This window comes from Bos grunniens, chromosome 2 (genome assembly GCF_055505025.1).
Source record: "Bos grunniens cultivar Pamir isolate PY7600 chromosome 2, Bosgru_T2T1.0, whole genome shotgun sequence".
NCBI lineage: Eukaryota > Metazoa > Chordata > Mammalia > Artiodactyla > Bovidae > Bos > Bos grunniens.
This window is the reverse complement of record NC_141166.1, coordinates 106,046,648-106,303,072: the sequence shown is the minus strand read 5'-3', so window position 1 is coordinate 106,303,072 and position 256,425 is coordinate 106,046,648. Positions and strand designations below refer to the sequence as shown.

The window sequence follows — 256,425 nt, the reverse complement described above, 5'->3', positions numbered from 1 at the left end:
TGTATAAGAGGCTTTGCTAAGCAAAATGCTCAGTGAATTGGATGTGGAACTTAGAATACTTCAGAAGGGCCTACCGGATATGAATGCTGTAGAGCCAAAGCATTGAACAAATGCAGCATAAAAGGATTTGCATTACGTTCCAACCACAGAGCAAGTGCATTTAATGGAGTTATAAGGGAACCATGGGAATTGTGTGTTTATATAAAGTAGAGTTCAAAGGGAGTTGCCAGGGTTTCAGTTGGGAAAGGGTTTGTGGAGGAGGCAGGATTGCTGGAGCCATTTAATAGAAGCAGGAGAGTTTGAACTGGAGGGAAGAAAATGTTTCAGGCTTTGAATTATTTGTGGTCCTGTTGCTGTTTTGACTATTAGGGGAGCAGGAACTGCCTGCATGGTGATCTCCCCAGGCCTGCAATGGATTGAACAGGAATGCTCCACTGTGGCTTCCACTCCTCTCTGGCAGTCCTTTCCCCAAACCACAAAACCCAAATGAATGTGCTTTTCTTCTAAATAGGCATGACTTTGAATATGAAACCAAAATTTTTGGTTTGAGAAGAGTCAACATTTTGATGGCATTTATATTTCTGGTGGTTATTTTTCAAGTGCAGCAGTAAAGATAAACTATCCTCCTCCATCTGCGCTTACATCTTTCTATAGTTAGCCGAAAAGTGGTGCTCATCTTGTTTATCACCCATTTTTGTCTGCTTGGTGTTTACTTTTAGATCTCTTTCTCAACAATGGGAGCATGTCCGCTCCTTGGCATTCAGATTCATGTTGTGATGGGAGAAGAGAAAATGTTACCAAAGACCTTATGAGTCAGTGTTCCGGAACATGATTTCAGCATCCTCTAATCTAACTCTGTTTTCTGCTTCTTTCTTTATGCTCTTGTCCCTTTTCATCATCCTTCCTCCTCCCCCATGTCCCAAGGTCTTCTCGTTCTTCTACCCTCACTCTAGCGAAAGGCTTCATATTTAGGAAGACTGATCAAAGTTCCTCGAAGAGAAGGCTTGAGATAATATATCACTCCCACCCTGTTGTACATCACAGGAAATTTTGCCTATATTGACTAGAGGGTGAAGGACATACTTATATGTCCTTTGGAAGGAATGATGCTAAAGCTGAAACTCCAGTACTTTGGCCACCTCATGCGAAGAGTTGACTCATTGGAAAAGACTCTGATGCTGGGAGGGATTGGGGGCAAGAGGAGAAGGGGACGACAGAGGATGAGATGGCTGGATGGCATCACTGACTCAATGGACGTGAGTCTGAGTGAACTCCAGGAGTTGGTGATGGACAGGGAATCCTGGCGTGCTGCAATTCATGGGGTCGCAAAGAGTCGGACACGACTGAGCGACTGATCTGATCTGATAAAGAGTAGTTTAAATTACTGCTTCCCAGATGCTGCTAGTGGTAAAGAATCTGCCTGCCAATGAAGGAGACTCAAGAGATTATGGTTTGATCCTTGGGTTGGGAAGATCACCTGGAGGAGGCGATGGCAACCCACTTCAGTATTCTTGCCTGGAAAATTTCATGGATAGTGGAGCCTGGGAGTTTACAATCCATAGAGCCACAGAGTCAGACACGACTGAGCAGAGCACTGCTTACAGTTGGCCCTGATAAAGGAGTCAGTTTACTTGTTTTTGATAGAAATTTTATCCACTCATGGTAGAGGTATGATGGAATAATTTTTATATGCTCTATGTAGAAAATAACATTAAAATATCATCATAGGGCTATAGCATGCAGCTAAAACATGCAGGAAAATATAGAGGCATATTCACTAAAACTTATTTATTGATTTTATGACATGATATTGTCAGCTTTTAAAAATTGGTCTTATTTGTTGAGATTTAAATTCTCTCTATAGATATTTATCTTTGCACTCTATGTTCATAATTTTAAGTTTTATTTTCATAACAAGAAACCCCCAAATTGTAAAAGCTTCCGCCTTCACAATACTTGCATCTGCCCCTGATGCTCAGGGAAATGAACAATTGCAAATGTGAAAGCTGAACAGGTTAAGCTTTAATAAGGAAATTTATTTCCATATCCACATAGGAAGATGAAACATTGCTTCTCTTATGCTGTATTTATGATGTTTCTGATTCTGCTTTCTAACCCATCAAAAACATAAAAAATTGTTTCCTGCTATTGTGTACAACCATCTTTCCAAATAGTCAAATTCATGTTACACTTACTCTTTAGAGCACCAGCCACCCTAATTCTGAACTGTGCTTTTTGATTTACTGGAAACCAGCCCAGTGGGCATTGCCCTTGTGTACCCATTTTGATATAGTGCTTCCATGAACTGATATTTAATGAATATTTAATAGAGTGTGTTCAGCTAAATTAGGTCAGCAGCTAAGGTGGTAGGGGAGCGGTATTTTTTTTTTTAAATGCTGGAGCAGCTTCAGATATCAAAGCACATTAGAAAATGGAGACCTTGACAGAGTAAACAATAGGGATTGCCCTCTTCCCTCCCCTCCCCTCCTCCCCACCTTTGCCAGAGGACTCAGGAGCTGCTTCAAATTCCTGAAACATCTAAGAGGTATTTCAGTCAGTAGAAGCTTGGGCCTAATGCTGATGTGAAAACACAGGGAGAGAGGAGTTATAACCCTTCAGCCTGAATGCTTTGGAGGGTGTGGGGACTCACCGAGTTAGCAGAGTGGATACAAATTGTTGTAGAACATCGGAGGATTTAGTGGTGACTTGGCATTGGTTCTGCAACTTGCATTCAAACGGTTCAGGAAGAAAAATGAGAGATAAAGCAAAGATGATGCAAGTTCACACTGGGAAGACTAGATGAACGGTACACGGAAATTTTCTGTACCACTCTTGAAATTTTTTGTACATCTGAAATTATGTAAAAATAAAAAGTTAAAAAATGACAGCTACAATAAACTAAAAACTGAAGAAGACAATAAAAAAGCAGTATGGGTCACCATTTTCAGCCTACCTTTTTCCTTAGTATAATGAAAACACTGACACAAACAATTTAAATAAAGGATTGGATCCATCTCTATGGCATACATTACAGAAAGCTGGGCACCACTGTTTTGGTAATAAATTATTTTAAATGCTACCAACCTGACAGAATTGGGACTCTGTGAATGAAAGGAATTTGAGTCTTTTAGGACTTGACAGAGGATTTCACATTTCAATCTACATAGATACTATAAGCCGTGTTACCCCTCAAGTTTTTTGAAAAGTGGGATAAAGTTAGAGGTCCTAAGCATTCCAGCCTGTTATCCTGATTTCATTGTTGTTATCATCATTTTTCACTGTTTTATATTCCCTAACTAGTTGTGTGTGTATATATATATATATATATAAAATATATATAATTTTATATAAAATTATATTATACATATATAATATAAAACTGTTATGTAAAACAGGTGAATATTTTAACACTAGCCCCACCAAGGCTTCCCTGGTGGGGCTAGTGGTAAAGAATTCATCTGCCAATGCAGGAGACATAAGAGATATGGATTCGATCTCTGGGTGGGGAAGATACCCAGGAGTAGGAAATGGCAAACTGCTCCAGTACTCTTGCCAGGAGAATCTCATGGATAGATGAGCCTAGCGGGCCGCAGTTCATGGGGTCACAGAGTCAGACACGACTGAGTTTCTGAGGAGCATATATATATGTGTAATTTGTCTTGGGTTATAGCCTTTATAAAACAAAGTAGGTGCCATTGATAAACTTAGCTGAAGGTTTTGCACTGTGCTAGAGGAACGAAAGTTCTGTTCACTAAGTGGAGGAGAGCTTTGACTGGGGTAAGGCCAGCCAGTCTGTTGTGTGGCTCTGAGGACAATACTGGCCAAAGAAGAGGGGTATAAAAAAGCAAAGAAAGATGCAAAACCACTTTCCTTATGGTGTCCCTGCATTCAGAAAAAGAAGAGGAAACACTTTTCCTTTGTTTCCTCTTTTTTCACCTCCTCTGCCTTCCTCCTTCCTTTTCTCCATGACCTTCTATTTCCAGAACTTCAGATAGGTCTCCTCTACTGTTCTTCTGCTGTGTTATTTTAAATAGACATTTAATATGCTACAAAATTTAAAAGTGTTAACAATTTTCACCATTTACTACATCTCCTAAAAGATATTTATGTGTTTCTAAGCAACTACTTTTGGAGAAGGAAATAGCAACCCACTCCAGTGTTCTTGCCTGGAGAATCCCAGGGATGGGGGAGCCTGGTGGGCTGCCGTCTATGGGGTCGCACGGAGTCGGACACGACTGAAGCAACTTAGCAGCAGCAGCAAGCAACTACTTTAGTGGTAACTTTAGGAACAAAGACTGTAAACTAAGAAATACATTGTGCAGTTTTACTTTTGAATTAAAACAACTTTCCAGTTTTGTACATACTCAGGTACAGCGATGAAGAGGAAACCTGACCTAGCTGGGATATTGGGACTCTTAAGTTTCATGTTCTAGTGAAACAGCTTTATCTATTCTTATTGAACTATAGTTGGTTTACAATATTATATTAGTTTCAAGTGTACAACATAGTGACTCAGTATTTTTATAGGTTACACTCCATTTATAAGTATTATAAAATATTGGCTGTATTCCCTGTGCTCTACAATACACCCTTGTATCTTGTTTATTTTGTACCTCTTAATCCTCTAAGCCTATCTTGCCCCTCCCTCATCTCTCTTCTCACTGATAACTGCTAGTTTGTTCTCTATATCTGTAAATCTATTTTGTAATATTTATCCATTTGTTTTATTTTTTAAATTCTTCATATAAATGATATCATACAATATTTGTCTTTGGTAGTGCCTCAAAAAGGTTTATGTAGGTTATTACATGATCCAACAAGTCTACTCCTGGTTATATACCAAATAGAATTTAAAACATATTTTAACACACACACACACAAATTGGCTCACAAATGTTCATAGTAATATTTTTCTTATTAACTAAAAAGTAGAAACAACCCAAATATCTATACACTGGTATGATATACCCATACAATGGAATGTTATTCAAACAAAAAGAAATGAGATCCTGATATATTCTACAACATGGATGAACCTTAAAACCATTAAACTTAGTGAGAGAAGCCAACCATAAAAGATCACTCATTGGATGCTCAATTTGCATGAAATAGACATATCCATAGAGAGAAAAAATTGATTAGTTGTTGCCAGGGGCTGGGGAAGTAGAGGGAGAATGGGGAGTGTCTATTAATGGTTAAAGGGTTTGTTTTATGAGTAATGAAAATGTTCTGGAATTAAATAGTGGTGATTGTGGTACAGCTTTGTGAATATATTAAAAAAATAACTTTTAAATGGTACATTTTATGATATGTGAATTGTATCTCAAAATGAAACATGTTTTTAAAAGCTGTTACTCTACTGAGATGTAAACATTGAGGTTGCTATCTATTAATCAAGGAACTGAGAAGATTTTAATTATTGAACAAGGAAAATCCAGGGGCCTGACTTGGATTAAACATCTTTAGTTATCTATTCCTGCCTCACTATTACTTTAGAGAGTATCCATCGCCCCAGAGCTAACTAGATCCTCATCTTGAGGAAGAAATAGACCAATGGCAGTCTTTATCATGATCCCTACAGAGCACCTGTATGGATTCCACAAGACTTAGAGGCCAACACTCATCTGATGCTGGACAGCTCAGGAAGGGGCAGGATTTGACCTTGATTGAGTCTTAACATTCAAGAATAAGGAAGAAGAAGTGAGAAATACAGGTGCCAAGACAGTGAAACAGCAAATACAGGGCTTCTTCTGGGGTGGGAAATGTGTCTTCTAGTTTGCTCATCCATAGGAGTAAGGATATAGGAATACTGGTAAAATGCAGAAAAGGTTGTGTTAGATTGAGGAGTTACACCTTGAATGCCAGGTTTCAGAGACAGAATCAAGCTAAGAGAATTCCACTTGTGCCCTGGACTTTCTATAGGTCAATGAGTGAAGTTAGATAATTTACTTCACTCTTTGTGCTGAAGGTTATTTTTCTATAATGGGAGATACTGAAATTGATTTCTACAGTGTTTTATTTGGGTTAATTCTGTATTTGTTTCCTATTACTGCTATAACAAATTAGCACAAACTTAGTTGCTTAAAACAACATAAACTTGTTATTTTATAGTTCTAGAAGTCAGAAGTCTAAAATCAAGACATTACAGAGCAGCATTCCTTCTGGAGGTTTTAGGAGACAATTTGAGAAACTGTTTCCTTGCTTCTTCCAGCTTCTAGAGGTCATCTGCATTTCTTACCTCATGGTCCTGCCTCTATTTTCAACGTGCCTCATTCCAACCTCTGGTCCCATTGCCACATCTCCTTTTTAAACTTTGACACTCTTGCCTCTGTCTTATAAAGGTCCTTGTAGTTACATTAAACCCCCAAACCTGAGGCTTCTCTGGTGGCTCAGATGGTAAAGAATCTGCCTGAAATGCAGGAGACCTGGGTTTGATCCCTGGGTTGGTAAGATCCCCTGGAGAGGGCATGGCAACCCACTCCAGTATTCTTGCCTGGAGAATCTCCATGGACAGAGGAACCTGGTGGGCTCTCCATGGAGTCACAAAGAGTTGGACATGACTGAGCAACTTTCGCTTAAGATATACAGATTTCAAATGGGTTCCATTCTAGATCTTAAGAAGTGGGGTCCAGGAATATGCATTTTAAACAAACTTTTCCAAGTTTGAGAATCCCTACTATGAGAAAAGACATGTCACTCAAAATTTTTGTGGATAAGTACAGGAGTGAGATTTTAACATAAACTTGAGCTTTTTAAAATCATGTGACAGTTAAGCTCTGTTAAGGGCTACTTAAGTATTGGTCTACATTTGCTCTTTTTTTTTTGTAACAGAAAATTCTGCAAATAATTTGGATCAAAAAATGGAAAACAAAAGCAAATAGTTCGGGTGTGAAAGTGAGGGAAACCTGTTTCTGTAATCTGTGAATCACCCTAATTACTAAACTCCTTTGCTTGTTGGGGGAATTCCGCTTTAACATACCTGCTTTTGATACTGAAAGCTCAGCTTCTCTGTGCACTGGTGCCGAGTCAGATCTTGGAATTTTGAGTGAAGCAGAAAAGGATAGTCATATTGCTTTGCCAGCAAAGGCAACCACAATGGGCTAATGCCCTCAAGACTCTGTCCCCAACTTGGGGAAGATAGTGAGAAGTTTTCTAGTAATTGTTCAAAGACAGCATGATCAGCTTGTTGACATTCTTCTGATGGGTTGGTAGTAAGTAGAAATCAACGTCATCAACCTTCACATCTAATTGGTCTGGGGTCTTCATACTTGTGGGCAGCATACCATCATTAATCATAAACTTCTCCCATCTGGCAGTGGTTTCAGTCTCTACAAAATAGCTCAAAGATATTGTTGTGTGTATCCAGTGATGGGGAAACAGGACCTTGGTTCAAGGCTGCTCCTGACTGTTTCTCTCTGGTCTCACATCCTCTCCCTTCACTAATTAACAACTGCTTGTATCTGCCCAGTGGAACTCAGAGAAGGCCATGGAGGCTGAATGAAGGTTGTTTCCTATAACCAAAGACAGGGTGGACAAGAAAGGCCTTGTTCCAGGAGCCCCACTATGCCCTGCATAGTACCACGTTCCCATGGCATAACCTGCCAGGAGAGAAGCCTTTTGAACCCTGATGCAAGGATTCAAAGTGACTGACTTAGGGCATCTTAGATGGGTCCAGCTTGGGAAGTAGCTAATAGTTGCAGTCATTATAGTGGTGTTTATATACATATATATATATGTAAAAAATATTATCTATATAACATTTTATTTATTTATTTTTGCGTGTGCTGGGTCTTCATTGCTGTGCAGGCTTTTATCTAGTTGCCGTGAGTGGGGGCTATTCTCTAGTTGCAATGTGTGGGTTTCTTCATCGCTGTGGCTTTGGTTGTCGTGGAGCATGGGCTGTAAGGTGCACGGTTTTCAGTAGTTGTGGTTCCTGGGCTCTAGAGCACAGGCTCAATAATTGTGGCACACAGGCTTAGTTGCTCCAGGACACATGGGATCTTCCTGGACCAGGAATCAAATCCATGTTTCCTGCATTGGCAAATAAATTCTTTATCACTGAGTCATCAGGGAAGCCCCCATTCTAGTGTTTTTAAAACTGGAGTACAGTTAAGAATTCTCTTTTTGCTTGTGTGCAAAGCTCATTCAATATGTTTAAACTCATGGCACCCACTTTAGTGATAATTAAGAGTTGGAAGAGAGTATAGAAACATTCTAATAATATTTAGTAGAAAGAGCTTGAGCTTTGGAGACAGACTTGGGTTGGAAGGACATTTGGTTTTTCCAATTACTTGCTGGGAAATCTTAACTACTTAATCCTTCTAAGCTTCAGTTTCCTCTTCTGTATATTATGCATAATAAATCTTGACTTGTGGACTTGTTAAAAGGAATAAATGAGACTTAAATAAAGTCTCTGTCATGTTAGTTCACACATAGTAAATATTATTATCTCCCTTTTTATACAGAGGAGAAATTCTTAGCAAAAACCCCTCTGTTGTGTGTCTTCCCTAAATAATACAGTTGACTAGCCTAAACTCTGAGGGTAGAACTGACGGCTTTTAGTTGGAACCTAGTTCTTTGCAGAATCACAGTAATGTGGCTAATATAGTAATTAGAAACAGTAACAATTTTCCTGTTATAAAGGGGTGCTTCTAGCTGACTATTACCTGTAATGGCCCAAATCATCGTATTTCCTTTTACTCCTCTTTCTTTGGCTACATAATTAAATTTACAAGCAACGAGGAGGTCAGTACAGGGCAGGGCACAGCTTATGTGGCAGTAGCAATAAAATGCTTTAGAGCAGATAATTCACTACTTCAAATGAGAAGGAGATGCTGAGGATGGTTACTCTCTGGCCAGCTGTAGGTGGTACAACTCCATGGACTTAAATATGATTCTAGAACCACGCTGTTCAGTGTAATCGTATCTAGCGATATGAAGCTATTTGAAATAAAATTAAAATGAACTAAAATTAAGTAATTTTTAAAAACTTGGTGATTCAGTTGTACTGGTCACATTTCAAGTGCTGAGAAGTCACATGTGATCAGTGACCGCTGTATTGAATGGCATAGAGCATTTTCATCACCAGCATTGTGTTAGAGCACCTATATGTTAAGGTTGCTCAATTAAGAATTGTTAATTATTCAACTATATATTGGGGAAAAGGGTGGGCTGTGCTATGAGAATAAGCTGAGAGGAAGAGTACAGGAAGAAAGAGAAAATAGAGTTTGTCTTTCTGGATTGACATCTGGTAATTGACAGTTGAAGCGAGAATAAACCATCCCTTAGGACAGGAAGCAGAAACACCCTGGCTAAAGAGTTCATTATACTTAAGTCTGAAAGGCTGGGGATGGTACGTCTGATACAAAGGTCTGGCAGTCAGTGCGCCTACTAGGCTCCCAGTGGGTTCCTGCTGGCAGCTGTCACCATGACAACGCTCAAGATGAAGGCTGAAGCCCTGAAAGTAGCTGCTCTCACTCGGTTGCCCCACACCTCACACTTACGCTGAGTGGCCTTAACCACAGTCTAATCAATCAATCACTGTGAAATCCCCAGAGAGCTCAATTTAAGTACAATTTATTGCAGTAAAAAGTAAGACTTGGAAAAAATTTCAGGCATTAAATCTAATCAGCAAATGTAATGTTCAGCCTCTTTCTGTTAAAAAATCAAAACATAAATTTCATGGTATGCTTGTTGCTGTATTTGATCCTTAGGTAAGAAGTGGTGTCCCTTTTCCTTGCATTAAGATGACATTTCTCATTCAGGCTAACTGTGGTAGTTATTGGTACTGTTCAGCGTTTGCTTTCTTTCCAAGCACTTAGTAGGATATCATTACCAAGCCCCTTTGTTTCTATGAAAGATTAAATTATCTTTGTTGGGAGTCAATTAAGATAATAGGAAGTAAAATGCAATTCTATTTCTGTCCATGTAATTTATTTTGGTCAATGCAATGGTCCTGGAACTAATATGTGACTTCCAGCCAGAAATCTTTAAGAATCAGTACATAATTAACCACCTTTTTCCTGCTGCCTGCAATGTTTCAGATGCTGGAAGGTTCCATGGCTCCATGGAACCTGCTGAGGGCAGCTTGGAGCAGAGTGCCCTCCCCCCCATTAAAGATGGACCTGAAGTGAGACCAGGTTTCAAACCAATGAGATTTAGAAGCTTGTTTGATGCTAAACATAAAATATTTTCAAATCTCTTGGCTAAAACAGTGGATATGCAAAAATTTAAAAAAGAAGAGTGAAAAATCTAATAAGAATGAACAATTTCAATGTAAACTGTCCATCTCAAGAGTACCCAATCTATTACTGGTCAGTGTAAATGAAAAAAATCACTTTAATAGTGTGATTACTTCCATGCCAATATCATTTATCTTACCAGCAAAATTTATTAGTCTTGGTTTAAAGTAAAAAATTAGCCTTGCACTAGCAACTGAATTTCTCTATTCATACTCCTTGATGAAAAAATCCACACAAAGACATCTGATGATACCTATATATAGATGCTGCATGCTTAGTCGGTTCAGTCCTGTCCCACTCTTTGCGACCCCGTGGAGTGTAGACCACCAGGCTTCTCTGTCCATAGGATTCTCCAGGCAAGAATACTGGGGTGGGTTGCTATTTCCTCCTCCAGGATATATAGATACTGAATTAAAAATTTTAATTTAATATATAGATATTTAATTTTTAAAATAAAATACTCCAGTCCTTATGTTTAAATAAAAAAAAAAAAACACATACGCAGCCTATGGGAAAGGTAGGTGATATATAGTTAGTACATTATTTAACCTTTTGAAGATTATTTGGGGGGAAATCCTGGGGAATAATGTGGAAAACATATATTTTATTTTTACTATTTTAGACACAGTTGTTTAAGTTTACCAGCTCATTCATGAAGTAATGTAGTTGATTTTGAATGATTTATGGATGTTTCAAAATGCCAAATAGATTTTTAATGTGTTAATACTTGCCACAAAGTTATAGTCCAAATAATAAAGCGAAAAAAAAAATTCAAGATTGTTTTGAACAATGACAGCCTCCTTATGGGGCTTCTCATGTGGTGCAGTGGTTAAGAATCCACCTGCAACGCCGGAGATGTGGGTTCCATTCTGGATTGGGAACATTCCCTGGAGGAAGAAATGGCAACTTACTTCCGCATGTTTGCCTGGAAAATCCCATGGACAGAGGAGCCTGGTGGGCTATAATCCATGGTATCGCAGAGGAGTCGGACATGACTTAGCGACTGAATAACAACAACAACCAAACCTCCTCATTTTAAGCATATAGTCTTCAAAAAATGCAACTCATTTATGTATATCAATTCTGTCGTGTGTGTGTACTTGTGTGTGCACCTCATCCATCACCTCAAATAGTTTTTAAAATTAGATTTAACTATCACTACAGATGGTGACTGCAGTCATGAAATTAAAAGACGCTTACTCCTTGGAAGGAAAGTTATGTCCAACCTAGATAGCATATTCAAAAGCAGACAAACATTACTTTGCCAACAAAGGTTCGTCTAGTGAAGGCTATGGTTTTTCCTGTGGTCAGGTATGGATGTGAGAGTTGGACTGTGAAGAACGCTGAGCGCCGAAGAATTGATGCTTTTGAACTGTGGTGTTGGAGAAGACTCTTGAGAGTCCCTTGAACTGCAAGGAGATCCAACCAGTCCATTCTGAAGGAGATCAGCCCTGGGATTTCTTTGGAAGGAATGATGCTAAAGCTGAAACTCCAGTACTTTGGCCACCTCATGGGAAGAGTTGACTCATTGGAAAAGACTCTGACGCTGGGAGGGATTGGGGGCAGGAGGAGAAGGGGACGACAGAGGCTGGATGGCATCACCAACTCGATGGACGTGAGTCTCAGTGAACTCCGAGAGTTGGTGATGGACAGGGAGGCCTGGCATACTGCGATTCATGGGGTCGCAAAGAGTCGGACACGACTGAGTGACTGATCTGATCTGATCTGATCTGATAAAAGTTTAAAAATGAAAATGTTAAAAGCAATTGTATTCCTTTATAATCACAAATCCTAACATTGGACTCTAGACGTCCACTGGGGATCATTAATATAAAAAACAAAGAATGATTCTGATGTATTTTATAAATACCATGGCTGAAATTTCTCCTTTTATCTTGATCCTCAGAAAATAAATCTCCTTTATCAGAACTTTTTTTTTTTTTTCCAATGCAATTAACTTAGAAGTTAATGAGGATGCTTTGGCAGTGTGTGTGCTCCCTCTTCTCTTTAGAACAGGATCTAGGACGTTCTGCCTGTTGGCCAGTAAGGGGAGCCATCACAAAGTAATTACGAACACATTACATTTCCTCCTAGAATGAACGTTTGTGAGGATTTTTCTAATGTCCGTCTTGCTCTTCAGGGAATTTTCTAGGTCATCACTGACCACGCTTTGTGAGCTCCCAGGCTGTCATAGTGGGGGGCCATCAGATAGTAAATGCTGTAGAAATGCTCAGCTGCTGTGCTGTTTCTTTGGAATCCTTCTTTCCCCATGTCCCACGCTGTTAGAAAAAGCTTCTATTACCTAGGAACCAGGCCAAAGGCTCTGATCTGAGTCCTGCTGTTTTAATGCCTGCCCCTACTCAGGTCTCTTTATCAACTCCTCTCACTCTCCAATAATAAATGTAAATTGCATGTTTCTTTCAAGTCCACCTACCCACGTCTTTCAGGAAAAGCCATTTGTCTCCATGCACCTGGAGCTAATTCTCACTTCTAGCATCTTATCCACTGAGCCAACCTCCTGCCCTGCTGCCTTCTCCCAGACTCCCCTCAATGTTATTTTACTTCTTCTGGAGGCCTGAGTGCATGTGTTTTCAGGTTGGCCCAGAATGAAAGAATTCAAGCACTGAATATTCCCGGTATGGTATTTCTCCACATTTGTTTCTGATAACTCAAGAGATGAGGTAGAGCGTTTGAGTATGTGGCACCTAGCCAAACATAGATGTTTCAAGAAAAGTCAATAATGCATATTACAAACATGTTTTGGTGACCAAACACAGCCTCCCAGCTATAGGTCTCCCCTAGAAAAGTGAAGCAATTATCTCAATCAGTCAAGTGAAAAGGTCCATTTATGCTTCAATTCTCTGGCTAATTCAGGCAAAAGTAAAATTTTCATCTGAATGATCCCAGTAATTGGCTTGCTGCTCTGCTTTACTAGTGAAAGCTTGACAAAGAGGCAGAGGCTGTTCCATACTGACAGGAAGGTGCTGATCATAGGGAACTTGTGCAGAGAAAACGCTTATAAGAAAGCACATTAGCAGTGGAGACTTTGTCGAGAAATTTCAACAAAGGTAGCTCCTAATCATAGATTATTAGATGAACCTTAGAATTCAGTCTTTCTTTTCTTCCCTTGTCACCGGTTACCCCCCTTCCAGTGTTTCCTGACTAGAGCAAGCATACGTCTAGACACAAATGAGGAAATCTATGTATTCTCCTTCCTCTCCCTTCTTCTTCACTCAGTCTTTGACATATATTTTGATGTAGTTGCCACCTGTCTGTTCTCATGGCCACTGTCTTAGTTCAGGTGAATGTTTGTACTTGGCTTGAGCATTTACTCATTTGATGGTGATTTTCTGAGGCTCTCCTCATATGCAACCACAATGCCAGTTACTGCAAATACCATGATGAGCAAGACCCGGGTCCATTGATCATGGCTACTCTTAATTGGTTTTCTGCTTCCTGTCTTGTACATCTCCCCTAATCCATTCTATTTTGCTGTCAGACTTACTTTTCTAAAACTCCAAGTGAAATAAAACTCACTACTGCTTTATAGCCAAAGTCCTAAGTATGACAAAGACCTTGATAAGCTGGTGTTGACTTTATGTTCATTCTCCCTTCTGCCACTCCCTTGTGGTCTTATGTTTGGTGAACTTGAACTTTGCACAGTTGCCTTGACTGGAAACACCCCTTCACTCCTTCATCTGGCTGACTTATACCTGCACTGCTTTATTACTTGGTTTTAATTATTACAATTACTTTCTGTATATTATGAAAACTTCTGCCTGGGTTTTAGGAAGCATAACTTCCCTGGTGGCTGAGATGGTAAAGCATCTGCCTACAACACGGGAGACCCGGGTTCGATCCCTGGGTTGGGAAGATCCCCTGGAGAAGGAAATGGCAACCCACTCCAGTGTTCTTGCCTGGAGAATCCCATGGATGGAGGAGCCTGATGGGCTACAGTCCATGGGGTCGCAATGAGTCGGACACGACTGAGTGACTTCACTTTCACTTTCACTATGAACAAAGCTAGTGGAGGTGATGGTCCCATCACTCCATGGCAAATAGATAGGGAAACAATGGAAATAGTGACAGACTTTATTTTCTTGGGCTCCAAAATCACTGCAGATGGTGACTGCAGCCATGAAATGAAAAGACACTTGCTCCGTGGAAGAAAAGCTATGACCAACCTAGACAGCATATTAAAAAGTAGAGACGTTACTTTGCTGACAAAGGTCTGTCTAGTCAAAGCTGTGGTTTTTCCAGTAGTCATGTATGGATGTGAGAGTTGGACTGTAAAGGAAGTTGAGAGCCGAAGAATGGATGCTTTTGAACTGTGGTATTGGAGAAGACTCTCAAGAGTCCCTTGGACTGCAAGGAGATACAACCAGTCCATCCCAAAGGAAATCAGTCCTGAATATTCGTTGGAAGGACTGACGCTGAAGCTGACGCTCCAATACTTTTGTCACCTGATGCGAAGAACTGACTCATTGGGAAAGACCTTGATGCTGGGAAAGATTGAAAACAGGAGGAGAAGGGGATGACAGAGGATGAGATGTTTGGATGGCATCACCAACTTGATGGACATGAATTTGAGCAAGCTCCAGGAGTTGGTGATGGACAGGGAAGCCTGGTGTGCTGCAGTCCATGGGGTCCCAAAGAGTCGGACACGACTGACAGCTGAACTGAGACTTGGCAGTTAATTCCACAGGGGATGATTTCAAGAGTCCTTAGGTATCCAAAGAAAATTTCTATGTAGTGTAAACATCAGTTCTTTAAGCAGACTTCTTTCGTTATAGTTTTTTGTCTCTTTACAATTCTGATCCTTCTTCTCTGAATACAGTTCAGGAAGTGGATGTTCTTAAACTGCAGTAACCAGAACTGAAGTCAGCACTTCACAGCGTGGGTGGGTATCAGGGTGGTGGTGTAGGGGGAGTGTTCATTTTTTAAATCTAAGTCCAACACTTTACGTTTAGCTCTTAATTGTTACATGTCTTCACTTCCTTCTTTTGAATCCTGAGTTTGTGATGGACACAGTAATGTCCCATTCCAATTCATGTCAGGCTGATGTTGTTTTTCTTTCAAGGAGGGCCTCAGTTACAGAGAGATGCCTTGCTTAAAAGCATGACCAATCCAGGGTACTCACATGCAATGATTGATCACGGTGGGCTTAAAGACCTGATGTCCTTGGTTCACTAGGGGACAATTCCCATGGGCCATATTGGCTCTGGGGCTCCCTGTGGGTTGTACTGAGTTCACATCACAGTTTCATTTATTCCTCTGTTTAATTCCTTCGGCCTCTTTGATTCTACAGGTATTAATACCTAATAAATATCTGCATGTCAACCCCCATTTTAGAGTCTGTTTCTCTAAAATCCAGTCTGATAAGAAATGGTTCAAAAAAAGTAGTCAATATGATGGGATTCTGGAGCTGCACTTGCCCTTCACTGATGGTATATGCACCACAGATGCCCAAGGTGGTAGTCCATTGGGGTTAGCGGAACTCAAACACAATGAAGGACAGGTAGTGGCACCTAACTGCTAAAAGCCAGAAGGTTGCACTTATCATAATGAATGTCAGAGTCAGAGTAGCAGGAAAGGGTCCTGACACAGAGAGCTATGGAAATGGCTCATAGATACTGGTGTATCTACTGACAAAATAGATGGGCAGCTTTTATACCATCACAAGAACTTAGGATAGATGACTAACAGCCTAAAGGCAATCACTCTGATAAAAAAATCGTAATAGCTCTTGCCCATTTTCCAGACCTGAGTTAGTTTTCAGATTCAGGATGCACTGACCCAAGAAGGGGCTAAGTCCCTAGGAGGAGGAAGGACCCAACTGTATCATACAAGTCTATATGGTAATGGTTCCCCCAGTCCTCCTAAAATGGGACCTACAACCATTTACTTAGATGACTGTGCACCACGGAAAGAGGAATATCCCAACATTTAAGGACTGTTTGATGCTGCATTAGACTTGACTATATCTGGAGAGTTGAAGCCTCACCATGAGCCTCCTGTTTAAGAGGGGACCTGTAAGAACCAGAAAATAAACAGAGTCCTAGTCCAGGGCTGGCTTAAGTCCACTAGGTTTGTAGATCCACCAGTGGTCAGTTCCCCTGTCTCAGATCACATAATTGGGATTGGCATATTTGGTATACATGAAGTCCCTACACAGGACATTTGGCTATGGGATAAAGGCTATAATAGTGAGGAAGGCCAAGAGGAAATCTCTGAAACTGTTCCTTCCCCCTCCCTCTAATCAAAGTAAAATAAAATAAACAAGATTGCATTCCAGGGAGGATAGTGAAAATTAGTCTTATCCTTAATGTGTCCAGGGGTGGAGGTCCCATCACATCTTCACTTAAGTCACTTAAGTCCCCATAGAATGCAGATAGATCTTGGAAAATGAGAATAGATCATTGCAGATTCAACCAAGCGGCTGCTGCAATTGCACTTGCTATGTAAGATAGAAAGAACGTTTGCTAGAGAAGGCTAATGAACCTCAGGTATGTGAGTGAGGTCATTGATTTGGAAAATGTATTCCTTTCTCTTCCAACCAGAAAAGAGAAGTGAAATTGTTTGCATTCATGTGGATTGGGTGACAATATACATTTAGTTTTGTACTTTGTCATAATATAGTGCAAAGAGATATTGATTCTCTGGACATCTTGCAGTTAATACCACCCCATCTCTGATATTCTGCAAATCAGGCCAGGTGAGTAATAAATGGTCAGCATGCTGGAGACATTAGGTGCTCTAAAGGGCAGAAGATAAACCCTTTGAAGACTCAGGAGCCTGCCACATCAGCATAATCTTTGGGGATCCTGTGGCCTGGGGCATTCCAAGACATTTCCTTCACAGTAGAAATAAGTCATTGCTTCTCCTACCATGAGAAGGGAAGCATAGTACCCAGTAGGACTCTGGGTTCTGGAGGCAGCGTGTTGCACACCTGGGAATGCTGCTCTGACCATAAACTGGACAACGGGACAAACTGCCATCTCTGAGTGAACGCAGAGCACACAAGGTCTGTGTAGCAAGTCCGGGCTGCGGTGTCAAAGTGTGGCAGAAGCTATGACATCAGAGGTGATGGCAAAAGATGTGGTATGGAGGTTAGGGCAAGCACCTGTGGTATAATCACAAGCCAGGCCTGTGCATCAAGGCGTGGCCATTTGTGGTGGTAATTTACATGCCTTTTGAAAAAAACTCAATATATTCCTGAGGCTTGGTAGAGACTAAATACCTGACTAGGGGATGCCAAGTGACCATGCCTTTGGAATCAGATCTCAGAAGTTGGGTTCCAACAAAGCCACTAAGTCTAAAGATAAGGCAGGGCTACCAGTGATCCATGGTAAAATCAAAGCAGAAAGACTGGGGCTAAGCACAAACCAGACTGGAAGGTATAGGAAGCTGCATGAACAGGGAGCCCCATCTTCCATCTCTGTGCCAGCACCTCTCACTCAGCTCACCCTTCTACCATGTGGAGGATTCCTTATGTCCATTCCTGATGGAGGAGGAAAAAAACTTGAATTTTGTTTGGAAAGTAGATGCAATATAAGTTCAAAACGCATGGCAGCTGTTCTTCAGCCTCACTCAAGGGTTCAGTTCATTTCAGTTCAATTGCTCAGTCGTGTCTGACTCTTTGTGACCCCGTGGACTGCAGCACACCAGGCATCCCTGTCCATCACCAACTCCCAGAGTTTACTCAAACTCATGCCCATTGAGTCGGTGATGCCATCCAACCATCTCATCCTCTGTCATCCCCTTTTCCTCCCGCCTTCAATCTTTCCCAGCATCAGGGTCTTTTCAAATGAGTCAACACTTCGCATCAGGTAGCCAAAGTATTGGAGCTTCAGCTTCAACATCAGTCCTTCCAATAAATATTCAGGATTGATTTCCTTTAGGATGGACTAGTTGTATCTCCTTGCAGTCCAAGGGACTCTCAAGAGTCTTCTTCAACACCACAGTTCAAAAGCATCAATTCTTTGGCGCTCAGCTTTCTTTATAGTCCAACTCTCACATCCATGCATGACTACTGGAAAAACAATACCCTTGATTAGACAGACCTTTGTTGGCAAAGTAACGTCTCTGCTTTTTAACGTGCTGTCTAGGTTGGTCATAACTTTCCTTCCAAGGAGTGAGCGTCTTTTAATTTCATGGCTGCAGTCACCATCTGCTGTGATTTTGGAGACCAAAAAAAATAAAGTCTGCCACTGTTTCCCCATCTATTTGCCATGAAGTGATGGGACTGGATGACATGATCTTTGTTTTCTGAATGTTGAGCTTTAAGCCAACTTTTTCACTTTCCACTTTCACTTTCATCAGGAGGTTCCTTAGTTCTTCTTCACTTTCTGCCATAAGGGTGGTGTCACTTAAGGTTAGTTTTGAAAGATAGTGGCTGGGGAAGACATTTCATATGGGCAGAGCATCAGTGGTGTGCCTGGCTGTTCTGCTGTAGAAGGGAAAATGGCTCTGTTAAGATATATGGATCATGAACTGAAGTGCATGGCCTGGCTGATAAGTCAGGGCCCTGAGATGAGAGAGATCAGAAGATTAGGAAAAAGGAGGTCTGGGGTAGGATCATGCGGGTGGGCATATGAGAGTGGGCATACAGTGTGAGGATTATGGTGTTTCATGTTAACACTGACCAGACAGCATCCACGGCAGAAGGGCCATGAGACGGCACTATGGACCCATGCTGCCTATTACTTTGTCCACTGTGCACATGTGGCTTGTCCAAACTGAAACATGCTGTTGGTGAAAATACTGGACTTCAAAGATTTAGGAGTACAAAAAAGGAACGTAAAATGTTTTTTGTTGTTGTTGATTACGTGTTGAAATGTTTTTTTAATATCAGGGTGAATAAAAGTATTTTGAAATATCTTTTTTTTTTTTACTATTTTCCATGCAGTTACTAGAAAACGTAAAGTTGTATGTGGAACTCACCCTTGTGGCTCACATTATGCTGATGTAGGCAGAAAAACTTGGCCAGCTCACGGCAGTGAGCCTCAGCCATTGTCTACTTCAGTGCTGCCATGATAGGCCTGTGAACTGGGCAGCAGTGGGAGACAGGAAAGTTATGCTGGCCCCTTGAGCACAGCCTCCCATTTACCAAGGTAGATAAAGCCACCACTGCTGCCCAAACAGCAAAATGCCAGCAACAGAGACTCAATATGGTAAGCCCTCGATATGATGCTATTTTTACAGAAGTCTAACCAGACACTTATTGGCAGATTAATTACATTGGACTTCCTACATCCTAGATGGATAAGAGGTTGTTTTTCATTGCTGCTATTGTTTGCTTCTAATTTAAATATATATATATATATATATATATATATATATATATATATATATATATATATATATATATATTCCAAGTCTGATTTTGGTTTTCTTAGCTGCAAGGCTTACAGTATATTTAATCTGTTCATATGAGACCCCCTATCACACCATATCAGAACAGTGAGCTAACTTATAGGTAAGGAAGTGTGTAGTGGGGTTGTGATTATGAGCTTTCCCTGGCCATATTATGGACGCAGAAGCTGCCGACTGGACAGAGCGCTGACCAGCCTGCTAAAGGTGCAGCTGGAGAGCAAGTTTGGAGGTGAAATTCTATAGGATGGGGTTATGTAGTCTATACACTGGATCTTTATATACTATTACATCTCCAGTAGAAAGAACACATGGGTCTAGGAACCTAGGCGTTTCTTCCATAGAGTGAAAGCAGAAGTGGCCCCACTTAATAGGACCCACTGGGGAAAACTCTGCATCTTGTTCCACAACTCTATAGGCTCTGCCAGGCTGGAGGTCCCAGTTCTCAAAGTGGGCACACTTTTATCAGGGGACTAAAGATTCCCATAGAATGTAAGCTGCTGCCTGGGCATTTGGGGCAGGGAGAAGAGTTGCCATCTTAGTAGAAGTAATTGATCTTGATCATTAGGAAGAGATGGGTTTACTGTTATACAGTGGGAACAGGAAGAACTATCCATTAGGATGCCTCCTGGGCCTGGGTCTTACCACCAAGGAAGCCACTGAGATTAGCAGAAGTGGTTGCTGAAGCTGAGGAGAAAGTAGAACGTATAGAGAACGAGGGAGATGATGCGTATCAGGGTGGTTCTAAGACCATCCACAGTGGCAAAAGCTGTAGTTCATTCTACTAACCAAGCTCTTCTAAGTTTTCTTGAGTCCCAGAGGGCCTGCTTCCTGAAACTTAAATGAAGAAGTGGGTCTGAGTTGTGGTCTGTGAAAGACACAGAGTTGTCACCTTTAAGAATTCCCCTCCAGGGTAGGGCTTCCCCAGCTTCTGAGAGTGCTCAGTGAACAGTTTCCAGCGTGCAGCTCTATTTTGGGGCATTTCTACTACAGAGGACCAACTTGCCCCAGAGCACTCCCTTCCCGGGGGACCACGTTCAGTGACTGATTGTGGGGTGGGTATAAAGTTCCAACCATTTTCAGCCCCCAGGCTTGGAGAAGCCCTTTCTTGTCCAGAGCACCCAACTGGGGATGGCTGGCTGGGGCTTTGTTGGATCTGCTCTGTAGCTTGATCTCCCCCTTACCTGTGTCCTCCTCAAGCTTCCATAAGCATTAGTTCCTAAGGAAAATCCTGGTTGCTAAACTGCATCTCAGCATTTCTGCTGGAGAGCACAGCCTGCAACCCCAGGCTCTGCGAGGTTCAGTCCTCTTCTTTGTACCATTCTCATTCTCTCTCTTCAGTTACCTCTTTAAACACCCTTTCACTCTCAATCTCGCATCTTTATCTAAGCTCTAGATTTATATTTCCTTCTGTCCATTTGGTATTTTCACTGAGTATTCCAGCAACACTCCTTGTCCAAAATGAACACACCTCCTTGTAACACTAATTTCTGTTCATGATGTATCTATTCACTTGAATTCTTCCTTGTTCACTTAAATTCTCCACCTGTAGTGTCTTGAGTTCATCATCTTTTTGCTGCTCTTAATCTCTCTCACCCAAGCAGGCTTTCAAATAACCAACCTTTTCTTTGCCATAATTGTCTGGATCCCTGTCCTTGCTTGTCTGGAGGGGACCTGTCTTGTTCATGCTGCCCCCTTGTAATCTAGCAAAATGTCCTAAACATAGTAGGCCCTTAACAATGATTTGATGAATGAGTAGTGACTTCAGTAGCTACAAGGAAGGTTTCTACTCTGGCATTCCCATCTTCCCAAACTGTCTGCATCCTGCAACCACTGTGCTCTCACACTGTTAAGCATCACTCTTACTTGGTTGAACCTCCTCTTCTAATACCTTCAAGATTTCCTTCCTTCCCTAAGGATAAAAGGAAGACTTTCCAGACTAGTCTTCAGAATTTTGCAATATCTGAATAGATTTTCCTCATCTGATTGCTCATTTGTCCCTCCAGGTATATCATCTACTCTTAGCAGCGTCTTTCTACCCTGCACAGAAGGGGGTGACCTGGTCCTGACTCAGTCCCTCCTCAAGCCATCCCACATCTTGGAATCTGGATGTCCCCTACCTGTAAAATTTCTTCCTCCTGTTGAATCTGACACCATCTCCACCCTTTCAGACAGCCATCCTTCCTTCATCTGAACTCCTGCAAATGCACCACTCAGATTTGTACTGAACATATGTCAGTAAACATATTTTAAGCATCTACTATATTCTGGGTGTTAAGTTGGATGCCAAGGACATGGTGAGTAAAAAGACACGTTTTTGGTTCTCAGGGAGTCCTGTAGAGGGAGTAAATAGGTAAATAAATTCAGTGAGACTTGAAGTGCTGTGCTGTTACTCAGTCATGTAGGCTGCCGACTCTTTGCAGCCCCAGGGACTGTAGCCCACCAGGCTCTTCTGTCCATGGAATTTTCCAGGCAAAATACAGGAGTGGGTTTCCACTTCCTACTCCAGGGGATCTTTCCGACCCAGGGATGGAACCTGCATCTCCTGCGTCTCCTGCACTGGCAGGCAGATTCTTTACCACTGGCGCCCCCGCCGTAGCATCTGCATTTACCATGAAAGAGCAGGCCATCAAGGAGATTCAGAAAGGCAGCATGAAGTTTGAAGGGGCATTTGAGTTTTTGTTCAAAAAATAAGTACTCACTAGAATTGTGCTGTCAGGATGTAGTTGTGGGGTGTATATTCTGGGCAAAGGAGGAGGCAGAGAAAAAATAGTGTAGTAGAGTCAGACACACGGAGAAGGCAATGGCACCCTACTCCAGTACTCTTGCCTGGAAAATCCCATGGACGGAGGAGCCTGGTAGGCTACAGTCCATGGGGTCGCAAAGAGTTGGACACGACTGAGAGACTTCACTTTCACTTTTCACTTTCATGCATTGGAGAAGGAAATGGCAACCCACTCCAGTGTTCTTGCTTGGAGAATCCCAGGGACGGGGGAGCCTGGTGGGCTGCCGTCTATGGGGTCACACAGAGTCGGACACAACTGAAGCGACTTATCAGAGTCAGACACAACTGGGCAACTGAACAAAAACAGCAAAGGCAAAGTCTAAGCAGTCTGTCTGTGGGCAACGGAACAAACAGTCTGACAAGTAAAACAGCTAGAGAGATTTGCTGTACCCAGATCTTACATCACCTCGTGGGGACATTCCAAAAGTGAAAGTCGCTCAGTCATGTCCAACTCTGCGACCCCATGGACTATACAGTCCATGGAATTCTCCAGGTCAGAATACTGGAGTAGGTAGCCTTTTCCTTTCCCAGGGGATCTTCCCAACCAAGCGATCAAATCCAGGTCTCCTGCATTGCAGACAGATTTACCAGATGAGCTATTAGGGAAACCCTGGGTACATTCCAAAGAGTTTGTGTTTTATCTTGTCAACAATGAGAAAGGAACTCCACAGATTTTTTAAGTAAGTGAGCAACACGATCAAATTTGTGTTCGGGGTGATCAATCACATATTATGATTTAACTTTCAAAAATATAGATCTAGTGTTCAAATGTAAGAAAAACAAGTTGTTTGAAGACAGTGACCTGTACATAATAGGAAATTAGGAAGGATCCATTTTCTTTTCTCTTCATTCTACTGCCAATAAAAAGAAGTTTGGTTACCTTGAGTCAGCATGATTAAACAGATAGGCATGTATGTGTACCTATGTGTACATATTCTAAATACCAAATCACACAGATTCTGCTTCCAGCAAAGCAAAACACAAATACTGCTAAACATGTGAATTGCAGGATACTACTTACAAAAGACTGGATTTGTCTTGGTAAAAGTATCCTCCCCAATTCCACTGGAATAGGAAGTTCCTTTCTGGCCCTCATATTTGTTTACATGTCATTACTTGATGAAAGGGTTGAATACAGCTGAGGAAGAAAAATGTTATTAAGCATCTCCACTTAGAGATCAATCACAGTAGAGTTAGCACATCTTTGAGTCATTTCACAGGAACTGGCTTCACACACAACTTTTCAGGAATATATCTGTTATACCGAAGGAGGGAGGTATTCTTGTATGTGTGTGACTGCTTTGAAGGTGAGAACAAAAGATTTACACAAAATGCAACAGTAGATACAATTTAGAAACTGGTTTTACTCTGCTGCAAACAAATGGACAAGATATTTGTACAATATATAATAAAAAGTACAGCATAATACAAGTGCCACTAATAAAAGAAACTTAAGGATAAGACTTAAAAATGCTTATTTGTAATATATATATATATATATACACACTGCAATAAAAAGCCACAATAAATACACGAATTTCCATGTCATTCATAATAAATACTGAAAATATAAATACAGAAGACTACAGCTAATATGAATAAATTATTACAACATAAGGTCCAGGTTAAGTTCTGTTGACTATTACTGTAGCTTATTTCATATACCCTTTGGCATCTTTGATGTTATAACTTATACACAAGAGAAATCAATCTAGAAACTACGTGACATACAACATGATGTCTTAGTGTAAAGTGAAGGTATGTATGACTTGTAGTTTGATTTTCTTCCCGTCAACCCTTCTAAGTGATTATATTGAGCATAACAGTAATAAAGTATCTATTGAAATATTGTTGAAATTGAGTAAAGGTCATAATAAGAGTCAACAAAAAGATAAAACCAATCACAATATAGAAAATGTTATATGGTGAATTGATCCCACTGTGTTTAGATTACTTTTTTTTTTTTGCCAGTGAAATCCAACAGATAAGAAACAAAAAAACCCCACAAATACTCTCAAAAGACTTCCCTTGTGTAAAGACCATTCCCAATGTCCGAATGGTTCAATGTAGACTGAAGGATAACACCCAAGTGCTTTGGATCATTTGATCTACCATTACATTCAGCTCACAAAGTTTCACCAGAATTTGCAAATATACCAAATTTCTATGGCAGCTGGAAAGTGGACACACAGTTGATGTCTAAGACTATGATCAAGGTAAAGATACTGCAAAAGGTGACATTTGTCTATGCAACCAATTATACATACACATTTTAAATGGGGAGAATGCATTTTTGACTAATGTCAGATGACCTTTTCCTATCAAACTGTTATACCCTGTGACACTGAGGGAAACACATTGAAAGAACAAAGTGCCATTTTCTGCATTAACAGGCATTAACCAGTACATATGTATTAATAGTTCTATCTTAAGAGGCTATTACACCAGAAATGCAATAAACTAAAATGAAAGCAGATCAGCTTTACTAAGACACAATAAAGGCTGAGGTTCTTAGGAACAGAGTTGTAATCTACATTTTTTTAAAAACTATTTCTGTACTGTAAATGTCTAGCATTTATTTTACATCAAACACTTTTGAAACATGTTTCACAAACTACGCCTCAGACTTATTTCCAAAGAGGTGTCTAGAGTCAATTAAAACATGGGCCAAATGATTCAACATTCTTTACATAAGCAATATATAGGGTTTTTGTTTTTTGTTTTTTTAAAGCAAAAAAAGGTTATTTCCCCTAATGTTATTTATAGGGAGAAACCACATGGATGTGGCTGTCATTTCACAAGATCATCTGAGTTGGGAGAGTTAAGCAGCTGTACCTAGACTGGAAAAAATCCTGTAGAGAGAGGAGAAATTGATTTCCAGGGTGCTCCTTATTTTCCTGCTAGTTCTAACTCCAAGCTGGAGGCAACTCTGAACAAACAGAAAAAGCTCTCTGCAGGCGGTGCTTGGATCAAGTGATGTAATCAGAAAAAAATCACCACCCTCCTGGACTCCTCCTTCTGTTTTCAGGCCTTGTCAGGACAACACATTTTTAAATTATTGTGTGGAACCCTGAGAAGGCAAGCAGCCACTGTTTCCAGAACATGGGGACAAAGGCTGGGATCAAATGGTGGCTGAGTAATTTCTCTGGAGTCATTCTATCCCACACCAGACTCTCCATTGCCAGTCCATTCCCCAGAAAACGTGGGAAAAGTAGAGATTCTCCTTTGTCATTTTAGGGTATAGAAAGATGAATGCGAAAGTACCTATTTGGAAGCAAGAAGGGAGAAAATGCTCCCTTTTTGTAACTGTAACTTCTCAGAAAATTGAGCAGTTTAAAAGCGGAGTCACTTGATCCTAGTTCTGATATCTGTCACTGGGGATCTGAAACAGTCACTTTTCCTGATATAGCAGTGGCAAAACAAAAAAGAAGATAAAAACAAACCAAAAACTATAGCAATATTTGTCATGAGCAGGTCAAGTTACTGAACATTGTCCCAATATCCACATCTTTCTTTTTAAAACTCTGATTTCTTAGGAGTCTTAGGGAATCATCAAATGTAACAAACACCAAAGGTAAAGGAAACCCAACTTTCTGAGGCTCCCAGGACAATGGCCCAAATCACCACATCTGTTGCCAGGTGCCTAGTTCACAAAGACAGGCCAAGACATTTTCCTACTGTGAGAAAAGCCTAAGAGAACTGCATTGTGTTGCTAAGGAAACCATCTTCCCCAGAGATGTTAAGAATAGATGGGTATCTATCCTTTAGAGCATGCCTGAGTGACAGTCTTCCCTAGAGGTAGATGGATGAGTTAGATGACCTCTGGAGCCACAGGGCTATAAAATTTGAAGAATACAGAAGAATCTCAAACTTTCCATTATTCACACACAGTTGGCCATCTTAAGTATCTTTGAAAAGATGAAACTATGCTGAGATACCCGTTTGGCATGACTAGGGCCTAATGAATCAAGACAGACAGTAACCTGTGGCAGTGAACCTTATTTGGTTATGGTAAAGACGAAATGACTTTGCCAACTACTAAAATTTAACATCAATTATATTCAGAAATCATTTGGGTATCATTAAAACATTCAAGGATCAACACTAAATTAAAAATAAAACAACAGCTAACCTTGGGCAATTTATATTCTAGTTTTAGATATTTGGGTTTTTCCTCTTTAGAAGAATTCAGATAAGGATTTCATTTCATTTCTTCTTTCTCTTTCATGTTAAAGTATCTTTTCAAAATGGTATATAGATCTTTGGATTTTTTTTAAAGATAAGCGCTTTATTTATGGCTAAGGAGAAAAGCTTGGTGGCCAACATAAAAAGAAGGAACAAAACAAAATTGGATAAATTTTGCTACAAAGTTAGAAATTTCAATTTTATTTTGTATAGGTTCCCTACTTCGAGACAACAACAAACCATATTAGGAAGTCACACCCCTGACAAGGTCATTTCTGGTCCTACGCAACATGGCAGGAGATAAAGAGCTTAGGTGATAGAAGCTCCTAGACAATTTTTAAAGAGATATTTTCTAAGTCAATTTCCCTTCTAAAAATATTCATTAATAAATAACTTGCAATATCCTGCTAAGCCAGATAAAAATATTGGGAGAAAGCCACAAGAGAAAGGAGAATATCTAACAAAGAAGTATTCCAAAATTACAACTGAAGTCATTCAAACAGGTCACATAAATTAATTTAGACAAAGGCTAGACTAATTTCTATCATAAATTTGTCTTCTCCTAAACCCTTCTAATCAATATATATTAGCTTAAAAATATTTAAGCGGCCTCACACGGCACTAGAATGAGTCATTGAACTGAGCTGACTATCACCATGGTAATGAGTAATGCAAAGAAAGGAATGCCACCATTATGCTGAATACAAGCATTATCCAACATATCACCAGTATGCTGAATACAAGCATTATCCAACATAAATTCTACATTCTTAAAACTTCAGTTCTGCCAGAAGCTTCTATGAGATGAAATAAAATGACACACTAGAGTTGGCTTTTCTTGAATTATAAGCAAGTATAGAGTATCAAGTGGAAACAATTACCCTGTATAGTGATATATTTATCACAAGTGAAAGAAAGTAGTCAACAACCTGACTTAAATCTTTGAAATTCATTTTCCATGAATGTACTAAGTATCTGAATTTACTAAAATCACAGGCTATATGTTAGATTACAAAAACTGTATATAAAAATGAACTGGCTTAGGTTTTGAATCTGGTTGTAAAGACCTTCCTGCTTCCCATCATTCTGTCTGAATCACCACTGCCAGGATACAGAAATCAAGGCATTATTACACTTACTATCCAGACAGCGCAAAGTTAGACTAACCCCAGGGCTGCTTATCAAGTAAAACCCAGGTCACGTCAAGCTTTTCGATTTGAATTTCTGATAAGAAAGAAAAAACCCAAAATACTTGCATTGTTATAAAGGGAGGAATCTCCTGCTCCCTTTTGTAGGAGAGGGGTTGAAATAAAACCAGAAACAACTGTTTTAAATAATCACATTCAATATAAGATTTGGCAGGTGAAATATTAAAGAGCTCTTTCATTTCCATATTCATAACTTTTGACAAGAATCTATCAGTCTTTTTAATATAAAATGTGTTTACATCTTTAAAATAGTTTTTTTTTTTTTATCATGCTGTAGCTCTGTATTTTTTTTTAAAAGCATCAAATTATTTTTAGATAGGAAGATGTAATTGATGGGAATAGTAGGTCACAGATGTGAACACCAACTGGGCTGTGAGGGCCCACATCGTAACTTCTAGGTTTGGGGTTGCCATTTATGAATCCAGTTTTTCTAGTAAAATAAAATTATAGTTTCTCAGCTCAGCTCCAACTTTGATTCTTAGGAGATACCATAACTTTTTAAGCTTATAGTCCATTCTCACCCCACCCAAAATTTCTATAATTCTAGTGAGTTTTCAAATTGCTGATATTCAGTTAAATTAAGTCAATTACATTCTTTAGTGCTACAGAAAACATCTGATGAGCTGTGCTACTTGCGCAGAGCTGTGGCAATCGGCTTAGGTATTTAAGTTACTCCAGCACAAGTTAGCAGATTTCAGAATGAATAATGTAATCAGTAGTTGCAAATTCAAGAGTGATTAAGGCTTTAGTTTTTGGTGTTGGTTATGGTAAGAATTCATAGCTTAGTTTTGAATTATAGTTGTCTTGCCTTTGAAAGCATGAAGCTAGTTCCCATTTAAGGCTGGTATTTTCTACATCGACTACAATAATAAACTCTGAACTATCTTGAGACAACAAGGAGCAGATGCCATTTGAAGAGAAAGATTAAGTCTGTATTTGGAGAAATGGAAGTCTCGTGGCACCTTTTACAAGGGTAGTCTCTTAACTTTGGAGGATGTCGATTTTCTACCTGCTAATTCAATGGTTTGTAATCCCTGGCTAGAAGTAAGGATGCCGAGTGACCTGTTTTCTACAAGCTGCAAGGCAATGCTGTTGGAACCAGGAACTCAAGCTTAGCTATTTTATAGGCTTTTTGTAAACAGAAATGAGTGATGGTGCTCTACACTGTGGCTTCAAAGGTTTCCTGAAAGGTTTCCTGGGTTATGTGTGAGTCAACCTGCCTTTGAAACTGTCTGGTAGGAGTGCTGGTATAAATTTAGTATAACTTACCTAGGTCTAACACCAAAGAAGCAATTATGTGAAAATCTCTTTTTCATTGGGTTAAGTTCTTCTAGGTGTGGCCAGATTTAATTCATAACTTTCAGATAGAGAGGGAAGTAGGAGGATCCAGTGAATTCTACTAATTTAGGCAAAAGAAGTATCTTTTTTAGTTGCAGTTTTCATGTAGTCAGACAAGAATTGATGTCATCTTTTCTAACATCACTTTATAAAGTCATAACTTAAAAGGACTGTAATGAGGTTTGATTATTTCATTCCACTTTTCATCATTATCATAATCCCTTAGAATTTGTAGTGTTTCCCCCTCTTTTTAACCACCTAGGACAGTTCCTCTAACATAGTAGATGTTCAATAAATATTTGTTAAAAGAAAGAATTGATAAACACATTGTAAATATGTTAAGACCAAAGGATTTTGACTTGTACAACAATCTCAGAAGTTTAACCAAAGAATCAGTGATATATCAGTTAATAAGAAATAAATCTTTCATTTCCTTGCTTAATGACAACCAAACCAGAATTCTGCCTAGAAATCATCTGTCAGAGGATACAATTTTAAAGAACATAATCATTTATAATCTCCTTTTTCCTTTGTTAATGTGTCACCAGTGTTTCTGTAATTTATTGTTTTTATTGGGGGAGGTATCGCTGGGCTATATATGATTATGAAGATTTTAATAATAAAATTAATTAGTAAATATTAGCTTCAAATTTTATATGTGATTGGCACTCTGGGAAAAATGCTGTTTCACCACAAAGAAAACACTGGCTTTCAGAAAGTAACCATATTCTTCAATTAACCAAAAGACAGAAGACAAATGGATTTTACTGATGTCTTAAATAATCAATGATCAAGAGAAGGGAAAAAAGTAAATCTCTTTGATTGATTTCTTTCTCCCAGAGGAAGCCTAGAATGACAAAGGAAATGCAAGCTGCTCCAGCCACTTGACTTGCAAATCAATTTGGCCTGGATTATAACTGGGAATTAAACCCTAATAAAAGGTAGAGGGCTGGTGCTAAAACAACAGTGACTAAAGCACGAAGCTTTGCCATTGACAGTGAATGACTAAAAAGCCGTGTGTCAAAACAAGACTATAATTTGGCTAGCTAGACTACGGGGGTAATACAACAGCTGCAGGTCAGGTTACTGTGTCTCCGTGTAAAGATCTGAAGAATCCACTGGCTGCGTCCAGCTCTTGGTCCCCATTTAAAAATGCTTAGAAAAACTGTAGCCCTTCCTGGCATGTGGGCATTTTTTTGTTGAATAGATGATCTATTAATGGAAAAAAAAAAAAAGTCAAATGGCACACTGTGCTCTCAGCTTTTCTGGGAAAAAGTAACAATGAAATGATTCTACCATTAGTATCATTTACAACTTGAACCAGTATATTTAAACTATAGCTTTAAAAATCATCTTCATTTCCAGACCACAGTTGTAGATCATAAAACCCAACCAAATGCCAGGGTAGGGAAAATTCAGTACTCCTTATTGGCCTAAAATCTGTCATTCTCTGATGTGTGGTATTACACCTACTGTGTGTGTTGAAGGAGGCATGTGCGCGAGTGTTTTCATAGGTAATCTGTGTATGTAGGCAATATTTAGGGGTTAGGTTATAAATATATATGAATGTTTGGCTGGAAGGTTAATCCTGTGTAGCAGTGACTTTTGACCCCAATTAGACAGATAGGGGAAAAGCTCTGTTTTTTGTTTGTTTTCCTGTTTCTAGATTAAGCATCTTTTTGGAAATGAAGCTACAAAACAGAGTCCCCGTCCAACATAAACAAGTAGGTGTCAACCTTCTTGTGAAAATAAAGCTGAACTGAATTAAATATCCATCCTTTCAGAATCTAGACTGGCATTCTACCCTTCAATTCTGCACAGAGACACCTCTGCCCCACTCTGCCGCACTGTGTTCCAAGCATACGCTGAGTGCTTCACATGTAAGTAACTATTTCAAAGGCTTGCAATGGTCTAATCAATATGGCACACAGGATTTTTCATGTGCTCAAATGAAGGAACAATAGTGTCTTGTCATTTTCTCTTTGGGCCTGTGCTCTTTAGATTGTATTGATAGGGGGAAAAATTTGGAGATCAAGCACTAAAAACTGTAATTTTACAGACAACATGAGATATGCTATCAAGATGTGAGCAAAACCCCAATCTGAATAGCCCAAAGGGCCTGTCATTCAAAAGGAGCATCCCTGCCCCCATTACTGCTACCTCCATAAAGACCAGCCCAAAGCTGCTTTAACATGAATACTAATGGTGCTAAGGTTGGGTTGGCTCATTGTGGGGGTAGAGTAGGGGCTGTAACCAACTGCACAGTGCAAGAGCTGCCAAGTAAACATGTTTCCCCAAGTCAAGTCTTAGTAGAAACTCTTCCATTGGAGGACTTTCTCTAGACCAAACATTTTCAAATTCAGTGAAATAAAACAGTATTTTCTAAGGACTTGAGATCTACAATGTATTTATATCCATATTTCTAAACACCCAAGTCTAAGAGACAAAAAATAAGTAGTGATGCAGTCACTGAATAGCAAGGCATGTCCACATTTCAAAGAGGCATAAAATGTGAAATGACATAACAATAGAAGGTCAAAAATATGAAACAGATTTAGCATAGTCATATTGCATTGGAACTAAAAAGTTAGAACACACTATTTAGTTACCTAAACTAATTTACAGGAAAACAGGATCTTAGAAGTCCTCCGACGAACCAAGTGCAGATAATCTAAAGGTGGGGAGTGCATGTTTTATTTCTATCTGTCCCCTTTTATAAGAGAACATGAGGTAATTAGAAAGTATTCAATGCATTCTGGACTGTTCTGCTAATTGTCCCAGGCAAGAGAAATCAAAATGCTTCAGAAAAGTAAGGCCTAGTTGAGTATTTGGGTAGAGGCCCCCACTTCAGTCAGCTAGTCACTAAGTGTAAATTTCATTAAACACTCATTTTTGTAGAGACGGATTGATCACGCTGTAGAAAAAGGCTGGTTGCTGAGGCTGTGTCTCTTCCGTGTTTTCTCAGCCTCCTCTGCTTTGACCGAGTTAGGTCTTGAGAGTGGTGAAGGAAAACAGGTCATTTTTCCTTCATAAAGTATCATTGGATTGATTCCTCTATTTAATTCTATGAACCTTATAATAGTTACAGATTTTAAAAATGTTTTTTGTTTTTAATTTTTCATCTCAAAGAGTTCTTAGTCCCCACCCCTCACAAGGTACCATGAAGGGGCACTAAAGTGCATTTTGATGCAGGGGAGTAGAGTTTGAAGGTGCTGTCCAAGCTAAGAACCAAGATGATGCTGTGTTTAAAAAAGAAAGGCAATAATACCTTCTACCTCCATCTCTGGAGTCAGCTGAGGGAGGGCAATGAACTAGGCCCTCACCAGAGGATTGTCCTAACTCTTGACTTTAGAGAAAACTGTGTAAGGACCTGCACATACAGACTCATTTGTTTGTCCAAAATAGCAAAAATAGGCCTATTTCACCCTTAAGAAAGTATTTGCAAATCTGATCAGACATGATCATAAAAACGTGAATGGATTCCAGAGGCAATCCATGTGGGCATGCTCGGTGGTACTAACTATGCATCTTCAGCTGAAAAGAACATGCTGCAGTTCGTTTTCATCAGAACATGACTTCTAGCTACCATAAATAAAATACACGTGGGGCAATTAAATCTTTTTCTTACAATAATAACTTTTACATTAAAAAGTCACCGTCATCTTCAGATATATTGAAAATTAGGACTCTAAATCTCATTTCCCAGTCTCAGTTAACAATCTTGCACAGGCCCGATAATCCAAAACTTGGAGCTCTGATCTACACAGCTTGGCAGGTTTCACACAGTTTGACAGGTAGGCAACTGTGAGATATGCTTTTTTTTAAAATTAGCATTTTCTATCAAAACAGTCTGAAATCATTTAAAATCCTCATAGAGATTGCGTTTGTGCAATGGCACAGTCGCATAGCTAGAAAGGAGAAAACAAAATACAGTCTGGAAGCTTCACCACGGGCCAAGTTTTCTTGGTCCTCAGTTGAAACCACAACGAGCCCAGGAAATCCAATTAAATACAGTGCTTTAAATAGGAGAAGAGTTGGTCCTAGAATAACTTAAACTACTAAACAGGGACAGTCTCGACCACAGGCGATTTGATGCACTCTTCGTGCAATCTACTCTTTTCTGCAAGGCTCAAAGGATCTTCAGCAGGATGCTCTGAAATGTGACTGTCACCATTCATCGCAGAGACAAACCCTTCCTGGGAGGGGCCTTTCAAGTATGAGTGAAATTCCACTTGAGGATGACTGGACCTGTGTTCGGGATATAAGCTATTGCAGGGCACGCCGCCGTCATTTTCCGAAGAGGAGCAGCAAACGATGACGGAGGGGTTGGCCGCTGGATAGTGGGAGGCGCCGTAGGCCTCCTCGGCTTGCCGGGCGTAGTCCACGAACTGCTCCGGGGTCATGGTGTAAGGCACCAGCGAGAGGGTACCGCTCTTGACAGTCTCTCTTTCCGGATAGTTCTCAGACATCTGGCTGGGAGTTCCTGGAATGTGGCTATCTATTTGGTAATAGAGGGTCGAAGAGTTGGCATAAAAAGGAGCGTTCTTCGCGTGGCTCTCGTGGACGGCGGTGCCATCGGAATAACAAAGGACGGAAGGAAGAGGAACCACCTCGGCGTGGGGACCCAGACCTTCCACGAAACTGTCTCCTTTCTCGTCGTCGTCCTCTTCCTCCTCCTCCTCCTCCTCTTCCTCCTCCTCTTCCTCGGACTCGCTGGGGGCCAGGCTCTGCGTGCTGGAGTCCGTGACTCCGCTGCAGAAACTGCTGCCATCCTCTTCCTCCTCCTCCTCTTCCTCCCCCTGGCAGTCTAACTCCTCGGCCGACTGCAGGTGCAGCACGGCAGCCTGCGGTTCCGTTTCAATCTCGAAATTGTCTGCGAGAGCATATTCGACGGAGTGAGCCACCGGGCCCATGGAACTACCGTGCGCACTTATCTCCCCGTGGCAGCCGTTCAGCGCGGGGATTTGCTGCTCTCGGTTTTTCTCCAGTTCGAGTTTCATTATTGTGTGCAAAAAGTGAGTCCGGACACGGATAGGATTAAATTCAATTCTACCTGCTGTGTTACTACATCCTTCTTTAGTGCAGCCACAGGGGAAAGACATTCGATCCACCTTGGGAGGAAGAACACAGATTAGGCCCCCTGGAACTCTTAACAAATCAAATCAAAATCCGGTACCTCACGGCAAACCCTTGGAATCTGGGATGACAAACCCACTTAGGCCAGAATAAATGACAATCAAACAGCAAACAGAAACAAAAGGGGAAGTGAAGGCTTAGGACAGAAGAGTTAAAACTGATTTTAAACCTATGCTCCATATAAAAATGAGTTGATGGTATGGTTTTAATCCGTTTATCCCTCCTGAGCTTTCTTTACTTCTGTTTCCATCCTCCCTTACCCCTTCTCTCCTGCCCATTAATTTCGGCCCCATTTTTTCCCCCCAGTGCTTCTGTCTTTTTCCTGAGCTCTTTTTTCAGCAGCAAGCCAGCTCACACGCCCAATTTTAAACAAATTTACTGCCCTCATACCCATCTGCTATTTTTAGTCTAAATAACATGACATTCCTCACACTAGCCATGAGTTTTTTCTTTTCTTATTATAAAATGAACTTCTCTGCCTGAGACACCATTTAGTCTCATGCAGCCTGATAATTCACTCGCATTGGTTCACTGTCTTTTTCTTTTGGGTCCTTGGTACTTGATGCACTGTGGGGGCTGCGAAAGGTACGCACATTCATGATTGTGACTGGTGGACTCTGGTTTAGTTGCTGGCTCCCCCTCCCCTGCTCTCCCTTAGACTACAGGCTTCTCTAGAGAAGCTGCTTATTTAATCAATACCCCCGAATTACTCCAATAATTGGAGTGATTGAGTGATTGGGTTCAGCAAAGGGTGTAAGCCCGAGGTCCTCACTCAGGTGATGAGTGGAATTCTGGGCATCCCAAGGAACGCCTAAGATACGCTTACTGTCTTAGACCCCATCTGTATGCAGACCAGAGTACAGGCAACCAGGAAGAACTTGCCTTTCTTGCTACCTTATGCAAGCTCAGGAATTTCCCATGTTACAGAGAAGAAAGCAGATTCGATCCCAGTCATCCTGGCCCCAACAAAAAGCAGTAGCAGATGTCAGAGCCAGAATCTAGAGCCACTTTGGAAGCAGTGATTTCCTTTTCTGTGAATCCACCTCAAGCAACTGCTCAACTGATGAGAACTGCCTTCTCCTTTTGTCTGCCTGAGGGCTTTAACTGAAAAAGTTGAATTTCTGCATAAAATACCACCCCCTATTTAATCACATAGCACCAATGCTGCAGATGGACAGGAACCTGAGAATCATCTAGTTCAGGGGTTGGTAAGCTTTTTTTTTGTACAAGGCCAGAGAATAATTTTAAGCTTTGTGAGTCATATAGTCTCTCCAGCAACTACTCAATTCTGCTGTAGAAATATGAAAGCAGTTATAGGAAATATGTAAACAAAAAAAGAAGAACATGGCTGTGTCTCCATAAGATTTTATTTACAAAAATCAGGTGGCAGGCCAGATTTGACCTGTGAATAATCATTCCCCAACCCCTGATCTAGTCTAGCCCATTCAGGTCAGAGGTGCAAAAATTGAACCCAGTAAGCTTACCTGACTTGCCAGTTTCACACAGTGGCAGAAAACAGAGCCAGAACTCAGTTTTCTGAAGTTCCAGTCTAATCATTATTCCACTAGTCTGCACCACTTTTAACCAATCATCATATTATAGCCCATGGATGGATTAGAGAATGCAAACTCAAATGGTGGGGATGACATGATCTCCTTGGCTGCTTGTTAGAAGCCAAAGTGAGCTCGTATAATAAATGAATCCAAGGGGAAACAATTTCAACTGATAATTGCAGTTTGGATTGCCTTTCACACATATATGTCATATATGTGTGTATATATATATATATTAATGTGTATACATACACATTAATATATATATACACATACACATTTATATATTATGTATACTATGTATGTAATACATATAAATATTATATATACAAATAATATTATATAATATATAAATAGATATATGTGTGTATAGGTAATACACATACATAATATATAAAATATTATGTACACATATATTTACATAGATATGTACATATGCATGTTTATATAATATATATTATGTATAAGTATATATATTACATATACTCATGTCATTGAATTAGTATTTCTCTCTTCTTGAATCATGTGTCTTGCCTTGCTTCAGAGTTTTTTCCCACGTGTGGGAAACTTCATTATATGTAACACAACTGCCTCTTTAGTGGGTAGTGTATAATGTCTTGCCTTTGGGTTCCCTGAAATCCCAATCCTTACCTGACACTTAATGCCTGCCAGGCTGCAGGTACATGTTTCTGGATCACAGAACACCCGGCAGTCACAACCACAGTCCTCTCGAGACAGGCGGATGGCCCTCAGCTCATGCTTTTCCTCCACATCAATCTTTTTAACTCCAGAGGCCCGCAGCAGTGCTCTTCGTTTTTTTGTTGGCAGGGGTTGAAGAAAGAAGTACTCATCCACCTCGGTATTGTCTAAATCAATATCATCATCAGAAATGTCATCCACTGTAAGAGTGCTCGCTTCTTCAGATTCCACGGTGCCATTCTTTGTCATCTAGAAATACAAAGCAGCAAATAAGAGACTTAGCAGGTTTGAAAATTCCCCACTTTTGCACTTGGTAAGAATGAAGTTATTATATAACACTATGTCCCTATAATCCATAAGTGTTTGTGGATAAGTGTGGGAGATTAAGAGGTCTACACTTCCACTTACAAATGATTCATATGGGATGAAAAAAAAACAAAACAAAACTGTGAGTCAAATCATTTCCTCTTACTTTTCTCTTTAGAGAAGTTACAGGAAGGTACATGAACATATCAAAATGATAGGCTTTTATATGGACACAAGACCTGTTAATTGGAACTCTTAACCTCCTAATCTAGGAGCTACAGTTGTTGGAGCTTTCAGCCAGCATGATGTGAAACAGGCCAAAGGTTACAGATGCCCATCAGTGAAAGCTATCTTTAGACTCAGTTCGTGATGGACACATTTGATGTTGGGATAAATGTGTCCTTGTTCAGAGGTGATAGCATCTTAGTGGAAGCTGCTGCCACCTAAATCAGCAAAACATGTCCTTGAAACAACAACTCTGTCTTTTGGGCTCCAGAGAAGCCATGTACTAGGAAATAAAGTTTTGCTGCCCTGTGCTGTTGGGATTACAAACATGGTTTCTGTACAGAATGTTCCATGAACAAGGCCTTGATACGAAGCAGTCAGTCAGGTCAGTGTGCTCTCAGTAAGACAAGAGCAGATGGCAGTGAGGCAGGCTCTTGCACACAGGTACCCAAACAAACTCCGCCCCCAAAGGAGTTCATAGGAGACGACCCACAGCAGTACCTTCCGCAATACAGCCCCTGGGCGGCTGGGTCTCATACTGTAACTGTTCTCTTCCGTGTATATTTCTTTCCTAAATTAATTTCATTCATCAGGAAACCCAGAGTCAGTATCTCACTTCTTACTGCTATATCACCACAGAACATGTTTTCTTCATAAAAAAGCATTTAGAAAGAGACACTTTCTCTGAATATGAGCAAAACATATATTCTGAGAAGCAGCACAGGAATAAATGCAGAAACTCAGTAAGGGACTATTCAAAGAAGTTCTAAATAGAACTTTTTTGATTCTTTAGCTTTTCAATGTATTACTTTATGGATTTCATTAACTGTAATCATTACTATGCCTTTTGATCTTAACAACAATTCAGTTATTACACAGTAAAAATACCCTGGTGACACCAGACATCATTTTGTCATCTTCATAGGAAAAAGTCTGACACTTAGAGAAGAATATTTATTACTGACCAAAAATCCCAAACTTGACAACTCTGAATGTATTGAAAAACAAATAAAAGGTTGATCTTTGCCCTCAGGTGGAGGAAACTACACAGTAGCAAGTATGTGTGTGTCTGTGTGTGTGTTGCAGAGTCCCTGAAATACATTCTCAAAAGCTGTTGATTTATTATATATATATTTATATATATTTATTTATTTTACTTCAGAGCTTAAATCTATGTTCTAACAAAGTTAGGCATTTCCTTTTATTAGGTTTTGTTTCTTGCTGTGATCTGTAATTTATTACCTTCCTTGAAATTTCTTTATAAATGCATTGGTTAAGCTGTTTTCACTTTTCTTTGATGTCCACTAATAGGATATTACTTTGTTTGGCTGCTATTAGCACTTTTGTTAATTCTTATTTGCCCACAGAAGCATCTTTCTATCTGTAAAGATTTGATTTTTGAAGGAATTCAAGTGTATAACTGCCTAACATATACTCAGTCCTCTGAGATAGGTAAATCTGCATTAACCAACAGGAGGGTTACCTTTCCTATTTTGTCATCTCTGTGGCATTTAAATTATGTTTTCATTAATTCTTGGCTTGTCTATGTGAACTTCATCGAAATTCTGACTCCATAGCACATGCAGGGCACCCAGGATTCATTTCAGTACCTCCTTCCTACTTAATCTCCATGTTCTGTAATATTTTTGCTCCCTTGTGAAGCTGGTAAGATAACAAAAACAACAAAGAACTTCATTTCATATTAATAGAGCTTGATTTTTTAAAAAATAATGGTGGCTGTCATATAACACATGGAATCTAAAAATCAATAAAAATAAGTAAACATTTTAAAGACATGAAAATTTTTAGGACAACATGAATAACCCAACTGGCATCTAAGAATGAAAAAGAAACAACTGTATCTCAAATAAACTACAGATGATTCTTAATCCAATAACGCATGATCCACTGATTCCATTCCTGAGCATTTCATTCCTGAGCATTTATCTGGAGAAAACTATAATTTGAAAACATACATGCATTCTTGTACACACTGCGTGTATGAATGAACAATGCTGGTGTTCATTCACAGCAGCACTGTTTACAGTAGCAAAGACATGGAAGCAGCCTGAACGTCCATTGACAGAAAACGGATAAAGAAGATATGGTGTGTGTATATATACGTATGTATATATGTCTGTGTGATGAAATATTAAAACAAATGAAATGATCCCATTTGCAGCAACGTGAGTGGACCTAGAGATTATCATAACAAGGGAAGTAAGTCAGGCAGACAAAGATAAATATCTTATGGTATTGCTTACATGTGGAATCTAAAAAAAATGATAAAATGAACTTATCTACAAAACAGAAATAGACTCACAGACAGAAAAGAAATTTATGATTACCAAAGGGAAAGGAGAAAAGAAGGATAAGTTAGGAGTTTGGGAATAAAATATACACACTACTATACATTGTATAAAATAGATAACCAACAAGGTCGGTTGTTGGTTCCCTGTATAGCACAGGGAACTCAATATCTTGTAATAACCTATAATGGAAAAGATTCTGAGAAAGATATATATATATATATACAAACACACACACACACACACAAAACTGAATCACTTTGCTGTGTACCTGTCACTTAAATTACAATAAGTAGTTTCATTTTAAAATAAAAATTCAATTAAGAATCTAAAAATCCTTGATACAGAGTGCAAATTATTTTTACTCTTGTTCAAGAACACACAAGGGCTCTAATCAAGATTTTCAAAATCTCATATTATCACTGAAGTGGTCTGGCAAGGTTTTCTCCTCACCTATCCAATATCATCTCTGCCATTTCTAGTGAAGACTGGAACTATTCCAGTTCATCCTAGTTAACTGGCTTGTCTCCCCTCCTCACAGTATCTGGTTTGGTGTGTAACCACTGACAGGTACTATTTTCTCCGCTGTCCCCTCGGAATTCCTTCTCCAACTCTCTCCTCCAGGATATGCCCAATTGCACCTTTAAAACTCAGGCCAAACCTACTGAGCTTAAATGCTCTTTTAAATTAGAGTATTGCATACATTATTTTCAAATGCATTTTCTATATTAGAGCAATGGAGAAATAAGTCAATGAGCATTTTATTTCTGTTCACTAACTCATGTTCATTTCACTTTCAAGATCTGGTACAACAAACTCTGGGGAGTCTTCCAAGATTTCCTCATCTGTTTCTGCTGACTCCTTTACCCCATGACCCATCTTCACAGGAATATTTATTCTGTACAATTTTTTTCTCTTTGACATGAATGATACCTTTAAATGTCTTTTTCCTATCTTAAAACAGAATCCTTGAGTTTTCAGACATTAGTTCATCAAATGCAGCCTCCTTATTCTATGCATTCCTGAAGCTCAGATTATTAACAATTACATCTTCTCTAAGACATGCTTATAGAATCTAATCCCCTAACTTCTATTTTAGTATGCTTTTCCCTGTATAAAACAGATGGATTCCAAGTTTCCAGTGGTACCTAATGCAGTATGGGGACTATTAATATAATGTGGAATTAAACCACAATGTGTCTAAAAAGTTCCTTTGTTTATAAAATAAATGCATACAGAGTAACGAGCACATTCAAAAAAATGCTCTCTTTTGAAGTTGATTCCTTAAAAGACAATCTGTATCTTGGACCATTTCTGGCTCAGTGCTGTTTTCCCAAAGAATGTTGCCTTTTCAAGAGCTCAAAGAAGGCTTGCCAAAAAAATGTGATTTAAGGAGACCATCAAATGATACTGACCTTCAAACCTGTTTGTGTGTGTGTGTGTGCGTGTGTGTATGACAGAGAATGAGAGAGAGAGAGATTGGAGGTGGGGGTGAAAGAGAGGTGAGAGAATCAGATATGAGGTAATAATAGCAATATGAATAACAATAGTTTTGAATCTGCATGTCACTGCTTCAAGCACTTTACCTGCATAAGCTCACTGAGCATCACAAAATATCTCATAAAGTAGATATTAGCATTAGATTGTTTAACTGATGGGGAAACTGAGGCACAGGAATGCTAAATAACCTGTCCAAAATCATAGGCAGTGAGGTATGTACTATGTCAGAATCCTAAATATTTAACTCTGCAGCTTGTGTTCTTAACTGCTTTGGTAATTACTTAGATACACTCTTTTTATATATATATATATATTTTTTTTTTTTTTTACAGAATAGTATAAATGTTTATTTTCTGTATGATTTACTTTGCTGTTCCTGTTTTTACAATATAGAAAAGTGTATTCTTTGAATAGCTCTAGTAAATATAAATTTTATCTTTCTACTTTGGGATGTAAATAGAGCTAAAAAACTATATACCCAACCCTCCCCAAATAGTCTTTTAAAATTGTTGAACTAATGTGGATATTAATCTTGTTCAGCAATTTGATGCAAATGCCTAAATACAAAAAGTTGTTTAGTAAGTACTACACAGGAAGGAAAAGGCTTAATACTTTAGATAGCTTCTTGAAAATCAGAAAAACTAGTAGCATTTGATTGCACCTTCAAATTTTTACAAGCAAAATATTCTCAAGCAATGCCATCATACATAATCTACAATTGTAATCCAAATTTCACAACCATATTATGCACACAGTATATAAATACACATCACAAAGGTGCAATTAGAATTAAACACAGAATATGTACAAAATGAACACAGTTTAGGTGTGGACCAAAAAGGTATTGTTATCTTTTGAAAAATAACTTGATTAGATATTACTTTATCCTCTTACACTAATTTACATTTATACAAATTTTAATTAAACATACTAGAGTGAGGTGCTAAGGATGTCGGCACTATCTACATTTAAAGTTACTGCACTATGACTTTATAAATCCAGATTTCAAAAGGAAGATACTTAATAACGGAATCTTCTTTTGGATTACTTAATTTCTGTTGCCTATATATTGCATGTTCATATGAACATATATACACACTTAATACATACAACTATAGATTCCTTGTAGGAAATGTAATAATCATATACTACTAATTACTGAGCATTAAGGTACCTAATAAAATGTCTGAATTCCAACATGGTTTTTTCTCATCATAAAATCCAAAGTCCTATTATAATGGGCTGTTAAATTCATAAAGCTTTTGAATTCTGAATTATTGAAAATGATTTATGTTATTTTAGTAATTATATGAAAACACTCATACTGTAGGCTTACCAAATCACTGGCTAAAAATAACGCCATATTAAGCTTCCCTTATAAAAAGAAACCCCACTATAATTCTTTTTATATATTTAATATATATCCAGTAATCTTTTGTGCTTATTTTGCATTAGGCTCTAGGTGTGTTGGTGCACAAGATATGGGTCTTGAAATCAATGGATTAAAGAGAAGAGGAATCTAGTAATTTTTGAAGGTGGGAGGAGAAGGGGACAACACAGGATGAGATGGTTGGATGGCATCACCGACTCAATGGACATGAGTTTGAGTAAACTCCAAGAGTTGGTGATGGACAGGGAGGCCTGGCGTGCTGCAGTCCATGGGGTCACAAAGAGTCAGACACAACTGAGAGACTGAACTGAACTGAACCGATAACGATTTCCTAACTGAACTTGGACACAGGGCGTTGAGACTATGTAGAAGGGGCAACTGGTGGCTCAGATAGTAAAGAATCCACCTGCAATACAGGAGACTGGGGTTTGATCCCTGGGTTGGGAAGATTCCCTGGAGAAGGAAATGGCAACCCTCTTCAGTATTCTTGCCTGGGAAATCCCATGGACAGAGGATCCTTGTGGGCTACAGTCCCTGGGGTCACAAGAGTGATACAACTTAGTGACGAAACCAGCAGAAGCTGCATCTGCTGGTGGGGCAAGCGGTGGAGTGAGGAGGGTAGACGTCACATCTAAGCTTGAATCTGAAGACGGAGTAGCAGTTAGCTGAACAGGTGGAGGCAGAAAGTCCCTGCTGAGCAACAATAGCTTTACAGGCCTGAGATGGGACAGAGCTTTCACTGGCCTACAAAATATCCAGACTGGATGAACTTGTGTGGCATCCCTTCCTGTCTTGGCCCATAAGCAAAAAACAAAAAGTAACTAAACAGAACGTTTTCAGAAAGTAGCATCCCCCTTCCTCTGCCTTCGCCATCTTCAGGTGATAAGTAATGTCTTAACTCATAATTTGATTTAATGATCCTTATATTTATCTCATTTATGTGAATGTGTGCTTATCCTGTATTGGAAATATCTTGAGGAATGCTGTGTGTTTGTGTGTGTGTGTATTTGCTTTGTTCTAATGATGCTACTTAAGATAGGGCTTAGTTCTTGAGCCACTGTGTAAACTTGTCCAGACTCACTCTACAATTTAAAGGATTATAGCTTTTCTTAAACAGAATTGAAACTCCTTACTTTTGCAAATCTATCTGATATGTACTGATAAGTATGAGTAAACTGTTTCCAAAGCCCAATAGAGTAAAAGTTTTGCCCATCTAAATATGTTTGAGGGATGGGACATGTTACACATTACTTCCAGAATCAGCAGAGTGATTCTTAGACTATCCTGAATCAAGGACCAGATGGGATGGGGGAGTGAGTGGGGTGGTGGATTGGTGAGTGGGAGATTGTCAACTCAGTAGTCAATCTTTTTTTTTTTTTTTTTCTGTACCATGTAGTGAATATATTCCACTGTAAATTCCAACAAGATGAACTTTTTGATGAATCGAAGGCTTGAAGAAACTAACTTAATGTAAAATAATTATAGCGAGGGAAACTACTGAAAACGTGGATCGACCATAATGCTAAAAACAAAGCAAAATCCCACAAAAATAAAAACACTTCCTTTCAGTGGTTTAATGTGTTCTTAATAATAAAAACTCCTGGTTATTACAAAGTCATTAACACATGTATCAATGATAGTGGCAATAGAAATGTGAAAAAATAATTCAGTTCCACATACACTGATTGCTGCCTACAATAATGAGGATGATGTGGAGAATGACCCAAGCCATCATAGCTTGAAAACCAGGTGCTGAATTCTCTACTTTATATAAATTATCTCACCTGATTCGGAAACAATCTTAGGAAGTATTTTAACAGTTGAGAAAATTTGAGCATGAAGATAATTTGCCAAAGTCTAGCTACTTAGATAATTGGTGATTGCACTGAGAATCAAACTCAGGTTTGGTTTGACTCCAAAGCTTGAGCCAGGCTCACAAGACCAGTCTGGAGTGAAAATTCTTAGAATAATATTAATAGAAAACCTGTATAGAAGAAAACAGAAGGATATGGTTACAGTTACACTCCAAGAGCTGATCTTAGTGCTGTGGGGCAGGAGGTAAGAGAACAGAAAAGCTTCCTTATAATTAGCTCATTCAGAAATTAAAAAAAAATATATGATTCATACACAGAGAACAAGAGCTCAAAAAAGAATACAGGAAGCCAGCTGAAGATATGACATTCTCACCAGTTAGCATTTCCTTTGAGTAATCTATTTTGTGAGCTTGTGGAGGTGTTCTTTCTAATAGACATGCCAGCAAAAGAAGCTAGTCCAAGTGATAGCTACCACTGTTGAACTCATGTGTTACTTTTGATTTTCTCAGCTGACTTGTAACTCATTTACCCTGTACTATATGCTTAGTCACTCAGTTATGTCTGACTCCTGGGACCCCCATGGACTGTTGCCCACCAGGCTCCTCTGTCCATGGGGATTCTCCAGGCAAGAATACTGGAGTTGCCATTCCCTTCTCTAGGGGATCTTCCCAACCCAGGGATCAAACCCAGGTCTCCCGCATTGCAGGCTGATTCTTTACCGTCTGAGCCATCATTGCTTACCCCGGGGGCATTTAATCAGCATAGTATGCTGCCTAATTTTGTAGTAATATATTAGTTTTGGTGATTGGTTTTATGTATATCTCCCTCATTATAATAGGAATATGTTGAGAATAAGGACCACCAGCTACTAGTCTGCTGGGGAGATGACCCTGTAATAAATATGATAGAGTGTGGTAAGTGCAACAAAATATATGAGCAAGTTATAGAAGCAGTGGAGAGGAGGAAATGACAGATAAAATGGGAGGCAGATACAAAGACACAAAGCAGAATCATTTACTTCCTATTCTGATTCCACAGTCTGTATCAAGAAGAAAAACCTTTAAACAAGAAATGGAAGAACAGATACATTAGGAAGAATTTCATGTAAAAAAAGAAGGTGGGAGATAGTGAAAGAGTGCTCAGCAGTTTTATGTAAGAATCCTTAGGCCTGGGCTACTCATGTTTTAAATCAATGAAAAATTTGAAAGTTACGACTGCTCTGCCTAGTATCTGCAAAGAGTCATGGGGAAAGGAATTAAAAGGTAATCAAAATGCAAGTGAATTATTATTTTTAAAAGTGCAAATTCTAGATAAAATTCCAAAAAAAGATGATTTAAAAAGATGGTCTCTATACAGGTGGGAACAGGGAACAGTAACTATAAGACTATTGCCTGGGCTCACTAGGGAAAGAATGTCCATGTGTCAAATTAAAGTCCATGCAGAATCTTAACCTATTAAACAAACAAAAGTGAGAAAGGTATCAACAGCCCTGACCCCATGGAACATAACTGGAAAACCAGTGATCTAGTCTTGAGATTCTCTGACAAAGTTTCTTACGTTCTGTACATGGAAGGATGGAATACCAGCTGATTAATAAGGATATGGTTGAATGCATGGATTTCAGTTAGTTGAAATGTTGAAAATATTTCAAAGAACAGAGATACTCAGCCTCTTTGCACCACCAATAAGGCGTGTGCTGCTTAGAGATCCTATTGGCAGTAGAGACTAGCCCAGGAAAGGAATCTCCATGAAGGTCACCTGGGGTGGTGACAAGGACCCTCTGACAGGGTATCATGAACTTGGCCCTGTCTTGTTAAATGTAGTTTTTAAATATATCTTGGATGGACTAAAAGGCAGGTTAGCATATTTGTCAGATGACAAGATCAAGTTCATTCAAATAAAAAAACCCCAAATTTTATTCACTGCTCTGTGTACACCATATATAGTACTAAAAAAGAGTCTTACCCAGGAGATGTTAAAAAGTTTTAATTTGCATGATGATGCAGACCTGATTTACCAGGCCTGATATGCATGTTTGCTTCCTTGTCTTTTTGTTGTTGTTGATTTACTTACCACCAGCATAATATGAACAAACAAACTGATTAAGATCCAAAAAGCTCCTGTACCTTTAGCATATACCTGTGGATAGAGTATCTACAGCTCAGTTAGCAGGTAATGTAACATATCCTTATGTACTGCAACAATCCCATCTTGAATGCAATGTCCAGATCAAGTTCCATAGTTTTTAAGGAGTATAATTGCTTTATAATGTGTTTGTTTCTGCTGTACAAAACATGAATCAGCTTTATGTGTACACGTATCGCCTCTCTCATGAGCCTCACTCCCACCCCACCGCCAGGTTCCATATTTTGAGGTGGACATTAATAAACAGCACTATATTCAGAAGAAGTAACCAAGGCTATAAGGTGTCTGGAAAACAGAAGCATTAGAGAAAAGAACTAAGGATGTTTAAATCTATAGAACAGAGACACATGGAGCCCATATAACCTATTGTCAAATATTTGCATGTCCATCAAGACTGCTTTCCGGCGAAGGCAATGGCACCCCACTCCAGTACTCTTGCCTGGAACATCCCATGGATGGAGGAGCCTGGTAGGCGGCAGTCCATGGGGTCGCTAAGAGTCGGACACGACTGAGAGACTTCACTTTCACTTTTCACTTTACTGCATTGGAGAAAGCAATGGCAACCCACTCCAGTGTTCTTGCCTGGAGAATCCCAGGGACGGGGGAGCCTGGTGGGCTGCCGTCTATGGGGTCGCACAGAGTCAGACACGACTGAAGTGACTTAGCAGCAGCAGCAGCAAGACTGCTTTCAAACACTTGGAGTTTGGAGAACAGGAACAAGATTTATTCTGTGTCTCTGGAGGCCAGAATTAGGGTCAGAAGGTAATATTAGATGATAGCAGGTTGATCAATATGAAGAGCTTTCTAACAATTATCACTACAAAATGGAATGGGCTTTCTTAAAAAGCAGTGTGTGTTTATATTATAGGACACGACTAAGCGACTGATCTGATCTGTATACATATATATATATATTAATCTATATATATATATGTTAATCCCAACCTCCTAATTTATCCCTCCCTTTCTTTCATCTTTTGTAATCAACTGTACTTCGGTAAAGCGTCTGCCCGCAATGCGGGAGACCCGGGTTTGATCCTGGGGTCGGGAAAATCCCCTGTAGAAGGAAATGGCAACCCACTCCAGTATTCTTGCCTGGGAAATCCCATGGACAGAGGAACCTGGTGGGCTACAGTCCATGGGATCACAAAGAGTCAGGCACGACTGAGCGACTTCACTTTCACTTTCACTATACTTCAATACATGTTTTTAAAAAAGCAATGTGTTGGGTTGCCAGAGATGTGTAATAAGAGGCTGGATATACATATCTGCATTTGTATACCCAAATACACATAGGATATATATTTGATGAAAGGAATTCCTGGTTACACGTTATGTGTTGAATAAATAGCCTGGGTGCTAATGTCTCTGGCAAACCAAACTAAAACATTCATATCACTTTGATGTTCAGTCAAATCTTACAGTGTAAGTCTTTGGTTCATTAGTTGTTAATTGTAGGTGGCAATTTGGAACCAGATTCATTATGTTCGGCTGTTTTGTCAGCTAATAAGAATTTCAACAACCTGAATTTACAATGAGTCCTTGGTTTACATATTACCCCAAAAGTCACCAGAAAAGATGATAATATCAACAAATAGACATAAATTTTCCATACATTCCTTTATTCTTCCTTCTGGTTTAGACAGGCATTGTCTCTTTTAGCAGAGGCTAATAAGTGAAATGAATCCAAGAGTGTCCTGGTAAATATTTAATAACTATGTCTCTGAAAAAAAAGGGAGGGGTGTTTCTAATTTGTTGTCAAGTTTGCTGTGTTTGTCTAATCTTGTGTTTGTTTTGTGCTTGTCAAATCCCACAATATGACTATTCCCATCATTGGTGATTTCAAGATACAATGGGGGAAGAGATGAGTCCAATCCACTTTAGTGATGAATTTTTATAAGCTGACTCCAGAACACCACTGTGTGAACCCCACATATTAATGAGAAGAATCAGCTGAATGGATGTCTCCTGAACTAGAAGATCACTGTTTATTGCATAGGAAAACTGTAGAGATTGATTACATATGTTTAATTTTTCCACTTAAATAAAAATGCCAGCAGTTTTGAAGGAACCTATTCTTAAATGTATTGCATTTGCTCAGGGCTGAAGCCCAGCTTCTCAGGATGCACCACTTTGGTTAGCTGTATTTTCTCTGATCCTCTCAAAATATGCTGCACATATGACATGACAAGTATTTGGGAAGTCCATGTTTTCCATTTGGTGTTGGAGCAATGCATTCTGAAGTACTGGTCCTATATAAGCTTTTGAGTAATCTCTACAGAGGCTGACAAAGAAATTCTGTACGGAGTTTAAAAATACTAAGTGGAGTTTAAAAATACCAAGACCGGCACACTCTTGTCAGTAATGCCTAACGCAGCCCCCTCTCCTCATTCCGCAGGCACGGATCCCGGGATGAAGGAGTCACTCTGATCCATCTAGTAAGAACTGTCGTATGAGGAAATAGTTAAAAACCTATCCCTAAATTTGGAAACTATAGGTTAGAGATACTTGGCGTCAGCCATCTCTCACAAACCTCTAATGGCTTCTATCTCCTAGAGCATTTAGGAATTTTACTTGAAGGTTAGTTAAATTATAAGACTGTTAAGAGGAAACAAGAGGGCAGGGCTGGAAGACTGGGCATGCAGGTGGAGAATTATAATACTATACAGGTAATTACTAACTGAATAAAGCACAGTCATAAATCTAAGACTGGGTGAAGGAAATTTAGACAGAGACATTTTAAAGTTTGCTCATTAAAGGAAGAGTTACCATCTGGCAACTCTTTTTTTATGACGAAAGAGAGCAAACAACCAAGCATTCCTCAAGGAACACATGGTAACCCCACAATGTAGAAACAGCTTTGACCTTAGAAAGGAGAGGAAGAACGATCAGGGTTGGGAAAACATTGAGAAAAAGAATCCAGTGAAAGTTGTGAAAACTAAGTTACATTTCCTATACCATGGTAACAGAATCCAGAAAAAGATAATCCAGGCGAATTCAATGCCAAGGTTCCTTTGAAACATAGAAGCAGCCGCCTAATGGATTTTACAGATACACGTGAAATGGGAATAAAGGCTAATGTAATTGTTCAACAGTGTGGTGCAGATGATGAAATCTAAGTACTTAATTTGGAAAAATGTGTAGTATTAAGATGACTGCAACGATTACTGTGAAGAGCATGACATGTCTGAATGGGCTTGACAGGGAAAAAGAGCTGTACTCTGTAATTTAGAAATCTAAAGCTAGTTATTTCTTCTAGAAACATGTACTTTATTCAATAAGCTTTCTCTATTAATTGTTTCTAGACAATGTTTGGAACAAACACCACCACCACCAATAAAGGCACAGTTGAACACCCCCCCCAAATAAAATTGGATTCGTTGTATAAATCTAACTATACATATTACTTCTCAATATATCAAACTCATAATTAGATTGAGAAGAATCACTAAGACATTTTATAATGAAAAACTAAATTTCTATCCTTATTTTGTTTCTGAAGTATTTTATTATAAAGAAACACAAAAACACATGTCTGTGTTCTTTTTACTAATCTTAAGACTATCATATGGGCTTCCCTGGTAGTTCAGCTGGTAAAGAATCCACCTGCAATGCAAGAGATCCTGGTTTGATTCCTGGGTCGGGAAGTTCCCCTGGAGAAGGGATAGGCTACCCACTCCAGTATTCTTAGGCTTCCCTGGTGGCTCAGATGGTAAAGAATCTGCTTGCAATGTGGGATACCTGGGTTCAATCAGTTGGGAAGATCCCCTGGAAGAGGGCATGGCCACCACTCCAGTATTCTTGCCTAGAGAATCCCCATGGACAGAGGAGCCTGGCAGGCTACAGTCCATGGGGTTGCAAATAGTCTGACATGACTGAGCGACTAAGCACACAACGCAAGACCATCATACAGAGTAAAGTAAGTCAGAAAGAGAAAAACAAATACTGTATATTATCGCATATATGTGGAATCTAGAAAAATGGTATAGATGATCTTATTTGCAAGTAGAAATAGAGACACAGACTTAGAGAACAAATGTATGGAAACCAAGAGAGGAAGTGGGGATGGGATGAACTGGGAGATTGGGATTGACATATATACACTATTGATACTAAGTACAAAATATATAACTAATGACAACCTGTAGTATAGCTCAGGGAACTCTACTCACAGTGCTCTGTGGTGACCTAAATGGGAATGAAATCCAAAAAAGAGGAGACATGTGTATACACATAGCTGGTTCACTTTGCTGCACAGTTGAAATTAACACAACATTGTAAAGCAACTATATGCCAATAAAAATGAATTTTTAAAAAAGGCCGCATTGGAGGAGATGTCATTGTATAAACTGATTCACTGTTTACAACCTGAGACACCTTGGAAAGACACACAGGTAGAGTGGAAAGAAAAACATCTCCTTTATGTCCTGGAGCTTTTGTTTCTGAGGTAAGTAGGAAGGAAATGACCCAGTACCAAGTCCACTGAGTTTCCTGGTATGTTTTATCTGGTTGCCATAGTGAAGGCTTTGGAAGAAGTTTGACACTGAAAGCTTTGCAAAGTGGTTTTTTTTTTTGTTTTTGGTCAGATGTTCCTTCTATCTCCTCCCTTAATGGGCAGTTCACTGTCACCCACAGAGGACCATCTCCAGGAAAAACCAAAGTGGCAAAGTTTGTCCTTAATAATCCTCCCTTTCTTCTTTCAGTCCCTCTCTCTGCTACTGACCCTCTCTAGCTGCTTTAGCCAAAAAATGGAATTAATTCAGTCACATTCTGTTGCTTATCCCAGGCGTATATTTCAAAGAAAATGTCATATTGAAAGTGAAATCTCAAGTACCTGATTGAAATTGTTGGATCCGTAATGTTTTTGGATGGCTAATTTTAGATTTTGGATAGCTAAACCTTAGACAAACATAGTCAATGATATTTAAAAACTCATTAAAGTTAATATACATTTTCTTCCATTAATACCCCTCAGATTTTTTAGTCAATGAGTCCACATTGCTTTGATCTTTTATTAGTTTTCTGTGAAATGTGTTTCCCAGTTTCTGAATACTTTGAATAGGCTTAGATCAGATCACCTTAGAATCCCATTCATTATCTTTTTCGCTTGGCATTCATTTGAAAGGAGTGATGATATCCAAATGCCTTTTGTTTGTATCTTCACCAAAATGGAAAGTTGCATGTTTTCAGACAAACCAAGGCATGACACCCACTCGGAAGACTGCCTCTTCAACTTGTAACAGTAAGCAGAATGACAAAAGTAAATCAATAACAGAAGCCTGTTTTTGCTTCTTCTTCAGCTTGCTAAAAATAAAAGGGTAGAAGTAACCGAATACGAATTATAGTATCAGAACACATCACTGCCTGGTAAGGAGGAATGTTCCTGAAGGCATGTAGCTCCCCCAATAGTCATTGTGTGTGTGTGCTACAAAGGTCACCACAATAAATCTTCTGGTTCTTAGATAGAATTACAGTTCCCCACCTGTTAAAAACCACTACACACAGTACCAAACCCCAGACAGGGATGACTCCCAATAGGTACAGAGATTGTCTTTCCCAACACCTATGGGGGGTAATCAATTAATTTTAGAATAGTAAGTAACAAGATAATAGTTTTCTATTGAGTGAGCCAGTTAACATCTTTGTGCTTCTTTATCTTCAGTTGTACACATGGTCTCATAATTTACCTATTCCAGTGGGTTTTTGTCAGGATTAAATTAAATAATGTTTATAAAATGCCTGGCAAGTAAAAAATCATTTAATGAATGGCAGCCATCACTATTGTTCCACCAATATTTTGAGCTTGGAGAATGACTTCATCTTTTGAGTAAGGGTTACCATTGGTTTGTAGTGAGTTAGAAAAGCAGAGAGTGTATTTCAGAAGCAAATCTGAGAATTATTATTAAATTAGGCTACATTCAAAGCTGTCATGAAGAACAGCAACAATAGTGACTTGTTACCAAAAAAAATCTTAAGGGCCTTTCAATGAACTGTGTCAAAAATACCTCCAAAGGAGTTATGAGACTTGCTCTAGGCTAGGTTGTAACTAGCTTCGTTTAAGCAACTGTCTTCTTGCGCAGTTGGGAACAAAGCACATACATGAGGTGCAAAATACCTAAAAACAGGGGTTTTGAAACACACATCACACCTCTGCTATCTGACTTCATACTGGCAACTAAAGGTACAGGTAACACAGGTGTGCTTATGGTGTTTCTGCTACTTAGCCAGTGATCCTTTATGTTAAGCATCCTGGATTATGTAAGAAAAATCTTTGTCTTTCTTCCTTTGTCCTTAGATAATAATGGGAGGCCCTTTACTACAAGCTGATAAGCTGATGGATCAATACAAATATAAAGAGTGTCTCTGATCGAGGAAAAGGTTTTCTGAGCTGTGTTTCTCTCCACTTAATCTCTAAGATGGCACAATGATAGTTATCTCTACCTGGATCCCTCCCTGACATCACTTTAATAACTCAAAAGCCTCTCAGAATCACCTGGATTCCTTGTCATATTCTTATCATTGAGAAAGGTACTATCACCCACAACCCATTCAGCTTTGCAAGCCAGAAATTTAGGAGTCATTCTTGACAGTTCCCCACTTTCCTTCCAAATCCAACCCATCATCAAGGACTGTTGATTTTATTTCCTAAATTACTCCCTCTGTCCATCTCTCTTCATCTCCCCTACCATCAGTGTAATCTAACCTACCATCATCTCTCTCCTGGACTATTGTAATGGTCTCTTAACTGGTCTGACTCCATAAGCTCCCCCGACACGGCTACCCCTACCTCTAAACCATTCTCAAATCAGAGCATGAACCAGATCACATTATTCTGCCAACCGACCCCATGCCTAAAACTCCTATATGACTTCCGATAGCATTAGGATGAGGAGAAAAACAATGTCTTAATCAGACTGACAAAGCCCAACCCTACCCCCTTCATGATGCTCTACTCCTTCCGTCTCTGCTCCAGGCTCACTAGCCTCTGTGTGCTCCCGGTGCTTCCTCCTGACACAAGGTAACTCAGTGTTCTCTGCTGCCTGAACCACTCTCACCAACCCTTTCTGGCTAGTTACCTGTTCAGATTTCAGTTCAATTGTCACTTTCTTAAGGAAACTCCTTGATATCTGGCCCCCATCAATTCTCGGGTACATACTTTCCTAGCACTTAGCAACTTCCCTTTATGGTACTTTATGAAGCTGTGATTTTGACTACATGATTAATATTTTTCTTTTCTGTTAATATGTAAGTTCCAGGAAGAGTGAATAAATAAACGATGTCAGGGAAGTTTTCTGCCCTGTTTTCAGTGATGAGACTATACTCTTTTTCCTTTAAAAAAGCCTCAGCAGAGAGTCTGCTCGGAAAAATACCCATTTTAATCTGCGGATCTAAATATGAAAATGGGTTAATGCAACCAGATTGAGGTAAGGATTGGGGGTTTGGTAAAAAAAATAAATAAATAAAAGTGCACTTCTAAGGTTTTTTTACCTTTAGCTTTAGAGAGTTCAGTTTTTCCTCCCTGAGGTGTTCTCTCAGCATCTCACGGTGGAGCCTCTCCTGCTCTCTGGCAAATTCGCCCAGGGTGTACTGGCGCACGCTGTTGTGGCGGCTGGACATGCCCAGGGTGCTGCCGCCCTGGCTGGGCACACTCGTGAAGCCCTGCCTCCTGGTGAAGTAGTACACAGTGACGCAACTGAAATGCACATTCTTGGTCCTCAGCCGCTTCTCTCTTTTGAGGATGGAGGAAGCTGAAAGGGAAAGAAACAACTCAGAGAACAGCCCCACAGCAGTTTTCGGATGAGGTGACGAATTAGAAAATGCCACTTGATGATCTTAAATTTATGGTCAACCCTTTCTGGCTGGGAGACACTAAAAATGTTGTCACTCAGAATTGGCACAGACTCCGCATTCCTTGCTTAGATTTTCTCCTAGCTGTGGTGGAGTAGACTTTTAAGACCTCTATAATGGTAGTCCAAGAAAACATTTGGGCAAGTTGCCAGTAGTCTGTGAATCAGTGGCAGAATTTAGTTTCTCATTTCCCTTCACCTTTTAAGTTTTGCTTTTATGATTTTCACATGAGTTGTATTTTACTATAATCAGAAAAGACACATACTACAAACTCTTTGGCTCTCATTTGATATGGAGGGCACTTGGTGTGAAATAAATGTCTATTTTTAAATTTTAGAAAATTCCAAAATGCAATAAACATTTATAGAAAAAGGCTCAATGGCACTATTTAGGCATTTTTACAATCTAAATGTAACCAAGTTTTCATCTGATGAAAACACCAATAAGTAATATTATGGACAGTGGGACTTTAATCCAAGTATACATTGAGAATATAGAAAATGTCATGAAATATATCAGAACCTTTACTATTAGTTACAGAGACATCAAGATGCGCAGAGCACCATGGAAGGTTGAAATGAACTCTGTAGTTGAGAGGAACAGAGTTACACATTGACCTTTTGAAGTTGGAAGATGTGCCGGTCTGTTTATTTTGTTGTGAGGTAACCCAGTCTTATAGAATTTGAGTGATTTCTTTCAATGAAACAAAAAGAAACAATGAACCCCTCAGATGTTTTCTATCAGCTAACATTTATGGACTGTTCAAAGAACTATGCAAAGGACTATGCATGAGTTATCTCATTTTATTCTTATGACTGCTTGAGTTGGAATAATCCAAGCCTCCATTTTGAGGAAACAATCCACAAAAGGTTAAATGACATGGCCAAGGTCATATAACTAGCAGTGAAAATGGGATTCATTATTCTAGAGCCCAGTCTTTTAGCCATCAGGCCACAGTAGAAAGCTGGGATCAAGCTAAGCAAGATGAACAAGGCTAAGATTTGGTGCCACACTGCTTCTGGGAGATGTCAACTGCTCCAGACTCCAAAGATGATTTTTATTTGTAAGACTGTATAAACAATGAAAGAAAAATAACTACAGGAGCACTGGATTTATATAAAAATATGCTTCTAAGGGAATAGAATAAACTTCCAAGTTCAGTTGTCTCATTTTCTCCTTATAAAACCTTCAAGCCAAATAGAGACGTTGCTGTGATACATATCATTTTGAGGATTTATATATTCAATAAATATAAACCAGTAGTTTTCCCAGGCACTTTCTAAATGATTGGATATATCGGTGGAAAAGACATCTGTGATCCCTGCCCACATGGAGCTTTCATTTCCAGTGATGAGAAACTCAAAATAAATAGACTCAAACAGAGTAAAAGAAATAAGACATCTGGGCAAGAATTTAGCTATCTCAACTTTTCCTCCTCATTAGTGCTTTACTTCTCCAGAAGAGATTGCCAGGGAACAAATGCTTCCAGCATGTATGTAGTTTTTCCATTTATTTTTTTCTAGTTATCTATGTACATGTTCACGGCAACATACTTGTACTCCTGGAAGTAGTGACAATTTTCAACTTAGATTTAAAAGCTCTGATCTGCTTCATAACTGTAGGTTTAAATCATCTCAAAACAAAGAAGAATTTGTCAAAATGTAAAAGATTTCGCCATAGAAAGCAAAATTCAACCATGTGCCCAGTAATTTGCTACCTGATCCGACAACCTCATCCATCACCACCTTACAGCAGGCTAGACCCTCTGCTTTTTGGGTAATAACCTTGAACTTATTTTGCTCTTCATATCATGAAGATGCAAATGATGCCCTGAAAATACTATCTTTCAAGGCCATAATTTACAAATAAAAATATTTTAATGTACTCATTTAAAATAATTATTATAAACACATCTGATAATTTTCTTACTTGTTTTTTAGATAATTCATAGTACTCTACATGAATTTCCTTTAGAAATTTTTATTGAAATTTTGTACCTACGTTTTTGGATTATAAAAGAATTCCACCTTTTGGATGAATCTACTGTACCATCCTTTCACAAAAAGCCATATTATGTTTTCCCCAGAAAACTGTTAAGAGATGATTTTCCAAGGCTTGGAAAAAGACAACAGTGGCAGAGAGTAGGAGCCCTTCATCTGGGCTCCTGGCATTTCTAACACTGTCACAGTGCACATGGACTTATGCTTTTTCCTATCCACTACAGCTTATAATTCAAACGTGCTTATACTTGTTTCAGCACTTGCATATTATAAGTAGCACTGTAGAAATATGATCAAAAAGCCTACAGAATACATTTTAAAGGAAGACTTTGAGATGTAAGATTAGCCTTATGAGGAATATTTTAAATGTGGCTTTCCTAAACTTAGGAGGCACTCATGTCTCTCTCTTCTGATGATTGATCTGGAGCCCTAGAACAGGCCCTTGTGGGCTGTCTCTTGCCTCCAGAACCAATTTGACTAACAATCACAGAATGAAGTTATCAAAAAAGAGTCTGTGTTTTTCAAACCTGAGAAAAACAGATGAAATCCACTCAGCACATTTGCCATAGGGAATCTGAAACCTCGATGCTACACCTACCTAGTAATCTGTGCCCTTTACAGGATAATTGAACTCAATGTTGTGTCTCTACAGAGTTCAGGGTTCATTTTACTACTGTGAAGTCAAGAGCAAGAAAAAAAAAATGAAGGAGACAGTGGCGTTCATTACTGCTTTGAAAAATAACTAGTCTGTTTTCATATGCAATGCTAATTTTTTGCTGCCTTCCAGCTCCTCTTCTTTTATCTCACTCAGTTACCATCCTGCAGCAGAGGTGTCTAAGTGCAGCAGTATTATTTGTTCCAACCAGGACACAGCTCTTGGGACCACCATTATGGCTAGCACATCAGGGTGTACTGGTATTGCTGTAAAATCATCACATATTATGGAGATAATATTGATCCTTGTAAATTAAAGGAATAAACAGCACAGAGTAACCAGCATTAGCTATCTGCAGAAGCTACCCATCTTTAAAATGCTTTTAAAAATGAATGAAGAAGAGAGTTGAGAAACTAATTCATGATGCCAGGGTGAGAAAGTAAGTAGATAAAATAAAATAAGTTATACCATACATTTATATAAAGAGTTCATGCTCAGAGTGGATTAAAAATGGAAGCCATTTGGGATTATCAGATGCAAACTATTATATGTAGAATGAATAAACAACAAAAATCCTACTATATAGCAGAGGGAGCTATATTCAATATCCTGTGATAAACCATAATGCAAAATAATATGAAAAAGAATATATATATATTTTTATGTATAACTGAATCACTTTGTTGTATAGCAGAAATAAACACAGCATTGTAAATCAGCGATACTTCAATAGAATACACGTTTAAAAAATGGAAGCCAAAGCTAAGAGTTGTACAGTGTGTTTTCAGGGCCATCCAGGGGAGCCAGTGCTCTGAGGAGACACACATTCTGAATATTCTGATCCTACAGAGAAGATGAGTATATCAAGATATCAAAGCGGCCTCACATCAGGCTCTAAGAAAATGCAACCAACCTTGCTCCATTTTGACATGCATAAACCAACCTGTTCATTCACATTGGAATATAACTTCAAAAGTCAACAAGACTATCTGATTGACTTGTCAATTCTATTTCTTGCTGAAAATAATCAAATTTGCTTTCAGGTTTATACTTCAGACATTTGTGAATGCGTGTGTCATTGCATCTGAGATTGCTCTCTCTGTATGCACAGAGACCATTGTGCATCTGAGTCTGTAAATCTGAAGACAAGATTCTCGATTATTGATTCCACTCTAGCGCAATCATTCTGGGGCCAGTGCTTGAGGAGTGATTCAGTTACTCTTAATGCACATTTGGCTCTTTTAGTGTCAACAACTATCAGCAAAGTCCAGATATAGGTGGAAAGGCAGAGAGCAGTAAACAGAACTATGTATTTTGGCTCTGAAGTTGCCACACGGAGGTTGAGAGTTTTTGGTCCAGTCTGATGTTAAACAAGGGGAAAACCGTGGAAAATATTAATTCTACCGTTTGGGTCTGATGAAGTTAATAGTATACTTCTTTCTCCTATGCAGTATGTTCAAAAGGAAAATACCAGATGATTTGTAAGTCAATATTGAGTTTACTTTTCTTCTTTGCGGGGTGGGGTGGGGTGGGAATTTAGTAGAAGCAAAGTGAGATTGTTGAAATTAGTTTATCTTGGTAAATCCTGGGTAATAAAAACTTGTTTTCTTAAATTATACAGGCCAAGTTAATCAGGGACTCTGAAAGTATGTTGTTTCTCGCCTTTTGAAGAACAAATCAAGATCATATCAGTTATGAAGTCATGAAACCTAAAACCCCACTGTCATAAGAAAATATTTTGCATAGGAATTAACAATAACAGCTTAGATATTAAATCAACTTCCAATGGTTAAAGTTATTAAGATTTAAAAAAATATATGTCCTCAATCTTTCCAAGGGACTTCTACAAATCTCCTGTGATCATATTTTCACATTTTCTCCAGCTTGACGCAATTGTCAAGATCGGCCCCTCTTGATCCTGGTATCACAAGCATGGTCTCAGATCTCAACCACAGGTAAGGAGTGAAATGGATCTAGCAACCAAACAATATAGGAATAGTTCCTTTGAAAATGAAGCCAGTTTGCTGTCAAAAGTAATTCTTCCTTGTTCTAATTGTTCCCTTTTATTCTTTTATGTCACATTCTCAAGTTTTTCAAATCTATTTACCACAGTTGTATTTTTGTGGTTTTTGTTTGTTTGTTTTGTTATTTTGCTCAAGTAAGGTATTTAGGGAAATAGTAAATCTTTCAAGTGGAAACAATTCCAAAAGACTAATAAAAGGAAATGTCTTGAGGCATTGGGTAAACGAGAGGCAAATGAAAGTAAAGACTATTTGGGAGTATTTTCCTTCCAACTGTGAACAGAATTCAAATTACCTAAAGTATATAACACAAAGTGGTGGCCAAATCAATAGTATGTTATACTCAGGATGTTATTTTATATTCAGTGATGAAAGATATAGGGCTTCCTTGGTGGCTCAAACAGTAAAGAATCTGCCTGTGATACAGGAGACCCGGGTTCAATCCCTGGATTGGGCAGATCCCCTGAAGGAGGCATGGCAACCCACTCCAGTATTCTTACCTGGAGAATTACAAGGACAGAGGAGCCTGGTGGGCTACAGTCCATGGGGTCACAAAAAATCAGACAGGACTGAGTGAGTAACACTTTCACTTCATTAAAGATATACCATGTGCAAAAATAATCATGAAAGAAAGACTTTTCCAAACACTGGATCTATTAGAGACAATACTGGGATATCCCCCATGTTTTGGAATTGAAGGGCTTTGCATTTCCCAAAAGGACATCAGAATGGAGACAAAGTCGGTAAATGTAAGAAAATGTCAGGACCCATCAAATTAGGGACTTTTTTACTATGCCCTTATTTCTATGAAAGCAGCATTCAAAAACAAAAATCAAGGAAGAGTAGCTCCCACTTGAAGTGATGCTTGAGATATCAAGTCCCAGTTTGTTTCTGGTTCCCTGTAGTATGAATGATAGCTCTAACCGCTTTTCAAACTGCAGCACATCTGTCTCTCCAGCCCCTAAATGCCATTCTTCCCCATCTCCAACCAACCAACCAATTTATGTACTAGCAACGTGGCAAACTGACTGGAGAATATAAAGTATGATAAACATACATAAGAACCAGTCAGCATTCTGATGTCAGTCCTTCTGTAGAGAAGAAATAGGTTTATAACTCACAGACAAGATTAGGTAGTTTAACCATTTACCCTAAGTATTTTCCATCCTAATAACAGGTTGAAAATATTCACAATGGATTACTCTGAAGACTAATAACGTCCTTGTGTATTGTGTATTGAAACTTCTGAGTGGAAATAACTCAAGATGAAACCCTTTTGTTTAAATCGTTAGTTTTACAAAAACAAAACAAAAGAAGAAACCCTCTCACATAAGACTATGTGATAATAAATTTTCTATCAAGACATGTACAAATACTGCATACGCATTTAAGCAAAAAATTTAACAAGAAAACAGAAATAATATAAAAAGTTGACCCTTCAGGCTGGACGACCAAGGCTTTGTTTTGGATAATGAGCATGCGCGTCACGTCGTCATCTATTCAGTCTGTCAGCTGCGTCCACACAAGCAAGCCAGAGATCCGCGTGCAGGGAGGCAGCTCTCTCCCCAGTCTCTTGACAGCTACAGCCCAGGCCGCTCAGCACACTGCAAGCTGAATTTGACATTACAGAGCGTGGTTTAATAGTGTAATCATCTACTTGTAATTCTCTGCTTGAAAAAAAATAAAGTTTACTGCCCAGGATTTTGATATATATTTAGAAAGCTGCAAATAAAAATTGAGAACTTCGACCTTCCAGCTTTGATGTCATAAATAATTATGATGATTAACTCACAAAGAGTGGTCATTTCTCAGAACTAGCTCTTTTTTATTCATACATTTGAATTTATTAAAAATGCCCTCTGCACTTTCCCCCTAATTCTTGTGAGTTACCTAAAAAAATAGGGAGGGGGTCATTTTATTCTCATTAGAACAAAAGGAATAAATGCTGTATTTTGAAGTTATAAATTTGAAATAAAAAAACTGAAAGAAATGAATAAGGACCTACTGTATAGCACAGGGAATGCTACTCAGTATTCTGTAATAACCTATACGGGGAAAAAATCTGAAAAAGACTTGATATATGTTTATAACTGATTCACTTTGCTGTACACCTGTAACTAATACAACACTGTATCAACTATACTCCAATGTAGTTTTTTTAATTTTTTTCAATTTTTTTTTTAAAATTGAAAGAACAAAAATTTTAAAAAGAAATCATGTCCTCTCTTATCTTTAACCTTTATAGCTGATTTAGCACTAACCCTTTCACTGCTTACATTAGATTGATGCCCACTGAAAATGCAGTGTGACTTAGAAAGCCCTATCCATCAACATCAAATGCAATTAATACTGGGAATAGTGAACTGTTAAACTCAAACAAATTTAGACTAAACCATTGATTAAAATAGTACCATTAACTGAACGATCAACCAAGTTTCACTCTAATTTTCCTTTCTCATCAATTCATCCATCAAATTTATAGTACTAGGCATCATGAATCTTGGGATTCTAATTCTATATTTGATATGAAGTCTTCCTTCTGGTCTTTATATGATAAATAGTGTGTTTATATAACTATCACTTAAAGTTTATATATTAAAATCCTTTGGCAAGATATTTGAAAGACAATATAATATTAAAGTGTTTTGCTAAATTTAGACCCTGCATTCTGTTCAGTTCTGTCTCAAACAACTGAAAGTTCAGAAATTTTTTTCCCTGTTCTATATATTCAACTGGCCATCTGACTTTATTTCTAGTGAGAACAATTTCACAGAAACTGATCAATGTTATCACTACTTTTCTCTGTTAACAGTATGTATTTTCCTTTAGATAACATAATAATTTTCCAGAGAATCTAAGATTTCTACAGAGATATTAACATTTATATATGGAACATTGATTATTACTGAGGTCTTTGTCATCTCATTTTTAAAGAATGCCTCTTTATTGTAAGCATACCATATCACTAATGAACTGGAGAAAGTGTTATCCTATCCTCATACTTGGAAAATAATAACTTGTTAGATAATGTTAGATAATTCAAAATCTGAATTCTAAATTTGCTAATTTCCATTATACCAATTAAATTAAGGGGCACCTGCATTTTTCAGTCCCTCTGTTAGTATTTTCAGAATTATGTTTACCTCAGGAGTATTATCAGAAATATTACCTTTGTAAAAAACCTTAAGAATCACAGATGGAAAGCATTACATATGCAGACTACTATCGTGGTGATGCTGTTAAGCCAAACAAAAAGTGTGTTCCTTTTTTATCAGTGAGAAAATAAATACCACCTACTTCCCAGGCTGTTTCCTTAATCTCTCATACGTGCAATTAAACCCTAAAACTACATGCTTAAGAAATACATTTCACTGCTATTAAAGTAACAGCTATTTCCAAAATATATAAACTCTCATTTTATTAAAATCTCAACATGGATACCATCTTAGGACCATATCGTTTTTTCCTGGGAAAAAAAAGGTAGTCGTCACTAAACATAAATATTCGCAGCTCTGGCTGCAGTCCAAGTTGTAAGCACTTTCCTCTGCTGTCTCAGCAATTCTCCTGATGTCAAAGACACATTAAAATAAATGGGAACCATATGGCTCCGCAGCAGAATACCCGCGCTCTTACAACTGAGAGGGCAATGCAATTCATTACCACCATCTGAGAAATATTTGGGGGACATGGAATATCTCAATGCAAAATAAAGCTGCATGAGGCAGGCCATTTGATTAAAATGCTCACACAATGACAGAAGGAGATATTTGCTATTCTTTGGCTCCACGAACCTGTTTTGCTGCTTTTTACATTTTCTCAGTACCACCATGAGCCTCCACTGTTAGAAGGATTAAACAGCACTTCCCACCTGCTCAACGACTTCCCCACACTCTATCTCATCTGGCCCAACAATGTAGCCCCATCAAGCCTAATATATCATGATAATCCAGGTCAGAGCATCACTGAACAACAGTAACAACAAAATGAAACAAAATCCTCAAAAATAACAAGAGCAACTAAGATCAAGTCATTCTGGAGAGGACTGGGTCAAAGGTAATGCACTTGAACTTTGCTATAAATGAGGAAATCTGGAAGCACATTTCTTTTTTATATCCTTAACCTAAAAAGCCTTTACTGTACTAACCCCAAACAAAAATCGAAATCATTAAAAAAAACACAAAAGGAAGAAATTCATCAATGCTGTATTACTGGCTCCATATGTCAGACATTCTAAATTTAAAAAAGAGATCTAGGGCTGCAGAGTTGGGATTAAAACGGAGTCTGGGAAGGCAGCTGGGAGTGGGGCAGCTGGGGTTACTGTGGTACCTTCTGTCTCCTGGCTGTCAACGAAAGATTTGGAGGGTTGTAAACATCAAAAAGAAAGAAAGAAAAACAAAAGAAAAACTTCATGATTTTTCTACAAAAATAGTTGTTGGTTGATTGAGCATAGGCTTCAACTTCTCATAATCCTCTCATTGTCTGTTTTAACACTTTTAAAAGCTACAAATAAGGAAACTGCTTAAAGTATCATGTTTGGCATAAAATTACCACCCCATATCTACTATTAATAGAAAAATTAGTTGAGATTCGGCTCAAATGTCAACTTTAAGAAGCCTTTCATAGGATCCCTAATATGTGGTATGTGCCCTTTCTACACATTTCCAGAACACCCCTGACTTGGTATATAATATGAGTGTGTGTTTCTCCTCCACTGCCTGGTAAACACCCAGTGGGCAAGGAGTTCATGTTGCTCCCTGCAGAACCCTCAGGGTGCAGCACACACCCAGGCACTGAAGACTCACTTGATAAATGTTTGTGTAACCAAATGAGATGAATGAATAACTGAGCTATGAGGTAAACATGTAAACATATACATTTCCTGAATACACTTTCCTTAATTTTAAATGATAAGATGGCATTTGACAGTTCTCCCCTAAAGCCTCATGGTCAGTGTCTTCCTTCCTTCTTAGTTTCTAGTCACTTTATTTTTTGAAGGTATCTTTCAATAAAAAACATAATATACTGAAGGGAGGACACATTGCCTTCATGGCTTCAGGGTACACATAACTTTTGTATTACAAACCATTTGAAATATGCAATATTTTCCATTTCAATAGATCTGACATAAAAAAAAAAAAACCCAACAAAAACCCTAGCACCATAATAAACTTCTAAATAATCCATTAATAATAAGCTGGTAAACCCATCTCTAAAAAGCAAGTAACTAGTAGGGGAGTTACCTGAACATCATAAAACAGTTTTGAAAGAGAAATCCTGCTGATAAAACATCACTAATTGGTACTGACCTCTAGCAAAAACAAGGCTGACATTTGTGCCTTTAGCAGTTCACTAGTGATAGATCTACAAAACAATTCTGTCTCTTGGTATTTAAATTATTATCTTTGCCTTAGAGTCATGACTATCCTGTAAAAATAAAATCATATCACACAAGATTTATTAATTTCCTATGGAATTTTATGATATATAGCCATGTTCTAAGACATCTAATTTACCTCTTTTTTGTGGTTGGTAGAAATGAAAGTAAAAGCCATGGTTGTTGAGTTCCTGAGACAAACTGCAGAAGCAAGCAAGGAGAATTTTGAATTTTTATTGAAATACAAGAGCCAGGCAGAACTGATACAATATAGGCAACTATGTAATTTGAGAGAAGGCAGCTATTTATCTTGTCTGGGACAATTTTACCCTGCAACTAAAGAGTTGTCCTCTTAATATTTCACAGATGGGGGCAAAAACATGAGTTTCTGGGTCAGAAACAAACTATTTCATTATTCACAGTACAAGAAGTAGAAAGAGCATCTTGTTTCTGTTGGTACTCCTTGTTCACCAGATTCTACAGGGGCAAGGTGGAGGAGCCAAATAGATGCTGCCCACACAGTACGTTTGCATTATACCAAAAGCACAATGAGTTTGGGAATCCACTGTTTTTCTTAGCAAGCAGTAAACAAGCCTGTTGTTCATTGGGAAGGAGACATTACCTCATCCTTCAGGATGGTGGTGCTTTAGCTGCTAAGTCGTGTCCAACTCTTGCGACACCATGGACTATAGCCTACCAGGCTTCTCTGTCCATGGGATTTCTCAGGCAAGAATACTGGTGTGGGTTGCCATTTCCTACTCCAGAGAATCTTCCTGATCCAGAGATCAAACCCTAGTTGCTCCACTGAAGGCAGATTCTTTACCACTGAGCTACCAGGATCTCTTTGTAGCTCACAGATATCTCCCTTTGAAAACATCTTGCCAAAGGAGAGAATCAGCCCAAAGTTCTTGGGAATGTATCTGGCAGTTCCCAGGAGTGGACCCGGTTATGATTTGATATCACATCCAAATAGGAAAAGGAGTACGCCAAGGCTGTATATTGTCATCCTGCTTATTTAACTTCTATGCAGAGTACATCATGAGAAACGCTGGGCTGGAAGAAGCACAAGCTGGAATCAAGATTGCTGGGAGAAATATCAATAACTTCAGATATGCAGATGACACCACCCTTATGGCAGAAAGTGAAGAGGAACTAAAAAGCCTCTTGATGAAGGTGAAAGAAGAAAGTGAAAGAGTTGGCTTAAAGCTCAACATTCAGAAAAATAAGATCATGGTGTTCGGTCCCATCACTTCATGGCAAATAGATGGGAAACAGTGGAAACAGTGTCAGACTTTATTTTTGGGGGCTCCAAAATCACTGCAAATGGTGACTGCAGCCATGAAATTAAAAGACGCTTACTCCTTGGAAGAAAAGTTATGACCAACCTAGATAGCATATTGAAAAACAGAGACATTAGTTTGCCAACAAATGTCTGTCTAAGTCAAGGCTATGGTTTTTCCAGTGGTCATGTATGGATGTGAGAGTTGGACTGTGAAGAAAGCTGAGCGCCGAAGAATTGATGCTTTTGAACTGCGGTGTTGGAGAAGACTCTTGAGAGTCCCTTGGACTGCAAGGAGATCCAACTAGTCCATCCTAAAGGCGATAAGCCCTGGGATTACTTTGGAAGGAATGATGCTAAAGCAGAAACTCCAACACTTTGGCCACCTCGTGAGAAAAGTTGACTCTTTGGAAAAGACTCTGATGCTGGGAGGGATTGAGGGCAGGAGGAAAAGGGGACGACAGAGGATGAGATGGTTGGATTGGCATCACCAACTCGATGGACATGAGTTTGAGTGAACTCCGGGAGTTGGTGATGGACAGGGAGGCCTGGCGTGCTGCGATTCATGGGGTCGCAGAGTCAGACACGACTGAGCAACTGAACTGAACTATGGGGCAAATAGGGGGATAAAGGTGTCCATTGGAATCCATGGGAAATTGGTTCCAGGACCCCCATGGAACCAAAGTCCATACTCAAGTCCCTTAAGTAAAGTAGTATAATATTTGCATATAACCTATGTACATCCTCCTGTATACTTTAAATGAGCTCATTATTTCTTATAATACCTTGCTGTTCAGTTGCTAAGTCGTGTTTGACTCTGCGACCCCATGGACTGCAGCATGCCAAGCTTCCCTGTCCTTCACTCTCTCGGAAGTTGCTCAAACTCGTGCCCATTGAGTCAGTGATGCCATCCAACCATCTCATCCTATGTTGTCCCCTTCTCATCCTGCCCTCAATCTTTCCCAGCATCACAATGTAAATGCTATGTAGATTATTGCAAATATAATGTAAATATTATGTAAATAGTTGCCAGAGCACAGCAAATTCATGTTTCTCTTTTTAAACTTTCTGGAGTTTTTTTCTGAATATTTTGAGATCATTTGTTGGTTGAATCTGCAGATGCAGAATCCACGAATATGGGGGGTCAACTGTGTGCATCCACATATACTCTCAGGTACCTCAGGATGCATAGAAACAGTCCCCCTTCTTGGGTCTATGTTTCCCCTTTTCTATGCTACTCATATGACATATGGGTTGTTACAGGAAATATTTTTCCAAAGCTAAATGTGACTTTGGGCTATGAAGGACAAACAAAGGCATAAAAAGGTTTCTTTTCCTTCTACATTTTAGGATTTTCTATTCTTTGGGATGGAAGAGAAAAAAATAAGCAGAATGTGTATACTGAGTTTCATAAAAGTAGGATTCAACCCCGTCTATCTTCAAGAGCATCACTTCTCAATGATTTCTATGTTTCTTTTACATCTGGAGTGAACTCAACCTTGGATCCTTGGTTCTCAGCATTCTCCACTAACCAGTTCCCTGACCTCCTCTCATGTATATATGGTCTTCAATGTCTCTAAGTCTAAGGTTTTCTTTTTAGTTAAAAAAATGTGGCGTATATATTACTGGGGTATAGTTTCTTTACAATGTTGTGTTAGTTTCTGCTGTACAGCAAAGTGAATCAGTTATATATATACATATATCCACTCTTCTTTGGATTTCTTTCCTATTTAGGTCACCACAGAACAGTGAGTAGAGTTTCCTGTGCTAAACTGTAGGTTCTCATTAGTTATCTATTTTATATGTTGTTGTCTGTTACTAAGTCCTATCTGATTTTGTGATCCTACGAACTGTAGTACGCCAGGCTTCCCTGTCCTTCACTATCTCCCCGAGTTTGCTCAAACTCATGTCCACTGAATCAGTGATGTCATCCAACCATCTCTCTGACACCCCCTTCCCCTCTTGCCCTCATTTCATACATAGTAGTGTACATATGTCAAAAAAGTCTGGAACACTTCACAAATTTGCATGTCATCCTCGAGCAGGGACCAGGCTAATCTTCTCTGGATTATTCCAATTTTAGTATAAGTGATGCTGAAGCCAGCACTCTAAATTCAAGTTTTAAGTGACTTTCACCAGCAAAGCATTTATCTCCAGCCCTTGCCAGGGACCAATTCGCTCACCAAAGGGAATTGGTGCTGGGAGATGGCATAAGGAAAAACGTGAGAAGCAGAATCAATTTGAGGTCGACCCTGCCTTGACCCCCCAGACTTCTGGTCTTTGATCAAGGATTCAGTAGGGATAACACAGGATGTTTTTTGAGTACTTGAATAATCTTGAGAGAGTTAGGGGACTATTATTGTTCCCAGATGGTAATGGATATAATTACTTTCCTTCGACAGAAGAAGTTACCCTCTTTTCTACAGCAAGCCGTTGAAACTGAGAAAGACTAGAAAAGGCCATAGGTAGCTTTGAGCAAAGAACTCTTCGGGGAGGAGAGGTCTGGGTACAAGAATCCAGGGGCAGCTTAGGGGCATTAGGAAAAGATAAACCAAGACTTGGTGAATCATTGCTGTGATCCAGTTTAAAGTTTCATGCAATCTATTACTACAAACCACTGCTACACATTTTGACAATCTATACATAAAGTAAGGATATTTGTACATAGGCCAGTTTTAATGGTAGAGGTGTGTAATCACAAAGTTTGAAAACTTACTAGTACACAAGTGGTGAAGCTGTAAAACTAGTAATGATAATTGGGTAATTTTTAAATGCTGCTTCTATTGATGAAGTTTTATTTGTGTGTTGACCACGTGCCGAGGCCTTTCTAAGTGCTTCATAGGTATTAATTCTTTGAATCTTCATACCAATACAAACATTGTTGGAATAGGTAGACTGTTCAATTTTATAAATGAAACTGAGGTCCAGAGAGGTGAAGCGATTTACCAAAACCTCACAGCTGGTAGCAGAGCAGCCTGATGTGAATGCAGACAGCATCAGTCCAAGGCTCAAGCTGTTAATCTTAACAATCTCCTGCCCATTCTTAGTTCTGGAATGGGCTAAGACTCTTTTTTCTCCCTTCTTATGTTCCATGACGTAAGTATGTTTGTCAGATCAGACTTTAGTCAAGGATTGGCATCCATAAAAATAAAGAGGGCTTATGCCAAGGTATGGGCTTCCTTAGTGGCTCAGCTGGTAAAGAATCCCCCTGCAATGGGGGAGACCTGGGTTCGATCTGTGGGTTGAGAAGATCCCCTGGAGAAAGGAAAGGCTACCCATTCCAGTATTCTGACCTGGAGAATTCCATGGACTGTATAGTCCATGAGGTCACAAAGAGTTGGACAGGTCTGGGCGACTTTCACTTTCATGTTCCATGAAAATCAGCTTTCAGGACTCAGAAAAAAAAAAAAAAAAACCTGGAATTATAGCAATGAAAATCTAACTGCATTATTAAGAAAACAGGAAGAGAGAAAGCAAGATGCTTTTGTTTTAGAAGCAGTTAGAAGCAACATAGGTAGTAAACTGTTGTAAGCCTCTGCTGTTTTATTACCAGAATGCTAGTGGCCTGGAGCTATAAATCGTAATGACACAGGTTTTAAAGTCAGACACACCAGTAGGCTCATTGCCAACTCAGGTCAGTGACTTAACCCCTGCTTCTTTATCTCAAATTTCCTAGGGCTGTTGTGACAGAGTAGAGGTTATAAACATGAACTCCGAAGATAAAACACTTAGTTCAAATCCTGGGTCTGCCATTTGCTTGTGGTGTGACCTTGGACAAGTTACTTACTCCCTCTATGACTCATGTACTAATATAAAATAGTTTTAATAATAAAACCCACTGTATAGTGTTGTTAACAAGGGTTAAACAAATTAATATTTGTTAAGCATTAAATAAAGCTTGGTGCATAGTAAGTACTATGCAAGTGTTTGTTAAATAAAAATAAAGAAATCAATAAATCATATAATTTGAATTGACATAAATCATTTATATAGAGCAGTAGAGTATGTGAAATGGAGAGATCAATATGTGTTAACTATTCATTGGCAGGGACTAATCCCATATGACAAGTGTTTTACAATGAAAATGCTCTATTTTGTATTTTCAGCTCAGTTCAGTTGCCCAGTTGTATCCGACTCTTTCAGACCCCATGAATCGCAGCATGCCAGGCCTCCCTGTCCATCACCAACTCCCAGAGTTCACTCAAACTCATGTCCATTGAGTCGGTGATGCCATCCAACCATCTCATCCTCTGTCATCCCCTTCTCCTCCTGCCCCCAATCCCTCCCAGCATCAGGGTCTTTTCAAATGAGATGGCTCTTCGCATCAGGTGGCCAAAGTATTGGAGTTTCAGCTTCAACATCAGTCCTTCCAATGAACACCCAGGGCTGATCTCCTTTAGGATGGACTGGTTGGATCTCCTTGCAGTCCAAGGGACTCTCAAGAGTCTTCTCCAACACCACAGTTCAAAAGCATCAATTCTTCGGCACTCAGCTTTCTTTATAGTCCAACTCTCACATCCATACGTGACCACTGGAAAAACCATAGCCTTGACTAGACAGAACTTTGTTGGCAAAGTAATGTCTCTGCTTTTTAATATGCTGTCTAGGTTGGTCATAACTTTCCTTCCAAGGAGTAAGCGTTTTTTAATTTCATGGCTGCAATCACCATCTGCAATATTTTGGACTTTAAATACTTTTTTTTTCATTTTTGGTACATTTTTGTCATTGAGTATCTGACATATATATACACCCAACATAGCTGACATATATATTTTGGGAATTACACAAGGTCCTAGGGTTGTAGCTGAATAAGAGACAAAAGGTACCCCAAGTGAAGTTTAGTCTAAGGAAGATATTTTAATCTTGATTTTATGTAGGAGAAAATAGAGGCCCAGAGTGGTTCTCATCCAAGGTCACAAGCTGGTCGATGAGACGCATGTTCTACTCTGTCTGGCTTCATGCTGGTGCCCTTCGCATTTCCCTGTTCTACACTTTCTCCTCAGGTGTCAGCATACATCCTTCACTACTCTCAGTTTTGCTCCTTCTGTGTTGTGGGTACTGCAAATCCTCTCTATACCTCAAAATTATAGGATTTAAGCAACACTTTTCTTTTACCGTCAACAAGAATTGATTTACATTTACTTGTGTATTCATTTCTTTACCCACCCATATTTATCACCATTAACCTGGGGCCAGATCACTAAAATAATGAAGATATAGTGATTCCTCATTATTCATAGATTCTGGATTTGTGAATTCGCCTGGTGGCTCAGACGGTAAAGCATCTGTCTACAATGTGGGAGACCCAGGTTCGATCCCTGGGTTGGGAAGATCCCCTGGAGAAGGAAATGGCAATCCACTCCAGGACTATTGCCCGGAAAATCCCATGGACAGAGAAGCCTGGTAGGCTACAGTCCATGGGGTTGCAAAGAGTCGGACACGACAACGACTTCACTTTCACTTTCTTCTTGTTGAAACTTATTTGTAACCTCCAGTCAATACTTATGGTACTTTCATGATCATTCACAGACATGCCCTGCTAAGTCACTTCAGTCATGTGCAACCCCACAGACGGCAGCCCACCAGGCTCCCCCGTCCCTGGGATTCTCCAGGCAAGAACACTGGAGTGGGTTGCCATTTCCTTTTCCAATGCATGAAAGTGAAAAGTGAAAGTGAAGTCGCTCAGTCGTGTCTGACTCTTAGCGACCCCATGGACTGCAGCCCACCAGGCTCCTCCATCCATGGGATTTTCCAGGCAAGAGTACCAGAGTGGGGTGCCATTGGCTTCTCCGACAGACATGCCCAGAGCAGTGCAAACTCTGAGTAGCCTCACGTTCTCAGCTGAGGCTGAACAAGCTGACTGCTTGAATCTGTTTCAGCTCTCCTATTGTAAACCAGCATCCTTCACATGGTATGTTTAGTGTCACAGGATATGCACTTTAGGGCTTTTTGTTGGTCAGTTTGCTGTTTGAAAATGGCCCCAAACATAATGCTGAAATGTCCGGTGTCCCTAAGTGCAAGGCTGTGATGTCATGCTAGATAAGCTTTGTATGGGCATGAATCACTGTGCTGTTGACTATGAGTTTAATGTTAATCAATCAAGAATAAAAATTAGGTAAGCTTCCCTGGTAGCTCAGATGGTAAAGAATCTGCCTGCAATGCAGGAAACTTTGGTTCAGTCCCTGGGTTGAGAAGATTCCCCCAGAGAAAGGAATGGCAACCCATTCTAGTATTCTTGGCTGGGAAAGAAAAGCCTGGTGGGTTACAGTCCATGGAGCCGCAGAATCGGACACAACTGAGCAACTAACATTGCCACTACTACCTTGAAACAGAAACACACTAAACAAAGTATGCATTGACCGGTGGATGAAAACATGACCACAGGCTCCCAGAAACCTGACCCTATATTTCCCAGGAGCAGAGGTTCAGTATTTGCTAATTTATTGTTTGCTGCAACTTTATAGAATATACAACTACTAGGAACAATGAGAATTAGCCGTACTTTTTCTCTGTTCACAGGCCATTTTCCAACAACTGACGGCTGAGCAAAGTTAATAGAAAAGTGACAAAAAGTGGTATGTAAATGATTAAAATATATAAAAAGTGTTCAAACTCACTAATAATCAAATAAGTAAAAATCAAAACAATAACAAAATACAATTTTTCCCATTTAATTAGCAAATAATGAAAAATTAGAATAATCTTAAGTTGTGGCAATAGTACAAAGAGATGAGCATTTTTCTATACTACTGATTGGTATATAAATTATTACAACATTTTCAGAAGGCAAGTTCTCAATGTATATTCCAAGAACCTCAGAAAAGGTTCATCTTTTTTTTTTTTTTCAATAAAAATAATTCTGGATCTAGGAACTGACCTTAAGGATATAGTAATCAGAAGTTTTAAAACATATGTGTCCAAAATGTTCATTAAGTTATGTATAATAATGACAAACTGAAAACCACCTAAATAGTTGACACTGTAGAAATGGTTGCGTTAAAAACAGGCTTTGTCTATATGAAGGGATAGTTCTGTAGCCAATAAAATTAATAAGATTTTGCAGACATTTTAATAATACTGGAAAATGCCTGATACAATGTTCAGTATAAAAAATAGATTAGAAAACAAATGTTTACCAATATATAATAGCTATATAATAACACACAAAAGAAATACTGAGAAAATACATCACAATTGATCATCTTGGAGTGATAGTATTACAGTTTCACAAAATCCATTTCTTTACAGTTTTGAATTTTCCAACTTTTCTACAGTGAATGCCACAAAAAGCAGAAAACTTACAGACATAAATTCTCCGTTTTGTACTTCATAGTATCTCTTTTGAATGTAAGACAATAAAACTGTTTAATGCATTCATGAAGTGGCATTACTATAAATGAGTCATCTTATACTCTAGCATTTATGACCATATGTTTCACATTTTCAAAATTCCATTAAACATAACTACAAGTCCTTATACATAGATTCCATAGAGTATGTTTAAGACCTTAAACTACTTCAAAATAGTTATGAATGTGTCATTTCTTGTCTATCTCATCACAACCAGCTAAGTACTAATTCAGAGACAATGCGGATGAACCTAGAAATGTTAATAACTTCATCTCCATTAGCATGCCAGGTATACAATTGGTCTGTTCTTTCTTCACAGGACACCTTCACAATCACTGGACAGTCGTGTTTCTACCAATCTCTACCTAAAGATTCAGACAGGTTAAATCAGCCTCATTCTTGGTTCTGAAATCGAATTCCATTTCCTTGTCAGAACTGAAGTTTTCTTATCGAGAACCCTAGTCTCATTTAGTTTCCTCCTACTCAGAACTTGGTTTTACTCCTTCAATTCCAGCTACTTTATGAATAAGACTTGTTGAATCAACCAAGAATCAAAGCTCTATGACCTGCCTATTTCCTTGATCCCACACTATCTTCTGCCATACTTCTTTTCACCATATCAGCCATTTTAGCTAAAAGGAAATAAGTGGCCTAGATCAGAGCCATATGCCATGATACTATGAGTAGGATTGCTGGTTTTCTTACATAGGGGTCAACCCTACTGCCCAGTCCCTACTGCCCTCAATCCCAAGCCACTAGTCATAAACCAAATCTCTGTGTGCTCTGCTCCAGCATCGGTAAAAAGCAAAAGAATTTGTCGGTTATCAGTCAACTAATGCTTAATTCTCTAATTACTTAAAAAATAATACAAGAGTAGGAGAATTATCATGATGGAATTTTGGAATGGATGGGAAGAATATCCATAGAGTCTAAGTTTTGCTAGAATTCAAATATATGTGTAGTTATATATACAAATAACATAGAGGTATGTCTAAATAGTCATATATCCATTTATTTCAAGTATCTGGTTGATTGCTAATTTGGTTCTAGTGAAGCCAAGGTTGTACACAGTAACAGTAATTACCTCTGCTGTGTTGCACATCAATGCTATAAGTTATGAGAATTAAACGGGAGAGATGAACCTGAATAAGGCAAATACATCAGCGCTCCTGAAGCACCTCAAGGCATATGTCTATGATGGGAGTTAGAATAGTTTTCCTCATATAGTTAGAATAGCTTTCCTCATTTCAAATCTCTGAAAACAGATCATCCTCCTATGTTATTCACTCCTTCAAAGAGTTCCTCATAAATAAACACCTAATTTATGCACCCAATTATGCAGGCACACATTCATATTTATTTGTTCATTGAATAAACATATATTAAGCACCTATAACCCTGGCAATTTCTATGTGGCTTCCGCATAAATTGCCAATCTGCTGACATAATGAGTTTGCCACTGGCCCCAAGCTGATAAGATAAGGATGTTCATTTGACCCAATGGAAGACATTGTTTTTCTTAATGTTTGTAGGAACACTACTAAAACAGTGTCATGTATTTACACAGATGTAGGAACTTGTTAGAACAAGAACCAGGTTTCTTTACTCTTTAGTCTGCCACTCCCATGCTGTGTTTGAATGTTTGAGAGCAGAAGCTGGAGGGAGCTAAAGGGCTTTGCATAATGAAAGGATGTGCCTTGCAGCTCTCAGGGGAGCAATTCAGGAGGCAAACGAAGTGCAGAGGAAGAATAGAGCTAGGGAGAGAGGCGAGGTTGCACTTTTTATCATGCAACGATTACCTATGACTCTGAAACAGATTTTCAATTCTGCAGAATCGGGTCATTCTCACGTGCAATCCTGCTGCGCTTGCACTGGACTACGGCCACAGCTCCGAGATGACTTCTGCTATCTGACACAAAATCTAGACCAGTCCAGACTAGTTTCACCATTAGGTGAGATACCGTGTGCAGGCAGGATGATATTACCTCATATGTAAATAGTGTAACAAATAAGATTAGGGATTCAAAATAGCTATTTGTACTGCATGCACCAGCACTCTATGATGCCATGTTTCTACCTGCATACAAATCACGCACTTGCTCTTTCTTCCTTGCTGTCTTTCTTTCTGCTTCAACAAATGGCCAACCATTTTATTAAATGGCCAACCAACTTATTAAAGCAGACAATTATCCCAGACAGTAAACTCTCAGACATGCCTTGTGAATAAGGGTTACAGTTTCTGAAGACTTTGGAATTTAGTTTCCAATTAAAATTCTTTCTTTTCCAGGGAAAAAAGAGAGGCAGGGTTTTGTCAACCTGGATAAATCAAATTGCCCCGTGTGGTACTGGAATACATTTTTGATATATATATATGCGGAGAGAAAAAGAGTACGACTTTCTCCAAGTTCCGCCCACTCATCTCCACTGTGATCACAGTAAGTTTTTCAAACAGAAAGCTAGAGGATGAACCTCACTGGCGGCCGGAGGGCCCAGCCTCCTCGCACTGCTCTGGCAGCTCTCCCACTCATCAGACTCTCTGCTGCGGGGTTCTCAGTGTGGACAGTAATTCACAGAGGAGAGCAACTGGCTCCCTCTGCAGAGAACGCCCGGAAGGAACTCCAGGCGCCTTCTCCCCCAGCTGCAGGCTCTGCAGGGAAGGTTCTGCTCAGGACCGCACTGGCCAAGCCTACCAGTCTGCTGGGCCGGGAAGGCACCAGGCACCGCGAGCACGCTGGTGGACACCAAGATGAACAATCTGTCATTTCTTCCTAGACAAATTGACAATATAGCAAGGAACACAGAAGTACCTAAAATAGCAAGGCAACAGGCGCTAGAATGGCTTTCCTCTAGAGGTCGTGTTAGCTGTAGTTTTCCGACACAGCTGCTGCTGCTGCTGCTAAGTCGCTTCAGTCATGTCCGACTCTGTGCGACCCCATAGACGGCAGCCCACCAGGCTTCCCCATCCCTGGGATTCTCCAGGCAAGAACACTGGAGTGGGTTGCCATTTCCTTCTCCAATGCATGAAAGTGAAAAGTGAAAGTGTGTGCAATAATTATCGCCTAGCAGGTCAGTTTATCCATGTTGATGAGAGCAAGGAGCATGCTTCACGTCTTTATCTTTTCAGCCCCTAGCACAAGGCCTTGCACACTTCCTCGTGTAATCCAGGTCTCTGTTCACGTGCCTTTTGCTCAGAGAAGCCCATCCATCATTCTTCAATCCTTTACCTCCTTTGTTGTCAGAGTCCCTATCACTGCCTGATATTATACATTTGTCTGCTATCATTATGACCATCAGCATATAAACTGACAGGGCCTTATCAGTCTTTTCACCGCTGTATCTTCAGTGCTGGAACATTGCAGAATGGGTGTTCACTGCACATTTTATAAATAATATTTTACAACAAATAAATACTTGCAGAATGAATGGATTGCTTTAATATTATAAAATAAATAGGGAATGCTATGAAAACTCAATGGAGAAATTCATCTTGGCTACTGAAGGATCAGGAAAGGTTTTATGGAGCAGGGCCTTGGAAGTGTGGGTAAGATTTCAATGGTACTGAAAAGAACCCCAAGGTTGCCAGTGGCAGAACACATTTAGGGACCACAGAGTGGATGGTTGCAGATGAAGTTCTGTTTATACTATAGTTACTAGTTAAATTTAACAGATGTTTATTGAGCACCTGCTATATGCCAGGCACTATTTTTAGCACTCAGGAAATAAACACAGGAGTTAGACACAGTACAACACACAACAGACCAGCTTGGTTTTAAACTCAGATTTTGTGATTAGGAGACTGGATTTTTAGTCTGTTCTCGGCAGGGTGTCTCAGAAAGCTTGTAAACTAGGGGACTGAAGTTATTAGGTGGAAAACAAAGAAAGGCATTAGCATGTTGAATAAAGCAAGACTAAAGAAGCTCCAATTATCAGAAGAGATTTCTTTCTTCTTGTAATTAAAAAGTAAATATTTCCCAGGCTGGTTCATAAGACATTCTAGAAAAATAACAAGATCAAAATACAATGAATGCCAGAATCTGAGGTTTCATGATAGACCACTGCATTCTTCCTTAAAGATAGAAACCCAAAACCTGCTGACTCTGGGAGGTTAATGATCTGTATTCCAATGTAGTTACAGGTGATTTAAGTGACAGAAACAATAAAAGACAGTGCTGGTTGCCTTTCTTTTAACAATATTATTACATTTTCAGCCCTCTGGAGTGAGCATCCCTACGTTTTAATCACTTGAAATGGTATTATCAGGTAATGACAGAGATGAAGGCTTTCAGAGACAAGGAATCAGCTTAACCATTCAGTGAGCATCTGGTTCACTCGGGTGGTCCTTTTGCTATGTTTAAGGTGACAGGAATATTTGCATTAAGCATGACATGAAAGAATGGTCAAATATCACAGACTGTATTAAAAAAAGAGAAAGAAAATAAACATGTTCACATTTATACCACAGTGCTCAGTGTTTTTCAGGTTTTATCTCATTAACTCTTGGCACAGTCCTACAAATGAAATAAAGGGCTTCTACTCTGCAGATAGGAAATGGAAATTGACAGCTGCCTAAGTCGCTTTGTCCTTGTCGTTCAACTAGACTGGACAGTGCAAATTCTGATAAACACAGTAGCAAAATAAAAATGTAAGCGAATCATGAGGTATGCCACAACCATATTTATTGGGACTATCCCATGAGGAGACGTTCATTTAATCCAAGGTTTTGTTTTTTTTTTTTAATGAATCACAGTCAAGTATTCTACTGGAGAATTTCTTTAAACACAAATGGTTTCAATTTGTTGATTTCTAGATTTAGATTTGAAAAATGTAAATGTAAGACTCTCAAATCCCATTGCAGGGAGAGACTGTTGAAGAAAGAGAAAACAACATTTGGTTTTTCTTATTTCACTTTCTTTTTTCTTAATAGGATGTCAGGCTTGCGACATTGCTAAGAAAATACAAAGAACATTTTCTCACTAAATTCAGAATTAGTACCTAGGCAGTATTCTAAGCATTTATACAATGCTTAATGGTATTCTATTATTGCTCGTGTGAGGATGGTCATATTTCATTATTGTTTCTAGGTTTGACCACACTGCACAGAAATTGTGAAAATATTCCAAGCAATTCTCGAGTTGAAAGCTTTAAGTGCCAACAGTATTTGAACTCATCACTTTGAAATAGGTTCATGCATATTTTATTGCAGGGGTCAACAAACCTTTTTTCTGTAAAGGGCCAGATAATAACATTTTGGTTTTGCAGGCCATTCTGTCTCCTGCAGCTATTCCACTCTGCCATTACAGTGCAAAGGTAGCCACAGACAATGTGTAATATGTAAATGGACAAGGATGGTTGTGCTCCAGTCAAACTCGACTTACTAAAGCGGGTGCAGGAGAGGCTAGGCTTGCAACGACTGTAGTTTGCTGAACTCTGAATTATAAAATAGATTACTGCTATAAAATATCATTTAAGCAGAAGACATATTCTGATTGCCTGATTACTAGTTTGTGCAACTAATCTGTTTTCACTGCTGCCTCTTTTATTGGGTTGAGGTCTTTCAGAGCATGGAGTGCATCTGGCTTTCCCTTAATATCCCTGGTATATTAAGGGCAGGACAACTGGGTGGTTGCCAAGGGTTCCTTTTAGGGCATCCATAACGGGGTATTAGAATATCACAGGAATAAATAAAATATATGTGCCAGTAAAGCTGGATTTCTAGAGACTGGCAACTTGTAAATTGGTCTCATTCCCACTAAAGTATATAAAAAAGCCTTCACTGTCACCACTTATCTTTGTTGAGGATACGCATGGCACACACCCCAGGCTGCTTCTTGCAAAGAAAGGAACAGCCATTTCCCTGCACACACAGTGCCCACCCCCACCCAGCTACTAAGTCAGTTGCCTGAAGTAGTAGTCATTGGGAGCTGAAATACTGGAAGTGCCTGATATATGGCATAACTACTGTTTACCAGGAACATGTGATTTATTTTATCATTTAAATTAAAAACCGTCTTCTATGCCTCCTCAGAAGTGATCTGGTTCAGAAAATTGCAATAGCGAGGCAATTACATTTAAGTTGTAAAGCTATATAATGTGTAGTGCAGGTAATAAATCTCTCATTTTAAACATAATGAAAAAGGTATACAAATAATTGAAAACCCTGGCCCTAGTAAGAGGATGTGGAACAAACAATTCATCTCCCCAGGGCATCCACATGTTCCTGTGTGTCCCCGGGTAGGCTTTCAACAAATGTTTGTTGAATGAATGAGGGCAATAGGCCTTTGCTCCACCAGTTTTGAGGGACTGAAGGGCTGACATGGAACATGTTGAATATTAGCAATTTTATGATAAGAGATATAAAAGAATTTCTGATAACATTCCCACTGGAGGATAGCTGTGCAAGGTCAATGTCTCTTAAAATGGTGCTGAAATTCACCATGAGGGAGAGATATCCATGTCCAGGGTAAATATGAAGTTCTACCTTGTTTTTCATCTGGTATCTGGGAGGAAAAGAGATGCTGTGGAAGAGCAGTTTTGGGGAGGATCCTGGAGACCCAGGCTGGAGAAATTATTGGCGTCCAACTGAAGGGACAAAGCTCCATGACAGGTTCTCATGAGTGCCCAAAATGTGTCCACCACTTGCTACAGCTAGTGCCCTAGGGAGGATGTATGCTAACGGGAGAAAATACGGTGGATTTCAAAGTGATTAAGGAAAAGGCATTACAAATGGGCAAACCAAGAAAGGCAACAAAGCAGGGTGAATAACACTGGAGGAAAGGGAATCAGATTTAGCAGTAGAAGAAATAAAAATTGCAATGCTAAATGCCGTTTTAGAAGAAAGAGAAAAGACCAATCCAAAATATGTATGCATGATTAAGATTAATACATTGTTCACCAAAAACACTAGAATTTAATTTTTCAGGCAGAAAAGGAGACAAAAAGGAGCTTTAAAATGTCTTTAAAAATCAAAGAACAAGCACCTCGGATGGTGCACCCCAGGTCTTATTTTAGTCTATATACAGATACGAAGATTAAGGTTTTGTACAGTCTGTTGAGATTCTTTGAAAGAAAGCTTGTTTTAAACAATCAAACCCACCTGACCACAAAAGAAAAAGCTGCAACCTTTCTTTTAAGTGGTTGAGAACTGAACCACAGGAAATCAGCTTAGACTCCTCTAGATCTGAGAGAAGAGTCTGCTGAATACAGCAGGCAGGGCGTCCAGGATTAAAAGACGGAATCAATGAATAGTAGAGTGCAAAATGAAGATAAATAAAGATGAAAACTTTTAAATGGAATAAAGAGAGGGTGATCAAATAGGACTAATGCTCAGCTGATGCTTCACATTTTCATGAACCCAGTAATTTGACGGTTCTGGAATTTCATGTTTACTAATTTGGTTTCTGAATGAAACATAACTAGAGATAGCTTCACTTCTCACTTGGAGACTATATCACGGTATCTGGAGGAAGATTACACTCTGCCTCCGACTCTGCCCTCTCTCCTGACTTGCTGCTGCTGCTGCTAAGTCGCTTCAGTCGTGTCCGACTCTGTGCGACCCCATAGACTGCAGCCCACCAGGCTCCCCCGTCCCTGGGATTCTCCAGGCAAGAACACTGCAGTGGGTTGCCATTTCCTTCTCCAATCTCCTGACTTGACAGGTACCCAAATGACCTTATGATGCTTCAGCTATTTCACAGAGATAGATGGATCACATGCACCCTCCTGAATTCAAAGCATGTGGGAAAAAAATCATGGGCGCTTTTCCTATGTGAAAGAGGTGCATGAACTGGGGAATGAGAAAGCGCAGCTACGCCAAGTGAAGTGAATGTGGGAGAGTTCCAGGGTCATGGGATCCGCTGTTGTTGCACATTATTTAATGAGTCAGGAGGAGGCAAATGGTGAGCATACACAGTGGTCCTCTATCTATCCATGGGACCCGAAGCAGAAAGGAGGGAGGAACATCAGGAGAACAACTTGGCGAGAGCCTGAAGAAGCAGATCATCCCTCTGAGCAGGGTCATATGTGATCCATGAATATTTTCTCAAACTTAATGTGTATCACACTCTAATATGTATCCATACATCGAACAGGCTGAAGCTAAAAATGACCCATTCTCTTCTTCAAGAATTCCACAGTGGCTCCAAGAGAGGGCACCAAAAGCATGGTTTGCATGTGGTGTGATCAAGTACAATGTTAAGGGAGAAGAGGGCTTTCAAAATGGAGAGACTGTCAGTGCGTCCTTTTAGACGAGGGGGAAAGGCTATTTCTAGCAGATTGCCACAAATAGTTTCTCAGTAAAAGTGGGCTATGCCTACTTCAAGGGTCCAGAATGAAAGAGAACTCAGGGAAGCTACCTGTGGCTACCATAGCACAGCAAGAGCAGCTAGTGCGAAAGGCCTTGCAGGCAGGGTGGCAGAGGATTTCAGGCGATGGAAAGCTCAGCTTGGAAGACACAGAAATCAAGAAAATGAAAAGGAAATGATTGCACCTGCTGAAGAGAGGAGATGGGTGGGCTTGTATCAGAGGAAGAGGTCTTCTCAGGCTCTGAGGAGAAGAATATTGAAGGGCAACATCCAGCCCAGTTAAATGGGTTCCACAATGTCTCAACACTGTCAAGTCCTGGGTGACAAGAAGAATCTTTAAGAGAATATCTGAGAAAACCAGGTAGTAGTAAAAGAGAAAAGTGTCACAGGAGCTGAGGGGTATTCAAAGGAAGCCATGAAGAACCTCTTCTCCAAAGTGCATGAAAGCATAAAGCCAGAATAAGCAACATGTATCACATCAGAAACAAGGAGGCCAGAGACGCCGTCTATACAATGGCAAAGGGAGTGCTGCTGGAGAAAGAAAGGAAGAAGCTGTTCATTGTGCTCCTGGGGAAGTGGGATGGGACTGGGGGTATGGGAAGCTAGAGGCAGGAGTAGGGATTTTCTATGGTTTGAGGATAAACATAAGTAACATTATCTTTGTATTAAAAAGCTTGGCAGAATAAAGAGTTTCCACACTGGGAGAGATTGGTCCACCCTGGGGTGAAGCTACTTGGCCATTGGGTACAAAGAGGAGACAGCGAGGGCAGTAAAAGGTGTTGGCAGCAGGCACAAAGAAACTGTGCATCTTGGCAGTGAAGTAAAACAGGAAGTTTTAAGATGTGTGCAGCTCTCGCCGATGCTTTACACAAGGAACTATCGAGTGTTAGCAACACACGAAAACTTTGAAGAAGAAAACACAATATTTATGCACCAGAAATACACCAGTCTGTATGCACTGTCAGGATTAATTTAATAGTTACAAGCTTTTTTGTTAGTTACTACTAAATCTTGCTTTTGGCCCTTTCCACTCTCCTGCCTAGAATATTCTTATCCCAGAATAACCACATTGCTCCCTCTGTGTATTGCTCCTTATTTATTACGGGTCTCCGCTTAAGTTTTACATTCTTGGAACAGTCTTGTCTTCCCCTCTTTTCTTTCACGCTCTCCTTTCCCCTATTTTATTTTTCTTTAAAGTGCTTACAAGATATGTATATTCATTATCTGCTTTCCCACTAACATGTTAGTTCCTTGAGAGCAGGGTAACATCTACCTACCCGAGGCTGTGCCCTCAGAACCTAGAACTGTGGTCAGCATATAAAAAGTACTCCACAGGGACTTCCCCCATGGTCCAGTGGTTAGAATTTTGCCTTCCAGCGCAAGGAGTGCTGGTTCAATTCCTGGTTGGGGAGCTAAGATCTCACATGTTTCATGGACAATAAGCCAATGATTAAAAAAAAAAAAAAAGCAACATTGTAACAAATTCAATAAAGACTTCAAAAAATGGTCCACATCAAAAAATTCTTTTAAAAAAACGTGTTCCATAATATTTTTTTGAATGAAAGAACTGATCATTGGCCCCATATTACAAGTGAGAAAATGAACTCAGAAGTTTAGTAACTTGGCTAGGACACAAACAAATGATGGAGTCAGGATTTGAAATTGAATCCTTTGGACTGTCATGTTGTTTCAATTCCTCTGTGTGACCTCTTTAAAAGCAGAGCATGTACGTCTGAAGGGCAGTGTGACACAGTGTCGGCTTCCCAGCCAGACTGGGATTTCAATCCTGGCTCAGCCACTATTTAGCTTCCCACCTTCTTCAGGCTTTGTAACCTCTCTTGCCTGTTTCCTCTTTGTACAACGAGAATATCTACCTCGCTGGGATGTGGAGATTAACACGTATAACGTCTGGCACCTAAGCAATTCCTAGTGAATGGTAGGTGAGACTACTGGAGTGGACAGAATAAATAAAAGAATGAGGTGTTAGGAAGGAGGAGGAAATAGGAAAAGGCTGGGAAGGAAAGGTGAGAACTTCAGTGTGTTTGGCTTTTCTTGAGAGCTGTGGGATGGAAAGAAGCCTTCTTGGTTAAGAAGCAGAAACCAGGCAGCTTTTGTAAAGCTTTGTAAAGGAAATTTATGAGGCCCCAGTTTAGCAATGGAGGAGAGCAGCTGGCCAGCAATAGACTCTGTAGATACCACGGTACTTCAGAACGGTGAACCTTCATAAAGTTGCAGTGATACAGGATGAATAAGTTTAGACAGCTAATGTACAGCATGAAGACTCTACTTAATACTGTACTGTAGACCAGAACTTTGTTAAGAGAGGAGATTTTAGGTGCTCCAACCACACACACACACACACAAATGGTAACTATACGGGGAGATGGATACATTAACTAGCCTCACTAGAGTGATCATTTCACTGTATATGTATATAATAAGACATCATGTTGTATACCTTCCATATATACAATTTTTATTTAAAAAATTACAAAAAAGAAAGGGTATCTTGACCCTTTATGGTAAAAATGAAGAAAATCAAGGTGAAATTTTAAAAATATATCCTACATTGAGTGTATACTTTAAAATGTTGATTTTATGTGAATTTCAGCTCAATGGGAAAAAAATACAAGACGGAAAAAAAAAAAAACAGGTGAACCCACAGAACATTTGTTGTAATTTAAATCCCTGAAAGTGAGGAAATTGTGAGCTTACATCAAAGGGGGAAAAAGGCTGCCTTTGGAGGCCGTTTTAGGAAGAAGAAAGGGCTGGCTTGACAGAAGCCCTCTGTGTGATTCTGCAGCGCAGGCAAGGAGGCTTTGTTCATGCCCTCAGGAGGTCTCACGGAACCAGGCTGGGGCGTAGATACGCAGAATCCCAACACAGTTCTGTGTTTTGATAAACCCTTTAGCTTCTGAATATATCGGGAAAAGTCTAAGGTAAATAAAATATTTAATAAAATGTCCTTATTAAAAAGACCAAATTATGTAAAACAAGGGCTATTTTCCTTCTGCTCTTTCCCCCTAAATTCCAGGATGACTTTTCTGAATTATCTTTAGGGCCCAACCCAGGATGAAAGAAGAAACAAAGCAACTGACTGGAGTAACAGTGCAGGCAGCTAGGACTCTTGTTATTGTTTGCAGGGACTGGGGGTGGGGTGGGGTGGTTGGCAAGAGAAAGCTCCAGGGAGGAACGGGAAAATGAGGCTGGTAGACTTCCTGTGGAGTCCAGGAAAATGCTAGACAAGGAGAACATAACTTTTGCAGAGAGGAGACAGTTAGGGTCATTTCACTTGAGACTGCTCTAAAATTGAAAGGAAAGTGAAAGTGAAGTCGCTCAGTTGTGTCCGACTCTTTGTGACCCCATGGACTGTAGCCTATCAGGCTCCTCCGTCCATGGGGTTTTCCAGGCAAGAGTGCTGGAGTGGATTGCCATTTCCTTCTCCAGGGAATCTTCCCGACTCGGGAATCAAACCCAGGTCTCCCTCATTGCAGGCAGACGCTTTACCGTCTGAGCCAACAGGGAAGCCCAAAATAGAAAGGAAGGGTGTTAGAAAAAGTGATGGTAAGAGGCAAAAAGCCGAGGCAACAGCCACCTATAAGAGGAGTCTGAGGTTCAAAAGTGGGAACTGGAAGAGCGGGAGAGAGATTAATGACATCACACCATGATATCTGATAACTGAAGACTCTGCTGGGCAAGGACATCAAAGAACCAATAAACTAACTGTCATACAAAAGGCCTGGGTAAGACTCTTCAGAAAGGTGAGGAACAAGTGGATTTAAAGGCAGGAGGTCTGGGTTGGAGGAGGAGAAAATGGGATATTACAGGTTAATAGCATAGAGACTGGTAGTTCTTTTACCAATATTTTGACTATTTCTCTGCTAATGTCATTTCAAGCTAGTCACCCAGCCTCCCTGACAGTGAAATGGGGTGATGAAGTGTCTAGGTTCTAACCAGTGGGGATGTGTAAAAATCATATGGGCAATTTCTAGATCTTGTGTTTAAAAGAGGTGTCTTTTTCCTTATCATTCTTTTCTTATCCCCTACCCACGAGTGAGAATGGAACATGCTGGCAGGAGACGAGTCAACCTACAAATTGTATGTGAAATATCAAAGGTCAACAGGATAGAAGTAGCCTGAGTTCCCTCAACCAGGGAGCCGCCAAATGGGCTGCTGCTGCTGCTGCTAAGTCGCTTCAGTCGTGTCCGACTCTGTGCGACCCCATAGACGGCAGCCCACCAAGCCCTGCCGTCCCTGGGATTCTCCAGGCGAGAACACTGGAGTAGGTTGCCATTTCCTCCTCCAATGCATGAAAGTGAAAAATGATAGTGAAGTTGCTCAGTCGTGTCCGACTCTTAGCAACCCCATGGACTACAGCCTACCAGGCTCCTCCGTCCATGGGATTTTCCAGGCAGTGGGCTGCTTAGGCTTAGACCTTTATGTTTAGGGTGAAACAAACTTTTATTTTCTTTAAGCTACATAATATCCTTAACCATAAGCTACATTCTATAGTGTAGCTAAAGTGGCTATTATTCTGTTACATCAGCCAAACTAATACATAGATACTAGAGAGAAGGCTTAAATATAAGCCTCTCTTTAACATACTATTTTTAAAATACATATTTGACTCTTACAAAAATATGCAGACCCAGAACTAACCCATCAAAAGGTCTATAAAGCCAGATGTCAATTAAGGAGACTTAGCTGGATAATGATGTGGTGGAAAAATACATGTACGAAAGAAGAAAATGGGCTATTAGAATTAAAAATATTTATTTGCAAGGGAGAACCTTTTGAATTCAATTTGAGACACAGTCTCTTTTCTCACTGCCACAGTAACTTCTGAAATTATTGTTCAAAGTGGAAAATATGGCAGAACAAGTAAGATGCCTATTACAAAAGAAACATTTAAAAATAGAATAGAAAGACCAGAGCAAAGAGGGAACTTCTACCTGTCTTTCAAGATCCTTAGGAGTAGTGGAGGTGATGGAATTCCAGTTGAGCTATTTCAAATACTAAAAGATGATGCCGTTAAAGTGCTACATTCAACATGCCAGCAAATTTGGAAAACTCAGCAGTGGCCACAAGACTGGAAAAAGGTCAGTTTTCATTCCAATCCCAAAGAAAGGCAATGCCAAACAATGCTCAAGCTGCACAATTGCACTCATCTCACACACTAGTAAGGTAATGCTCAAAATTCTCTAGGCCAGGCTTCAACAGTATGTGAACTGAGAACTTCCAGATGTTCAAGCTGGATTTAGATAAGGCAGAAGAACCAGAGATCAAAGCTGCCAACATCTGTTGGATCATCAAAAAAGCAAAAGAGTTCCAGAAAAACATCTACTTCTGCATTATTGACTATGCCAAAGCCTTTGACTATGTGGATCACAATAAACTGTGGGAAATTCTTAAAGAGATGGGGATACCAGACCACCTGACTTGCCTCTTGAGAGATCTCTATGCAGGTCAAGAAGCAACAGTTAGAACTGGAAATGGAACAATAGACTGGTTCCAAATTGGGAAAGGAGTATGTCAAGGCTGTCTATTGTCAACCTGCTTATTTAACTTATATTCAGAGTACTTCATGAGAAACGCTGGGCTGGATGAAGCACAATCTGGAATCAAGGTTGCCAGGAGAAATATTAATAATCTTAGCTATGCAGATGACACCATCCTTATGGCAGAAAGTGAAGAGGAACTAAAAAGCCTCTTGATGAAAGTGAAAGAGGAGAGTGAAAAAGTTGGCTTAAAATTCAACATTCAGAAAACGAAGATCATGGCATCTGGTCCCATCACTTCATGGCAAATAGATGGGGAAAGAGTGGAAACAGTGACAGACTCTATTTTGGGGGGCTCCAAAATCACTGCAGATGGTGATTGCAGCCATGAAATCAAAAGACGCTTACTCCTTGGAAGAAAAGTTATAACCAACCTAGACAGCATATTAAAAAGCAGAGATGTTACTTTGCCAACAAAGGTCTGTCTAGTCAAAGCTATGGTTTTTCTAGTAGTCATGTATGGATGTGAGAATTGGACTATAAAGAAACCTGAGCGCTGAAGAATTGATCTTTTGAACTGTGGTGTTGGAGAAGACTCTTGAGAGTCCCTTGGATTGCAAGGAGACCCAACCAGTCCATCCTAAGGAAATCAGACCTGAATATTCATTGGAAGGACTGATGTTGAAGCTGAAATTCTAATACTTTGGCCACCTGATGCGAAGAACTGACTCATTTGAAAAGACCCTGATGCTGGGAAAGATTGAAGGCGGGAGGAGAAGGGGATGACAGATGAGATGGTTGGATGGCATCACCAACTCAATGAGTGTCAGTTTGAGTAAACTCAGGGAGTTGGTGATGGACAGGGAGGCCTGGCATGCTCTGGTCCATGGAGTCGCAGAGTCAGACACGACTGAGTGACTGAACTGAACTGAACTGAGGAGTAGGGGAACATGTTAAATTATCTAACGAAAATTCTCTTTTTGGTAAAGTTGATGGCTCTAAGGTGAAAGTGAAAGTTGCTCAGTTGTGTCTGACTCTTGGCTACCCCATGGACTATACAGTCCATGGATATCTCCAGACCAGAATCCCTTCTCCAAGGGATCTTCCTAACCCAGGGATCGAACCCAGCTGTCCCGCGTTGTTGGCAGATTCTTTACCAGCTGAGCCACAGGATGTCTCTAAAGAGAAAAATAAATATTCAAATCCTTTGTGGAAATAATAGCATACTTAGAAATATCAAATGGGAAGACAAAACAACGAGATGCAAGGAGGAAACAAGACTAAGGCTATACTTTATATCTCACAGGTATGAAGATGAAAATGTGTTTAGACTTTAATTAATCTATTTAAAAGATTAATTTTTTTCAATGGTACAAATCATTAAGAACAAGATAGAGAATTTGATGATAACATATATTAATCTTTCTTTAACAAAGAAATACTATTATTTGCAGCTAAATAAAAACAAAGCAGTTCAAATATCCCCTCATCTGGATGATGTTCTTGGTCCATATTCTTTTAAACAGAAATATTCTGCTTCTGCACTGCTTCACACATCTTTCCCTACTTCTATGGAGTCATTTTATGCTCCATTGAAAACTGTTTGCATCTCCGTTTCCAATCACTAAAACTGGGAGTTCCTTGAGGGCCAAGTCATGTTTTATTTCTTTGTGTCTTCCATTCTTAGCATATCAAACGAAAAAATACTTGAGGACAATTTTGTCTGCTGGGAGGAAAGTGAGATGAAAAGCCAGAAAAGAAAGCCAAAGCTGGCATCAATGGTATTTCAAAAGAGGATTGAAGGAAGTGAGCAGAACACAAATAATAATATTTTGGTAAGACGCCTGCAGTAAAAGCTGCCAAGAACAGCTGTGGTTGGACAAGACTCAGCAAAGCACCCAGGACTACAATGATCCACAACTGCTTACCAAGGATGGTATTTGTTTAGTTTGGCTTCTGATTTCCAGCTTAAGATGTATCATAATGTGACCATATCTGTATGTTCTTTCAAACATCAGGGAAATAAAGTAAGAAAAGCAAGGTTACTATATGATGGTCATTACTCTCTTAAAGTATAAGTTTGAAGAAAGACAGACTAGAAAAAGACCCACTAAAGAACTGATCATTACATATATTATACTATAAAAATATATAATCTTATATAATATATAATTATCATATATATAAATCATTACATATTCCCTGGTAGCTTAGCTGGTAAAGAATCCGCCTGCAATGCAGGAGACCTTGGTTCAATTTCTGGGTCGGGAAGATCCGCTGGAGAAGGGATGGCTACCCACTCCAGTACTCCTGGGCTTCCCTTGTGGCTCAGCAGGTAAAGAATCCGCCTGCAATGCAGGAGACCTGGGTTCAATCCCTGGGTTGGGAAAATCTGCTGGAGAAGGAAACAGCTAACCACTCCAATATTCTGGCCTGGAGAATTCCATGGACTATATGGTCCAGGGGGTCACAAAGAGTCAGACATGACTGAGCGACTTTCACATTATCTATTTATATATACATCACATACACATATGAAAGAGAAGATAAAATTAAGGGATGGTAAACAAAGCTTGAGGCCACTTAATCCATAGGTGACATTGACATTTTGTTGTAGAGAAGGAATTATAATGTAATATCTTTCAGATAAACTCCTTCTATGAAAATATATGAGCATTCACTGAATGAAAAGGCACTTTACAAATTCCAAAATGTAAGAAGATATCATCCACAGAACTTCCCTGGCAGTCCAGTGGTTAACAATCTGTGCAGCCAATGCAGGAGACATAGGTTTGCTCTCTGATCAGGGAGCTAAGATCTACATGCTATACTATATGACCAAAATAAATAAATAATTTAAAAAATATATCAGCCACCATATTTATAAGATACCAATACTACCCATGATGACCTTACATTACAAAATATAATGGAAAGTCAGTCACAATTTATCAAGAGTGTGCTTGCAGTATTTTACAAATTTGATGGTAATATTTAAGTAAAACCTTTTTCTGCTTTATTAAACTTATAAACAATTCTTAAACAAAATAAACATTTATGTAGCATTGATCTGAATACTCATTTCAAGTGACAGAGGCATCTAGGAGATACTAATAAGTCCTGAACTGTCTTCTTTATCAACCCCACTGGACTTGTCCTTATTTCTTAATAAATCATATTGGAGTATCTAGAACAATGGTTTTTCAATGTTTTCAAACTGAGCTCCCTTTTAATATCAAAATTACCATCCCCCACATTAACTTTTAATTGGAAAATACACATAAAAAAGCTACTTTGGACTTGTAATTAAGTGAACATGTTTTATTTAACTACAACAGCATCTACATAGATTTCCAAAAAAAGAAAAGAAAACTTAAAATATTTATTCACTTTACAACATTCCATTTTTTTTTGTTTCTGTTTTTGAACAGTAGATGACCAGATATCTTAGATATTTTTAGAATGTTTATATCATTATAAGTTCTGTCTGGATCAAATTGATCATAAGAAAAACTAAAAATTTTAAGAGCTTATATGCTTTATCCAACAACATTTATAGAAAACCACATAATAAGCAATTATTAACTACAAAGTTGCTTTAATTCTACTTTAAAAAAACTTTGCAATTAAATAGTTTTGCTTAGGTAATACATGAAATCTCTAAAAATACAGAAGAAAAAGGCTGCATGTCTTTTGAGTGCCCACTTCAGATATATGCACTTCATCCGAGAATTTTTGATTTCCAAACCTTACTGTTACTAAGCATCTATTCCTTCAATGAGAGTAGCAGGTTTAGTCTTATTAATAATCAAATGAATGAGTTCACTAGTATGCTTGAAAAAACTCTAAAACAGTTTTACTCAGAACTTCTAAGTCCTTCTGACTTAAGTGACTGTATAAGCAATTCAGTACCATTATCAGATTGAGCAAGTACAAGGGAACAGCACAGGTGGAAATTACCTATAGCAGGATATTTGACAGTAAACCAACTCTGGTTACAAGACAAGAATTTCTGAGTCTCTAACACGTCTCTTTTTGATAGTGCTTTTCATTGTGTGTGTAAAACTTTTATCACTGATTTTGAAAAGACATGTTCTCACAAGATTTATACCATTTCTTCATTTTGCTAGCAGCTACCAGGTACAATCTCCATATTGGGAAGATCCCCTAGAGGAGGGCATGGCAACCCACTCCAGTAATCTTGCCTGGAGAATCCTGTGGACAGAGGAGCCTGGTAGGCTACAATCTATAGGGTTGCACAGAGTCAGACATTACTGAAGCAACTTAGTACACACACTTGAGGTACTATATGGGGGAGAAATGACACGTGACCCCACTCACCGAGAAGCATTGTTTGCTTCCTAAGCTCACTCTTAATGTAATATAATAGTCTGTGGAAGCAAAGAGTCAATGTGATTCCACAGTTGCTATCTTTAGCATGTGTGAATCTGACTCTAAAAGGAGTTGGTTGTTTGGTCGCTCAGTTGTGTCCGATTCTTTTACCACCCATGGGCTGTAGCTGGCCAGGCTCTTCTGTCCATGGGATTCCCCAGGCAAGAATACTGGAGTCGGTAGCCATTTCCTTCTCCAGGGAATCTTCCCAACCCAGGGATGGAACCTGCATCTCCTGCATTGGCAGGTGGATTCTTTACCACTGAGCCATTAGGTAAGTAGGTAAAAAAAAAAAAAAAAAAAAAACCTTGCAATTTTTTTTTACTTCACAACTCAGTAAGTGGAAAATGACACAGAAGAGGACACTCACATTCTTTTAGAAATAATTTTAGGTAAAATTATAAGTTAGGAGAGATTTGGCTTTTGTGCTCTTTTCCTGGATTTCATTGTAGCTCTTCTATAATTCAGACATGCAGGGCACTACTGGGGCCCCATGCACCTTCTATTAGAAACCAAGTCATTCACTACCTTGGCTGTGATTGACAACTTCATGGCTTTAAAGCCCTGATGTTAACCATCCCCAAAGAAATAATGCAAAGGATGGGTTTAGATGAAAAGGAATGTGTTCCTAACGTGTTACAGCACTTTTGAACAGCCTTCCAAAGTCACACCACATAAATAACAACATTCATAAGGGTAATCCAGCATAATCCTGCTATATAATTCTTTTTCCAAATTCTAACACATTGCCAAATCATTCTTTAAGTCAAACCCAAGTTTGGTTCTCCTAATAAACCCTTTATAATTAACCTCAGAGCATTTCCCAACCCTGTGAAGGCTATTATTTCTAGCACTCCATAATCCTTCCACATATATAATTTTCTCTGTGTGGGCCTGTAGAGAGGGGGAAAAGGTGAGTGGATAGCAAAGATGTCTTAATGCTGGCTTCACAATTATATGAAATGGTGTAATTTGTGTAAATGTCAATTTGTTTAGTTCTTGGTTCATACTGTCTTTCTGTTAAATAACAAAGGTACCTAACTTTGTGAATTTAAGAGTCCAATTAAATGACAGTATTGTTTGGGTGTTAGTAAATATTCGCTAATGTTGATGACAATAAGCGCTGTGTTAATCAGGTAACACACTTCAATTTCTAAGAGGGGAAAAAAGACTCAGTTTTTCAAGCATCTACTTAAAGACAGCAGAGCAAATGACCTGCTACCACTGTGCTAAAAAGTCACAGATGGAATATTTTTGTTGGTACAATCTGTGTACAAAGATCACTGAGGACCAAACAGTTTGAACTGTGTTTTTCTGTTGCTGTGGCACATTTTCATGTACTTGCCCTCTACCTCATTTCTGTAGAATTGGAGAATAGACAGTGTAGCTATCTGATCAGAATTGGGGCTAGCCTGTGTCAATGGAGGAGAAGGAAGCTGAGGCAGTGGTTAGTCTGGAATTGTGCCTGATAGTCACACTTGAATTGTAACTGAGCTAACTGACCACAAATCAGACAAAAGCTCATGGCATAAAAAGACTGGAAATGGTTGAGAAACATAAGAGAAAAGTTGATATTTTTTAAAATATTTAAGTATGTATAAATTATCACCCAAATTATTTTTTCATTTTATTATAATGAGTGCTGTTCCCCCACCAATTCTTAACAATTTTAAGAATTTGTAATGAGTCAATACTTATGATAATTAACAAAATACCATTTTATCAGTTAAGAAACACTAAAATTTTATACCCAGGGCATTCAAAAAAATAAAGGAAAAGTGTAGAAAAAGTTTAAGGTGCGTAAAAACTGGTGGGTTTAACAACAATCACAGAGCTAAATCTAATAGTTATCAACTGGCTCTCCACAAAAATGTATTTATTTATATAAAGAATGCATAGACCCACTATTTACAAATAATAAAATATAAATATTCTTTATTATAATTCCATTTAATGAATTGATTCTCACAGAATTGATTATTAATTGAGTTTTGCCTAAGTTTTGTACCTATCACCAACGTCCGGCTGCAAATGATAGATGAGTGTAGTTAAGATATGAATACTGGCTGACATTTCATTTAAGAAAATGGGTAACAGGGTTTCCCAGATGGTGCTAGTGGTAAAGGATTCACCTGCCAATGCAGGAGACATGAGACATGGGTTCGATCCCTAGGTCAGGGAAGATCCCTGGAATAGGAAATGGCAACTCGCTTCAGTATTCTTGCCTAGAAAATTCCCTGGACAGAAGAGCCTGGCAAGCTACAGTCCACACAGCTGCAGAGAGTCAGACATGACTGAGCAACTGAGCATACACACATAGGTCAAAGGAAAATGAAATATCAAAAACATGCTGAAACTTCACTCATCCGTCAATGACATGAATGACTCCTCTGCTAAGTAGGATAAAAATTTTGAAAACCAGAAGAATATTTATTCAGCTTCTTGTGTATGCACACTGTAAAAGCTACAGAAATGATTTAATTTGCATTATTCGCATTTTTCCATTGCTTTTCTACTGTACGATCTATAAAATAATAAATTGATAGCCCTGATGTGGGGGTATTTGCCAATTTCTGTGGAGCAAATAATCCCACCAGGGCTGGTAAGTTAATATAATTTTATATCAATATAATATTTATGGGAATAACTCAAAGTACACAATAAACATACAGCAAAAGCAAAAGAGCTCTGATGATAACCATCAAAATAGAGTCAAACAGTATTTTTAGAATTTCTCTGTTTTGATGATTATGATGTCATTTTTAAGATCATTTAAAAATCAAAATGGAATAGTTATAGTTCAGGCATCCAAAATGAAGCCAAGTTACCATCGTAGATGTGGTTTCAGACACCTTTCTTCATCACTAAGAACTTGAATTTTCTCTAGAACATATCAAACTCAAGGAAAACTCAAGCCACTTCAGACCCCAACCAATCCTTGCTTAATGAATTCTCTTACTGCTTACTAGCTCCAATCCTAATTATTGAAAACAATTTATGTAACCTTGCAGTTCTTTGCTTTCATCAGCCTCCACCATTTTGTAGTCAGGGAAACACAATTTCAAGGGCTTCTTAAATCTGTCGTCTCCCAGGTTTTGTCTTAACAAACCCCAAATAAATGCCTCTTTACTTCAATCAGGTCTGTTTCTGAAATTTTGGTTAAGAGTTACAACCAATATTTTCACCCATATGTCCTCAGACCTTTGGAAAAATGAATGAAGGTCATGTAGTACTCTGACATACACTCTTTTATACATGCATAATTCTATTATTCAAGAATTCTAAGGTAATTGACTTTGCTACTCCATATAAAGCATAAAATCGAAAACTGGAGAACTAATTGAGTACCAAGAATAACCACAAAAATAAAGTTAAAAAAATCTTTGCATATGGCCAATATGCATTTAATACTTTGGCAAGCATTTTGTGGTTTTGTAAATATTACATAGACAATATAAAGGTAATCTTTATTAAAAGCAAAAATATATATACGTATATTATAAATGTTTTTACTTTTAAGGCAATACAAATAAAAGCTGTACAATGAAGTTTTTTGGATTAAGATTATATTTTATACTTAGAAAATTAAATTATTTCATTTCATATTTAGAAAATTAAATCACACCCATACAGTTTTCTGCAAAGATTAAAATCAAGCCTAGATTAAGAACTGTAAATCAGAGGAGAAAAAGTTTCATTGAGCAGATCATTTGATGCTTCCGTAGAAAGGTCCCTCTGTCCTTGGGATTCTCCAGGCAAGAATACTGGAGTGCGTTGCCATTTCCTCCTCTAGGAGATCTTCCCAACCCAGGGATTGAACCTGTGTCTCTTGTGTCTCCTGCACTGGCAGGCAGATTCTTCACCACTGAGCCACGGGGAGAAGCCATAGAAAAGTAAATGTGCATGGTTAAAAATTCAGGTGCTAGAATGAAGTGACCAGGGTTTGAATGTGGTTCTGCCCTTACTAACAATAGGACCCAGGAAGACATTAGCCTCTGAATTCCAGTTCCTTCATGTGCAAAATTAGGATTAAAAGTAACAGCTGTTAAGTGTATTAATGCATGAAAAGTATAGCAGTAAATATAATTTTTTAAAAAAAATCTCACATTTCTTTTACCATTTGAAAGGAAACCCACCCTTCTAGTGAGTTTGGAACAGATTTTGTCTCTTAATTGGAAACTTTAAGAGATGCTAACTAGAACACAGAAAAAATTTTTTTTCTTTTTTTAAAAATTTATTTTTTAATTGAAGGATAATTGCTTTATAGTATTGTGTTGGTTTCTACCAACATGAATCAGCCATAGGTTTACCCCTCTCACTTGAACAGCAATTGTTTTTTTAATGCATATTCTTATTTATTACTTGTTTACTGTCTGTGCTGTGGGCCTGGGCCAAGGACAGGCCTCCACCCTGCGATGCTTCTCCTGCTTGTTACCCTTTTTCCTTTCTGGATCCCATATTCTGAGTATGTAAGTATACATTTTCAGCGCAACCAACTGCACTATCTTCTTTCTCGCTCCCTTCCTCCTCCCTCCTTCCCTGACTTTTAAACCTCAAGTTACTATCTATTTCTTCTAGTACACTGTCCTTGATAAATGTTATAGAAAACTGTCCAGAAATACCTGTGCCAACACCGTACTTCTCTGTGCTGGTATTTACACAAAAGTCACCCTTTATTGATGTTCTGATAGTGCCTAGAATTCAGGAGAATAAGTCCAAAAGACATCAAACACCTGCTGTGACTCTTTCCCATAAATCCTGTGGTGGAGTGCACTCATAAAAGCTCTCACGGTTCCATTAAGATGGTCAAAGAGAGAACTCTGCAAACGGCTGATGCTAATGAGCCCATAGATACTTTTAAAGCCTGATGTGGTCAATCAAAGGGGAGGCAGCTGCCAAGACACCCTCTTCTCTGCAGCTCTGAAGCACTTCCTGCAGGGAGGTGGGCCTGGCTGCTGGTGCCACAATGCCCAGCCTTAGGCCTCAGTCATAACAATGTCAGCAACTCTTCCCTGCTCCTTTTACTCTAAGAAGAAAATACAACTCAGAAAAAAATTAAGGGGTTCAGCTTCAAAAAAACTTAAGAGGACAAAACTCTGATTATCTGTCCTGCATTTTAAATACAAAGAAAACAATAAGCCAATACACCTTATTTACTTTGAACCCAATCCATGTAATGAGTGTCAAATTAGCACCTCTCATTTGAAATGGAATCTATGTGCTATTTGATTAATTGGCAGTAGACTGTATATTTTCTGAATTGCATGAAGACAGTTAGGAAATGTTTTCAGAAGTCTGAGAAGTGATGCTAGAATGAGAAAGATTGTCAATGCTGTTTTCAACAAGAATTATGGGAAACAATATGATCTAACAATACAAAAGTACAGGATCCAGAGTCATGCTGACATAAAGACCAAAAGCTGGCCCCATTACATATTAGCTTTGTGATTTGGGGCAACTACTTAAAATCAGCATCATATACCTCATAGGTTATGCCAATTAAGTACAAAAACATGTGTAAAGTGTAAGTGCAGTCCCCACTACAGATGTTTAATAAAAGCGCAATTAATGCCAGTTATTACTGCTATAAGAATGGAGAGTAAACTCTGGAAATTCTTACTTCCATATCTGTTGTATTGAATCTTGTGATGTTCCCTAAATATTGTTCCCCTGCCTAGATCATGAGTATCAAACAGGTAGTAAACTGAACGTGGCCTCAAGAAGAATTTCACTGGACTAGATTTGCTGTTCTTATTGTTACCATTAAATCTAAAGTCTTTTGGGGAGGTATACTCTAGATCCACCACTCCTTCTCATCATACACTTGGCTCCTTTCTCATAGACCCACGACTTGCCTGGATCTGAAGATTTATCTGGATTTGCATCTCTGATCTAGATTTTTTCAGACTTCTATCCCACTCTACCAAAAACACAACTGTCATATGTCTCCTTCCTCTTGAAAGCTATTCTCTGCTCATGTAGTTTTCCAAAATAAGTATTAATAAAATTTGTGTTGTCTCTCATTAGAGCCATCATTATAATAACAGCTAACACTTCCTGGGCACTTAATAAAAATCAAGTACAGTGAAAGCATTTTGCCTGTATTCACTCATGTAAGCCACAAAGTTCCAATGTAGATATATTTTTTACCAGTGTTTATAGATGAGGACGGCTTCCCAGTGGCTCAGGGGTAAAGAAACTGCCTGCCAATACAGGAGACACGGGAGATGCAGATTCGATCCCTGGGTCAGAAAGATAGATCCCCTTGGAGAATGAACTACTACTCTAGTATTCCTGCCCAGAGAATCCCATGCACAGAGGAACCTGGCAGACTACAGTCCATGGGGTCTCAAAAAGTCAGACATGACAGAGACTGAGCGTGCATGCACGCATAGATGAGAAAACCAAACGTTAGAGCTACTACATTGCTTGCTACTGAGTAGACAATCTTTGAAGAGAATATAGGCAATCTGAGTCTAGACATTGTATTTTTAACTAACAGACAGACTAGAAGGCCATTTATTGTGGATTTTAATAGTCATTCTGAAGGAATCATCCCAAAGTGATTATATTAATGGTGGGAGTTTCAGTCATGTGGTAGAAGTTATTTTAGGACAGAAAAGCCTCTTAAAATATACTCCCTAAAAGTGTGCACTTTGTGTTGACAAGTAGGGTTGACCTTACCAATTTTAAAACACAATTAGCACATAAATGAGACAAATGTAGATATTTACTTTTATAAATAACATTTCATGACATCAAATGACTATATATTTTATATTTTTAACATATTCCAGACAAATCATCCCTTCTAATTCTTCATTCTTTTGTGGCTTTCTTTAGAGATTTTTAGTTAGAATACTCCTTTGTGGTAATGAGATATTTCAGAATGTTCACTTATACATTTCAGATGAAGACAGCATTGAAGATAATTTTTTAACACCATAATAAGTACATGAATATTCTATTTATTTTCTAACATTTCACTGTTAATAGGACAACATACATTAACTCTTTATCCAACCATCATCACTTATTTATACTCCGTCCTCATTAAACTGTCTGTTTTTATAGTTCTAATGTACTATGGGTTTCCCAGGTGGCGCAGTGGTAAAGAATCCTGCCAATGCAAGAGACGCAGGTTCAGAAAGAGCTCCTGGAGAAGGAAATGGCAAACTACTCCAGTATTTTTGCCTGGGAAATCCCATGGACAGAGGAGCCTGGCAGGCTACAGTCCATGGGGTGGCAAAGAGTCAGACACGACTAATCGACTAAACAACAACAATAACGTACTATACTTTGAGTGCATTATCTATTTAATCAGGACATCCTAAAATGTCATCAATTAAAATAATTCACATGATTTTCTGTTCTTTATCTGTGAAACCTATAAACTAAAAATGCCAGATGGAATATTCTATGGGACTTGTATACGTACATTAATGGTATAAAAACATAAACACTGAAAACACTAAGATGTCCTCAAGCATGATACCATAAATAACTCAAGCTAAAAGACCGTCAGAGGCATATTATATTTGGAGGGAAAAAGGATTACCTGAATCTTACATAATTTAAAATACCTTGAAAATCAATCTATTTCATTTTTTTTTTTCAAATAAACGATATAATCATGGTCAAAGCTACTTCTAACAGAACTAAAACTAGACTGAGGATCTTCTGGCTCCTCAGTTGTGACTTTTTCAATTACAACAAACTGAAGGAATTTGCAGTAGAGTCTCATTCTCGCAAATTCAACTGATGCAATCAGGAAAGCAACATCATAGCAAACCTAAATATTTTTCTTTCACAATAGCTCTCAAATACAAGCAGCTATTCACTGATAATCAAATAAAGAAACAATATTCCTTTTTAACACCACAAAGGAGACATAAAGGTTATGTGGGACTTACTGTATATACAGTGTAGTAGTGTATTTTATAAGTACAAGAAGCAAATTTTGATGAGTATTTTTCTAGATATCACTGTGCAGCCTGGAACATGACACCTGGGAAAGAGATGGCTCCCTACATTTTAGGACCCAGGCAATGAAGGTATGAGGTGTCAGGAAAAAATTTGATAACATCACTTGGCTATCATTGTGGACAAGAGAAAGGCACTAAATGAATACATTAAATTTAGTTCTACCTAATGAAGACACACAAGCTGGAAATATCAATAACCTCATATATGCAGATGACACCACCCTTATGGCAGAAAGTAAAGAGGAACTAAAAAGCCTCTTGATGAAAGTGAAAGAGGAGAGTGAAAAAGTTGGCTTAAAGCTCAGCATTCAGAAAACTAAGATCATGGCATCCAGTCCCATTACTTCATGGGAAATAGATGGGGAAACAGTGGAAACAGTGTCAGACTTTATTTTTTGGGGCTCCAAAATCACTGCAGATGGTGATTGCAGCCATGAAATTAAAAGATGCTTACTCCTTGGAAGGAAAGTTATGACCAACCTAGATAGCATATTCCAAAGCAGAGACATTACTTTGCCAACAAAGGTCCGTCTAGTCAAGGCTATGGTTTTTCCAGTGGTCATCTATGGTTGTGAGAGCTGGACTGTGAAGAAAGCTGAGTGCTGAAGAATTGATGCTTTTAAACTGCAGTGTTGGAGAAGACTCTTGAGAGTCCCTTGGACTGCAAGGAAGTTCAACCAGTCCATCCTAAAGGAGATCAGTCCTGGGTGTTCTTTGGAAGGACTGATGTTGAAGCTGAAACTCCAATACTTTGGCCACCTCATGCAAAGAGGTGACTCATTGGAAAAGACTCTGATGCTGGGAGGGATTGGGGGCAGGAGGAGAAGGGGATGAAAGAGGATGAGATGGCTGGATGGCATCACCGACTCGATGGACATGAGTTTGGGTAGACTCCGGGAGTTGGTGATGGACAGGGAGGCCTGGCGTGTTGCGATTCATGGGGTCGCAAAGAGTCGGACATTACTGAGCAACTGAACTAAGAACTAACTACCAAATTTGGCCTGAAAGTTTCTAGTGGGCTGCAGGGCTCTACTGTTTTTCGTTATTCAGAATACAATGGTAAATAAAATACATATGCAATAGTAAACAAATATAAAACAGTTGCAAATTGTGGTATGTGCTATGAAAGGGAAAAAAGGTGCAGAGAAAGAAAATAATGGGGATGTGGAGAGTGGGTGATTCACAGATTTTTATCCCAAGTGAAAGATACATAAAACTTGTCAAAAATTGCAAAATATTTCAAAGTTACAGATGTAACATGTACTTATTACCTACATTTAATGGATATTAGTATTTAGCATATTAACTTTAGATTCCTCCTTTTGAAATATAAATGAAAATGAGAAAGTACAGTTAAAGCACCCACCATCCATTCTTAGACCCTTCCTTTCTGGACTTCCCTGGTGGCTCAGATGTAAAGCATCTGTCTACAATGTGGGAGACTTGGGTTCGAGCCCTGGGTTGGGAAGATCCCCTGGAGAAGGAAATGGCAATGCACTCCAGTACCACTGCCTGGAATGAAAAAGTACAGTTAAAGCACCCACCATCCATTCTTAGACCCTTCCTTTCTAGAGGTACCAATTTTCACATCCTTTTTGATCACCCCTTCCTATGTATATTTTTTGTTTCATAAAATAGATTGTTTTTCTGTGTGCGTTAATGATGTAAGTACTGTCTTGAAACTTGTAATTTTCACTGAACGGTACATATATATACATAAACCTGACTATTCAGTTCAATCTATTACCTATTTTGTCATTATATGAACAAAGCACAGCTTATCCTACCCTATACTGATGGGCGCATGCATGCATGCGTGCCTGCTCAGTTGTGTCCGACTCTTTGCAACCCCATGGACTACAGCCCACCAGGCTCCTCTGTCCGTGGGATTCTCCAGGCAAGAATACTGGAGTAGGTGCCATTTCCTTCTCCAGCAGTTTATCCAAACCAGGGATTGAACCTGCCTTGCTTGTGTCTCCTGCCCCAGCAGGCAGATTCTTTACCACTGAGCCACCTGGGAAGCCCATATTGATGGACAGTTAATGGTTAACTTTTCACTACCAGATTTCCTAGATGTCATGCTCACATAGCATCTGACACTTACAGTGCATTTTGAGAGCTCCTGCCTCAATATATGCTTATCAATAAATGATATTGTCAAACTTTAAAATTTTGCCATGTTGATAGTATGTCATGTGTGAAACAGTGTCTTCTTTCAACTTTAATTTCCCTAATTACTAACCACAAAATTGAACATCTATTCATAATTGTATTAGCGTTTTTCTGTGTATTATATATTTATATTCTATGTCTATTTTTTATTGGATTGGCTTTTATTTTTATAAGAGTTCCTTTCATATTGAAATAGTAATTCCTTGTCAGTTAATGAATTACAAATATTTTTTTTCCCTGTCTGTGCCTACTGTTTCACCTTTTTAATTGCATATTTGGTCATATAAACAAGCTTAATATATGCAAATATATATTTCCTTATGCTTTGTGTTACTCGCATCATACCTGACATAAAGATATTCTACATTTTTCTACAAGTTTTATAGTATTTGATTTTTTTTTTTACATTTAGATATTTAGTTCATTACTGAACTGATTTAGTTCATTGGGAATTTATTTTCATATATGGTATGAGTCAGGGATCTAATTTTATATTTTTCAATGTGACTGGCCAGTTGTTCAAAGATATTCACTAGAACAGTCTCTGCTTTTCCATCTCATTTGCAATGTCTGCTCTGATGTAAACTAAGTTGTCATTTACATGTTGCTGTTTCTAAGCTCTCCATTTGTTCCATGTGCAGGCCCATGTTCTTTAACCACTATAACACTTTCAGTACTGAGATATGTTAGGGTAAGCACATCCTCCCCTTTCCTTATTCTTTTTCAAAATTTTACTGGGTCATTTTTTAAGCCCTTGACCTTTCACAGAACGGAGAAGGCAATGGCACCCCACTCCAGTACTCTTGCCTGGAAACTCCCATGGACAGAGGAGCCTGGTAGGCTGCAGTCCATGGGGTCGCTAAGAATCGGACATGACTGAGCGACTTCACTTTCACTTTTCACTTTCATGCATTGGAGAAGGAAATAGCAACCCACTCCAGTGTTCTTGCCTGGAGAATCCCAGGGATGGCAGAGCCTGGTGGGCTACAGTCTATGGGGTCGCAAAGAGTCGGACACAACTGAAGCGACTTAGCAGTAGCAGCAGCAGCTTTCACAGAAATTTTAGGATAAATAGTACCTACATATTTTAATGTATTATGTAAAATTTTAATTAAATAAAAATATAAGGAGTAGCATACTTTTAAATCTCATTTCATCTAGCTCTTTTTTTTTTTTTCTTTTTTTGCTGGGTTATTGGAAAGCAACTCCAAGATAGTACCATTTTTCCTGTAAAAACTTGGATATATATCACTAACAGATGAAGACTTTGAATCAGCATGCTCTGGATGGGGTGATCAGAGACAGCTACCTCAAAGAGCAGATATTTAAGCTGGAACCTCAAATATCAAGAGTCAGTTATTGGAAGACTCTTCCAAGAAGGATCTTAGAGCAAGAAAGTTTGTTACATTCAAATAACTGAATCAAGATCAGTATGGCTGGAGTTTGGAGATGGAGGGAAGGCAGGAGAGGAGTTGGAAAGGAGAGCAAAGTCTCAGTCATAGATTTTTGGAGGCTGAGGTAATGAATACAACTGAAAGCAACTAAAGGACTCAAATAGGAAAGAGATGTGATCCAATACACTCCTGCATAAAGAAGAGGCTGATTTTCCTCCAAGAGAGGAAGCTCAGAGCAGCTGGCAGGCTCCTGCAGCAGTCCAGAGGAGAGATGCAAGTCGTATGTACTGGGAGTACAACACACAAGGGGATCGGTGGACAGATTTGAGACCTATTATATAACATGTGACTCTAGGGGAAAGACAATAAGACCAAAACAGAATTTTTTAAAAAAATCTTAGGGCTGAAATAAACAGCTCAATATAGTAAGTCATCATTTATTAAGGCTACATGTGAGGTTCTGATTCTAAATTTAAACCAAACCAAACCACACTAAATGAACTGTACTTATATAATGTTAGTGGTATGAGTTGGCAATACCTTTTTTTCCCTAGCTGTTTCAAAGAATGGTGAAGGTGAAAGCATCTTGGATTCTCTCAAGTGTGTTATATTGCTACTGCCTAAATAGCTGCACAGCATCCAATTAAATAGTGATGTTTCTGCCTGGGAAAGCTGTATACAAGCAAATGAAACCAGAAAGGTGCATGTACATGCTGGGAATACATAATTACAGTGGGAACCTATTTAAAACCCAGTTCACCATTACACATATTTGGATATAATAACCGATAAATCAGGATCCTGATATATCACAATGACACCCATCCAAATCATAAATTACAGAGTTAGCCTGAAAATTGGTATTTATTTCCACTAATGTCCATATCATTATGAAGTCCTACAACAAATGCATCTTTTTTTCTTTATGTGATTTATTTGTACTAAAAAAGAAAACTCTCTACAAAGCTAAGTGCTATTTGTCAAGGATTTATTAGCAATTGAACCAGCATCAGTCTTAGGGCTGAGACTATATGCTTAAGCTCTATACATCTCCAAAAAGATAAGGTATACACACAAATAACAATGGTGTAAAACAGAATACAATAATTTAAAGAAGGGCTGAAGAGCTATTAGACTGTAAGTTTCTACAGAACTGGATGGTGTCTCCTTTACTTTTGTATTTCCAGCTCCTAGTACTAGTGCTATGGCAAACAGTAAGTACTTAATAAGTGTTCATTCATTCACTTACACAAATATTTATTAAGAGGTTACTAGATACGAGACATACAAAGACCTAGCTCCTGCCTTTGCTGAGCTTACACTCATTCCTTTGAAACTCATTTTGAATGCCCTATTTAAAGACAGAAAGAAGGACATGCAGAAAAGGAAAAGAGGAAAGTAGGGTTCGTGGTGATGAGAAGGCAAGGTAATCTGTTCAATATGATGTCAGAGCTGGAGGGACTTGATGAGTCTGGTAAGTACTCTGTGCTTTGAGATGGAAGAGAAAACAACCCTAGGCACCTTAGGAGGAGGCCGTGTAGCAATAATGGGCAGCCAAGTTGAAAACACCCAGTTTTATCATTTTCTCCAAAACTTCTTAAAGTGTTCAGCTGTTTTGAATAAAAAGGAAATATGGAGTAAAGGATAGGGGAGGAAAATGGTTAAGAGTCAAGGCCTCACCGCACTCTCGGCAAAAAAAGCCAAAACAAAAGAGTGAATATAAAAGGTGCTCTGGAAAGATATGTAAAGATAAAAAGTGGGTATTATGTTGGGGAAAGGGATTCCCAGCTAGTGCTAGTGGTAAAGAGTCCACCTGGCAATGCAGGAGACATAAGAGATGTGAGTTTGATCCCTGGGTCAGGAAGATCCCCTGGAGAAGAGCATGGCAACCCATACCAGTATTCTTGCCTGTAGAATCCCATAGACAGAGAAGCCTGGTGGGCTATAGTCCATGGGGGTCACAAAGAGTTGGACATGACTGAAACAACATAGCATGCATCCACATGTTGGGGAAAACAAGAGTATGAGATAAAAATATGGGTAGAGGGAGAAATGGAGTGGAAGGAGAAGGGGTATGGTCTGAGTTTAGAGCACTGAGATTTGATATTTCAACGATAGAGCTGTACTGGTTTGTCAAACTATCATGGGTAAAGCTGTGGACACAAGCAGCTATGAGGAGTGGAGAAAAATGATATGAATGGAATAGAAGACTCCAGAATAGAGGTGGTCAAGGAAACAAGAGGCTAATGGTTCAGTCAGCTATCACATGGCTATTCACATCATGGTGGGAAATACTGGGATGGAAAGAAGATAGAAAACCATTGCCAAAGTGTTTGAAATACCAGGAGATTCAGGAAAGAGGATGAGTAGAATAAGAGACTTGGTAAAGTTTTCATAGAGAAAAAACATTTGATATGAGCCTTGTAGCGGGTACAGAACTTCGTAGTCAGAGATTGAGAAGCAGAGGAGAAGAACTTTCAGCCTGAGGGATGGGGAAAGTAAGGTCAGAGGAGGCAGCCAAGGTTGACTATTTCTGATTCAATGCACTGGATTTCCCAGACCTCTCAGGCAAAATAATCTGAAAATAATTCCACTGTATATCAGTCAATGGCTTTTATAACACATTCAAGTGAGTATTAAATATTTTCCAAATGGACCACTAACTTGTATCTATTTCTTTCACTCAAACTACTTAAATCCCATATTTCCACTAAACTAAACACTTAATGACTTAACTGGTCCGTGGCTAGTGTCCAGATAGGGACATGACCTACTATGTAAATCTGCAACTGGTTCCAGATCTGATCTCACAATGCCAGGCTAACTGGTTCTTTTCTAGCACAAGGAGATGAAGGGAGTCAGGGTCTGGGAAGGTCTTAATTTAACAGCTTATCAGAGGTTCCTTGCCCTATGTTGCTTCTCTTTTCCTACTTGGTTTCTGCTCTAACTTAAGACCAATTTTGATCCTTGTTCTTAGAACCATATTATCACAAGGTAGGAAGAAGCTTTTGAGGGTCACATGGTGCCTACTCCTGCTCAAAGACTTCCCTAAAACTTCGATTTTCACTTTCTGCCTTAACACACCTCCATTGTTTGAAAATTTATTGATTCAGGGATTGATTGCTACGTTTGTTTTTGCTATAGTAAGTTCTTAAGTTATTATCACAATGCTGAGTAGACACGACCTGTAATCTGAGCTGTATTTACCGCCGGTAGTCTATCATTTTGACATGTCTAAAAGCACCTACCACAGAGACTGAACATAAGATACACCATATCTGTCAAAACGGAATCTAAATGTTCGATGCATGTTAACTGCTTGGTAAAGAGAATAGATATGTTTTGGTTGTACTTCCACCACAAAGTTTCACGTCAAGATCTGATTTCCATTGATTTTTAATCTCTAATCCCACTATAAAATGTGCAGTCAGTGGGAGGGAATTGACATTGGAGGGAAACGGTGACTTGGATGCACGTGGCAGCATATTCATGCCCTATGTATTCAGAGAGAAACTGAGGGAAGTATGGAAGGAGGGAGGGAGGGCGGGAGACAAACACAGATTATAACTCAGCCATCGGATAAATTAATATACCTCTGAATGTTAACTTCTACTTGTATAAAATGGGTACAATAATGGCTCCTAATCAAACAATGATTTTAGGCTACGCAGTGAACTCAAGAATGTGGAACTGTACATTAGAAACTCTTATCCTATGTAAGACATCCACCATCAGATTTCACATGCCATTTAGAATACCTATCATTTTGCCTTTTGATATTTCCACTTCCTAAATACTATATGTTTATTTGTAGAAAGACTGTGTTTCAGGAAAAATATGTGTTCCTTGGGGGAGGATGCTTTGTCGAACAGCTTCTCATTACTTGTGGGAAGTGCCAAGAACCTTGAAAGGGTAGGAAAAAATCATACCGGCTTCTCTGTAGCTCTCCCTGTGACAGAGCTCAAGTGCAGGCTGATTGGCTATAGAGCCACAGGGATTTGATGAAACAAAGCGTTCCACAGCAATACAGAATCCAGCGGCTTCTATCTCAAGGGAAGTACAAGATATGACCTTGGTTGATCGCGGGCGAGTATGCTAGCTGCCTAGCAAAACTCCAAAGTCCAAGGAAAAAGGCATAATGTCTTTACTGATTTACATTTCGAAGCTTTTAATATCATAATGTGATGTGCTACAAACTGAATAGGCTTACAGAAAGCATGGAATAGCATGGAATTTTCTACTACCATAGATGCTGCCTCGTTCCACATGATTTGTATCAATTCCTATATTTGTAATGATAACAAAATGTTATGTTACACAATATGTTAGTGCTTATAAAGCACTGGGTGTACCTGACATTTTAAATTTGAAAGATGACCTCACAATGAGTGAGATTTAAATAACCGTATCTTAAAAGATCTGTGTGAAGCTAAATTTGATTTCCTAATACCACATAAATTTGATAGTAATCAAAAATCCTTCTTTACGGTAATTACTTTTATTTTGAAAGTAGAAAAATATATTAAAGAAATAAGATTCATCAATAATAATACATATTTCTATAAATGACTTCAGATCAGTACATACTTTAATCTAGCTGAAAAAATAAATAAAACATTTTACAAAAATTTGTGCCTCTATTTGGGGCTAGCAAATGATTTGAAATACATTGCAAGAAACAAGAAATCTTTTTAAATACTCTCACATGGGTTAACATGTTCAGATCTTTTATACAGCAAATATTAATAATCTAGGGAGAATTTTTGTTTTTTGATGTTTTGCCTTTTTTTCTCCCACTTTTTATCCTTCCCCATAATGTTAATATGGTAAACTAAACAGACTATTAAATCAAAAGGGCACTTTTGATTAAATCAATCATTTAATTGTCTTTAAAAATGAAAAATCTCTGCCAGATTTCATTTAATACAAAGTTCAATTATCAAGTTTGAAAACTAACTATTGCCAACTACCACTGACAATAAATGATGAGTTGAAAATTTCAGTAACTTCTTGGGTACCACAAAATATGTCTATTTTATTCAACAGGAAAAATAACATCTGTTGGACATAACTCAAAAACTCTTTACTAGCTAATTGAAGCATTGCATGATTTAGTGATCATGCCATTTGCTTACATAAACACAATCTAAACTATAGTTATTTTAGTTTAAATTTAAAACACTTTTTGTGAAATATATAAATATTAACTGAAATAAAAATGAACAAATATGAAATTAATCTATCATTCTAATACTTCAAAAAACCAATTGCTTTCAGTTTTTAGAGTAATTTAATCATTGGAGAAGGAACTGGCAACCCACTCCAGTGTTCTTGCTTGGAGAATCCCAGGGATGGGGGAGCCTGGTGGGCTGCCATCTATGGGGTCGCACAGAGTCAGACATGACTGAAGCGACTTAGCAGCACTTAGCAGCATGATACAAAGACATTCCCTGGCAGTGTAGGTAAAATTGTGTGTTCTCCTTTTCTTAACACTACCTCATGTCTTCATGCTGTGCTGTGCTAAGTCACTTCAGTCGTGTCCGATTTTTTGCAACCCTGTGGAATGTATCCAGCCAGGCTCCTCTGTCCGTCATACTCTCCAGGCAAGAATACTGGAGTGGGTTACCTGTGCCCTCTTCCAGGGGATCTTCCTGACCCAGGGATAGAAACTGCATCTTCTGCATGCCCGCAGATTCTTTACCATTAGCACCACCTGGGAAGCCCCATGTCTTCATAATTATCATGAAAATACATTAACTGTATCAGCTACCATAAACGTAATGAATCATTTCTCCACTCCTAGACACATGACCTTCCTCTTCCCTACCCCAATCCCCATTTTTTGGCATTGCCCTCAACCATCAACATTTTCAATTATGTATTTTCCCTGCGTTTTTGATGTTTTCCCCTTTAGACAAATTATCTATAATTGTATAGATGTATAGAGATGAATATCATTATGGCTCTTATATTTCCAAAGTGCTTTATAAATTTCATTGCCATCAATAGCAATATGGATGTACATACAATTTGTACTGTGACCGTCACCAGCACTTAAGTACTGTACTACTATTTTTTATTGGAGAGAGGAATTTCATTCATAGAGATGAAATTTCCACGATTTCATACAATGAAGTCTCACTAGTACTACTTTACTCTCTGTTATTACTACTGTAATGCTTCAAAATATTTGCTAATTATATTTGCTATCATGTTGATTATCTTTGAAGGTATGTATCTTAATTTATATAAAAAATTTACATGTGTATTTTTGTATGCCATTAGACAATAATGCTTGGCCATACTAACTGCAAATTTCTTTCCAATATAGATTATTTTACTTTGGGCTTTTGGGGGGATCAGGTATGTTTAATACTTTTCTATTATTAAATATTTTAAGTATTTTGTTTGCAATGTGACTTTTTTATGTTACTTCAAAGCTCAGATAACAATCCTACCAAACATTTAGCAAATATGTAATTTCCCCCATGATATGAATTTTAAAAATCTTTGTCTACTTACTCCATCTGAAATGTATTTTGGTATAAGTTGTGAGATGGGTTTCTGAATTTTTCTATTTCAAACTCTAACACCAAAATCATTTATTAAATACTTCCTCCCTCACACTGTTTTATAATGCTCTATTCATATAACGTATGTATATATAATATATAATTCTTATCTATACTACATTGAGATTTTCTCTATTTTCTTAGATCTAATACAGTAGCAAAAATGTTAAACTATATAATTTTCTACGATTATTTGATATCTGGGGTAGCTTTTCAAGATTTATGGCTTCTTTTTAAAAATATCCCTTTATTCTCATTAGCTTATTTTTCCAAATAGATTTTATTATTCCATCACCTCTAAAAAAGTCTAGTTGAGGGTTTTATAAAGATTATACTTTTATATCCACAAATTAATGTGGAAAGATTTAATAGATTTACCTTTATATCCAGAAGCATAACCTGTCTCTTCATTAATTCAAGTACTTTTCTAACTCACAATAAATCGCATTATAAAGACATGGCCAATATTATATAATTAAAGGGCAGAATGAGATAATAGAAAAGGTGAAGACTATGGGATGGGACACATAAATATATGGAGATATATATATATATGTATATATACACATACATGTATATATGTGTGTCTAGTCTTAAATCCTATGTGATCTTGGGCAAGATATTTAGCCTCTTTGAGCCTCAGTTATTTCCTCTGTAAACTGAAGGTAGTGGTTCTTCCAGGATGGCTGTAAAGGGTAGGAATAATGTCTATAAAGCTATTGGATCACAGCATGTGCCCAATAAATGTGAGCTATGAGAATAAATTTTAATATAACATGTGCTCAGTACTTGACATTTTACAAAGTTCTTTCATGTGTATTATCTCACTTGCTCTTTGATCTTCACAAAACCATCTTAGATGATGATGTTGTTGTTATTATCACTGTTAATATTAAGGCCAAACACATAACATACATCTTTAAAATCAAAACACAAGCTCATTTCACACTATCATGACATTTGTAAATATATCTGAAGATCAACCTACATCACACAATTACTTTGTCCCTGAATATTTGATGACATTTTTGTTATAATAATTGTAGACGTCCTCTCATTCTATTTTCTATGAGTTTTGCTTGCTTAAAGGAATGCTGTTGATTTTAGTATATGTGTCTCATGTTCAATAGTTTTATTGAGCTCCTTATTAACTCTTAAAAATATGATTAATTCTCTTGGTTTTCTCGGTAGTCACATTACCAAAATAAATTCTATATTATGTAATGACATATTAATAAAATCAGCTACTTAACTGAAAAATAAAAAACTAAAATTAGTTATTTGTCATCATATCACGATATATTAAAAGCTTCCTGTGGGAAACATAAACTCAAGATTATTTAGCTAGTAATAGTTTCATTTAGCCTGTAGACTGTATTACCTTATGAAATTCCCTTGTCAGTCCTTCAAACCTCACAGTACCTTGCCTGACAGGAAGCTGTGATGCTACAGGGCAGTGGAAAAAGAGAAAGAATACAGCTTTTTCATTTTGTGGGCTTTAAATATTATTCTTAAGGATAAGAGAAGGGATGTGTAGAAAGAGGTATAAACAGTACTTGCACATTTGGGAGAGTTTTGCTGCTGTTTAATCTCTTAAATCATGGTTGGCTATGCGCTTTCTCAGTAAGCCCAGACTTTCCACTCCCAAATACATCTTCCCCATGTTGTTGTTTTTTTTTTTTTCTCCTAGAGTATCATTTCAGCTATGATGAGGATACATTTTTTGTGCCTAGACATGTCTTTCCGCATCCCAGAGTAGGGCATTTCCTTTGAAAAGTAATAATAATAAAAAGTCATTTTTCATTGAATCTGTTGGTTAACACTATCAAATAATCCACTAAACAAAGGAATCCACTGATGCCTCAAAAATCTTTCATTTTTCCTTAATCATGTCTTGCTTTTAGTTCAATTGTACAAGCAAAACAAAATTAGGAATAACAGTTAAAAAATCACCACAATGATACAATTGTTTTCACTGTAGAACCAAACAATCCGTCTCAGTCATGGATTTGTACTCACGGGGAAAATGATTAGAAGTGGATGGATTGACACTGTCCCCACTGTCAGCGCTTTCACTGCTGGAAACTTCATCATCTGATTCCCGCACAGAGGAGCAGGGCGAGGAGCCGTCAACTTCTTCAAACTTCCTCTTTAAAATTCCACTCATCGCTGCAGCGCTGTCACATGTACCTGTAACAGGAACGGGAGCAGCGGAGCATTGAAATATTTGACCGCTGGATGTGCAGCCAAGGTCTCTGGAGTCATTTTTATATGGCTTTTTATACATGAGCTGAGTTTTCCCTTGAAAGGATCACTAAGCAGTTTTTAAAAAATATTTTCAGAAATGAAATTAGATTAAATATGAGCATCTGACCATTTGCTTACCAAAATGTAACAATTTTTTAGACATATTTCATTTTAATGCACTACCTCTATTCCTTTTTGTTGGCAAGTTGAGAAAATCCACTTAAGTCTGTAAAATTCTGTAACAAAGATAAATGTTAATGTTCCCCAAAGTCCTAAACGATTAATGGAAGGAACACGGATAAGTATGCAAAAACTTCATACTCAAGTTTTAAAATGCAAGAAACCCAGTTAGCTGAGCACAACGAAGCGTATGCAATCAGGTCTAAATTTTAGGTAGTTTCCGCTTAACTATTACAATAAAGTGAAACGCTTCCACATGATACCTGGTTGCTGAAGCTGTCGCCACAGTTTCAGAAACCTCCTAAGGATATTTACCAGGGATATAGCACTAATTGGGTGGGAAGAGTGAAGAGTGGGAAGTGGAGGTAGTTTCTCCTAAATTCTTTCTCTAGGCTGAATGATGTGTCTTCTCTCCTTGAGCTGCCCTCTCTCCATCTTCATCATTTACCTTGACATATGCACAGGGCATAAACTTTCTGCCAATGTAAACATATTTCAGGAATAACTTATCTACATATTAGCTCAGATATAGGTGGATGGTCTAACATTGCTAAATTAAATTAACTAAGCTGAAGGTATTACTAGGTTGATTCCATTCATTCTATCTTCCATCTTATTTATGTCAGCTGATTTTTAACTCCCATTTAAGTTCTTTGTTACATTATCTAGGTACTGGCTTCAGAAATTGCTGTAATTACCTCCTTCTCTATGCAAATCACACAGCGCACAGCCTGACCAGATCCCCGGAGCTGGGCCAGCTTTTCAAATTCTATTCGGATTAGCAGCATCAGAACCACCTAAGGGGGAAATCTCAGAAATGCAAACTCTAACTAATGCAAACTCTAAAGCCTCATTCCGGATCTACTGAATCAGAAACTCCCTTGGAGGTTAGGGCCTAGGACACTGCTCTCCGAAGCCCTCCAGGTGATTCTGATACATACTCAAATTGAGGGCCATTTGCCTAATTTCTAGTCTGTTCTCCAGTAGCTCCTTCCTTGAGTGTGGCCACACACCAGCCCCAGAGAGTTATGTAACTCAACACTCAATTCCTAATAAAATCTTCTGCGTCCATCACTGGTGTGACTTCTAGTAAAGTTAAGGACAGTATTAGATGTCTCTTAAGTATCATTAATTTACATTTACTCTACTCATCTATTCATGTGTTTAGTAACCAGTAGGCATATGCTTGACTCCTTCAGTGGAGTAAGGGGATACAAAAAGGAGTAGAATGTGTTACCTGCTCCCAAGAAGCAAGCATTCACTATACTGGGCTGCATGGAATTGAGAATACCTCCAAATTCATGTTCTATTGCCTTGTTTTACTAATTTATGTCTTTTCATGACTTATATTAACAATAGATAACTGATAGCAATAAGAAGATACTGCTCTGTCCACTCTTTTGAGAATAAAATCTCTACTCTGACACTTCTTTTACCACTATTCAGATTGGCTTATTATTTTCTCTGTTTTAAAGAGTATGAAATGCATATAATGTTCATGCATATCTGAGCAGGGTGGAGGGGGAAAAAGATATTTTAAGTAAAGTTCCTGAAATAAAAGTAGGACAGGATATAAATTTGAAAATTGTTCACTTCAAACAAGATGCAAAGTAATTCATGAGGGAGAGAGACCAAGACACAAAGTAATACAAGATGGATACCCATGTTTAAAAAGTACATTTTAAAATAAGATATTACAATGGTAACACTTAAAAACCATGTCCTTAAGCGCCACTTAACCATCTGATCTCCCCCAACTTCCTTGAGAAAGGCAGATTTCTTGACAATCAAGAACACCCAACTGGCCAAAGGAAACTACATTCCAGCATGGCAAAACGTGGTACTTGGCACTCTTCTCTTCCTTTCTCACTTCCTCAAGCATAAGAGGGGAAATGTTTGGAGGGATGCTAAGAGAATTCAAAAATCTCTTTTCCCATTGTTGTTACATTTGTACTGGCAAGACCTGAAGCAGTGGAGTTGAAGGCTGACTGCAATTTCTGTCTACATCTTTGGGACTCAAAGAGCCTAAGCTCTTCCCAGGTCAAAGGAAAAAAGGAACTGACTGCTTAAGATGGGATTAGTATCTATGCTGAAAATTAAACATTCAAATAATTACAGGTGGGTATAACTTTAACTTTGGGCTTCCCTGGTGGCTCAGATGATAAAGAATCTGCCTGCAATGCAGGAGACCCATTGAAAGCAAACAGTAGTGGATGGGAGAGAATAATTAGGAGGTGGTTGTCCTAGTCCAAGTGAGAAATGGTGATACCCTTGATTAATATGTGTTTCAGGGTTTGATCCCTGAGTCAGGAAGATCCCCTGGAGAAGGGCATGGCAACCCACTCTAGTATTCTTGCCTGGTGAACTCCCTGGACAGAGGAGTCTAGTGGGCCACAGTCCATGGGGTCACAAAGAGCGACTTACACTTTATAACTTCATAACTTCATTCATACCAGTGAAACTGGTTAAGTGCTAAACTGCTTGTGCAGCAACCAAGCATAACACCTGTCTAGTTTCACAGCCTTTAAAAAATATTATTTGAGTGTAACAAGATGTTATAACAAATTATGAGGGCCAAATGACGTATTGCTTACCAGCAGATAAACCTTGATCAAGACCTAATAGTGGAATGGTAAAAGGAGCATGTGGTTTTCTCCTACATCATCTATACTATCTCACTAGGAAGAAAAGAATACAAGAATTTAAAGGGAAGGCCTGTTAATAGAGGAGTTGTATATACTTGGTTTGCTTGTACCCTGTATTGTTTCTCTCAGAATTTGAGGACAACCATATGTAGGTAGCTAGGTATAAACGCAGGTGAGCAGAATCAATGCTTGTCCTGTGGCTGCACAGCTCCTTAACTTGTCATATATTTTCTTCCTAAAGATGAGACATAATTAAACTCGGTAGGTATGAAGCCAGTGTAAAAGTGGTCAACATTTCAAATTGGTAAACAGCATTAAAGCTCGAAGAACAGAAGATAAACCTGGACAGGCATTAATTTACTCTAAATATGATAAGCTGAAAATTTGTCTCGTTAACAGCCATTTAAATACAGCTACCATTTTCCAATTCAAGAAACACATGTTAATCAACGGTATCACCATTTCTCACTTGGACTAGGACAACCACCTCCTAATTATTCTCTCTCATCCACCACTGTTAGCCTTCAATGGGTTTTCCAGGTTGGAGGCAGAACGATAAATTTAAAATGTAAATGTGATCATGTCCATAGCTTAAACTCTTAAGTGGCTTTGGACTGCCTTAGGATAAAGTTCAAAATCCTCAAAACGGCTTATAAAGTCTTTAACAACATACTGTGGTTAACTTCACTTTTTTGGACCATTTGGCCTTGTTGCCAGTATTTCAGCTCTAAAAATAATTCACTTTCTCCAACCTGTCTTTTCTCTCTGGACTCTAAGCCCTTTGATGTATGCATGATTTCTTGCAATCTCCTTTTTAATTTCTTTTCCCATAGCACTTACCACCTTCTAAATCTATATTATTTATTTATGTACTTTTAGGTTTATTGATTATTTTTCATCCCCTGCTGGAAGATACAAAAGTGGGAATATTTCTCTACAGATGTTCCAAGCATCTAGAACAATGCTTTATATCTAATAGGGGCTCAGTAAATATTTGTATGATGAATGAATGAAACTCTTCCATTTCCATAGTTTAATTATGTTGTCAGTGTCTATTTTCTCTGATAGACTAAAAGCTCCATAAAGCAGAATCATGTTCATCTCATTCACCATTCTATCTCTCCTAACAAAATATCTGGCATATTTGATTAGATGAGAATCAAAATGAGATGAAATTGACCTCAAAACGTCATACAATTTCTTTTTGCTTGCAAGCAATCCAAAAGCCAATTCTAGCTAACTTAAGCACAAAGACATCTGTTGGAAAAATACTGAACTAGTTGATGCAATCTAAGATACAGCTGAAATGCAAAATTGAGGAACAGCAGGAATAAGGACAGCTTCTAGATTACGGCTGTAGAAATTCCTTGATGTGTTTTTTTGGTGTTTTTTTTTTTTTTTAACAGCACCACTGTTACCGGGTTTAAGTCTAGCAACTTCTGTGTCTCACAGTTTAAGCCTAATGTTCCAAGGCATGAGCAACCTTTAGCCCACTTTGGGTCAGGTGTCAGTCCTGTGACCATTATACTACAGGGCCAATGGGCAAGGAGCCACCCAATTAGGTATCACTACAAAGAACCTCACCCAGAGGCTTCAATAAGCTCACCGCATTTCAAAGTCAATACTCTCTCCTTGTCTAGCACTGATTTATCTAATTTTTTCATTTATTAATATATCCATGAATTCATCACTTGGCCAGCCTCTTGGTTTGGGATTCCTTTTTCCCTACACTCAAGTGCCCTTTCTATTGCCAAATTCAACTTTAAAATTCTAAAAAACATCTTATAATCTTGGGTATCTGTTATTCTTAATTAACATATACTATTTATTTCATATTTGTATTAGATGTGAGAAGCCTCTGGACACGTTTAAAGAAAAAGTAGTTGAAAAGTAGAAATGTCTCCATCTCTACTCAAAAAGATACTGATAAACTATACCAGATTTTCTATGATTATAAGTACAATTATTTTATTTAATGTATTTCTGGAAAAAATGTCAGAAACCAGAAGGCTGGAGGGTGAAAATAAGTAAGACATTGGATAAAAATGTACATTTTAATGCCTTGGGAAGAATGATTGAAGCTAAATTTTGGCTATTTGTTGGAATCCTGTTCATGTTCCTCTCTTTCAACAGACTAAAAATTTCATAGCTTCTCTAGGTAACTCACTGAGTTCTTACTATCTCATTTATATTCATCTTATGTTTAATCCTTTTTTCTTATGACAGTCTGTCCCTATTTTTAATGTTTTGCTATGTATTATAAGGAAATGGCCACAGAAAATATGGCTTAAGAGCCATCAATCTCTTAGTTCTGTACAGCAAGTTCTTTGATTTGGAGAAGATTCATTTTAGAGTTGCAAGATTTAGCAAATTAAAATAAAGGATACCCAGTTACATTTGAATTTTAGATTAAAAAAAAAACATTTGAGATATAAATTTACCTATTATTTGTTGCTCATCTGAAATTTAAATTTAACTGGGCATCCTGCTTTTCTTCTGACAACCCTAACTGGTGCTCTTGGCTCTTGGTGAAAAAGCAGAATGACTATGAAATCAAGAAAACATCTACATAAAAGATGCCACCTACCGACTGGAACTGGGGTGTCCCAGATAGTTCAGTTGGCGAAGAATCCTCCTGCAATGCAGGAGACCCTGATTTGATTACTGGGTCAGGAAGATCTGCTGGAAAAGGGACAGGCTACTCACTCCAGTACTGTTGGGCTTCCCTTATATCTCAGCTGGTAAAGAATCTGCTTACAATGTAGGAGACCTGAGTTCGATCCCTGTGTTAGGAAGATCCCCTGAAGAAGGGAACGGCTACCGACTCTGGTATTCTGGCCTGGAGAATTCCATGGACTGTATGGGGTCGCAAAGAGTTGGACACGACTGAGGAATTTTCACTTCACTTCACTTCACTAATGAACTACCACATATGAATATTCCTGTCCTTTATCAATCAGACAAAACCCAGTAAATGAAACATGTAAGGTCATTAGGGTAAATCACAAGTTCATCAAACAACTGAAAAAAAGATGAGGGGGGTGGGAGATAGTTAATAAGTTAAGGGCAAGTGTGCCCTATCACTGATGCTGGAAAAAATGCATTTAAAAGGAAGTAATTCTGGCATGGCAAGAATTTCTTTATATTGAAATGGGGAGATATTTTCAGTGAGATGCTGTTTCTTCCCTAGGCTGATGGTTCACTTGACCTGCAGGTCCTTAATTCCATGGAGGCTACTTAGACCAAGAGCTATACATGGTCCTCTCTCAGGAACAAAGAGGTGTGTCTAGAGCCCCTCTGCTCAGTTTTACCTGGGTGTATCCTTTGCATTGGTTGCTTGCTAGTTTTGTAGTTAATCAAAATGAGAGTAACCTTTAACCGCAAAGGTCATTAACAAAGACCCTTCTGCCTTGGTGATGTGGCATATATCAAAGGAGCATGTTAGCCTGCATTGTAACCTGACATGAAGGACATTTCTTCCTGGTTTATCAAAGAAGAAAATAATTTACTTTACATCCTCATCAAATTCTTCCAGCAAGCACAAAAAGCTAAGAAACCATAATAAAGTTCTTTCCCAACAACTCTGATAAGCTAAGCCTGTTCACTTTGGTCAGCAATGGGCCCAGAGCCCAGGAACTACCAATGTCAGGATTCAGTTGCACAGAAAAAGCAGCTTATTCTCCTTTACTGTTACGCAGAATGGAAAGCAATTTTGATGTTTCCTCTGGTTGCTTCACCAAATTCAAATGATGAGATGAGAAGCACTGCAAACAGGTTGATGAAAATACTGGTGTACGGCTCTTCTGTGACAGCAGGTGGGAAAAGCTTAGCTGGCAAAACCAAGATTATTCACAATGTCACACTTCATCAACTAGATTGTCTACAGGGCCAGAGAGAGGATGAAAAGGACGGTTGCTCAATTGATGGTGTGCAGGTTTTATTCCAGTACTTAAGAAAAGAGGGCTTGTCTGAAAATATCATACTGAGTATTTTCTGGTGGGATATCATTAGTTATCCAGATATGTTCCTAATTGCATGCATGCTTAGTCACTCAGTTGTGTCTGACTGTTTGCGACCCCATGGACTATAGCCCACCAGGCTCTTCTGTCCACGGGATTCTCCAGGCAAGAATCCTGGAGTGGGTTGCCATGCCCTCCTCTAGGGTATCTTTCCAACCCAGGGATCAAATCTGGGTCTCCAACATTGCAGGTGGATTCTTTACCACTGAGCCACCAGAAAGCCCATCAGGATACAATTTTAAATGAGTTAGTTTAAATCAAAATCTTTTTCCTCCTCAGTTTTTTACAGCATGAATTTGAGTAATCTTTGTTCTGCCCTAACATTCACACTGCTACTGCCCTTACACTGTTACATGAATCAAACACTGACTATTGGCTGAAGTTGCTACTAAATAAGATAATTATAATCTTAAGAAGTTGGCATCAGACTTCAATGCCTTGACCACACCATGCCAAATGGTCTCAGAATGCTTATGCATTTCTTTTTAAAAAGGGGGGATATCTTCTTCCACAATACTAGGCCATATCTGCCTTAACCCATTTGGCAAGAAATTAACATAGCTGCTGCCAAGAAGATAGGGATTTGGCAATGAATTCACAAGGTAAAATCCTGCAAGGTGTTTCCATGGGGCACCACCAATGTGAAAAATGATACTGGTGGTTTGCCAATTCAAGGAGTGCAAGTTAGCCAAATACATTTCTCTTGTCCAGGTGTCTGCTTAAGCCAAAAGTGCTGGGAATGCTCTTGTCTAATGAATATTTTTGTTGGAGAAACAATTGGAGGGTTCCCCAATTATGTATGAATTCCTTATGCCAGAGTTAACTGTGACCTTGAGTTAAAGGTCTGAGTTACTTTATATATTTTGAATTTCGACAATTTTGTAGCTTGATGATTTGCAGTTTGAGAATTTAATTAAAGAAATGAATGCTTGCCCCTGAAACAAGTGCACACGTGCATATGCCATTTATCCATGGATTTCCTGGTTAAAAACTTCTGCTCTAGTGACTTAACGCCATTTCCTCAGCTTTGGTGGACATCCAGAACTTGAAAGAATAACTGATTGTGAACACATTAGTTTAAAGTATTCTAGAAGTCTGAGCATCTGTTGCCTCCTGTTCCTTTTACACTAGGGTCATCTCTCTCCTAAGGCAAGGTTCTTTCTCCCCTAGCTTCTTCTGCCATAGGTGCCAAAGAGTGAACTGCATCTCCTGTGGACATTCCTTACTGATTTCAAGGGTTCCTTTCTAAACAGTGTCTGTCTTTCCTAAGATGTAGTTTAGACTGCCTCATTCCTTTTATAATAATGCCAGTCACCATTTGATGAATATCTATTATGGGCCAGACACTTTGCACCTATCCTCTGTAATCTTTTCTCAAAACCTGCAGGTTAGTTTTAGCAAAGGAAACTGTGGTTTCAGAGATCTAGGTCATTGGTCCAGGAGACCTGAGCCAGACTTTCTCTGAAAAGTATTTCCTGACCAACATCACACTGGGTCTAGTGACCTCCCTACATTCACAGCACAGCACCTGGTTGATGCACTGAGCAGTATTTACTATACTGCATCAGAATTACTAGTTCACCTGACTGTTTCACATACTTGACTGTAAGGTTCTTCCTGGACTGAATATGTATTCCAGTGCCTGTTCAGTAAATGAATGGTCATCAATTTGGAACCTAATCCTGGATCAGCTACTAACAAGTGGCCTAATTTTAGGTAAGAGGATTACCTCCTCTGAGTCTCAGTTTCCACTTCTATAAAAATAAGGGGCAGGGCATACCTAGTAAGAACAGGCTCTGATGCAGTACAGTCCCCAAAACCAAGGAGTACATGAGAAAAGCCTGGCCTCCATCAAAGGTGGGTGCCTCTAACTCAGCACTGTCCTGCCTCACTGTGTGCAAACTGCAGTGTCTAAGCTGATGCATGCCCTATTGGCAAAGAATGGAAGGCCACTCCACTTACTAATGCTAAAGGGGTTCTACAGAACCCCAATAAGCTTGCCACACTACCTGTCATTGGGATTAGTGTCCATATAAGATAGCCAGAACTTGGTTTTCAATGCTTCGTAACCCTAAAAACGTCGTTCATTAGTTGTTATTTGGCAACACGATATAATAGAATACATGTGGACAGAAAGCCAAAGTTGTTCCCTAAAGTTAACTTTCAGGATGCACTTTCAGTTAGCAAGAGCAGAGAGACCCAACCAGGAACATGATAAGGCTTTTAAAACTGTTGAAAACTGATCAAGTGCCTGCTGTAAGCCTATTTTTCCTACCCCAGTGACAAAAGTACCAATGAAAAATTTATTTTATATGCTTCTATTAAGACTTAGTCTAATTTCTTGGATGACTGGCAAGGCTTCCCACATTAAGGGGAACAAAAAAACCACACAAATGTGAAAGAATTTAGAACTATTACTGCAGCACTGGAAGTTAACATTTTTTTCTCCTGAGCACTTAAGAAGTTTCTCTTCAGTCGTTTAGAAATGTTCTGACTAAATAGTAGAGTAGTCAGCATAGATCAAAAGATATTTGAGAGATATGACATCCTTTTCCTTCAGAAGAATCATGGGAATAGACTGAAGTGAAAGATCTTTTAAAAACACTTCCTTGTAAAGTACCCTAAAGTGGACATCATAATAAATATGGTCAAACTTCAGGACCATACCCATCTAGGCACTGGGATCCTGCCAAAGATACTGTGCAAAAAAAAAAAAAAAAAATTAAGAAGATTTGAAAAATTAGAATAAGTAGAAAAAGCACTTTACATGTTCTTTAAAATGATCACTACCTTAGGCAAGATATAGATTTTTTTACTATCAAAGGCAGATAGTAAATAGTTATTCAACCTGCAGCTGACATTGCATGAAGCAGCAATTAGTAAAAATAATTTAGAGAGTAAGATTAAATACCTGAATTTTCAAGTCTCAGAGAAGGTTCTCGGCATAAATTAAAATCATTTCACAATAGAAATAAATCACACCAAGCTCAAACAATCTTTTAAAACTTGGAAACCCACTATTGAGAAAAGTTTCATCATTCAAACTAGTTTCACAAAAGCAGCATCATGATATCCCCCACCTCCCACCACCAATTTATCCAACACCTGCTATTCATGTATAGTCATCACAGAGCACTTCTAGGTATGCTACTGTTAAAATAATTTGTAAGTTTCTTCTAGATTTCTTTTGAAAAACCTTGTGGCTAAATCAATTGATGCAGTATTTCTAGACTTCATTCTGATACAGAGGAAGTTTAAAACAGCAGTGAGTCCATGAATATTTTTTTCGTGATTTGAACAAATTAGCGCTTTTAAGTCATGAGGCAGAACTGGAATCCTGCTCTACAACAGCATTGGATCAGCAAACGTTTCTTGGGCACCGAACATGAGCCATGCTCCCTCTATAGCTGAAAGGTCCATATGTTAGGGGAAGGACACTGACGGAAACAGCCCACCCTGGCCAGGCACCATAGTAACCATTTGCATGAGTTGTTTTACGACAGGAGGTCCTGGTAAGGAACACGGAACTAATAAGCCACCACCAACCGCAGGAGTTCAGGAAAGGTCAAAAGGAAACACCACATATCCGACCTCCTCCCAGAATCCTTCTCTCCGGCATCCATTTTGGCTGAGCAAGGCGTGTACCACCAGGAAGGACTCTGAATCAGAATGACTGGCTAAAGACAACCCGGAAAGGAATCCCATCACCATAAAACCCGAGACTGCGAGACATGTGGCAGAGCTGTTCTCCTTGGTTCCCTTACCCTACTGCTCTCTGCCCGGGCACCCTTTCCCAATAAAATCTCTTGCTTTGTCAGCACATGTGTCTCCTTGGACAATTCATTTCCAAGTGTTAGACAAGAGCCCAGTTTCCGGCCGTGAAAGAGGTCCCCATTCCTGCAACACATAGTCTATGGATCAACCAGGAACTGTGGGTGGAAAATGAACAACTAATGCCTTAATTGTACAAAGTCAACATGGAAAAGAAAAAATGGTAGAGCAAAGCCTTAAAAATGAAAAATCTTAAAGTAACAAAGGATATAACACAAGAGAATTAAAAAAAATATATATTACCACATATGTGAGGATTCTGTGGCTATTATACTTACAGTTGGTGGACTATGAAACCACATATTTTGAATTTGATGACTATGGTGGCTGCCACCTCTACTTGTCCCATCTGAATATAAGGTATCAACTGCTCAGTACTTCCGAGGTATGACTTCTAAGAAACTCCTAGTGGGTTTCTATCTTTGGAAAACATGTCTTTTTCTCATCCATTGAAATCTTATCAAGAGTGTTGTAACTATAGACTTAAGCTGAACTTGTCATATGAGGACCAGAGAACCAACTCCTGTAGGCTGAAAAATATTACTAATTTATTACCATCAGTTCAGTTCAGTTCAGTCGCTCAGTCGTGTCCGACTCTTTGAGACCCCATGAATCGCAGCACTCCAGGCCTCCCTGTCCATCACCCAAACTCATGTCCATCGAGTCGGTGATACCATCCAGCCATCTCATCCTCTGTCGTCCCCTTCTCCTGCCCCCAATCCCTCCCAGCATCAGGGTCTTTTCCAATGAGCCAACTCTTTGCATGAGGTGGCCAAAGTACTGGAGTTTCAGCTTCAGCATCAGTCCTTCCAATGAACACTCAGTACTGATCTTCTTTAGGATGGACTGGTTGGACCTCCTTGCAGTCCAAGGGACTCTCAACAGTCTTCTCCAACACCACAGTTCAAAAGCATCAATTCTTCGGCACTCAGCTTTCTTCACAGTCCAACTCTCACATCCATATATGACCACTGGAAAAACCATAGCCTTGACTAGATGGACCTTTGTTGGCAAAGTAATGTCTCTCTGCTTTTTAATATGCTATTACTATAGTTACCACTTATAATGCTCATATTCTATGCCAGGCATTTATCATGCCATTTTGTTTTCATAAAATCTCTTTGATGTGGATACAATTATCTCCACTTTGCAAATGAAGATGAGGCTTACAGTTTTCAAGTACTCTGTCTAGGACCACATGGTTTGTAAATGGCAGACCATGCTTCAGAAGTGACGCCAGGGTTGGAACTTAAAGGTAAACTCCCAAACACTATGCTATTCAGTCTTTTCACGCACCACAATATAGTGTGAACTCACACTCTTTAAAACTACATAATAAAAGCACTTACTTAACAAGAAAACAATATACAATATTTTCCTGATTTTTCAGTTGTTCATGAATTCCCCTAGATTTACAATGTTTTGTTGTATTAGAGAAATTACCCAGGCTTGTTAAAGTAGTTCTCAGGCATTTTTAAATGCTAGTGGGCAAAAGAAGACCATGATATAGAACTTTTCCCCAGTACTTTGGACTATTCTAATTCTTACAGAATGAGAAGCAACATTTCTTCAGCTCTTCAAAAATCTTCGGAATGTAAGAGACCATCTATTAATGGCTATGATATTAACCACTGTATGTATCATAACATATACACTATACTAGTGAATTTTGAAGAAATAGGGATTGATGGCTCTGTTGTCTTACTTTTCTTGTATATGATTGGGGGGAATATTAGGTGTACATACATGTATACATGCATGCACACACACAAATGACTAAATAATGCATTTCTAAATGAATATGTGCATTCATAAGCTTACACGGAGATGAGAGATTGCCTGAGTAATAATTAGCATGGTGGTAGAAGGTGGTGTACCTAAAAGTCCCAGGATTTAAGAATGAAATAGACCACAACTCCTGAAATTGGTAAGAATAGATACATGCGCCAGTGTTTAGTCAAATGCCACCAAGATAATTGGTCTGTGTGTTTTCTTTGGTATACCTGTTAGAAATTCCTCATTTCCCTATTAGAAAAGGTAATTTCAAATCCCTGTTGGTGATTTAGTATGACAGATTCTCATTGTAGCAACAAAAATCAATTTCTCATTTATCTGGAGTTCCAACATGATTTTAAATATCCTAAATGTAAGAAAAAAGAAGACAAATTCTATGTTTCTATGCTCAGTGTACTACATATCTGCATGTGTCAGAAGGTCAGCACATGGGGTAGTATAGAGGGATGTTTACCTCTCCCCACTTTGCCCACCAAAGTCTAAGCTATATAGAATTTAATGTAAAATAAAGTACATATACTTCATTTGTAATTACTTTCAGATAAGGAGTAATTATTAATTACTAAAATAATAAATATTAACAGGAGAAAAGAAAGAGTAAAATATAAAAGGCACATAAAGTATATAGAAAGTATATAAAGCTATATGCTAAAAAGTGTATAATAGCAACACTATTTAGTACTAGACTTTCCTGTAGCTCAGATGGTAAAGAATGTGCCTGCAATGCAGGATACCCGGGTGCAATCCCTGTGTGGGGAAGATCCTCTGGAGAAGGGAATGGCAACCCACTCCAGTATTCTTGCCTGAAGAATCCCATGGACAGAGGAACCTGGTAGGCTACAGTCTGTGGGGTCGCAAAGAGTTGGACATGACTGAGCAACTAACACTATTTAGTATTGGGGTACACAGTTGAGGAACAGTGTTATCATTTGCTATAAGTCAGTGTAATGGTGAAAATAATGATTCTTTTGCCATAAAGAAGGACCTAAACTGATTTCCACTTTGCTCAACAAAGCAGAATGATATGTACCATATCTTACTTCCATGAAACCAATAACCATTAAAGAAAAGCTGGCCATTTAAGTTATAAACTTTACATATTTGGAAAATTGGTTAATTTAGTAGATTACTTTCCAACTGTCCTAGACAAAGTATTACTATAATGTTGCCATCTGTCTAATAATATGGAATAAAAATAAGACCTTTAAAACCATCTTACAATTTTATTATCCTTATACTCTTCAACAAAATGAATACAAGTCTATTTACATTTTAGAATAGGCAATAAAAATGCAATCATTTGCTTTGTTTCCTAAGAAATGCCAGGTTAAGATGAAAAAATGTGATTGTTTTGAATATTCAATTATTTTGAACATTTTCCATCTATATGTTGTAATTTTATTCTTCTTTCTTTTTCATACGCACCAGAAGTTCAGGAGAAGGACACATATATTGATAATCCAACCTAAAACCTACACACACAATTTTGAGACAACAACAGTTATTTGTAGATTTTAGATTATGTTCCATCCTGCTAGACTGAATACAACATGTTTGCCCTAAAATCTTTTCCAAGCTTACAATATGGTCTCTAGTTTCAAATGATGACAAAGACAGATTGGTAATCAGAAAGCAGGAAATTAATTTTTGAAAAATCCTTAAAGATTTCTTTGAAGTCTGATATAATACCACCTCTTAAAGTACACTAAGTGTATGTCCTTCAATGATTTGTTTTTACATTACTCTATTTACTCTTAACTTTCTAAATTTAATTTCATTTGCATTTATAGAAATGCATTTTTCTATATGCATTTAAGTATCCAGACCATGAACTTACTAGGTACCTGCTGCTGAGATTTTGTATGGAAGCTGTATGGTTCAAGCAAATGCAAAAAAGACTTCAAAGTTTTGAGTGAATTTGCATAGAGACATAAATTCTCCAGGATATTCAAAGCCATAAATTTGCTGCAGGACATATATAGCTCTCTCGTGGCTCACGAAAGCACAACAATTCTCTTTATTTCACATTTGTCTATTACCACATTTTCTACAAGACTCTTCACAGGCGCTCCTTCTTTGCCCGCACTGTTTTTATTTCTAGATTCAGAATGTGCTAATGGGTAGTAGCAGTTGCATTTACAAAGTTAATAGTGCTGGACAGGCTAAATGAACTTTAAACCTAGTTCTTTCCTCTTCCCTGTGCCCTGCCTGTAACACATGTAGAGGGTTGGTAGGTATAAACTCTGGGCATGACCTGAGCTAAAAGTAAAGAGGTTTGCTTTTCAAAATTGTTGGATAAAATATAGTTGACTGTAAAAAAGACTTTATTTGGCTGTTTGAAATACATGTATGCATGTAGTATGTATGCATACATATATAATATATATATCATATATATTATATATAACATATAAATATATAAAATATATGTAAATATGTATTTCAAAACAATTATATACCTATATATAAAACAAAAGTAACCAAATATATTCTTTGGACCAAAGGACAGCATTTTCCATTCAACATAAAAGGGAGCGATTGACTTAAAATATACCCCCTTAAGCTGCAGTCATTACTGAAAGTTACAAATGAGAGTTTAGAAGAAAATGGCAGTTTATTTCTTTTTACAAAACTCATACAAAATATGAGTATCTTTTCCTAATTTAATCTCAGGATCCTAGATAAATGTCAGAATGTCCCCACAGAGAGATATAGGATGAGAATCTGGCCCTAAATGACTACTATGAAGTGATTTCATAAATATTTAAAATACTTGTCCTTCACTGTTTTAAATGGCCATTCTCTTGTTTTGGTCTGCCCCTCATGCTTCCCGTACCCCATTTTAAAATAACAGATATTAGTGCCAAACCACCAAATCTTGATAATCATTATAATAAAATTAATACCCCCCTTTTTAATGCAAAAGAAAGTAATTATCTAAACATGTGCTAGCTTTTTGTAGGTAAGGTTCATAAAATTCACTCAAAATATCTTAGGCAAATATGAAAGCATAAAGCAATTTCACGACAAAACATTATTTTGCCTCTTCCATCTTTCCAACTTATTTTCATACACATATAACTATAATGTAAACATATAAATATCTGATGCAAATTACAATAACATTTTTCCCCATCAGCATTGTAACTGCTGAATTGATATATTTGAAAATTTTAATGACATAGATAGTCTGATCATGCTGCTTTAATTAAGTTTACTTAAAAATATGCTTTTTAAATAAAAAAGCAATATGAACAATAAAAGTGAGGACACATTTGTTTGGTTCAGGTCAGACTTTACTATGATGTAATCACACATTTTACGAAAGTGTGAAATTTAGTCCATGGAAAAAGACTTTTTTCCTGCCTGTGACATTTATGAGGTTCACTTCACAATCCAGACTTAACTGAAAGGAAAAGTCATAGGAAGCTGAACATGTTGAGTTCAAAATAGCATTATCTAAAAAGTCCCAAAGAAAATTAATAACAATTATGAAAATTAAAGTATTTAAAGGATGCAACCCCCAAATAAGAAATTATTTCTTTGATAACATGTTTAGTAATGAAATACAGAATGAAGACTCTCCAAAATGAACCCTCTCTTAAAAGGAAATGAAAATATAACTTATTGAAACTGTCCTTATGGTATCGTGTGGGTTATGAACAAAAGAACTCCATTATTTAGTTCCAGATACCTCACAAGAATCTTAGGTTCTTATTTAAAACAAAATTCTTAAAAATGTGAAAATCCTCTAAAACTTTAAAGTCTTGACATTCAACTAGATGTTTCAACCCAGATACCTCCCTGCAATCAAAAACTTTCTCCAAAATGGAATTATTTAGAATCCTCAATCCAATTTTTTTCTCCCATGACATTATTCCATTGGAACAAAACATCCACGTTTCAAATTGAGACAACATTAAGAAGATTTAATAAACTAGTTAAGGGAAGCTGAAAATCGAGAACACCCTGCCGATTTCCACAATGAATTAAAATAGCCAATCCTCATCGGTGTCTTTTATAGAAATAAAATCAGGCGCATCACGAAATCTGTCACCGTACCTGCGTGCACTTTAAACGACTACGGCACACACGCTGTAAGATCTTCACTCTGAGACATAAAGCACACTTCATGTAACTGCTGCAAAACACTGCTGCAGAGGAGCCCAGTGCATTTTTTTCGGGCAACTGATCCAGCTTTCCACCAGCCCTGTGACCTTTGAACTCCCTTCTGCCCCCCCTCCTCTCGCTTCTGCAGTCAAAGCCTCGGAGCTGGTCTCATTTGCATAAGGCTCGGGCAGCCCTCCAGCAGCTGAAACGGAATGCTGGGTAAGGAATTGTGGAACTGCAGTTCTGCCAGAATACCTGAATCACCCGAGAACTGGAATCCGCGATAGGGGGTGGGCACCGACTGCGCCGGGCTGCCCGCATCACAGCCCCACCCCCAGCCCCCCTCGTCTATTAATGTATAAGTGTTTTTAACTCTTTGTTTTAGAGTCCTGCTTTCCCCTTCCCCACCAAAAAGAAGCTGTCAGCAGCGACTATGGTAACCAAGGAAACCCAAATAGTCAAATACTTCATTTAAATACATGTGGAAGGCCAATTTAAAATTTTCATTAACTCCTCTTGTTTTTGAAACATAGCTATTTTTCCCCCCTTGGAAGGCACAGTGCACGCATAATCAGGAACATAGGATATTTCTTTTTGTTGTGGTTTAAACAGCATCTTACAGGCATTGAGTACATGAAGTCACTGTGGTAATTCTATAAAATGTTAAATGCGCCCTAGTGCCTTAAGATCATCCTAAATGATGTCCGAGAAATTAATTGTAAAGAATTTAGGTCCCACGATGCCTTTAAAACAACACAGCAGTAAAAATGTGGAGCAAAGTTAAACTATGTGTTTTGATCTAAAGATTCATGCAGCAGTAACGCTTGTCTCTCTTTGGCAGAGATGTTCAGTGTTGTGCTATTATTTGCTAGAGTTATTTCTTCCCTTGTCTTCCTACACACAGCAGTCTCTCTATTTAAAACACAAACTCTCTTGCTCATAAACCTAAGAAGTGATTATCTTCTAGGTACAGAAGGTCATGTATACATATTTTTATAAATACCCATGAAGGCACATATTCTTTTCTAAATGGTGAGTCAATGGAAGTATGCATCATCACATAATTAATCCATTCTTCTTTTTAAAATTAAGCTAATTTGTTTTCTCCTTTAATGAGTGAGTAATATTTAGGAAATAAAAGGTTTAATGCAATAAAGAAATATAACATGAAAAATAAAAGGCACACAACAGATTAATATAGATATATGCTATTTTATACTTAAATATAAAATGCATTGTTCTGGGAGATAGCATTATTAACATTTCAAAATTTTCTTGGTTTTAAAATTTGTTATTTAAATAATTAACTATGTTAAATCTCTTGTAGTACACTGAAAGATATCAATAAATTTTGAATGCTATATCATCCAATTCATAAAACACAAACTATTGCAGTACAGAATTTTTTAATCCTGGAAAAATAAATGTGAAGATTTTTATTTGAGCTATTTGTTGGTATTCTGCCATATGTTATTTCTGCATTATAGAAGGTTAGAAATTACTGAATGATTTTTTTAACCCATAAATTTTTAAATAGGATAAATAACTTTTCAGTTTACTATAATCATATAAACATTTCTCTATCACATCTGACTACATCAGCCATTTAATTGAGTTGGGTCAATTCAAGTGCATCCTTCATATTACACACTGTAAATATCTTGCAAAGTTTTTAAGGCAAAATGCACATCAGCCCATCCTAATTTAAATCCAATCAAACACAAGGAAGTGTTGGAGTAATTTATAAAATCACTGACCTGTTCAAATAGCTGTAGTCTTAGTCCTTGCACTCTTTTTTCATTAGAATCCAAAATAAATTGATTAACATTTTCTAATGTGTGTCAGCATCACCGAAGGCACTGTTCTTCCTGGTTCAGCGGAATCTTCTGAAATTTGCCAGCCCTGTGTTTTATTGCTGGTACCGTATGCTTTATTGTTCATCGACAAGAGCTTCACTCTGCACAAAGACTCATTACCTACTGCTTGCTGCACGGCATCAGCCTCACTGAGGCTGCCTATATGTGATCACATGGGAGTTTTGTCTGAGAAAGCCAGGCATGCCACTGACTTCACTGTGTCTATGGATATTTTTATCAGCTGAGGTCTGCTAGGAGGAAGGAATAACAGATTAGGGAGCTGCTCTAAGTCATTAATGCAGCACAACTTATGGAAATCCCTTCACAAGATTTTTTTATTATTATTATAGAAAACATTTGAGCAGGAATTCAAAAGAAGTTCACTAGATTTCATTTTAATAGGAGGCTGGAAAATAATTTAAGGAAGGGGAACTAAGGAAAAAGCTGTTTCCCACCTTTTGCTTTCTGAAAGTACTTTTGTACAAATGTTATTAAAGAACCTTACTGAACTGAATGATTTGACAGTATGTTTAACCTTTAGATTGCTGGTGTTTCTTTTTCTTGGTTGTTTTCTAAAGGATAAGTCACTGTTTCCCTCAAAATCGCCTCAATGAAAATCTCAGTCACTAATAGATACGACAGATGAATAAAAATAGAGATGTTCTAATTACTTTTGATAAAGTAGATGAGAGAGTGGGTGTCTTTTATTGATGTATATAAGTGAGGTAGAGGATTAATTTATCTTCTCAAAAGATGACACATTCCTAGAAGAGCTGACTTAAAAGAACAATGAAGATTTCAATTTAAAGATCTAAAGGGCATGTGGTTCATATTAATTCTTAAAATCGCAGTAACTTATTTTAGACAGCTTACCTCAATAAAGCATATGGTTTACCTTATCTGATTTCAGTGTTAACAAGTAGTTTCAAAGCTGACTACTCAACATTTATAGTAAATTTTCTTCTATGTAAATATTGAATTAATACATGTACATATATACACATAGGTATAGTCAGATTATCTTTCCAAAGTATATTTTAAAATAATTACCTAAAATTATTTCTCAAAATTTGAAAATGGATAGTGGATTTCCAAATGAAAAAGCTATTTAATAATTGGAAGTTGATGAAAAAATAAACTTCTTATCTCTTTAATAATCTAAATTGAATTGGTAATTGAAAGCTTGTTTCTTGTTAATCTCAATGGAAATCTTAGGACAAATACATGCAATGTGCAACAAAGAGCACGAAGTAAGAGTCAGAAACACCATACATAAATATCAGAAAATAAAATTTTCTGTACAGTTAGATATATGGAACATTTTAATAATGCCTGTAAGTAATATAGTAATCCTAAAAATAGTAAATCTATATACCTGTTTAAACTTTTCATTAATGAGAAGTTATTTTTTGGAAATAATTATAACTTAAAATTTTTTTGTGTCAGCTGAAATTTTAAAAAATAATTTAAAGCCAAAATAGGCATGTGTGGCTAAATAGCCAGTCTCTAAATATGATGATTTAACATCATTCTTTATAATATTTTTTGTAGTGTTAACATTGATTTAGAATGTTTCATGACTTAAATAAATGTCTTTTCATGGATTTTTCTTAACCTTGAAAAAATATTCAGATATGTTTCAAATGCCACCATTTTATAATGTATTTGTTCCAAAATGCTCATGTTCATTTTCCCCTGCAAACAAGAGATGCGCTAAAGCTAGAAAACCTTGGGGCATTAAAAGAAAAAGGAAAACAAGGGTTTCTGGCTTATAGTGTAATTCTGGGTTCTTAAAGATATGCATATTGTAGCTAATATCTTTGATGATGTCATCATGTTAATGTACAAGGAAATAAACAAAAGGCAGCCATTTTTCTGTTACTGCATCACTTCAAAAACAGTGAAATAAAATGGTCGCCAAATGGAAAAAAAGAATCAGCAGAAAACTAAGTTACTTTCAAATTTTGGGGACAGGGAGGGGCAAAGGTTGTGAAGTTAAAAATAAAAATCTATATGTATGAATTTTGTATGAATGTATGTAAAGAAATAATTTATAATAAGAAAGAACTGTATAAATACAAGGGATATAGATATAGAAAGCAGTTTAAACAAATTATCAGTAAAATAATATCTCCAATGGAAAGACTATAGTCTGTAAACAATGTATTAAATGTAAAAGCTTATGAAATTCATTAATGTTGAAAAAGGTATTTAAAAATGGACAACAGAGTTGGAAAGATCTAGAAAAAACAAAATGATCATGAAACAGTAATAAGCTTCCCAGGTCTACTATTGTCTTAAATGACCTTGGTGAATTATTCTATCATCTTATGCCTTATTTGTCAAGTCTGCAAAATAGGAACAGAAAAATCTTTGGAAAACATATCATGGAAATAAATAGCAATATTTTTATACTTCAGTTCTCTAAGTAAGTTTTAACCAAGCATTGTCAACTAATATTAGTAAAGTAAGGAGAAACAATGTAAAATTCTAATGAATAGTTGAGAATTTTTAAATGCATTTTCCTAATAGCAGAGATTAACAGTTCTAGTAAGTAGATAGGACTTTCTGAAACAAGAGGTGATTTTTCCCTAATACCTGCAGAAAATAAACTAGAAATGAATTTAGTAAGTAATTTGAATGAATCTCAAAATTGCCTCAGGATTAAAACAAATTACAAAATATACCCATCCTTGCAATCAAAATTCTGTTACTTGGTCAGGGACATGACAAGAGAATTGCAGCAGAGTTTCTGATTCTCACACAATGAACAGCAATGCCTCTGCTTATATAACAGGTTCATCAGCCAAGAGTTCTTTACATTCGAAATTACCAGAGAAACACAAGATCACAGCTTAAAGAAGGAAATTCCATCCAAGATTAAAAGAAAATTTTAATTTGCTTTGTATATGAAAAGCTGTGAATTCAAAAAAGATATGTCAATTCTTATTATTGACTCTTACTAGCTTGACTTCTCTCTAATGACAAAGAGGCATAATAGAATCATTTTGTTTGCCCCTTTTTTCTACAAAATAACTAAAGCTTGTCAGAAGTAATCCAGAATGTTTGCTATCCAATTCATTCAGTTACTTGGATATAGACACGCCAAGTGAATGGTCCCTTGAAAATTCTACTGCATGAAGAAAGATGAAGATTAACAGATACCATCACCTGCATTAACTAGAACCGTATTAATTGGCATGTACATACACACACACACACACTGGCATATACCAGTATGTCATGTTAGATGTACCCTTGATAAGGCTGGATTTTCAAGTTACCTTCACCCTTCTTTATAGTACATTCAAAGAAGTCAATAAGTTGGCCACGTCAATGTCAAAATCCAGGACTAACTCAATTCAATTCAACAAACATTTGAGAGTTTACTATGTACTAAGCTTGAGAGAGTTGCTAGGGATATAAAAATGAAAAATACACCATACCCAAGAAGATTATAATCTATCTAGCTAAAAAATAAAAGTTGCTCAGCAAGTTATGGGAGGAGTAGTACAGCAGAGATATGTTTTCTTAAGTTTGACTATTTTATTGACTCAACAGGTATTTTAGGTACAATGAATATAATTTCTTTTCAATATTGTTTCATAAAATCAGAAAATCATTTATCAAATATCATATCTAGATATCTATACCTATATATATAAAACATGTAATAGCTACATATTCCTGCGGTATCCTTCTCATCAAAAGTTTGAATTTCATTTCCCTTGTCTTCATTCTAAGTTAGCCTTAATGATTTGCTTAACCAATAGAGGCTGCACAAGTGATGTTTTGGAGATTCCAAGGTTAGGTCCTAAGAAACTATAAAGCTTCCACTCCAGCTCTTGGAGTCTCTTGAGTCTTCCAGGAGCCTTGAGTTGCCATGTGACAGGAATAACTACAGTAAGACTGTCACAAAGAAGCCAGATAGTAGCACTGTGATCAAATGATCTGAACTGAGCCCAGGATTCTGGCCATTCCTGATGCCTAACCCATAGGTAAAGCCATCGTGGAGCCTCCAAATCTACCTATCCACCAAAGGTGTATCGTGAAGTTACCCTAGTTGTTACTATGGGGCAAGAATTGCTGAGCTGACTTTTTCCTCAAATTCTTGTCCTAAATAATTCAAAAGATGTAATAAAATGGTTGCTGTTTTAGGCACTAAGTGTTGTGGTAGTTACTCAGATATTGATAACTAGAACCTATTTACATGTGTGGGACAGAGACAACATAATAAACATAAAAGTACAAGAAAGGGCAATCATATATATATATACATACACACACACACACAAATACATATATATATATATACACATACATGTTTCCCAAGGAGTGCTAGTGGTAAAGAATCCATCTACAATGCAGGAGACTTAAGAGACAGGAGTTCGATCCCTGGGTTGGGAAGAGCCCCTGAAAGAGGGCATGACATCGCAATCCATTATTCTTGCATGGAGAATCCCATGGACAGAGGAGCCTGGTGGGCTACAGTCTATAGGGTTACAAAGAGTTGGACACGACTGAAGTGAATTAGCACGCAAACATTCAGTGAAATGGATGAATTTAATGGATTCATTAAAAGAAAATACAATTTGGGAGGGTGGAGAAAAAAGCAAAAAAAAAAAAAAGAGCGTGTCCAAGCCCATGAGGACTGAGTTATTTAAGACGATTGTATTGCAGGAATGGGATATCTGAACAGAGAAGAGATTGCTTCACTAGCCAGAAGAAAAGGGAATTCCCAGTAATGGTACTTTGGGAAAAACCCAGAAACAGGGGCAATAGCTTTACTATAAAAAGAGGAACTTTGAGGAAGTTTGGGTGGCAGGAGATTTAGGCATGTGCTGGGAGGCTAAAAGAGAAAAAAGGAAGTCTGGTGCCCCTGCTTGGAGTGTGATGAAGCTTGAAGTGCAGAGATTTTTGCAACGTAGGAGACACTGGGAAGTGACCAAGGCATAGAGAAGGAGGTATGGTTAAAGTGATGAATAAGGAAAGCAATGTTGGCAGGAGAGGAGCAAGGCTGCAGGCAGTCTTAGGAAGAGGAGATACGAAGAAATGATGAAACCCTGGCAACTGAGGAATGGAGAGAAAGGAATTCATCATAAAGAAAGCAGGAATTTTAAATTGGTTGGATAAGCCAAGCTCTCTGATTTATTGCATTAAATTCAACAGTTCTGTGATTTAGTTACAAATTATATATGACCAGTAAAGAGCATCTAACGAGCTTTGTTAGACAGATTTAGTAATTTCATGGGTAGTTTGATTTGTATTGGCCTCAGTTTGTCCACTTTCAAATATTGTGAAAATTGGTTTACATCAGATTTTGTTAACATTGTGTTTGGGAGCTTACAAAAGACTATAAAACAACAGGAGCTTCCTTAAATAGATAGAGTACATAGAGGAGACCACTTATGTTTCTTTCTGCTATTTGATTCCTAACTTGGGAAAATAAAAATATGTCTTAATTCTACAAAGATTAAAAAGGTAGATACTTTTGGATAATTCAAACTAAGACAAAATATGCCCCTCCACACCCCATGAAACTACACACCATCACCTATCAAAATATACAAGTCTACTAGAGCTATATTTTTCTGATTCTTCTATTTGGATACTAGACTACCAAAGTAGCAGATGTTAGGTTAAGCAGCCAGTGAACAGCCATGCAGAATGATGCAGGTTAAATGGTAGGTATTGCTATAATTGCTCTGCTGCATATACAATATGTACATAAATCATCTGAACATGGCTGCAAAGAAGTCTTTATGCAAAGTGACCCAGAGAAGAAAGTATCCAGGTTTCCCCCTACCCTTCATTTTCTTTATCAGCACAAAGGCATAGAAAACAGCATTTATCCAGAGAAAAGAGTAAATGAAGCAAACATCCTCTCTGAGAACACAAAGAATACATTTATTTCTTGGTGACCATCAACTTTGATTATAAAGATTTCTTTTTATGCTGAATTAGATGTCTAACATGGAACCAAAAATATGGAACTGGGCAGGTAAGAAAAGAAAAAGAAAAAAATAATAATTTAATAGGACCAGTGGCTTTTCCATATCAATGGGAAGGTTATATCATAACTGGAAGAACTATCAGTGGTAAAGAATCTGCCTGCCAATACAAGGAGACACAGGACATGGGGGTTCAATCCCTGGGTCAGAAAGATCCCCCGGAGAAGGAAATGGCAACTCGCTCCGGTATTCTTGCCTGGGAAATCCCATGGACAGAGGAGCCTGGCAGACTACAGTCTGTAGGGTCTCAAAGTCAGACATGACCAAGTGACTAAGCATGCACACAAAAGAGCTGTGACACTGCTTTGGGGTTCAAGACACAGGAAGGAGTTTCTTATATTTTATTTCACTAACACAAGTCTATAGGTACTTGACTAGATTGAATCTACTCTGATTTATATGAAAGAAGAAAGAAAGTGAAGTCGCTCAGTTGTGCCTGACTCTTTGCAACCCCATGGACAGTAGCCTGCACCAAGCTCCTCTGTCCATGGGATTTTCAAGACAAGAGTACTGGAGTGGATTACCATTTCCTTCTCCAGGGAATCTTCCCTACCCAGGGATTGAACTCAGGTCTCTTGCATTATAGACAGACAATTTACTGTCTGAACCACCAGGGAAGTCCCTGACTTATATGAGACACACAGAAATAGTTTTAGCATATTATTTACCTGAGTTCATTCATTCATTCACATATTCATTTTACATTCACTGATTACTATATGCTCAGAATCTGATTCAGTGCTCTGACAGGTTAAAGAGATGAATAAGTCACAGGCAGCAAGCTAAGTGGTTTTCCATCTAGAGGGAGGGACCTATATAAAGAAATAGATACAACATAATGGGATATATCCTCTAATTGAAAAATGTATAAGAACATAAAGACAGGAGTGAATAAGCTATATAAAAATAGCTAATAGTTATCAAGTACTTAACTAAGACTGAAGTGTTTTATTTTACACATATAAATTGACTCTTATAACAACTGCAACAAGCCTATGAGGTAAGTTACTTTTACCATCTCCATTTCATTGATGAGAAAACTAAGGAATAGGCTAGTTAAGTGACTTGTTAAGTGACTTGTCAGTTAAGTGACTGACAGAGTCAGTATCCAAACCCAGATAGTATAACTTTAATGCAGTGTGTCTCTACTGCTATCATGTTACTTGAGATAGTCACAAGTGGGCTTCATAGAAGAGGTGATATGGAAGATGAATCTTAAGGGATGAGTAAGAGTTCTTCTGTGGAAAAGGAGAAGAGTATTCTGGGCAGAAGAGCTAAAATATATACAGAGTCTGAGGCATGACTAATGTATATGTGGAAGAAATTAAAAACTTTACTGTGAAAATGGTAAGTTTATTTGATCTTGATATGGGGTTGTGCATTTGTAATGCTGGCTTATTTGGAATTCAACTAAGAATCAGTTTGTACTCCTAGGGGATGTAAAAATTGCTCGACTACATCTATGTTTTGTTATTAGACGATTCAGAAGAATGAATTGGAGAGAGGGTCTGGAAAAAAAGGACACCAAATGAGACAGTTGAAATACCCAATAGGAAAAGGTTACAAAGCTATGAATGAAGGCTGTAGCAGCCCTAGTTATGGAAAGGAAAGATACTAAGGAAGTAAGTCAGCAGATACTTAGGTGGGAATGAGGGGGAACCCTGAATCCAGGATTTTTTATTTGGGGCACAGCATGGATGATGATATCAGTAACCAATGTTAGAAATACAGAGGAAATCTTTTCATGCCTAGGGCAGCCATGTCTTGTGGTGAAACGTGTAGCAGCTCCAGAGCATGGCATGCTGGATATACTGACTGGTGTGTTTGCTCCTTATTCAGCTACCAGTCCCCATAAGCTGAGGGAATGTTTCCCCCAAGTTATTTTCCTAAGGAACAGGCTTAAGTATGCCCCAACAAAGGATGAAGTAGAGAAGATCTGCATACAGAATTTCGTTAAGATTGATGGCAAGGTCCACATTGATACAACCTACCCTGCTGATTTTATGGATGTCATCAGCATTGACAAGACTGGAGAGAATTTTCCTCTGATCTATGACATCAGGGATTGCTTTGCTCTTCATCATATTACACCTGAGGAGGCCAAGTATCAGTTGTAGAAAGTAAGACAGATCTTCATGGGCACAAAAGGAATCCCTCATCTGGTGATCCATGATGCTCACACTATCTGTACCCTGAATTCCTCATCAAGGTAAATGACATCATTCAAATTGATTTGAAGACTGCAAATATTACTGATTTCATCAAATTTAACACTGGCAACCTGTGGAGGTACCAACTTGGGAAGAGTTGCTATGATCACCGACAGGGAGAGACATCATGGTTCTTTTGATGTAGCTCATGTAAAAGATGCTAATGGCAACAGCTTTGCCATCCAGCTCTCCAACAATTTTGTTATTGGCACAGGCAACGGAACATGGATCTCTCATCCTCGTGAAAGGGTATCTGCCTCAGCATTCCTGAGGAGAGAAACAAGAGATTGGCAGCCAAACAGAGCAGTGTATAAAATGATCTCTAGGTGACATGACTCTCAAAGTCTTTGTACTTAATTAAAGATATGGAGCCAGTCAGTGGTAAACACTGAATGCCTAAAATGCACCCAGAAAAAGTACAGGCCCTAAGAACACAAGGATTCCATTCTGAGTGTTCAGTGCCTGGCAGAGGAGTTCACAGACAAAATCAATTACCCAGATATACATTTCTCTCCATTCTCTCAGTGGCCTGATTAAAGGTAAAGAAAGCACAATCAACTTCACAATCAAACTTCGAATCTGGAATAGCATTAATTGAACTTAACTGTGAGGCTCATATAAGGAAACTATATAAAAGTGTTCTATGCAGACTAAGATCATGGTCCAGATCACAAAATCTACCTCCATGCTTTATATTAATCATACAACATGAAGACATACAAAAAATAAATTAGATTTCTCCTTTAGGCAGGTGTTTTAATGAGCTTAATCCCGAGGCTTGCTATTAATGCTAGTGACTGACTTCTTTGAAATGAGGAATGCGTTTTCTTTCCTATTCATATAGTCAGCTTCCTGTTTAGTATTCATTATTCATATCTATTTTTATCAAAGAGCACTATTACATGAAACCATGATCCAAGCATGTTTGGCTCTAATTTTTAACTCTCCAGGGAAGGAAATTATACACCCTTATTGTACTGGTATATAATTGACTTTCTTGGTGGCTCAGACAGTAAAGAATCTGCCTACAATGCAGGAGACCTGGGTTCAATCCCTGGGTTGGGAAGATCCTCTGGAGAAGGGAATGGCATCTCACTCCAGTATTCTTGCCTGGAGAATTCCATGGACAAAGAAGCCTGACGGGTCCATGGGGTCGCCAAGAGTTGGACACGACTGAGAGACTAAAACACACACACACACACACACACACAATTGTGATATACACATGTGATCAGAGTGTATATGTGTTCCTTTGTATTAGACAGTGGTGTTATTTAATTCGGGTTATCAGGCTAAAGCACTTTTCACACCTATCTTAATTTGGAACATCAACATGCCATTGAAGAAAAGCCATCAGTCTTGCAAATAAATAGTAAAAAAGACTTTTGATCACAGTCTCATTTAAACTCTGTCTAGATATTCTAAGAATTTCTTACCTTGGATTAAGAATAGAAAGAACTGTAAATACATTTTATCTGAATACTGTGACTCCTGAGGGATTCCTGGGTGACTCCTGATAACTTTAGCTGACAACCAGGGATACCACAGCTATTGCTACTCTTTTGAAGCTAAAGCAAGATTTTAATCTTTGCCTCTTTAATTGCTGATAGTTATCTACGTGTATGCTGTCACTTCAGTCGTATTTAACTCTTTGCAACCCTTAGACGGTAGCCTGCCAGGCTCCTCTGTTCATGGGCTTCTCCAGGCAAAACTACTGGAGTGAGTTACCATGCCCACCTCCAGGGTATCTTCCTGACCCAGGGATCGAACCTGCATCAGCTGCATTGGCAGGCAGATTCTTCACACCCGAGCCACCTGGGAAGCCTGGTAGTGATTGACCGTTGTTGCTGCTGTTACTCAGTCACAAAGTCATGTCCTACTTTTGGCAACCCTTAGGACAGTAGCCCACCAGGTTCCTCTGTCTATGAGATTTCCCAGGCAAAAATACTGGAGTGGGTTGCCATTTCCTTCTCCAGGGGATCTTCCTAGACCAGGGATTGAACCTGCATCTCCTGCAGTGGCAAGCGGATTCTTTACCACTGAGTCACCTATGTGGGAAGCCCATATTTATCTGTGAAACACGGGAATTATGATGACTGAGACAAAATTGGGCATTATATTGCTACCATTTCCCAGCCATGCACAGTGAGGTGACTTTAATGTGGTCTACTGATGCTTATTACATTGTGTCTGTACAGTATCACTTTGACCAGGAAGCCTATGACTACATTATTTCACTTCCCCTTTATTTATTTATTTTTTCCCTTTGCTTTAATTTACTATATATTATAGCCACCCTGAAACCAGGTGGAAGCAATAAATTTAAGACTTAATAAACTACAAGTATTACATTATTACTTATTACATATATGTAATTAATATTAACACTTATTACGTATTACATATTTATCAATGTCATAGAATGTCATATAGCCATTAAAGTCAGCATTATGACTATATAAAAATATAAATGTTTAAAAGATAATAACTAGTGAAGAAATTTACCAGAAATATAAACAAACATGATTACAACTAAAATGTATAAAGAAGACTGGTGAGGAATTAAAGGAATTTAGGGATTATGTATGAGTTTAAAACAATATACACATTGCAAGTTCAGTGTTTTAAGCATAGGATAGTTAGAAAAGTAGAATCAAAATCATAAAAAATAGTTATCTCTTGGACATCAAGTAATAAGTGATTTTGATTTTTGACTTTGGCTTTTTCTAAATTTTATAAGTGTTCTGTTGCCTGTTACTGATACAATGAAAAATTAATGATATTATAATTTTTATATTAAAATTAATTATGTTAAATTAATTTAATTGTAGAAAAAGAATTTAAAATTAAGGCTATTGTTCAAACAATTTTAACTGCTGTGATTTTAAGCCTTCAGATATCAAGGAAATTGAACTCTGCCTCCACACTCCACCCTTGGGCCGGATTTGACACAATGCCATCTGGTCTACCAGGTTTTTCAAAGATGTGATTTTTTTTCATTGATGAACAGATTCCTTTCCAACATTTTCTTCAAGCAACTACACACTGTGTGTGCTGTTTTTCGTGGCTCACCTTTGAGGTACTGCAAGAATGGTCACGTGTCCACTCCCAGGCCTTCTCTCAGGGGCAGTGAACCAGAATGGGTGACTAGAGGTGGCACAAGAAGTCTCAGTTCTGAATGAGCTGCTGAGCCTTATATTATGATACATTATTTTACTTGCCTGGAGGAGATGATTGTTGTTTCACATGCAGAAGAAGGTAAGAGCCCTAGAGTAAGAGATACATGTTTAAATTGGAAGAAGATGTTGGGATGAAAAATAAAAAATCTATAGCTGGGCATTATGTAGTTCTAGTTGAAACTCAACAGCAGAAAAATTGGAAAGCCTGGGGTAAAAGCATCTAATTGGGAAAATATTAATGTATTCATACAAAATATTCCTTATGCATGAGAGTTCTGGAAAACAAATGCCCAGCCATTAACTCTGGCTTTCTTGCTATCCCAGAGAGACATGATGCTAGAACTTATGAACCTAATATCCCATCATCAGTTTTGTTACAGTTAATCATATACTGGAAAAGTATAACATAGTTAGGGAGTTTCCCAGGCAACAATTTGAGGGGTGACTTTTAATCTGCAATGACCCATAAATCTTTGGAGATAAATAGGAGACTCTGGAATAGAAGCCCATCCTCGGTCCACAGGCCAGTATTAACTGAGAGATGGTTCTCTAGTTCCTTATTCTCTCTTCTTTCCTTCATCAATCAACTCTTGCTCACCCTTTAAGACTTAGCTCAAAATTGCCTTCCCTTTAAAACCTATCTCCATATCCCTTGCGCACAGAAAGAAAAGGCCATTCCTTTCTCTCTCTTTCACATGTCTTCACTTATTACTCTACTATCCACCTTACAATATCATACTGTAGTAATGTGTTTGCATTTCTAGAAAGATAACAATAAACTGGGATCTCAAAGATAAAGGCTCCACATTATTCACATTTATATCTTTAGTGCCTCCCACAAGACTTTCACGCTGGGGGATGCTCAATGCTGTTGAACAAGTTGTTGCAAAAGTGTTTTTAGAATATAGACATAAAATGTACATAAGATTTTAGATAGCTGTCTTTAGAATATTTGATAACACTGGTAACACACAGGTTGCTATTCAGAGGACAGAATTATTGTTTAATACCAGCTTCCAGTTTGTGTTTTCTGAGCTTGTCTCAATAGAAAACAGATGAAAAGCTGGAAAGATTGTGCACACTTCCTCCTCTCACCCATCACAACAGGGTTATGAGAATTGGATCGGACAGGATATCTTGCAATTTCTCTCTTCTAGTAGCTGTTCCACAGCTGATAACACATTTTCAGCCTTGTTAAAAATTTCTCCAATGGATAAAACTTCTTGGGCCTTTTCCTCAAGTACCAGTCATCATTACTATCCCCTTTGCCAACAATTTTTCTCCCTTCCCTCCTTTTCTTCTAAATACAGAAGAGATATGCTTCAACTGTTGCTATGTCCAAGAGCGGGGCCTGTGATTTTGCTTGTACTTGTTTGCCTAATGTGATCTCTTTGAAGTCAGAGGTCAGTTTCTTTCAGAGTACGGACACTTGCACATCAAGAGGTATTCAGGCTTTGCTAATGGGCCTTAACAAACATGTCACATTTCAGCTCAACACGTCTGCCAATATGTAAGCCATTTCAAGAACACTTTTTCTGTCAACAGAAGCTTTCTGTCAATTCATGACATGTGCTAAATGAAAGTATGTTAGATAGACTAAAATGTCCACACAGTAATAGTACATACAGAAGAGCTTTGTATTTATATTCGTTCAGCATTAAGTTCACAAGACTCTAACGGTCATTAACATAAGAAATGCTTATTGAGACTTTGATTGATGATGAGAACCCCCTCCCCCATCAAACCTACAGCAGATGGACCAGAAGCAAAAAGGGTTTACAAAGTAGAAATTTCTTACTCCGTTTTTGTTTATTGCAACCGTCTATTCTTTCCTCTTAAGGCAAGGGACATACTGTGCTGTAAAAAACAGTGAGATTTCAGTTTAGTTGTAGAGAATTTCATAGGACCAAAGAGATTATAAGGTGACCTGTATTGCAACAATTTTGTAAACGTTGCTGCTAAATTTATAGAAAAAATTACAATTTTATAATATTTGCAGAGAGAATAAAACCCAAAAGGTTTCAGTGAATATATTGCCAAAATTGAAATGACTTTTTACTGAATATCAAGAGCACAGAATAAACAGAAATATCATTATTAAATTGGAAAAGTAAGAAATCATTCTTGGAGAGAAAGAAAAAATATTTCAACCATTCTCCCTTTCTGAGTCCAATTTCATATGGCCTTTTGAGGGGGTTGTGCTGGGTAACTTGAATTTATTCAACCTTTTGATGGACCTGAATTTTCTCCTGAGATGTTTTAAACATTTCTTTCATCCTCAAGTAGCCATGCAAGAAAGAAGCACCACTTGTAACTTTATCCCATTTTACTGATGGGAAAAGTAAAACATAAATATTTCAAGGGACCATTTTCTTAGTTTAGACTAATGCTCTTTTCAGTTAAGCACTCTGGCTTTTTATTATTTAACTACAGAAATGTATTTGACAAGCAACAGTCCTTAGTAACTAATATAAGGAATTAAAGTCTTTCTTTTTATATGTTAGATAAATGGATAGTATTTAAAGGGATGCTTCCTGTTCCTAAATGCACTATATGAAAGTGGACAGCTAGAGCCAAATATAAAAATAATAGCATTTTTTGCTTCTCAAAAGTTTAAGCTTCAGTGAGCCAAATCATATCATAGACACCAGTGAAACAGTTTAGAGATTGAAGACAAATCACGAATGGAGTAGATCTGCAAGCCAAGCACATAACGGGAAAATGTCTGGTTTGCCATACGGACCTGAATTTCATATCTGATAAGTAGTTAGCCAAATTATACACAGACATTTTGAGCTTTGCTTTTAGATAGGACTTTATCACCTGATTACTGTATTGCTTTTCTTCTTGTCAAAAACAGAGTGATTTGAATAACTCAAGCTCAACTAGGGAGCCAGGCTTCTGGTTGTTTGGGTGGATACTGTCACTAGAGATGGAAGGTTGTGGGGCATGAATGGAATCATTTGGTGAGAACCACATGGCTTTAGGTTAGATAGAAAAGACAGTATGGAGCCTGGGTTGGCTATGGAATAACTTGATAGATGAAGATGCAGGAAAAGAGATGGGCACATAAGGATTATTCACACGTGTTACAAAAACTATGTTTGAAGTAAGTGCTAAAAAAGGGTCAAACTACCTTATTCTCTTATTTCAGAGACCTGTACCTTGGGGCATTTTCAAAAAATCTTTATAGAAGTCACTAAGCAACTTCTTCCATCCCTAGGAATATAGGTTTAATATTTTAAATTGATATTCATATTAAAAATGAATTTTTAGGGATGAAGTCCATTGATCCCATCATTTAACAAGGAAGAAATTTCCAGATAAGATAATAGTCTGTGAGCTCTCTAAGACAAGAAATAGGACTTAACTATAACTTAATATATAACCTTTTGTTCCTGGAACAGGATGAATTAAAAATGATATTGGTTTTGAAAAGTATCACAGAGCGTAATTCCATAATATGGGATAAATAGGAGACTAGAAAGATGACTTAAAATGCAAATGTGATATTTTCTGATTTGTTCTTATAGATCTCTTAACTTAGCTGTATTCCCTTAAATTCTAACATGTCAAAGCTAAATGGTGACCATAGAACCTGATTTTGTTCATTAGTACAACTATTAATCCTATTATACATTCCTTTTCTTTACTTGTGAATAACTGGGACTCCTTCCAAAGAATAGTCCGCTAATAAGTTATGTTTCATTCATTTTTTAAAAAAAAATCTCAGCTTCCCAACATTTATCTTAGTTTAATGCATTTAAGTGTTGTTCAGTTAGAAAGCCTAAAATAAGATACTTAATAAAAAGCATGTTCACTTGACAATCATATCCTATTTCTCTTAGTCTTTATCTATGCTGAGTTTGATACCATTTAAAACAAGTGCTCTTAAAAGTGCACCTCTATCAGTAGAGATCAACAGTTAACAGAATATTTTTATTGCTGTTTCTGTCACCTTTATGCACTGTTTTGTTTTGGGTTTTTTTTTCTGGTACCAGAGTGATTTTTTGAGGAAAATGGCAAAGAACCAAAAATTGGTATTTTTTGAAAACTGATGTAGTTGGAAATACAAAATGAAAATTCCCATATTTGTAATCTCATATCCCAAATTAATTGATTAATATGCAAGAGGTTTTGATTTTTTTCTTTAGATATGCCCTCTCTTGCTCTGCCTCCCACACCCAAAGCTTCTGATATATCATTTTACTGTACGTTTGTCCTTTACTTTAGATCTAAAGTGTCTAGTTTAGAGGCAGCAGCCTATGAGTGTGAAAATGTGCCTAGTTACTATTGTGGTGCATGTATAGATATGTTTCTTTGTCATTGGGCACTATAATGCTATCATCAGTAATTCAGAGTATTATTTTCAACAATCTATGCCTTACTAGATGATTAATAATTAGGATGATCATGCCAAGAAAAGTATCATCATATATTGCCACATGTATAGCTCCCTTTGGAGATGGAAAACATTTATTGGGGGGCTAAAGAAGATTAGATCACTGAGTGCTTGCAAAATCAATCTTCACATTCACAATGGATTAATAGTTAAAGTCACTAACACTTCCACATACATGCTGTCACTTTTTAAAAATGTTGGTGCTTACTTATATTTGCTTATTAATTTGTTGTCTTGTAATTGACATGCAATATTGTGTAAGTTTAAAGTGTACAACATGATGGTTGGATATATTTATATATTGCCATATGATTACCACTGTCTTGCTGTTACTTTTTAAGTAAACAAGAGAGAGCTGATTGGGGTGAGTTTATGTATATTTATGTAAATATCCTTGTATGTGTATGTGTGTAAGTATATTTAAGTCACGATAAACATAAACCTTAAGCTAATCACTGTTCTTATGATTTCAGATGACTCTTCATTAGCAATTACAAATTTAATTTGTATGGGCCAGCAGTGTATTCGTATGAGTAGGTATAAAGCAGGAGAAACTGTGACAGTGGCAGTGAATGAGTAGTATATACCCAAAGGTGTTAGAATTCAAACTCTTAAAACCTAACATGCTGGCTAAATAAAATAACTAAAGAGCTGCCATATATTCTACTTGATAATAATTGTCCCCCTTAACTTTTCAACTTTCCTATGATTTCTATTTTCCTCTTACATTGTAGTAGCTTTTTAAAAATCTGTGTTAACACCTGATATTTGTATAGTATTTATTTTTAAAACCCTTTAGAGATATACAATACTATTCAGGCTGAAAGAAAAGGGAAAACAGGCCAATTTTAATAAGAACATTAACTCTCTTTGACTACATTGACTCCATTTAGTGAACTGGAAATTAACTGAATAAGAAGCCAGCTTCCATTATCTTTACACCTCTAAACATAACATCAAACTTTAATAAATGTGGGCTCAGATAGTAAGAGAATTAAATGCAAGGCCCTAAGGGCAGAGGTTTCTAGGAATGTGCTTATAATAGAGTTTCACCTGGGATTCAATTAAATATTTAGTGAGAGTGGCTGAAAGAAAGGTAGTGTGCTGAAAGCTGTGTGGGAGACAGAGATGAATACGACACAGTTTTTGTCCTCTAGAATGTCATGATCAATGGCAGCTAACACATTTCACCTCAAGTGTGGGGTGTATGTGGTGGTGAGGGGAGCTCCCTTCCCTTTCTCCTCCAGCCCCTACAAAACTGTTTATATTTGTACAATCCTATCACGCTTTCCCTGTTTCGTAGGACGAAGCATCTTTTTTCCTTTTCTTGTCCAATACCTCTGCATGTGCCCTTGATCCCATGTCCTCCCTCTGTCTTCTTAGGAATTGTGCTATAAATCAGTGGTCAACAAGTTTTTTCTGTAATAGTGCAGATAATAAATACTTTAGGCTTTTTCAAGACATGCGGTCTTTGTTGCAACTCTTCAGCCCTGTTGTTGCAATGCTAATGCTGCTATAGACAGTATGTAGATAAATCAATGGGTCTGTGTTTCAATACAATTTTACATATGGACACGGAAATTTGAAATTTTTATGAGTCATGAAATGTTATTTTTCTTTTTTCCAATTATTAAAAAATGTTAGAACATTCTATGAGCAAATACAATAAGTAGCAGGTCAAACTTGACTCTCAACCAGTTTGCTGACCTCTGCTATGAATAATGGCCATTCTTCCATATCGTCAACCATTCCTTTTCTACTTTCTTCCTTTTAGCCTATAATCATACTAAGGAGAATATAAAAAATATTTAGCAATGACTCTGGATACTGACTGATGACTCTAGATTCTGACCAATCAGAATAGGGAAATCTGCCTCTCATATATCTAATAGGAGCCATAAGCAACTAGTGAATAATTTTGATGTGTTTAGGACAAATACCAACCCAGAACACACCTCATTTCATTTGAAAAATGAAACAAAGCACATTTTGCACTGCCATCTTAATATTGGTCTACTCTCTTTATACTCAATATTTTTGAAAATTATTGTAATTTATCATCTCTCATCTATTCTTCAATAAGACATCTGTTTCCATCATTCCTTTAAAACTGGCTTTTTCAAAAGAAACTTTCTCTTTTTAATTTTTCAGCCCTTTTTATGTGTTCAGTTTATGTCACTTGCATTAAATCACCCTGCTGCTGCTGCTGCTAAGTTGTTTCAGTTGTATCCAACTCTGTGCGACCTCATAGATGGCAGCCACCAGGCTCCCCTGTCCCTGGGATTCTCCAGGCAAGAACACTGGAGTGGGTTGCCATTTCCTTCTCCAATGCATGAAAGTGAAAAGTGAAAGTGAAGTCGCTCAGTCGTGTCTGACTCTTCATGACCCCATGGACTGCAGCCTACCAGGCTCCTCCACCCATGGGATTTTCCAGGCAAGAGTACTGGTAAATTCCCCTACGCATTTTCTACTTTTCCAACTTCTGATTCTTGGTTGCCATGGCAGATTCCTCTTTATCCAGCCCTCTTTTCTGCAACCATTCCCACCTGGTATTCCCCAGCATTCTCCACCCACTTCTCCCTGTTCCCTGTTCTTGCCTTGGCAGTCTGATCCACTCTTCAGTTCAGTTCAGTCACTCAGTTGTGTCCAGCTCTTTGCGACCCCATGAATCGCAGCACGCCAGGCCTCCCTGTCCATCACCAACTCCCGGAGTTCACTCAGACTCACATCCATTGAGTCAGTGATGCCATCCAGCCATCTCATCCTCTGTCATCCCTTTCTCCTCCTGCCCCCAATCCCTCCCAGCATCAGAGTCTTTTCCAATGAGTCAACTCTTCGCATGAGGTGGCCAAAGTACTGGAGTTTCAGCTTTAGCATCATTCCTTCCAAAGAAATCCCAGGGCTGATCTCCTTCAGAATGGACTGGTTGGAGCTCTTGCAGTCCAAGGGACTCTCAAGAGTCTTCTCCAACACCACAGTTCAAAAGCATCAATTCTTTGGCACTCAGCCTTCTTCACAGTCCAACTCTCACATCCATACATGACCACAGGAAAAACCATGGCCTTGACTAGACGGACCTTTGTTGGCAAAGTAACGTCTCTGCTTTTTAATATGCTATCTAGGTTGGACATAACTTTCCTTCCAAGGAGTAAGCGTCTTTTAATTTCATGGCTGCAGTCGCCATCTGCAGTGATTTTGGAGCCCAAAAAATAAAGTCTGACACTGTTTCCACTGTTTCCCCATCTATTTCCCATGAAGTGATGGGACCAGATGCCATGATCTTCTAAGATCCACTCTTAGGGTCTCATTTTCACTTTTTTGCAGATGACCTCTATGTCTATATCTCTGACCTTGACTTCTCTTTAGACTTCAGAGTCATTTCATCACTTGGATTTCCCTGAGGTGTCTCCAAAGTCACCGTGTCAGACAACAAACCTGTAGACATATTCCCACCAGATATGCTTCTGTCTCACATTCCATATCTTAGTCCAGCAACGCCACCCCTGTTGCTGAAGCCAAGAAACTTAGAATCATTCTCAATGCTTTCCTGCCCTTACACCTAATTCCACTTAATGAAGCACTGACTTCTCCATCAAATGTTTGTTAATTCTGCCCCTCTAGCCACATCCCAACTATGGCTGCCTTTGCTCAGGCTTTCTCACTGAGCTGGACTGCTCTGCTGGTCTAGTCCCTGCTCTCCCTTTTTATACCTGCCATCAGGTAGGCCATCTCAAACACAGTGTAATCAAGGAAACCACCCTCTCCACTAACCTCCTGAGTGACTCACTATTAGGATACTTAGCATGGCCCCACAACCCTCCACCATATAGATTCTGCTTCCTGCCTCAGGAGGCCTCTTATTTCCTATCAAATCCTATATGTTTTATTTCCACCCCACTAATAGGGGGATGGAAAAAAAAACTAATAAAAAATAATAACACGCACATATATAATGCCCTATTATATAATCCAATCCTATACCTCCATGTCTTTGAATATGTTATTTCTATCAAAAATACCTCCTGTTTTCTCCTCTGCCTAGTCCTACTTATTTATTCAGCCTCTGAATCCATAAGACTGCTCTAAGAGACTTTCCTCATTGTTTCCATTTTATTTTTCATTTTCTGTTGAAAGTATGATTACTCTTTTCTCTAACTATCTCAGCTTCACTATTACCAAACAGTATGGATAGTCATTGTCACTCGAGCTCCTACTCCAGTAACTGGTAAACAGGTCTAGGTGAAGACTACTTGGCAAGGCACAGGATTTAGAGTGTCTGGGTTCTGTTCCCAGCATCACAGCTTATTGCTCTATGGTTTGGGGTTTACACTTTCTAAGCCTCATATTTAAAATGGAAACTCAAGTCATTCATGAAAAAAATACCTTTGGGACACAGATTATGTTTCAGGCATTTTTCTAGGCACAAAACAAATTCTCATCTTCAGTGAACTTTCATTTTAGTAGACATAAGGGAAGGAGGGGAGAAAGAAAATAAATAGATAATAAGAAAATAACTAAAATATACACTCTAACATATGGAAAGTGCACAGGGCATAGGGAGTGAAGTGACAGGATGGGGGAGGAAGATGGGAAATTGCAGGCAGTGATTAGGAAAAGTCTCACTGAGAAGTGATGTTTGAGCAGAGACCTGAAGGAGGTGAGCCATGAGAGTATCTACAGTGAAGAGAATTCCAGGGAAAAAGAAATAGCAACTACAAAAGATCTGGCCTGTTCCATAAATAACAAGGAGGCAAGAATGCTGGAGAAGAGTGAGCAAGGGAAGGAGAGAGGAGGAGACAAGTTGTGGGGAAGGTGGTCACGGGATCAGAAGAGAGCACGCAGTGCTATCATTTGTAGCCTCTTGTAAGGACTTTGAGTGAGATAGTCACTCGGGGATCTTGAGCAGAAAAGCAGATGATCTGAATAAGGTTAAAGATGACTCCGGTTGCCGTGTTGAAAATATATTGTGGGAGAGGAAGGCAAGAAAGAGGGCCATTTTGCAGGCTGTTAGCAATGAAGCAGATGAAAAATGATGGAGGTTTGAATCAAGTGAAGATGACAAGACATGGTTTATTTTGAACATATTTTGGAGTAGCGTAAAAAGAAAGACTTACTGGATTTGGGGTGTGCGAAAAGAGAGGAGACAACCTTGACTCTAAAGATTGTCACCTGTACAATTATAAAGGGTGTTAGTGCTTTTACTGGGAGATCCTGCAAAAATTTCCCAAGGAATAAATACGAATAGGAGTTTAGGTTAGATAAAAATAACTTTGAGTTGTCTATTATATATTTAAGTGAAGAAGTCAGATAGATAGTTCTGTCTATATATGAGCTGAATTTTATGGAAGGTCTTTAAGCTCAAGATTAACATTTTCCAGTGAACAAATTATATACAGAAAGCCTCTAGATTGTAGATAAAAAAGAGAGACAGTCTGAGAACTGAGTCCTGTACACCCTAGTATTTAGCTACTGGGGAAATGAGGGATAAGCAGCAAAGGAAACCAAGAAGAGTCGGCAAACATGGCAAAAAGAAAATTATGAGTGTAGCTTCCTGGGAGCAAAGTAAAGAAAGTAAAAAAATAAAATAAGACAGTGCACGAGAGGAAGTGATCAGCTTTCTCCAAAGCTACTGATGGGTCAGGTAAGTGGAAGACTGAGAATTGAATTTTATTTAGAAACTCAAAGGCCACTGTGACCTTGATAAGCAGCTTTGATGAAGTGGTAGGGGCAATGCGTGACCAGAGAGCATAAATAACTCTTTCAAGGAGTTTTGCTAAGTGCGTGGATAGTAATGAGGCATAGATGGAAGGTGATATGAAAGAAAAGAGATTTCACTTTTTAAGAAAAAAAAAGGCATACTTACATGCTGATAGAACTGATATAGTAGAGGGAGATATTGATGATATGGGAAAGAAGAGTAAATATCAGAGTAATTTCTTTGGATAGGCAACAAAGAATGAGATCTCATGTATACACTGAGTGTCTGGCCTTGGATAGCAACATGAATAGTTCATCCATAGTGACGAATATTAACGGAAGGTAGAGCTATGGAGGAGAGCCTGCACCATTTCTCTTCTGCTTCTATTTCTCAGTGAAGTAGTAAACAAGATCATAAGCTGATCACAAAGATGTCAGGAAGAGGTGTTAGAAATTTGTTATAAGAAGAGAAAGAATGTCTTTCGACTCTAAGGAAATTAGTGAACCTGGAGAATATGATAGGATTAGTGACTACCAGCAAAGCTCAGTTGAAATTAGTGGTTATAAGTTTAAATAGAAATAAATCAATACAGTTGTACATTTTTCTCCAATCATGTTCAACTGGAAATAGGTCTGAAATAGGCAATGTTAGGTTGAACCTGGGGTCGGATCATACCAGGAATGTACTATAAAGTGGGAGAGATGGGCAAAAGGAGTTGAGGATAAATTTAAGGAAGTGATTATAATAATGGGCAATGTAATCTAGTTTATTACTGTGGTGTTGGAGAAAACCTTGTGAGTCCCTTGGACTGCAAGGAGATCCAACCAGTCCATCCTAAAGGAGATCAGTCCTGGGTGTTCATTAGAAAGACTGATGTTGAAGCTGAAACTCCAATACTTTGGCCACCTGATGCAAAGAAAAGACCCTGATGCTGGGAAAGATTGAGGGCAGGAGGAGAAGGGGATGACAGAGGATGAGATGGTTGGAAGGCATCACTAACTCAATGGACATGGATTTGGGTGGACTCTGGGAGTTGGTGATGGGCAGGGAGGCCTGGCGTGCTGCGGTTCATGGGGTCGCAAAGAGTCGGACACGACTGAGCAACTGAACTGAATCTAGTTTATTTGGGGAAGAAAGGAAGACATGAGTATAAAGGTGGTGAGATCCATGCCTGGCAAGTCCCTAAGAGGTTGAAGAATTACAAGATTCATATTACTAGAGGGAGAAAGCAAGTAAGACAGGAGGTAGTTAGAGAATGGTGATCACAGAAGAGTTCCAGGGAGATTGAGATCATGGAAGGGCTACAATTATTGGATATGAATTATTGGTATGTACATAGAAAGAAAGCAAAACATAAAGTTATTGGAGAAGGTAGTCAGAAACCTACCACTGGAAGGCTTATCTGCCTGGACATTGATATAACCAAGAATTAGATTATGAAGGTATGATGTTAGGGAGTACAACAATAAGACACTAAAATTTTCAGGGAAGGAAGGGGTGATATGGGGTTTGTAGATAGCTGTATATAGAGATATTGATAGCTTGTACCTTTTAGGTTGCTGAGGATTAAAGAAGACATGCATATAAAGTGGTTTCCAGAGTACTAGTCCATAGTGAATTCAAAAAATATTGCTTATTATTATCCTATCAAATCCATAGCTGACAACTATGTTGCCAGCACCAAAGCCTATCTCACCTTAACACTGGCTGATGGAGGATAAGTATTATACTAAAACAGATGGTTAGTTTTCTCTCTAGATTACTAATAGAGATGGCTGTAGGAGTCTGAAGGGAATGGGCTTAAGAGCACAGGAAGTAGAATTTCTGTGATGTGATGATTTTTGTAATATATTAATCAGAAATTCCATGAGGTCATAATTTACCTATTTGCATAAAAACTAATAGCTTTTTTCTCTTTTAATTAAATTTCCATTTGAGCCACTCTGCCCAACATGCTTCTAAGTGAAAATGTAGGGCAACAGAATGGGTCACAGATTTTGTCAGGACACTGGCCTTCCCAGCAACATGAGTTCTCAATATTTTGGAGGATAGTGTTCTTCATAAAATGTCTGTAAATAAGGATGTAGGCTCTTCTGTTGTTTATCATTACATCATGAAAATTAATAGGCTAGATTCTTCATTGAAAATAAATATGAAGTCTTTTTCACACTTTCTCTATTTACTGAATTTCTGTATTTCTTTGGCAACTCTTTAAAACCCTCTGAAGATTTCCTTCCATGTATCTGTCTCATTTGAGAACAAGTTGACATTACAGCCTAAAGTTGATTGGACTTCTGAACTTTTTTTTAGAGTAATCTACATATTTTTGTTTTGCTCCCAGATCCAGAATGATAGCCCAATATTTTATGACACATCCACAGAGCTTGCAAATCAGTGAACATTATTTTTACTTTGTTATGAAATGCTACCATTTAGATTCCTCTGGTAATGCAATTTTGTTCTGCTCCCAGCTTTCTATTTTAGCAACGAACAACCAGAATTAGAAAGAAATCATCATTATCCAGATCTGCAGGGGCTTTTGAAACTGATTTCTGCCATTGCTGGATACACATGAGTGTTTTTAATGTATAATTTCTCTATCTCTATTTGCAATTTAGCACTCAGGGACAACAGAGAAAGAGAAAGATGAGTGGTAGAGAGACAAACAGTGGGAGTCCCACTATTCACTTGGGTGTTGGGGGAGACTAAAAGATTGTGGGGAAAATAGATAAGCACTCTGGAAATAAGTTGTGAAGGATACTTCATTTTCTCTTAATGGGAACTTCTAAAATGTCTGTTTCAACATCTTTTTGTAGAGTCACACTGGGGTGGAGAGAACTCATAACAGTGTGTCTATCCTAGGGTTCTAGTGGAGATGAAATGACTAGGGATATTAGCCTGATCTAGCCAGTGTGAAACAAGAGCTTCAACACTCCGTAAGAGAATGACCTTGGAATTGCATTGAAAGCTCAGGCAGATTTGGAATCAAAGAATGAGAGCACAGGAGGGGACTGTGAAAGCTGTGTAGTTCTGGAAGCAGATCATAGAAAAAGGGTAAGAGAAAGTGGATCTAAAAGAGCAACTTCAGAGGTTAAAAAAAAAGTCTTTGGGATGTGAGGTGGAGAAAGTGAGATTATATGATAAAATTAAAAATGCAGAGAAACTCTGAGGAAAAGCTGATCATGACTGTTTCATCAAATAATTGTTCTTGTCAGAGGCCTGAATCCAGGCAGAATGACTGATGAGAAAACCTTAACCCCCTATGGAATGATGGTGGCCTCTTAAGACACAGCTAGTGAATGTGAGCTGGAGACAGAGAAACTAGGACAGCAAGGAATGGGGAAGATTCCGAAGAGCTGGGCCAGATTTTTGCAGTGAAAATGTTATCTCTATTAGCCTAAATATAGAAACTTAAAAGGATTTGTGCCCTGACAGTGTTCTAGAAAACAATAATGGGTGAATCTTCATTTCTCCTCAGCAGATGAAGCCTTTTCTGGCTTGCTCTGTTGTCAACAGGAAAGATGTAAGCACATTTTAGTTCACATTTATGTGTAACATAAAGCAAGTTAGAACAGCTAGAATTTATTTGTCCCAGGAAGACAATGACTCTCAGTGAATTCTAAACCATTGGCACTTAATTGAGCTGTTAATACCATTCCTACTCTATTCAAAATAAATTGTCCACTCTGTTCCCCTTGATTTTTCTTTTTCCCACAGGATCACATTATAATTCATCCACAGACTTACTGATATATTGAATTCTCTCTAAAATAAGGCCTTACTTGCAATAATATTCTGCAACATCAAAATCACATTTTTCCTTCTTTCAGGCATCCAATTCTTTTTTCTTTTCCATTTTGTTCATGCACAACCAGTGATATTTGAAAATTTTGTTGATGTTTTATTAATGTCTTTTTTTGCCCTCAAATCACTAATAATCATCACCATGGCCTGGGAAGATCGTTTATCATTTTACCACATCTTTAATTCCTTCCTAAAGCTAGGGTTATTTAGCCAGCTCTTAGAATATTCAAGGTCCTACGCATACAGTGACAATTAAATTGCTTAAAAACATGGTATACTTCCCACTCTAAAATGTTATGATTCTTTAGTGATGAGCAACAGACTGCAGGAAAACCTTTGGGCTGGACTAATGATTTATTTTCCTCTGTACATTTCCAAGGTCATTTTGATGATTATCTCTAGATGTCAATATAAATGTGGAAGGACACATCACCTACAACATATGGACTTCAGAAAAACTGAAAGCTTCTTTAGGCAGCCATAACAATGAATCTTTATTGCACTCTAGAGCTGTGTGGCCTTGTAGGGGATTTTAATAGGTAGAAAAAATATGGTCTCTATCTTGTCATGCTAGATTCTGTCACATTTCCCATCCCTTCAATTCTTCCTAGTTTGAGTGCTGGTGAGGAGATGTATCTTTCAGCAATTTTGTGAAGATTTAAATAGAATAACATGGAAGGAAAATATAACAGTTCACTGAAAACAATAATATTACATGTAATTGAGAGCTATCATATTTAAACTTAAATTACAGTTGAGTAACTAGCGGGTATTTCTTAAGCAAAGCAAAAAAACTGACTCTCTAGCATAGGAAACCCCAGAGCTTTCTATGCCAGAGGCCAAGCTCTGTATCAGCTTAGTTTCATAAGCAGACAGTTGCTATTAACTTGGATTAATTGACTATAAGTGTAAACTTTCAAACTGGTCCCTTAAGTTTAAATGTACATTTATTAACCTAACTTTCAACTCTTCCAAACAAATCTGTAGTTTATAGTTGTGAACCTTGGAAAAGCTATGTATTTTTACATTGAAAAATTGAGAAGTATTTCTGGTACTTTCCAGATTTAATAGGACTCTGAGATGAAGACTTCATAAAAATGCAGTTTCTATTAGCTCAGATTATAAATAGAGTCATCTTCACAATATGAAACACCAGCTCAAAATTATTCCTTCAGGCAATCTCGATATAACTAAGAGCAGATTAAATAGCCAGATTCAGAGAATTCAAGAATTCAAAAGTAGTTTCCCTTAAGTAAGTCATAAAACTCTTTACTAGTCTATGTATATTCAGTGTGTGTGTGTGTGTATCTCCTCAGTAAAAAATATATATATATATAAATATATATATATATATAACATCAGTAAAACAATTACCAAAAAAGTTGAAAGGATGGGAAAGTAAGTAATGGGAAAATATTTTTAAAAGTGAATTCTCTCTTTATTTACACTGGAATAGAAATTCCTAAAGGAGTAGTTTTGAAAAATACCATGAATATGTATTATATTAATTTTTGACATAATTCTGTCTAAATCTTATATTTAAAGAGTATCTTGTCCATGATGGATTCTTCACAGAAATATTGAGATACCATGATTAAATATGATACTTTAATGTCACTTAAAAAAACAATGCTACTGGTAGTTTTTATGTGCTTGCTCATGTTTACACTTCTCAATTTTTAGGATATATAACCATCTCCAAACAATTTAGATGCCTTTTTCTTGAAAATAATAAATGTTAAGACTTAATATGAAGCTCTTATATTTTATGTCACAATATTAAAGTCTTGTTTGCTGTCTTTGTGATAAGACACAAAGACTTTTGGTTATATATTTATAACTAAATATATATATATTTAAATTATAGCATGTGAAAATAACATTATTTCCTATGTAAATCTAGTTATAAGGTAGATATAGTTATATGGAATAGTTTGGATAATTCAAATTCAAGCATATTTATTGGGCAGTTTGCCATGTGTCAGGCAGTAATGTCATTTAATCCTCAGCATATCTTGGATGGAGAGGTCTATGTTACTAATCCCAGTTTACATCTGAGAAGGAGAGAGGTAGTTCTTAATGTCAGACTATTAATAAATAGCAGAAATGGGACTCTAATCATGTCTTCATAACCAAAGGCTGTGTTTTATTTGTGATACTTCAGGAAAAGCAAAGTTCTGTGATTAATTATTCCCAGTGCATACTTTGAAGGAATTTCCACTTCATTATTGCTTAAGTAGTCTTTCTCCGTGGATCTGAATTGGCTTTGCCGGTGGCTCAGAGAGGAAAGAATCTGCCTGCAGTGCAGGAGACCTGGGTTCGATTCCTTGGTTGGGAAGATCCCTTGGAGAAGGAAATGGCAACCCACTCCAGTGTTCTTGCCTGGAAAATCCCATGGACAGATGAGCTTGGAGGGCTATAGTCCATGAGGTCACAAAGAGTTGGACACGACTGAGAGACTAACACACACACACTCCGTGGGTCTGAATACCAAAATAATAAGGCAATTGTTGAGGAAATGATTTAGCAAACCAAAAAATTAGCTTGTGCAGCAGCAGGGCTGAGCATGAAGTTTTGAGTTCCATATCATACTTTTCTAGCCGTTTGTGTGCTTTACCGTGAGTGTGAATTATTTTCATAATAAAAATAAATTACAATTTAAAATACTTGCAGTTTAAAAACAGTATGCACTAATATCTTTTATTAATTTTGTAAACTGGCATGCTACAAAATAATATAAAGTATATATATCCACCTAAATGTTGATAGTGGTACCTCTGGATTGTTATTGTTAAGAGATTTTAACATTTTTCTTGTGTATTCTTAATAGTTTTTTTTTTTAATAGTTTCCTGCACACCTGGATTTTATTTTTCTTATCATTATCATGACTTACTTTTATAGTAAAAAAATACACAAAAAGAAATATGCTTTTTATTTTGAAAATAATTATCTGCACATGTACTCTTATTTCCTGGGTAAAGTTTGACTACCCTTTGGACTATTTCAGTCAGATCTAAAAGCAAAAATCACTGAGAAACTGGGAGTATTTTGAATTCTATGCAGGTACTTAATAGAAAAAAGAAACACTGACTGTCAATATACATATGAAAAGATCCTCAACCTCTCTAATAATCAGGGAAATGCAAATTAAAACCCAGAGATACCAATAAAGCACACACACTAGATTGGCAGATTTCAAGACTGATGATATTCTATGTCGGCAAAGGGAGGGATGTGATAGCAGGCTTTCGCCTACTTCATTCCAGAGACAGTTTTTTGTTGTTGTTGTTCAGTAATTTGGCACTGTCAGAATTTTTCAATGTCCAACTCTTTTGACCAGCAATTCTACATCTAGGAGCATATTCTCTGGAAATACACAGGTGCTTTCTGTAGCACTATTTGTAACAGTGAAAAATTGAAAAGAATTTCAAACGTCTTTGAACGACAAAGGGGGACGACAGAGGATGATATGGTTAGATGGCATTCCTGGCTCAATGGACATGAGTTTTGGTAAACTCTGGGAGTTGGTGATGGACAGGGAGGCCTGGCGTGCTGCGGTTCATGGGGGTCGCAAAGAGTTGGACACAACTGTGCGACTGAACTGAACTGAAGTGATGGCAAAAACTACCACAATATTGTAATTAGCCTCCAATTAAAATAAATTAAAAAAAATAAAGTATATGAAGAAAAAAATACATTTTAATACAAGATAAAACTGCTAGAAAACAATTTTGAATTTATGGGGTGAAAAAACGCTTTAGGATGAATCTGATTCAAATAAAATGTTGCATTATCTTTTGGAGCAATATTTTTATGCAGAGCACCATCACTGCAAAGGACAAACTTATGTAGTAGAAAGAGCAGGAAGTCAGACAGACCCAGATTGAGCCCATGTCTTTCACTTCACCTTGTGATATCAGGGAAGATACTTAACATCTCTCAGCTTCAGGTTCCTCATCTCTAAAATGGGAGTATTTGTAATATCTTACTACATAGTATAAAACTCTACCACATTATTGGCATCCAATATATATTATTTTTATTTTTGTTTTGCTATCTAAAAATCAGTGCCTTGTGAAGGCACTCACCATCTGCCTCCACAAGGATGAAGTCACTAGCCACTGCAATTGCTGACCTCCAATATACCCTGATAGGAGTTTGGGGTGGAGATCAGGAAGGAGGCACTTTGTGCTCTGAGGAAGATTGGCAGAACAGGCCTTCATATAGTCAGATATTTTCAGGAGAAGGTTTTATGAGCCCAGATTCTTGCATTTCCTCATATCTAGAAGAGCACTAAAATCATTAACGGAGACATCTGCACCACGTGACTAGCAGCAAGCCTCTGCCAAAATGGGTGCCTGACTGCACGTACGCCCCTTCACATCCCCGCCGTGTGTAACACTGACCTTCACCCTTCCTCTCTGGTGCAGACTCTCAGAGCTGAGATGTCCCCTGAGCTATAGTCCTTATTTTGCCCTCAAATAAATCTTAACTCACAACTTTCATGTTGTGCTTTTTTTTTTTTCCCAGTCAACAGTTGAGAATTACACAGTATTTAGCAAATCACCCAAGATAGACTATTTTTCAAATACTGGATTTCATTTGAAATCACCAATTATAGGTTCCTGGATCCATTTATTTCTTGAGTGAGTATTATTAATAATATTCACCCTTTAATTTAGAATGTAATAAAGGTATACACCTTAAAAGTATACAGTGCTATATGTCAACGGTCTCTCAATAAAACTGGGAAAAAAAGTAGTAAGGGTAAATTACACTAAGTGTAATAAATACAGAAAATAAAATGTCTCCTTCATCAGTCAGTTCAGTCACTCAATCGTGTCCGACTCTTTGCAACTCCATGGATGCAGCATGCCAGGCCTCCCTGGCCATCACCAACTCCCGGAGTTTACTCAAACTCATGTCCATTGAGTCGGTGATGCCATCCAACCATCTCATCCTCTGTCATCCCCTTCTCTTCCTGCCTTCAATCTTTCCCAACATCAGGGTCTTTTCAAATGAGTCAGTTCTTCACATCAGGTGGCCAAAGTATTGGAGTTTCAGCTTCAACATCAGTCATTCCAATGAATATTCAGGACTGATTCCTTAAGGATGGACTGGTTGGATCTCCTTGCAGTCCAAGGGACACTCAAGAGTCTTCTAAAACACCAGAGTTCAAAAGCATAAATTCTTTGGCACTCAGCTTTCTTTATAGTCCAACTCTATGGAAAAACCATAGCTTTGACTAGATGGACCCTTGTTGGCAAAGTAATGTCTCTGCTTTTTAAAATGCTGTCTAACTTTTAGACAGCATAACTTTTCTTCCAAGGAGTAAGTGTCTTTTAATTTCATTGCTGCAGTCACCATCTGCAGTGATTTTGGAGCCCCCCCAAATAAAGTCTGTCACTGTTTCCAGTGTTTCTCCATTCATTTGCCATGAAGTGATGAGATCAGATGCCATGATCTTAGTTTTCTGAATGTTGAGCTTTAAGCCAACTTCACTCTCCTCTTTCACTTTCATCAAGAGGCTCTTTAGTTCTTCTACACTTTCTGCCATAAGGGTGGTGTCGTCTGCATATCTGAGGTTATTGATATTTCTCCTGACAGACTTGACTCCAGGTTGTGATTTATCCAGCCCGGCATATCTCATAATGTATTCTGCATATAAGTTAAATAAGCACGGTGACAGAGGTATAAGCAGGTATACAGACTTGACGTACTCCTTTCCCTATTTGGAACCAGTCTGTTGTTCCATGTCCAGTTCTAACTGTTGCTTCCTAAGCTGCATACAGATTTCTCAAGAGGCAGGTAGGTGGTCTGGTATTCCCATTTGTTTCAGAATTTTCCACAGTTTATTGTGATCCACACAGTCAAAGGCTTTGGCTTAGTCAATAAAGCAGAGTAGATGTTTTTCTGGAACTCTCCTGTTTTTTTGATGATCCAATGGATGTTGACAATTTGATCTCTGGTTCTTCTGCCTTTTCTAAATCCAGCTTGAACATCTGGAAGTTCATGGTTCATGTACTGTTGAAGGCTTAGAGAATTTTGAGCATTACTTTACTAGCATGTGAGATGAGTGCAATTGTGTGGTAGTCCGAGCGTTCTTTGGCATTGCCTTTCTTAGGGATTGGAATGAAAACTGACCTTTTCCAGTCCTGTGGTCACTGCTGAGTTTTCCAAATTTGCTGGCATGTTGAGTGTAGCACTTTCACAGCATCATCTTTCAGCACTTGAAATAGCTCAACTGGAATTCTTTCACCTCCACTAGCTTTGTTCATAGTGATGCTTCCTAAGGCCCACTTGACTCTGCATTCCAGGATGTCCAGCTCTAGGTTGGTGATCACACGATCGTTATTATCTGGGTCATGAAGATCTTTTTGTACAGCTTTTCTGTGTATTCTTGCCACCTTTTCTTAATATCTTCTGCTTCTGTTAGGTCCGTACCATTTCTGACATGCATGAAATGTTCCCTTGGTATCTCTAATTTTCTTGAAGAGATCTTTAGACTTTACCATTCTATTGTTTTCCTCTATTTCCTTGCATCGATCACTGAGGAAGGCTTTCTTATCTCTCCTTGCTATTCTTTGGAACTCTCTATTCAAATTGGTTTATCTTTGACAAAATTCAACATCCATTTATGATAAAAACTCTCCAGAAAGCAGGAATAGAAGGAACATACCTCAACATAATAAAAGCTATATATGACAAACCCACAGCAAACATTATCCTCAATGGTGAAAAATTGAAAGCATTTCCTCTAAAGTCAGGAACAAGACAAGGGTGCCCACTTTCACCATTACTATTCAACATAGTTTTGGAAGTTTTGGCCACAGCAATCAGAGCAGAAAAAGAAATAAAAGGAATCCAAATTGGAAAAAAAGAAGTAAAACTCTCACTATTTGCAGATGACATGATCCTCTACATAGAAAACCCTAAAGAATCCACCAGAAAATTACTAGAAATAATCAATGACTACAGTAAAGTTGCAGGATATAAAATCAACACACAGAAATCCCTTGCATTCCTATACACTAATAATGAGAAAACAGAAAGAGAAATTAAGGAAACAATTCCATTCACCATTGCAACGGAAAGAATAAAATACTTAGGAATATATCTACCTAAAGAAACTAAAGACCTATATATAGAAAACTATAAAACACTGGTGAAAGAAATCAAAGAGGACACGAATAGATGGAGAAATATACCATGTTCATGGATTGGAAGAATCAATATAGTGAAAATGAGTATACTACCCAAAGCAATTTATAGATTCAACGCAATCCCTATCAAGCTACCAACAGTATTCTTCACAGAGCTAGAACAAATAATTTCACAATTTGTATGGAAATACAAAAAACCTCGAATAGCCAAAGCGATCTTGAGAAAGAAGAATGGAACTGGAGGAATCAACCTGCCTGACTTCAGGCTCTACTACAAAGCCACAGTTATCAAGACAGTATGGTACTGGCACAAAGAAACGTAAGACCAGAAACTATCTGGACCACTTTCTAACACCATACACAAAAATAAACACAAATTGGTTTATCTTTTCTTTTCTCTTTTGCCTTTCATTTCTCTTCTATTCACAGCTATTTGTAAGGCCTTCTCAGACAACCATTTTGCCTTTTTGCATGTGTTTTCCTTGGGGATGGTCTTGATCACTGCTCCCTGTACAATGTCATGAGCCTCTGTTCATAGTTCATTAGGCACTCTGTCTATCAGATGTAATCTCTTGAATCTGTTTTTCACTTCCACTGTATAATCCTAAGGATTTGATTTAGGTCATACCTGAATGGTCTAGTGGTTTTCCCCACTTTCTTTAATTTCAGTCTGAATTTGGCAATATGGAGTTCATGGTCTGTGCTGCAGTCAGCTCCCGGTGTTTTTTTTTTTTTTTTTCCTGACTGTATAGAACTTCTCCATCTTTGACTGCAAAGAATATAATCATTCTGATTTTGGTGTTGACCATCTGGTGATGTCCATGTGTAGAGTCTTCTCTTGTGTTGTTGGAAGAGGGTGTTTGTTATGACCAGTGCATTCTCTTGGCAAAACTCTATTGGCCTTTGCCCTGCTTCATTCTGTACTCCAGGGCCAAATTTGCTGTTACTCCAGGTATTTCTTGACTTCCTACTTTTGCATTCCAGGCCCCTATAATGAAAAGGACATCTATTTTGGGTGTTAGTTCTAGAAGGTCTTTTAGGTCTTCATAGAACCATTCAACTTCAGCTTCTTCAGCATTACTGGTCAGGGTATAGGCTTGGATTACTGTGATATTGAATGGTTTGCCTTGGAAACGAACAGAGATCATTCTGTCATTTTTGAGATTGCATCCAAGTTCTGCATTTCAGACTTTTTTGTTGACTATGATGGCTACTCCATTTGTTCTAAGGGATTCTTGCCCACAGTAGTAGATGAATGGTCATCTGAATTAAATTCACTCATTCCAGTCTCCTTCATATAATCCAGCCTCCTTCATATAATCAGTGAGTTAGAAAATATTTATTAAGCACCTCTTTAATGTGCCAGAACTCATCCTAGGTCCTAGGCACAATATAGAATAAATAAGATAGATATGGTTACTATCCTCATGGTCCCTGGTTAAAAATTAATGACTTAGAACTAAGTGACAATAAGCCCAGATACCTATCCACACGCCCCCCATCTCCGCTCTGAATCTTGGACTCTTTGTACTATTTATAATGACACTGTCATACAGTGCCAAAGCAGTATATTAGAATTTTCCCAACATGCTCACTTTCCTTATGCACTAGACCCTATCAAATCCTGCTTATTCAAGGACATTGTGTCAGCAATTCTTTCCTTTTCTTATGTTATTAATTTTTCACTGTCTACTGGATCCTTCTCACGTGAACAGGCTGTTGTCTCTTCCAGTTAAGAAAATGACAATCTTTTCCCAACACCATTTTCTATCCAGTTACTGCCCCCTCCTTCTTTACTCCCCTTTGTGGCAAAATGCATTGAAATAATTAGGTACACATACATTAAATCTTCTCCACTCAGTCTCTCTTAAATCCACTTAAATGGGGCTTTAATTCCACTGGCCCACAAAAGCAGCTATTAAGGTCATCAGTGGTCTCCACGTTGTTAAATGCAATGGGCAATTCTCGATCTGCCTTTCCTTGGCCCATCAGAAGCAACTGACACAACCCATCACTTCCTTCTCTTTGATGCACATTCTTGTGACCCATGATGGCACATCCTTTGTCTTTTCTCCTACTTCACTTTTTGGTCCTTCCCAGTCTCCTTTGCTGGTAGTCCTCTCTCCCCAACCTCTCAGTTAAATTGGAGAGGTTCAGGTCTGTATTTTTGGATCCTTTCTCTGTTTACATTGACTGCCTTTGTGAGCTCATGCTCGCTTTCATGATTTTACATATCATCACTGAGTGCTGAGTGCTAAGTTGCTAGGATGAATCCAACTCTGTGTGACCGCAACCCTGTGTGACTGTAGCCCACCAAGCTCCTCTGTCCATGGGATTCTCTAGGCAAGAATACTGGAGTGGGTTTCTGTGCCCTCCTCCAGGGTATTTTCCCAGCCCAGGAATCGAACCCCTGTCTCTTACGTCTAACAGCATTGGCAGGCGGGTTCTTTACCACTAGTGCCACCGGAAAGCCATCACTCCCCTGTTGAAGCTGTATATCTGGTCCTAACTCTACGCCCCACTACCTAGCTGCATCCTCACTATCTCCACTGGGATGTATAATGGATATTTTAAACTTATTGTTCTCACCTGAACTTCTGATTCCCCCACTCAGTCCTGTCCTATGTGGCCATCTCCATCTCTACTCATCATAGTTTGATCCCAGTTGCTCTGTTGTGTCTGTCCTCTCTCTTTTTCCAGCACTTCACAACCTGTCAATAGGTCCCATTGGAAATACCTACAGCACATCCAAAATTAGACCACTTCTTACATTTCCACTGCTACTGCTCTGTCCAACTCTTTTTCTTAGTCATTCTTCTTAATTATCCTAGCCATCCATGGCCTCACTGATGTCTTTGAAGTGGAGCCACTCCCTGCTGAAGGCCTCCATCCTGGCCAATTGCCCCTGATAGCCCTTGACTACCCTCTCCACTTCTCCACGTCCTTCAGTTCTTTCCTTTTCTCAGTAAAGTGTCTACCTTATTTAATACTACAAACTGCCCCCATCCCCGCTCTGTACTTCAGATCTCACTTTCCTAGTTTTATTTTTCTTTTTCCTTCATCTCTTTTTAACCTACTATATGATAATCTGGATAGTTTACATATGCAGAATCTATAGTATTCTATATAAAGAGCATATAGGATATACATATATAACATATACACAGAACATAATGTTACATTAATTGCTCATTGTCTATCTTCTCTTTCTACGAAGTAAATCCTTATAAGGAAGTTATCCTTATCTCTTTTCTTTGTTGATGTGTTCAAGGCCCTAAAATAATGTCTTGCACATAAAATAGAAATTTAATCAATACTTATTGAATGAATTATTTAAAACCATTTATTTTATTGCAGCTTCAAAATAAGTTAAGTCCTACTATTTTAATTAACTTATGCACTCATTAGAATATCAACACAATCCTGAATAAGAAGAAAATAATTGAGTTTGATGACTGAGAAATCTTCCCTTCTCCCTTTAGTAAATCAGCTTTTTAAAAATAGATAGAAAATAACATATCTGACCTTTTAAAGCTATAACTAAATGATAATGGAGATGTGGTAATAGTTACATATCCAGTTTCAAATTCTGATTAAAATATAATTTAAATATTCACAGGAGCTTACTTAAATAATTTCAACTAATTTATATTTCTATCTTTACTACTAAATGTACTTTTAAGTTGCAAGCTTTTTGCTACAGATATTTTCTTCTATTTTTAAAAAAGCAGACCAATTAGATAAAAATTCCAATAGTAGAAAGAATAACAAATATAAGAATCCAGGAAGACCTTAGAGACAAGGGCAGCTATAGCTCTGTAGTCCAGGGAGATGTTGGGGATAGTTAGGGAAGATGATTGAAACAACCTGGTCTAGTAAATGTAGGAAATCCCCAAACCTCAAATTAAACATGAGTCAGTTGATGTTTCAGCCAATCCAGGAAGCCAGATAACTGTCCTCAGCATGTTCAGGAGAGGACACAGCCATATAACATATTTCAACTACTAGTAAGAGCTAACTGATTGCTTGATTTGTTTCAGAGGAGTATGAGAATCTACTGCTGCTTACAAAAGCACAGATTCTTAATAAATTCAGAGAATATTATTCAGATTTACTTCTGGATACTCCATTAAGACTTGTCCCCAGAAATCTTGAAGATTATGAATATTCCTAAATAATCATATCTATACCAACATAAACTTTACTACTAAGAGAGAATACTATGATCAGTTGAAATTACAATATGCAAGATAAATGTCCACTGAGTTGTCATTTCCAATCCAAAGTCTTAAAAAATTCATTTCCAAGAATTTCTGCAGAAAGAAGAACTATCATAAATGTATTTAAGCATTTAACTCTAAGGATCACTATGAATAATGGGAAAATATAAGCAATCTCATTGTTTAGAAAAGAGAATTTACCATATAATTTGATATACCCATAGTATAATATTATTCAGTCATTAAAATTGTGAGGCCATGTATATCTGCTGATATGAAAAGAGATTCATAATATATTGACAACTGAAGTGAAGTCAAAGTCACTCAGTGGTGTCTGACTCTTTATGACCCCATGGATTGTAGCCCGCCAGTCTCCTCTGTCCACAGGATTTCCCAGGGAAGAATGCTGGAGTGGGTTACCATGCACTGCTCCAGGGTATCTTCCTGACCCAGGGATCAAACCCAGGTCTCCTGCACTGCAGGCAGATTCTTCACCCTCTGAACCATCAGAAAGTTAATATTACATAATGAAATGCTTGAGGTCTTCCCAGGTGGCACCAGTGGTAAAAAACCCACGTGCCAAATGCAGGAAATGTAAGAGTTGTAGGTTCAGTCCCTGGGTTGGGAAGATACCCTGGAGAAGGAAATGGCAACCCACTCTAGTATTCTTGCCTAGAGAATCCCATGGACAGAGGAGCCTAGTGGACTATGTCCTATTAGATTGCAAAGAGTCGGACGCAACTGAAACGACTTAGTGTACACACACACACACACACACGATGAAATGCTTGAATCTTTTGTTTAAGTAAACATGTAGATACTTACATGCATTTCACTATATATATTTCACAACATATATCTTACATATTTACGTATACATACATTCGCTAATATTGACAGGATCAGCACCAAATGATAATAGTGAGTTTTAAGAGATTTACGAGTCCTAGGAAAGTATATACAAATATTTGTGTGTATGGGCCTTTTATTTTTCTCCCAGAAAGCTTTATCTAATTTTAAAAGGTTTGGTAGTCAACACTTTTACTTTCTCCACACAATTCACTTTCCCAGAACAGTCCCATCGGGGATACTCCGCATTCGGCAAACTAGTTTTCAAGAGGAAGGAGTAGAGTGTCATGAGTGCTTGGATGAAATTATAAAAAGGTATAGGAAGGAATAGGCAATTTGGAAAATACCTCTGAAAATTCTAATCACGGCTCGATGGCTGCAATAGCTATGTTTGGAAACTACCAGCAAGGACATCGGAGTGGTGAACAGATTTCCAAGTTCTAGACTTGGCCAAGATTTTGGACAAATCACTAGACCATAGACCACACACCGTCTCAGGTTCCTCATTGGTAAGAAGCCAATTCTGCCATCTCCCTATGTGACCTTGCTTTCAGGACACTATATAAATGTTTTTAGAAATATAAAATCTGTAGAAGGAAATAATTGACTCTCTTCCTCACTATGCTGGCCAGTATGAGTTAAGTCCCCTAAACCTGGGGTAACTGGGGAGTTGTGACCTCATCAAGTGCACAGTGGAAGGAATGGAGACAATTGCTTGGGTTGTGCGCCACTTAGAGTAAGAGTTGCTGAGGGTATGAGATCTTCAGGGATACCATTAGTGTTCAGCGGGCATTGCACCTAGATTCAATTGCTTTTATAGGCATAGATGATCTAATTCACCTTCCTCTCCCATGGAGTGTGTCCCCTGGGCTGGGTACCCCGTAATGCTCTAGATGTGTGTGGAGAAGAATTTGTACTATAAAATGTTCAGAACACTTTGATAGGAGGTGCCGTCCATTATCTGGTAGTCAAACTTCCAATTTCAAGTCATTTTAAAGTAGTTAAACACAGAGGAGAGGGGCCTTAGGATAGTCAGTGTCCTATAGGACAACCTCTAGTAGTGCTCATGAGTCACTGAGAGCCTGCATTCTAGAAGCGATGTGAAAAGTCATCACGTTGAGAATAAGGCAAAAGGACTTTTCCTTTACGAACATCTCTAATCTCCAACAGGTAGGTTACACAATAAGTAAAAGAACTGATAACCTTTGTCACTGTCTAAAATATCCATTTGGTAGAGAGGATGTGATTACCTTGCAGGTAATCAGGTAGTGAAGTTCTAGAAAGGGATTGAGTCAAAATTTGAACAATGAACATTAACTGATCCTTCAGATAGATCAGTTAAAAAGATCAAGTAAAAAAGATTGATTGATGGAATATAGAATACAGACTCCAAATTCAAGACATCAGAGCAATACAAAGTGTTATAATGCAGCATTTTCTTTGGAAAGGCATGCTTTTCACAGAAAATCTTGCCACATAGAAATATTGGATTTTTAAAAATATATGCAAAATGTTCCTGTGATGTTATTTCTAGATGCATAAATTATACAAATTATCCAGCAACTGTGTTAAAGATAAATACAGAATGACTACCACACTATCAGCCACAGAAATGGATTGTCCTTTCCAGGCAGGCAGGCTAGGCAGCTAAGTTCTCTCTCTAATTTACCAGAATCCAGAGTTCAGGCTTTAGAGATTTAGACTAAGTAGGTACTTCAGAATTCAGCCAGAATCCTGTAGGGACAAGCTAGCAGGGATTCCTGTGTAAAAAAAAGAACTGGTGCAATAAAACTGGAAAGATCAATGAGATGTCTTGTGGAATAGAAGGAGAAAGTCCACATGTGTCTCCAGGGCTTAGTGAGCAGAGAATGATGAGGAGAAGCTGACTTCACAGTTAAGCACTGGAAGGAGATACAGACTGAGAATGCCTTGCCTAGCTGTAGAGCAAAGGACAAGTTCACAGGTATTAATTAAGTTTTCCATAGAATTAACAAAATTTTAAAAGCAAAAATAAAGACTTTCCAGGTATTGAGTAAAAGAATTCCAAATAGAGGATGAGATACATTTTATAAGCTCCTTTCTCAGAAAAAATATTAATTTATCCAATATTGCTTACACTAGTGGAAATGTTAAACATTGGGCTACCACCTAAAATTAAAACACCACCAGTACACTGAATTTAACAATAAAGACAGGGAGTAATTTGCCAAGGCAAGCCACTGAAGCAAATAATATAAACAAGTTCAACAGCCTATTCAATGCATTTTAGAGCAAAAAGAGAGAGAGAACTGGTTGCCTGCCAACACCTTGCCTCAGTGAGACAATGCAGTCTGCTCTCCAGGAATAGTAACAGGTTAGAGGTTTGGGTTGGAGAGTATTGTAATTTCATGTTGTTTTATTGGGGATGGACTATAGGTCAATTACTTCTGGCATTTCATCCTTTGGGTTTATTGGCAGATTACCAGCAACTCTGGAGATCTCTCCAGTTTAAGGATTAGGCATCACCTAGGGATTTATTCTGATTCCAAGTACCTCTAGCTTTAAGTCAAGAAATTGCCTTACAATTTACTGCAGAATAGTCATTAACAGACACCCTTAACCAAGAATCTGTCTCACGTGAAAACAAACAAAAAATCCCAAGCATGTATTAAATTAATTTTTAAAATTTATGCCATTTCTATATCAATAATCATTACTGTTATTTCTGATTTCTTTCTTATTGTTAACCATATCTCCAACAGGTAATCACTTGGATTGAAAATATAAATCCACATTCATTCAAGAAAAAAAGTTATACAAAGAAAGCTATGGAAAAAGAAATTTTAAAATTATCATTAAAATGCAGTAATTAAATATCTTGTTATACATTTGCTGTACAAGTCACACTATAAGTTAGACTAAGAAACAAAACTTTTGTCTTCTTGGAGTCTTCAGACACCTAAAAGGATCTATGTAAAAATATTAAAAAATACACATAAATTTGGGGAAAATAACCAAATATTGGACAAATTGGTGAGGCTTTTATATCATGTAAGGTGAAATGTCACATAGGAGTGAGGGGAAAATTAGAAATGTACATGATAAGGAAGAAAACCAAATTGATTAACCATAAAAATTCAGTGTCCTAGTTGGGCGGAGTGAAGGAAAAAACAAATTATTGTCTATTCCTGTTTCTCTGTCAGGGAGACATGAGAGACCTAACATGAAACCACAGAATAAAACAGTGCATACTGATCTGTCGATTTTACTGAAGAAACCTAGAGGAAATGCAGCAAGTAGTCAAAACACCCTAAATACACCATGGAGTTGTATGCACAGAGTGTGTGAATTTTAAAGATAAAGGGCAAGATTCAAAGTTTAAGCCTGTCTTGGTTGCTTAAACATCACTTCACCTTCCCAACCTGATGTCCCGTGATAGTTCATACTTTCCAAAAATCTGTCATTAAAAATATTTCTTCACCAAATGTGGGAAAATTTGAAATATAGTTTGGGTTATTTTGAAGTAAGAAGTGATAGAGATTTATACATAACAATTTTTGCTATTTGAGAATTGGCTAGGGCAGATACCTAGCAATGGCAACAGATGCTAAATCCTTCAAAAATTAGGTGTATGTCCCTAAAATAGTATTCACAAATGTTATTGTCACATTACAGAAAATATGTCAAGATCCGATGAAAGAGAAGCCATTTCATTATTCTTTAATGAAAGGTAGGGGAACAAATCAACTGAAGCAAGAGACTATTTCTATTCCTGGAGACAATGATAAAAAAATGGGAGAAATGTCAAGGCAAAATACTAAGAAGGATGTCACTGAAAATGTCAATGACTCATTTCAAAAACAATTCCACGAAAGGGCCCTTTAAGACCATATGAAAACACTGGAAGACCAGACACATTTCCGTCATCCCGAGTTATGGAGGACGAGATGGAATGGAAGTGCAGGCAGTTGGTAAGTGATGTAGAACACAGAGCTACCTACTTTCATGCATTGGAGAAGGAAATGGCAACCCACTCCAGTGTTCTTGCCTGGAGAATCCCTGCCGTCTATGGGGTCGCACAGAGTCGGACACGACTGAAGTGACTTAGCAGCAGCAGAGACAGGTAAGGCATTCTTCAAAGAAGCAAGATTACTAGGGAGAGGGATGAAGGTGCTGCAGGAAACTAGAATCTCAAGCCTTAAAATGGCTTGTCCCACTTTTCTCCTACTGTTTTGGGGGAAACAGCATAGTTAGAGGCAGGATAGTATATAATAATAAAAATAACAATAATGAAAGAAATTAACCAATGCACCAGGGGAATCTCAAATAGGGAGAGCTTAATTAACTAGATTTCTCTCAGGGGTATTTGTATTTATAGACATTCCTATAGTGTAGAATGAAAGATTTCGCCCCTTTAAAGGCTTGTAGTCACTACTGAACTGCTGAGGAATCCTGCAGGAGCAGAGCTGGTTCTTGCTAATAATGCTAAAGATAAAAACTGGATTTGTCCTCCTCCTTTATGCATAAACATTCTGGCTTTGTTTTCCTTACTCTCCTCAGAAGCCAAAGGTGTAAACTCCACAGTTCCTTAAGACAGAAGCTACTTCTTCTTCACTTAGGATTCTCAGTGCCTGTGCACACGGTAGATAATACATGTTTCCTGAATTGAACAAATCAGAAAAAAAAATGGAAGGCAAACAGCAGTTCTAGGTCATAAATTTAATTAAGGTGAGGGAAGGAAACTCTAAGATCAATAAGAAGAGAAGAAAACAGAAAGGGGAGGATGGAGAAAAGGAAAAGCAAGAGAAAGAAGTAAGGAAACATTAAGAGGACACAGAAAAGGAAGTTTAGAGTGAGTAACATAATATTTCTTTGCGGTACCATAAATGAAAAATGAAAAAAATTATGAGCTCTTTGAGAGGTGGCGTTACATTCTGAAAACTGCTAATAATTCATAACAAATGAGTATAAAATTAACGATAATTTTTTTCTCCCATGTACACTTATAATACTGACAAGAGATATTGATTGCAAAAGCTCAGCTACCCCTTATATAACAGTGATATGAAATTGCATATAAATATCATTCATTATGTCTAGGATTTAGTGATACTGTTATTCAGAAAATTTAAGGTTAGGTTTCTGGTGTAAAGGGCTTTTGGGTCCCCTTGTTGTTCGGGCTCTGAATATCTTTACCATGTGGAAACAAATCCTGAAAGCTCAGCATTCACAAAGTCAGGATCTGTAAATCCACTGGCATTCAGTAAGTTGCCTCCTTCCCCCTTGTCTGTCCCTTTGCCATAAACATGAAAAAAATAGGATGGCACCGAATGTGTCAGTAACAGTAGAGTTTGCTGTTTGCTATCCACTATCCTTCTCTCCTGACATTTGAAGACATTGTTTCATCTTCTATTCTGTGGTTCAGCGGGTAAAGAATCTGCCCGCAATGCGGGATACCTGAATTCAATCTCTGGGTTGGGAAGATCCCTGGAGAAGGGAAAGGCTACCCACTCCAGTATTCTGGCCTGGAGAATTCCATGGACTGTATAGTCCATAGGGTCACAAAGAGTCAGACACAACTGAGTGACTTTCACTTTCACTTTCTGGGCAGCAGAGACAATAAAGGGATGTGAAAAATAGAAATCAGGACTGCTGGGTTTTGTTCTTGTGGAGAATCCACTGACATAGAGAAAAGGAAAGGTAGAATTTCCTGCTTGATTGTATGTTTTATAGATCACATTTTCAATTTCAGTTTGGAGACTACCATGCATCCAATACAATATGGAAACAATGGCTATAGCCACCACAACACACAGTCTTTTCACAGATCTTAATACATATTGACTATTATTAATGCATATTATTTATTCATCTACTTAATTGAAAACACAATTTAAAATCTTGTTCTCCTGTGACACAACATTAAATGTGTCCCATGACTGACAAATGAGAAAGAATTACATGTAGTGGATCATGATTAAGTATCACATTTGGGAGAATGAGTAGATTCTATCAGAATGTGTCTAAGCCAATGTCTCTGTGGCAGAGTGCTTAGCCGTTCAGTCACGTTAGAGTGCATAGTCGTTCAGTCACGTTAGACTCTTTGTGACCCTTTGGACCATAGTCTGCCGGGCTCCTCTGTCCATGGGATGTTTTTAGGTAAGAATACTGGAGTGGGTTGTAGTTTCCTTCTTCAGGGATCTTCCTGATCCAGAGTTCAAATCCGCATCTCTGTGTCTCCCATATTACAGGCAGAGCACAATCTTATACACATTTCCATTGACTGTGTTGAATTGAAGGGTCTGACACATGTTTAACATCAAACACTCTAGAAATTCTATGGGAAACTTTGTAAAGGTGTGGTCAGTAAATATGCAGAATAATAATTTTAAAGACAGTTATTATATATTTCACTTCTGACATTACCAATATTTTAACAATTAAGTATAGTTTTCATGTGGTCATTAGATATTGACATGTTATTAATGGGGGAATAAAGTGAAATCATGTTCAGCTGAAATTTATGGAGACATTGCAGAAAACTTAGTCAATTGATTCTTAAGGAATAAGTAAAAAGAATTCCTAGATTCACTTTGAAGAAATCTGTTTAATCATGATCAATAATAAAGAGATAACCAAGAGTAATTTGAGGTCAAATAAATCTACATTATAAAACTTTGAGTCTGCATGTCTTGAACTGATGTTAAAAAGCAGTAACAACAATAAAACTACTGTTTTGGTTTTTGTTCTGGTTACTGTTCAGAAAGCTACCAGAATATTTGACACCTTAAACTGACAAATGTGCAGAAAGGTTGTGTTGCCATATTTAATTAAAGTGAATTTTGGGAGCGTACTACTGCTGCACACATGTGTATTTTTAACCTGGAGTTGAAAACTAAACTATCTTTTCCATCTTTTGTGTTTAACCCAAGAAAATCCTTTTAAAGGGGAATCAGGAACCTATGGCTGAGTGAACTTCTGATTTTACATGCAAAATTTGTGTGTATTTTTTTGAGGAGAAGAGTCACAGTTTCATAGGAAACAGAAACTTTCGAATGTTATCAATTCTGGTGATGTCAAGAATGACTAAATATACCATTAAATCAACTTTATAAACATACTTCATTCTGTCAGCTTCTCCTGTGGGCTTTCTAACATCAGCCTCACCACACTTAATTCAATGCCTTTCATCTAGTGAGTTCTCAGTATGTTTGCCATTGATAATGATACAATAGTCCAAGCCATGATCTCATTTTCCAGACTATGATCCTCTCTCTATTTTCAAGTTCCTCTCTAGGCCAGCCAGGTTTTAATTCTCTCTCATAAACCTGTCATTGTGATCAGGTCAGACATAAAATTTTCCAAGGCTAGCACACAAATTCTTTCTCCCTTATGAAAACTTGCCTCATTCTTGATCCTATCCTTGATGACAAGAAGGTCATCTTGTATATCATCTGTCCATTTGTAGACCAAATGGGTCTATAAAGGGAGGGCATCTAAATTTTGCCAAGTTTATTTTACAACTCACTGCCTAGTTCATGATTAAGGCTGAGATGACAAATTTTTCATCTTAACATCAGGAGGAATATGCTTTATTTTCCTTCCAAAACGGATTTTACAGAATTTTAAAATGTGACTCGAAAAAATATCTAACACATTGAGAATAGACCTGGTCCACAACATAAAAGGATTTATGAAGCTCCAACTAAGTTTTTCTTCTTTAGTCTATGAAAAATATGTAAAATATTTAAGTGTTTTTCTTCTTCCTAAGAATATGTTAGAGTCTAACACTTTTAACCTATATCTCTAACAATGCATTTTATTCATTTAAATAAGAAAACAAAAAAAGTAACAAAAATGTGGTAAACATAATCCAGTGAATGTTTATAATCTGGACCATATAATATATCTCTATTCTTAAATTATACCTAAGGCTTATACACGGGCTTCCCAGGTGTCTCAGTGAAAAGAATCTGCCTGCCAGTGCAGGAGCTGCAACACATGTGAGTTCAGTCCCTGGGTCAGGAAGGTCCCCTGGAGCAGGAAATGGCAACCTGCTCTTGTATTCTTCCCTGGAAAATTCCACTGACCGAGAAGCCTGGCAGGCTGCAGTCCATGGAGTCCCAAAAGTCAGACACGACTGAGCAACTGAGCACACACTCTGAATATAAATGTATGAAAATGGTTTCTTAACTAATTTTTTTATAGAAAATTTCAGTGTTTTGGATGTCTATAGTTTAGCTTTTTATTATGAGTTGTGTATGCTTGCTCTAATAACTTAAATATTATAGGAATATGGGTTTGCTGCTGCTACTGCCAAGTCGCTTCAGTCGTGTCCAACTCTGTGCGACCCCATAGACAGCAGCCCACCAGGCTCCCCCGTCCCTGGGATTCTCCAGGCAAGAACACTGGAGTGGGTTGCCATTTCCTTCTCCAATGCATGAAAGTGAAAAGTGAAAGTGAAGACGCTCAGTCATGTCTGACTCTTAGCGACCCCATGGTCTGCAGCCCACCAGGCTCCTCCGTCCATGGGATTTTCCAGGCAAGAGTACTGGAGTTTAAAATACATGAAATCCATCATAATCCCACCCCAGAAAAGACAGTTACCATTACCAGTTTGGTACACATTAACACAATGCTCATGCATTATCATTTTAATAATATGAGAAAATTATTCATATAAACATGGAAATATTTTGCCACTTTCTTTTTTCACTTAATATTTACTTAATATATTTCTATATTAAAATGCATTTGGGAGAATGGCATTGAAACATGTAAAATATCATGTATGAAACGAGATGCCAGTCCAGGTTCGATGCACGATACTGGATGCTTGGGGCTATAGCACTGGGACGACCCAGAGGGATGGTATGGGGAGGGAGGAGGGAGGTGGGTTCAGGATGGGGAACACATGTATACCTGTGGCGGATTCATTTTGATATTTGGCAAAAGTAATACAATTATGTAAAGTTTAAAAATAAAATAAAATTTTTAAAAAAAGGAAAAAAAATAAAATGCATTAGAATCACCTCATTCTTTTATAAAAGAGCTATGTAATATTTCATTATATATATTTACTATAATTTACTAATCCATTATTGACAGTTATTTGGAAGGTTTCCTATTTTTCACTCTTCATAAGTTTATCAGTGAACATCTTTTTATGCTCTTATATGAGTGTTTCTGCAGAATAACTTCAGTGAGATGGAAGATTCAAAGGAATTATTGTGTTAGTAAATATTGGCAAAGTACCCTCAAAAAACATTGTAAAGAATTGACATGTCTACTGATAGTAAATAAGAGAATCTGTTTTACATACTTGCTAATGTTTTTAAAATCATGCAATAAAAATTTTTTTGAAGCTGGGGTTACAAATCCAGATGACTTCAGGGCCACATAGATAACAAAACATGTTAATGTCTTATGCATAGAATAAGGAAATCGGAACAGTGGATACTCAGCAAATTAATTTTTTAAAAAGCCAACTATAATAGCCAAAAAAATATATCTTGGGTTTTCAGGCTTCCAGTTTTCAGCCTTTGTCTTAATGGAATATATTTGTTTTAATTCTTTAATTTTAAAGCATAGGTCTTTACTAAAGAGAGCAATACAATCTGTGATAAGATCATTTCACCACATACATTATCTTTATCGTATTTTCTTCCTTCATACATAACAGATACATTGAAAACAATACAAAACATAGTCATATTTTGCCCATTAATAAATACAAGTAAAAGTTTTTATCAACTAGGTGCAAAGCTTTCAAATTTAAATATGTTCATTTTAATATATTCATATATCAGTAATAGAGGGAAAGAAATGGAAACACTACTTGTTCTGAACATAAGCAATATTCTGCTAAGATTTATATTTGATTTAGTGAAACGTCCTTGGGAAGAAAAAAGAAATTCCATTATTCTAGCTTTATAAAAAGCAGAAGAGGAAAATTTTAGTTTCCTTTTGATAATGGTGGTTATCTTGTCGTCTGTGGGAAAGGGTGAAGGCCAGGGAAAAAATTGGTTCTGCTTTCATTTTTCTAGTTCCACTGCATCAATAAACTTCTGAAGTTTCAGTACAGCACACAATGTGAGCATGAGGCAGCTTGGCCTCTGTTAGCACCTTGTTATGCCCTTTAACCTTATAGGGATGTCAAGTTGAGGTGGCTAAATAAGGGATTCCCATTGTTACAGGATGCATCAAAAAGTGAATTTCAAAGCAGAATGAGTTTCCCAGTCAGTCTCACATGAGGGTGATGCTGATTAAAAGGAGAGTTTGGAAATACTCTTGTTATTATAATTCTACTTTTGTGTTTTTGACTGTTATTTAAGCTGTATTTCATTTTTTAGAAATCTGAAAAGTAGAATACCTAGAGATAAAATTGCATCTATTTTCCCAACACTTTCCATTTATATTTACCATCTCTGCTGGATGTAAAAGAAATTAGCTACATACTGTTTTCAACTGGAAATCAAACCTATGTTGAAGACAATCCCTAAATGTTTATCTTCAAAATGTACCATATTATCCTGGTTTTAAAAATCATTTCAGAGAATAAAAAACTTTGAAACTAAGGGATTTTTTTAGGTGTTCTGAAATAAGTTCCATCTGTTAGTTTTTATTTTTTCTTAATATATGAGGCCAGGAGAGAAATACTGCAAACCATAGATCCATTTCTTTTGATTCTTAAAGGTAATCATGAGTGAGATAAAAATATCATTGTTTCAGGAATGTATGTCTTAGAGTAGGACAGAATTGTCAAAGAGTAACACAGATTTTTAGATGCTTATGTTTGGCTTGATGTTTAAAACCTAAAAAAAAAAAAAAAAAAGAAAATCAAACAACTAAATTGGATAGGCTCTAATTAAAATGAAGAAGGGGCAGGAAAACATAAAGCTATAATATTTTGTAAGAAAAAAAAGTCCAAGGGGCCTCTTTATTCATCATATTCATAAAGTTTTTTTTAAACTAATTAGAAGAGAAAAATTCCTTTTTAACATCTGTTATTATATTTAAATATATACTTTAAATTCATCCTGAAACCAAAACCAAAACACAGCTTGTAAATTTTATTCATTCATTTGTGTACCCATTTGTTCTTATACAAACCATAATGACGACTTTCCTTAGATTTTCCTTACATTCTATGTCTGGAGTTTCAAATAACTAGAGCTATGATTTTATTAAAATCAGGAGAGTAAATTCACTATAAAGTAATCAAACATTTGAATGGAATTTTTCTCTCAGATTTAGACTTCTGGTCCTTCTATCAGTATTAAAACTAATTTACAGATATTCCAATGCATATATAAACTGAGTAGCTCCTTGAAAAGGGAGTTTTTAAAGGACTTTCACCGTCTGAGCTTACAGAATTGGAGTATACAAACAGTCTAGTGGGGCTTCCCTGGTGGCTCAGTGGTAAAAAAAATTGCCTATCAATACTGGAGATGCTGGTTTGATCCTTGGGTAAGGAAGATCCTCTGGAGAAGAAAATAGCAACTCACTCCAGTATTCTTGTCTGGGAAATTCCATGGACAGAGGAGCCTAGCAGCTATAGTCCAGCGGATCACAAAAGAGTTGGACACGACTTAGTGACTCAAGAACAACAAAACACTCTATCCTTAAAATTTAATTTCCTTTGAAAAGGGATACTCTCTTTTATAAATTCTTGTAGATCTAGTCTAAGACAATGTTGCATTTTTACTGTATCTGGGAAACTACAAGCATGCGTCTGTTAAAACTTTGTATTTCTCATGATTTAAAACCACTTGCAATGATGAACATCACTTAAGTATAATTTTTTCCTCTACTGCTTTCTATTTGTCTGTCTCAGATTTCCTCTAACTCTCATACATGTCGTTTAGTAAACAAAAAAGAATTTTCCACCTTAATTTAAATTTTTAATCACTTCACAACTACCTTCATAAATGTGGGTAAGAGTTTGGTAAAATTTTACTTTTAGTTAAGATGAACAGAGTATCTATGCCCAAAATTTTGCCATATGCTATGGATAAGAAGGCATATTCCCTGTCCTTGCAAAGCTTCAGAACAATGGTCTTCAAGCATGGCAAACCATAGATTCCCACCAGCAGAAAAAAGAATTTCTGCATGAACTCTACTCTTATGAATATATATATATATATGCATTTATACATAATACAATGTATTATTGTACAAACATAGAAATTAGAAATGAAGAACAAATATAAATGGAGACAGTAATATTTTTGTTTCTCAAAAGACCTTGTTGCTCATTTCTAGGTTACATTCATTATACTTTGGAGCTCACTGGTTTTGAAAGGGGGATAACACAGTAAAAAGATAATTTTAAAAAAGCAGTTAATTATCTGATAGACAGTAAACATGAGGAGCTAGAATATGGAAAAAGCTCTGAACAAAAAAACCCTTTTCTGCTTGAGGAATCACTAGATCTAAGACTTTCAGTATAAAGAGGAGCTAGCAAAGCAATAAAAAAAGAGAAGAGGATGAACAGAAGAGTACTATAATCAGAACAAGCATCTATACCAAGGCACAAAGTTATAGAACCAAAGGGGTGAGTATAAGAGTTCAGGATGATGAAATGCAGAACCAAGGTTGAGCACAATCAGTGAAGATGCTGAAGAAGAATGCAAAAGGCAGGTTCTTGAGACAAGCGACTTGGATCGCATCAGTGTAGGAGACACTGCTGAAGAAATGTAGGAGGGTGAAGGAAGACATTTGTTTTAGATTGAGTCTCCGGGGAGCCGTGTTGAGAGTAGATTTGAAGGGACACAAATGGAATCAGGAAAACTCATCAATTAGGCTGTCACCATATCCAGCTGAGAGATGAAAAGCAGCAGAATTGAAGTGGTGGTCATGACAGTGCAGCTCTCAGGAGGGGATGAGAAGAGCATGAAGAAAGACTCAGTCAAATTTGGTTGTAATTTTCTGGAAACACTGATGAGTGAGAAGCTTCCTGATTTTCATGACTGGCTATTCTTAAATGAGATGGTAAATACAGCAGCAGGAAAAGGTTTGAGACAGAAAGGAGATAAGCAAATTTTTAAAAATTAAGATTTACATATTAATGAGAGTTCCTTGGATTGCAAGGAGATCATACCAGTTGATCCTGAAGGAAATCAGTCCTGCATATTCATTGGAAGGACTGATGCTGACGCTGAAACTCCAATACTTTGGCCACCTGATGTGAAGAACTGATTCATTTAAAAGATCCCGATGCTGGGAAAGATAGAAAGCAGGAGGAGAAGGTGACAATAGAGGATGAGATGGCTGGATGGCATCACCGATTCGATGGACATGAGTTTGAGCAAGCTCCAGGAGTTGGTGATGGACAGGGAAGCCGGGTGTGCTGCAGTCCATAGAGTTGCAAAGAGTCGGACACAATTGAGTGACTGAACTGACTGAACTGAAGATTTACATGATATTAACAGATAAACAGATAAAGAAGATGTGGTATATATATACAGTGGAATACTATGTCAAAAAAAGAATGAAATTTTGTCATTTACAACAACATGGATGAACTTGGAGGGCATTGCTGCTGCTACTGCTAAGTTGCTTCAGTCGTGTCCAACTCTGTGCCACCCCACAGACGGCGGCCCACCAGGCTTCCCCGTCCCTGGGATTCTCCAGGCAAGAACACTGGAGTGGGTTGCCATTTCCTTCTCCAATGCATGAAAGGGAAAAGTGAAAGTGAAGTCACTCAGTCGTGTCCGACTCTTCGCAACCCCATGGTCTGCAGCCTACCAGGCTCCTCCGTCCATGGGATTTTCCAGGCAAGAGTACTGGAGTGGGGTGCCATTGCTTTCTCCATGGACGGCATTACTCTAAGTGAAATAAATGAAAGAAAGACATACTGTATGATATCACTTATATTTAGAATCTAAAAAATAAAATAAACTAGTAAATATAACAAAAAAGAAGCAAACTCAGATATAGAAAGCAAACTAGCAGTTACCTGTGGGCAGAGGGAAGGAGGAAGTGGAAATATAGGGAATGGGGATTAATAGATGTATTAATATTATGCATAAGATAAATAAGCTACAAGGATATTTGTATAGGGAACATAGCCAACATTTTATAAAAATTAAAATTGGAAAATATCATTAAGATTTGTGAATCATTATGTTGTACACAAATCTTACATAATATTATATAACTATATCTCAATAGAAAAAACTATGAACATTTAGAAATGAAAAAATCAAAACCACTTGCCATTCTACCTTTGAAAAAAATCTGTATTTCAAATACTATTTATAATATTTAATTATTATAAAATAATTTAAAATGTTTTAACTTCTCTGTCATTGATCTACTTTAATGCTCTTTTTATATATTATCTCCACTTTTTCATGTCTATTTTTCTCATCGAACATATTATGAGTATTTTTCATGTCATTAAAATTTTTTGTAAAAGAAATTTCAGTAGACGAATAATATTTTATCTTCTAGATGTACCACAATTTTTCAAGCAATTCTATTACAGAACATGTTTATTATTTTCAATGATTCAAATATTTATATATAATGCTATGATCTGGAAGTTTATTGTTTGTTTAACATAATAAAGCATAAGCATATGGACCTTTAACATATTTTGCTACTAACATATTTCCATTGACAGTATATGTCAGTGAAACAGGTAATAAAAAATCTGTGCTAATTTGATAGACATAAAATTACAACACTTTATTTTCATTTCTTTGAGTACTGTTAAAGATGAAATTTTTTATATGTTTATCAGCTATTTATATTTCATTTTTATGCATGTTGTTCTTCCATTTTTTAGCCCATTTTTCTATTGGTATCTTATTGATGTTCATATTAATTTGTGAATTTCTTTAAATAATATGGCTAAATAATAAAGCTAACCCTTCACTGTCATCTATGAAATAATGTTTTAAGTAGTTGACTGTTTATCTTTTTATGTAGTTTATGATTTCCTACACCTCCATATTCTATTTTTTTTTAATTACCCAATTTTTGGTAATAATAAGATATATTTTCAGAAAATTTGGAGACTATTGAAAAACACCAAAAAAGCAATAAATTAAATCTACATCCAGCCACTCAGACAAAACCAACTTTCTATATGTGTGTATGTGCATACACCCATACACACATGCATTTATTTAGTCATCATTTCTTCCATGCATATTCATCATTTAAAAGCATAAATGGCATCATACTGCAAAAACTGTTTTATAGCCTACTTTTGACTTATTGGTATATTGCAGATAATTCTGCAATAATAAAATATGCTGTGCAAGCGTCTTTATTTTAACCATCTCAGGATATTACTTTAAATGGATATTAAATAATTAATTTATTTACTTCATTATTATCAGACTTGTAGATGTTTCTTATTTTCATTTTTTTAAACATTATCTTAATAAACATTTTTGTATACATAATTTTGTGTTCATAATTGATTATTTCATTAAGGTTTTTAAATATATGGAATTCCTAAGAAGATGCAAAGAATACAATTATCTGACACATAATGACAAATTACCTTCTAGAAAAGTTGAACCAATTTACTTGTCCATCCCTATATTATGACACAGTCCAATTCTCTACATCTTCACCAATAATAATCCACTTCTATATTTACAATGTGTCAGACTTTATATCTACTTAATTGATAGAATATCTGAACATTAAAAAATTTAAACAGTTTGCATAAATCCTCAGAGATAAGAATGAACTCAAAGTTCAGGCTGACCTTTAAATTGGTACTCTCTTTCCATATGCTACACTGTCTTGAAAAGTTTTATACACTTATATGACCATTATTACACATCAAATGTTTCTGGTTACTTAAATTATTTTAATATATATATTTTTTTAATTTAGAGGTGACTAGAACAATTTTGGAGAAGGAAATGGCAACCCACTCCAGTGTTCTTGCCTGGAGAATCCCAGGGACGGGGGAGCCTTGTGGGCTGGCATCTATGGGGTCACACAAAGTCGGACATGACTGAAGTGACTTAGCACCAGCAGCAGCAGAACAATTTTTGCAAAAAGTTCTCAGAAAGCCTTGCTGCAGGTTGAGTCTGCCCAGTTGTGTCCAACTCTTTGTAACCCTATGGACTGTAACCCAACAGGCTCCTCTGTCCATGGGATTTTCCAGGCAAAATATTGGAGTGGGTTGTCATTTCCTTCTTCTGGGAATCTTCCAGACCCAGGGACTGAACCTGTGTCTCCTGCATTGGCAGGCAGATTCTTTACCACTGAGCAACCTGGGAAGCCCCAGAAGGCCTTAGAAGTTATCTTAATGAAGTTTATATTTTCTTTTTTTTTAAATTTTATTTTATTTTTAAACTTTACAATATTGTATTAGTTTTGCCAAACATCCCTAATAACTCTATTTTAATTATATTGACTATTTTATCTTATATATTCGGTGAATATGTTTTCAAGTGTTTTTTAATTTAAATTTAATTTGAGGCATTTAAAAATGCATATCAATGAGCTTCCAATCAAAATTTCTGCAGGATTTTTTGTAGATATTGACAAACTGATTTTAAAATGCACAGTGCAAAGAAATTTTGAAAAAGAAGAGGACACACACTATCTGATCTCAAGACTTGCCACAGAGTACAGGAATCAAGACTGTGATAATGGGAAAAATTACAAATGCATACATCAGTGGGACAGAAATGAGAGGCCAGAAATAGACCCACACAAATGTGACTGATTTTGATGAAGGTGTAGAGGCAATTTAATAGAGAAGAGAGAGTCTGTTTAAAAAATAAAACATCTGGGTGTCTGTATGCAAAATATTGAACCTCAATCTCTTACCCTATATAAAAATTCACTCAAAATTGATCATATATCTAAATGTAAAACATGATGTTGTAAAACATTTTGAAGAAAAACAAGTGAAAATCTTTGTGACCTTGGGATAGGCAAAGAGCTCTTAGATACAACACCAGAATCGTAATTCAGAAAAGAAAAAATTAATACCTATAACTTCATCAAAGTTAAAACCTCTTATTCTTTGAAAACAAAGTCAAGAAAACAAAAACAACAAAAGGAGAAAATATATGCAAATTTCACATCTCCCAAAGGCTTTTTATACAGAACATTTATAAAGAACTCACAAAAGCAAACAACAGAAAACAACTCAATAAAAAAAATTGGCAAAAAAATATATACAAAGAATTCTTAAAACTCAACAATAAGAAAAAGATTAAAAAATGAGTCAAAGACCTGAACAGACACCTCACCAAAGATATACAGATGGCAAATAAGCATATGAACAGATGTTCCACATCATATGTCATCAGGGAAATGTAAGTCTTAAAAGTGAGATACCACGAATGGCCCCAAATCCAAAACACTGACAACACCAAATGCTGAATAAGATGTGGAGCAATGGCAATTCTTTATTGCTGCTGGGAATGCAGAATGGTACAGATACCTTGAAAGACAGTTTGGTGGTTTCTCACAAAATTAAACATACTCTTACCACATGACTTAACAAATACACTTTTTGGTATTTATCCAGAAGGTTTGGAAACTTAAGTCCATGCAAAAATCTGCTATTGAATGTTACTAGACGTTTTATTCATAATTACCAAAATTTAGAAGCAACCAAGACGTCCAACAATAGGGCAATGGATAAAGTGTGATACATCCAGACAATGAAATATTTTTTAGTGCTAAAAATAAATGTGGCTTCTTAAGCCACAAAAAGACATGGAGGAAACTTAAGGGTATATTACTAAGTGAAAGAAGTCAATCTGAGAAGGTTATGGACTATACGATTGCAACTATATAACATTATGATAAAGGTAAAAACTATGGAGACAGTAAAAAGATTAGTGGTTGCCAGGGACTGAGGGTGGGAAGGAAAGAGAAATAGGTAGAGTACAAAGGATTAGGGGTGTAGTGAAAATACTTTGTATAGTATTACAATAATGGATACGTGTCATTATATATTTATCCAAACTCATACAATGTACTGCACCAAGAATGAAACTTAGTGTAAACTATGGACTTTGAGTGATTTTGATACGTTAATGCAGATTTATCAGTTACAACAAAGGTACCACTTTGTTAAGGGATGTTGGTAATGGGGGAAACTATGCATGTATCGGAGAAGGCCATGGCACCCCACTCCAGTACCCTTGCCTGGAAAATCCCATGGACGGAGGAGCCTGGAAGGCTGCAGTCCATGGGGTCGCTGAGGGTCAGACATGACTGAGCGACTTCACTTTCACTTTTCACTTTCATGCATTGGAGAAGGAAATGGCAACCCACTCCAGTGTTCTTGCCTGGAGAATCCCAGGGATGGGGGAGCCTGGTGGGCTGCTGTCTATGGGGTCGCACAGAGTCGGACACGACTGAAGCGACTTAGCAGCATGCATGTATAGAGGTGGGAAATACATAGAAACTCTCTGTACTTTCCTCTCAGTTTTACTATGATCCTAAAACTGTTCTGAATAATTAAGTCTTTTTTAAAAAATTGGACAAAACATTTGAATAAACACTGCACAAAAGTATATATAGATGGTGAACAAGCCCAAATAAAAATGATCAGTATTATTATTTATTGCTGCTGCTGCTGCTCAGTCGCTTCAGTCCTATTCGACTCTGTGTGACTCTATGGACTGTAGCCCACCAGGCTCCTCTGTCCATGGAATTCTCTAGGCAAGGGTACTGGAGTGGGTTGTCATGCCTTCCTCCAGGGGATCTTCCCAACCCAGGGATCAAACCCAAGTCCCCTGCATTGCAGGCAGATTCTTTACCGCTGAGCCACCAGGCAAGCCCATATTATGTATAAGGTCACACTTTATTTTTCCCCAAGTAAAGAATTGTTCTAGTACCTTCTACTAAGTAAGCTATTGTCCCTCCTACTTTTCCCCATTCAAAATGCCTTCTTTATCAGACACTAACTGTATACGTGGGGTTGCTAATAGACTTCCATTGGAAGGCCTCCCCCATTGACAGATGATTATTTCTTTGTTGCATTTTATGATCATATGTATATAGTGTCTGTTTTTGAACTTTGTATTTCCATTGCTCTGATGATCTGTCTTCGTGTCTGTCCTTACCAGGCATTAATATTCTGTAGACATGTGTGTGTGTGATATGCAATTCTGTAGTTAAATCAAAGAACAGGGTTGGAGTCACTGCCACTTATGTCTTTAATAAACTCTTAAGTATGGCTTTGCTTGATCACAGATGGCCAGGAGGGTGGAGGAGCAGGAAGCTGAGGGTGGGTCTCTAGGGAGCACTATCCTCTGAGCAGGAGTAAAATACCAAGACTTGTTGCAGGCATGTTGTTTGGTTTCTACAATATTTATTGTTTTCAACGAGTTGATTTCACTCATTTATATTACTTCTGGCTGCCTATTGGTATTTGAGTTATGGTTCTGACTTTGGGAAAGAATACAGAAAGAAGAGCCCATGAAAGGAGAGTTTGTGAAAAGGTCTCCAAGGGATAAGTAGACCAAGAGGGAGGGGTGTCACAACAGCCCAGGAAATGAAGGAAGAAAAATGAAGTTAAAAGTGTCAAATACCCCTGAGAGAGCCAGTCAAGATAAGGGCAGCGGGTCATCTGAGCCTTTAGAGAGAGCGTGCTCTGTTAAATGGGGTTAGATATCAGATCGCACTGTGCTGAGCAGGGCCTGAGTCTTGGACGCTGGAGATAATGAATGTAGACCGCTGCTATGGAGAGCCTGAATGAGCTGGGGAGCAGAGAAATTGGATGGTAGCCGCGGTGAAATCCAGTGAAGGGGAGGTCAGTTTGCTTTTGTTTGTTGACTTACTTTTTTGGATAGAAGTTTGAAGAGCATGTATAGGTTGAAGAAAAAGGGTCAGCAAAGAAGAAAATATTGAAGGTAAAGGATATAAAAGAAATTAATGGTAAAAGCTTTAGCATCAGTGATAGGGAATAAAATCAAATCTGGGCTTTGTCTTGAATAGCAGGAAGGACTTCTGATCCCTTAAGATTGGAGGAAAGAAAGAATGATGTTAGATGTTGCTGTTTGGTGCTGGAGGGAATCACAAGGGTGCACAAGGAGCTTCTGTACAATGACCTCAATTTTCTTGTCAAAATAGGAGGTTCACTGAGAGTGAAGGGCAGGGATTGTATGGCTTAAGTTGGGCAATAAACTTTTGAAATGGTGGCTGACCACAGTTAGAGTGAGAGGATTAGTGAATGCTACTGAGGGACTAAACTCAGATTAGAAAACCATCTATCTGCAGAGTGGTATAATTCACTCCTATAGCGTTCATGGGCCTGAATTTAAGAAAAGAAATTTCTTATATGAATTCAGGTTTGTGTGTACAGTGTTCAAAGGACAGGCTGTAGAAATGTGGAGAGTAAGCTCCTGGTGTCCAAGCCAAAATCCAAGTAAGGCTTGGGAAAATGGAAAGAGCCACGGATTCAAGAAAAACAAGAGTGAGAGAAAAAAGATTTATTCATTTGTAGCTTAAGACCTATGTGCTCTTGCTGCTAAGTCACTTCAGTTGTGTCCGACTCTGTGCAACCCTATGGACAGCAGCCCACCACGCTCCTCTGTCCACAGGATTTTCTAGGCAAGAATACTGGAGTAGTTTGCCATTTCCTTCTGTGACTCCCAATAAAAACTTATGTTTTAACCTTATTTTTTCCTTTCCCCTAATTTTCTAACTTATTTCATATTCACTCATTATTCTGTTAGACACATTTTAGATACAAGGACAGATGAAAGCAAATGAAACTAAAAACATACACAGATGGTTAGAAGTGAATTTCACTTTAACAATGGTGGCTGGAATTTAAAGTGTCTCAGTTGAGCTTTGATTGAGAATAAGATGCTGTTGGTGGTTGGAAGGATTTTTGTTGATATGGGGTGGATGTTTATTGAGGTTGTGGAGGTTAGGATGTGATCAGTGATTCTCATGTTGGGATAATTTTTCCCAAGGGGTTATTGGGCAACGTCTGGAGACATTTTTCGTTTTCATGGCTTGAGGGGTGGAGTCCTACTTGTGGCTAATGCTGGAGATGCTGCACCTTAAGACATCACCTTTTTAGAAGCATTTTGTGAGAAGCATAGTGCTGTGCAATCCATCTCCAGCGGAGTTTAGACTCCCACTCCACTGCAAATCTCTTTACTTACCCAGCTATTTGCATATGGATTCCTTAGGGGTTTATAGCATTCAAACCTACATTACAAGCATTGAAAATCTACATGCCTTTCTAGGTCTTTGGGGAAATGATTTAATTCTCTGGTTAGCTTAATAAAGAAGTTGCCTGTACAGGAATAAGAAAAGCTAAGTAGGCAATGCTCACCTTTGTTCTTTTCATGTGTTTGCATAACTATTTTCTACAACATTAAATTTGCAGTTGTGGCAAAAAAGAGACTTTTCTTTCTTAGAATCTCATATTACTTACTTGTATTGTACTTGAAGAGCTTTAATAAAAGGTCATTTGAATGTGGGTTGTAATGGAGCATCACTCCCATTGGTATAAACACTCAGTATGGTTGGCTAATAAAAGCCATAATGTGAACTTACGAATAATCCCCAAATAATTCCCCCTGTGCTTTAGGATTCATTATTTGCCCTTTTAAATCTAGCCTGTCTTTTTAAATATGTGTTGCCTGCATTAATAATACAATTAATTTCCCAGTAACACATCAGTTGCACAGTTCTTGAGAACAAGAACCGTATCTTATTCATTTTGAAACAACCAAAGCTTCACTCAGCCCATTGTCTTGCATATGGTAAGTCCTAAATAAATTTTGAATGATGTATTCTTGGATGAGTGAGGAAAAGAAGATTCTGAAGGCAAACACGATCAAGGCAATCAAAATAAAAGATCATTCCAGAGAACAGAGTAGTTGTTACCAGAAAGGAAGGGGCTGGGAGGCAGTGAACAGGTAGGGGATGGGTAAGGAGGCTCAACTGTATGATTACAGATAGAAATTAAATTTTCTACAGTGAGCATGCTATGTTTTATATAGAAGCAGAAATACAATGTACATATCTAACTTATATAATGCTATGAATCAATGTTACCTCAATAAATGCACAAATAAAAATAAATAAGAATCATTAATATATTTCATTTAAAATTATTAATATTTGACACTGGGTCCCCATAATACAAAGTAGTCAGAAATTATCCACTTTCTCAAGTTATCCCATCAGAATGAACCATTTTTAACCTACATTGTAACTCAAATTTCCAAATGAATACTTTATGTTCATTTATTACTGTAATCTGTTTATTATTGAATTGTGGTGTTGAACTTGGTGTTGGAGAAGACTCTTGAGAGTCCCTTGGACAGCAAGGAGATCCAACCAGTCCATCCTAAAGGAAATCAGTCCTGAATATTCATTGGAAGAACTGATGCTGAAGCTGAAACTCCAATACATTAGCTAGCTGATGAGAACTAACTCATTTGAAAAGACCCTGATGCTGGGAAAGATTGAAGGCAGAAAGAGAAGGGGATGACAGAGGAGGAGATGGTTAGATGGCATCACTAAATCAGTGGACATGAGTTGAGTCAACTCCAGAAGTTGGTGATGGATAGGGAGGCCTGGCGTGCTGCAGTCCATGGGGTTGCAAAGAGTGGGACATGACTGAGTGACTGAACTGAACTGAAGCTATTTAATAAGAGCAGGCTTATTTTGCATTGCTTTTCTAGATTTATGACTCTAAACAACTTGGAAAATTCCTCACATATCCTTTTGCTCATTCACACCAACTGTCATTTTATTGAGGTCACACTTTTTGATGAAAGTAAATTTTTTTTTACTGTACTTGGGAAAGTCAGGGAATGAGGTTCTAAGAATTTTAGAAGGATTGCTCTTTAGCGGTCCTAAACAATGTATGTATATGTGTGTATGCAGTAACATAAGATACAAAAGAAATTTAAAAATTTGCTAAATAGGTATACATTCCTTAACAAATTCAAAATAAAAATGTATAGGAATGCATAATGTTTATTTTTATCCTAACACTGTTACCCTTTAAAAAATTAAAGAAAACTTTAATAAAAAATGAATTCTATACTAAAAAAAAAAATTCTTGTAATTATCCCCAATTGAATAAAATGATATATGTTTAGTATAAATGAATTTCCTGAAATCTTCAAGAGATCATTTAAATATATGTATTTTATATAAGAGCATTTTTCCTTATTATCCAATTACACATTAGCAGTAACAGCATGGGGAACAGTGTTACAGTTACATCCCAGGTCTGTATAACTATGAAAAGGATAATGTATACTAACCTTGAGATCTCATGAATGCCAGTATCTCCCTGAAGACGCTACGCCTCTGAAAACATCTTTTCAGTCTGTTGATATCGCCTTATTTTTTCCTTAAAAAAGAAAATATGCTTCAATATGTTATATAAGGTTATATTTTTAAGAATTAAAGTTGACAACAAGGTGTAAATATAATATAACACAGAGCAAAATCAATAGGATTCTTGGAATATAAAAACAAGGCATTAAATTTAGAACTGAATGATCATACTGTATATAAATTAGTGCAGAAAGAATATCCATCTTAAAAGAATATAGTACATTTCTAATCATTCATATGCTTTCATTCATTTGTTTACCTGTTATTCAATCACCAACTGTTACTAGGGACAAAAATATTAAAGGCACTTTATCTTAGCAATCAACATCACACTAAATTTAAATAACTTTCTAGTCTCCAGAGATTCATATCTTCAAGAAACAAAAATAAACAAGAAAACCAACCAAAATATTGTAGCTAGATAGTTGATGAAACTCACAATAAATATTTATTAGGATTAGTGAAATAATTTAAAGAGATGATAAAATCCTGGCAGTAATTAAAGGCTTTTATTTTGCCAGACTAAAATGCATCATATATAATCACTTTTTCTAAAGGACTAACAAACTTTCCATTCTAATAAGTTAAGATAAATCATTAAATCCATATACAAATGTAAACTTTTCCCTTAAACACAACATAGAGAAACTTATGAACTGTGGTTCATTTGTTGTGTTTGCACAACAGCCAGGAATGAACTATCACTGATCATAGCCAATAACAAGAGCTAATGTAAAAGGGCTACGAATGGATAAAACTGCAAACATCTTTGAGAAAAAAGTTGTCTTAGGAAAATTATATCTCTAGGAGCCTCTTTCTCTGTTTAAACTTTACGTGTATCTTCATGGATATACATTTTAAATAGCTTTAGAACACACACAACAGTAGCATAGTGTTATCAAATTGTGGTTAGCATTACAGAGTTAATAGAGATAATTGAGTTCAGTTTGCTTCTGAGAAAGCCCAGATTCAGCAGAAGAATGAGAAATTTTGGAAAGATAGATTCAAAATTCAATTTTAAGACATTTAAATGTTAATAATATTATGCATAACATGATGACATACTGAAGACCAGTAAGGCAATAATTTACATCACCTTTGCACTTATTTTGAGGAATATTTCAGAAAATAACTGTCTTCTCTGTTATGATACATATCCTAGATTGCATGTCAAGCAACCGAGAACCAACGAGCAAGCATGCCAACAGAGCTCTACCTGTTTGTAATGTGTCCATTGAATACAGACTTTAAAAACTTATCTGAAATTAAAATCAAATACTAAAAATAAATTAGATGCTGAAATGAATCTGTCTATAAATGTCATTTATAATCTCAACTCTAATTTTCTTGTTAATGAAAATGAATCCCATATTATTTAAATGTCATTTTTATGTATTGAGGTATCATTAAGATTTTATCCTAAAAATAAATAAATTTTTGCTTCTATAAAAAAGTGGGGAAACTTAAATATAAAAACAAATCAAGAGGGAAAAAAAAGTGGAGAAACTGCTATCTAGTTCAGTTCTCCCTATCGTACAAACAGGAAGGCTACCATATATTTGTGATGTGTAGCTAACTCTAAAGGAAAAGACTGTGTTTTTTGACTACCAGTCGGAAAAATTGAAATTTAAAGCATAATTGCATTTTACAACCAAATAAATAAAAGACTTTCTGTAGTCATTTAAGGTAGTCTATAGAGTAAAGCAAAAATATTGGTGCAGAGTACATCATGAGAAATGCTGGGCTGGATGAAGTACAAGCTGGAATCAAGATTGCCGGGAGAAATATCAATAACCTCAGATATGCGGATGACACCACCCTTATGGCAGAAAGTGAAGAAGAACTAAAGAGCCACTCGATGAAAGTGAAAGAGGAGAGTGAAAAAGTTGGCTTAAAACTCAACATTCAGAAAACGAAGATCATGGAATCTGGTCCCATCACTTCATGGCAAGTAGATGGGGAAACAATGGAAACAGTGTCAGACTTTATTTTGGGAGGCTCCAAAATCACTGCAGATGGTAATTACAGCCATGAAATTAAAAGATGCTTACTTCTTGGAAGGAAAGTTATGACCAACCTAGATAGCATATTGAAAAGCAGAGACATTACTCTGCCAACAAAGGTCCATCAAGTCAAAACTATGGTTTTTCCAGTGGTCATGTATGGATGTGAGAGTTGGACTATAAAGAAAGCTGAGCGCCGAAGAATTGATGCTTTTAAACTGTGGTGTTGCAGAAGACTCTAGAGAGTCCTTTGGATTTCAAGGAGATCCAACCAGTCCATCCTAATGGAGACCAGTCCTGAGTGTTCATTGGAAGGACTGATGTTGAAGCTGAAGCTTCAATACTTTGGCTACCTGATGCGAAGAACTGACTCATTTGAATAGACCCTGATGTTGGGAAAGATTGAAGGTGGGAGGAGAAGGGGACAACAGAGGATGGAATGGTTGGATGGCATCACTGACTCAATGAACATGGGTTTGAGTCAACTCCAGGAGTTGGTGATGGCCAGCGAGGCCTGGCATGCTGCTGTCCATGGGAGTTGAAAAGAGTCAGACATGACTGAGCGACTGAACTGAACTGAAGTGAAAATTACATACCTGTAATTAACCTATAATTCAGACTTGAGGCTAAGGAACCCTCCGTGATGGAAAAAAAAAAAAAAAAATGGACTCAAACTCTGATCTGTTTGAAGGTTAAGGATGTAAAAGTAAATTTGATGGGCAGGATTGATCCTAACTCAGGTCAGTCAAGTTCCTGAGAGGAAGTCATCACAAAAGTAAAATAATTTTAGAAGAATAAGGCATATTCAATGCCATGTTCCAAGACCTGGAGATATGAGAATCAACACCAGTTCTGGGCACAGTGTGCAGTGGCTGAATCTGGAAACAATTCCAGTTCAGCACCTTGGCTCTCTGGATGTGACTAGGAGACACTGGCTGTGTGAGACTGTGTGAAGAAGTGTGTGTCCACAAGTGAGAAAGAATGTCAAGAGGGGTGGAGCTAGGATCCATCAATCAATAGCACTCACTTGAGACCCAGGCAATGTGTAGAGGAATACCACCTAGATGATATAACCCAGGAAGATGCAGAGGCTGCTGGTCTTCCTTTGGAAGCCCTGTAGGCACATCTACATTCCCACATCTATGGGAACTGCCACTTTCCTGAAATCCTATGTCTATGATGTAATCATGCCTTAAGTAGGATCCCCCCCTAGCGTAGCCTGTTATACTTTTTGTGAATGAGATTGCAATCCCATGGGCAGCCTTAAGAATGACAAGTGACATCTGGGACTGATTTGTGGATACATATAACTATCTCAGGAACTATGAAAAATATTCAAGGAGGGTGGCATTGATGGAATGGAGCATGTATACTAATATAAATGTTGTGTTCATCTAAAGAACCTCCGTTTCTGCTTATGAGTTCCATGAAAAACAAACTGACATAAACCTACATTATTATTTTAAAACGTGCACCTAATACTTACAGTTCACATCTGGTCTTTCCTCATACCTGGGGTTCAATTGAGAAACTCCCTGAGAACCGTTTTTTATTTACAGAAAGTTTTGCAATATTGCAGGGGGAAGGTGAATACCACCTCTTCTAGTTCTAGGCCCATACACATTACTGTAAATCAGCCCAAGATCCCAGAAGCCATTCGGAGTGGCAAGCGAGGGTCAAAGAACTCTCCCATGTTTGTCAACATTTTCTCTAAATGGTACCTTTAGCAGGTCAGTGATGCACCAAGCTCTTGATGGCATGTTTTAATCAATAGCCATGCTAGACTTCACTGAGGTCACTGAAGGTCACATCTCAGTGGTAGCCTTGACTGAGCTATAAGATCAGTTTGTGTTGTTTTTAGTGGGTGATTCAGTGCTTAGATAGGATGAGATATAACTTGCTTATAACACTCTTTTAACTTGCTCCCATCCTTAAAATATTTATTTTTCTTGCAATTGTGTGGGGATTTTTCAAACTAAGCTTGTTCCTCCAAGGATCACGGAGTTTGAGATCCTCAAGTTGATCACGTCTACATATCTAGGAGCCTGGCTTATATCACAGTTTCAATATGTCAAAAGGAAATATTCTATGAACACAAGTGAAGAAATGTGAATTGTCTTTTCTGTGCTTCTAAGGTGATAATACAACTTGTAAGTTTGGTGCAACAGTTTAGTTACATTTGCAACTGCATCTCAAAACACAGTATTGTGTATTTAATATGCCTGCAACCAGCAAAAGCATCTTTCACTCTGAAGGACAACTTCCTGGACAAAGGAATCTAGCAGGAAACACCAATCTGTCATGTACAGTTTGGCCCTCTTTTTTAAAGACAATAAAACACCACTGAAAATCACATTGATTCTATTTAGATTTATTTTTTTAAGTAACAATACCACTTCATTTTGTACCTACATACACCTGCTAAAGTACAATTATCAAAATACATGTAGCCTTAATCCATTTTTCCTAACATGTGCTGAACTATAGTGAACAGTATCATATGACCAAAGAACTTTCTAAGATTATAATAGTACTTAGTCATTCTATTTCAGTAAAAGTGGGCAAGAGTTACTGAAACAAATTAAATCAGTCCTAGTTAGGATATTTATATATCAGGTTCACCATGGGATTCTTCCACTCAATCAGCTGTGCTCTCAAGTGTACAAAACAAATCTCTGAAATAGTTCAGATAGATCTCTATTTAAAGAATGGGGAAAGACATAACTATAATTACTAGGAATTTGCAAGAGCTAAAATCAAATTTGGGTGGAAATTTAGGTAAAAATTTAAAAACCCAAAGAAGTAGATAAATTCCAAGAAAATTGTAAGTTAGCAAGACTGACCCAAGAACAGGTGCAAACTTGACTTGACAGATTATCATAAAAGAGATTGAAAATATTTTCAGATTCCACCATCGCAAGAGCAGATAGCATCAATAGGGTGCAGGGAAGTCTTAAAGAATCTTCACAGTAAAAGTCTCCAATAAATCATGCACTTCATCAACAAGAAAGTTTCTTGACCTCTACATATTTTTTTCTCATCCCACTCACATTCACATTTCCCCACTTACTGAATTTAGGGTCCATTATTCATCATTGTGGTCTCTCCCTCACATATACACTCACCATGATGGCCTTTTTCCTTTCTTCTTCAAATAAATGTGACAAAAACGGCTAGTTAAACTCATCTCTCTTCCTACTATGAACATATTTTCAGCCTCTCATAGCTGAACAGATGATAATGACTAGAGAAAATGTAGGCTCTTGCAAGTGGGTCCACAGTAGCCGTGTCTGACAATCTTGTTACATTTCCCTTACTAATTCATGCTTCAACTCTATACCACAAAAGGCATCTTTACTTCTTTTCAACTGTCCAACATTTCTTCCCATCTTTTCCAACTCAGTTTATGATATTGCTTCTAAGAAAATTGAAAAAAACCCTATTCAGTTTCCCCTTCTTACCACAATATTGTGTATACTCCTAACACTTATACACACGGAGTCAACCTTCAGTCCTGTTATGATGGAGAAGCTGTTCTTTCTCCCACCTAAGGTGATTTCCTTCTCTTAAGCTTTGGATTTCACTTCCTCTTACCAGTGCTAGGTCTTTGCCACTTTAATAATCCCCTTTCTCTTCTGCATCATCATTTCCCCCTCTTTTTACTGGATTGTTTCCATTTGTCTGTGAATATGCTGTAATGTCTCCAAACTTAAAAATAAAGTCCCATTCCATCAGTTTCCCCATCTCACTATCACCTATTTCTCTACTCCATTTGTAGCAACTTCCCAGAGGAAGGTATTTTCTGTTTCTCAGATGTAATTTTACATTGAACTCCCCCAAATTAGGCTTAATTTTCGCAGTTCCACTGAAATAACATTTATAAAGGTTATCAGTGAGCTTGAATATTACCAAATCCAATGGTAAATTGTCAGTCATTTTTTCCCCTTAATATCTCAAGAGAGCTTGACTCAGATTTCCTGTATTGACCTCTTCCTTTACCTGGTTTGTAGGTTACCACACATAAGGTAGGATTTTCTCCTCATTTGCTGCCCTTTCTTAACTTCTCTGTCTGATTTCTTCCATTATACCTAACCTCTAAAGCCTCTTGTGAATTGAACTTTGAGACTTTTCTATGTGACTCATAGCAAAGCAGATCTGGTCCTGTGTCTTTAAATGCTACTATTTATTCGTGAATCCCAAATGTAGATATGTAGCCTGAACCTCTTCTCTGAGCTTTAGATTCTTATACTCACTGTCTACTCTATAGGTCCACTTACATGGCTAATAGGCTTTTCAAATTTAACATATTAAAAATAGTAATAATAACAAAAGAAAGATAGAAGGAAGGAAGGGAGTAGGAAGGAAGGAAATTGAGAAGGAAGGTAACATACTCCAGGCTTCCTCCCCTTCCTCCAGTCTTTCCCATTTCACTAAGTTGCATCACCATTTACCCAATGACTGGTATTAAAAAACTTCTTTGAGAAATGGCTAATTCTAGGATTGGGGCAGGTAAACATCAGATGAACCTGAAGGATCTTACAGTGATGAAAAGTAAGAAAGGGAAGGAAAAAAAGAGGCACAATCATGTCAGAAGGACATAAGAACTGACCCAAAAGAACTCTCAGTGGTCAACGTTGGAATAATTTAAGCAAGAAAAATTAATGACAGTATTAGATTATAACCCAAAGAATAAAATAAATATCTATGAGTCAATACTGATATAAATAAATGACTGAATCAATGAATAGAGGAGAAGGAACAAATCTCCCTTACATTAAACAAATTATGTGATATATTTATGACTTCACATAAAAATGCATATGTGTCTGCATAATAAAAAATTATTCAACAAAACCAATTTTGAAGCACAGAACGGTTTTTAGATATTGGGTCCACATTTTTTTTTTCAAGCAGAAACCAACTTTTAAATATAAAATTAATTGAAGGGCTCTTAAATTTACAGAGAAAACAGAGAAAGGCAGCTAGAATTGATCAGATTCCCAGGAAGTGCTTAAATTCTTACAGATGGTCCTAGGAACACAGTTAAATTACAGACTATGTTAGTCAGTGTACTTTCATGCTCAGTTGCAGAAAATAGAAATCAAACCTAAAAAAAGAAAAGCAGCATCCACTGACAGGAATGAAAGAGGAAGATCTTTACAGCATTTGTTCCCTCCACTTTCAGTTAATGAAGCAGTCTACAGTATCTACTTTAATTATTTAGATTCTCTCTCATGGAAACCATGCAGGGTTACTATTCTGCAGGGTAGGAATGCCAAAATAAAGTCTCGAAGGCTTGCTCGCACTGCCCTGATAACTTCCATTATCTCAAAAGAAATGAGAAAAAAAAAACCCCACCAATTTGTTACATAAGAATGTGCCCTTATCTTCTCTGCCACCATAAAATGTAAGAAACCTCACCAATATTTCCCTGTAGAAAGTGCCCAGAACCTAGTTAGTACTTAATGTTTTTACATACTTTTTCCACATTTCAGAAGCAATGCATGTAGTAGCAGACAGATCTTGGGGATATATAATTATGTAATTAATCTGTCCCCAAATCGGTCTGCTTGTAACATGAAGGAGCACATCCTGCTAATGTCAGGTATAATGTAAGGATGAAGAAAAGAGGGATGCAGTCTAGATATTATATTAGAAAATTTTGTTACAGATCTATCTGTTGCTACACTTCATGATAAATGACTTAATAATAAAGTAATTTTACCATAAAGTGAACGATGAATGAAACTTGGGTGGAGATATTTACTAATAAGAGTAGACAAATGAAGATTCAGTGCAGTTCAAGAAAAGTATTAGTGGCACGACATCGTTAGAAAAAGTGCTTAGGTTCTGGAATACCAAAGAACAGAGGTTGCCATCATTTTTATGTTTTCATCTTTCTTACTTCTGTGACTTTGGGCACATCAGTTTACTTAACATCAGTTTCTTCATCTATTAAATGGGCATATGAACTTCAATTTTGCATTTTGTAGTGAAATCAGTGGTCTCAGGTGGCATTGGTATTAAAGAACCTACGTGCCAGTGCAGGAAATGTAAGAGATGTGGGTTCAATCCCGAGGTCAGCAAAATTCCCTGGAGGAGGGCATGGCAACCCACTCCAATATTCTTGCCTAGAGAATCCCATGGATAGAGGAACCTGGCAGACTACATTCCAACAGGGTTGCAAAGAGTCAGACATGACTGAAGTGACTTAGCATGCATGCACACACTCAGGGAAGTCAGTAGACAAGCAATCCGGAAATGCAATTTTCAGAGAAAGGACAGAGAATGAATACAAACGAGTACCTAGTTGACACACTATAAAGACACGAGCTATTTCACCACCTAAACTACTGGAGCCAGGGGTGGAAGAGACAGCTTCTTGTCTTCAAGAATATAGTGCTAGGAAGCTATGTATGTCTACATGTAGGCAGATATCTTTCATAGATCTTAAGGGAAACTCATAACCCCATATGCAGTGGGAGAAAGTAAGGCCCTCCTATAGTGAGAACAGAGCCAAGTCATGGGGGTGGGAGGATGCACTGAGGTTGTTATTTGAGCCCTAGAACCATTTTTGCCTGCTATGGTCTCACCCATGTCTCTCTGTTACATGAACTAAGATATCTCTTTTTTGTTTAAGCCAGATTGCATAGAGCTTTTTTCACAAGCAATAAAAAGTCCTGACTAACATAACCATGACTATTAACTGAATATTTTAAAGAAGTGCTAGGACAAATGCCAAGTATTACCAGTAAGAAATGCAATTAAAAAACGGATATAGTTATTTATTACCAGTAAGAGAAATTAAGTGACAGTGATTGTGTTGATAGGTCCTCAGTGAACATCATATCTTAAATTAGAGAATTTAAATATCAAAATAAAAAAAGAAGGAAAGAAATCTAAAAAAGGAAATTTCTTCCAGCTTTTTAAGATAGAAGAACTAGTTGATTTCTTTGATTTGTGCCTGGTAAGCAGACTACAAAAAAATGCAGATCAATACCAGATGGAGGCTATCAAAACAAAAAATGGCCACAAAGAAACAAAAATGTATTTAAAATTAATCTGCAGCTACAATATGTGGGCTTCTAAACAGAGCAGTTTCATTTCCTTTTATCGTACCCCAATGTTGAAGACTTTTTAAATAAAGTGGATGATTCATCCTTTAACTCATTTGCAGAACAGATAAAGGAGACTCAACAAACCATTATATCTATTTATTTGTATTAAAAATTAATATTTCTAGCTTTTCCTTCTTTCACATTAAGCAATATCTATACTTTATCTTTTTACTACTCCCCTGATTTAACTGATTTAATCACTTTGTCCTCATGAAAGTGAAAGTCAGTCAATCGTGTCCGACTCTGCAACCCCATTGACTATACAGTCCATGGAATGCTCCAGGCCAGAATACTGGAGTGGGTAGCCTTTCCCTTCTCCAGGGGATCTTCCTAACCCAGGGATCGAAGCTAGGTCTCCCACATTGCAGGCAGATTCTTTACCAGATGAGCCACCAGGGAAGCCCTAAGTGGAAAATAGCATACAGCTTTTTTGCACCATTTTTATATTATTACCATCTGTGTGTGTGTAAATTTCAAATATATTTTTGAAATATTTAATTTAGTTTTTTAGCCTTGACCAACGTCTCCTTGTTTCCTCCATCTTCCAGCTCTGGTAACCACAACCCTATTCTGTTTCTACGAGTTTTCTGCTTTTTAAATATCACATATAAGTGAGATTATACAGTATTTGTCTTTCTCTATCTGACTTATTTCACTCAGCATTAATGCCCCAAATTCCATCCATGTTGTCACAAATGGCAGGATTTTCTCCTTTGTATGGCTAAATAATATTCCACTGTACACACACACACACACACACACACACACATATATATTTGTTGCTAAGTCACTTCAGTCGTGTCCGACTCTGTGCGACCCCATAGACGGCAGCGTACCAGGCTCCCCCGTCCCTGGGATTCTCCAGGCAAGAACACTGGAGTGGGTTGCCATTTCCTTCTCCAATGCATGAAAGTGAAAAGTGAAAGTGAAGTCACTCAGTCGTGTCCGACTCTTCGCAACCCCATGGACTGCAGCCTACCAGGCTCCTCCGTCCATGGGATTTTCCAGGCAAGAGTACTGGAGTGGGGTGCCATCGCCTTCTGTATATATATATATATATATATATATATATATATATATATATATACACATACACCATAACTTCTTTATTCATCCATCCATTAATGGACACAGGTTGACTATTGCAAATAATGCTGCAGTGAACATAAAGGGTGTAATATTTCTTTTTAAGATATGACTTTATTTCCTTTGGGCATTTACCCAGAAGTGGCAATATGGTTTTAATTTTTTGACGAACCTCATATTGTTTTCCATAGGTTCCTGGAAACCTATGGAAAACAATTTACATTCCTAAATATACCAATTTACATTCCAATGTAATGTAAATTACACTGGACTGTACCAGTTTACATTCCTACCAGTAGTGTACAAGGGTTTCTTTTCTCCACATTCCCCCCAACATTTTCTATCTCTTGTCTTTTTGATATCAGCTATTCTAACAAGTGTGAGGGGATTTCTCATTGTCATTTTGATTTGCGTTTCCTTGATGATTACTGAAGTTGAGTAATGAGTACTTTTCATGAACTTGTTGGTCCTTGTATGTCCAGAAAAATTCTATTCCATCCTTTGCCCATTTTTTTAATGGATCATTTATTATTCAGTTTCATGAGTTTCTTATATATTTTGGGTAGTAACTCCTTATCAGATATATTATTTGCAAATACTTTCTCCATTCCATAGATTGCTTTTCATTTTGTTGATCATTTTATTTGCTGTGCAGAGCTTTTTAGTTTGGTATAGTATTACTTGTTGATTTTTATTTATGTTGCCTATGCTTTTAGTGTCATATTCAAAAAATTCATTGCCAAGATGAACATCAGAGAGATTTTCCCATATGTTTTCCTTTAGGAGTTTTGCAGTTTCACCTTACATGTAAACCTTAGATCCATTTCAAGTTAATTTTTGTGAGTGGTATATGACAGGGGTCCAGTATCTTTATTGTTATGTGAATATACAGTTTTTTCAGTATCATTTATTTAAAAGACTATCCTTTCTTAATTGAGTGTTTTTGACTCCCTTGTAAAATATTAGTTGGCCAAACACGCCTGAGTTTATCTTAGGGGTGTTTAATCTGTTCCCTTGTTCTGTGTTTTTACCCTAGTATCTTAGTGCTTTAACTAGTATGGTTTTGTAATATAGTTTGAAATCAGGAAAAGTGATGCTTTCAGCTTTGTTTTCTTTCAATGGAACATTTTTAAGTGGATTTTTAAAATAACCTTGAACATTTTTAAGGACCTCTTGTGTTCATGCATGTTAAGTTGCTTCAGTCATGTCTGACTCTTTGCAACTGCACCGACTGTAGCTCACCAGGCTCTTCTGTCCACGGGATTCTCCAGGCAAGAATACTGAAGTGAGTTGCCATGTCCTCTGCACTCGCAGCTGGATTCTTTACCACTAGCCCCACCTGGGAAGCACATTTTATTTAAAGTAGACTCAAAGGTGGGCTTCCATGATAGCTCAGTTGGTAAAGAATCCGCCTGCAATGCAGGAGACTCTGGCTTGATTCTTGGGTTGGGAAGATCTGCTGGAGAAGGGATAGGCTACCCATTCCAGTTTTCTTGGGCTTCCTTTGTGGCTCAGCTGATAAAGAATCTGCCTGTAATGTGGGAGACCTGGGTTTGATCCCCGGGTTGGGAAGATCCTCTGGAGAAGGGAAAGGCTACCTACTCCAGTATTCTGATCTAGAGAATGCCATGGACTGTATAGTCCTTGGGGTCACAAAGAGTTGGACACCACTAAGTGACTTTCACTTTCATACACAAGGCAACAATGATTTTAATATTAAGAAAAATATTTTTTAGCTCATCGTATTAGAAGTTTGAATAAAAATAGGATTATTTTTCAAAGTCTCTAATAGGTAGAAAAATATTTTTAAAACTTAGAGACTCAGCAAAAAAATGCACTGCAAGTAGAAATGCACAAAACTCTTCTGTGGGTAGAATGACAGTTAAATATGGAAAGATATCTGGTATTCCTGGAATGGAATTGTAAAGATGTCAATTTGCCTTGTAGCTCAAATTAACCTATAAATGTAATGTAACTCCAGTGCCATGGTTTGTTTCGCAGTTTGACAATATTCTTATAAAATTCAAATAATAATTATATGAGAATAACTAATATGCAGAGTATATCATGAGAAATGCTGGACTGGATGAAGCACAAGGTGGAATCAAGACTGACAGGAGAAATATCAATAACCTCAGATATGCAGATGACACCACACTTACGGCAGAAAGCGAAGAACTAAAGAGCCTCTTGATAAAAGTGAAAGAACAGAGTGAAAAAGTTGGCTTAAAACTCAACATTCAGAAAACTAAGATCATGGCATCTGGTCCCATCACTTCATGGCAACTAGATGGGGAAACAGTGGAAAGAGTGGTTGACTTTATTTTTTTAGGCTCCAAAATCACTGCAGATGGGGTCTGCAGCCATGAAATTAAAAGATGCTTGCTCCTTGGAAGAAAAGTTATGACCAAGATAGACAGCATATTAAAAAACAAAGATGCTACTTTGCCAACAAAGGTCCATCTATTCAAAGCTATGGTTTTTCCAGTGGTCACGTATGGATGTGAGAGTTGGACTATACAGAGAGAAAGCACCGAAGAATTGATGCTTTGAACTGTGGTGTTGGAGAAGACTCTTGAGAGTCCCTTGGACTGCAAGGAGATCCAACCAGTCCATTCTAAAGGAAATCAGTCCTGAATACTCTGGAAGGACTGATGCTGAAACTGAAACTCCAAAACTTTGGCCACTTGATGCAGGAGAAGAAGGGGATGAAAGAGGATTAGATGGTTGGATGGCATCACTGACTCAATGGACATGAGTCTAAGTAAACTCTGGGAGTTGTTGACAGACAGGGAGGCCTGGCATGCTGCAGTCCACTGAGTTGCAAAGAGTTGGACATGACTGAGTGACTGAACTGAACTAATAGAGTTCTTAAAGAGTATAATAATATACTGTGTTTCTGTTTATAGTAGTGAGTTATAGAAAATTGGGAACTTTTATGTGAGATAAAATTTACTACAGAGTCAGTATTGTTGGTTTAGGCATAGCCATCTAGATGATGAAATAGAAAATTACAGACACTGATCCTACTGTATATTAGAATTTGGTTCAGGAGGAGGACAGAACTTCAAATAGCAAATATTATATTACTCAATATATGATTTTAGAAAAACTGAAAAAATTGTCTATTTTACACAGTATGCCATCACAATTTTCAATTGATCCAATGATCTAAATTTTTAATAGAAATCTATAAAAGTTTTAGAGGAGATTATTTGTATGCAATTAATCTTGGGAGCTGAGATCTGCCTAAACATTTCTTAAAAGCCAAATCCATGAGTATATTTGCCCACATAACATAGTTCTGTGGCAAACATATACAGAGTTGACAGACCAGTGACAAAATAGGAAGGATCTTATCACATAAATGTTAATGTAATAATACTTAATATAAAATAATAAAAGAGAAAATCATGATAAAAAGGAACTAAAGTAGACCACTCATACACACAAAAAAGGGTAAATAAATAACGTAAATAATTTGCTTTCTACTATTCAGAGAAATTCAAGTGAAAGCATTAAGGAAATATAAGTCTTTACCTACCAAATTGGCCAGGTATATATGCACAGAGAGAGAAAAAAAAAAAAAGCCTAGTTAGTTTGGTAACTAACTAGGGGGATTACTTTAGTTACTAGAAGTGAGCACATGAATTGGTAAAGCTTTCTGGAGAGCAATTAAAATGATACGTTTGAACTATGATTTCTATCTTTGGGAAAAATTATAAGCATGTTATAGCAGCAGTAACTGTATTAGTGAAAAATTCTAGAAAGCTATTGTAATGAATGGAGACACTAAGTCTTAAACTAAAATAAATTAATATAAATTGAGAAAATATGTAATCGTGAAATATTGAGAAACCCATGCCACTATTCAGAGAAAACTTAAGATTTTCTGTTTCTATAGCAAAATACAATGGACATGAATTTGGGCAAACTTCGGGAGATGGTGACGGACAGAAAGGCCTGGTGTGCTGGAGTCCTTGGAATTGCAAAGTGTCAGACAAGACTGGGTGACTGAACAACAGCAACAATAGAAAATATGTGTTTCCCTTTCTGTTTCTAGATCTTATTGCTTTCATACCTCATGTGCGATATATTACAAATGGGATGAATCTGCAAAATAATTTTGCAATTAATGTGAAGTATTTATTAATTTGAATATATTTTTATGTCAATGGATACATTTGTTCAATTCTTTTTAGTGGCCACATGGTAATCTATTGTATCAGTGTTCCATATATTATTTAAACAATTGCATAGTATATAGTTTCTTTAAAATTTTTCACTGTAGGGAAAATATTGCAAAAATTAAAGCTAAATTTTTTAATATTTATTTTTAAGTAATAAACTTTAAGTATATTTATTTAAAATATTTGTGTTCTCATCTTAAAATATTGAATTCTAATATTGATATTAATAAATTTAAAACTATGTAGGAAGTTTGGAAAGTGATTTCATTTATACTGACAATATTATATGCATAGTTGGAAACTTCATGAACATCTTATATAAAAACATTTTTCATATGGGTCTGTACCCATTGAGGAAGACCCTAAATTGTATCCAGCAATCTTAATCATTGGGTTAGCATAAAAGGTCATTTGGGTTTTCCTGTAATATCTTATGGAATAACCTGAATGAACTTTTTGGTCAACCCAATAATTTCTATACAGTTAGCCTGTTTTAGTTCACTCATTTCACATTTAAGATGACAGAAATCATTTGATCAATTAAGACATGTACGTTTTAGAAAAAGTCATGAACATACCAAACAAAAATAAATTTATTTAGGACCGTGTATTAAAAGAATCAAAATAACTGGGGAATTACTTGGTGACCTAGTGGTTAGGACTGGGTGCATTCACTGCTGTGACAGGGGTTTGGTCCTTAATTGGGGAGTTAAGATCTCATAAACCACTGAGTGTGGTCAAACAAACAAAAAAAAAGGAGCCTCTGGAAAATAAATTCTATAATGAAACTCAAAATAATAATAATGATAATAATTATTTGAAACATCTAGTACAATGCTTGGCAAATGACAATGCTTAATAAAGCTTGCTATTATGATTATTAACATTAAGTAATATGGGGGACATATGGTTGTGAAAGCTGGACTGTCAAGAAGGTAGAATGCCAAAGACTTGATGCCCTTGAAATGCGGTGCTACAGAAGACTCCTGAAAGTCCCTTGGACAGCAAGGAGATCAAACCAGTCAATCTTTAGGGAGATAAACCCTGAATATTCACTGAAAGGACTGATAGTGAAGTTGAAGTTCCAGTATTCTAGTCTTCTGATGTGAACAATTGACTCATTGGAAAAGTCCCTGATGCTGGGAAAGATAGGGAGCAGAAGGAGTAGAGGGCATCAGAAGATGAGATGGCTGGAAGGCATCGCCAATGTCATGAGCATGAACTTGGGCAAACTCCAGGAGATGGTGTGGGACAGGGAAGCCCAGCGTGCTGAAGTCCGTGAGCTCACAAAGAGTTGGACATGACTGGGCAACTGAACAGCAACAACAACAATGTGGGGGAAATAAAAGACACAGTTCTTGACATCAAGGAACTTAAAATATTGCAATTATAAATTCCAACAGTTTCCATATTCTAGCTGCAAAACTAGCGAATGCTAAAAAAAGTAAGAGTTGCTCTGCTGAAAATAACAATTCTTATTTAGGTTGTTATCCTGAATTTCATTCATTCTTTAATTTATCATCAAAATATCTCATTTTGAGAGGACTTTTTAAATATATATGCTTCTTTGTTAGTATCTGTAAATTTTAGTTAAGTTTACTCCTTGGTTTGCTTTTGCAGTTCCTCTAGCTTTATGCATATATATTTTTTAAAATCTAGGCCAAATACATGATATATGTTTTATGCAGCCACGATCTTAGCATAGTATTTTAGTGCTGATTAATGACCATCATAATAGTTAGATTAATCTTCAATTCCATTAGTAAGTAAAAAGTTCTAAAAGTGAGTGTGTGTATGTGTGTGTGTGTCTAGAATTATGAATGTATATATCTGAAATATGTACTACTCTAAGCCAACATAATGGTTGCCATAGAAACAGCAAACAGCAAAAACTCACAGCTGACATAGCAAGAAGATAAAGGGCAACACTTTTGGAGAAATTGTGAAATACAACAGGCCAAAAAGTTAGAAAAATTAACTGTGTTTAAAATTAATAGTCTTTATTTCTTCCAAACAAGTTTCCTCAAAGATGGAATTAAATACCCCAAATGCTGGCACTATTAAGATTCAAAATATATACATTTTTTTAAATGTAGAAACTGTAGGCATTAGTGCAAATTTTAAAATGAAATATGTTAAGTAGTCTTCATGAATAAAGTAATTTATTAATATTATTTAAAACTAAAATATGTACAATTTTTATATCTACTAACATTATCATTGAGCATAAAAATATATACTACTGAATGCATTTCAGCCTCCAAACATCACAATTAGTGGTACCCACTATTGTAATTCAGCCAGAAATATCTAGTGCTTTTAGTACTTGGTGAAGCAGTCTTTACCAGCTTTCACAGTGCTTTGATAATCATTTTGATAGAATTTGCTTTTAGGTTTTTATTTCTATTTTTTGTCATGCTAAGACCACTGCAGATATCCATGAAGGATCTTAAAATGATTTAATAGTTCATTATATAAATCAAATTTCATAATATTTCATGCAGATTTCTAGAGTTATAAATTACATAAATCTTTATTACCACTCCATTATTATAATAGTTGTGAGATGAGCTAAAACCAAATGCAAAAAATTGAGTGTCCATTTCAATTTTATCTCACTACAAATACCTCCCTACCTGAAAATTAAACGCCATTCAAAGAAAATGCCTTTCTAGTTTTTAAGTATTGATCCTTGGTTGAAAATAAAATATTTATGTTTTGCTATATTTATTATGATTGCCCTTTCTTCATTATGCTTAAAAACTGTAATTTTAACCTTAATCTAATCCTCAATAGAATTCAGTAAATTTCAGACATTTATTGTTATAGTTCATGCCGGATCACTGCAGCTGAACACATAAAACATATGGTACAACAATTCTGTGGCCCTAACACATTCCCAGTTTATTTCCAAATGGTTCAGACAAAAAAGAAGCAACATTAAAAAAAAAGAAGCAACATTTTCAAACTACAAACAAGTTCTTTCCAGAGTGAAATGGTTAAATATTGCAGCCAGTTCAGAAATAGCAACTGGCTTTTTTTTTTTTTTTTTAAGCAGAACCAGGTTTAATTCTTTTTTGCATTCACATGCACACAAATATACTTCCCTCGAGCTGTCAGAAAGCATCAGATTGCCTGATTTGCATGATGAATTTTAAAATCTTTTGAGAAACACAAGGACATTTGCTTCAGGCACTATGATTTTATCATCACCATCATAAACAGCAAGTAGAATGCCAGTCAACCTCTGGTGATCCAACCAAAGCCAAAAGGTCTTAAGACTTTGAATGGTTAGTAGAACCATTGTTAATAGAATGGTTAGTAGAATTTTAATCACCTAAATTCATGTGGATCCATTTTTCAAGTCACAATATTTCGCAGTTCGATAATCATCTCTTTATTGCCCATGATCACTCTGGATGACCCCAAAATCAAAGTATGATTCTTATCAAGAAGCTTAAAAACTCAAATACTGTAAGAAATATTTGTAAACAAATTATATTGTCAGACAAAAATATTATGATCAGTAATGTAAAGGTGGTGTCTTTACTATTTAATTCAACTCTAATTCTCATACTGTTTGTGAAATACCACTACAATATCAATTGCATCTATAGATATCCTAAGTAAAAAAGAGATGTGAGAAAATGGAAGATTTTTCTATAGTTTTCTATTTTGGATTTCATGCTAATAGGGTCTTATCCCTTGAATGACGTGAGAAATAGTACATTAACACCACCAGAATTATCTTTATAATGAGCTTCTGTAATACCTGAGAGTTAAAACCACAAGTGATGTGCTGTTTTCCTAGATTTACTATGATATAGACATATAAAATTTCATTTGAAACTTGGTCTAATTGTGTTTTTATATTTAAAGTCAAATTTAAGTTTTTCAGGGCTTAAAACAAGCAAATATGAAAGCCAGTTCTTTACCTAACCAGTAAAACAATATAATTACTGCATTTAGTCAGAAGATGTGACTGAGTCTCATTGAAATGCAAGGTAAGTGGGTTTCTGAAGTCTTGAATTATTGAACAAGTAATGTAGGGTCCTGGAGTTCAAGGGATGGAAGGGTATCATTATCTTTTTTTTCTTCAGGGAATCAAGGATGACCATTCACCCTTCTGGCAAAAATGGAATGCACAGGGTTCTATTTCTAAGTAAATCAAAGAAATTTCTATTTGTTAGCTGCTGTTGAAGATGCACACTGCAAACTGCATCTCACCTACTTTCATCGTAATATTTTCACATTATCACAAGTAGCATTATGTCACCAAGACAAACCAATTTCATTCATGTAAACATAAAACATGTTTGCTCTAAGATATTTCCATCATTGTCAGGGACACACAAAGTCTCAACAGTCTGCCCTGTCACAGAAAGAGGAAGAGGAATTGTTCATTCACACTCAAATTGAATTCTCTGTCCAGTATTTCTTTAGGCTCATTGAATTTATTCATAAACTCATCCCTGGTATTGTATTACAGCCAGGAAATCATACTTTCTATAAAAGCCAACTTAAAAAAAAAGGCAACAGAAGATGAGGTGCCAATTACCTTCTCCAAAAGATGTGCTCATTCTGTTTCTAAGAGGAGATGGCACAAAAGATAAAGCATGTCTTTGACTTGATGATTTGGGTCCTCTACTTAAATAGTGACGAAACAGACCTGTTAGAGAGCAGCACAGTCTAGAGAAAGGCCGACCCTCTAGGGATCTACAATAAAGTTCTCTACCACTATCTCACATCTGGATTCTTGTCAAGTTAATCTCCCTTGGCTGTGGTCTCCATATCTGTAAAATAAGGGCGTCTATCTAGATGTTCTCAAAGGCTCTACTAGTTCTAAAATTCTTTGAATTCAAAATGAGGGTTGTCAGTACTAATTTTTTTTTGTCTTACTCATATAAAAGATCATTGGATCCTCTAAAAAAATTAAAATGGAATTTCTTCCTCAATTGTCCAATTTTATAAAATAATCTCCAGTTTTATACTGGAGATCAGGCTGAGAATAACCCACAGAAAACAAGAAATCCCCCATTACTGTTACATTTCCATCTATTCTTTTTGGCCCCTCCTCCCCACTGTTTATCCCAAATCAGAGTTTTGATCACACATTCAATTACAAGTTGTTCAATGATTCCTATCTCTGTTTTCTTACAGAGGAGTATCAGTAAATATTTCCCTCAAAACCCTTGAAAATTTGCAACAAAGATGCTGAAAAAGCTAATCAAACGTTGCAGCTGCTTTCTTTACTAGCCTGCCATCTCTGTACACAGAAGATGTCTCCTTCTCCACAGACTTGTGCCATGGTGATGAAACAGAAAAGTTGTGACCAGATAGCAAAGTAGTTATCAAATAGTTTATTTCATCAAAATAAAACCACTCTCCACTCAAACTTTTACCCTCCAGGGAACTGTTCAGGTGCTCATAACTAGTGCCTGACCTATAATTTTTCAAACCCCTCTAAACCACCAGAACATCACTTTCATCTGGAAAGTATCTTGAACTGCAATTGTAAGAGCGGATGGTGTTTAAATGAACATTATAGGTACTTTGTGAACTCACAAGCTATAGAAATCAATAGGCACCTTGCATAGAGAAGGCCTGAAATTGATTTTTCCAGGAGAGAGTCAATTTGTAACTTTAGGAGAAGCACAGACACCAGGGAGGGGGTTTAAGCATGCTGCAGGCTTAAAAAAAAAAAGTGTGAAAAATGCACTGCACTAGAGGAGGAGAATCTCAGAGAAAGAGGGTCTAGGTTGGTGGTGTTTTTCAGAAATGGCTAAAGGGGAACGAGTTGAGAAATACTAGGAGACCCTGCCATTCTCTGGGACTTGCAGAATGAGCGCTCTCAAGGGACACACAGAAGGTATTTAATAGAGTGTTCTGAGGGTCTTGAATTTAAAGGCATACTGTTGCTTTTTGAAGGACAAGGGCATCCAGTGGACTCTTTCTCTCCAGTTTTAAAAAATTTGTCTGAAATTATAAAAATAATGTATTTTGTTCTTGAAACTGGCCAAGAGAGTAGATCTTACATTCTCACTACCACCAAAAAAGAAAAAAAGTAATTATGTGAGATGATGAAAATGTTTTTAGTTTGACTGTGGTAATCATTTCACAATGCATATGTGTATTAAAATATCATGTTGTGCACATTGCTGCTGTTGCTGCTAAGTTGCTTCAGTCGTGTCTGATTCTGTGTAACCCCATAGACGGCAGCCCACCAAGCTCTTCCGTCCCTGGGATTGTCCAAGCGAGAACACTGGAGTGGGTTGCCATTTCCTTCTCCAATGCGTGAAAGTGAAAAGTGAAAGTGAAGTCGCTCAGCCGTGTCCAACTCTTTGCGTCGCCATGGACTGTAGCCTGCCAGGCTCCTCTGTCCATGGGATTCTCCAGGCAGAGTACTGGAGCGGGGTGCCATTGCCTTCTCCAGTTGTGCACATTAAATATATATAATTTTTATTTATCAAGAAAGTATAAAAATTGTCTAAAAATTAATCTGTTCACTCAATATAGGAGTCTAAGCATCATTTGCCTCACTGGTGGCTCAGACAGTAAAGAATCTGCCTGCAATGCAGGAGACCTGGGTTCGATCTCTGAGCTGGGAAGATCCCCTGGAAAAGGAAATGGTAACCCACTCCAGTATTCTTGCCTGGAAAATCCCATGGACAGAGGAGCCTGGTAGGCTACAGTCCATGGGGTCACAAATTGGACAAAACTGAGTGACTTCACTTTAACTTTCAAGCATCATTCAGTGTTCAGTGCTCTTCCAGGCACCATGGATGACAGGGAGGTACTGATAAATTTCAGACAAAATGTATCCCCCCAATAAATCTAACTTCCCTTTGTAACCAGAGAATCTTATTCTGCAAACAGCTATTGTTTTCTCCCTTTGCCTGAGTGTTCCTTTATCTTCTCCCTACTGTTTTATACTTTGTACAAGTTCATTAGAACTAAGTTCTACTTTAGTCAAGAGATAAATAATACAGAGGCTAAACATTATTATAAAGTTTTACCTATTTTTATTCTAAATCCTTCTAACAGTGATGATGGAGAATTCATGAAAACCAAACGATTTTTTGAATTCTTGGAGGTTGGGGAGAGGAAGTTTAAAGATGGAATTAGAGGGGTCACATTGTATAAATGTCAGTGTGTGGAGAAGGAAATGGCAACCCACTCCAGTACTCTCGCCTGGAAAATCCCATGGACGGAGGAGCCTGGTGGGCTACAGTCCTTGGGGACACAAAGAGTCAGACATGACCGAGTGACTTCCCTTTCTTTCTTTCTTTGGTGAGCTAAAAAAAAAAAAAAACCCAAACACAAATGCCCTACAAAAATAATTCTAGGAAATACTATTGTGGAAAAGAAAAAACTTCTCTTTTGTATTGGATAATTTTTACTTTTATTTAAGGAATGTACCTTTAAAAAGAAATTTATACCAGTCAGGGTGAACTTAAGGGGCTTTTACTGACGTTTTTTAGTTTTTCTTTGAATGATACTAACTCTTCTAAAAAATAATTTTAAAATCACATGGTGTTGAATGGACATGGATACGTTAGAAAAGATTTGCCTGTTTCAAAGTCTTCATATGAGCATCTGTCATAAAGAATGCAACTTAAAATGGCTACAACCTCAAGTCTGAATGTATCACACTAAATTAAATGATGCTGTTCATATTAACAGCATAGGAGAAGTATATATGTACGTATGTATGCTCAGTGACTCAGTCATGTCTGACTCTTTGCAACCCCATGGACCGTAGCCTGCCAGACTCTGTTCGTGGGATTTTCCAGGTAAGAATATTGGAGTGGGTTGCTATTTCCTCTTCAAGGGGATCTTCCTGACCCAGGAATCAAACCCATGTCTCCTGTGTCTCCTGCATTGGCAGGCAGATTCTTTACTGCTGAACCACTTGGGAAGCCCATATATGTGTAGAAAGCTACATTTACTGTAGTGCGTGAATCTGGCCTTTGGTTTGAGGTTAACCAGTGTTCAAACAATTACAGAATCTTAGGGTTTCCAAGGCTTTCATTTCGGAGTAGCATTCTTTTAAAAACAAACATCATTTTCTCACCCTGGAAGTGAATGTTTTGTACTCAGTACTGCAAATATTCCACAACTCATTAACCAGTATTAGACGTTCAAAAGAGCTCAAGTGATTTAGATTTCAAAAGGATGGCTCTGCTTCAGAAAGCTGAAGACACACAGGAAATTATTTTCACTTGCTATTTGCTTACCTTAGTTTGGACTCATTTCTGCCTCTCATACTCACTCTGCAGAGATAAACAGGAGTAGACTACTGAGAGTTAATGAACCCAAATGGTATCATGTTTTACAAATTAAGTCTGTTTTGATAAACAGCTGAGGGGCAAATATAAGCCAATGGATGCAGATAAAAATTCCAAGAATCGACTATACAGCACAGTTTAGAGTACAATCTGAAATACAGCCTCAGACACTCACCAGTAAAATGGTTAGAAGTGGATGGATTGACGCTATCAACACTGGCAGCACTGTCACAGCTAAAAACATCATCGTCGGATTCCTGCACAGAGGAGCAGGGGAAGGAGCCATCAATTTCCTCCAACTTCCCCTTGAAAATTCCACTCATCGCTGCAGCACTGTCGCATGTAACTGTAAGGAGCATGGGAACAACAGAGTACTGAAACATCTGACCACTGATTGCACAATCTAGGTCTCCAAGTCGTTCTTTGGAGGTGGCGGGGAGGGCTGTAATTTTTTGAACCACATCTGCCAGACTATCATATCCATGCAGAAATAATTCTTTCCATAATGTTCGAAAGTATTTCTACCCTGATTCATTGTTATTTGCATTCTCATTCTGACAAGAGTATTTTATAAGAAAAAGTCAAAATTAAAAATGTGAAATCAGAGGGCTGCATAAGGAAATATGTTTCAGCGTTTTGAAACGTCAAAACAGGAGTCAAATACATTTATTTGATTTGTTCTAGTAAATCGTGTTCTGTCATTGACAGAGCCAAGGTTCAGAACGAAATAGATCACTCACTTGCATGCTGTCATACCCAGAGCATACTGATTAGGGCATGTCTATCTTGCTTGGGATTTCTTTTTTTCTCAGGTACAAAGGTGTCTACTTTCCTGGGGCTCTTTGTCCGTCAAAAATCAAATTGGTTGCTAGGAACGGCTGTACCTACAGAATTTAGATGCCTTATCGTGTTTCCAGTCAGTTCAGCAGAGCTACAGGGAATTCTGGAATCCTGTACCATGGAGGCTGGCTGAATAAATTTTATACAGGCTAAACCACAGTCCCTAAATCTTTTGCTGGATAAAATATTAATTTGAGCCTCTTCATTCTTTGTATCAACATGGTCACTGAAAGCCAGTGTGAGGTAGCCTGATACATTTTTTTAAAATTGTTAATATCAATTTAGATGAGTCATTAGACCTCTGAGAGTAATAATTTCCTCATAGCCATAAAGTAACTGATAATAATCAGTGGTTGCAAACACAAATTCTTACAATGGCAGTTAATTTCAATGAGTAAAGAGGATCAGATATAATAAAATCATCTCAGTCCTCTCATTTTTCTCCTGTTATTTGTAACAAAGGTATCAAGAAATACTTCTCTACCCTAAGAAAAATGATAGCCTAGGAACCATAATAAATGATCTCACAACCAAAGAGACCATGGGTAGTAAACAGCGTAAACTGTGGAAAACTGGAGATGCACACACAGGCCAAGGCGGGAAGCCACTACTTAGGTCCAGGTCATTTCACCTCCATGTTCTCCCAATATAACCCACTCTAAAATCTGGCCAATGCCCCATTCACATTCAGAAGCAATCCTTTACACTGTTAGCTTTCACATGTCCCACCTCCTTATTAATTTTGTTTATAAAATTAAAATTAAGGAGTGATTCTTATGTTACTTTGTAATGTAAAGCCCGTCTTAGATTGGCTCTATAAGATAGACAACGCTTTAGATCTGTGGCTTAGAAGGATTAACAGAATAAGTATTCAAAACATTCTCTTCCATACTAGCCCAACACAATACCTGAAATGCCTTTGCTAGAGACACATAAATTGGGAGAACAAACTTATTTTACAAAGATGCTTGCATAAAACACGCTACCAAGGAGAGGTGGTATCTTAAGCCATCAAACCTCAGCATGGCAATCCTATCTGTAACAAGGAACAAATCAAAATAGACTTTCTTAAAAAGTCTGGCTACTTTCATTTGCCTCTCAGTGACCTCATGGAGTCTCAATGTTGGTACCTCATGTCAATTTTGGTAGCTATACTTCTGTGGGGGAGTATTTGCTCCAAGTCCTTCCATTGACTAGCTTCCTCTGTTTCTATATTTTCTGCTTTCTAGTATTCTTAACTGCATACAGTTTTATTTCTGAGATAACATCTTCTATTTTATTTTGAAAACCTCAACACTAAACACCAATTCTCTTGTTCTTTTAATATATTCCAGTTCAGATTGTTGAGTAAGGGAATCTGAGTGTGTTCATTCAGGTATTTATGCCATTCTAATAGAAAAGAAATCTGTTTGTTTTCCATACTTCAAGGGGCCATTTATTATTTATTCAATAAACATTTCTTGAGCTTCTACCATGTACCAGTGACTATTTTAGATGCTGCCGCTAAGTTGCTTCAGTCGTGTCCGACTCTGTGCGACCCCATAGACGGCAGCCTATCAGGCGCCTCCATCCCTGGGATTCCCCAGGCAAGAACTCTGGAGTGGGTTGCCATTTCCTTCTCCAATGCATGAAAGTGAAAAGTGAAAGTGAAGTCGCTCAGTTGTGTCTGACTCTTCGAGACCCCATGGACTGCAGTCTACCAGGCTCCTCTGTCCATGGGATTTTCCAGGCAAGAGTACTGGAGTGGGTCGCCATTGCCTTCTCCATTTTAGATGCTAGAGAATGCTAAAGTAACCACACAGGAAAAAAAATCATTCCTCTAACAGTGCTCCCCTACTCAGTGTTGTTGGGGAAAGGGTAAATAAACAGATAAGTAAATTACGTATGATATATGTTCTGTGGAGTTAAATACTATGAAGAAAGTTAAGCGGTCAAGAGATATAGCGATCAGAAATTTGGCTGTTAAAGAACACTGCATTTTGAATTAATTGGTGAGCTCATGTTAGAGTAAGGAAAGTAAGGGAGCCAGTCAGTCTGACATTTGGGTAAAGAGCAGATCAAGCTATAGGAGGCAGGTGCCCAAGGTCCTGGTCTGGGCATAGGAGGCAATGAGTTTAAAGACAAGTGGTGGGGGCTAAATTGTGTAGAGACTGTCAAAACTTTGGATGTTACTCTACATGAGCTAGAGGGCTTAAGTAGTGGAGTGATAAGATCTCACTTATACTTTAAAAGGACCACTCATTCACCTATTGTTTCATTTTTTTTTAAAAGAGGGCTTATGATAAAGGAGTGGGCTTTCCTGGTAGCTCAGTTGGTAAAGAATATGCCTGCAATGCAGGAGACCCCAGTTCAGTTCCTGGGCGGGGAAGATCCGCTGGAGAAGGGATAGGCTACCCACTCCAGTATTCTTAGGGGCTTCCTTGGTGGCTCAGCTGGTAAAAAATCTGCCTGAGATGTGGGAGACCTGGGTTCAATCCCTGGGTTGGGAAGATCCCCTGGTGAAGGGAAAGGCTACCCACTCCAGTATTCTGGCCTAGAAAACTCATAGACTGTATATCCATGGGGTCACAAAGAGTCGGGCATGACTGAGCGACTTTCACTTTCACTTCACTTATGATAAAGGAAAGGTAGATTTGATGGGGAAATGGAAAAGTCTAGAATTAAGGAGGACTTAGCAGCTCAGATGAATAGTTCAAATCAGAACCTGATAAGTCAGAGGGCTTGAGATTTCTTCTGGGGGAAAAGAATTTAGAAAGAGGTTAGAAGGGTGAGGAAGGTCAAAGTGCTTCCCAAAGCAATGTGGTTACTTAATTTTACCTACAATCACCTCTGGTATCTAAATCTAACAAATATTTGAGGATAATGGGAGCCACCTTACCTGTTAGGTTTCAAATAGGACCAATTCTGATATATCTGAGCACTTTGTGATACTGCTTTGGCAAATAAAATTAACAATGAAAATGTAAGCTTTCTTTCATTATTCTAAAGGAATACTTTTAATTTGGTAGAGAAGAGGCATTATATGGAAGGTGACCATTATCAAAGATTTACCTATTGATGGGAAAATGGAGGCAAAGAGTTAATAACTATTTTATCCACCACCTTCCCCAAAGTTACTCATTCAAGATTTTTTTCAATGTAAAATCCATAATTACTACTTGTTACTGCAAGGGTTATAGGACTCTGGCTTGGAGCTGACCCTTTTTGAAGGCCATTGGTTGGAGAATCTCTCTTATCTGTAAGCAAATTATGGAGATTTTAAAAGAACTGCAGAAAACCTCCTAAAAACGGAGAGCTGTTGACAGATTTTTTAAAATGTTGATGTACTCTGTTTATTAGTTATAGGAAACTATTTGGAAGTTTTTCTTTAATTGGTATGAAATCAATGTAAATAATTTGTGTGAATTTGCTCACATTTTTACTTTTAGTTCTAGTGACCTTGAAGAAAGTTGAATAGTCATTAAGGAGAAAATGAACCATGTAATTACATAGCTCAGTAAATACAAAGAAAGGGTGGGAAAAAATGTCTCAAAGCAAAAGAAATACTTGGAGAGAGAGAAGAAAAGAGATTCATCCTACTTTGTGCTTGCCAATTTGATTCTGCTATAGTGTGCTCCAGTTGTAGTACCAAAATTGCAATGTTACAATTATTTCCATGGCAACAGACACTGAGCTCATGCAGGAGAAGTTAAATTGTGAGAGAAATTAAGATGCTACCCCCATTCAGATGTCTGCAGTAATAGGTGGGAAGGAAGAACAGAATTATTATAAATATCCTTGATTGAATTTGTCCCAGCCACATAGCCCGGGGAGAGCAATTCTAAACAATATTAAGTCACCCTATAACTCAGAATGCTCTTTTGAAGGTACATGGCTGGAAGAAACTGTTAGCAGAGAGGAGTATGAATGACTTAATTTATATTTTCTAGCACCTAAACAATTACAATATTTGTTAGAAGTCAAAGGTTTTAGAATTCTAATTCAGGGTCCCCTAACAAGGTCATATGTGTCCTAGGTCCAAAAAAAAAAAATGGAGTTAAATTAGGTTTTCTTTACCTAACTTAGAGGAATGCAGTATTGTTACTGATCCTACATCCAACAATTCCTTTTACAGAGGTATATATTTCCTTAATACTTTTCCTAATATGAAAACAGTTAAAATTTTGTTTGTCAGTCAAACATGAGTCATATTTTAATTAAAATATTCAAAACAATAGCTGAATGCTTTTATACAAAACTAGACACTCGGAGAAGGCAATGGCACCCCACTCCAGTACTCTTGCCTGGAAAATCCCATGGACGGAGGAGCCTGGTGGGCTGCAGTCCATGGGGTCGCTAAGAGTTGGACACAACTGAAGTGACTTAGTAGCAGCAGCAGCAGCAGACACTCAAATACACTGTCTAGGTGTGTCATAGCTTTTCTTCCAAGGAGCAAGTGTCTTTTAATTTCATTGCTGCACAGTCCACAGTGATTTTGGATTCCAAGAAAATAAAATTTGTCACTGTTTCCACTTTTTCCTAGATAGTGTATTAAAAAGCAGAGACATCACTTTTCTGACAAAGGTCCATATAGTCAAAGCTATGGCTTTTCCAGGAATCATGTATGGATGTGAAAGTTGGACCATAAAGAAGACTGAGTGCTAGAGAATTGATGCTTTTGAATTGTGGTGCTGGAGAAGACTCTTCAGAGTCCCTTGGACAGTAAGGAGGTCAAACCAGTCAATTTTAAAGGAAATCAGTCCTGAATATTCATTGAAAGGACTGATGCTGTAGCTGAAGCTCTAATACTTTGACCACCTGATGTGAAGAGCCGATTCATTGGAAAAAGACCATGATGCTGGGAAAGATTGAAGGCAGAAGGAGAAGAGGGTGGCAGAGGACGAGATGTTAGATAGCATCCCTGATGCAATGGACATGAGTTTGAGCAAACTCCAGCAGATGGTGAAGGACAGGGAAGCCTGATGTACTACAGTTCATTGGATCACAGAGTTGGACAAGACTCAGCGCCTGAACAGCAACAATGCTGGATTCTAAGGTGGTGGACAAGATTCCCCACCCTCTAGTGGGCATTCTTTATATAACCCCAGGGTTGTGAATAGGGTGAAATATTACTCTTTCCACATCATATGGCAAAGGAAATTTGCATATGTAACGGAAGTCCCAAATCAGTGACCTAGTAGATTATCTAGGTGGGCCTGACTTAATCACATAAAATTGAGATTCTCTCTGGTTGACTTTGAAGATGGAAGGGGTCATGTAACAAGAACTATGTGCAGCCTCTAGATGCTAAGAGTGGCTCTAGCCACAGCAAAGGAGGAAGCAGGGACCCTATAAGCACAAGGAACTGAACTCTGCCAATGAGCTTTGAAGTAGATTTTCCCCCAGAGTGATCAGATAAGAATTCAACTGAGCTGACCCTGCGTTCAGCCTTATGAGACATTAGGCTAAGAATTTAGCCACACTCTGTCAGGCTTCTGATCTACAGCACTATGTGCTAAAAGCAGGCATTGTTTTAAATTGTTAAGTTTGTGGTAATTCATTCTAAGGCAATAGAAAAGTAAGACAACATATATTAACTTTTTTAACTTTGTTGTATACATATGAGGTAAGCGTTATTATTGGTAAGCATTGTTATTAATATCATTTTCAGATTAAAAACTAAAGTACAAAGAGGTTAGATAATGAACCAAGGTCATAACTAGTCATACAGGCAGCATTCCAACCCAGGTGTTTTGGTTCTTGAAATCATATTTTAATCATTATACTCTTCTTTGATTCTTAATGGTATCTTACTGCTTAAATCGTTTTTGCAATTTCACTAGCTCATACAGTACTAATTTAGCCAGCTGATATCCAATGAGTTAATTGCAGCTAATATGGAAAAATAGGAAGAAAAAAGGAATTTTTTAATCCTCTAATGAGGAATAGTATTTAGGAAGCCATTAAAAACCCTGGGGATTACTTTGCCCTTTCCATTCTGTTTGTTAACAGAAAAGGATGACTAGCAATAACAACTGAAATTGCATACCATTCGTGATTATGCCTTAAATTCTGTGGTGAAAAATGTACTATGTGGATCTATCAATCTTTACAATATCATCCAGGTAGATTACTGAATTTCACAGAAAGGGAAACTGAGGCTTAGATAGCTTAAGTAACTTGCCCACATTTACACAGGCAGTAAGATAGCATGTCTGGGAACTGAATTATTATCTATATAATGGCAAAGTTTACTATGCATTCCATCAATCATTATGCTATACTATCTAAAGAACTAAAGGTTAGCCACGGTTATCACTACAATACCCAATTTGCACTAGATGATGCACTTCTAGAAGCAGATGTGCTGACTGGCTGACTGAATCCTCCATTCAGGGGATATGTACGTATGCCACTTAGCAACAAATGCAAAAATGCAATGTACACCACAGTACAGTCCCCACACACATGAGTATATTTGAAGATATATTAGCTATTATCAGTCTTCTTTCTCTACAGTCTCCCCAGACAATACATCGTGTAATTTTTTTTTTTTTTTAACTGGAAGTTCTATTCTACCTTGCTATGGTAGACTGGGACTTTGAATTGTCCTGTATTATTGCTTACCTTTGCCTTGGGACATACTGCTGCTGCTGCTGCTAAGTCACCTCAGTCGTGTCCTACTCTGTGCGACCCCATAGACAGCAGCCCACCAGGCTCCCCCATCCCTGGGATTCTCCAGGCAAGAACACTGGAGTGGGTTGCCATTTCCTTCTCCAATGCATGAAAGTGAAAAGTGAAAGTGAAGTCTCTCAGTCGTGTCCGACTCTTCGTGACTCCATGGACTGTAGCCCACCAGGCTCCTCTGTCCATGGGATTTTCCAGGCAAGAGTACTGAAGTGGGGTGCCATTGCCTTCTCCGTGAGACACACTAAACCCCAGTAAAATGGGTATGTGAACTCTCAGCACACACCCTTGGTTTCTCTGTAGCCGATTCAGCATTGTCACCTGCCAAACATGATGACTTAAAAGTGTTCACCAGAATACAAGAAAAATGGCAGAAAGTGGATCTGAAGCAGAAGAAAAATATTGCTGAATGATTTAACCTTTAATCAGTGTTGCTGAATAACTTCAAATCAAGAAAGTGAGTATTAAACAAGAGTATATATATTATAGATTGATAAAATACATATTAATGTATTTTCTTACACAAACACTAAGATTCGTGTTAATATAAAATTATAATTAATTACATTAATATATAATTAGTCCATTGATTTAATATATGATGGGGGGTGTGTGTGTGTGTATTCTACTCTTCAGAAACAGAAGAGTGGTATAGAGGAACAGCACAGTGCAGAGAGGCAGGGTGAGTGAGGACTGTGCACAGATGTGATTCCCTGCTAACATCAGAGAGAGCTCAAATGGAGTTTGCACAATAAAAAGTCTGTGATACAAACTTTTTTGTGGCTTAATGACATTTATGTAACACAAACACTGTCACACTGAAGGGTGTTGACAAAGAAAGGGATGATCTTGGCATGTAATGAGTGTCTGTCATTGAAAAGGTACAAGGAAAAGGGTAAGATGACTCTCTGACAAGATCATTCACATATTTACTCTGAAAGCAAAACAATTTTGGTACAGTTTTGATACATCAAGCATATCAGGTATTATGATAGATGTTGATGACATAAGACAAAGGAAACCTCCTGCCACAGAATTATAACTGAGATAGTTGTTAAAGGTTATAGAGAAGTCAGAGAAGTGACTGGAAGGACCACGCTAAAAAGCCATGGCAGGGAGTTCAAGACAGGCCTGAGGTGGTCTTGAGACTGCTCTTGGTGGCCCTGCCCGTAGTGTGTGATGACCTCTGAATACAGAAGCTTATAATGGAGTCCCTAAACTCAGATTTCCATTTGACCCTCAGTTCTTGAGAACCTCAGTGGGCAGGTTGGGACAGTCCACTCAGGGCCCTGTACTGATCCAGACATCACAGTGGCCAAACAATCTAAGGTGTAAGTTTTATGAGCTATTAGAAAGGAATTTTAAGACAGCAAAGCAAGAATTTTTTTAAACGACTTTTGAGAATCTTTCTCAATCTTTCTGCCTTAATATGCTGACAACATCAAAACCAGTTTTACCTGGGTAATGACTGATGAAAAATATTGATTTTCCATGGCTAGCCTAAGCTGACATAGAAAAGGAAATGAAAATCTTTGTAAATACAGTCAGGAGTCCTGTTTAAGAAGTTGCTTGTTTCATTTACTAAATATATTGTGATAGATCCACAAGATGACAGCAGCTAACTGAATCAACACTTACTAGAAAACAAAACTAGAATGCAGTTTTGACCCTGAGAGCAAACTCACAGAAAGTCGAGGAGATTATGACAATAAGTCAAAGTGACCAGGATGACAGGAAACCCAAAGCAAGTCTAAATGGGGAGTTCCGTGCAACTCTTAAATTCCTGTGTTTTTGCACATTAGGGAGCATCTGGTACACCATGTTTCTTCGCCCTCTTCCAAAGTCTTCCCAACTCTTCTTTTCATTCATCCAGTATTTAATGCATTATAACCTATACTTAATACAAACATAGTGTTTGGCTGTTCTTGTTTTGCGTAGTTCTCAGTTTCCCACTACAATATCATTGTGAGAATCCTTCTCTGTGCCTTACTTTCTTCACAGGCAAAGTAAGCAGTCCAGGAAGGAATTATCTCTAAGGCCATCTCCACACTTCTAGAATGATGGAACACTAAAATATTTAAAGGGAATAATGAAAATTAAATGAGTGCTTGCCAAAGGACTTATATAGTCATTATTGTTTAAAGATACAAAATTTTACATAAGAACTAATATTGTTACAAATGTGCATGTGAGTCAGGAGAAATGTATCTATGGGAATGTGTTGTGTGCACTAACTTTTGTTGTATTGGAAGATGATGTGTTAAGCCCTTGATCTAACTAAAGTACACAGACTCTCTGGCAATAAATCACATGTCTACTATCTATCTTTTTGGCCATGAGACTAAAATGAATGAATGGTAAAATTGAACTCCCACTAAGTAATTTTCTTGGTGAAGTGTCATCCTTAGAATTAGCATTGCCATTTATCAAGGTCATCATAATCTTCCATTAAATGCTTGAAAAGTTATATTGAATCTCTATTCTCAGAGTATGTACATTCAGCGATTTTCAGGTCAAACTATTTAGTCTATTTGTCATCCACTGAGATCTAAACAGTTGACTAAGAAATAGAATAAGTTGCCCAACTGATACACTGAGATATGTAAAACATCCAAATGTGATCAGTACCTTGATAAGCAAATCCATTCCTTTGCGCTTTGATTCACAAAATGGTAACTAAAGAATAATAATGCTGCTTTGAATCAACGCCCTTTCTATACTGATATAAACCTTATACTATACTATCAGGTAGTAGATATATACCAAGTCAAAAAGTAATTCTGATCAAGAATATTTTTGAGTTAGGCCTGTGCTGTGCTGTGCTTAGTCACTCAATCATGTTCGACTCCTTGCGAGCCCAATGACCAGTAGTCTGCCAGGCTCCTCTGTCCATGGAGATTTTCCCAAGAAAAGTGAGTGGGTTGCCATTCCCTCCTCCAGGGGATCTTCCCAACCCAGGGATCAAACCCAGTGGGTGGATTCTTTACTGTTTGAGCCACCAGGGAAATCTGAGAATACTGGAGTGGGTAGCCTATCCCTTCTACAGGGGATCTTCCTGACCCAGAAATTGAACTGGGGTCTCCTGCATTGCAGAGTTGTGCTACCAGGGAAGCCCGAATCATGGCCTACCAGAGTACAAACACTAACGTGGTTTTTCATTTGCTTGAATTACCTGAAGCACCTAGCACAGTTTGAACAGTGAAACCTGACCTGAGCTCCCTTATCTTAGTGGAATTCCATTTCTCCTAAATCCCACCTTTCCGTTTTCAGCAGTGTAGGGTTATTTGCCAAGGCAGCATATTCTCATTATAGATATAAAGTTGCCTACCTATATTATAGGGGTAACTATTAATATTTCATATTCCTGAATACATTTCGTGAGACTTAAGAGACCTATGTAAACTCACCTATGAATCTGGCAAGCTACTTTAAGCAAATAGAAAGCATAAAGCAGTAAAGAATCACTATTAACAAACTGTACTTAGAAATTATCTGTAGCTAAAGTCCATGCAATGCATTCTTTTCGGGAACTTGAAACATACTTGATAATTTTGAATGTGCCTGAAATGAGTTATTTGCACAGGTTGCATAATTCATTTACTAGTCTATCTGATTTGTTAGCATGCTCTTTAATGTCATCTGTGTTTATGATGAAAGTGCTGCCATTGAAGTGCTTTGTGTGTGTTAATTGATAAAAACTAAGTACTTCCCATTATCCTAACTCTTTTTGAAAAATAACATAGTGACATACCAAATTAATTTAACTTTAAATAATGTATTGCCTACATATTAAATATATTAAAACATGGTTTAAGCTTGTAGTACTTTATTTGCTCCATTGCTAACAATTAATCTAATAGACTAAGGTTAATATTATTAAAATAAGATATTATATGTCAAAAGCATTTAAACAAGTGGTGAAAGGGAAGATAGAATTAGGACTCTCATCTGATTTATAATAAAATGCATCCTCCTGCAATGTAGAAGACACAGGAGGCACAGCTTTGATCCCTGGGTCAGGAAGATCCCCTGGAGAAGGAAATGGCTACCTGCTCCAGTATTATTGCCTGGGAAATCCCATGGACAGAGAAGCCTGGCGGGCTACAGTCCATAGGGTCCCAAAGAGTCAGACATGACTGAGCCCACATGCTTCTAATGAGCCAGGAAATATATAGCAGCTTTATGCCGAATTTTCCCTTTCACCAAATAGCTGAGATAAAAAAATCATAATGATAATGTTTTAATTTAAAAAATTGCCTAGGGTAAAATACGATGATTGTTGTGATTTTTATTTCTTTTCTTTTTTTTTTAATTTTTATTTTTTTAAATTTATTTATTTTAATTAGAGGCTAATTTACAATATTGTATTGGTTTTGCCATACATCAATATGAATCCACCATGGGTGTACATGTGATTTTTATTTTTTATAAAGAAAAGCCACATAAAATTTTCATGTCCAAAAAATAGCAAAAGGTTTCAAATAAAACAAAAAGTATGTATATTTATAATAATTCCTATTAAACTTCAAATATATTACCTTAATACTACTGAAAAACAGTTATTAGGTTGTTGAAATATGTGATTTTTTATATATGTTAGATATATTACAAAGGTAAGGAAATGACTACATTAATCAAAGATGGTCTGGACATTAAGTTAAAAGACATTTTTAATCTCATATGTCAAAATATGTATTTAATCCTTTTCACGATCCATAGACTGAACATATATCTCAAGCTTTTCTCGTTTTATGATTGAAATGACTGATACATTAAAAAATGCTTCTTAATTTATTGTCTTGCTCAGTATCCTACTAACTGCTACAAATATAAAGAGAAAAAAGAAAGAAAGTATTCTGCCCAGGAGACAAAGTTGGATATAGTGGTCTCTATTAAAAACCTACATTTGAATCTTTATGTTTGCACTAAAGGAAAAGCAAATGATCTTCCTTTGGCATCACTCACTCAGCAGCCTTACATGGGTTTCATGTGTCTTGTTCCATTCTTCACTTAGACAGGAACCCCTAACTGTTTTCTTTCACACTTTTTTTTCTCTCTTGCCTCCACTCCAGTGTGTGCATGCACACACGCACACATACACACACACACATTCTTTTTCACGTAGTCTCTGCAGGAAAAGCTACCATAGTTATCTCATGCAGACGGCTGCCCATGGAGGATAGAAAAGTCTGACTGAGAAAGGGTTTAACTACTTTTCATCCAAAATATGAGAGCCATTAAGCAAATTATAAAAAGCAGCAACAATATACTCTGGTTTTATTCAGAACCTTTCCCTTAGCGATTATTAAAAGGATGATATTTTTAGCCAAAGAAAGCAAAATGCATCTGCAGCAGCTGGTTTCCAAGGAAACAGAATAATTTAAAACCATGTGGAACTCTGCTCTCTAATTTTCATCAATTCCCCTTCATTCTTAGAGGTAGATTTACTTGGAATTTATAATTTTCAAAAAAATGTAGCTGCCGTAACTTATTTTCTTTAACACATTTCAGGAGATGAATATCTGATGCTACATATCACCTTAAATTCCAATCTAAGGGGTGTATTAATTTCTACCATCATTTTGTTTTGAAAAACAAGATCAGAAGAATCCATAATTAGAAACATGGCAATATTTTAACATCATTAAATTTTTGAAATCCAAAAATAGCTCAAAATAAATTATGCAAGAGTATTTGCTTGGGTCAATATGACATTTAAGTGTGTAAACATACTATTAACTATGCTTGGCACATTTAGATAATTAAAGATAGTTCTCCATTCATTTAGATAATCATTTCATTCAGTAGTTTTTCTTCCCCTCTTTTTTCAATTTTGCAAAAATTGCCATGTTTTTGTATGTTCTTCAAAGGTAAAATCCATTTCTCAACAAAAACAGAAAGCAAACACAACACCAAAAAAAAAAAATCCAAAAACATTGTATACATCCATTCCTATTAGTTTGTGAATCATTCAAAAGAAGCATTTTAAAAATATATGAACAAGTCATCATTGACTTTTATTAATATAATCAACAAGTATTAATTGGTGGTCACTGTGTTCAAATCAGTAATAACCTTAAAAGGAACTCCATTTTAATGAGGTTTCCCAACCTAAATTGACCTATATTTACAAATTAAAATCATTATAAAATTAAATGTACTTGGAGTAGATTATTTTTCATATGTCTCTGTTATAAGTATGTCATTTAAGTCTATACATTTATCCTAAGGATACATAAAAGACAACATTAAGAGAGAGAAGGAACTGGTAAAGTAAAATCTCAATTTTTGAACCGTTAAAAATATTGCCCTAGGGGTATTACCAACCATATAAATGCTGTGATGGAATTCTTATATAGATACATTTGATTAATAAAACTACCAATGAAACTTTTCTAATAAGATGCTATTTTTTATAGCAATGTTTAATTCTTCAAAAACAGGTTTCTGGACTTTGAAAATGAAAACAGCTCCATGCATGTTGATAAAGATAGTTACTTAATTATCATGTGAGCTTACAATTCACTAAATAAAATGATATAACTACTCAATAACATGTTCTTTATCAAGAGGAGTGAGCTAAATAAAATGCATAGAAATCATTCATGCTAAATTATTGTTCAAAGAGTCTACAACCTGCAAAAATTATTTTCCTAAGCCATTTCTTGTGTTGTAAATATTAAACACCACATGAAATTTTATACTGTATATTTAGAGAAAGCTCCATTTTCTCAGGACCTGTGGAATTTACCGAGCTTTCCTCAGTCTTCCTTAGATTCACAATAACATACACTTGAATAAAAACGAACAATAAAAGACACTCGATGACTCATTTTATCTATTAATTTTGCTCCAGTAACACTTGCTAGAAAGTTATCCAGGATAAAACATGCCTCTGGTGTTTTTATCAGCTAAGGATTTTATAGGGAGAAAGAGCAGCTCATCGCAAGCTTCCTCAAGTAATACGAGGGACACACTTTCAAGGAAATGTCTTATGGAATAATCTCTAGATCATAAAATTGTCTCAGTAAGAATTGAGAAGCATTCTCTTTTGAAGAAAAAGAACGTTTTCCCTTCTCTTTTGCTCTTACCTGTAAATATGGTTTCTGTACTTCGGCTCCGTCAGAACAGACTGAAGAGTTCACGCCTCCCTCTTCTATCCATCAGGCAGCAGCCAACCAATAACAAAAGCCAGATCCTGGCATTCTCCGGCTCATGCTCCCTGTCTGCTTTCATCCCTGTTCCCTCCCACCCCCACTCTTTTAGAGGACAAATCCTTGCAGCTGGGAGAGAGGCAGGGAGTGGGAAAAAAGGAATATGGAGAGGAAAGGAATAAAGAGATGAAAGATATTTCAAAGAACAGTTGCAAACTATGGAAAATATCTGCAGGTGAACTCGACTGAAGTAAAAATGTCTTGCTTTAGGTTTAGGAAAATAGGGCTGGTTAATCAATGCCTTACCCATCTGAAATCAAAGTGAAACACTCATGGTGGAGCTTAGGGACATTGCCTATTTTTCAGTTCCCAGTGGAAAAAAAAAATGATCTTCTCATTGTACGTTTTGATATGTAGATAGAAGAGGTTGAGGCTGAACATCAAGATAACATTATGCACATTTAGTTTGCAAAGAGATAAAATGAATCAAGACCCTTTACATTGATGTATAATACTATTTGCATTTCAACCTTTGTTGGGCACTGTTTTCACTTAAAAACAGCTTCTGAGCCTAGTCACAATGAAAAAGATGTTTAATCCCAAGCATTAGAATATTTAAATATTTCAAAGTTATGTGGTTTGCTTTACTTCATATTTCTTAAATGCTGGCATCAATTTCTCTAGGTGAATAACGGAACTTGTTAAAGATTAAAAAGGACTCAGCCATTTTGTTGCCATGTTTCGAAGTGACTAATTGAATTCCAATATTATTCTATTAACCTTGGGCAAAATCATTTTACTTCTGAAGTAAGAAGCATAACATATATATAAGGACATTTGAAGAAAATATCATCAGACTTCTCTAAGGCAATAAAGCAAATTTGTCCATAGCTTAAAGGAAGCTTGTCTAGAACTGACAAAGAATTTAAACTATATACAGCTTGAACTCTTAACTTACAAAATATCATACAAATCATGCCTCTTTATGATAAAAAGTGCTATTAATTGAGCTTTCACTAGTGAAGGTCTGAAAATTTTCCATGGGGAGACATAAATTAAACAACGAATGTTATCTCAACCATAGAGATGTGCACTTTCTACCTGAGATATTTAAAGGCTTTGCCATTCAATTTCTTAAATTAGTAATATGTCCTCATGGAAATAAGGCCAAAGAGAGAAAAATAGAGAAGTGACAAGAAAATATTTTTTAACTCCAAGAACAACTGGAATGAAAACGAGTCACTGGTATTCCTGGTAGTCCAGAATATAACTATGGGAAGGTTTTAGGGGTGTCACTCAGGTTAGGTGGGGAGTGACTGTCACTGAAATTGACTTTAGATAGAATTGCACTGGTTATTTGGGTTAGATTTGGGAGGCTCTGTTAGAGATAAAGGGAAGCTTAAATTATCTCTGATTCCCATTTCAAGTCCTTTCCTGTGAAAGATGCTTTCAGAGCTTCTGTGTAGGAATAACTGGAGGAATCCCTCGGATAGTATTTAACTTGGAGCTGGGGTCCATCTGCAAGAGAATCATTGCAGGAACATTTATGAAAAATTCAGATCTTCAAGTCACAGGCCAGACTTCAGGAATCAGCATTTGGGGAGTTTTTGGCCTAGCATTTTTAGCAAGTTCTCCCAGGTGATATTTATGCCAACAATGCTGTAGGTCATTGATTCAGTAGATGTGCATTTTTTTGGAAACAACTCTTACCGGAATTTTTGTTCTTGTTAGATTATAGCCCTATTATGTCAGGGAGAGGGGAGAAAAGAGGTTTTGGAGACAATGGCACCCCACTCCGTACTCTTTTGCCTGGAAAATCCCATGGATGGGGAGCGTGGCAGGCTTTAGTCCATGGGGTCGCTAAGAGTCGGACAAGACTGAGCGACTTCACTTTCACTTTTCACTTTCATGCATTGGAGAAGGAAATGGCAACCCACTTCAGTGTTCTTGCCTGGAGAATCCCAGGGACAGGGGAGCCTGGTGGGTTGCTGTCTATGGGGTCGCATAGAGTCGGACACGACTGAAGCGACTTAGCAGCAGCAGCAGCAGCAGCATAACAGATTCAGCTTTGACATTTTGAAGTTTTTTAATAATCCAGGTTGAATTATTATGTAGTCAGTTGAAATCATGATGAGGTCTGGGGTGTAGATTTAATATAGACATCATCTAGGGTTTAACTAGAGCAATGAGAGTGCATGAGTGTCCTTAGACAGTGCTTCTCAGAACTGTGGTCCAAGAAACCCATTTATCAGAATTTAAAATGCATCAGAATTACACCACTGTTATAACAAGCAACTATGCATTTTCATCACTCTCAAAAAGAAACCTCATGCTCATTAGCAACTACTCTCATCACTTTCCAACCCCTAGTTCTAGGCAGCCATTAATCTATTTTCTATTTCTCTCTATATATAAATTGCCTATTTTAGATATTTTATATAACAAAATCAGACAGTATATAGCCTTTGTGTCTGGTTTCTTTCACTTAGCATAGTGTTTTCAAAGTTAATGTCTATTGTAGCATGTATCAGTACTTCATTCCTTTTTATTGCTAAATACCATTCCGTATCACATTTTGTTCATTTGTTAGTTGGTGGACATTTGAGTTGTTTCAATTTCTGGTTGTTGTGATTATGCCACAATGAATACACAAGTTTGTATACAAATTTATGTGTGGACATATATTTTTATTTCTCTTAGATATATGTCTAGGAGTGGAATCACCAGGTCATATGATAAGTCTACGTATAACTCTAAAAATATAATTAAAAATGCAAAAAAAAAATGCACACTAACAGACTACTCCATACCTACTAAATCAGAATCTCTGAAGTGGGGCTTAGGAAACTCCATTTTAATGCATTTCCCAGCTACCTTTCCTGTTATACTAAAGTTTGAAAACTCTCACTCTGGAAAAAGAAGTAGATTGAGAATGACACTCTGGGCATTGAAGAACAACCAGAGGTAGTGGAATGAAGCAAAGATGCTTGGAGAAGGGGAACAGGAACAGTCATCCTGGAGGGAAACCAAGATGATGATGGAGCAAAATCCAAAAGAATAAAGAATTTCAAGATTATGTCTTATCAAGGCTCTGACAAGTCTGGTTCCTTGCTGTACATAGTGCAGTCCACTGAGGTCAGCTTAGGCATCCTCTGGATCTTGTGATGATGCAGAATCTCAGATCCATCCCAGTAAACTGAATCATAATCTGCATTTTAACAAGATCCCCAGGTGAGTAATATGCACATTTAAATTTTACTATTTTTTTCATGAAAATATTTTTGACATATAGCACTGTGTAAATTTATGACATCAGATCAGATCAGTCGCTCAGTCGTGCCTGACTCTTTGCGACCCCATGAATCACAGCACACCAGGCCTCCCTGTCTATCACCAACTCCCGGAGTTCACTCAGACTCACATCCATCGAGTCAGTGATGCCATCCAGCCATCTCATCCTCTGTCATCCCCTTCTCCTCCTGCCCCCAATCCCTCCCAGCATCAGAGTCTTTTCCAATGAGTCAGCTCTTTGCATGAGGTGACCAAAGTACTGGAGTTTCAGCTTTAACATCATTCCTTCCAAAGAAATCCCAGGGTTGATCTCCTTCAGAATGGACTGGTTGGATCTCCTTGCCGTCCAAGGGACTCTCAAGAGTCTTCTCCAACACCACACTTCAAAAGCATCAATTCTTCGGCGCTCAGCCTTCTTCACAGTCCAACTCTCACATCCATACGTGACCACAGGAAAAACCATAGCCTTGACTAGATGGACCTTTGTTGGCAAAGTAATGTCTCTGCTTTTCAATATGCTATCTATGTTGGTCATAACTTTTCTTCCAAGGATTAAGTGTCTTTTAATTTCATGGCTGCAGTCACCATCTGCAGTGATTTTGGAGCCCCCCAAAATAAAGTCTGACACTGTTTCCACTGTCTCCCCATCTATTTCCCATGAAGTGATGGAACCAGATGCCATGATCTTCGTCTTCTAAATGTTGAGCTTTAAGCCAACTTTTTCACTCTCTTCTTTCACTTTCATCAAGAGGCTTTTTAGTTACTCTTCACTTTCTGCCATAAGGGTGGTGTCATCTGCATATCTGAGGTTATTGATATTTCTCCCAGCAATCTTGATTCCAGCTTGTGCTTCTTCCAGCCCAGCATTTCTCATGATGTACTCTGCATAGAAGTTAAATAAGCAGGGTGACAATATACAGCCTTGACGTACTCCTTTTCCTATTTGGAACCAGTCTGTTGCTCCATGTCCAGTTCTAACTGTTGCTTCCTGACCTGCATATAGGTTTCTCAAGAGGCAGGTCAGGTGGTCTGGTATTCCCATCTATTTCAGAATTTCCCACAGGTTATTGTGATCCACACAGTCAAAGGCTTTGGCATAGTCAATAAAGCAGAAATAGATGTTTTTCTGGAACTCTCTTGCTTTTGCCATGATCCAGCGGATGTTGGCAGTTTAATCTCTGGTTCCTCTGCCAGAGGAACCTAAAACCAGCTTGAACATCTGAAAGTTCACGGTTCACGTATTGCTGAAGCCTGGCTTGGAGAATTTTGAGCATTACTTTACTAGCGTGTGAGGCTCTTAAGGTGTGGTAGTCCAAATGCACCCACAATTATGTAGTTTAGAAGTAAGAAGACCCCTCCAAGGAACCAGATGGTCAAAGATAAAAGATTTTCAATGTATTAATGTAAGCTGGAGGATCAGTAGAACTATTTCATATCTCTGGTCTCAGAAGCATGAAAGTGAAAGTGAAGTTGCTCAGTCGTGTCCGACTCTTTGCGACCCCATGGACTGTAGCTTACCAGGCTTCTCTGTCCATGAGATTTTCCAGGCAAGAAAACTGGAGTGGGTTACCATTTCCTTCTCCAAGGGATTAAAAATATAGAAAATCATTTTTTCATTCCCATCTTCACTATGGATTTCATTAAAGGATTCTTAAATTGTCTTTTGAAATTGAGATTCAGAAGCATCAAATCAAAAGGTAATAAAGAATACTAAGACTACTCTAGAGGTAGATGAGCCACAGAAAAGAATGGATCAGCAAGACTTGTTGGCAACTACCCAAATGCTTATAAGAACTCAAGGGTAAAATTTGGTGCAACTGGCCAAAGTATTTTACATGTTGTTATAAATTACCTTGGTGCCAGGAGACTATCAGTGTGACTTCTACCCATGTGAGAACACCATGATAATCATCAAAGAGTAAGAGATGTTCAAAGGTATTTAATTAAAAAAACAGATGAAACTAGCTTCATTAGTTACTTGTGAGATATTAACAATGTACTTCTGAAAGCATGAATTCATAAATATTTATTGAGATTTTTATATGAAAATTATTGTTGTTCGTATTAAAGTACAACAGTAAAGAAGGTCATATCTCTGACTTTATGGAGCTCCCATGCTAATAGAGGTTAATTATAATCTTATCTATATACATTTATGGTCTACACTATAGAACAGGAGTGCTGAATTAGGCAGTGTGTAGAGACCCAAATTAAATAGCAGATGTACTTCCTGTCCTTGAGATGTATCCCAGGAGAATGTGTAACAAAGAGGAGGATCATAGATTATAGCAATAACTGGAATAACTAAGGGAGCAAAGATGACAACATATTTTAGTGAGGAAAAAATGTGCCTTGTGATCTCTTTGTTAAAGAGCTTTAAGAGTCTACATTTTTATATGGGTGTTAATTAAAAAAATATCCAGAGTACCACAAAATATAGAAGATTGTGAAATATGATGTATCAAAAATAAGGAATTTACTGAGTGATAAGATGCTCTGGATAAAAATAAAATTGGCAAAATGGTTTCCTCAGGAATTTATGCTTAAGACAACTACAAATAGGGTTGTTAGTTTTACAATAATTGATACTAATAAAATGTTTTGAAAAACAGTAAAATAATTTATGTTCTGATTCTACTTATATTTCCTGGAGAGTTACATTAAAAACAAAACTAAAAAAAAAATTATAGGTCAGCATTAATGAATAATAAAGTAGTGGGTGATTTTCATTAGGGTTAAATATAAAGTTATTTAATTTAAATGTGATGATTTTTGAACACCAGCTGTAACTCAGGAGGGGACATATCATTTTGGTTTATGTCGCCCAAAATGCCCACAAACCTACCTGTTTTCTAGAAGTATAATAAATAAGAAAATTTTTAAAGAAAAGTGTATTCATATAAAATTTCAGTTTTTCTATCTACACTTGAAATGCCACAGTAATTTCTGGTTACCACATATCAAGAAAGAAACAAACAGAAAATATATGGAGAAAGGCAAGTTCAATGATCATTGGAATTAACAGGTTTCAAGTGAGTTTAACCATGAGATTGGAAAAAGAACATAATCCAAGTTCTTAAAATGTTGATGATTGTGGATAATGTAAAGAGAATTTTATTTACCAAATTATAAGGCATCTAGAACACTTGAGAGGGGAATCATTTCATGATCAATAAAAGCAATTAATTGTTTCCACTTGCTCTTCTCCCAAACAGTCCACATTTTAATTACCCAACATGTATGAGAAATTCAGTGATTTAGACTGGACTGGTTTCAAAATAATTTGAGGTTTAAATTTTCAGATTTGAAAAATGTACTAGAAGTGCATTTTATTTAATATTTAAATATGCAGAGCATAGCACAGTGATTGGCAAATAATGTGTTCAATAAACATGGGAAAGTATAAATCCATAGCAAGAGAGGAATGAAGTTGGGAGAAAATGTTGAGAGAAAAAGAAGAAAACAAAAAGAAATGAGAGAAAGAGAGACAGCATATGCAAATCATGATAAATAATGATAAATTGATCTTGTCATTGTTGGTTATCCTCTAGAATTATATAGAGTAAGAATTTCAAACTCTGTGAGCAAAGCCAACTTCTAGAATAAAGAGGTAAAATAAAGATCCTAGAAATAAAAAGTAGCAACCTTGTGAATCAGACCTGAGACCACTGTTTTCTTTGGGATTCATCTTTCTAATTGTTCTTTGTCCAGGATGTTCTGGACAAAAGAATAAAAGTAGAGGAAAGCAAAATATTGCCAAACTCCTTAATAGGAAGCAATTTGGCAGGTAATAGTAAGAGAGCGCCCAACTAACATGGAAATATGCAATACATCTTTAAGTTCCCTGCTGATTTTTTGGTTAGCTATCAGAGCCAAGAATTTGAAAGGATGCTTGCATTTACGGCTGGTGAAGACTACAGAGAAAGTCTTTACTAAAGTGTGAGTTGGCTTTCCCCCAAACATTACATTACCCTTGAATTGAAAATTGATCGGATGACATATGGTGATAACATCTGCCACCCATGGATAAAGCCGTAGTGCCATGTGGGTGGTAATGGAAGCTGTAATAGTGAGGGTGGAGAATTTAATGACAGTATGTAACACTGACGAAAGTAACAGCAATCTGAAAGAAAGGAACAATTGCTGTAAATCTTAGTGAAGTGTCCTAAAGGATGATGCATCCTGTTCTTCCATAGTCATCTCAGAGGGAATGATGGAAATGAAAGATGCTTTGTCATTTTATTACCTCCAACTTGATCTCTGTTATAACCCTCTGGGAGGCATTTCTCCCAGATAGCATTTGGGTAGGCACTCTTTCCTTATCGGTACATAGATATTTATTACTAATCTGGCATGGTCATAGCAAGAAATCATAGCACATCAGGGTTATTTATATAAAAGACAAAAATGAGGGCCAACACATTACTTTTAAAGGTTTCTTTTATAAAATGTTTGTGTGGGAAAAAATCACATAATAAAAAACATACTATTTTAACCATACTTAACTGTGCTAAAGGCTTCTTTAAAATGTATTATTTAAATATAAATTTCCTGGAAGCAAAAGAAAACAAGTAGCAGAATAATTCCTAGTGTTTCATAAATGAACTATGTTTATTTGTTTTGTCCCTCTCATACAGGTAGCTCAGCTGGTAAAGAAGTCACCTGCAATGCAGGAGACCCTGGTTTGACTCCTGGGTCAGTGAGGTCCACTGGAGAAGGAATAGGGTACCCACTCCAGTATTCTTGGGCTTCCCTGGTGGCTCAGCTGGTAAAGAATCCGCCTGCAATGTGGGAGACCTGGGAAGATCTCCTGGAGAAGGGAAAGGCTACCCACTCCGGTATTCTGGCATGGAGAATTCCATGGACTGTATAGTCCATGAGGGTCACAAACAGTCGGACACAACTGAGCAACTTTCACTTTCACTTTCCTCATACAGGAAGAAAAGGTGTAGTACCTGCAGCTGCACATTGCAAACAGAAGAGTTTTGTTTGTAAAATAGCAAAAAGAACAAGGAAAATCTTGCCATGGTTATATGATAATGTGATGTTGGGCCAAAGTTTCCCATGGAATTCAAATATTTGAATTGGTAGCAGGTGCTCTGAGAGACTTGGCCAGTAAAATATTGTCAGGTGAACTTTCTGTTTCTCAAAATGGCCTTAATATCCTAATGCTGTTTTTAAAAGTATTCTTGATTAGTTCAACGTTTCCTTAAATTTCAAAGAACAACTTTTGGGTTTCCTCTTTCCTCAAGTAAAACAAAGCAGCAGCTGGTTCACCATGCAGCTCTGAACACTCAGCGGATGCTAAACTGACTCCTTCAGTTCAGTTCAGTTCAGTCGCTCAGTCGTGTCCGACTCTTTGCAACCCCATGAATCGCAGCATGCCAGGCCTCCCTGTCCATCACCAACTCCTGGAGTTCACCCAGACTCACATCCATCGAGTCAGTGATGCCATCCAGCCATCTCATCCTCTGTCATCCCTTTCTCCTCCTGCCCCCAATCCCTCCCAGCATCAGAGTCTTTTCCAATGAGTCAACTCTTCACATCAGGTGGCCAAAGTACTGCAGTTTCAGCTTTAGCATCAGGCCTTCCAGTGAACACCCAGGACTGACCTCCTTTAGGATGGACTGGTTGGATCTCCTTGCCGTCCAAGGGACTCTCAAGAGTCTTCTCCAACACCACAGTTCAAAAGCATCAGTTCTTCCAGGCTCAGCCTTCTTCACAGTCCAACTCTCACATCCATACATGACCACAGGAAAAACCATAGCCTTGACTAGACGAACCTTTTTTGGCAAAGTAATGTCTCTGCTTTTCAATATGCTGTCTAGGTTAGTCATAACTGTCCTTCCAAGGAGTAAGCATCTTTTAATTTCATGGCTGCAGTCACCATCTGCAGTGATTTTGGAGCCCCCAAAAATAAAGTCTGACACTGTTTCCACTGTTTCCCCATCTATTCCCCATGAAGTGATGGGACCCCATGCCATGATCTTCGTTCTCTGAACGTTGAGCTTTAAGCCAGCTTTTTCACTCTCCTCTTTCACTTTCATCAAGAGGCTTTTTAGTTCCTCTTCACTTTCTGCCATAAGGGCAATCAAATAGAGCAGAATGGCATGCCAGGGCCACTTTTTTTCATCCAGTTTAAAATTTTTCATCTACTTTAAACCAACCCAACTAAAATCACTGCATTTACTTACCACTCACATAGAGTTCTAAAATGTTTTCATTCCCTTAATTTTTCTCCCGGTCTCCATGGGAGCAAAAATGACATCAAGATTTTAAGTTCTGATCGTGGCTCAGATGGTAAAGAATCTGCCGGCAGTACAAGAGACCCAGGTTTGATCCCTGGGTTGGGAAGGTCCTCTGGAGAAGGGAATGGCAACCCATTCCAGAATTCTTGCCTGGAGAATTCCAGAGACAGAGGAAACTGATGGGCTACAGTCCATGGGGTCACAACACTGAACAACAAAGGCTTTCACTTTTCACTTTCACTCACCAAAGAGGATGCTGTCATGTTGAGACAGGAGGGAATGGCAGGGCACAACCATTAAGAGAATGACACAGCCATGGAGAAAAGCAGGACATGGGCAAAACAGGTTAGAACTGACTGGCCTCAAGATGGCGGAAGGCTCAACTTCCCATAAGACCTTGAGCCTTCTGTGCTCATTGTAATATAATACAGCATATCTAAATGACACACTCACAGGCACTGGGACAGTTCAGAGGCTGACCATAAAAGGCCAAAAAGTGAGTGGTGGAACAATTCCTGGAAATTCCCACTCCTCCAAAATAGACTATTCTTTCCACTCATTAGCATGTGAAAATACCTAGCCCATAAAAACTAACCACTTCAAATTTATGCACTCTCTCCTTCTAAGACAGACCACATTCTGCTACGGAAAGTGTATCTGCCTAAATAAAATTGCTTTCACCTTACTACAGGTTGCTGTTGAATTCTTTCCTACACAAAGCGAGAGACCTTGCTTGGCAGCTCCTCCTAGAAAATCTCCTGAGATGGCACCCCCTTCTCCTCCAATAACATGATTAATATTATTGTTGTTATTGTTATTTTTGCTGCTGCTGCTAAGTCACTTCAGTCGTGTCCGACTCTGTGCAACCCCATAGACGGCAGCCCACCAGGCTCCCCCGTTCCTGGGATTCTCCAGGCAAGAACACTGGAGTGGGTTGCCATTGCCTTCTCCATTGTGTGAAAGTGAAAAGTGAAAGTGAAGTCGCTCAGTCGCGTCCGACTTGTAGCGACCCCATGGACTGCAGCCTACCAGGTTCCTCCATCCATGGGATTTTCTAGGCAAGAGTACTGGAGTGGCTTGCCATTATTGATTGATAAAAATCAGTCTGCAGTTGTGAACTCATCTGAAGCAAAGGATTAAAAATAAACATAAGCTTGCATTTGTGCTCAGTTGTTCAGTTGTTTGGTCATATTCCACTCTTTTCGACCCATTGGACTGTAGCCTGCCAGGCTCCTCTGTCTGGGATTTTCCAGGCAACAATACTGGAATAGGTTGGCATTTCCTTCTCCAGGGGATCTTCCTGATCCAGGGATCAAAACATGAGCTTAGAAAAAGATAAAAATGAGTAGGTAATGTTTTATGATATTTTTCTCATCTAAGTGAAGCAAATAGTAATTGATCATTCAGAGGCATATATAATTAGCTTTAAAATGTCTCAGCATCCAACCTTTGTTTTCTGAATTTCTCAGGAAAAAAGTGAGGCACATGCACTCACTTCAAGAGGAATAACAGAAGTTAAAAATGTTTGAAGTTTTCTCAGATAAAAGAATTAGATATACCAGTGAAATGGTAGAGAAAACAGGAATAAAGGTTAACTGTTGTCTCATTGTGAAGATAAAAACACACCTTAAAATTATGGCAACAGGGTATAGGTAAGCAAAGTCATAGGTCTTTATAAGTCTCCTGGCCCCCTACCTACATGGATCCCAGGCAAACCTCTTGGCCCTCTTTTTCTTTTTTGTAGTTGTTTTATTTTTATTTTTTAAATTGGAATCCTCTTGTTTTGCCATACTATCTGGTTCAAACAACTATGAAAAGAAATCTTTATCCTATCTCCAACCTCTAGGTCTCCCTTTGGGTTACCCTAATGACTGCATATTGAATATGGGCATTTTATAGATCCTTAGTTCTAGATTCTTTCCTTTTACTATTCCCCTCACTTCCACCAGGAGGTTCCTGATACTATAAATCTGCCCATAGTTTTATGAGACAATACTCCTCATTTCTCTTTATTAATGTTTCTATCTGTGCACTTTCTTCCAACCAAAACAGGATCTTGGGTTGGAAATTCTGAGAGTTCCTCTGGAAAACCTGATTAAGAAAATCTTTTTTCCTCAGTCTGCCAAGGCACACATTTTATGAGCTTCCTAGATAATTGGGCCTGAGAAATAACTTTTTTGGCAAAGAGTAAATTGGTCTCAGGCCAATACTGGGTCTCTAGGAAAGATTGCTTAAAAAGGAAATTCCAGGAGAGTTATAATGTGGGAGTGGCCAGTGACCAAACAGGCATGTTTTCCTTTTAAATGCCATTACTAGCATTGAAAAATATGTATTTTTCTGCAGATGAAAACACAGTTATGTCATGACTTCCTCCCATTTTAAGGCTCAGGCTCAGATTATGGAAGGAGGAAAAAATTCCATTTTCATGAGATGTTGCCCAGTGTATTCCATCCTCTACTTTAAATTCTGATGTGTGAAACAAACATGCATAGCCAGATAGCTCCCTAGTCACCACGCAGGTGCAGCTGCCGAACATAGCATGATTGCAACGAGTTTTGACACCAGCCATTTGTGCTTGAAGAAGTGTCTGATTTTTTACTTTCTCACGTGGTTTCCCACTCCTGTTGCAAGCGGGGGCTTTTACATAACACCCATTTTGGGTCAAATGACATCCATTTTTGGGAACCCACCAACACAAATGTTAATGATATGCAGATCTGGCCTTTCCTAAGATGGCATTGCATCAGCCAAACTTCATTTCCTGGGGAGGTTGCTAAGACAATTCATAACTCTTGCCAAATTTCATTAATGTGCTGAGTAGACCCAACGTTATCATATGGGTGTTTGTCAGAAGCCAAATCTCTGTACATGCATATTGATCATCTCCTTTTGGTGTATTTTTCCTGACTTCTAATTTCCATAAAAATAGAAAGTTTGAGGAGTCTCGACAATGTGTGTTCCCTTTCAACAATATCCATCACAATATTTTTATGTACTTTCTCACATGAAAGCCAAATAGCTCTGCAGTCTCAAGAGATAGTCTCGCATTTTAATGCAGACTCCAGTTCCTCTGTTGGTCTTGGGTTCTCTGTTTTTATAGGTCATAAAATCCACCTTTGTGAAAAGCAGATTTTTTCTCCAAAGTTGGCAAACTGGACACTTCCACCTCCATGTCTCACAAGGTGCATATCTATCCTGGCTGATCATTTGCCGTGGCTTTCACTTGATTTCTGGAATTCGAAGTTCATTGTAACTTTGTAATTATGGAATATTCTCTCATTTCCCTGCATTTATACATTTTATTTCCCCTGCTCTCTTCCACTGAAAAGCATGGCAATAATCTACTTAGTCGTAGAGCCTCAGACAAGACACTGCCTGGTCTGCAGCCTTTCCTGTTTCTTTCAGGGAGATTGGGGCAGTCTTTTTTCCCTTTGCCCATCATCTCCATTATAGAAATGTGATAATGGTTTCTTTCCTGCCTGACTCATTTATTATGAGATAATGGTTTGTTTCATGCATGTGGGCATACATGACTCTCAAATATTTTTTTAACTTTAACCCATTTTGGGTGGGGGGGACCTTTTGTTAAAACACGGCACCCCACTCCAGTACTCTTGCCTGGAAAATCCCATGGACAGAGGAGCCTGGTGGGCTGCAGTCCATGGAGTCGCTAAGAGTCGGACACAACTGAGCGACTTCACTTTCACTTTTCACTTTTCACTTTCATGCATTGGAGAAGGAAATGGCAACCCACTCCAGTGTTCTTGCCTGGAGAATCCCAGGGACGGGGGAGCCTGGTGGGCTACTGTCTATGGGGTCGCACAGAGTTGGACACGACTGAAGTGACTTAGCAGCAAACTCTACTTATGTCTAAATTCCAATGTGGAAAATAAAAGTACCTGATTACAGCAATAAAGTACCTCCTTATAAGAAGACTTGGGATATGGAATTATGTACACATTTTCTGTGGATAGGCATCACTGTTTTTGTTATGGACTGAAAGTTTGTTGTTGTTCAGTTGCTAAGTCATGTCCTACTCTTTGTGACCCCATGGACTGTAGCACGCCAGGATTCCCTGGTCTTCACCATCTCCCAGAGTTTGCTCAAACTCATGTCCATTGTGTTGATGATGCAATCCAACCATCTTATCCTCTGTCTATCCCTTTTCCTCCTGCCCTCAATCTTCCCAGCATCAGGGTCTTTTCCATTGAGTCTACTCTTCACGTCACCTACCCAGAGCAGACAATCAGCTTAAAGATTTACTGAGCATGGCTCTGCCCAGAAGAACAAGACCCAGTTTTGCCCACAGCCAGTCCCTCCCATCAGGAAGCAAGAACTGCAATCCCACAGCCTCCAGAATTAAAACCACAATCACAGAAAACTGACCAAAATGATCACATGAATCACAGCCTTGTTGTGGTGAAGGTGTGTGGTCCACTGGAGAAGAGAAGGGCAAACCACCTCAGTATTCTTGCCTCAAGAAGTCCATGAACAGTATGAAATTTCATGTCTCCCCCAAATTCATATGTTGAAGTTTTAACCATTTAATTCAGGAGGTGGGGGCTTTGGAAAGTGATTAGATTATGAGGGTGAAGTCTTCATGAATGGGAATATTTCCCTAGTTAAAGACTTCAGACAGCATCTTGTTCCTTCCACTGGGAAGCAGGAGCTCAGCAGAACCGGAATCTGCTTGCTTCTTGATCTCCGACTTCCTAGTCTCTAGAAGTGTGAGAGATAAACTTCTTTTGTTTATAAGCCACCCTGTGTTATACCAGCCTGAATGTACTAATACTTAAACTATAACCTGTATTAATCTTCAGGTAATATTGTAAAAATTATAGGCCAAAAATATTGATGCAAACACTGGACATTCCAGATGGATGGGGTTAAGCCAAAAATTTTATGACCAACTAAATATGTAATGCTGCTGCTGCTGCTGCTGCTGCTGCTGCTAAGTCGCTTCAGTTGTGTCCGACTCTGTGCAACCCCAGAGACAGCAACCCACCAGGCTCCTCTGTCCCTGGGATTCTTCAGGCAAGAACACTGGAGTGGGTTGCCATTTCCAAATATGTAATGAAGATAAACTAAAAGTAATTCAAATTCAAAAGTAACAAATAACTTCAAATAAAAATCTCAGACCAAAGACATAACAAAATATTCTTCGCAAAAATTGAAGAAATTTCAAATATGTCTTTGTGTTTATGTGCAGTAGATTTGCAAATCTGCCAAGGTTTTTGAGGCAAATAGAACTTTGGGAGATTTAAAGTCACTGAATGGATTCTCAAAGCTCCCAGGAAAAGGACAAACATTCCTACTATTGCCTATGGTCTACTACAATCTGGTCTCTGATACTTCACAGATTTCATCAAATTTCATGCCGATTTCTCCTTAATAGAGGTTCTCAGCCATTTGAATTTCCTTTAGTTCCCTCTGCCTCACAGCCTCATCCTCTGTCTATGAATACTTTATTTAACCTCTAACCCCTTTTCCATTACATGCACCAATTTAAAACTTGTTTATACTTCAGAAAGCACCCAAGAAAAGGGCATGAAATTTGATGAAATCTGTGAAGTATCAGAGACCAGATTGTGGTGGACCATAGACAATGTTAGGAATGCTTGTCCTTTTCCTGGGCGCTTTGAGAATCCATTCAGTGATTTTAACTTTTTGAGTTGTTTTCTCTTACCCTGTCAGTTTATGTCTTGTTTCCCATGGTAGTTTTGTTCTAATGTCTCATATTTGCACTTCTGAGTACTAATTGCTATTTGTGTTTACATATCTGTGTAGTGATTTAGTTAATATCTGTCTCCTCAATTAGATCGTAAGCTCCATGAGGTGAGGGAAGGTTTTTGATGTACTCATCATTCAATCCCCAACATTCGGTACAACTTAATTAAAGCATGGGATCCAGATCCAAACCCTGATTCCAGTCCTGGCTCTAGAATGAAAACCTCCCAAGTTTAAGTTTCTTCTTTGATATTATGGAGTTAGAAATAACACCTTCTTTATGGAATTGTTTTGTGTGTGTGTGTGTTTAAAGAGACAATATTTATATTTATAATATATATACATATGTATATTTACATAGCGGCTTTCCTGGTAGCTCATTCGGTAAAGAATCTGCCGCAGTGCAGGAGGAAGATTCCCTGGAGAAGGAAAATGGCAAACCACTCCAGTATCCTTGTCTGGAAAATCCCATGGACAGAGGAGCCTGGTAGGCTGCAGTCCATGGGGTCGCCAAGAGTCAGACACGACTGAGCGACTTCACTTTCACTTTTGACTTTCACGCATTGGAGAAGGAAATGGCAACCCACTCCAGTGTTCTTGCCTGAAGAATCCCAGGGACGGGGGAGCCTGGTGGGCTGCCATCTCTGGGGTCGCACAGTGTCGGACACGACTGAAGTGACTTAGCAGCAGCAGCAGCAGAGTCCAGTACATATTATTTCACTGCTGATTTAAGTTTATGAATAGTTAATAATAGGAACCCCTGGTAATTTAGTTTTGAGTTTGAAATCCAACCCATGGACATTTCTATCATTCTTCTACCAGATGGAAGGAAACAGATTAGTATGGAGCTTAGCTCTGGAAGCTTCTTACAGGTCAGAGACTTTTATGCATCCTTAGGTCTTCACTGTTTAGCACTTGCCAGATGTGTAAAAAAGTGTTCCAAAATATAATTGATAAATAACACTACTTCATGTTGATTTATATTTGGGTCTAAGACCAAATGTATGGTGTTATTTCTGTCAATTTATCTGTTTATAGGAAATGGGAGATTTGTTCAATGAGGATAGGTTGGTGAAAGGGGTTATTTTATTACAACTTCAATAAACTTTAAAACAAAGTCTTCCTAAACTTTGAAATGATGAAATAGAGTCTAAATGCTTACACTCTTTTCTGTCAAAGTTCACAAAAAGGCAGAAACTAGCAAACCTCATGAGTCAGACACAATGGGTAGCAAACTGAATATAAGGCATACATTGAATAGAATGCTTAGTCTGAATACAGATTTCCTTTTTCCAAAAGTGAGAATAAACACTCCTAATAGAAAGAATTTAATAGCAGAAATGCCACTCTTAGTCACACAAGTAGTATCTGGCGCGTATTAAGCACTCCACGGATCTCCTCTGAGAAAAGGAACAGAATGTGTTTATTTTGACCTCTCTTTTAAAATGTTTAGGTCTTCATGTTGCAGCAGAAGCAAAACAGTAACACAGCTTGAGCAAGTACAGCCCTAAAGAGTAAAACAGCATGAGCACGACAATTTGCACAGTACCAAGGTAAAAGCAGACACCGATAGTGCAGAAAGCATAGATGAAAGTCGCCGCCTACTAACTTCTGGAAATATTCAGACAAGCCCACCTAGGGAAAAAGGAAAGAAAAAAAGAAAGAAAGGAATAAAATGTCTGGTATTAGAAGTGCAAGGCTTGCAAATAAAGATTAACTAATTCCCACCTAGCTGGGGGTTTTTTATTATTATTTTATAGGGTGGAGAAATAAAGACATGAATTTTGTATATATATAAAAATCATGTACATGTACACACATACACCAAGCACACATATTTGTTCTTGAGCTGAGTCAAGACACTGGTTTTATCTTTCTTTTAAATTTATTTTATTTGCCATGCTGTGCAGCATATGAGATCTCAGTTCCCTGACTAAGAATCAAACCCGTGCCTCCTGCACTGGAAAGTGTTAGTTGCTCAGTTGTGTCCGAGTCTTTGCAGAAATGTACTCTTAGTCACACAAGTAGTATCTGGTGCATCTTAAGCACTCCACGAATCTCATGGACTTTGCTACCCCATGGACTACAGCCCGCCAGGCTCCTCTGTGCCTGGGATTATTCCGGCAGGAATACTGCAGTGGGTTGCCGTTTCCTTCTCCACTGCATTGGAAGGGCAGACTCTTAACCCCTAGACCACCAGGGAAATCCCAGTGGTGTTTTCTGTTTAGTAATAATTCTTAGAAAGAAACCGTTTTGATAAAGGTAATATGAAGGATTGATAAAGCATTCCTTGACAATATCCTTGTGTGTGCGTGTGTGTGTGTGTGTGTGTATCCTAGTGAGAAGGGATAGAATTTTTCTTGCTTTATTCCTTCACTTGCTGGGTAGGTTTGTAGGTGCAAACAAATCTATGAGGTTTGAACAGATTATCTAAACAGCTTTGTCAAAGAAAAGTAACCACTTTCTTTATTACTTAACTATTATGGAAAGGATGTAGAGAGTAAACCGTCAGAGTATCATATCATTATTTTCTTTCAAAAGCCAGTGTATTCCATAAGCACATGGTGAATATCAACAGAAACTGAAGTGATATGTTCATAATCCAACAGGATTTATTGCATTTTGGACTTTGTTAGTTTGCCAGATAGGAAAGAATTAAAGAGAGAGGAAACAAAATCAGAGGAAGACAAAAATTGTAAGAATGTGTAGTGCTTAGAATAAACAACTGAAAAGCATATTGATAAAAACCATATGGAAATAACAGCAGGAAGTATGGTTTACTCATAATTGTTCAGTTCAATAAAATATGTTTAAGCATTTTACAGAGTTAAACATGTATTATTTACTCATGCATTCAACTGACTTGAAAAATCATGGATTATATTTCTGAAAAGGGGAAAGTTTCATTTATAAAACGGGAAATAAACTCCATGCTTTTAGGCACCAGGGACTTTAAAAGCGTGATCTCATTTAATTACAGTGATGCATCAAGGTGGATATCATGACTCTAGGTCACAGGCGGAAAAATGAGATCAGAGAAATTAATAAATTGAAGAAAGTGAAGAGGAACTAAAAAGCCTCTTGATGAAAGTGAAAGAGGAGAGTGAAAAAGTTGGCTTAAAGCTCAACATTCAGAAAACTAAGATCATGGCATCTGGTTCCATCACTTCATGGAAAATAGATGGGGAAACAGTGGAAACAGTGTCAGACTTTATTTTTTGGGGCTCCAAAATCACTGCAGATGGTAATTGCAGCCATGAAATTAAAAGACACTTATTCCTTGGAAGGAAAGTTATGACCAACCTAGACAGCATATTCAAAAGCAGAGACATTACTTGCCAACAAAGATTCGTCTAGTCAAGGCTATGGTTTTTCCTGTGGTCATGTATGGATGTGAGAGTTGGACTGTGAAGAAGGCTGAGCGCCAAAGAATTGATGCTTTTGAACTGTGGTGTTGGAGAAGACTCTTGAGAGTCCCTTGGACGGCAAGGAGATCCAACCAGTCCATTCTGAAGGAGATCAGTCCTGGGTGTTCTTTGGAAGGCCTGATGCTAAAGCTGAAACTCCAATACTTTGGCCACCTCATGCGAAGAGTTGACTCATTGGAAAAGACTCTGATGCTGGGAGGGACTGGGGGCAGGAGAAGAAGAGGACGACAGAAGATGAGAGGGCTGGATGGCATCACCGACTTGATGGACATGAGTTTGAGAAAACTTTGGGAACTGGTGATGAACAGGGAGGCCTGGTGTGCTGCCATTCGTGGGGTCGCAAAGAATCAGACACGACTGAGTGACTGAACTGAACTGAACGCAATAAGGAATAATAACACAGAAATATCTGGTCTCAAGAATGTATCACTAACATCTTTAAAAACCTTGAACTCTACAGTCTCTCATCAGTAAATGACATACACTCAGTATTTTGCACACAATAGGTGTCCACAGATCCCTCCAGCTTTAATCACATATAAGAAACCTGTGCCGTTTCAGGCTTCATAGACGTGAATATTCATATCAAAGAACTAAGTCTCCCAATAAGTTTCTCTTCCTAAGAAAGTTTTTCTTCCTTAGAATTGAAAGCTTAGTGGTAAACACAGATATTCATATCAAGTACTTGGTTAAAGGTGGCTACAGTAAGATTTTTTTATTTAATTTGAAGTAGGAGATAGATGGGGCCCTGGGCCAGGTAGATGATGATTGTCAAATGGAACAAAACTTCAGTTTTGTCCTCAATCGGGCAAGAATGATTCTTTTTTCCCTTCTTCCATTGCAATGGAGGGAATAGTAACGGGGTGGGGGAGGTGAGGAATTTGTTGCAGCAAAAACAGAAATGCATGAACAGCCTTTGGCACAAACTAGCCAAACAGGCCTGCAAGAGTTAAACAACTTGGTTATTCTTTAGCCATTACTATTAATACTAACAAACACTGGTAGCTGGACTAGGCCTTTACAAAGCTAATTACTCTCTCTCACAAAGCTAATTCTTCTCCCCCTAGCATTCTGCATTTCAGAAAGAAGGTCACTGATAATTTCAGGGACACAAGATTCTGCTGCTGAGTTGCCTGGTGCCAGCTGTGGTTATTCTGAAACTGCAGAAGAAAAAAAATGCAATCTTTCATGAGGATATAAAACCTCCCCCTATTCCCAAGAGACAGGGGCACAGTTCTTGAGGTGCTAGCCAGCTCTGTTTCTCTTTTGCTTGGCAAAAATAATAAAGCTACTCTTTATTTCCTCCAAACTGTCTCCATATGTCTGTTTAACATCAGTGAACAGGGAGTCAAGATTTTGGCAACAAAGTTTGAACAATCATTTCAAAGGAAAATGCTAAAATTGTTTAAGGAAGATTTGGTAATGTCATACCTATTAAAATAAAACATGAGAAAAATATAATAGGCTCATATCTTTTCCCAACATATTAGTATCTCAAGCCCATAGTATCAGTGTTTGATAATATGTTTGATAAAGTTTGATAAAACTCATTAATAAATAATAGAACACTATTATGTCATTTAAGTGACTATATATACATAGTAAAAGTGTATTGATATGAAAAGAATTCATAATATGTACTTTATAAGCCAATTTTTTAGTGCATGTGTGTGTATATGCATACAGAGAATCCTCCTGCCAATGCAGGAGACATGGATTTGATCTTCATCTGGGAAGATTTTGGGAGAAGGAAATAGTAACCCATTCCAGTATTCTTGCCTAGAAAATCCCATGGACAGAGAAGCATGGCAGTCTATAGTCCATGGAGTCACAAAGAGTCAGACACAATTTAGTGACTGAACAGCAACAACAGCAACAACATCAAATGTTTGTAATTTTATTTGTGAAGGCAAGGTCATGTCACATAGATTTCCCCCCTTTTTCTTTTGCTTTTTTGCATTTAAACTTTTCTACATAGTAAATATACACTATCTACAATTACATAATAGATTAGCATAGTACATAATTGCTTAAATGTCAAAACTTCATGGACATTAAAAATCCTCTGGTTAAAGCCAAAGGTTCCTTTTATGACTTTGAATCATTTTCAACACACAGATATCCCATTAAGTTGGAGGAGAAATAAGAGGTGTCTGCCAGGAAACCGAAGGCACCTTCCTGCTAGTGTGTTCTGTTAAAAAAGAAAAACATCAATCCTGGCACAAGTGTGGGGTGACATCTAGTGAAGCGTTGTTGCAGACAATTGCCGGGTTATGTCCTCAGGGCTCCCTCTCCTGCCTCCTTTCTTTCAGTACACAGTCCTCAATAATTGTTCTTTTACAAAGCATGCATGTTTCCCCAATATAAAGAAGAAAATCTAGAGTCATGCATTTAAGAGAGTCTACATTTTGTGGAATTTGGCAAGAGAGAGCTGTTCAGTTTGCCATGTAAATAACACACACTCTTTTCTGTGGAAAACAATGGTAGAGCTTCAGACTTTGGATCATGATATATCTAGCTTTTCATCTGTTAGTAGTTAATAAGATGACTCTAATTTTCTAAGGTTTCCTAGGTGGTGCTAGTGGTAAAGAATATGCCTGCCAATGCAGAAGACACAAGAGACACAGGTTTGATCTGCGGGACAAGAAGATCCGCTGGAGGAGGAAATGGCACCACACTCCAGTATTCTTGCTTGGAAAATTGCGTGGACAGAGAAACCTGGCAGGCTACAGTCCATGAGACCACAAAGAGTCGGACATGACAGAGCAACTGAACACACAGGTATTTGCTAAGGCTTAGGATAGGCAGGAAGTCAGTGAAGCCAGTATTTGCAGTCAATCAACAGGTCACAGACCAACTCACCTCCCACTAACAATCTTGAGTTTTGGAGAACAGACAACTATCCCCATGGAGGGCCAACAGAGGCAAAATCAAATGCCTTGGTCCTTGGGTTCAAGACAAACAAGTTAGTGATCAGTACTGAAGCTCAAGACTGGACTAGCATGACCGGTAACTTAACGCTAAGCTATATATTAGTGAAATGGAAACTGTGGTATAAAGTCAGGATTGCTCCTAAAGAACTGGGTAGACAGTGGCCAAGTGCCCTTGGCAATGGGGAAAAATACTGCAGGCAGAACTTGGTATTATATGAAATAGTCCTCTGTAATGTTCTTACATAATCGTCTGCTAACTTAACACCTTAATTTAAGAGTTACCAAGATCTGATTTAAAGACTTGCCATGGGATAAATTATTAAATGCAAGTTTGGGATCGTATCTCTCTTCCGAGTTTTAGAGAAAACTAAACCATAAGCAGAGATTTAAGCACAGGATATTGTGTGGCATCATACTCGTACTGGGAGAAGGCAATGGCACCCCACTCCAGTACTCTTGCCTGGAAAATCCCATGGACGGAGGAGCCTAGAAGGCTGCAGTCCATGGGGTTGCTGAGGGTCGGACATGACTGGGCGACTTCACTTTCACTTTTCACTTTCATGCATTGGAGAGGGAAATGGCAACCCACTCCAGTGTGATTGCCTTGAGAATCCCAGGGACGGGGGAGCCTAGTGGGCTGCCGTCTATGGGGTCGCACAGAGTCGGACACGACTGAAGCGACTTAGCATCAGCATACTCGTACTAAAAAAAATGAGATCCACTAAACTACAAAATTTAGAGGGTAGAATGGGGATGGGAAGTGATGAAAATGCAAATAGTTGGAGTCACATGACAAAACTTGCTACTCATCTTTAAAAAGCATTATCACATGTTATCAATATTTGCCCTAAAACATGGGGTTGGGGGCTTCCCTGGTGGCTAAGTGGTAAAAAATATCTGCCTACCAATGCGGGAGACATGGGTTTGATCCCTGGTCCAGTAATATCCCACATGCCACAGAGTGAGTAGGTCCATGTGCCAAAACTGCCTGAGCCCATGTGCTGCAGCTACTGAAACCCACTTGCCCTAGAGCCCATGCTCTGCAACAAGAGAGGCCACCGCAATGAGAAGCCCGCACATCGCAACTGGAAAGCAGCTCCTCCACGCCTAGCCCCAGTGAAACTACAGAAAAGCCCGTGGTGCAACTGATGACCTAGCTCAGCCAAAAACAAAACAAATAATTTTTTAAGAAGCCATGAGGTTGGCTGAAGATTCTATTACTCTGGAAATTCAGATTCTAGTCAATAAATATCAAAAGAGTAGAATAAACAGCTTTCATACTGGAATAAAAATAAAGGCAGTAAAGCATTATACTCAAAATCTGGAGATTAAACAAAATTGCCTCAAATCAAGTTGAAGGTACCAGTATGTACCCATTAAACTAGAAAAAGCAATAAAGAGCCATCAGTGACAGGTTAGGGTATAAAAGGGTACGCTTATATATTTTAAATGACATTGTAAATTGGTTCAAATTTTCTGTAGAGCCATTTGTGACAAAAGCTATACAATACTTTCTTTTCTTTGACCTAGTAATTGCACTTTAGGAAATATACTCCCAGAAAATAATCTAAAAGAAAACAAATAATTTGTTCCAAGTTGTTCATATGAAGCAATTTATGAAAAGGAAACTTTGAAAATACTCAAAAGTCCAACAATAAGTGATTGTCCAAGGAAAATGTTTAATATCATGGAACACTATTAATAGCCTGCCTGTTAAGCTGTATGAACTACCTTAAAATAGGCCCATCTTTATAGTAAGTAAGTAAATGAAGTAAGAAGAAAATATACATGTGAAATTTTGTTAAAATCATACAAACATAAATTAATGTGCATGAAGGCCATTGTAAGAGACTTAAGTGAGAGAAGGGAGTGAATTCATTTTTCTTGATATATTGAGGACTTCTGCATTTCCATAATTCCAAGATATTCACATTTTTCATATATTTTAATCTCAGATTAGTCTTATGACACAGATATTATTTATATAATTTCTATTCAAGAAATCTATTTGAGTAGTTTGTCCACAGTCATACTGATGGACAAGTGACAAAGTGGGATTTGAACTCTGTCTGGGATTCCAAATGCCATAGCTTTTCAGTGTATCACGTAGAACACATTTCCTGAAGTTCTTTTTAAGACACACTAACCTCATCACATGACCCTCCAAGATAGATTGATTGGCTGAATACATTTGAAAAACATGCTAAAATATATCCTCTTGATATTAATTGGCATAATTTTTTGAAGTTTTAGAGCAATTAAGCCAGTTTACATTTAATTAAAACAGCATTTCCCAATCCTGTGAATTCTGTGTGTCTGTATGTGTGTGGTTGTATTTACACGAATACATGAGTGAACCAGGCACCTGCTAATAAACCATAGAACTGTAGGTCTGCAGAACACAGTTTGGGAAATACGGATTTAAAGTCTTGTGTTCACTAGATATATTCTTTTGAAGTTAAGTATTAAAATTTAAAATATTAAAATTTATAAAAGTTGATTATCGCTACTGTGTAAACCTCTAACTATAGACTCTCAGAGGATTAAATGTAAATTAGGGAATTATTCAGAGCTTCAGTGGAAATAAACATATATCCATATTTTCTTCCTGCTGTAAAGTGATAAGTAGCAACTCTAAATATTGGCACAGAAAATTACCAAGGACTCCCAGAGGTTGCTGCTGCTGCTGCTGCTAAGTCGCTTCAGTCGTGTCCAACTCTGTGCGACCCCATAGACGGCAGCCCATCAGGCTTTCCCGTTCCTGGGATTCTCCAGGCAAGAACACTGGAGTGGGTTGCCATTTCCTTCTCCAATGCATGAAAGTGAAAAGTGAAAGGGAAGTCGCTCAGTCGTGTCCGACTCTAGCGACCCCATGGACTGCAGCCTACCAGGCTCCTCCGTCCATGGGATTTTCTAGGCAAAAGTACTGGAGAGGGGTGCCACTGCCTTCTCTGCTCCCAGAGGTTAGTTACCCTTATAGAAGCAAATTCATGGCCATTTGTCCTGGTTATCCTGTAGATCAGGATAATAAGAATTTTGATGTTCTGAAGGCCCAATGTTATTAATAACTGTCCAAATGGACATTTAGGAAGAAGTAGAAGGTGAGGATTCTGAATCCATAAGGTGGCACATACCAGAAACAAACCTGACCCAGCACCTTGGGAGATGACTGAAATAAACAAACACTAAGAGCTGTAACCCTCCGAGGTCAAGTTTAGTCAGGAATGAAGTTCTCAGCACTGAGCGTGATTGAGAGGGCTGATGTTTTCCCTAAACTCAACACTTCAAGGTGTGTGTCAGTGGCCATTCTAGAGCATTCAGCCTCCCTCTCTGTACCTGACCTATGTTAAAATTTGCTTTGACAACCAGCCAGCTCTTAAACTAAACCATCACAGATGTCACAGATAGATGGCTGGCTTGGGTATTTGGTTAATTCCATAATCTCCATCAGCCTTTCATGGCTCTGCAACTTCTTGTATTGCAAATAAATATATGCTTTAGGTAAAACTAGTGATTTGTTATGGAGATATAGCTTTAAGACAGGTTTCAAAGGATTATTCTCCTCCCTGCCAGCCAGAGTTCAGCCTCCCATGTAGAGTTCAGCCTCCCATGCACAACTCTGGTGCTATCTATGGGATGCTCTTATATTTTCTAATAGGTGGACTCTAAAGATGATGCTGTGAAAGTGCTGCACTCAATATGCTGGCAAATTTGGAAAACTCAGCAGTGGCCACAGGACTGGAAAAGGTCAGTTTTCATTCCAATCCCAAAGAAAGACAATGCCCAAAAATGTTCACACTACCGCACAATTGCATTCATCTCACATGCTAACAATGTAATGCTCAAAATTCTCCAAGCCAGGCTTCAACAGTATGTTAACCATGAACTTCACGATGTTCAAGCTGGATTTAGAAAAGACAGAGGAAACAGAGATCAAATTGCCAACATCTGATGGATCATCAAAAAGCAAGAGAGTCTCAGAAAAACATCTGCTTTATTGACTAGGCCAAAGCCTTTGATTGTGTAGATCATAACAAACTGTGGAAAATTCTTCAAGAGATAGGAATATCAGACCACCTAACTTGCCTCCAGAGAAATCTGTATGAAGGTCAAGAACAACAGTTAGAACTGGACATGGAACAACAGACTGCTTCCAAATACGGAAAGGAATACGTCAAGGCTGTATATTGTCACCCTGCTATTTAACTTCTATGCAGAGTACATCATGAGAAACGCTGGGCTGGAAGAAGCACAAACTGGAATCAAGATTACCAGGAGCAATATCAATAACCTCAGATATGCAGATGACACTACCCTTATGGCAGAAAGTGAAGAAGAACTGAAGAGCCTCTTGATGAAAGTGAAAGAGGAGAGTGAAAAAGTTGGCTTAAAGCTCAACATTCAGGAAACTAAGATCATGGCATCTGGTCCCATCACTTCATGTGAAATAGATGGGGAACCAGTGGAAACAGTGTCAGACTTTATTTTTATGGGCTCCAAAATCAATGAAGATGGTGGCTACAGCCATGAAATTAAAAGACACCTGCTCCTTGGAAGGAAGGTTATGATCAACCTAGACAGCATATTAAAAAGCAGAAACATTACTTTGCCAACAAAGGTCCGTCTAGTCAGGGCTATTGTTTTTCCAGCAGTCATGTATGGATGTGAGAGTTGGACTGTGAAGAAAGCTGAGTGCCGAAGAATTGATGCTTTTGAACTGTGGTGTTGGAGAAGACTCTTGAGAGTCCCTTGGACTGCAAGGAGATTCAACCAGTCCATCCCAAAGGAAATCAGTCCTGCATATTCATTGGAAGGACTAATGCTGAAGCTGAAACTCCAATACTTTGGCCACCTGATGCGAAAAACTGCCTCATTTGAAAAGACCCTGATGCTGGGAAACATTGAAAGCAGGGGGAGAAGGGGACGACAGAGGATGAGATGGTTGGATGGCATCATCGACTCAATGGACGTGAGTTTGAGTAGGCTCTGGGAGTTGGTGATAGACAGGAAAGCCTCGCATGCTACAGCTCATGGGGTCGCAAAGAGTTGGACACGACTGAGCAACTGAACTGAATTGAACTGCGACCATGACCGTGAGCATGCCCAAAAAGTGGTGCTTCCTTCTGTCAGTGTGCTAATCTCCTCTACTGCTTTGGGTCCCCAGAGAAGTGAAGGGACTTTAGACAAAAGCCACATAATCTGAAAACTGTTGTGCTGGTCAGGGAAATAGACACTGATAAGGAATTGTGAACTGATCAGCCTCGGCACTTATGATGCAATTATTAAACCACGGTTCACTCTTGGCTCACTCTTCAGTACCCAGCACATCACTATGGGACTGAGATGGACATATCACTCACATATCACTCCTGTCTAGTTACTGATGTAGGATGTTAGAGGATGCAGGGCAAGCACAGCTATGTGCACTTAGAGGAGTATTCACCCTACTTCTGGACATTTTGTTATTTCCAACATGTCTCAGTATCACTACACAGAAGTGGACTGGGATAGAATATCTGTGTGCCCACCTCTCAGATCAATTCAATCAGAATTGTTTGTTGGGAACTGGTTTTTGTTTTTTTTTTTTAAGTTTCTCAGATGATCTGGGCTGAGGACAACTGATATAGAGGGTCATTTTTATTTACTATTTCAAGTGTGCCTTGTTAGGTATTTTGTGATTTAGGCATTTCTTAATCTTTGCAGCCATACTCTCACTTTCAGATTTCAGCCATTTCTGGTCTTGTGTGGTTTGTGAGACAAACACAATGTGTGATGAGCCAGTATAACATAAAATCTTTTCAATGGTGAAAATTTTATCTAAAGAAATAGAAACTTTAATTTTCATAAGGAAGATCTGGATGAGTTTGCCGATGATCTACTGAAAATTCCTTGAGCCATTAGGGAAAAAATACTTTAAATGCAGAAAACAAAATGTGATGTAATAATGTAAATGCAGGGAAAGGGATTATTCTTGCAATTTCGGTACATAATTTTCTTTCTCTAAGTTACAAATCCTAAATCCTGATGCATCCATCAAAATAATAATCTAGTAATAGAAAAGATATCAATTTCCTTGCACTACTGAAACTTTAACTGATATTCAGAGACTGCTATGTTATTCTGCACAAAAGAACTTGGAGTTATTAAAAAATTCAGAGAACACAAATTAAACGTTATTATTCTACTTGCCTCTCAGATGTTGGACTACTTACCTACTCAAACAAAGCTTCATTGGCACTTTCTAATCACAAAATAAATGCCTTCTGGCTTCCATCAGAGATATAGAACAGTTTCCAGACGCTTCATCTCTGCAGAGTACATGCTTACATACTTCCTTCCTGACTTGTTAAGAAAATATTTATATCAAGCCACCAACATTTATGGTTGAGGTACTGGAATTTTTGTTTAAGATCTGGGATGGTCTTAGGCAAGTTTTTATATTTGTCTGAATTTTATTTTCCTCAGCTATAAAATGAGAGTTTGGTCTAACCACATTTTGAGAACTGGTAGCTCATGGACTAATTTTGGCCTGAGGATATGTTTTATTGGACAAAGAGTACCTTTTTTTGTTTATTTTTTGGCTACACCTCATGGCATGGGAGATCTTAGTTTCTCCATCAGGGACTGAACTACAGCCCCTTCAGTGGAAGCTCAGAGTCTTAACCGCTGGACCACCAGGGAAGTCTTGGAATAAGAGTACTTTTTTGTGCGTGCATCAGTTGCCAGCATTTAAAAGATGGGATGTTACTGGGCAGCTATGTGTAAAAGAAAGAAACTAGAAAATTTTCTCATACCATATACAAATACAAACTCAAAACAGACTAAAGACTGAAATATAAGACCTGGAACATAAAACTCTGATTAAAAAAATAGACAGTAAACTCTTTGAA

General features: G+C 37.8%; 1 protein-coding gene, 1 non-coding gene and 1 pseudogene across 6 annotated transcripts; 1 reads left to right on the top strand and 2 right to left on the bottom strand.

Annotated features, from left to right (window-relative positions):
• Positions 1-32,736: 32,736 nt before the first annotated feature.
• On the bottom strand, positions 32,737-227,964 carry CSRNP3 (cysteine and serine rich nuclear protein 3). Of its 5 annotated transcripts, XM_086370605.1 has the most exons (7): positions 227,846-227,964; positions 213,424-213,594; positions 190,488-190,576; positions 111,066-111,236; positions 53,695-53,954; positions 36,470-36,766; positions 32,737-34,240 (listed from the first exon to the last, which is right to left on the bottom strand). In XM_086370605.1, the coding sequence occupies exons 3-7, from the start codon at positions 190,498-190,500 to the stop codon at positions 33,188-33,190; spliced, it is 1,794 nt and encodes a 597-aa protein (XP_086226731.1). In that variant the 5' UTR covers positions 190,501-190,576; positions 213,424-213,594; positions 227,846-227,964; the 3' UTR covers positions 32,737-33,187. The 5 variants fall into 5 exon arrangements, with proteins under 5 accessions (XP_086226731.1, XP_086226745.1, XP_086226737.1 ...); XM_086370619.1 differs by lacking the exons at positions 190,488-190,576; positions 213,424-213,594; positions 227,846-227,964 and adding an exon at positions 129,630-137,599; XM_086370611.1 differs by lacking the exons at positions 190,488-190,576; positions 213,424-213,594; positions 227,846-227,964 and adding an exon at positions 127,825-129,225.
• On the bottom strand, positions 67,384-67,490 carry LOC147378458 (U6 spliceosomal RNA). The gene has a single exon (XR_015154085.1). It is a non-coding gene; the product is annotated as a U6 spliceosomal RNA (small nuclear RNA).
• On the top strand, positions 137,440-138,263 carry LOC147378457 (small ribosomal subunit protein eS4, X isoform-like; annotated as a pseudogene).
• Positions 227,965-256,425: the final 28,461 nt, after the last annotated feature.

Excerpts from the sequence above, each read along its gene's own strand:
- CSRNP3 (XM_086370605.1), bottom strand. Across the intron at positions 36,767-53,694 it reads TGAACTCTCTAAAGCTAAAG|ATGACAAAGAATGGCACCGT; the intron begins GTAAAAAAACCT and ends TTGTATTTCTAG. Across the intron at positions 34,241-36,469 it reads TGGCAGGCATTAAGTGTCAG|GTGGATCGAATGTCTTTCCC; the intron begins GTAAGGATTGGG and ends CTTCCTCCCAAG.